The sequence below is a fragment of the Chamaea fasciata genome, unplaced genomic scaffold (assembly GCF_029207755.1).
Source record: "Chamaea fasciata isolate MVZ Bird 193981 ecotype frontalis unplaced genomic scaffold, bChaFas1.0.hap1 SCAF_22, whole genome shotgun sequence".
Taxonomy (NCBI): domain Eukaryota; kingdom Metazoa; phylum Chordata; class Aves; order Passeriformes; family Sylviidae; genus Chamaea; species Chamaea fasciata.
Genome location: NW_027094107.1, coordinates 3,270,683 through 3,538,997, shown reverse-complemented (window position 1 = coordinate 3,538,997; position 268,315 = coordinate 3,270,683). Strand labels below are relative to the sequence as shown.

The 268,315-nt window shown below is 56.4% G+C and overlaps 21 protein-coding genes and 1 pseudogene across 39 annotated transcripts; 18 read left to right on the top strand and 4 right to left on the bottom strand.

The window, feature by feature from the left end:
• The first annotated feature begins 30,835 nt into the window (after window positions 1-30,835).
• On the top strand, window positions 30,836-45,534 carry NHSL2 (NHS like 2). The gene is given in 9 exon segments (XM_066202721.1): window positions 30,836-30,982; window positions 30,984-31,110; window positions 36,767-36,919; window positions 37,719-37,855; window positions 37,946-38,150; window positions 39,021-39,152; window positions 40,234-42,447; window positions 42,536-42,668; window positions 43,003-45,534. Coding segments are annotated over 9 exon segments (3,561 nt in total). The 3' UTR covers window positions 43,316-45,534.
• LOC136300325 (uncharacterized) lies at window positions 34,030-36,580 on the top strand (annotated as a pseudogene).
• Window positions 45,535-46,156: 622 nt separating the features above from the next.
• PIN4 (peptidylprolyl cis/trans isomerase, NIMA-interacting 4) lies at window positions 46,157-47,105 on the top strand. Its single transcript, XM_066202723.1, has 4 exons — window positions 46,157-46,254; window positions 46,462-46,532; window positions 46,649-46,768; window positions 46,930-47,105. The coding sequence occupies exons 1-4, from the start codon at window positions 46,215-46,217 to the stop codon at window positions 47,086-47,088; spliced, it is 390 nt and encodes a 129-aa protein (XP_066058820.1). The 5' UTR covers window positions 46,157-46,214; the 3' UTR covers window positions 47,089-47,105.
• A 1,350-nt stretch (window positions 47,106-48,455) lies between these two features.
• Window positions 48,456-52,342, bottom strand: ERCC6L (ERCC excision repair 6 like, spindle assembly checkpoint helicase). Its single transcript, XM_066202337.1, has one exon. The coding sequence runs from the start codon at window positions 52,290-52,292 to the stop codon at window positions 48,720-48,722; it is 3,573 nt and encodes a 1,190-aa protein (XP_066058434.1). The 5' UTR covers window positions 52,293-52,342; the 3' UTR covers window positions 48,456-48,719.
• A 738-nt stretch (window positions 52,343-53,080) lies between these two features.
• OCRL (OCRL inositol polyphosphate-5-phosphatase) lies at window positions 53,081-74,696 on the top strand. 6 transcript variants are annotated; one of them, XM_066202339.1, is made up of 24 exons: window positions 53,081-53,137; window positions 53,231-53,310; window positions 53,791-53,870; window positions 54,725-54,763; window positions 55,182-55,289; window positions 55,363-55,446; window positions 55,756-55,876; window positions 55,965-56,126; window positions 57,011-57,112; window positions 57,507-57,621; window positions 59,389-59,505; window positions 59,648-59,835; window positions 61,178-61,289; window positions 62,757-62,866; window positions 63,806-63,941; window positions 64,932-65,042; window positions 65,348-65,513; window positions 65,709-65,944; window positions 69,328-69,351; window positions 71,508-71,627; window positions 71,861-71,945; window positions 72,388-72,515; window positions 73,099-73,210; window positions 73,312-74,696. In XM_066202339.1, exons 1-24 carry the CDS (start codon window positions 53,105-53,107, stop codon window positions 73,434-73,436), a joined length of 2,694 nt encoding a protein of 897 aa, XP_066058436.1. In that variant the 5' UTR covers window positions 53,081-53,104; the 3' UTR covers window positions 73,437-74,696. The 6 variants fall into 6 exon arrangements, 5 of the variants coding, with proteins under 5 accessions (XP_066058436.1, XP_066058435.1, XP_066058439.1 ...); XM_066202338.1 differs by having other exon boundaries at window positions 55,179-55,289; XM_066202342.1 differs by lacking the exon at window positions 53,791-53,870.
• A 2,828-nt stretch (window positions 74,697-77,524) lies between these two features.
• On the bottom strand, window positions 77,525-79,350 carry APLN (apelin). Its single transcript, XM_066202430.1, has 3 exons — window positions 79,274-79,350; window positions 78,316-78,487; window positions 77,525-78,224 (listed from the first exon to the last, which is right to left on the bottom strand). Exons 1-2 carry the CDS (start codon window positions 79,347-79,349, stop codon window positions 78,321-78,323), a joined length of 243 nt encoding a protein of 80 aa, XP_066058527.1. The 5' UTR covers window position 79,350; the 3' UTR covers window positions 77,525-78,224; window positions 78,316-78,320.
• Window positions 79,351-83,643: 4,293 nt separating this feature from the next.
• On the top strand, window positions 83,644-89,345 carry XPNPEP2 (X-prolyl aminopeptidase 2). Its single transcript, XM_066202421.1, has 21 exons — window positions 83,644-83,723; window positions 84,321-84,394; window positions 84,483-84,593; window positions 84,673-84,736; window positions 84,914-85,018; window positions 85,160-85,246; window positions 85,347-85,493; window positions 85,602-85,703; window positions 85,812-85,893; window positions 86,282-86,477; window positions 86,609-86,698; window positions 86,801-86,910; window positions 86,996-87,073; window positions 87,162-87,233; window positions 87,339-87,399; window positions 87,542-87,611; window positions 87,719-87,823; window positions 88,215-88,274; window positions 88,453-88,529; window positions 88,655-88,753; window positions 89,034-89,345. Exons 1-21 carry the CDS (start codon window positions 83,663-83,665, stop codon window positions 89,232-89,234), a joined length of 2,052 nt encoding a protein of 683 aa, XP_066058518.1. The 5' UTR covers window positions 83,644-83,662; the 3' UTR covers window positions 89,235-89,345.
• Window positions 89,346-89,987: 642 nt separating this feature from the next.
• On the top strand, window positions 89,988-94,838 carry SASH3 (SAM and SH3 domain containing 3). 5 transcript variants are annotated; one of them, XM_066202410.1, is made up of 8 exons: window positions 89,988-90,106; window positions 92,305-92,397; window positions 92,633-92,782; window positions 92,865-93,012; window positions 93,086-93,234; window positions 93,358-93,564; window positions 93,841-93,991; window positions 94,071-94,838. In XM_066202410.1, exons 1-8 carry the CDS (start codon window positions 90,053-90,055, stop codon window positions 94,256-94,258), a joined length of 1,140 nt encoding a protein of 379 aa, XP_066058507.1. In that variant the 5' UTR covers window positions 89,988-90,052; the 3' UTR covers window positions 94,259-94,838. The 5 variants fall into 5 exon arrangements, with proteins under 5 accessions (XP_066058507.1, XP_066058505.1, XP_066058504.1 ...); XM_066202408.1 differs by having other exon boundaries at window positions 92,862-93,012; XM_066202407.1 differs by lacking the exon at window positions 89,988-90,106 and having other exon boundaries at window positions 90,733-92,397.
• On the bottom strand, window positions 94,801-107,734 carry ZDHHC9 (zinc finger DHHC-type palmitoyltransferase 9). Its single transcript, XM_066202411.1, has 10 exons — window positions 107,668-107,734; window positions 107,012-107,305; window positions 100,191-100,351; window positions 99,477-99,635; window positions 98,521-98,658; window positions 98,328-98,376; window positions 97,961-98,063; window positions 97,724-97,827; window positions 97,445-97,610; window positions 94,801-96,728 (listed from the first exon to the last, which is right to left on the bottom strand). Exons 2-10 carry the CDS (start codon window positions 107,176-107,178, stop codon window positions 96,624-96,626), a joined length of 1,152 nt encoding a protein of 383 aa, XP_066058508.1. The 5' UTR covers window positions 107,179-107,305; window positions 107,668-107,734; the 3' UTR covers window positions 94,801-96,623.
• A 1,424-nt stretch (window positions 107,735-109,158) lies between these two features.
• On the top strand, window positions 109,159-115,030 carry UTP14A (UTP14A small subunit processome component). Of its 2 annotated transcripts, none has more exons than XM_066202534.1 (14): window positions 109,159-109,317; window positions 109,569-109,633; window positions 109,828-109,892; window positions 110,005-110,147; window positions 110,253-110,408; window positions 111,300-111,419; window positions 111,529-111,623; window positions 111,723-111,846; window positions 111,930-112,007; window positions 112,436-112,778; window positions 112,938-113,494; window positions 113,887-114,074; window positions 114,142-114,241; window positions 114,582-115,030. In XM_066202534.1, exons 1-14 carry the CDS (start codon window positions 109,159-109,161, stop codon window positions 114,909-114,911), a joined length of 2,523 nt encoding a protein of 840 aa, XP_066058631.1. In that variant the 3' UTR covers window positions 114,912-115,030. The 2 variants fall into 2 exon arrangements, with proteins under 2 accessions (XP_066058631.1, XP_066058632.1); XM_066202535.1 differs by having other exon boundaries at window positions 109,244-109,317; window positions 112,436-112,790.
• An 8,785-nt stretch (window positions 115,031-123,815) lies between these two features.
• Window positions 123,816-126,068, top strand: LOC136300146 (collagen alpha-1(I) chain-like). The gene has a single exon (XM_066202315.1). It carries the CDS (start codon window positions 123,816-123,818, stop codon window positions 126,066-126,068), a length of 2,253 nt encoding a protein of 750 aa, XP_066058412.1.
• Window positions 126,069-132,216: 6,148 nt separating this feature from the next.
• On the top strand, window positions 132,217-149,805 carry BCORL1 (BCL6 corepressor like 1). Its single transcript, XM_066202538.1, has 13 exons — window positions 132,217-132,345; window positions 134,684-134,774; window positions 135,026-137,605; window positions 137,902-138,076; window positions 138,551-138,631; window positions 138,787-139,212; window positions 141,902-142,131; window positions 142,231-142,437; window positions 142,516-142,682; window positions 142,813-142,958; window positions 143,806-143,883; window positions 147,180-147,333; window positions 148,360-149,805. The coding sequence occupies exons 1-13, from the start codon at window positions 132,260-132,262 to the stop codon at window positions 148,634-148,636; spliced, it is 4,698 nt and encodes a 1,565-aa protein (XP_066058635.1). The 5' UTR covers window positions 132,217-132,259; the 3' UTR covers window positions 148,637-149,805.
• Window positions 149,806-150,591: 786 nt separating this feature from the next.
• On the bottom strand, window positions 150,592-167,711 carry AIFM1 (apoptosis inducing factor mitochondria associated 1). 2 transcript variants are annotated; one of them, XM_066202597.1, is made up of 18 exons: window positions 167,604-167,711; window positions 166,333-166,475; window positions 163,646-163,739; window positions 163,035-163,064; window positions 162,485-162,597; window positions 162,265-162,395; window positions 161,613-161,703; window positions 160,815-160,899; window positions 160,030-160,106; window positions 159,527-159,635; window positions 158,769-158,876; window positions 157,860-157,948; window positions 157,641-157,781; window positions 156,956-157,098; window positions 154,824-154,948; window positions 154,097-154,293; window positions 151,231-152,762; window positions 150,592-151,128 (listed from the first exon to the last, which is right to left on the bottom strand). In XM_066202597.1, the coding sequence occupies exons 1-17, from the start codon at window positions 167,668-167,670 to the stop codon at window positions 152,691-152,693; spliced, it is 1,815 nt and encodes a 604-aa protein (XP_066058694.1). In that variant the 5' UTR covers window positions 167,671-167,711; the 3' UTR covers window positions 150,592-151,128; window positions 151,231-152,690. The 2 variants fall into 2 exon arrangements, with proteins under 2 accessions (XP_066058694.1, XP_066058695.1); XM_066202598.1 differs by lacking the exon at window positions 166,333-166,475 and adding an exon at window positions 165,410-165,537 and having other exon boundaries at window positions 167,604-167,708.
• A 47-nt stretch (window positions 167,712-167,758) lies between these two features.
• On the top strand, window positions 167,759-171,384 carry MARS2 (methionyl-tRNA synthetase 2, mitochondrial). Its single transcript, XM_066202601.1, has 3 exons — window positions 167,759-167,995; window positions 168,149-168,483; window positions 170,134-171,384. The coding sequence occupies exons 1-3, from the start codon at window positions 167,794-167,796 to the stop codon at window positions 171,334-171,336; spliced, it is 1,740 nt and encodes a 579-aa protein (XP_066058698.1). The 5' UTR covers window positions 167,759-167,793; the 3' UTR covers window positions 171,337-171,384.
• A 1,417-nt stretch (window positions 171,385-172,801) lies between these two features.
• On the top strand, window positions 172,802-176,228 carry RAB33A (RAB33A, member RAS oncogene family). Its single transcript, XM_066202604.1, has 2 exons — window positions 172,802-173,183; window positions 175,727-176,228. Exons 1-2 carry the CDS (start codon window positions 172,959-172,961, stop codon window positions 176,183-176,185), a joined length of 684 nt encoding a protein of 227 aa, XP_066058701.1. The 5' UTR covers window positions 172,802-172,958; the 3' UTR covers window positions 176,186-176,228.
• A 242-nt stretch (window positions 176,229-176,470) lies between these two features.
• RBMX2 (RNA binding motif protein X-linked 2) lies at window positions 176,471-178,954 on the top strand. Its single transcript, XM_066202602.1, has 6 exons — window positions 176,471-176,512; window positions 176,600-176,715; window positions 176,789-176,840; window positions 176,924-177,053; window positions 177,125-177,305; window positions 177,826-178,954. Exons 1-6 carry the CDS (start codon window positions 176,508-176,510, stop codon window positions 178,230-178,232), a joined length of 891 nt encoding a protein of 296 aa, XP_066058699.1. The 5' UTR covers window positions 176,471-176,507; the 3' UTR covers window positions 178,233-178,954.
• A 75-nt stretch (window positions 178,955-179,029) lies between these two features.
• On the top strand, window positions 179,030-186,135 carry SLC25A14 (solute carrier family 25 member 14). The gene is made up of 9 exons (XM_066202603.1): window positions 179,030-179,168; window positions 179,252-179,399; window positions 180,124-180,218; window positions 181,900-181,985; window positions 182,817-182,912; window positions 183,308-183,432; window positions 184,536-184,671; window positions 185,027-185,107; window positions 185,709-186,135. Exons 1-9 carry the CDS (start codon window positions 179,105-179,107, stop codon window positions 185,748-185,750), a joined length of 873 nt encoding a protein of 290 aa, XP_066058700.1. The 5' UTR covers window positions 179,030-179,104; the 3' UTR covers window positions 185,751-186,135.
• A 2,540-nt stretch (window positions 186,136-188,675) lies between these two features.
• On the top strand, window positions 188,676-189,656 carry GPR119 (G protein-coupled receptor 119). Its single transcript, XM_066202696.1, has one exon. It carries the CDS (start codon window positions 188,676-188,678, stop codon window positions 189,654-189,656), a length of 981 nt encoding a protein of 326 aa, XP_066058793.1.
• A 3,669-nt stretch (window positions 189,657-193,325) lies between these two features.
• Window positions 193,326-217,871, top strand: ENOX2 (ecto-NOX disulfide-thiol exchanger 2). The gene is made up of 15 exons (XM_066202365.1): window positions 193,326-193,375; window positions 200,797-200,934; window positions 202,310-202,441; window positions 204,010-204,165; window positions 204,861-205,067; window positions 205,612-205,845; window positions 206,694-206,906; window positions 208,391-208,497; window positions 210,592-210,706; window positions 211,082-211,263; window positions 211,793-211,900; window positions 212,709-212,765; window positions 213,722-213,830; window positions 214,070-214,155; window positions 215,502-217,871. Exons 3-15 carry the CDS (start codon window positions 202,345-202,347, stop codon window positions 215,631-215,633), a joined length of 1,803 nt encoding a protein of 600 aa, XP_066058462.1. The 5' UTR covers window positions 193,326-193,375; window positions 200,797-200,934; window positions 202,310-202,344; the 3' UTR covers window positions 215,634-217,871.
• Window positions 217,872-220,205: 2,334 nt separating this feature from the next.
• On the top strand, window positions 220,206-230,046 carry ARHGAP36 (Rho GTPase activating protein 36). The gene is made up of 11 exons (XM_066202659.1): window positions 220,206-220,281; window positions 220,890-221,059; window positions 222,837-222,899; window positions 223,883-224,139; window positions 224,675-224,870; window positions 225,379-225,434; window positions 225,590-225,740; window positions 226,220-226,368; window positions 226,735-226,905; window positions 227,357-227,454; window positions 228,369-230,046. Exons 1-11 carry the CDS (start codon window positions 220,232-220,234, stop codon window positions 228,505-228,507), a joined length of 1,500 nt encoding a protein of 499 aa, XP_066058756.1. The 5' UTR covers window positions 220,206-220,231; the 3' UTR covers window positions 228,508-230,046.
• A 1,091-nt stretch (window positions 230,047-231,137) lies between these two features.
• On the top strand, window positions 231,138-234,719 carry LOC136300187 (regulator of cell cycle RGCC-like). The gene is made up of 5 exons (XM_066202395.1): window positions 231,138-231,229; window positions 231,816-231,971; window positions 232,712-232,792; window positions 233,090-233,152; window positions 234,197-234,719. The coding sequence occupies exons 2-5, from the start codon at window positions 231,818-231,820 to the stop codon at window positions 234,202-234,204; spliced, it is 306 nt and encodes a 101-aa protein (XP_066058492.1). The 5' UTR covers window positions 231,138-231,229; window positions 231,816-231,817; the 3' UTR covers window positions 234,205-234,719.
• A 6,804-nt stretch (window positions 234,720-241,523) lies between these two features.
• Window positions 241,524-267,472, top strand: LOC136300338 (H(+)/Cl(-) exchange transporter 5). Of its 8 annotated transcripts, none has more exons than XM_066202666.1 (13): window positions 241,524-241,689; window positions 251,537-251,686; window positions 257,084-257,235; window positions 258,291-258,390; window positions 259,743-259,927; window positions 260,396-260,518; window positions 260,947-261,153; window positions 261,443-261,523; window positions 262,174-262,716; window positions 263,328-263,514; window positions 264,630-265,028; window positions 266,527-266,743; window positions 267,098-267,472. In XM_066202666.1, exons 1-13 carry the CDS (start codon window positions 241,554-241,556, stop codon window positions 267,186-267,188), a joined length of 2,571 nt encoding a protein of 856 aa, XP_066058763.1. In that variant the 5' UTR covers window positions 241,524-241,553; the 3' UTR covers window positions 267,189-267,472. The 8 variants fall into 8 exon arrangements, with proteins under 8 accessions (XP_066058763.1, XP_066058762.1, XP_066058765.1 ...); XM_066202665.1 differs by lacking the exon at window positions 241,524-241,689 and adding an exon at window positions 241,701-241,723; XM_066202668.1 differs by lacking the exon at window positions 241,524-241,689 and adding an exon at window positions 241,776-241,791.
• Window positions 267,473-268,315: the final 843 nt, after the last annotated feature.

The window sequence follows — 268,315 nt, the reverse complement described above, 5'->3', positions numbered from 1 at the left end:
GAGTGAAAGGGATGTGGTGGGTACAGGAATCCCTTGGCAGGGAGTGTTGGCAGAAGAAAACCACATTTTAACGTTGTGTTGGCCTTAAATCGGTTTTCCTTTTTCCCGAAACCTTCCAATGGTTTAGATCTAGATGACTTGACTGACCAGCTCATCCCCATGGATCTGCAAGAGACTAACTGGCTGCTGGTGACACATAGGGCCAAGATTGTTATTGATCTTCCAACGAAAGCCCAGCAATACAGCCAGAGCCAAATAACCTCCTAACCCCTCACCATGCTCTTGACATGTGTTTTCTACATTTCAACATTTCCTCCCCTCAGTACAAAAACAGCTCCCAGACTCTGCAGCAGGGACAACTGACCCCTCCACCTCCACAAACACAGGATCAGGGCAAAGTATTTCTTTTTCAGCCCAGTATTAAAGCAAGAAAATAAATAAAACCACTCAGGATTTCTCCAAAATAAATGTATTACCATTTTCTTATTGAACTATTTCATTGGGACGGGGTCTGTTTCATTTTAATCTGAAAAAAAAAAACCCTATACATTGCATTTAAGAACATCAATTTGGAAAGAGAAAAAAGCTTGCTTTCCTTTAAAAAAAAATCACAAAATTAAACACTTCAGCAAAGTTGTTTTCCAGCTCCTCTGACAAGCAGGAGAATTCTGTATTTGCCAGGCCCTGCTCCAGCAGCTCCTGCCTTGTTTAAATTACAGTCAGAACCAATTACCACTGCCACCAGCCTGGCCTTCCCTCAGCTGCATTTTTTGTCTGACAGAGTAAAATCCTGTTCATGCTGTATTTTGCAATGTTTTTCTCTCTGAAAACAATTTCCCCCTGACTCCTAGAGACCTGATTTCTAGATTGATTTTCCTCTCACCAGCTTTTCTCCTTTTTCTTTCTCTTTTTTCTTTTCTTTTCTTTTCTTTTCTTTTCTTTTCTTTTCTTTTCTTTTCTTTTCTTTTCTTTTCTTTTCTTTTCTTTTCTTTTCTTTTCTTTTCTTTTCTTTTCTTTTCTTTTCTTTTCTTTTCCCCTTTCCCTTTCCCTTTCCCTTTCCCTTTCCCTTTCCCTTTCCCTTTCCCTTTCCCTTTCCCTTTCCCTTTCCCTTTCCCTTTCCCTTTCCCTTTCCCTTTCCCTTTCCTACTGCTGGGGGGAAAACGTTCTCTTTTCCCTATGTATCTGATTTCTCAGCACTGCCAACCCCAGCCTTTCCCTCACTGCCCCAGGGCTACAGAGAAGAGGCACAGGAGGGGATGCAAAGGGGGTTATTTAAGAGGAGGGTACACTTTCCCTTCCCAGGAAGGGGATCTGACACTGCTGATTGTTGGGATGCAGGGCAGGAGCACCACAGCTGCCCCAACCCCTCCTACAGGCTGGGCCCTCCAGATCCTTCCAGCTGTTTAAGCCATGCTCAGACAAGCACAGCTCAACTCTCAGGCTTGGCAATGCTGCTGCATACCATGAGGAAAGAGGCTCATGGAAGTGCTCCATTGAGAATTCCTATCTGCACTTGAGGCTTTTACCCTTTCCATAAAAACCTGCCAATATTTCCTCTGCCTCTCACAGTGACAGAACAGCAGCCACCAGGAGTTGCTGTGCTCCACACTCTCCTGTCCATGCCTAAATCCCTACAAGAAACTCCCGCTGCTCCAGCAAGATGGCAACAAGCCCAGCAGGCTTTTTCCAGGAATGGCTTCCCAAGAGGTTCTGCTCCTCACCCCCAGGGAGGAAGCAGCTGGATGGGGTTGGGCATAAACGACCCCCCTCCAGTGGGTTCCACGGAACTGTGCTCGGTGCCCTCAGCTCCGGGGAGTAAAGGAGAATGGAACAAACTGAGCGCAAGGAATGTCACCGAGGAGACCTCCCTGGTTTCAGTTCCCCCCTCATCCCCCACCAGGCTCTGGCTCCTTCCTTTCATTCTGCTCTGATTTAGTTCAAGAGCCTCTTCCTTGTTGGTTTTCCCTTCCAACAATGAAGGATGCTGTCATGCCTCCACTCAGCTGTAATGTTGGAAATTACTGTTATTTACCTTCCCAAGTTTGTGTTGTTTCCCCAGTTACTGAGTTCACCAAACCTTTGCTAAACAGAGCAGAGGAGCAGCCAAGACCATCCACTGCCCACCAAGAGGGATGAGAGCTTTTTTCTGCTGGGTAAGCATCCAGGGGATTGCAAGCAGCAGTAGCAGCCTCCCATCATCTACCTGAGATCACCCATCACCTTGAACCCAGGCAGGAGACCTGCCCACACCTGATGCACCTTGGGGACACCTCTGCCTTTCCTGAAGGAGAAGCAAAAGTCACATACAGAGTCACAACCACTGGCTGTGTCTATGCCACAGTCTCCAGCAGGGAAAAAGCCAATTCCAGGGACAGAGCCTCTTCTTCTCCAGTGTCGGCACTAGTCAATGCCATACAGCAGGGACCAGCCAGAAAGGAGAAACCCCAGGGGATGAAGACCCCAGTACATCACAATCCCTTGGGTTGTTCCTGACCGCTGCCTCAGGCACTGCACTTTATCCAGGGAGTTTCTTTGTTCCAAACACTTTTTGGGTCACCTCAATACTAACGGCAACACTCTTATTTCCAAGCTTTTCTGCTAAGCTGAAGCACTTTCCCTCTCCTCTTGAGTCATTTTAATGCAGTTAATAAAGTGTAGAAGCCCTTACCAGGTTTTTTTTCTCCCACTATCATGTATAATATATGCAGTTTTGATTAAATTTTTACATGCTGCTTAATGCATCAAACAGGAATTTGCTATTCCCCTGGCAGCATGACAGAAATCTCTCCTCAACACAACACTCATTCCCTAGACTGATCTGCAGTGTCACTTCCATGGGAAGAAAAACTAGCAGTGACAGTTTCCTGGGGGATGCCGAGGCAACAGCTGCTCGAAGGTTTTCAATCAGCATGCCTTCATTTCACAACTCCAGTGCAAACATGTTTATGGTAAATAACCTATCTCAGATGGAGAGAACCAGGTAACCCTCTCATCTGTGCAAGCACACATTTGATCCTGGTAGAAAATTGGAATCTTGCTTATTCAGAGAAATAGCTGAGAAAACCTAAGGATCTGCTTAAACCAACCTTATTCAAACTCAAGGCTCATTAAATAACAACTCAGCTTTGGCTGGGAAACTATTTTAGGGAATGTGTGTGTTTTTCCAAAGGCCACGTGTGTTCTGCAATATCCCCAGGGTTTTTACAACAGGCTACTGGGCATCCCAGGAAAATCCCTCAGGCATCTCGGCACCCCCAGCCATGGCAGGGGGCTGGGACAAAACGGTCTTTAAGATCCCTTCTAAACCTTAACAGACCACTTACAACTCCTTCTCAATTGCCATCAAATGAGCAAAAGAAGCACCTGGGAGCTGCTGCTCTCAGACCCTAATAGTGACTGACACAGGCAATCACAGGGCAGGGAGGGAGGGGAGGGTTGGGAGCAGCAGGAAGAGACGCAGTCTGTTTCCAGAGGGTATCAGCTGCTCCTTGAGGCACCAGACCACACTCTCAGGATTTTCTCCTCCTCTGTGTAGCACTCAAGTTCTCTGGTTTCAGCAGGCAGAGGTTTGTTGGTGTATAGCTGGTAATTGCAGGAGGGTTTTCCATATATGAAAGAATTTTCCAGGAGTCACTCAGAGTTCCCAAGAGGCTGGCCAGGCTCCTGCAGCCACTGAGTACGTGGACTTTCCTGAGATACACAGTCTGATTTAGCTCCTCACCTCGGGCAGCAAGTAAAGCCTCCATCAGGTGCATGCTTCCCGAGGGAAGCCCAGCCAGCCACACAGTGCTTTCCCCTGTCAGTAGCTTCTGTGGATCCTGCCTTCTGCTCTGCCACCCTCAGCAGGACCTGAGTGCAGCTCTCGTCCTGCACATCAAAGCTTCTGGGTCCATCCTGCTGCCATCCACCCCTCCTGATGCTGGCACTTGGAACAGGATAGATGGACAGCCCATCCCAGTCCGCGGTGCTCCTGCTGTGTTTTTCACCTCTTCACACACTGGAGAGCACCATTTCACTGATGGTGAGGCAGCCACGAGTTTCTCAGGTTTCATTAACTTACCTGGAATGTATCCATGGAATCAGCCTGTGAGAACAAGCCTTTTTGGAGAGGGCAGCTTGGGAAAAGAGTGGGAAGGAGGAAAGAGCCCACAGAGTGACTCTGGTATGTGTAGCCAGAGGCTCCCTCCTACCCAGCCCAGCCTCACTACTGGAGCCATTCCCTGCACTCAGCTTTTCCCAGTTTTTACCCCATTAGGCCTGCAGGGACCGTTCCATACAGACAAGAATTCTCACCTTGTGCCACAGCAGCCATGAGGTGCCAGGACGGAGTTCCTGCACCTTTCCACTATCACTGACCAAGTTGTGCCTAGGAAATAGGAAACGTGACCCCAGTGCTCCCGGGCTTGGCCAGCTCGGCTGGGTTCCTCCAAGAGAGGCAGGAGCTTCAACAGCCCTGGTCCAGGTGCCTTCAGAGTGAGGAAGAATATCCCTCACTACTCCACATGCTGTGGTTCACTATTGGCCAGCCTTTGAAGCGTGCTAATCTGGAAGAAATAGGTGAAGGCAGTGATGGAAAACATCTCCTGGTCACCTGGTAATGGAGAGCAGCTCCAGTCACAGACCTTCCCGTGGGACAGGAGTGGCCAGAAGGAGAGCTGAGTTCCCCAGGACTCAGGGAGCCTCATGCTGCGCCTGCTGCCAGGGATTCCTGTAGGAAGAAGCTGAGCTGTGGACAGTGCAGTGGGCTGGGATGGGGGCTCCAGCATAGGTCAAGTCCACACAAAGTTCCACAGGGATGGCACAGTCTCTGGAGCTCTCACTTCAGACTTTCAGCAGCTTTCTCATGTCCTGCAGCAGCAGTGGGAGAGTCGGGTTGTGAGAGATACTGCAGGGACTGATCCCACCACCCTGAGCTGCAGACTCTGCACAAGCAGCATCATGGGTGTGCAGAAACCAGGGAAAGGCACAACAGCACCAAGAGATGTGGCAGCAGAGCTGAGGAGAGGGAGCTGCCAGGGCAGGTGAAACACTCCAGCCCCTTCCCAGCCAATCTACATCCTCATGCCTCCCCAAAGTCCTCCTTTTCATGAGGAGCTTTCTCTCAGAGCTCCCTCTGAAATGTCCAGAGTTCTCCAGCACTCCAGGAAGGGAAGGATTTGATCCCAGTCAGTAACATTTTGAGATGGTTTTCATTTCTCCAGAGAGGCTGCAGATGCAGCTCTGAAGGGAGAACAGTTAATGCTCAGTTTAGCTCCACATGACCTAATTTGCCTCCACTGATTCAACAAGGGGGAACCAAGGGAAGAGAAATCCTTGCACATGGACCTTGAGAGCCAGTACACTCTGGGCTGCAGAGGGAAAGGATGTGCCTGCAGTGGCATTGGTGCAGGCAGAAAATGCCCAGTGGCCATGACCTGGGGACAAAAGCTGGTGGTCTCTCCAGGATTCCTCCAAAGCTGAGCTCAAGTGCCAGTCTTCCACTAAGGCCATGGCTAGAATGCATCTCCTTAGGTTCTCTCCTGGGAAGGTTTATGTGGGGAGTATCTGTGCCTGACCTGCTCCATCCCCCTGTGCATTACTATGCCAGTCCTGTGCTGACATGAATCACTCATTTTCCTGACCCACAGTGTGATGTCAGATCCTTAAAGGAGATAGAGTGATTCAGAAAGGGATCAAAAGAAAGTTTTCTGTGCTGCACCCCAAGCCCATTAAGAGGCTGAGGTGAGCTGAACCTGCCTCCAGTTTGACACAATTTTCTCCCTGCAGCCAGCAGTGCTAGGACTTGGGGAGTGGTGTCACCAAAATAGCTGGCCCTGGGAACTGCAGGAGGGTCTCATGCAGATGATTTCAGGGCCCCCATCCTGGGGAGCATGTGCTGCTGTTACCACAGCCCCTGCAGCCCGGGACCTCTGACACAGTTCAGAAGTAAAGCATTTACTGGGGGCGGTTTCTGGCTGGGAACCACATTTGCTAACTCAGTGCCCAGATGCCATCACTGCCCACAGTGTTTTGCCCTTTGGTTAGGGGCATTTTTATGCACCATTTACCCTCTGGAAGAGAAATCCCTGTGTGATGCTGTCTCTTGGTACCACCTTCCCATCACTGGAGGCAAGGCTCCTTCTGATCAGGTGTGTCATGTGGTCTGGGTATCATTTGCTTCTGGGTCCAGCCCAAGCCTGACATTAGATGGAACACTGCTTAATTCCCCATCCCCAGCTGGTCCTGGTGCTTCCATACCCCTGCACCTCCTTTTCTGCTTCCCAGTGTTCCTAATGGCTCTGCTACCAACCTCCTCCATCCCCCTGCTCCTCTTCCCAGATGAACTCTCCCCCAAACCATGTGTGTGATTAAAGGTAGAGAAGTGGATCTCTGCAGCCAGAGATTCCATTGCTCATTCCCTTCCAAAGGGCCTGTTTCCAGCAGACTGTTACTCCAACACGCAATATGCAAATTTTTATTTAAGAAAACAAGGACAAATGTTTTCTGATAAACATTTCAGGGCAGTGTGCCAACGAACAGATCCTTCTATTTCTCCCAGATCTGTAAAACACCAGCCTGCTGCCAGCCACAGAGATCAGAATGTTTTTCTTTTCATACATAAAAATGTCTTACTAATGAATCCCCCTCTCAGTGGCCAGCGCTGATGCAGCTCTGCCATATGTTGATGCACACCGAGACCTCGTGGCTTGGAGAATATTTAATACTCATCAGACACAGTGAATATTGTTCCCTCCCTGCGTAAGTGTTGGCTGAAAATGTAGGGATGTACTTGACCACCACGGCGTGGCATGGCCCCTGCTCCCTGACCATCTGCTCTAATGGCACAGTGTCCCTGGAAGGGTGAAGGGCACCCAGCTCCCCTGCTGCCCTGACCCTGACTGCAGTGCCAGGACCCCACCTGATATAAATAAGGGACAATTATTGTTGCCAATGGCAGAAAAACAGGTGAAGTGACAGGAGTGACAATCCTGCACTGTGAAGGCCATGTGACAAGTGCTGGTGCTTCCTGATTTTACTCTTCACACTTAGGGTTTTGAGGGGATGCATTATATCTTCTGCTGGTACTAGAGATCAGTGACACTTTCCAACAAGTTTTAACTCAGAAATACAAACCTGTCCCCAGAAGAAGTCACAGATCACTGCTGGTCTCAATGACAGAGCCCCTCCCAAAGTAACTTCCCAGTGTAAGTTCAGAAAATGCCTTAAAATATTCTTAGAATATGAAGAAGTGCTTGTAGCAGAGTCAGAAACTTTAGCTCTGTGAAGACCCATTTGCTATTTCAAACCCAATCTGCCAAGAAGCCGTTCTTCCGAAGCCTGTTCTGATCTTTTGTTTCCTCCGACACACAGAGTTGTGTGTGGCAATGGGGAGCTCTGAAGATGCTCCACAAGAACAGGCAGTTCAGAGCAACGCCACACACCCTGCTGCAAGCTGGCACCGGAAGGGACTGGACAGAGCCAAGGGGGGCAGCCCCAAACACATGGAACTTAAGATGTATGGATGTGGCACTTGGGGACATGGGTTAGTGGTGGCCTTGGCAGTGCTGGGGAACAGCTGTACTTGATGAACTTGGAGGGAGGAGGGATTTTCCATGATTCTGTGAAATATGCCCACCATGCCACACCAATATCACTACTTTTTGCCCCACCCAAAATGTGGCTCAGCTCAGGGACTCACATCCCCACCTTGGGTGGAGTAGCTCCACACCTGGCTGTACAGACACCCTAAACAAGAAAAGCAGGGATGCAACACTGCATGTTCCAGGCTCCAGTGGGAACAGTCTCATCACAAGGCTGTGATCTCTGTTCTACAATAAACCTCACCTCCACATCTCAGGTGTGAAATACCAGTTTAAAAACAGTTCCTTTGGACAGGAGAAACCAAGACATTATGAGAAAAATCCTCATGGATTTATCAAAGATCACATCCCACTCCAACAACCTGATCTAAATCCAGGTAGGAGCCCATAACTATGAGTGTGACATATAACAAACAGTGTGGATCACACACTCTACCCAAGGTTTGGATCCTGGCTGTTATTTCTGCATAAATGCCCTAATTGCTGCCTTTTAAATTACATTCATAAAGAAGGGGGGTCCATCAGTCACTGGTCCCCCATTACAGCAACACAAAGCATCACAAAAAAATCATTAACAGGCATGAAAAGGCAGGTAATTAATTTAGTATGAACATAAACATTGTCATATGACTTTTTTACCATCCTGACTTTCAGGAGGGGACATCAATAGTCTTAATTCAACAACACGTTCCCAATTAATCATTGCCAGGAGGTGGGTTTTAAGTGGTCAAGGCTAAAATGGGAAATCAGTGGAGGGCTGTCAAAGTAACATGCGGGAATCCCATCTCTCTCAGGTCATCTCTTCCCCCTCAGGGACATCCCATCTCACTCAGGGACATTCTGTTCCACCCAGGGACATGCAGGCTGAGGCAGTTCACACACTGCCCAGGAGCTGAGCACACAATTTGCCACCTGAACTAAAATCTGGCACAACCAGAGTTACTCCTTCCACAGCCACCATGAGATGCTGCCCCAGAAAATCACCTCCTGCTCTTTGAGCCACAGGAATTCAGACTCCCTTGGGCAACGTCTGGTGGGAGAAACAGAGATTTCACTTTCATAACCTTGAATCTACTTTTCCTGAAGAGGTGGCCACATCCCATGGGTAGAGAGCTGAGGGTCCAGAGCCCTGAGCTCCCACACTGTTTCAGCACTGGTGAGCATCCCTGCACGGGAGCACAGGCATAGCCTAGAGATCCAGAGCTGCTTCTCCCGTGTGGGAAATAATCCCACCCTAAAGGCAAAATTGCGCCTATTTGGTTAATTAAGTGGGCACCAGGGAGTTGAAAAAAAGAGAAAAAGGCAGACAAAGCCCAAACCCATGAAATACAGGGAACACAGAGCCCTTTCAGGGAACGAGGGAGTGAGAAACATCAATTGACTCTGCAGACAAGGTGTTTGGGCACGCACCCGAGGCAGCATGAAGAACACACAACAGCGTGAAGAAATGGATAATTACTTCCCCTGCATGGGGAGACACAGACTAATGAGAAGGAAAACAAAAGGCCTTTTATTTAGTTTTTGGCTGTGCACTAGCACTAGTGAGTGCTTTCCCTGTGCCTCCCTGCTGTTTGCTGGGCCATCCCGGGCTACTGGGGCAGCATCTGCCTCCACGTGTCCCAGATGGAGCTGGAACACACTGTGGCCACAGATGCTTGCCTCAGGCAGCGAAATGACTCCAGCACAAGGCTGTGCTTGGAACATGAGTCTTCCCGGTGAGGTGCTCCTGCACCCCATCCCTCAGGGCAGCACCACACCTGCCCAGGCAAAGCTTTTCAGCTCCTCACCCTCCCCAGCAGACAGCATCTCATTCCAGCCCACAAGGACCGGGGAAGGAGTCCTACTGGCAGCATCAGGCACCACACAGGCAATGCTAGACACCCCAGGCTGGCTGCTGAGAGTCCTGCAGGGATGCCAGACACGCTCCAGACCACAGCTCCGGTCCTTGTGGGACATGGGGCACAGTTCCCGTGCTGAGGTGCTCACCAGCCCCCCAACCAACCATGTATCACCTAATAAAGAACACCTGGGCAGGATGCTGACCCCCCCTCTGCCCGGCCCTGCAGGGGGATAGCCACTGGGAGCAGAGCCGGCAGCCCCCGCAGAGCTGCAGGTGCTGCCCACCGCCGCCGGAGGTGCCCAGGGGCTCCAGCCCCGCAGCTGGCACATCACAGAGCTGTTCCTGGCACGCACAGGAGCCTCGGGATGTGGACTCATTTGCAGGTCCGGGGTGTGCACACCCCTGTGTCAAGTGCAGTGCCCACCCTGTCCCATGCTCAGACAAATAAACCATGATAACAACGAGCATCAACTTGTGAGTGAGCATGAGAGGCAGTGAGGAAAAAAGAAAAGCAGTTTGCAACAGGAGCACCAAAACACATCCCGGTGAGGTCCTAAGCCTGCATAAATCACCTGGTGACTGACAGAGCTGTCACTGGGGCTGACAGGAGTGCAGCCCAGGAGCAGTTATTCTGTACTCAGGTATCAATTACCACTGCTAATTTTGAAACCGAGACCGGCTGATGCTAACAGGGGACAGGGAATTAAACTGTAGGAAGTTAAACCATTAAGTGCCTCTTCTGGTTGTTTTCCACCTGGATGTCTGGGTGGGATGAGATGCCAGAGAAGTGCCAGTCTCGCTGATTTATTGATTTCCTGACAAAAGAAATCACAGCTCCACCCATCCCCTGCTATCGCTTTGCCCCCTCTCCTGCCTTGGCTGCTCCATTCCCACTGGAGCTGCTGCACAGCCCTGGGCTTAACGGGAGCATCTTCTGCCCCTTCTCAGCTCACTGTGGGAGAGGCTTTGGGAGCTACCTGGGCTGTGACTGGGCAAAGGCTGCACGTGCCCCCAGTATTTTGGGGTCTGGTGGTTGTGTCTTGAGGTGAGAAAAAGGAACAGTGAGAACTTTAAGGTGGATTTGCTGGATGCGTTCTTCCTCCAAAGAGCTTTTTAACCCAAAAGTGAAGGTTTATCTGAAGAAAAACTGGAACAAGTGGCTTTTGAAGGTGTGGGAGGCTCAGAACAGCTGAATGGGTCAGAGCAAGGATAAAAGGGGGTCAGAAATAAACCTGCACCCTCTCCTCCGTGTCTGCTTCCCACCAGCTCTGGACTTTCGGGAGTTACCACTGCCCTTCAGAGCCCCACCAGCTGTCCAGGAGGAGTGGAAGCCTGAGCCAGAGGCAGGAGGAGAGAACCAGAGTGAGGTCCAGGATTTTTGCAGGAGGGGGAAAGCAACTGGAAAAGAACAGGCTAAGGGGGACCAGCACCCAAATCCAGAGCTCTTGGCGCAAGCAACGCTGGCAGCATGTCAGGCCATGAGGAATATTTTCCTTCCCTCTGCTGAGCCAAATCCCTTCCCAGGCAGGGCTGCTCGGCAGCTCTAGAGAGATTGCATAGTGACACCCACAGGAGAGGCCCCGAAGCTGTCCCTGTCACACCCAGCCACTGTGCCAGTGCCGGGATGGAGCCGACAGGGACACCCCGATGGAGATAACAGGGGCATCCTCACAGAGGAGCTCTTCAGAGCCACCCAAGGGTGAGCACAGAGTCAAATGCTCCATTCTGTGGTCTGTGTTGGTGCTGGATACACGCACGTGAAATAACTAATTTCTGTTCTAGAAATGTGTGTTGTGATACCAAAAAGTAACGCTATTTATTTTCATTTACTGACACCCCCCCCCCCCGCTCCCCGCTGAGCTCTATAAATATTTATATGAAGCCAGGGAAAAATATGTTGGTGATGTAGTATGCCTTTGAGGTATATGTTGCATATAAAGTAGCCCCTATTATTTGGATATATTGCTGCACCACACATAGCTGCAGTTCAGCCATTCACAGCCACATCAGACATTTAAGGTTTGGATTAGGAAAGGACTCAGTGTGAAGCCCAAAATGTAAAGTCACATTTTGGCAGAGAGGTGCTTTGCTCTCAGCCTCCCCAAGTCCATGAGTGTGGAGGTGACTCTTCCTACGCGGCTCTCAGTCCAGCTGGGGCAGAGCAGGTCAGTGCTGATGGACAGAGGTCTTGCCTGTCTGGGATGAGCCACAGGATCCCTCTCCTGCTCAGGCTTCTCCTGCCCCACATGCTATTTGTTCCACAGAGCTTGCTGGGATGTTTTCCCACTTGGAGAATCTTGTGGTGTAGGAACAATACCCCCAGTACAGTGCCCTCTACAAGACTCTCCAAACAACATTGCCACTCTCTCCCTCCCGTGTTTTCCCTCCCCCCTGCAGTGGTTGGAGGGGGTTCTTATAGGGACCAGCCATGGGCAGCACTGCACAATCTTGTCTCCAGTACTGGGGCACTTTGTATGTGAGTATGAGGAAATGGCCTTTCTCGTGGGAGGAAGCCCACAGGAGACCAACCATGGACCCCCTCACACCTGTGTTTGTGCTGTTCTGCAGCACGGGGCTTGAGGGGGGCTCACCACAAAGCAAGCACAGCACATGCTGTCCAGGTGTGGAAGGAAATCTGGAGGGAGTAAACTCAAAAATACTTGAAACCTGTGAAATTCACATCACTTCCTCGCTGAGGTGCAGCGTTTCATCCTGACATTCCCTCCCCAGGAGGGACACGGTGTCAGGAGTCTCAGGAGTCTGCACATACACCTGAGGCATCGGGGAGTTCAGCATCTTGGGTTGCAGGAGCTGAGGTTTGCAGGGAATAAAAACCAATTGGATGCACAACAGTAACTCAGCAGGTATAATAATGTGATTATACAAAAAGGGAGATGCTAATTGCTTATCTGCTCTCAAAATTCATCCCTGTGAGGGAAGTGAGGCCCTGGCACAGGTTGCCCAGAGAAGTTGTGGCTGCCCCTGGATCCCTGGAAGTGTCCAAGGCCAGGTTAGATGGGACTTGGAGCACCCTGGGATAGTGGAAGGTGTCCCTACCTATGGCAGGGGATGGAATGAAATGGCCTTTAATGTTCCTCCCAACCCAAACCGTCCCATGATTCTATGAACATTCATCCTGCCACTGCAGCCTCTGCTCTTCCTGGCAGCAACTCACATACCTGGAATGAAAACATCACCAGGGGTTGAAGGAGTTACAGGCCAGTGAGTCTGTGTTTGTTCCTGGAAAATGGCTTTAAATTGTGATTAAAAATAGGCTAATGGAGCACAGATGGGATGACATGGATTCTGTAATGGAAAATGTGTCAGTGTCTCCAAAACATCCCTGGTACTGCTCCTGCTCCCAGCAGGAGCTGTGGATGTTTGGGGTAGTCAGAGGGCTGCAGGACTACAGACAGGTAAGAGTCAGGGGAATGGTGCCTCTATGGAAAAAATTACTTGAACAGAAAACTGATGGATTTGATATTCAATTTTTCATGAACACTTCCACCCTGGATCTTACCACTACGCATGCTAATGTTTTCCACAGCAATCTGGAAAGGACGAAGGGCTGGACAGTGCAGCACAGTCCACAGATGACATAGAGGGAAGTTAATTGAACCCAGAAAGCCCATTGCACCTCCAAACAGCCAAGCCAGGGAGCTGGAGGACGAGTTTGTAGATGAACATTCTCTTCAGTGAACAAGTTATTCAGCACTTCCTTTCAGGAGGGAAAAGCCCAGCCCCTGGAATGCACGGTGGGGACTTCCAGGCTGGGAGGGAGTGAATTTGGAGGGAAAAGGAGCTGCTACAATTATTAGGACCATGTGTCAGCCAAGAACAGGCGATGCTGTAGCACATTTTGGTAGCAAATGGCATCACCGACCAGACCTGGTTGTAGGAGACACCCTTTGGGTATTGGCTGTGCCAATTAATTTTTAGCAGGAGGACAGGAACTGGGAGGTGGTGGGAGCTGGATCCATGGGCCTGGCTGGGGATATTTCATGTTCCTCAGATGAAGTTCCAAAAAACCTGTGCGTAGCTTGGGAAATAAAGGGAATTGTGTGGGAGAAAAATCTCGATCCCAGGTGCTGCTCCTTTTCCTGCCTCAGTGTCCTGGGCCACGGGATCTGTCTGAGCAGACCCACGGCCCTGGCAGCCTGTAGGTCCATGCTGGATCTGCTTGGGACCATTGCATGGGATGACTGGAGGAGACAGAGGGAGAGCAGAGGAGCTGCAGGAACTGTAGGTCTTTTGAGCAGGAACGGGTCTTGCCAGAGGCACCAAAAAGGGCGGCCTGGGAGGCACGGGAACACAGGCTCCAAGGCAGTGAGCTCTGAGGCCACGGAGAGGGGCACGGCCATGCAGCGTGGGCTGGAGGTGTTTACCCACGGCTCAGGCACATGGAGCAGCCTCAGCTACTGCCCCACAGAATCGCTGTGCCACAGCCGAGCCTGGCAGGACAGATCAACAAGATCAACATGGGGGGGGGGGGGGGGAGCAAAGGGGGCAGGATCTGGTCCTAGGGCATATGACTGCGGTGGGGGTCCTGCATGGTGCCCAGTAGGGTCCAGTGCTGTCTCTCGCAGATCCCACCAAAGCTGCTCCAACCCGTCCCTTATTTTTTTTTCTCACCAAGAGCTGCTTAGAAGCATCCACTGTGCAAATCTTGGCAGAGAGCACCCTCCAGTGGGCACTGGGAGGCCAGTAGAGTCCCCGCGCTGGCCAGGGGGTTATTACAGTATCGGTGCAGCAGGACTGAGCCTCTGGTGAGGGGTGGTGAGGCAGCTGGAGCAGCTCCCATCAGAAGCTGTCCATGAGGAGCCACCCATGAGGGTTGCCCTGGCGCCGAAGGTATTGGAATAGTAAGAAGCAGTTCTGCAAAAGCAGAGAATTTGGCTGTTGGACACTGAACCCCTTGGGGTTGGTCCAAGCAGTGACACTGCTGTGAATTTAACAACATCCAGGGATGCAACATGGGACAGAGAGTTGTGTGGAGAGCCGATGATCCTCACTCAACCTCTAGATGTTCAGTGAGAAGACACAAGGCAGAGGCAGTGGTATCCTCAGGATGAACTGGGGAGAAGGTCAGCACTGCCTGTTGACCCCCTCCAGGGTCTGGGCACCACCATCCCCTGACCCCCTCCACCCAGTGAGACTCACCCAGAGCCCCAAAAAGCCCAGCTGAGGTGTCCCCTCCGGGTACGGCATGTTCCCTTCCTTGGATCCTACGCTCTCCGCGGGGCGGAGCAGAACCAGAGCAGGGAAGGCAATGCCTGTGACATCTGGTTGTAATCAGTGTTTGCAGAACTGGCCTCGCTCCTGCCCGGCCACTGGCCAGAGGAGCTGTTTCCCACGGGATGCCGAGCCCGTCGATCCCCGCGCCAGGGTTTCGCACATCCGGCACAGCAACTTTATCCCGGAGCAGCCCCTGGGCCCTGGCTCTGCCCACGCCAAGGGGTCCGGTCCCGCTGAGAACCAAAACAATGCTCTGGTACTGCTTCTCCCAGGATTTCTCCCCGTGGCCTATCCACAGCTCCAGAGCCATCACGAGGCTGTGGCTCCTCATTTCCAGCCTTCCCACCCTGGCCAGACCCACTCCTGATCATCAGAATAATGTGGTGACTTCCTGGTGCAGTTTACTTCACACGGAAAGGGCCCTTGTAATTCTCTCATGCTAAATATTTGACAGAAGACTTCAAGAAAACGCAATCGTTTTAGGAAATAAAAGCCAGTTTAAGTTGCTAAGCGACCAGATTTTTGTCATTTATTGAGGTTGTTGCACTACACGATGGTTTTATGAATCTCTTGGCTCCCAGAGTCTGGATCTAGGCTTGCACTCAATGGCAAAATGTTCACACCTCTCCAGCTACAGAAAAAGGTTTGGAAACAAGGCAAAGGCACACGGAAAGCAAAAGGAAAAGCCCTTGACACCTACGTGGCTTAAAATCCTCTGCTAAGCCAGCCTCGAGACCTGGGCACTGCTGCCACAACAAACCTGCATCATGAGGCAGAACAAGAGGAAACAACCTGAAAACCAGACAAAAAAAATTGAATAAATTCTCATTTCAGCAGATTTGGTTGCCCTTGCCCTGACCAGCAGGACAGTGCCCAAGTGGATGTTGTGGCAGCTGGGGAGGACAGTTTAGACCTCATGCTTCAATTTCAAGACACACAGATCTGTGTTGAAAAAACCACAGAAACAGGCACACTGTCCAAGTGTTCTTCCTCGGCTGGCAGGAGGAGAGGTCAATGCTGGAAAGGGCGGGTGGGCTGGGAATGGAGAGTGAGCAGAGCCCTGATGGGCTCCAGATGCTCTCCCCGCCCAGCTGATGATTCATGATTGAGGCTGCACAAGCCAAGAGAATCGGGCTGAATTCATCCTCCCCACATCCTCGTGGGGTGTGACATTGTGCCTCAGTTTCCCCATCTGTGCTGGGAACAGAGCCAAGGCACCAGCACTCCTCAGCTCCTTCTGCCTCCATTCCATCCGGGCGGGTGGCAACCACTACAGTCCATCAGCCCAGGGAATGACAACATGAGAGAGCTCCAAGTCTCCTGCAGGAGACGTTGTTCAGCTCTTTGCACAGAGAGGAGCTCAGGGCACCTCACAAAGCTGAAAGGGGAAAGGGAAAAGGGGAGAAGGAATGTAAAGGGAAAGGGGAAAGGGGAAAGGGAAAGGGAAAGGGAAAGAGGGAAAGTTCTCAGTGGTAGCAGCCCCATGGAGCTGGGTTTGGATGCACAAATATTTACACAAACCCAAGCAGAGCAGGAATAGTTCAGGAGTCCAGCTAAGTTCACCATGCAGGGGGAAACGGGATCACAGGAAATTCCCAGTAGGAATTCTAGTCCTGCTCTGTCCCAGGCAACTGGAACTGCTGGGAATGTGGTGCTGTGCCAACTGGATTGGAGGTTACACCCACCACTGCAACTTCTCCCAGCTTTGGCTGCTGTCCTCACTGCTGCCAGGAGCCATGCAGCCTGGATTTCCCCGGGGTTGGGCATCCCCACTGCACCCTGGTGCCACCCCGGGGCCACCCAAATACGGGCTTTAGCGGGACCTGCAGCAGGGAAGACAGGGAGGGAGCAGCTGCTGGAGCAGGAACACCCACGGGAAAATTGTTGGAAATGCGGGATTAAGGGTCTGTCCTGAGGCGGCTGCTGAGCACTGCCTACCTCGGGGGACACTGAAGCCCTGGAGCCCGAGGAGACCGGGGCAGGGCTCGGGGAGGCCCCACAGGCCTCAGCACAGGAGGGACGGCGCAGCTGGAGACAGCGCTGGAGGGGCTCGTGCCCTCGGGAATGGGAACGCCGAGGGGAATCGCCGGTAAAGGAGGGCGCCCGTGTCCCCGGGCAAGGCACCGGGAGGGAGCAGCCGGCACTGGCAGGGATGCCCGTGCCCCAGCCCGAGCAACACCAGCTCCGGGGGTCCGGCCGTCAGCCAGCCCGCAGCGTCCCCGCAGCTCCTGCCGCCGTGCCCCGCCGCCGGCCCGAGCATCCCCGAGCGGGGCCGCCCCTCCCTCCCCTTCCTCCTCCTCCTTCTCCCACAGACCGGCTCCGAGCCCCGGCGCTGCAGTCGGACCATAGCCCTCGCAGCCGCGGGGCACGACGAGCGGAACAGTGCCCGGCTGGGCTGAACCGAGCTGGGCCGGGGCGCAATCGGACCGGGGGAAACAGAGCCGATCCGCCCCGAGCCGATCCGCCCCATGCCGTTCTACCGCCGGAGCGTGGCGGTGCGGGTCCGGCCGGCGGGGCCGCTGACCGATCTGCGGGACACCTGCAGCCTGGCGGCCCTTGCCCTGCTGCGGCAGCTCGCCGAGCTCTGCGGCCACTCGGTCGCTCTCCTGGGGGACATCGAGGGCCACCTGCGGGCGCTGGCCCGTCGCGCCGCCCGCCTGCACCGCCGCGCCGCCCGCCTGCAGTCGCTGCTGCGGGGCCGCCCGCTCCGCGCCGCCGCCACAGGTAAGGGGACACCCGCCGTGGGACGGGGCGTCCCGCGGGCCCCAGCCCCCACTGCTGGAGCCGCTTCTCGCTCCGAGAGGTTCCGCTCTCTGCCCCAGTGCCGGAGGGCTACGCTGCTGCTCCTCCAACGTTGTCACCCCGTGTCCCCTTCCCCGGCGGGTGACCCACGCCGGCTCCTACTTTCAGGGCCCATCGTCCCTACTCCATCAGCAGGGAGGTCTGGGGGAGCGGGGTAGGAGTGGCAATGCCTCGCCAAGGCCCATGGTGCCGGTGGCCAGGGAACCATGCCCAGCATTGCGGTGAGGTGTCGTTGGGATGCTGGTGGCCAGAGCCCTGGGGTGAGGCCAGGACAACCCTGCACCCTTCTCCTCTGCCCGGACTTTATTCCCCTGCTCACAGTGGGCATTTTCCAGGTTGCCAGCCAAGCACACCTCATGCTGTGTCTGTAATTACTGGGGGCTGTTTTGGGAAAGCAAGGACAGCAGGCTGTCAGGGCTGGTCCTTGCCATCCCCACACTGTCCCTGCCTCAGGTGTTTCTCCTCATCCCAGAGCAGGGGACCAAGGGGGCTGTCCTGTCCAGCGTGGGGCAGTTTTCACTCGGGGTGTTGTGTATCTGGGAAAAATGTTGGGTTGTCGCCCAGGCGTCCTGTCAGCTCATCCCCTATCCTGGCAGCCAGCAGGGCTTGGGTTCCCTTGGACTGCTTCCACTTCCCATTCCAAGCAGTTTGGTCTGGCACAAGCTGCTGTGCTGGGTCAAGAACAGGCAGCGCCGTTTCAGGAGATCTTAAAATAAGCTCATTTTGGAGTTGTTTGTATAAGTTTGTTTTAAAGGCTTTGCAGGGTGGGGAGGGCAGTGCTGCTCCAGCATGTTCCCCTCAAGCACTGCACATTTCCCAGGCCCTTGGGAAAGGGCCTGTGCCTCTGCTTTCAGCAAATCCCCTCACAAGAGTTCCCTTGCTGCTCCATCTTCCTGGAGCCACGGGAAACGACTGCCAGATCCTCACAGCTTGCGTCCCAGGTGCCCGGAAGGAGCAGAGCCTTAGCTTGGGATCTGCACTGCTCCTGACAGTGCTGTGGACCCATCATTAGACTGAGAAAGCGGCTCCCACTGTCCTGCGCATAGACCAGGACGAATGAGGGGACAGCAAGGTTTCACAGTCACCCAAGCTGACCTGTGCATTGCACCAGAGCGTGCCAAACCTGGCAGCAGCATCACTGTACATGCTGGACCGGGGTCTGCTGGTGGAGGAGGTGATTGTGCCGGTAGCCAGATGGTCCCTCACTGCCTGTGTCTGGCCAGCAGGCTGGGGCTGCTCCAGGTGGCCCCAGGAGTATTGTGGGTGTGCCACCGTGGTGGCAGGGGGTTAGTGTGCAGGGACAGTGGAGGACACCATGGAGGAGATGGTGTAGGGGACAGGGGTCAGCAGAGTGATGGTGTGAGAGGGATGGTGGGGGGGATTGTCAGGGGACACCTGCAGCTGCTGCTGTGGGCAGGTGGAGCCTGTAGCCCCACATTGTGTATTCAGCTAATTCCATGCACCTGGCAAGCAACATCACAGGTAGTTGCAGGAGTGCGTGTGTAAGGCAGCAGCAAATTGTCCTCCTGTGCTACAGCTCCTCATGAGAGCCATGAATATGTATGTATGTAGATGTGCTGGGCTGGCTCAGAGCTGGGGTCAGAGGTGTGTAGTGATAAAAATGCTGATTTATCTTGTGGAAAGGGCTGGGGCAGTGTGAACAGAGCCAAGCTCACTTTCATTGCTGCTCAGTGACACAGAGGCTTAGGAGGTTCATTTCCCCCTGCATCCTAAGGGAACACAGACCATTCACCCTTCCACCTGCTCCACATCTGTCCACCACCAGCCAGTGAGATGCCAGAGGTTCCAGTGTGACTGAACTTACTTGCGTAAAGAACAAAATTCTGACTGGTACTTCAGCAGCAGTATGCTTAGCTAGGTGCTCCAGCATCAGCCCTCAGTGAGGGATCAGATCACATATCTTGGGTGGACTGGAGCTCCTTGTGAGCCCCCAGCACTGTGGGAGAGTGGTGACTGCTCAGACCTTCAGAGGACACTTCCCACTGAGCTGCAGCACAGCAGGGACTGAGGAGTGAGGAGCAAACACAACAACACCCCACACTGGGTTTGGGGTTTATTTCCTCCTCTATTTCCATTTGTTGAAGAGGATCCAATGGCTAAAATCACATTTCCCCTCTTAAAATGGAATGGAAGCCCATGGAAGATGCTCCAGATGGAGCTCACCCAGGACCAGTTCTGCCCTGGTACAGCCTCTGCTCAGCCACCATGGGTCCAGGTGACATGTCACAGCCTGTCTGGCCAGCTTGTAAGGGCAGATACGGATCAGGCTGGAGATCCAGCAGGTGCCTCCTGGGCAGAGCTGGAGACAACACCAGCCCAGCACCAGCTGCAGTACGTCCTTGCTGTAGACCCAGCATCATCCTGGGCTGGATTAATTCCATCCTTTAGCTCCTCTGCAGCCACACAATGGGGACCAGATAGTTCTCAGGAAGTAGAAATGCTCCAGGAATGACCAAAGCCCAGCTGCAATGCAGGCAGGGCATGGGCTGGTGGCCCAGCCTTCAAAGATGACCTGAGTCCAGCTCCCATGAGCCTGTGGTGGTTTGCCCTTCCCAAGCCTGGTCCTTGTGCCAGCTCCCAGATTTGGGCATCCTCAGCTGGGTCATAAGCCTTTGTCTGGTTTTGGTTCCTACCTGACAGGTTTAGAAAGATTCAAAAGACACGGGCCTCCTTACCCCGTGGCTGGGGAGTTCAGGTCACCACTGAGCAGCAGGATGTGTCCACTGGTGTTTCCAGGGGCTGTGAGTTGAGGGAGCTGCCTCATCCACCTCAGAAAGGGGAGATGCCAGTGGAGAAGTGTTGCTTCCAGATGAAGAAATCACCCAGCAAAAGGCTGGGGAAACACTTGTCCGACGAGGCAGTGTGGCTGTTTCCAGCAGGAGATGGCAGCCAAGGGTTGTTAGATTCACCGGCAGTGGTGTGGGCACACGCTGGGAGCATCCCTCATCCCTTGGTGCAGTGAACCAAGGATACCACTGCTTGGCACACGGTCCCACTGCGGCCAGAGCGGAGCAGGGACCAGGCCCCCTGTCCCACTCCCATTGCCACAGCCATGTCCTGGAGGTGACACATGCCAGTATGGCTCAGTCTCCTCTTCAAGACCCTGCAGCTCCAGAAATAAATCCCAGCGAAGCAGAGGATGGAGCTGGCGCCAAGAGCTATTCAAGGTGCAGTCCCTGAAGAGCTGCAGGACGGTTCCCTGGAAGGAACCCCAGGCTGTGCTGGCAGGAGCAGCTGTTTACTGCTGAAATGTGCAGCGTTTCCATCCTCTGACCTCCCAGCCTTCTCTGAAACCAGCCATCAAGATAGACAGAGCTGTTGGCCAGCTGGGGCTGCTGCCCCCCACGCCCTCTGCTCAGCTCTTTCCTTGCTGAGCTGGCACAGATGTTTTCCTCCATGTTCTGCAACTGGATTTAAAAAAAAAGGCATGAAAGAAAGAAAAACCCCTTCTTACACACTGGAGTTTCCTGCCAGGCTGAAGTGGCTGGTCTGTGCTTCTGTCCCTAGGACAAGGGACAGTGGCTGCAGCTGTGACTGCAGTCTCAAGGCTCATCCATATGAACCTGCCTGAGCCCCATTCCTTTGACCCCACAGGTGCCCTTGTCAGCACCTGCCCATGGGGTCAGTGCCCTTGAAGTTTGGAACAAACTGCCAGGAATGGTGCAGGGCTCTCACCACAGAACCATGGAAAGATGTCCCACATTCAGGGGAAAAGAAGGGTCAGTTTGGAGTGAGCCGTGGTCTCAGTTCACCCTGATGCTCTCTTCCTGAGCAGCCCTGGCCTGCTGTGGCCACAACCACCAGTGTGAAGTGGCACTTGGAGCCTTCTTAGCCACCAGGACAGGCTGCGGCCAGTGTGGGGTGACCCCACAGAAGTACCGAAGCCTCACAGTAGTGCCAAAAAGGCTTGTGGGGGCCCCCCTCTGGAGCCCAGCACTGCTCATCCCAGCCGCAACCCACTGCAGCCTCCTCTGCAGGGCAGAGGAGTTCCCAAAACCCTTCCCGACCTCCAAGACATTTTCTCTGCCTGCATTTCTCCCAGCCAGTGGTGATTGCAGTGTCAGAGGGGTGAGCAGATCTCCCCAGGCTGCTGGTGTGCAGGAAGCGGGATGCTGACCAAGGCTGGATAGTTGGCTTGGCTGCCGGAGGAGGGGGAGAGGAGCCACACCCTCCTCTTAACAGGAATCGTCTGACGGCTCAGCGAGAGGCAGATGGATGGATAACAGGAGGCTCCCAACGGCCTTGCTCTGGCTGAAAGCCGTCCTCGACAGTGGGCTGCGGCCACTCCCTGAAAATGCGTGCTGCAGGCAACATGAGGGGCAGGACACCCCAACGCTGCTGCCAGTAGCTCCCCACACTGCTGACGTTCCTGCAAGAAAAGGGCAGCCCTGTCTGGGCTTTTCCAGCCTCCATGGTCACGGTTTCCCCCGATTCCCCCGCCCGTGGGCGTGGGGTTCCTGCAGAACCTGGCCATGCTGGGGGGGCCATGTGGGACATCCTGAGAGCTGATGTTGAGGATGGCATCTCCAGCTCATTGCTGTGACCTCCCTCCCACCCTGCTGAGGTTTTGTCAGGGCTGAGATTCCTGTTTGGACAGATCCAAATGCTCATTCCAAAAGAAGTGTTCTCACCCTTGGGTGGTGTTTTGGAAGGATTCATTTGAGAGCTGAGCTGGTGGCCCTTGCTCAGGAGCTGGGCTGTGGCCCTCAGGGGCAGTAGGTCCCCTGGGGAGAGTAGGTCCTCCAGACCCCCGTCACTCAGTAAGAGGGGCATGAAAGCATGAGGGAGTCCCCTTGCAGCCTCACACACCCTTGGTGTTTCTGATTCCTCCTGCCTGGGCCTGTCTCTACAGAGCAAGCTGAGAAGGAACTCCACTAGCACCAGTGTTCCTGGTTCTTAGGAAGGACTTACAGCCCTGCTTTGGCTGGGAATATGGCAGCACTTACAGACCAGGAACATGGATTGGCTTCAACTATTTGTCTCCTTGGAGTTTGCGTCATCCTAAAGCAGCATGTGGGATGCATTCACCTCTGTGTGGAAGAAAGAGCTGGAGCATGCCTTGGCAGCCGCCTCTCCAGCTGTAGGAAGCTCTGTGGTGGTCCGACTGCAGGATCGCTCCCTGTGGCACCCATGTGAGCTGTCCATGCAGCGAGGTACCAGTGGCTGTGCTTTGAGAGCAGATGACCCTTGGGGAGGGACACAGGAACCCACCAGGGACTCACCTGGCTGCTTAGGAACCCAGCAGTCCCTTGGGGATGCATATCCAGCTCCCAGCCTGGTCTGTGCTCCCCGGCTACCCAGCACCATGCCCACTGGCCATGCCCATTGCCCTGTAGGTGCTGGCACAGGGCGGCCACATGCCAGTCCCTGTGCGTGCAGGGGAGACCCTGGCTGCCAGCGCAGTCTGGACTGAGCAGGAGCTGGCACAGCACCCAACGGGCCAAGGATGCTGGCAAGTAGAATCTTCTCCTTAGCCATGCCAGCAGGCTCTGCCATATTCCTCCTGCTGTCCCGCTGGCCGCCCACCTTGGCACCAGGATGCCTGGCAGGGAATCAGGCTGGCACCTCAGCCAGTGGCAGGCATGCGGCTCTGTGGGAGTACCCATCAACACGGGGGGTGACCATCCCCTGTCTGTCTGTTGGAGGCTGACCCCACACAATGTCAGCTTGGCACAGCAGTGTCTGGCAGCTGGGCACAGCGCCAGGAGCCAACATGGAGCTGTGTGACATGGGGAGACTGAGTGTGGTGGGCAGTGCAGGGATCAGGAGAGGATCATTACTCCTTGAGGTAATTAATGGCAGCAGATGAAAGCAGACAGAGAACAAGGTAATTCCCCCTGTTACCCAGACAGTGGCTGTGAGTGGCCATTTCCTCCCTTCCTGGCACCCTGAGTGGCTGGCTGCAGCCACATGGAGCAGCATGGCCCCACTGTGAGCTTGGATCCTAACTCAGTGTCCTCATAGCCAGGCAGGAGGACGGGGACGGCAGGACACCCCACATCCCCAGCGCAGAGCATACCTCCCTGGCACACACGTGTCTGATTCTGTACATGTCTGAGCGTGCATACGTATGTCTGTTGCAGAGATGGGGGCTCATGGCATGCTGAGGGTGCCAGGATCTGTGCTGTCAGTGCTCCTGGAAGGATGCTCCCAAGCTGAGCTTGTGCCTGGTCTGTGCTCTGTGGAAATGTGGGGAGTCTCTGCTACTGTGGGGTCAGCCCTGAGATCACCTCCCCCTGTGTCAGGATTTTGCTCCAGTGCTTTCCCATCCCTCCCAGCTGGCTTCTGTGGCTATGGCTGCCCTATGTTGGCACCTCTCTACTGGACAAGGCTTGTCCATCAACATCCAGTCACTGCCACCCCCAGGGCCTCTCACATAGCTGTGTCCTGTGAGCAGGGAGAGGAGATCCCCCATTGCATACCCAGCATGGGGTGCACTCTTGTCCAGAGCATGAGAAGGTTCTGGCCATCCCCCGGGTGTTCCTCTCCCCACAGCTGCAGCCAGCGGCCTCCCGGGTGGTCCTGCCTGTCAGGCAGAGCGTGGGCTGCCGAGGCCACCTGCAAGGGGCTGCCTGTGGGGGACCAGCTCTCTTTCTGCTGCACTGGGACCCCAGCCAAGGGCAGGGGGGGATGGACAGCCACCTCCCTGACAGCCACAGGGTGCTGCCAGCCCCAGGAAACCTTCAACCTTCACCTGGCTGCCTGTTAATTACAGGAGGGTCAGCTGCCACTGCCCACAGTATCCCACGCAGGCTGGCACAGCCGATGGCAGAGGTGGTGGATGCCATCTCCTCTCCAGGGGACGCACCAATCACATCCTTTGCTGTGGCTCCCAGACCCACCCGAAAGATGCCGGCTGGCAGGATGCTCCATCCCTGCTCAATCTCCATCGCTCCAGCACCCGCAGCAGGGATGTGTAGCTATGTCTTTAAGAAGGGACTGGGCTGGGGTGGGAGAAGCGTTTTCATCCAGCCTTTCTCCAGAAACCTGGTTCGAGTTAGTGCGAGCAAGCGACTGCCAGAGCTGGCGCTCTTGCCGTCTCCCGCTCTCGGCCAGGGCAGCCGCCAGTCCATCCCGGCCATGGGGGCTCGGGGCATCCACTGAGGTGTGGGGCAGCTGCCGAACCCCCTGGCCTTGGGCCCGGTGGGGAGAGGAGGAGGAGGAGGCAGAGTTGGGTAAGTAAGAGTTTTGTCTTTCCTGCCTGTAGGACTCTGCCCCGCCCCGGGCGGGCTTGGCAGCGCCGCAGGGCAAGGGCAGGGAGTCGTGGGCGCACAATGTGGTGGCTGTCACTGCAGGTGAGTGCAGGCAGCAGCAGCCCCAGGGCTGACACAGCCGCCTGCTCAGCTCCTCGCTGCTGCCTGTGTGCACCAAGGGATGGGGACGGTGGGGTGGGTCCAGCTGGGCACCCAGTGCCCATCAAGGGAAGGCTCACAGGCAGGACACACCGATGGTGGCAGCGGGCAGAGCCCTGGGAGGGGTGCGGTGCCCTCTGCTCCCTGGCAGGGCCCGTGCCCAGCACAAGAACTGGATGTGTCCCTCCTCTTCCTGCTCACACACTCGGGCTGGGACAGGAAGCCTCCCCAGAGACCCCACCGGGAGGAAGGTGCACGGCGTGCCCCTGCAGAGGGGCTGGGAGATCCAGTGGCAGTGCGGGGGAGATGCCAATGCCACCCCTCGCACCCGCATCTCCAGTAAGAGGCTCATATATGACAGGTACTAGTGATGGTGTCACGGCACGTGGTGGCAGCCTGGCTCCGCGCTGTTCTCTGGCGCAGCTGTTTTGGGGGGCATTCAGAGGAAGCCCTGGGAGTGTGGGTGCAGGCTGTGGGGTGATCAGGGCTGGGGTACCCCTGTCCTCTGCCTGACCCCATACACAGCTTCATGCCGAGCTCTCACACTGCCAGGAGTGTAGCAGAGCAAGGTGACTGCATCCTGCAGCCCTGGCACAGTGGGAGCAGGGAGGGCAGCCCTGACAGTGCCAGTCCTGCACAGGACAGTCGGGCCCCCAGTGCAGTTACCAGAACATAGAGCAAGGAAATATGTTTGGTGCACTGAAGGAATCCCAGGAATGCAGAGCCTGGAGGGGACTCGAGGTGGCACGAAGGTGTCACGGCAGCTCCAGCCTTGCATGCAGATCCCCTGCCAGGCCTCAGAGGGTAGCTTAGGGGTCACCTTCAGTGGGGCAACATAGGGTGTTGTGGGGCTTGGTGTCCCAGCTCTGCCCTCCAGCTTGGCAGGGACCCTGCTGGTGGCTCTGCCGGGACGTGGCACCTCTCAGGGTCCAGTACAGCCCTGGGAGCGACTCACCATGGTGCTGGCGTGGGCCTGGGAGCCCTGGCCCTGCTCCCCAGCTCTGGCCTGGCCCCAAGCCGTTGTTCTCCAATGAGCTCATCTGCCTCGCTGATTGTGAGTTTTAATATGGCTTCTTGGCCCGAAAATAACCAGCTCGGCCACTTAGCAAATGTTTATGGCTTCTTCATAGCTGGGTTCTCTGCCAGGAGAGGGCCTGCTCTAGGAATGCAGAGCGGAGCCGCTCCTGCGCTGGGCTGGACAGGACCGTGGCGCCGGCACTTCCCTGCTCAGCCACCTGCACCCTCCTGCCCCTTGGCCCAGGCACGGTGAGCCCAGAGTCCTGGTGAGACACCCAGATCTGTCTGGGCTCCCAGGAACCATCTGGCCAGGACAGTGCAGGCAGCTGTCCTCGTGTGGGGCTCAAGGAGGATGTGGGGTCTGGGCTGCCCCCCACAAGGTGACAAGTGGCTTGGAGCGATGGGCACCTTGCGTGGCTCTCCAGGGCAGGGAGCAGAACAATGACCAAGTTGTCGGATCACTGCCCCACGACCCATAGTGGGGCTGTTGGTGCGGAGGCCGCTGCCCCCCCTGCCTGACACTGTGTGCTGGGCTCGGCGGGGGCTTGGGGAAGTGGCAGAAAGTATTTTCTTGATGGAATTTCTGTGAACCACCCCCAACTCGCCCCAGTCCTTCGCCTCCCCAGGGAGTGCAGAGGCTGGGTGAGGTGGGTGGGAGCCAGCTTGCGCTGCCTACAGCCCCATGCCCGGGTCCCTGTGAGCTGAAGCACTGCCACAGCCCAGCCCCAGAACAGGGACACAGCATGGGCAGCGGGGTGCCACGGCAGGGCCCCTGCACCGCTGCAGCTGTCACACCCACCTGCTCCCACATCATTCACACAAACTGCTCCTTGCACCAAGTACTGATCCAATTTGTGGCTGTTTCCATAACAACCTCCCAGCGCTTTCTGGTCCTTTCTGTTGCTATATAGATGCCAAGATCTGATGTGTCAGGGATGCTCCGTCCTGGGACACAGCGACTGGGCTGAGCCATCCCAATCCCTCTTGGCTCCCAGGGGTAAAGGGCTGCACACCTAGGAGGTCTTGGCATGCTGGACAGGTTTCCCCAGTCTGGGAAGGAGCTTTTTTCCCCAGGAGAGGGATATGGTGAGGTTTGGCCCAGGGGAAGGAACCCAAGGGCAGTAGCTGATCCAAGACTCCTGGGGGCCCCAGCATGCAGCTGAGCTTTGTGCAGTCATGGTTCTGCCCAGGGTAGTCAGTGCCAGGAATGGGGACCTTGGAGGCACTGGCAGAGACAGCCCTGTTTCTCCTACCTGAGATGGGATCACCCCCAGGCCTGGCTCTTGCAATGTCCTTCAGTTCTCACACAGGGTTCCTGACCAAATCCAGTCCCAAAGCTCTTGCCACACCTCCTGTTTCCCTCTGTGCATGGGTCCAGCTGCTCTTGGAGCTGACCTCTGCCTCCTGTCAGAGGTCCTCGACCCCTTGCATCCATCCATCCATCCATCCATCCATCCATCCATCCATCCATCCATCCCCTGCTCAGCCACCCACCCCACAGGGCCAGCATTAGGGTCCCCACTCAGCCCCAATACCCCTGGTGTACCAGCCTCAGGACTTCACACGCAACCCCATTGCCTCAGGGGTGCCCAGCCCTGGCACCACCTCATCCCCACCACCCCGGTGGCTGTCCAGCCCCAGGAGCCCCTCCACTCATCCCTAAACCAAAGAACTCTGCAGAGGTTACCCAATCCCCTCACCCTGGGGGCTGTCCAGCCCTGGGATCCCCACACTAGTGGTCTGACGGTGCCCGGCCCCGGCATCGCCCCACAATCACCCTGATATCTCTATCTCCTCGGGAGGTGCCCAGCCCTGGCATCGCCATCCCCATCACCCCAGCACTCCCCAGCCCAATCCCCCCACCCTATCCCCATCACCCCGGTATTCCCGAGCCCCGCGCCGCCCGCGCCCGGCCCCCGCAGCCGCCGCCATTGGGCGCCCGTTCGGCTCCGAGGGGGCGGCGGGGCGGGGGCCGGTGCCGGTGCCGCCCGGCGCTGCTCGGCTCGGCTCGGCTCGGCTCGGCTCGCCTGGGCTCGGAGCGGAGCGATGCGGCCCGGCCCGGCCCGGCCCCGCGGCTCCTCCCCGCGCGGCGCGGCGGGCCCGCCGGGGGGCGGCCGGGGGGCGGCCCGGGGGCGGTGGCGCGCGGAGCCCGGGCCGGGCGGCGGCGGAGGATGGGCAACGCGCAGCGGAAGGGGCCGCGCAGCCAGCGGCGGGGCAGGATGCGCTCGGCAACAGGTACCGGCGCGGGCGGGGCGGGACCGAACCCGCGCCCCCGCCGCCCTCGGGAGCACCGCCACCCCCGAGACCCCGGGCTGCGGCGGCGGGCAGGGGGAGGCTCGGGCTCGGCTCGGGCTGCGGCTCGGCGCTCCTCGCTCCCCGGTCCCGGTGGGTCGCTTGGAGGACACGGGCAGAGGTCACCCCGGCCGAGGCTTAGCCTCCTCACGGGGACGGCGCGGGATGAGGCTGGCAGTGGGGCCGCCACGGTCCCCCAGCTTGTGGGACAGGTGCTGGCTGTCCGAGCTGCGGGGAGCCAGCCCCGGGTGACAAGGAGCCAGCCCCATGCAGTGGGAAACCAGCCCTGGGCGCGGGGATCCAGCCCCAAGGTGTGGGGAGCCAGCCCCAGGCAGTGGGGAACCAACTCTGAGCAGTGGGGATCCAGCCCCAACGTGTGGGGAGCCAGCCTGGGCAGTGGGGATCCAGCCCTGGCATGGGAATCCAGTCCCAAGGTGTGGGAAGCAAGTCCTGGGTGTGGGGCTGCAGCCCAAGCAGTGGGGAGCCAGCCCTAGGGACAGGGATGCAGCCCCAAGGTGTGGGGAGCCAGCCCCCTGCAATGGGGAGCCCCCGGAGTTGCTGTCCCCAGAGCTGCCCCCCCCGCACGCCCCCAGGCAGGGAGCCCAGTGCCTGTGCAGCCCCCACACCCCAGCTCCCTTCTCCCACACATCGCAGTGGTGGTGGGTGTTTGGGGGCTCTTGTACCGCAAACAATCTTGGGGAGGTGGACAGCCCTGCAGCTCCGCAGGGAGTTTTTGAGGGGGAGCAGAGGGAGCAGAGGACTCACTTGGCGCTGGGAGCGGGCAGTGAGGGCAGGTGCCCTCTGAGGAAGCAGGGTCAGACAAGCATGACCTATCTGGTCGCTCCTTTGTCCCCATGTAGCTGGTCCACGCAGTTCATCAACCCTCCCCAGTGCTCCAGCTCTTTTTCCAGCCCAGCTCCTGGGAATGCCAGAAGAGCCAGGAGCTGGGGTCTGCCACAACTCCTGGCGCCAGGCCCATCAGAGCCCTGGAGTCCCAGAGTGCAGCATGCTGGGCTCTGCTGGCCCCAGCTCCTGCTGCCTTTTCCCTGCCTGCTGGCTTAGGAGCCGCACAGAGCAGTGTGGGCAGCAGCAGGGAACTTCCAGCCCTGGGAGAGACCTCGGGAAGATTGCTTAGAAACTGCAGGAGAGTGGGGACTGCTTGTCACAGCCAAATGACTGTCACAGCTTAATAATCAGTGGGCAGAGAGGGTGGCAGCACAACCTGATGCTGTCTAATTTTGCAACCGCTGTTGTAGCAGTGGGTGCAAAGCACGAAAATGGGGCACAAGAACTTTGGGTTGCACAGGAGGGGACCAGGAGAGAGGCTGAGCTGCAGGTCAGAGGGGGTGAGAGATATGGGCTGGTCCATATCCATCACATCACCCTTGGCTCCCCTCTTGGGAGCATGGGAAATGGGCAGTGATTGGACTGTGGGACTCAGAGGGACCATGGGATGCTGGCCCGTTCCCTACCAGGAGGGAGTGCCTGGACCGCAGGGTGCTGGCCTGCAGGTCCTGGGGCATGAGGGATGCTGTGCTAGCCACTACCCAGCACAGTGCCCTTGGCTCCCATTCGCAGGCATGAAAGATGAGCGGTGCCCAGACAATCAAATGCTGCTCTGCTCCCTGCCTGCCTCTCCCACCTGGTGCCATTCAGAGGGAGAAGTAATCACACTTCAGGATTGTCAAAGGAATTCTTGGAGCTCCAGGAAGGGCCCAAGGGGGATTGTGGGGCCAGGCCCTGGCCAGAGCTGATTCATCTCTGTCCTCAGGTCACAGTTCTCCAGTAGCCTGGAGATCTCCAGCAGCCTTCCCTCAGGTGCCTGGTTTTCCTGGAAAGACCTGCATCGGGCTTGGGGCAGGGGAGAGTGGGATTTGGCACTGCATGGCACTAAACTCATCTTGGGTGTAAAGCTTGAGCAAATACTTGGACACTCACAGGGCTGCTGGGACCTCAGTGCCTGGAGGATTCCTGAGCAGTTGCACATGCTGAGCAGGCTTCCATGCAGAGAGGTTCAGGCTGGAGCTTATCTGCTAAGGGGAGGGAGCTGAGGCTCCATAAGGTGCAGCCCTGTGGTGGGTCTGGGTCACTGGTGGTGTGGGATATTCCTGAATGAAGTCTGCGCTTGGGGCAGCATTCTTGGCTCTGCTGCAGCCCTGGCTCCCAGGAGCCTCCATCCTCTGGGAGAAGCCGGCTCAGCTTTACAAAGCCCTGGGGCACTGGGAAACCGGTTCCCAAGGAGCCTTTGCTCCAGGCTTTGGAAGGAGCTGAAGTGAGATGAAGCACTGGGAGCTCTGGTAGCTCCCAGGTCAGAACCAGGGGGTTTAGAAGGGCCCTGGTTTTGCTAGCTGTAAGGACTGGGGGAGCTGGTGGGCAGTGGCTCAGCTGTGCTGGGGGCAGCTACAGGCTCCAGGTGCTGGTTTCCCCACAAGGAGTCTTGTGGTTGCTCCATGTAGGAACAGCCATGCTCTGCTGGGAGGACCAGCCCCCACATGCTGTGTCCCCCCAGGTCACCCACCACTCTCAGATGGTGCTCCAGCCACAGCTGGGGGATGTTTTGGTTCCATGACTCTGTCCAGCTGGGGAGTCCAGCCTCTGTCCTGGCTCTAGCGTCCCTCTCTGGGTGCTGCAGGAGGGATGCACGTGGAGGGATGTGCATTCCTGAGTGACCTGCTGTGAGGGCGGGTGGATGTGGGATGGGCTGTGCACAGCCACGGTCCCTACACCATCCCTACCCAGGGAAGGAAGAGGGGCTGGGGCCAGGACAATGGGCTGTGGCGCTGACTCAAACAGCCAGTTCCTGGTTGCTTCCTCTCCCTGCTGGAGCTGGAGGCAGCGAGGACGGGGGAAGCTCAGTGCTCTCGACCTGGTTTGAGGCAGGAGCTCCTGGGTGGCCGGAGCGAGAGGCCTCCCCCGGCACTCACAGGCATGGCCAAGGTGGAGTGGCTCCTGGGACCCTGGCACCGGGCAGGTAAGGCAGGCAGCAGGGCAGGGCTGAGGTGGGTGGTGGGGGCAGTGGGATCTGCAGGCACTGCTCATTCTGCATGGCAGGACCCCGGGCTGGGGGCAGCTCTTGGGCATAGACCCTTATGCAATAGCCCCTGGGGTCAGTGCTCTCCAGCAGTACCAGTCTTGTGCCACCTTTCCCAGACTGACCTGAGCTGTGGAGATTTCCTGTCCCGTTTAAATCTTTCTTCCATTCCCCAACTGAGTGGGGTGTCCTTGCTCTGACAAAGCAAGAGAAAGACAGACATCCAGCCTGTGTGTTCCACTGACCTCTCATCAGTCCTACGGGGACAGATCCTGCCTGTCCTGGTGGTACTGTGCCCTTCTGGCAGCTTCCACATGCTGGTGGCAGCAGGAGGAAGGACCATGGGACCGTGGACCATGGGTCGACACAAACAGCACAGGCACCCAGGACCCTCACTGTTGTCACTGCTCTCACTCCTGCTGTAGCTGATTTCAGGTCTCAGGCCCCTTTGTCCCAGGACCTCTGGCCACATTCCCCTCTCAGGCGACTTCCTCACATTGTCCCGGCTGTGCAGAGTGTAAAACCAGCCGGGCACAGGGGAAGCCGCGCTTTCCTGGAAGGACCCCTCTGGAAGCAGACTCTGGCACAGGCAGCCCACACTGGCCAGAGTGGTGAGCACTGCCTGGGCTTCCATGTGCCACTATGCAGTCCCCAGTGGTTCCTCCGGCCATGACACTGTGATGTTGGGCTGCCAGAACCAGCTGTGTCTGACAGGTTTCTGTGCCAGGCTTCCTGAGGCTCTCAGGAAAGATTGTGCCTGGAATTTTGCTGGGAAGCACGGGAGAGTGAGGGTTGCAGTATGAGGAGGCTGCTAGGCAGCCAGGGAGCCATGGCAGAGCTGGGAGAGGGCTCTGGGCACAGTCCTGCTGCCCATGGTGGAGGGCTTGGTGTAGGAATCTGTGTCTAGCCAGACTCCAGGGCTCCAGTGCCCAGTGCTGCTGCTCTGCCCCTGGGAGCAGCCTGAGTCCACCTTGGCTGGAGTGGTCCCAGGCCAAGCTCTGCTGCAAGCGTGGCCACAGGCGGTTCCCAGCCCCACAGCACGGGCGGCAGATGGCACACTGGGCTCCTCCTGGGACAGCTTGGCCAGCCAAATCCTGCAGCACACATACCTCCCCTCCTGCCAAAACTCCCTGACCAGGGCCCATTGCACTGCTGGGACTGAATGCACACTGCAACTCCTGCTGATGGACAGGGACGTTATTGACTGGTTTGCTGCTAGTGGTTTTCATAGAAACCTCACATAAACCAGCCTTCTCCCCATGAGCTGAGGGACTGCCACAGCTGCCAGATCTGCCCTACCGCCAGCAACTTCTGCAGTGCCTTTATCTCCCATCAGCACAAAAATCAGCTGATTCTGTGTTAAACAGGGAGCTTGGAAGAGCCAAAAACCTCTGGCAGATCTGGTGTGTTGAGACAGTGTTGTTTCTCAGTGCCTGTGGTCCTGCTGGACACCTGCATGGGAGCACGGGGACATGCTGTACCAGGGTCCTGGCATGGCCAAGCTGGGGACTGGACATGGCACCCCTGAAAGGCTTCTGGCCCCTCTGGCCCCAACCACTAGCAGGTCAAACACCTGTGAAGGTGGCCCTGCCTCACTGGGGAATTGGAGCTATGCCACCAGACATGTGATAGTGGAGGTGTCCTGGAGAGGGTCAGATTTGGACAGTGCACAGTCTCTTGGCTTTTCCAGTGAGGGCTGATCCCAGGCAGAGCATGTGCAAGTGGCACGCGGGGCAGGTCTGCTCAGTGAGTGCCGCTGCCTTGTGGCACTGGGCCGAGGGGTGTCAGCAGGGGGTCGCTTCAGGATTTCATTCAGACCTGGGTGGGCATCTGGCCCTGGGGCTGCCGTGCACATGGACGTGGCTCTACATCCCGCAGGGAGCTGGTCCGGCAAGTCCAGTTCAGCAGGGGGTGAGCTTGGGACAGGAGGTGTTTCTGCAGCCGCTGCCAGCTCCCTCTGTGTGCCCTTTTCACTTCCTCTACACTAGCTGTGGAGCAGCATGCGCCTGGCTTATACACGGGAATGTCCCCAAGCCGCACGCGCCGGTAGCAAACGGTCCAGGATCGAGGGCAGGCCGCAGCACTCGCTTGAAGCCAGTGGCACACGGTCCCGGCACTGCGGCACACGGCTCAGGCCAGCGAGCTTGAGTCTCGGCCCCCAGGTTCACTGCCCTCGCCCTCTGGCGTGCTCGGTGCTCTGGACCGGCGGCGGCGGTAGCTGCCGCTGTGCCTGTACCCGTTGCCATGGCTGCTCTGCTGATGGCGCATCGCCTGCTGCTGCCGTTACATCATTCCTGCCAGTACTCCACGCTGGCAGAGAGGGTCCGAGCGGCTCCAGACGCGCCCCCGGCATCTCCTGCGCGTGGGGAGCAAGCCTGAGAGGGAAAATTTGGCGGTGAATTCAAGCGAGAGGCATCGTCTCATAGGAGTTTCGGCCTGGATTGAAACAGCTCTGATGGCTCTGTCAAATATCTCCCTGTGGATTCGGGATGCGTGGGCTGTGGGTGAGTAGGGATGCTGCATGGAGCAGGGGTGACTCAGGAGATACTGAGGGGCTGGGGGTCCTGCAGGGATGCTGTTTCCGCAGGAGAGAGTGGAGCTCAGCTCCCCTTCAAGCGAACTTCTCTGGAATTCCACCTCGGTCCTTGTGTACCCACCACGGCCACAACACCCAGAGCCTGGACACTGGCTCATGCTCAGCAGGACTCTGAGGCTGCAGCATCCAGTGCAGCTGATGGTGCTGACTCTGGGAACATCCCAGGCAGATGTCCATCGGCAGGCAGAGTAGGGGATGCTGCCTGCTCCTCTCCACATGTCCAGGAAGGGGCCTGGTGCCAGCAGGGAGCATGGTGAACCCCCCACCACCTTTGCCTCAGTTTCCTTCAGCAGCAAGGCTGGCCAGGATCAGGTCGAGACCACTGGAGTTGGTGGGATGGAGCTGTCCCTCTGGCTCTGCTGTCCCAGGATGCCCTTCATCTCCCGCAGGCATTCACCACGGGGTTGAAGCACCTCAGAGGTATTTTGTGCTCTGAGCCTGTCTCTGATAAGCATGGCATGAGGGTCACTGCCAAGGGCATTGGCTCAGCTTAGCTGCACTATCCTGGCCAGCTGCTGTGTCCTCCTGCTGGACACTCCTCCTTGGCTGGGGCATCCCGTGCCCACAGATGGGGATGGCAGCTGGGCTTCCTTGGACACTTACAACCTGCCCTTGTAGTAAGCCTGCATCAGGCTGCTCTCAAATACTGCCTGTCCCTTGGGAGCACTGTGGCAGTGGCACTGAATCAGGACTGCCGGCTCCTTACACCCTGTCGCCGAGCTGCCGTGCAGTGCTGGGCTGGGAGTGCTACTCCCAAAACACCCTCGGAGTAGTGGCTCGCAGGGAGCCAAAGCCTCAGGGTGCTGCTCACTCTGGCACAGTGCTGTCCTTGCAGTGCAAGTTCGGGGCATCTGGTGCCAGGAAAGTGCTCGGCTCATCCATTCTTGCCCCCACCCCTTCTCCCCCTCTGAGGAGATGAAACCCATGATGCCTGTGCCTTGGTGATGCCAGCACCTTGGCAATGCCAGCAGTGGTCAGCTCAGCAGTGCCTGCACCACAGCCCACACTGGCTCAGTACTGCACTGTGTCACTCACAGTCTCAAATGAGCATGTGTCAGCAAAGAGGGGGAAGCTCCATGGGGGAGGACCCCTGGTACTGCGGGTTCCGTTTCTGGCCCAAGCTGCCCCTGTGGCAGGGCAGGGTGCTGGGCGTGGGTGCTGCCACGTTTCCGCCGCGCCCAGGGCAGCCCCGGGTTTGGTGTTGTGGTTTGCCCACGTGATCAGCACCCGGGCTGGGTGTCAAGGGTGACTCGGCAGCAGGGCCGAGGTGCAGAGGTGAGCTCCTGTATTCTGGGGAGGGCAGCAGGGGCTTGGAGAACTGCAGGGGCTGCTCAGGATGTCCCTGAATCCTCGGTGGGATGTGGCTGCAGGGGGATATATGGGCAGAAAATGAGGAGCATCAGCTGTGCTGAGGCCAAAGGCTGGGGCTGTGTGAGCCAGGTAGTGGGTGCAGCAAGCCAGGATTTGGAGTGCACCCTTGGGGTGTTCTCAGAAACTACAGGGCAGCTTTGGATCTCCCACCTCACCAAAAACAGCAGGTTGTGGGGTCTGGAGAGGTGAAGATGTGGTCTCTGCCCCTGGCACTGTATGTCAGGGGTTTGGGGAGATGCCCAAGCTTGCCCTGTGCATGGCACACACATGCACACATGCGCCCCAACACCTCTTGGTTGGTATGGAAACAAGTCAAATTATTTAGAGGAGGAAGAAGGGGAAAAAAAAAAAAAAAAAGGAAAAAACCCAGTGTTAAGGCCTGTCGTTATGGAAACAAATTATAAAAGTAACTAGGCTGGGGACACGGCACTTTGCTTTGGGGTGCTGGGCGTTGTGCAGGCTCCATCAGCTGGGGGAAGGGTGGGCATGAGGGCAGCCAGGGGCACAGGAGTGTTGTAAGCAGGAGGGCATCTGGGGGCAGGAAGGCACCTGGGGGCAGGGGGGACGCTCATGATGCAGTGCAGATGAGCTGGGCCACTGTGGCCTGACCACTGTGGGCAGAGGAAAATGTGGCTTGTTCTGGGGGTCCCACGCCTGTTTTGGGGCCATTCCCCTTTGCAGGTATGTGGGATTGCTTCCACTGCCTCAGCTGGGGCCTGGCACGGAGCAGACTTTGGCAGCAGGGCAGTGGTGTGTTCCTGGGGCTGGGCACTGCACTGCAGGTGGCAGAGGGGAAATGTTTGTCCCACACTGGTGATCGGAGCATCTCAACTGATGGGGGATGCAGACAGGGACCATGCAGCGGAGGAAGAGCCCTAAATACCCTAAGACCCTGGTCATCCATATATCCCTGTGCAAAGCTCACAGAGACCCGCTTTTGGATGCCTTGGAGGCAATGTGCCAGTGGTGGCACTCCCTTGAATCCATGCTGGGTACAAACCCACGTCCACTCTGAGCAGTGCAACTGGGGCTGCAGTGTTCCCGTGGCAAAGCCTGATTGTGGGAGCAGCACTCAGCTCTCCACAGGGTCAGTTCCCTGCTGAGCCCAGATCCTGCTCCCAGGGACTTTTCCACCCATCAGGGTGTTTCAGAGGGTCTGAGACTCATCACGGAGGTTTCCTTCCCTGGAGAGCCTCTGGGGTGTCCACGCCAGGGAAGGGTGTGTGAGCCCCAAGCTGCAGTGCAATGGAAGTGACAGGTGCCTGGCTCCTGCTTTTCAGTTGCAACTTCTGCTCCTCCACAGCCAGGATGTTGCTCCACCACAGCATACAGCATTTCCTGTGCCCGGGCGTGGTTAGGCACGAGTGGCAGGGCTGACTTCCTTCCCCAATTTCAGCCAGCTCCCTTCTTGGCAGCCCTCAGGGACAGTGTCCAGCCCCCGAAGTGGTGGCAGAAATAAGGGCTGGTCCCAGCGGTCAGCAGTCTGCCAGGGTGGGATGCAGCCACATCTTGGCATTCCTGGAGAGCTGGCGTGGGATGAGCACTGTGCTGGCACAGTGTTATCCCACAGCAGCACCTGCAGGGAAGCCACCCCCACCTGCCTCTGACCCCACTCTCTCCTGCCTGCAGCCACCTCTAACCTGGACCTCGAGAGCAAGAAAGCCACCCCCACCAAGCTGCCATGGCAGCAGCCTGTGAACGTCTTCTTGGCAGCTGGACGCCCACCAGGCATGGAGCAGCTGCATCAGGAGGCCCAGCTCAACCTCCAGAGCTTGCTGCAAGGTAGCGAGGGGCTGGGGTGGGCTGGGTGAGGGTGGTGGGTAGGTGCTGCCTGGGCTAGGTGACCACTGTGAGCTCATTTCCCTCATGCACGTCTGAGCCACTCCTTGGACCTCACCAGGTTGCAGGAGTTGCATCCTTGGGGTCCCAGCCTCCAGTAGCCCCTCACCAATCTGCTCCCAAGTCGCTGCTGCAGGTGGCAAAGCAGCTGGGACTAGGATTGCCTGCTGAGGCCAGTGGGGCACCAGGGCACCCACGAGCCCCATCACAACACAGGTCTCATAAGGGCCTCAGGGATCTCCCACTGATTTGCCTAACTGGATCAACGTGGCCAGTGATTTTGTTTCCTTCCAATCTCTGGCCCAGGCTGTCACGTGGATCTGGCTCTGATGCTCCTCAGGCATCAGATGAGATCAGCAGCCCAGCCATCCGAAAGCTTGTAATCTCATTAAGTCAGCCCGAGCAGCCCTGCTTTCCACCAGTCCACAGCCACCAGCATTAATTAGCTCAACAATTACAGGATGGGGACACACTGACTTCCTGGCTGTCCCCACTGAGACCCACTGCATCCCCTGACTGCGTCCCAGGAGGAGTAGGGCCAGCTGCTAGGATCTTAGTGCTTCTTCAGTTCCCCCAGACCCTCCTTGGGGTCTCCCTTCCTCACCTTCTGAGCCATCTGTCCTGAGCAGGCATGGCCACGAGGCTGGGGACAGCCAGAGGGGACAGTCACCATCCCTTCACATGCCCACTGCACCGGGATCTGGCAGCAGGAGCAGGGTCCCAGGTGCCGTTTTTCTTGCAGAGGAGTATGAGGAGCAGTACACTGAGAGCAGGGTCACCGGGCAGACCTTCCGTGCTGCTGGTCACATACCCCCCGACACCTCCCCTGAACCATCACCTCGACCCCCACCTGCCAAGCGCCTTGAGTTTGTGCTTATGGTGAGTTCTGGGGTGGCAGGGTGGGCGGCAAGTCCCTGTTTGTGTTCCACCCTTGTCCCTTTGGTGGCTGACATGCATTTCTTCCCATAGCCCCCAAGCCAGCGAGCGGCTGAAGAGGAGAGCACCAGCAGCACTGTGCTTGGTGCTCGGCCTCCTGATACCTGCCTGAGCCTCCCCACCAGCCCGGACAAGCAGCCACCCTGGCCCAGAGCTTTTCCCCTTCCCCCCGTGGAGGAAAAGCAGTGGCACCAGTCTGGCTCCATCCAGACCAACATTGTCCCCATCAATGTCTCTGGTAGGGCAGCATCCCATGGCGTGGCGGGGGTACACAGGGTGCAGGCAGAGATGCGCCTCAGCAGCCATCTGGGGCAGAATGCGGGTGGTTGGAGGGGGCTGTGGCTGCAAGCTGTGTTTCTGTGGGTTAGGTTGGCACCAGAGCAGAGAGGGGACAGCAGGGCCATGCTGTCATCATTCCCAGCCATCTCTTGTGCCATCTGCAGCTTTGTGCATCTGGTTTGCTGACCATGCTGCTGGCAGGTCTCACATCCCTGATGTAACGTCCAGCCAGCCAGGTCTGTTGTCACCTGGGCTCTCACCACATGCCATGCACCTGACCTGTCTCCCCTGACGTCCATCTGCTCATCCTCTCCCACAGCTCCCAGCAGCACAGTCCTGCCCAGTCCTTGCAGGCACAGGTGCCACGCTCTGGCCCAGGTCAGAGTCTGGGGCTGGTGGCTGGGTGAGGCACCCCTTCTGAAGGGCAGAGGTGTCTCTCCGCCCTTTGCCTCCATCATGGAGAGCTGTGCCAGGGCCACACTGGTCCCTCTCCCTCTCCATGCCTTATGTGCCCATTCCCAGTCTGGCTCAGCACAGTGGTGTGGGATCCGGCCTCACCAGCACAGACCAATTCCTGTCATGCAGCGCAGGGCTGGTCTCTGTAGCTTTCCATCCATCCAACCTCTCTCTGCAGCATTCCCACTGTGCCTCCATCTCCCCCGTGCTCACCCCACATGGCTCACACCATCCTCCTGCATCCCACACTCCCACCTGTGTCACCATCGCAGGCTGGGGACATGCAGAGAACACGGGTGATGGAGGGGGATGAGCTCCTGGCCTGGCAGTGGCTCCCGGCACCGTGGCGTACCGCTGTTTGTTTTGGCTACAGGGCAGCAGTTTGCTAGGCACGCGAGTGCTCGTCACTCCCTGTTTAACACAGAGACCGCGATGAACCCAAAGTCCACCCTGCGGCGTAGACGGACCATTATTGGATTCCCTAACCTGTCCCTGCGAGACCAAGGTGACGGCAAGAACCACGCAGGCAGCACCTGGGCAAGGCTGGCACCCCCCAGGGCTGCCCTGACACTGGCAGCCAGCCCAGGCACAGATGGGCTCCTGGGTACACCCTGACCACGGGGCGGTGCAGGCACTGCACTGACTCTGCACCCTCCAAAGGCACTGAGGTGCTGAGCACATTGGTGACACTGGGCTGGCCTGGGGCTGGCATGGCATCAGGGACAGCCGCTTCATCCTGAGTCAGGGTTCTGAGACAGGAGTCACCCAGCCTCAGCTCCAACAGTTTCATGTGCCCACCTTCCCCATGGGCAGACCCTGTCACAGGGTGCCGTGGCTGTGGGGCACACACCTGGCCAGGTCTTTGCTGGGGCTGGCAAGCTGGCCTTGCCAGTGCCAAGGGTGTGCATGTAAGAGTGCCTGGAGTGCTTCCAGGCTGGCATTGGACCCTTGGGAACAGCACCACTGTGGCTCAATCCTGCTATCCCCTGTGGAAGGTATAGAGAAATCAGAGCCAGCCTCTCTGTGGAGGCAGGTAGGACAGAGGGAGAAGCCATGGCACCAGCTGCTCCAAGGCAGCTTTCATGGGATAGGAGGAAGGTTTCTTCCCATGACAGTGGTCAGACCATCAGCTTCTTGTCACGGCTCCTCCTTTGGAGTCAGTCAGATCTCAGCCCACCACATCCTTGAGTATCCCTGTCTGCTGGGGGTGTTCAGAGCGGGGCTGCTGGCTCCTTCCCCATCCTGGCTGTGCTGTGATAGAGTGGCACTGTGAGGCACCATGTCCTTCCCTGTCCCAGCTGGCAATGCCTGACCTGGCTTCTCCTGAACCCTATCTTATATCCCCACTGTGGAGCACCACCAGGGCAGCACTTTGGTTGCCATGGGACAGATTTCCCCATGGGTAGAGCTTCCCGCCATGGCTGCTGATTTGTCCTTGGCAAATTCCAGCCAACAGATCCACATTTTATGCCTGGGCAGAGGTGCAGCCTCAAGACTGGCCACGGGCTGGGACAGCATGCTGGGAAGGGCCGTGTGCCTGTGATTGAGGTAGGATGGTGCTCACCAGGCTCTTTCTCTCTCTGCAGGCAGCACCAACGGTCCCACATCCAGCACACACACGCCCATCGCTGAGTCCCTGTCCTGCAGCTTCGTGCCTGAGACCACTAGTGGGGGTACGACACCACCCCAGGAGATCAGCCCTCGTCCACCCCTCTCAGCCCCACTGAGGAAGACCTTCAGTGACCTCGGGGCCCGCTGCTGCCAGCCACCTGCTGCCATGGATGGGGCAGCCAATCCTTGTGCCAGTGCCTGCAATGGGACACAAGGCACCCCTTTTTCCCCACCCTGGAGCCCCCTGGGTTATGGGAGCCCCCCCAGCCTCACCACTGGCCCGGGCAAGGGGCCCACCTGCACCTCGCCAGGCAGCTCCATCCCATCGCCCAGCCCAGGTTCACCCACCACCTCCACCTCCTTCTTCATCGCCACAGAAGAACGCATGGGCAGCAATGGGCCCAGCTTCTTCTCTGGCCCAGTGCCTGCTTCCCCTGCCAGCTCGGGGTGCATCCAGGGAGCCAAGGGGAATTTCTTGCCGGGAAGCCGAGAGGAGCTGGAGCCAGCAGCAGGGCCGGTGCAGCTGGAGGTGGAGCAGGCAGGGTGCCGGTTCCGTGAGCGGTCGCTGTCAGTGCCCACTGACTCAGGATCCCTCTGCTCTGTGGACATCGCATATGCCGAGGCCCGGCGGGGCAGCAGCAACTATGCCCTGGGCTACCCCAGCGCCAGCTCCGAGGGCAGCACCAGCACTGACAACATCTCCCTGGGGCTGGAGCCTGAGGGGCAGCGGCGTCGGCGCTCCAAGAGCATCTCCCTGAAGAAGGCCAAGAAGAAGCCCTCACCACCCACACGCAGCGTCTCGCTGATCAAAGAGGGGCATGACAGTGACGTGGGGCTCAGTGCGGCACTGCCCAAGGACCAGCGGCCAAAGAGCCTGTGCATCCCACCGGAGCTCCAGGGTCACCGGCTGGTGCACGCCAACCCCCAGGGGAGTGTAGGCAGGGAGCCCAACAGCACGGCTGCCCCCCACCAGTGGCATCTCACGGACTGGAGGGCCAGCAGTGATCCCTACCAGTCCCTCTCTGGCTCAAGCACGACCACAGGGACCACGGCCATTGAGTGTGCCAAGACACGGGACAGCTCTGAGTCCCTTGTGTCCCCTTCAGTCTCCAGGGCCACGACGCCCTCCCAGCTCTCTGCTGAGGCAGATGTCAAGACTTCCTCGCCAGGCAGGCCCACAGGGCTGATGTCCCCATCCAGCGGGTACTCCAGTCAGTCGGAGACCCCAACCCCCACCGTACCCACCTCCACCATCCTCGGGCACTCCCCACACCAGGTGCGTGTGAGGCCACTGGTCCCCGAGAGAAAATCCTCTCTGCCCCCCACGTCCCCCATGGAGAGGAGCCCCAAGGGCAGGCTGTCCTTCGACCTCCCACTGACTCCACCCGCCCACCTTGACCTCTCAGGGCTGAAGATCTCCCTGAAGGGGAAGACAAAGGTCAGCCGGCACCACTCCGACTCCACCTTTGGCACTAAGCTGGCCCAGAAGACCAGTCCCATCACACCTGTCATGCCCGTGGTCACACAGTCCGACCTGCGCTCCGTTCGCCTCCGCTCCATCAGCCGCTCAGAGCCAGAGGACAACGCTGATGGTGCAGAGCACACGGAGGAGCCAGCGCACGTCCCCTGCCGAGGGCCAGAGAGGAAAGTGAAGCCACCTGTGGCAGAGAAGCCACCACTGGCCAGGCGCCCCCCATGCATCCTGCCCAAGCCCCCAGTTCTGCGGGAGGAGGGTCCCCTGTCCCCCAAATCCCCATCAGGCACTGCCACCAAGGAGAAGGGGCTGGCACATGATGCTGTCGTGGTGCTGCGGAGAGGGGAGCTGAGGAGGGGTTTAGGGGAGCCCCACTTGTCCCTGGCCCCGGTGGGGCCCCGGCGGCTCTCGCAGGGCAGCCTGGACGAGCTGCGGCCAGAGTGGAGTGGTGCCAAGGGGGAGCGCAGGAAGGCCAAGGTGCCGCCGCCAGTGCCCAAAAAGCCCAGCGTGCTGCACCTGCCGCTCATGCCAGCTCCAACACAGCAGGGAGCTGGTGTGGGGGATCTGCCACCCACTCCCAGCCCCATCATCACGCTGGACACTGACCCCACCTGCTGCAACCCTGACGCTGAGGATCCACCATCCCCGAAGGCTGTGGGCACCACAGGCTGGCAGGCTGCCAGCGAGTCTGCCAGTGAGCCTGCCTCAGAGCAAGGTGAGATCCCTTATGGTGGAATCACCCCAGGGATAGGGGTTCCCCATGCTGCACAACGGATTCACTGCTGTCTTCTCCCTGCCCACAGGCAGCTCAGCAGAAGCTGGCACGGAGGAGAAGAGCTTTGTCAGCGACAAGACGGCCGAGTCCATCGTGGAGGAAGACGATGAGGTGTTCACAATGTCCCGCACCACAGAGGATCTCTTCACAGTGATCCACAGGTAAGGCTGGTGCATGCACTGGAGGGGACAGCCCCTGCGCCCACTGCATCCCACCACTGTCACAGCTCTGGGTGTACTGTCCCCTCATCACAACACCTGCATTTTCCATACTGGGGCCAATGTTCATCCTTGGGGACAGCCTGGTTGCTGCTGCCTTGAGCAGAGTGCAGCCAGCAGGGAGGGTCCAGATTAGTCCTACCTGCCAGGAGCACCACCTGCCATGTTCATGTTTTCACCTTTCCCCAGCAGAGCAGTCTGGGCACTATCATGTCCCTCACTTTGGGACCTCAACCCCGCCCCAGACTGCTCCCACCCATGTCCCTTTGGTGCCTAGGTCGAAGAGGAAGGTCTTGGGGCGAAAAGAGCCTGGTGACACCTTCAGCAGCCGACCCACTTCCCACTCACCTGTAAAGACTTCAGGCTCCCCAACTGGTGAGTCCGTGGCAGCAGCGGGCAGCAGTGGGAAGTCTTCCAGCAGGAATGAGGATTTTAAAGCCCTGCTCCAAAAGAAGAGCAGCAAAACCAGCCCTGGTACTCGGCCATCTGCTGCTGAACTGCTCAAGACCACAAACCCACTGGCCCGGAGGGTCATCACAGAGTTTGCCCCTGAGCTGGACAGTGCAAACAGCTCCAAAAGCCAGCCCTGACCACACAGGGGCCCCTCCAGCTGGAGGGGTGGCAATGGCTGCAGAGGGAGCGCTGCTGCAAAGGGCTGTCCTGGCTGCTGGGGAGCCCCTGTATCCTGCTGGGGGGTTCTTCTGCTTTTTTTCCTTATTTGGAGAGCTGCTGGCAGAGAGGCAGTGGCTGGAGCCCAAGCCCTCATGACTCTGGGCCCTTCCCATGAGGGAAGCAGCTGGAACTGGCCTTGGCTGAGCCAGCTCCTGGGATTGAAGGCTCCTGCCCAGGAACCAGAACAGGATCACAGCCCCCAGTGTTGCCCCATGCCTGCAGTGAAGCAGCTTGAGACTCTTTGGTCCCTTCGGCATGTGGTACTTTAAACAGCTTTTCTAACGCACAGTGGTGGTGATGTTTGATTCTCTTCCCTTTGACATTGTACCTTGAGTTTCCCATGCAGAGATAACCCTGGTTGAATTCAACTGGACACACAGATGCACTTTGGGAAGATGCCAGGGGTTCGGCTGGATCTGCGGTTGCTTTCGAAGAGTCACAGGAGGTTCCCTGTCATTGCCCTGAGTATCCTCCCTGTCACACAGGGAACTGGCACCCGGCGTCGGCAGCCAGCACCACCACCTCAAGCCAAACCCCCACCCTTTGAAAGCCCCCAAAATGCTGCATTTTGGAGCTCCTCAGCTCTCAGTCCAAAAACAAGCCCCGGGGTCACCTCCACTGGCAGACCCCTGGCCTCACTGCACAGTGCTGTGCCATGGGAAGGAAGCTCGTCCCCAGCTCTGCCTTCTGCATCTCCCTGACAGACTCTGCAACAACTTCTCCTGCTGCCCTGGCCACTGGAGGTTCTGGGATGCTACCGAGTTGGTGGCTGGAATCCAGATGGACATCATCTGAGCCACCTCCCTGGTGACTCCTGGGTCCCCCCAGGATTGCCCACCACTCACCCATGCCCACTTGCCACCAGGGAGCTGAGCAAAGCCAAGTGGGACACGTGCCATCAGGGCATGTGCACGTGGCCATGGAGGAGGGTGAGATTTACCCCCCTCACGCCGTGCTGCCTCTTCCTGGCCTGGCTCCAGCATGGGGGCCCAGCTGCCAGTAACAGAGGCCGTGATGTGGGGAGGAAACATGAGCTCTGAACATGAGCATGGCCATGGACCCAGAGAAACAGGAAGGGCCAGCTGTGGCTGACAAGAAAACAGGGTGTTTAGGGAAATTTCTGCTTGATTTCTTGGTGTATTTCCACACGCTCCAGCCCTCCTGTGCTGTGGGGGAGCAGTGCAGTGTGTCCAGGCAGCAGCAGGGCACCACAGCAGTGCTTCAGCTGCCCCTCTGAGGGGCCTGGGCTACTCTGGAAGTCTCTGCCCCACCAGGAGCTCTCCATCCCCGGGGAGCATAGCCCAGGCAAACACTTCCCCGTCCATACCCCAATCCTGGATCTGATTCAAGTGAGGCTCCAATTGGTTCCCCTCTCCTCCATCCTGGTACTCACCCATCTCTCCCTTTTGTCTCCCAGGGCTGCAGATTTAAGCCTGTAATTAAGAGCCAGGCTGAGAAACTCAGGAAGAAAAAAAAAAAAAAAAAAAAAAAAAAAAGAAAAAAAAAAAAAAAAAAAAAAAAAAAAAGGAAAAAAAAAAAAGCCCCCACAAAAAAAAGCGCTAAACGAATGCCCACATTTCACCCCCATCCCACGGCCCCAGCCAGTGGCAAGGTGCTGGCACAGGATGGGGCCAGGGCACAGCTTTGGAAGCTCTGGGGACAGTTTCATTTTGCACATGACTGCTCAGGAAACCAGGGAGGGAGCCGGCAAAGTGGGCTGGGAACAAGGACGGGGCAGGGACCCCGTGCAACACCCCCAGCACCACTGGCAGCTGGAGTGGCCAATGCTGCAGAGGGAAATATCCAAGTGGGCCAGAGGTCAACTGTGGGACAGAGATTGGCCATGGAATGGAGATCGGCTGTGCGATGGAGATTGGCCATGGGATGGAGATCCTAATTTCCCTGGCCGAAGGAACACGCTCTTCCTGGGGCTCTTCCTGGCTGAGTGCTCTTCCCCGGCCGCTCACTCCCCGCTCCCTCTGGCTGCAGCTGTTCCGCTGGGAAGACAAAGGCAGTGGGGTCCCGGGAAAAGCCTGGCCGGCAGGACAGCCCTGCCCGGGGTGGGGGCCACCAAGGTGCCAACTATGGAATGTTGTACTTTTTATCTCGCCAGCTTGGTAAAGTGCTCCCTGCTGTCCGTCTGTGCCTGTGCTTCTCTGGGCTGCCAAGGGACGGGTGCTGGGGAGATGGGCATCCCCCTGACACCCCTGGGTGGCTCGAGGGGAGCCCGGCCCCATCAGCTGGGGCCTTTCACAGCGTCTGCCACGCCTCGTGTGTTCCCCGTGGCTCTGAGGGAGGGGCGCAGGGGCACCGTGAGGTGTCAGGGGTAGCCCAGGCTGGGCGCTGGGGACGGGCCGGAGGCGGGGCCGGGGATAGTGTAAGGGGCTGGGGATGGACTTGACGTCCCGGGGGCAGGTGGGATGGATGTGAGGGACAGGGACAGCCCGGGGGGACTGCTGGGATCAGCCCTCGTACTGGGGAAGAGCTGGGGACAGCGCTGGGCACTGGGTTCAGGCCGGGGGGAGGACTGGAAGTGGAGAGGGGTAGACTGGGACTGGACTTGGCATTCTGGGGCAGGTGGGATGGATGAGAACGACAGCCCTGGGCAGGTGCTGCGTACGGCCCTGGATGCCGATCGCAGCCCTGTAGGCCGGGTAGCTCCAGCCCCCTCCGGGCTGTGTCCCACAGCCCCGTGCCCCGCGGCGCAGCGCGGCGGCTCCGGCCGGCACGGCGCGGGCAGCCGGGGGCCTCGGGGCGGGGCGGGGGCCGCCCCCGCTGGGCGGGGCGCGGGCCGCACGGGGGCGTTACGGCGGCAACATGGCGCCGAAAAAGAAGGGCGGCGGCAAAGCCGGGAAGGGTGAGTGGGGCTGAGCGGCACCGGGACCGGCCGGGAGGGGGCTGAGGGCGGCGCCGGGACCGGCCGGGAGGGGGCTGGGGGCGCCGCCGGGACCGGCCGGGAGGGGGCTGAGGGCGGCGCCGGGACCGGCTGCGCCGGGGCTCGGGCGCCGAGCCAGTGTCAGAGCTCGGCAGGGACGGGGTCTGTGTTAGGGTGCTCGGTTCACAGGCGGCGACAGCAGCGGCGGCAGCAGCGAGGGCAAAGCACAGGGCCCGAAGGGAGGCGGCAGCGCCGTCAAGGTGAGCGTGTGGGGGCGGCGGGGGCCAGGTGGGCTGCGGGTTCTCCGCCCCAGCACCTGGAGGCTCGTCCCGCCCGCCGGCTCTGCTCGCCACAGCCCCGCTGCTCTCCCCTCCAGGTTCGGCACATCCTGTGCGAGAAGCACAGCCGGGCAATGGAGGCCATGGAGAAGCTGAAGTCCGGGCAGCGCTTTAGCGAGGTGGCGGCGCAGTACAGCGAGGACAAGGCCAGGCAAGGGGTGAGTGAGTGCTGCACCTGGCACAGGGCAGCATAGCCGGGCAGCAGCTGCAGGAGCACAGGGCTCCCTGCTTGTCACCAGCAGGACCTGTCCCACAGCCACATCACCCACTCTCCCTGCTCTGACTCTCAAAGCTTAACCGCAACGGTTGTTTCCTGCAGGGAGACCTGGGCTGGATGACTAGAGGCTCCATGGTGGGACCATTCCAGGAGGCAGCATTTGCCTTGCCTGTGAGCAGCATGGACAAGCCTGTGTACACAGACCCTCCCGTCAAGACCAAGTTTGGATACCATATTATCATGGTGGAAGGCAAACATTAAAACGTGAATGACCATGATGACCTTGTTGACTGCTTGAATCCTGAGTCCCAGACACCTTGGCCTTGGAGCAAGTCGGGCACAACCAGCAACATGCCTGGAGGCAGCTGGCTGTCCCTACCACTCTGCTGGCAGAGCAGGGCCCTGCCTGGAGAGGTAAAGTGTCCCTGGGAAGGGTGAAACAAGAGCCTTTTACAGTTGTTGAAGTCTCTGTTGCCTGGCAGATCAGCACATCTTTATCAGCCTCTTTTATCTCCTGCTGTGGAGGTAATGGTCTGTCAGTGGAGTGAGGTCACTCAAAGCCAGAACCAGGAGCTTTTGAGCTGCTGATTTGTGGGATTGAGGCACGCTCAGCCAGTTTGCTGACAACACTGAGCTGTGTGGTGTGATCACACACTAGAAGGGAAGGACAGATCCAAAGGGACCTGGACAGGCTGGAGAGGTGGGACCACATGAAAAATACAAGGTTCTACACTTGGGTCAGGGCATTCCCAGGCACAGCTGCAGAGAAGGGATTGAGAACAGCCCTGGGAGAAGTGCTTGGGGATGATGATTAACAAAAAACTCACCATGAGCCAGCAGTGAGCGCTCCCAGCCCAGAAACCCCCCCATGTCCTGGGCTGCATCCAAATGAATGTGGGCAGCAGATGAGGGAGGGGATTCTCCCCTCTACTCTGTACTCCCAAGATCCTGCCTAGAGTCCTGCACACAGTTCTGGGGCCCCTAGCATAAGGACATGGAATTGTTGCAGCAAGTCCAGAAAAGGCCATGAAGTTGGTAATACGACTGGAGCAACTCCCCTGTGAAGAAAGGCTGAGTGAATTGGGGCTTTTCAGGCTGTTCAGCCTGGGGAAGATTGTGTGGATACCTCATAGCACATTTCAGTATCTGAAGGGGCCTATAGGGGAGCCAGAGACTGACTCTTCATCCAGAACTGGAATTATGGGATATGGAGTAATGGATTCAGGCTGACAGAGGGCAGGGTTAGAAGGGATACTGGGAAGAAATTCTTCCCTGTGAGGGTGATAAAACACTGCCACAGGTTGTCCAGAGAAGCTGTGGCTGCCCCATCCATGGAAGTGTTTCAAGGCCAGGCTTGGAGTAACCTGGTCTAGTGGAAGGCGTCCCTGCTTGTGGCAGGGGTTGGAACTTGAAGGTCTTGAGGGCACCCAAATGGTGCATGACCTTCAGGCACACAAATTGCCTTATTTAAAACCCAAGAAGGAGGAACCACAACAGCCCAAGGCTGGGCTGTACAGTGGCCATGGGATTGTGCTGTCCCCATCCTCTCAGGGGAGAGGACCAGCCGAACCTGGAGGGTAGGAAGGTGAAGCCAAGGCTGCTAGTGTGGAGAGGGGTTTAGACATCAACAATACCACTTTATTTATTAAATAACCAGACAGGAACATGAACCATTTTCACCCTTGTGAGCTGACTGCACAGTGAAGTTCCCTCCCCTGCACTGAACACCTGGATGTTTGGACTGGTTCCTCAAGCAGGAGGTGCTGAATTTGCTCTGTCACATGAGTATATGGCAAGCACCAGCCTGGAGCTGGCTTAGGAATCCCAGGGCCATGGTGCAGACACACAGTAACAAGGAACAGCCAGACTGTCTTCACAGAGCCACATGCATGTCACTTCTGGGCCAGCTGCCTGTACAAGTTCAGAGTCAGAAGCATAACTTCAGGATCTTCACTTTTTATATCAAGAGCTTGCAGGAAGCAGTCCAACGCCTCCTGGAGTTTTCCATCATTCTGAAGTTTCTTCCCACTGTGTACCAAGGTGTCATAATCTGCAGTAGGAGAAGAACTCTGCCCAATGCCCTTTTCAGAGCTGCTTTCCTGGGTGACGTAGTCCAGCTGCTCGCCTGACTGGAGCTCAGTGTCACCCATGGATTCCTTCTGAGATGACTCTGTCTCCTCTGCCTTGGACTGCTCGGATTCCACACTGTCTGTGTAGGAGGACTCTTCACTTGCATCAAGTGTTTCTCCAGTAGGTTCTTCTTCAGGCTCAGCAGATTCCCCAGTGCACTCCTCAGCTTCATCTTCCACAAGCCCATCTTGCTCCCCATCACCATCATCATCGTCTTCTTCATCAGTGGTTCCCATGATTTCCCCAATATCCTCCGCCTCATCTACCAACCTGCTGATGAACGAGCGCCTGGAAGCATTAGACCTGTTTCCACTGTTATTTAGTTGGGGAGAAAAGATGACTTTAGCTCTTTTTGTGTCATATTTAGGGGTGGAAGCACTAATTCCTTCCGGAAGTCCGTGCCAAGTGCTGTCCAAGGGTGAGGAGGGCACTTGTTCAGGCTGCTCTTCACTCTCACTGTCTGAAGCAATTCTATTTAAGCATTTCTTCCTAGCAAAAGTAAAGACACCACTGCTTTCCTCCAGTGCTTTACTCCCTTGCAGAGAGGCATTTGGCTCTTCCTCAGCTGAGGAACAGGGTTTGCCATGGCTAATGGTCTCATTTGGCCAGGTTTTGTTAGGAGGTTCTCTGTCTAGAGATTTACACAAGCTTTCTGCCTGGAGTTGTAAGCTCTCCTTCTCAGGGTGTTCGACTGATCCATCTCTATTTGAGGCATCCTGCCATCCCTCTTCAGACTCTTCCAAAACCAGATTGAAGTCAACTTGATCCTGGAAAGAAGGAGCAGATGTAGCCTCGAAGCTGTCTTCCAGCATGTGAGACTTGTAGAGCTCAGCATTGATTTCTGGTGTAACATTTGATAAACTCAGCAGTGCAGAAGCAGAAGCTGGCTCAGGAACATTGTTCTGCTCTGTCCCCAGTGGGCCAAGTGCCTGAACTGATAGTTCTGCATCCCTTCTAGGATCATCAGCCTTGCCAGACTCAGAGGAACTGTGACAATGCCCAGACAGGTCATTCCTTGCCTCAGCCAAGCTGTCTGAATGTACCTGCAAATGCTGTTTCTCTTGGAGGCTCTGACTCCCTTTCTTGAGTGCAGGGGATGATGGTGTAATGCTAGATTCAAGATTTTGCTCAGGTTCTTGTATATCAGGTTGTTCTGCTGTCTTACTACAATTGAGCACTTCTGTCTCCAAACTGGACACATCTTGTGTCCGTTGCCCTTCATCCAAGTCACCAACAGTCAGAGCTGTCATTTTGGAGCTGACATCGAGCACCTGGGCCTCCTCATCCTCTGTAAGATCAATAACTTTGTCTTTTTCATGTTCATCAGCTACTGGTGGTGAAACAAAATGAATTTTGTCATTCAACCCTGGAGACAACTTCTTTGGCCCAGAAACTGATCCTGATGGTCTTTGCCACTTCTCTTCACAAGCATTTCTGATCCCTTCCATCCTCTGATCTCCGAGCTGGGACTCCAGCTGGACCAGCTCGTGGGCTTTCTGTACCCTCCGCTGGATGTACTGCTGGGCTTCCTCGCTCTCCACCTGCTCCTCATGAGCCATCTCCCTTGTGTAGATCAGGTCATGGTCAGAAATGCCAAACATTGCCAGGGAATGCAGATAAGCAAGGTGCTCATCCAGCTGCAGGTCAGATTTCCTTTGCATGGCATGCAGGGACTGCAGCTGGATCTGAGTTGCAGATGTCCGAGTATCTTCCAAAGTGAAGAGCTCCCTTAATTCCTGTTTGGAGAAATAACGGAATGGGTTCTTTTTGTCACCGGTGGTCTGTCTGATTAACGAGTCCTTGAATACCTGCCGCCTGTATATCTTCTCTTCCACAGTGCCACAGGTGATCAGTCTGTAAATCACTACATTCTCTGTTTGCCCAATTCTGTAAGCTCTGTCCACAGCCTGAGCATCAGTTGCTGGATTCCAGCTGGGATCAAAGATCACCACTCGGCTGGCTGCTGTCAAGGTTATGCCAACACCTCCAACCTGTGTGGTGAGCAGGAAGACAGAGTAGTCGGTGTTGCTCTGGAAGGCATTGATGCGCCTCTCCCGCTCTGTCAGGTGGGTCACTGTGCCGTCGATGCGCATGGTCCGGAATTGTCGGCGAGACAGGACAAGCTCTATAATATCCAGCATCTTCCTCGACTGTGAGAACACCAGGGTTCGGTGTCCCTCTTCTCTCAGCCGTTCCAGCAGTCCCACAAGGAACTGCATCTTCCCAGACTCCTGGATCACAGTCTCATCAGAGAGATGATCTATTTTGTCCATGCCTGAAAGCACACCTGCTTCCATCCTGTAATCCTGCTCGAAGCCCTCCTGCTCTTCTAAGCCCAGCTGGATACAGGCTCTTGCAGACAGAAGCCTGGGGTGGTCACAGAGTTTCTTCAGGACTGTCAGCTCAGCCAAAGGTGATCGGGTCATCATCAGCACTTCCTTCACATGATCCAGGCAGAGAAAATTCCTGTAGATTTCTTCCTGCACCGGTGCCAGGTACACCCACACAACAAAGTCATTTTTCCTAGTGAGAGATGGCATGACAGAAGCCTTGTTCTTACTTGGATCCTCAGGAGGAGAAGCATCTGCTTTATCAGCATGATAGCTTTTGAGGTCTTCCTTGGTCCTTCTGAGGAAATAGGGCTTTATAATTGCCATGAGATTCTCTGATATCTTTAGCCCCAGTGCTTTCTCACCTGGAGTCGCATCCTTCTCCCTCGCCCTGGTAATGGGATTCTCATATTCCATTTTAAAAGTTTTGGCAGTTCCCAGGAGGGAGCCTTGGCAGGCAAAGTCAAATAAGGACCACATTTCCCGCAGGTTGTTCTGCACGGGGGTGCCCGTAAGCAGGACACGGTGCTGGGCCGGGATTGCATACACGCACTTGGTTGTCTTGTTTGATGGGCACTTGATCTTATGTGCTTCATCGAGAATGATGTAGTCCCAGACAAACTCCTGCTCATGGCAGCTGGCCAGTTGCTTCCAATTGTTAATAAGCATCTGGTAGCTCGTGATGATGATGCCATTCTTCCTCTGGACCCTCTCCAGGTTCCTGGTACGCTCTGTCTTGCTGGTGCCATGAAACTCCTTGATGCGTAAGCCAGGCGTCCAGCGAGCAAACTCAGCCAGCCAGCTGCTGATCAGGGTGGTAGGCATGATGAGCAGGACATGCTGGATGAGCTCTGCATCGAACATACCTGAGAGGAAGGCGATCACCTGGATGGTCTTGCCCAGGCCCATGTCATCAGCCAGGATGCCACCAGGCTTGCCATCCCGGTGCAGGCGGTACAGGAATGCAACACCTTCCCGCTGGTGCTCGAACAGCTTCCCATGCATCTCCTTGTAGATCAGCAGGCCGCTGCCGCATACGTCCACGAAACCCTCCTCCTCCTCCTCCTCCTCCTCCTCCTGCTGCTGCTCCTGCTCGGCCGCCGCCAGCACATCCTGTAGCCGCTGCATGCGGCCGCGCAGCTTCTCGCTGGGGAGGATGGCAGCCGCCAACCGGAACAGCCGCAGCGCCTCCGCCAGATCCCCGTCGGCCGCCGCCGCCTTCGCTCCGCTCACGAGCCTGGGGGAGTCACCGTGATGAGACCCGAGCGGCCAGGCCCGCCTACACCCGGCAGTGCCGGCCCGCCACCCCCGGCCCCGCCCCAGCCTCCCGGTCGCTCAGCTCCGTTCCCGCTCACCCCCGGTACCGCTCCTTTTCCGCCGCCGCCTCTCCCGGCCCAGGGGCGGCCATGGCTCCAGCGCTGCCGCCCTGCACTTCGAACCGGCCTTCCCGTCCTGCACCGCGCCACATGTAAATCAGCAGCGCCCGCAGCCAATCAACGCCGGGAACGAGAGCAAAGGGGCGGGGTCGAGCGCTGTCCGCACCTCCTCCCGGGTTGGGGGGACACGGGGACCAGCGCCGGTCCCGTCCGGTCCCTTTCCTGCCGTCAGGTGGGAAGCAAGGTGCGGGACATCCGGGGGGAGCTCGGCAGCCCCAGAAGTCTCCCCGCCACGGTGCACTCCCGGTACCTGCCGCGCCATCGGTGCGCGTCACGGGCTAGGGCGGTGGGGACCTCCCGCCAGCAGAGGGCGCGGCGGCGGGCGCCGCTCTGCTCCGCGCCCGTGCCCAGCGCGGAGTCGCCGGGAGACCGAGCGCTGCCATGGAGGCGCGCGCCGCGGGCTGCGGCCTGCTCGTATCCACCGGGCACGGCGGGGCCGGGCGGGTGGGGGGCAGCGGTGGGGCGGGGCAGGCCGGTGACCAGAGGTTTTCTTAACTGCTGGCGCAGAGCGTTGCCGGCGCAGAGGTGCGAGCCGGGCGGCGGGAGCCGTGCGTGCTCGGCCTGGAGCGGCGGGCCGGCCGCTACGGGTGAGTGCGAGCCTGGCGGGGCCCGGCTCACCTCGGTTGGTGCCGCTGCTGCGGAGCTGGGGGCGGGACGCACCGTGCCCGGGCGCGGCTCGGTTCTCCGCCGAGCTGCCACGGCCGTCGTGACTCTCGGGATCCCTGCGTGCCCCCCGCGGTGGGCTTCCCTCACCCTGCGGGCGGGGACCCGCGGGACCGGCGCTCCGGAGGTGCCTTCCCGGCTCCCCGATGCGCCTCCGGCAACCAGAGCCGCTGCCACCGCGGTGATGGACCTGCCCCGTGGCAGGAAGAGTTCGGCAGCTCTTGCTTCTCCCCCGGAGTATCAGCATCCTGCATGGTCTCACCTTCGTTTCCTTTTCCTCCTCCTGCCCCAGAAGCTTAGCGATAAAAATCAAACCTTGTGTGTCTGTACACACAGCTCCTGTTTGTGCGTGCGTGAGCAGGGTGTTGCTGCCGGGTCGTTACAAGCCTGCCTTCTATCTGCAGGGTCGTTATTCGCTCCCAGAAGAAAGAAAACTCTGATCCAGATTATATTCCTATCAATAGCCGCTTTAAATGTGTGCAAGGTACTGACTCATGGGGGGAAGGTTGAGAATCCCCTGCTGTCCATCTACAAACCCTAAATTTAGTGGTGTTTCCTGACCTGTCTCCTGAGCCACAGTGGGTTGAATCCTTTCCCTGTGAAACAGCAACTCACATTTTATGGAATCCCCTTGTTTCTCGTCCAAGCAGCTTGTCATTCCATATCAGCATGCAGTTGTGAGGAACTTGGCTGGCTCCAGTGCGTGGTGGGGTTGGCATCACACAGAGCCAACACATGCAGAACCTGGTTTCAGGATCTGGAATTTGGTGTCTGCTGGTGTCTGTTTTTCAGGCTTCTCTGCTATGCCAAGAGTTGGGAGCTGTTGCCTTTTCCTGCATGTTTACATCTAAACTTCCATAAGGTCTAGCAAATTCTCAGCATCCCACCTGTTGGATGAGGAAGGGCTTTAGATCCTGTCTTGGAAGAACTTTAATAGCAGCAAGTGGCCCTGGGGTGAATCCTTGTAAGGAGTAAAAGTCCTTTTTCCTGAATTTACTCGTTCACTTGTGTGAAGATGTTCTGCCCCTGGTCTTGCTCTGTGGAGAAGCTCTGAAGTTCCTTGTCAAGTTGGTCTTTCCCAAAGTAGCTGCACTGATGGGGAAAAACTGTCCAGGTGTAGGAGAACTGTGTGGTGGTAATCTCCCTGGGACACTTGTTGGGAAGTGACTGTCCAGGTTCTCTCTGCCAGAACCGTTAGGAATGTACAGATGTAAATTAGAGCTCTTTATTCCCGTTAAGTCTCTTTCATGGCTGGTAGCAGGCAGTGTAATTATATGAGTCTTCAACTGCTGCAGCATCAAGCATGAGCTCTACTGATCCTGTTTCTCTCTTTTCTAGAGGCAGAAGAAACGTTGCTGATTGATATAGCTACAAACAGTAAGTTTCATAAGGGCAGTGGTGTAGCTAAAGGTCCTGTCAGGGAATAGCCACTGGTGCTTGTTTTGCCCCAGGCTTTGTGTTTGTCCCCTGCTCAAACAAGGATTGTTTTCCCTCTGATGTTGTCATCTGGTTCTGTCAGACATTCAGTTGTCATGACAGACAAGGTATGAAATGCAAATGATTGAAATGTTTGCAGTTTTTCTTCCTGCTTTTAGAACTCTTCTCTTTGAGATTTCAGTAGGGAGGATTCCTAAAGCCAAGAGAACGTGCTGGGGATACCCCAAGCAGGGTGGGGGAACCTCAGAAGTGCAGGGAGAGTAACTTAGGTGCAGGTTTCCATCACAAACAGCACCTGGAAGCTGGTGGGGACTCTGTGAGCCAGCCTGGGCTGACTCAGTGAGTGTGTTTGAAGCAGGCTGCAAGGTCCGGATCCAGGGTGACGAGGCACCGGAGCGGCTCTTTGAGATCCCTGACGAGGAGCGGTGCTTGGGATTCCTGTCGGAAGTGCAGAGCATACAGGAAGGTGAGTGGAGTTGCCCCTGTGTGTGTGAAATCCTCTGCCAGCAGTTTCTGACAGGGATGGGGTTTTTTTCCAGCACACCTGAAAGCATCTCTTCCTGAACCTAAGGACTCAACCACTTGGCATCAGGTGGAAAAGAGCCTCACATGTCTATCTCCAGGTACAGTTGGCTTTGCTCCAGGACCTGTGCAGTGCTGGGGTGCCCAGGATAGGAGCTGGGTCGTGCCCTGCTTCCTTGTCTGTTAATTCCTTCCTGGATGCTATTTTCACCCTTGGTTTGTGCATGTTAAGCTCCTTCCTGCCTTGACATGTGGTTAGTGCCCCTTTCTCCCATTTCCAGGGTCACGCTGTTGATATATTCCTATTATCATTTGGTTTTTTGCTCTCTGTGGAGTTAGATTTTTTTGTTCTTGGTCTGAGGTGTTTCCGATTGTTTCTCAGGGTGTTTTTCTTGGATTTTTCTTTACAGGAGCTCTGGGGTTTGAGGATGACTTCAACACTCTGAGCCTAGAAGAGAAAAGGAACATGCAAAACCACCAAACGGGATCTCGACGGGAGCCCCCGCCTCCTCCTGCCCCTCAGAATAAGCAGTAAGTAAAGTGGGGAATCTGTTCCCTTTTTTACTTTTCTTCCTAGACAGCAGAACTAGTTCGAGTGCTGCTCTTGCCTCCTTCCTAGGTTTCACCGAGAGAGAGAAGGCACATCCAGAGACCAGCCCAAGGTGACCAACACGATGCGCAAGATGTTTTTGCCTAGCACGCAATCGGGGCAGAGAGAGGGGCTCATCAAGCATCTGCTGGCCAAGAAGGAGAATGCCTACATCGACCTACACAACTTCAGGTGAGACCTGGGAGGGAAGGACAGAGCTGTGGGATCTCTCCTGTGAGCTTGGATCTCACCCAGGATTAGACCCTGGCAGCTGCCAATGGGTTGCAGCTCAGATGGCCAATGAGGATGGTACGGGCCAAAAGTCACCGAGTGTCCATGAGGCAGCTGCTCCTTTTGTCTTCTTTCTGTGTGGGTCAGATCTCCTGAGCCTCAGTGTGGCTGGAGCAAGTGGGCAGAAAGAGTGAAGACAGATGTCCCACCATAGTGTCATGGTGTTGCCCCTCGTGATGTGGTGTTGAAAGAGCCAGCTGTTTGCTGGTGGAAATGTCTTACTCTGAGAGGACTGTCACTGGGAGTGAGCCAAGCCTGGGAGGGTTTTCAAGGAGCGGATGAGGGAACAGGGGAGCCTCAGCCTGGGGAAAAGGAGACTCAGGGACCTTCTGACTCTCCCCAATTCCCTGACAGGAGGAGGCAGCTGGGGGGGTCGGGCTCTGCTCCCACGGAGCAAGGGAGAGTACAAGAGGAAATGGCCTCAAGCTGCACCAGGAAAGGTTCAGGTTGGACACCAGGAGGAATTTTTCATGGAAGGGGTGGTCAGGCGTTGGAAGGGGCTGCCCAGGGAGATTTGGAATCCCCATCTTTGGAGGCATGCAAGGAATGCCTTGGACATGGCACTCAGTGCTCTGGGCTGAGTGACAGGGTTGGGATTTGGCACAGGTTGGACTCGATCCTGGAGGTCTTTTCCAACCTCAGTGATTCTGTGACTTGCAGTTCTCCCATGGCTGTCATTGCTCCATGCAGGGACAGCTCACAGTGTGCGCTTCCAGCCAGAACACTGCTGTGCTGCTGTGGTATTCACTGTGTTTGCAAACAGCTCAGCTGCTATTGTGTTGTAGGTTCTTTGTGGGAACATGGAATGTGAATGGGCAGTCTCCTGACAGCTTCCTGAATCCATGGCTGGTGTGTGACATGGAGCCTCCGGACTTCTACTGCATCGGGTGAGCAGCTGGGGGGATCCAGGAGGGCTGGGTTAGGTTTAGGTTCCTGTCGTGCTCTCAGAGGCTGCACAGAGCTGAGCTGTGTCACACAGGGGCTGTCTGAGGGCAAAAAGCCATCGGATGAGGCAGAAGATCAGGTTGAACAAAGCTAGCATGACATAATAGATTTTCCTGGAGGCGTTGTCGTGTGCCTAAAGTGGTGTTTCTCAGGGAGAGGGTTGCTGAGGGGTTTGGAGTAGGATCTCAAAGGCACTGTGGAGAAATTCCACTGCTTTATTTAGCAAGTGGCCATAAGGAGCTGTTCCTCCGAGGGCTGTTGCTGGAGGTTTCACATTGCTGTAGGAAAGGGGAGATGTGTAGGAGGGCTGGAGGTGCTAAGCTCTTGGTTTTCCAGGTTCCAGGAGCTGGACCTCAGCACGGAGGCTTTTTTCTACCTTGATTCTACAAAGGAGCAGGAGTGGCTGTCTGCTGTGGAGAGGTCCCTGCATCCTAAGGCCAAATACAAGAAAGTGAGTTCTGCTCACTGTCATGGGGGCTTGTCATGGAGCTGACATGATAGGAAGGAAAAAGGAAAAGGGCTTCCCTTTTCCTCCCTGTCCAAGGAGCAAGGCTGGGAGAAACCAAGGGTGATACTGGGCATGTGCCTGCCTGGGCATGTGTCAAATGTATCAAGTTAAATCTGGAGAGTCTGTTTCTGCACCACAGTTGTAGGGAAATCTTGTGCTTTGAAGCAGAAATTTATAAAGGTGGGGGCTACAGTACCTTTATCAAATAGGAGGTAGGTGTTAGGGAAGCAGCAGGTTCAATTTCTCTACCTATATTACCTTCTCATCCTGTAGTATAGAAGCCAGATGTGTTCTGATCTGATAAACTAAATGAAGAACTTTTCCCTGAAGGAATAGGATGATTTATGAAGTAAAATCTTCCAGATGCTGCTGCCATGAGTCAGAATTGCTTCAGCTGTGGCAGCAGGACTGTTCTGGCTGGTTTAGACCAAGACATTGGTTTTGTCTCTGCTATGACAAACCTTTTTGGTGCAGGGACCAGTTCTGAATACACGAATGGGTTTCCCTCTCCTCCTTAGCCGGTGTGTTTGCTATCACACCCCATCCTGCTTGCTCTAAGCAGATGTTATAGGAAATGAAGCAGGGAATAGAGTATCTTGAAGAACGGAGAGCCATCAAGGGGAGCCAGAAGTCACGGCCCAAACTGCAGAGAGGCTCCTGCCCCCTCCCCTCCCTTTGCTTTGCTTGGGTTTTGGGTGAATTTCTCCCACCTTAGTGAAAGGGAGAGCACAGGATATGGCTGCAGGAGGGGGAAGTGGCTGAAGCTGTAGATAAGGCTTGTGGTCATTTGGAAATTCTGCTCCTGCAGAGCAGACTGGGTGCTGGGCCCTTGTAGCCAAATTCTCTGCTCTGAGCTTCTTCACTCCATAGACTTTATCCCTACACATGTGAATTTTTCAATGCATAGAGGTGAGCATACAGACTGTGCTCAAGCAGGTAAGGCCTTGTCACTGTTTCAGAGTGGTGATACCACTGTTTTAGAGGTGCAGAAAGGTCACAGATTGGGCAAGTGTTGGCTTAGTGCACGTAAAAGATCAGCAGCAGACCTGAGATCCCCACTGGGAGAGGGCTCATGAGCACAGTGTTCACCTCTGTGGACTGAGCTCTGTAGGAGCAGATAACTGCTCAGATCCATAGAGGCCCTTGGCTTTAGGGAGCAAGTGTCTCCTGAGAATGAGTCAGTCTGTGTAGCTCAGAGAAGTCTTTTGCTACCCTGTGCATCAGGCATGTCTGCCTCGGGAAATAAGGACATCTCTGTCCATTCCCCTCTGCACTGTAAGCCAAGGTGAGCTCTGACTCCCACTGCACCTGTAGCCTCAGGACAGCCCCCCCCAGCTCTGGGCCTGGCTGGAGCACTTGAGAGTTTCTCTGCTTCTGCTGGTTAGAGCATGGCAAGGGCTGAGACCTGAGTCATAAACCTGCCGGGCATTTATTCAGTTTCTCTTTGCCCTCCCTTTTGTAGGGAGGGACCAGAGTAGGGAATGCAGTGAGCTCAGCACTGCTGACAGCTCCTGGGGGGTGACAGATGGACCCCAAGAATCTCGCTGTGGACAGCAGACCCTTTGGGTTCTGTTGTTGCAATTAGAGATTGAGTAGAGAACATGAGGAGCAGGGAGAGCCAGAGCAACAGAGCATCAGGCAGAGCAGATCAGATCAGAGCTGCATTCCCACTACCTCTCTGGGAATTCAGGATCCCATTTATTTTTGCAGGTGCAAATGGTCCGCCTAGTTGGGATGATGCTGCTCATATTTGCTAAGAAGGATCATCTGAGCAATATCAGAGAGATTGTGACAGAGTCTGTGGGCACAGGAGTCATGGGAAAGATGGTGAGTCACCGAGGCCAGCTTGTTGCTTCCCTGTATCCATGCAAGAAGTGCAGTCTGGTTTGGTTCACCTGTGCCATCCCAGTCCTCTTGCCGTGCTTCAGCTGCCAGCTGCTCCAACCCCACTGGTCTCTCCTGTCCCCAGGGCAACAAGGGTGGTGTGGCCATCAGGTTCATATTCTACAACACCACCTTCTGTGTTGTCAACTCCCACCTGGCTGCCCACGTGGAGGACTTTGAGCGCCGAAACCAGGACTACAAGGACATCTGTGCCCGGATGAGCTTCATGATCCCCAGTGACAGCCTGTCTGAGCTCAGCATCATGAAGCATGAGTGAGTTGTACCCTTTGGAAGTGGTGTTGAGTAACCCAAGTCAGAACTGTAGCAACTGGAGATTTCATGCAGATAAGTTTTCTGGCTTGATGACATAATTTGAAATCCCAAGGGCTGTGGTGTGCTGCAGTTCCTGCAGGCAAACTAGTCACCTCCTTGCTGCAGTGCCTTGTGCACCCTGTCCCCAGTGTCCCTCTCCTTGCATTTGTGTATAACTTCCTTTTCAGCAGGCCTAAGCAGAATACAAATGGTTGGTACTTCTGTAATTAATACTTAAACCATTTAAAACCCAAAAATGTAGAGTGGATTAGTACAGAAAAAAACTTGAAATATTAGATTATCCATGATAATCCACTAATAGAAATGTTGAGGTTTGGCTATAGACAGGAAGAGCTTTGATACTAGCAAGGGGTTTAAATTTTAATCTTTAAATGAAACCTTTATGGAGTAAAGAGTGAGTCCCATGAGTTTCTTTAGCTGCTGATAGCAAGAAGGCTGTAGGCCTGTTTGGAAGCCTGGAGAGGAGCAGGGTGGGAGTGGGTGCTGGCAAGGTGTGGCTGGCAGCTGGGATGGGAGACAATGTCCAGAAGGTTGTAAACTCCAGGAACCTAATTCTGCTCCTGCTAATTCTGCATCAGGCGGTCTTGGCTCAGTAGGTGTTGCAGCAGTGGCCTGCTCTGGTTGAAGGAAAGGCAGTGAAAAAACAACAGGTAAAAGCAGGGTGTCACATGAGGGGTAACCCTGCAGATACAGATGCCTCACCTGTCCTGCTGGCTGACAGGCTGACTCCAGTTAATGAGCCCCACCATTGCCCTCTTCTTAACATGGGAAGAGCCCCAATACTGGCTGGATTCTGTGTGAACGCTGGTTTTGCTTCATTGGAGCGTTAGTGCTGTTCTCTGGCTATTTTCAGGCAGAGACAAATGCCTTGTCTCCCACTAAACCAAGGCTTCAGTCTTTGGGGAATTCCAGAGGAGCTGGACTTAATCCTGTAGGGTGTGCTGTCGCTAGAAATTTCTGCTGTTGGACTCAATCTTTAATGTCTCCTTTTTGTATTCCACATGTCTCAGCTTTAATGTGGTTTAAGAAGGGGAACTGTTAATTGCTGATCTGCTCCCAAAATTCTTCCCTATGGGGGTGGTGAGGCCCTGGCACAGGCTGCTCAGAGAAGCTATGACTGCTCCCTCCCTGGAATTGTTCAAGGCCAGGCTGGACGGGGCTTGGAGCAGCCTGGGATAGTGGAAGTTGTCCCTGCCCGTGGCAGGGGTCTGAAACAAGATGGGCTTTAAGCTCATTTCCAAACCAGACCGTTCCATGATTCTGTGTGTATCTTTGTTTGCAGTGTTGTTATCTGGCTGGGAGACCTGAACTACAGGCTGTGTCTGCTGGATGCCAGTGAAGTGAAGAATCTCATCAGCAACAACGAGCTTCAGAGGCTGCTGACGTATGACCAGGTCAGTGAATTCACTTACATACGCCCCATCCCTGGGAGGTCATCTTGGTTTAGGATGTGCCTCTGCTGGGGAGGAGCTGGCAGATGTGGAGCTAGTGAAGGACTGGAGCACAAATCTGATGAGAAGCAGCTGAGCGGGACTCAGCCTGGAGAAAAGAAGGTCCCAGGGGTGACCTTCTTGCTTTCTACAACTCCCTGAGAGGAGGGTGCAGTCAGGTGAGGGTTGGTCTCTTCTCCCAGGTGACAACTGGCAGGATAAGAGGAAACGGGCTCAAGTTGTGCCAGGAGACATTAGGGTTGGATATTAGGGAAATTTTTTTTATGGAAAGTGCTGTCCAGCCATGGCACAGACTGCCCAGGGCAGTGATGTCCTCATTTCTGGAGGGATTTAACAGACACATAGAGGTGGCACGTGGGGACACAGGTTAGTTGTGGCCTTAACAGTGCTGGGAGAACAGTTGGACTCAATGATTTTGGTGGGCTTTTCCAACCTACGTAATTCTGTGGCATACTGCAGTAAGGGTCTCGATGCAGACATAGACACTGGACCTTGACAGAGCTCTGGGTGTGCTAGTTGCAGCATCCCTCTAAACAAATCCAGATTGTCTCTACTGGGGTAACTGGGTGACTCAGGCAGTCACTGTGTAAGTGTATCTCTATATCAGTGCAGGAGTTCTCTCTTAAATACAAACTATAAGCTGAACACAGGCATTTGTAACAGCAACAAAATCTGCTGTGATCAGTGTTGCAGAAGAGGTATTGATCTGGTGCCTAAATCTGATCAGCCAGTTTTACCTGAATTCTGTGCTGTCTCCTTACCTGCTCGGCACTTCCCTGCAGCACACAGAAGCTGGTGGCAGGTACCTTTCAGGCGAAGGGTTGCACCTGGGAAAAATGAACAACAGTGGTGCAATATCACCTCTGACACAGTTTAACCGCAAATTTAGTTGATTGTCCTCTGTAGCTCATTTTTGCTGTAGTGCAGAACTTCATGCAGGAAACAGGTGTAGCATAGGTCTTAGTGAGGAAAACATCCAGGAGATTTTTCAGAGGAAAGGTGCAAAGCAGGGTGGTGTCAGGTTAGCAGGCAAGTGCAATCCTGGAGGCTCTTGCTAAAAATGATTGGTGGGGAAAGATTAATGATGGCGATCTTAAGCCTGAAAACTGATGAAAGCATTTAGTAATTAATATTTTCCTTAACTCTTGCTTGATGCTGCCTGCGTGGTCTGGTGAGCAGTACCATGCCCATTTGCACTCGGTCTGTTTGGAAAACATTCCACTTGTGTGTTAAAGGTGTGAGGTCTGAGAGGCAGTTTGGGGGTGTCTGTGAATCCCACAGAATGACCACAGGCTGTGATTGCTCTGCCTGTAAATCTGCTCTCTGACATTGCTGTGGCAGGGGAGGGTTTCTTGGGTTTGGTTTGGTTTTGGTTTTTTTTCTTTTTAAAGTTTTCTTTTTCTGCTTTAGCTGAATATTCAGCGCACTCTGAAGAAAGCATTTGCAGATTTCATGGAGGGAGATATTAAATTCATCCCCACATATAAATATGACTCTAAAACAGATCGCTGGGACTCCAGGTACATTGGCTGCCACTGGGCATATTTACCTATGACATAAAGTGCATTTTCTCATGAAACTTGATTTCCTGCTTCCTAGAGCTGTGAGTGCAGTACCTGTCAGTGTTGTGTTTGGCATTCCTTTCTTTCCCACTTTCTGCAATAAGCAGCCCCTGTGTAGGCTGACCAGGCACATCCCTTAAACCTCTGTTGCTGATCCCACTGAATGAAGGCAAGTGAAGTGTGAGCTCAGGTGACCCTGTGTTGGGGGCTTTTTCTATTACCAGGGACAGGCCAACAGTATAAAATAAGGAATTGAAGAGCTAAGGAAACAGGCTCTCTGAGTCACCCTGTCCCCTGACTTGCACACCCACTGGGTGGCTACACTGTGATGGCGACTGTGGTTCCTGCTTGATGCCTCCCACAGACATGGCTGCATCTGCTGCAGGGGCTGCTCCAAAGGGAGAAACTCCCAAGAAGGACTTTCAAACCATGTAGTGTTTGAATTTGACTTGCAGTGTTTATGAATCAGCACAGTAGTTAATCTGAAGAAGGGTAACCCAGGATTCAGGCTTCACAACATAATAGTAATCACTGCGTAGACTTGCCACAGTGGAAACAATAAGCGATGGGCTGGACTGTGGGCAGAACGGTCTGGCAGCGCAAGAAAGTCCTGCAGCTTGGGTCACAGCACACATGGGTTCAGGCTGTGGAAATGGGCTTGACTGAGGGTTATTTTGTTTCCTGGTGCTGGAAAGGATGGGAATTTTATCTGCTGTATTGGGAAGGAGTGAGAGACCAGAAGAAATAATAGAATTCAAGTTGGGGTAAGTGATAGGAGTTCATCCTATGACTGCTGGGATGCTGTGGGTGGAGGGAACTGCCTTGTTCGGGAGCAGAACAGCTTGGATGGCTTGATAGGATTGTTGGAGTCCCCTGGTAACCTGTTTTTCTTTGTAGTGGGAAGTGTCGTGTGCCGGCGTGGTGTGATCGGATCCTTTGGAGAGGAGGGAACATCAATCAGCTCCGGTACAGCAGTCACATGGAGCTCAAGACCAGCGACCACAAGCCTGTCAGCGCCCTTTTCTGCATTGGGGTAGGTTTATGTGTATGTTGGGGCAGGATCCCAGCCCTGCCAGGCATTCCAGGTATTGCTGTGGGAGGCGGTGGTGGAGTGGCACCTCTGCTAAGGCTGTTACAAGAGGACAGATGAACCAACTGAGGCATGCCTGCTGTGGAGGTGCTGCATCTGGCAGTACTGGAATGTGGGAGTTCCGCTGTTCCCTCCTCCACATGGAGACACAGCAGCAGCCTGGACCTGGCTGTACCTGAATTTCTTCAGTATAGAGTGGCAGCAAATTCAGGTTTTTTGCTGCAGCAAATGGGGACACTCCGTGTCCATTTTTGCTACCTCCTGCTCCCTGGGTGGCTCAGGTCACAGGATGGGTCAGGTTGGAAGGGACCACAGTGGGTTGTTTGGTCCCATCTCCCTGCTCCAGCAGGGCCATCCCAGAGCAAATGGCACAGGATTGTGTCCAGGCAGTGTAGAGGTTTAAGGCAGATTTGGGAGGAAACCTCCTAAGGGGCCCTCCCTCCCCTCCCCCAACTGGTTCAGGAAGAAAAAGCCTCCTCAGAGAGAAGTGGAAAGAACCCTGTTTATTAGACAGGCAAAGCACTCCCCAGCACAATAAACTGGACAAGACCCGATGACAAGAACTTTGTGCCACTCTGGAGAGATGACAGATTTAGAAAAGAAGTCCTTCCTGGAGGTGGTTGCTCTCTCTCAGTCCCTCTGGCGCTGGGAAATGTTGCTGCGCAGGATGGATCTTGGTGGGTTCCAGGTGTGAGCCCCCACCATGCTCCCCCTGGTCCTCAGTCCAGAGAGATTGTAACAGTTACAAGGGAAGGTGAAAAAAAGGAGAAAAAAAAAAAAAACGGGAAAGAAAAAAGGAAAAAAAAAAACAGGAGGAGAAGAAAAAAACCCAAAGCTTCTCCCCCTCTGCTAGCTACTGCAGTTTGCTCATATCAAGAGAGTTCCTGTGAAAACCAGTCAGCAGCTTTGCTGAGTGTTTTTTGTCTCCCACAGGTGAAGGTTGTGGATGAGCAGAAGTATCGGAAGTTGTTTGAAGACATTGTTCGTATAATGGACAGGATGGAGAATGACTTTCTTCCTTCATTGGAGCTGAGCAGAAGAGAGGTGAGGATGAAACTGGGATCACTGTCACTGCCCAAACACAGCAACCTTCAAAGTGCCAGAACTTTTTTCAAAGACTTAGTTTCAATAAACTGGATTATAGGAAATTGAACTCTGTCCTTTACCGTATGATCTGGAATTGGGTTAACGAGGACATGTTGTCTTGGCTCCTTGGCAGGATTTCTGTGAGGAATTCTGCATTGGGTGGGCTCCTCTCAGCCATGGAGGGCCACTGCAGAGTCTGTGGGGGGTTGGCCATGGGCCATATCCTGGCCACTAATATCACTTGATTTCTCTTTGCTCTGCAGTTCGAGTTTGAGAACGTGAAGTTCCGTCAGCTGCAGAAACAGAAGTTCCAGATTACCAATAATGGGCAGGTCGCCTGTCACTTCTCCTTCATCGCAAAGCTTAATGACAGCCACTACTGCAAGCCATGGCTTCGAGCTGAGCCTTGTGAAGGTTACCTGGAACCAGGTGAGTGTACTGCTGTAGACCTACCATCCCATCTCCATTCAGTCCTTCCTGTCTTTCCTGTGTCCCACCTTGCTTGCCATCAGTCTTGTCTGTTTGTCTTTTCTGTTGTGGCCTTTGTCCCTGGCACTGTATGTTTGTCCTTGTCATCCCTTTGGAGAGTGTCTGTGTGTTCTTGAGAGCTCCAGTGTGTTGCAGATGAGAGCACTGAGATCTCCCTGGATGTGTACGTCAGCAAGGACTCAGTCACCCTCCTGAACTCCGGTGAGGATAAAATTGAGGATATTCTTGTCCTGCACCTGGACCGAGGGAAGGACTATTTCCTGACCATCAGTGGGACCTACCTGCCCAGCTGCTTTGGCACCTCGCTCGAGGCCTTGTGCCGGATGAAGCGACCCATCCGAGAAGTTCCAGTCACCAAACTCATAGACCTGGTGAGTTCTGAAGCAGCTCGTTTAACCCGGAGAGGCCTGATTCCCTTCTGATTGCTCCCAAAAGCAGGAGCAGTGCCTGCAGCTCAGGTTGTCTCTGCTGGCTCTGAGCTCAGTGACTTCACAGAGCTTGAGGTGCTCTTTTATTCTTCCCATCTACCACAGCTGATGGCTTTTGACGGCCTGTTCTTTATCCCTTTTTTCTGAGTAGGCTCTAAATAGTGTTTGATGGGACAAAAAAGTGATCCCGGCACCTCACGTTGGTGCTAGTGGTGCTGGCAGGCTCAGCTGGGTAGCACTACAGTGTCATAAGAGATGTGATTGGGGTCCTCTCATCCAGGGTATATGGGCTTCTTCTGCCATGATGAGTGCCATGGGGGCCTTTTCCTTCTGGATGCATTCCCACTGCTCAGGGGAAGGAGCAAGGAGAAGCAGGAGGACCGTAGGAAAGTCTGTGGTGTGAGTGTGGGATGCTAAAAGGCACAGCTCAACAGATGAGCCAGCCTCTCTGGCCGTTTCCTCCCACACCAACCACAGTGAGAGATAATGCCTCGGATGAGAGATAACTCATCAGGGAGAGATCTCTCTGTGGTGCAGCAAACTGTTCCTTCCCCCAGCCTCTGCCAGCCCCCAGCATCAATATTCCTCCTCCCACAGTTCATTGTGTGCATGAGAGAGGGTGCAGTGGTGCCCTAGTCACCTCTTGTCCTTTGGGTACTCTCAGCTGTTTCTGGGGTTGTCCCATTTTGGGGATGTAGTTCGGATTTCCAGGCTGGTTTCATTCATCTCTCCTTACTGCCTTACCTGGCCATGTTCCAGTGAGGTGCAGCACCTTCTGAGTGCCAGTTCGTGTCCACATTCTTGTTCAGCCAAGAGAGTCCTTTCTTTCTGTCCACCTGAAAGCTCAGCCCCATTGTTTGAGTCTCACCTTTCCTCTCCTATCTCACAGTCACACCCTTACAGGAGGGTTTTTTGTCCAGTAAGCTGCTGCTTTTCCACCTCTGTAGATTTGCCAGAGCTTCCACTCCCATTGCCTCCATATTTTCTTATCCCTTCAGCAGCTGTCCAGTGCCTCTCTCTGCTTCTTCCCATTCCCATCTTTTATTATAGGTATCTACTTTTCTCACAAGTCCAATATACAGATAAGTCAGTTTTATGCAAGAATTTTGACTTTTTAACACACAATCAGGCTAGGCAGGATCCAGTGGCAAGATAGAGTGTTTGCCTTCTCAGGTCAAGCAACCGATCCAAGCTTCAGGCTCTTCAGATTTCGGAGGATTTGGTTGAAAGTCAGTCTTGTTCTAGAAGTGGGTCTGGAATATTTCACTGGCCTTGGTTGCTTTTCCACCTGCTTTTTCCAGTTCGGCACCAACTTTTTGCTTGATAGAGAGGAATTTGGGCCCAGACTCTTGGCTCTGCCCTCACAGACACACTGTTGGATTTGTAAGAGTCCATTGAGGCTTCTTCTCCTTCCATCTATAGATTTCCTGTTACTCAGTGAAACATCTAGAAATAAGGGAAGCAAAACGATCAGCAAAGAGCACCTGCTTCAGTGTCTGCAGCAGGGACACAGCTCTCCCTATGGACATGGGCGATATTTTAAGTTTTTTGGTTCTGTTTTTACCTGTGATCTGAGACCTCGGAGCCAGACCAAGCTGAGCACTTACTGCCTTGAGTCAGTGCTGGTGCTGCCTGTCCTGCAGCCTGGAGCATTTGGGTGCAGTTCCCTGAGTTTTGGTGCTCTCAGGCTGTGTGAGGCTGGCAGTGTCTATGCCTTAGAACCTTCTGCACTTGCATGTGCTCATCCTTTACCGCATCCCACATTTTCCTCAGCCTGGCTAGACTTTGTCTGGTTTTCAGTGGAGAGTGGTCTGGAGATCCAGTCACTGACGGGCTGAGGTAGGTGGGTGCGGGGTAGCACCATGTAGTTGGGAATTTGTCTGGGAGTGGCTCTCCTGGTTCTCCCAGGAGGAAGACCCTGACACAGCTGCTGTCACTTGAGCACCTCTCTTTTAGAATTTCAGTATTAGTGTCTCATCCTGTTTTTTCTTGAGATCCTACTTTGGGTTTTAAAAACCCTCTTGAAGAACCCCTGTCAGGAACAAGTGAGTCTTGTGGGGCAGATCATGCTGAAGGCTCAACATTAGGAAGAAATTGTTCCCTGTAAGGGTGGGAAACCCTAGCACAGTTTTTCCAGAGCTGTCCCATCCCTGGAAGTGTCCAAGGCCAGGTTGAAAGGGGCTTGGAGCAGCCTGGGGTGGTGGAAGATGTCCCTGCCCATGGCAGGTGGGTGGAATGAGATGAGCTTTAAGGTCCCTCCCAACCCAAACCACTTGGTGATTCTGTGGAGAGGTGGGCAGCCAGGCTCAGGTTGGGGGGTGAGGTGGAGATGACTCACCCGTTCTAAAATGTGCAGGTGGCTGTCTGCCCTCCCAAACCTGTGACTGTCCCTCCTCCTATGCCTCAGGAGACAAACCTGTGCCAGCTCCTGTTTGGAGCAAGCTGTTCCCGGGAAGAGGCCAGTCTGTTGTGATTTTGTTAGAATTTAGGGAGCCTCCAGAGGAAGCAGGCACTGCAGAGGCCACAGGGGAGCCTGAGATGCTACTCCCTCCTGGTGTCCCTGTGCCGTGGGAGCTGCAGCTCCCAGCTCAGCCTGCACTGGGGAATGCACTGGGGCTGTTCCCACCCTGAAAGGTTGATCTGCCAAGACTCAGCATGGACAACCTTCTTCCATCCGTTCTCTCCTGCAGACCCCATGAGCAGTGTCCAGCCAGGCCTGGCTGTACAGGGATGGCTGTTTGGGGATGCTGAGGGCTTGGCTGTGCTGCTGGAGGGCTTGGCACACTCCTCTCTGTGCTGTGCTAATGCTCTTAGGCTGCAGCAGCAGCCGGGTTTGAGCACAAACCCTCATTTCCCTGACTGTACTGAAAGCTGCTTAGGGGCCCTGTGAGCTCCACAGCTGCCACACACTCAGAAACACAGATTTAGCCCAGGGAACGTTTTATCTCTGGCCTGGTCACAAGAGGAGTTGGCTGAAATAACGTAGGGACAGCGATTCTAACTTCTTCCTGAGGGACACGGACACAGCTCACCTGCCCATGGCTCGGCTGTTGGCCAGTGAGCAATGCTGTCCAAGCCCCTTGGAGGGGTTTCTGAAATCCTGATGAGGCTGTGCATCATGTGAGCAGGATTGTTGCTAATTGGCAGGCAAATCTCTAGACACAGGTTTAACTTTGGCCATGTCAGCGAAATGTGTGAAGTACCTGGTGTTCAGTGGGTTCTTGTAATGCAAATCAGGCTTCTGCTTAATCAAAGGAGTTAATCCAAGAGTGCTTTCTCCATCTTAACCACACTTTTTCCTCTCCTTTCTTTCCTGCTGCTCTCAGGAAGAAGACAGCTTCTTAGAAAAGGTAACACAAGCAATTGCTGTGTGGCAGTCTGCTTCTCAGTGGTGTGTTTGTAAAGAATGAGAGCTTTTCCCTTATTTTCTGTGGCAGAGGGAAAGGGAGGGGAGCCCAGAGGGGACGTGGCTGCCAGCAAAGCTTCTTAGCACATCTGTGGGCTGGACGAGAGCACGAAGCAGCACGCAGTGACCCCAGAGCCAAGCCCAACCGAGATGTTAAAGCTCATCAGATTTGCTTTGGGGGAAAAAAATTACTCTCCTGATCCTGACAGCAATGGTGGATATTCCCGAAAAAGATTGGCAGCCTTTCACATACCTCTCACCATAAGGAGTTCACCACAGCATCCTCTCAGACCTGTGGGAAGAGGGCTGGAGTAGGAAACTCAGGTTCCTTCCTTCCATCTGGCTGTGTCCCTGTGGAGGCCGAGGGAGGGCCTTGTGCAGGAGGTGGGTGTTTCTGTGCCTCTTCAAGCAGTGGAGCTGGGGCTGCTGGCTCTGATGGCCACAATGCCCGAGTGGGATCACTGCTTCCCTTGGCACCTGTGCTCAGTGCTGGAGGCAAGCAAGGAAAACGTCCTTGGGGGAGCAAGTGAGAGATGCTGGGTGTGTTCATATTCTCCCTGCACTGGCTCTGATGTTTGTAACTTGTTTGAGCTGGTTCTACGCTGACTTCCCAGTCTGAGTGAGTTGTTCTTCTCTGGGCAGTCAGCACAGTGGCAGAGTAAAACAGGAGAGAGAAGGAATGTTCCCTCTCCAAGAGGGGATTGAGCTCGGGTGCTTAACCACGTGAAGCTCAGACTCCCTCCTGGCAGAGAAGGGTGGAATTTTGAAGGACGTGGCCGTGCCTCCCTTCCTCACACGCGGCAGGAGAGGGCGCTCGGGGCCCGGCCAACGCGCACCCTCCTGCTCCTCCTCCTCTGCCCCGAGGCACCTCGAGCCTTCTCTTCCCTCAGTGCCTGGGATCTCCTGCATGGGGGTCTCCACAGCTCTCCCAGTCATGCCAAGGGCTGCTTCAGTGCTTGGCTCCAGTGATGCCCTGGCACAGGGGGTTTCTGTAGAAGAGCCTTATCCCGGGGAGAGTGTCCTCAGCTCTGAGAAAGGGTCTACAGCTCTCTCCCTTTCCCTCTTAGAGAAATTCTGTAATGCTCTTGTCTGACACACTGCTTCCCGACCTTCCCAGTGCATGTAGCTGAGCAAGGCAGCCATGCAGCCGTGACTCCTCATCTGCTGTTGTGGTCAGACCAGGTGCTGTGCAGGGCAGGGCTGTGCTGCGTGGCAAGTGGGGCCACTGCCTGTGCCACCAGGGCTTGTGTCAATTTGGGGTGTCTCTGGGCATAGCAGGGACGCTGCCCCTGGCTTCTGTCAGTGGCTGTGTGTGCTGCAGGGACAGCCATGGCAGTTGTTGCCTCAGTTGGAGTGAGGTGCTTTCTGTGTGGCTTGTGGACTCCTCTGCTGGTGGCGGGTTTGTGCTCCTGTTTGTGCTGGTTCCTGAGTGCTTTGGGAATGCTGGGTATGGCTTCTTTCTTGGAGGTCACAGGAATGTGATTGTGAAGTGAGAGTAAAATCAAGCCAAGAACATGGATCCGGTTAAAGCTTGGTGTGATGGAGACGTCTGAGCCATGGAGCTCATCAGCTGTTCCACGGGAGTGAGCAGGAACTGTGACAGTGGTGGTGTGTACTTAGTGAGAGCTCTCCTTGGGAAAATCAGGGAAGAAACTTCGGGAATCGGGACAGTTCCAGAGCCATGAGAGCCGCTGTTGCTGGAGCACACTGGAGTCAGGGAAGGTGTGGGGTCACTGGGCACGGGGCTGGGCTCCCCAGCGTGGCAGCTCCCACAGCACAAGGACTTGCTGGGTCCCAGCCTCTGTTGGCTGTGGGGTGGGAGCTGGGATGGGGCCGGGGCGCCGTGTGCAGCCAGAGCCCCCTCCTGGGGGGCTGAGGGGGCTGGGGCTGTTGGCAAGACCAGGCAGGTTGTTCCATGGGGCAGCAGGAGGGAGAGGAGCCAGGACCTGTGGAGCAATGGCTGGTGCTGTGAAGGTGAGTCAGGCCTAGAGCATCCCAGGGTCCTGCTGCTTCCGCTCTCCCAGCTTTCCCTACCAGGGACTAAGGCCTGAGGCAGAAGGGACTGAGGTTTCCCTGAGCCCTTGTGTGCTTTCTTCCCAGGAGAAATCCATCCTGCAGATGGGCTCCCTGGATGGCGAGGAGGCAAGTGAGGTGCCGCTGCAGGTGCCAAAGGAGATCTGGCTCTTAGTGGACCACCTGTTCAAGCATGCCCTCCATCAGGTGAGATGGAGGGTGAGGGAGAGGGTCTCTGCCATGCTGGAGCTCTCCTGGTGACCTGGTTCCTCACAAGCACTTGGAGATCAGCTCCAGTTTGGTGTTTACAGGGCAAGGCTTTCCCTGTGCTTGAGGCACTTGGCTAGGTGTCCCAGGGTTCCCCATTCACTGCGAGTCACCATGTGTCTCAGCCTTTGTAGGGAAGGTGACTTACTCCATCCCTGTGCTGTTTTTGACAGGAGGACCTGTTCCAGACCCCAGGCATGCAGGAAGAGTTGGAGCAGATCATTGACTGCCTGGACACCAGCATTCCTGAGACAATCCGTATCCTTCTGTGATGGGTCTCAGCTCTGCTTAGGGGAGTTTGCTCTTGGGAGAGCTTGTCTGTCACTTTTACCTGGCAGGGTTCCTGGCAGGGATGGGCTCCCCTTGGTCCCCCCACAACCTCTCTGAAAGTTGAATCTGTGATGGCCAAAGCAGCCAGGGGCTCTGGAAGCTTCTGCAGGGCTGTGCCAAGCACAGGAGCTGGGATACTGAGGAGCATGATGTGGAGAAGAGGCTAATGGAGCAGGGGGCTCCTGTGCAGTCAGAGGGTGGGAAACGCAATGCAGGGTGGATGGATCAGTGTTTTTCATGGATGGAGGACAGTGGAGAAGGAGGAGGAGAGGTTAGACAGGCAGAGAATTTGTGTGACCTCCAGTGAGATGAGCATCAGGGGGGAGGAGATCTCTCTGCTCAGCATGGCCCTTGATTCCCAGCAATCCAGCGGGCAGTAATCACTCTGTGGCTGAAGCTCTCCTCATCTTCCTGGAGGCTCTGCCAGAGCCTGTGATCTGCTACGAGCTGTACCAGCGGTGCCTGGAGGGGGCCCACAGCAGCCGGCTGTGCCGACAGGTGTGGGGCTGTGCTGACGTGTGGAGCGGCTGCTGGTTCAGGGTAGCTCCTGCTGCCGTGGGCTGTGTCATGGCACTGAGCCTACCTGGGCCCTGCTCGCTACCCAGGGGCTGACAGTGGCTCAGGGAGAGTGAGCAGCTCTTCCAGAGAGACCCCAAGTGAGCCCAGTCTCACCCTGAGCACATGGGGAACAGGGAGGGGCCTAGCTGCCCCTCGTCCTGAGGGCTTGAGCAACTGCTCAGAGCTACAATTCCTGTCCTTCCATGGAGGGCTGTGCGTGGCTCCTAACAGCTGGTGGTGTAGCAGGCCAGGCCAAGCATGTCCCAGAGGAGAGGGGGAGTTTTGGGGCAGCAAGAGCTGGGATCTGACTGGAAAACAAGCAGGAAGCAGCCCCAGGACAGTGAGGGATTTTTCCTGGTGACACGGCTTTCCTTGAGGCAGTGTCATCAGGGGCCACAGCCCACAAGTGCCATCAGCACTGGGCTGCAGCTGTGGGTAAGTTGCTGTGGAGCCCGGAATGCCACACGTGCCCAGGCTGCAGCAGTGGGGTCTGGGAGAGCTTCCTGACACCATTTCCTTGCAGGTGATCCTTCAGCTGCCGAGCTGCCACCGCAATGTGTTTCGGTACCTAATGTCCTTCCTGCGGGAGCTGCTCAAGTACTCGGAGGACAACAACATCAGTGCCACCATGATCGGTGAGTGTTGTTCCTCTGCAGCCCTTGCTCCATCTCAGCCTCTTCTGTTCCTCCCAAGGTCTTCATTCATCACCAGTGACTGTTTTTACCTGCCTCCACAGCCGCCCTGTTCTCCAGCCTCCTCCTGCGCCCTCCGCCCAACCTGATGGCCAAGCAGACCCAGCAGGACCGCCAGCGTGCCATCAGCTTTCTCTACAGCTTCCTTCTCACTGGGGACGAAGAATGACTCCTGCCATGTGCCAAAGCCGGGCCCGTGCTCCAGCCGGGCCTCTCACAGCTCCAAGGGGTAAAGGCTTGAAGCTCTTCAAGTGCCATGTTTACAGTCGGAAGGGACGCATTCCCCATCCTTGCCACGCCATACCCCACACTGCAGAGGACCTGCACGCTCACTGCACTACCATCCTCCTCCGGAGCCTCTGGCTTCCCCGCAGGAGCCAGGCGGATCTGTCGATACCCAAGCACTGTGCCAGCACCCATCGTCCCGTGGCAGCATCACCATTTCCCCAGGTCATGTTTCTCTCTCTGTCACCCCCGTCTCCCAAGAGCTGCTGTGGAAAAGGGTAGAGATGGCTGGTGCTCTCAGAGGCTATGGCACACTGCATCCCTCCAGTGCCAGGTACGTGTGCTGGTGCATACACCACCCCAGACTGCTGTGGAACATGTGCTACCCTCTGCCACACAACCCTGCCAGCCCTGATGCCATCACTGCGTTATGGACCGTGCTGACCCAGGAAGGTCATTTGGACATTTGGCCTCTTTGATGGGGCCTTTCCTCTCTCCCCTCCTTCCCAGGACCCAGGGCCTTGGCATACAGGTGTATCCCTGCACCACCCATTCTGCCCTCCCTTTCCTCTCCCTTCCTGCCCCAGCTTCCCCCAAGGTCACAGGATGGTGGGTGACCAGGGTCAGAGCCACAGGCTGCCCTCTGCTCCTCCTGTGCTGTCCTGTGCATCTTGAGCAGGATGGGACACTGTCCCTCTAGCTCAGCTTACAGTATGGGGGTAGGACAGGCTCGGTGACCATGTGCCACTAGATGGAGTCCATTCTCTCCTTCCTGAGGTGCTGGCAGAGGGTGCAGGTTTGGGGGAATGAAAGGAGACAGAAATGCTCCTCGAGGGGCCGGAGAAGCAGCCGGGTTGCTTTGCAGGGGGGCTGCAGTGCAAGGGTCACACACAGCGGGCTGAGGGGACAGCCCTGGGACTGGTGACTGAGGGTACAAGAGTGGCCTGTCCCACTGAAACACTAGGAGGCCTGTGGGGCCACGTGGCCTCAGGTGAGGGAGGCCAAAGCCAAGGGATTGTGGTCACAGAGCCCCTCCCAGTGCCTGGGCTTAGCCCAGCGTGTCATGTTGGCCTTATGGTCCCCATGCACTGGCTGAGCTGCCACGGGCTCCTCTCCCTTCTGCCTTTCTCTTTTCCTTAAAATTTTTAAATTACATAATTTATTGGGAAACTGTTTGTTCCAAATAAACCTCCGTTGTGCAAGGCCTGGGGGGCTGCGTGGGGTGCACCTGCCCTCCCTCACGCAGCTCTGCACCGTCATGGAGTCCTGCCTGGAGCTCCAGGCTTGCTCCGGGTGCAGCTGAGGGCTGGGCTTTTCCCCAGCCACTCAAGCAGTGTGCTGGGCACAGCTGGGGGCAGTGGCAGAGGGTCCTGTGCCACGGGTTCCTGCAGGTTGAGCTCCTGGGTGCACCCGTGATGTGCTGACACTGCAGTCTAGTGCCCATCCCACAGTGCATGGTGGCATGTGCCACACTGGCATGGAGATGGCACTGGGTCTGGCCAGGTGGAGCAGGGTGCTGGCACCTGTGTGTGGCACATGGCTTTGGCAGCCCTTAGCAGTGATGCCTGTGGTGCCCAAGGCCCTGCTGGGCTGGCAAGGGGAGCAGTGGTGGAGAAAGCCTGTGCGTCCTGCCGCAGGAAAAGGCAGCCAGTGTCATCTCCATCTGCTTCCTGCCGGCTCCTTGGGAGCAGGGCTGTGCCTGGGCAGCTGCTCCCGGGCTGTTACAGAGGTGACCAGCACAAGGTGCTGGCATTGTTCCCGCGGCCACCGCATTCCTGCCACTGCCAGCGGAAATGCCGGAGCAAGAGCGAGGGCCTGATGCTCCTTGGGGATGGGACAAAGCCTGGGCCTGCCCATCCTCCTCAGGAGAGTACAGGGATCCTTGTGGGGGACCCTGGAGGCTGTTGGGGTGCAGCTCTGGGGGTCTCATTCATGCACCAGTCCACCATGAACATGGGCACTGAGGGCTGCTGATGATGCTCAGGTGGTGGGGCTGGAGGAGCAGGTGGGGTCCCACAGCCGCACTGAACATCCCTTGCCAGCCCTGTGTGGGCAGTGAGCTCTCCTTGTTCCCCCTGGGGGCAGCCAGAGGTCCCCAAGGACTCCAGGGCTCCTGCAACTGCTCAGCCCTCTCTGAGTGCCGCTGGCATCCCTCTTTCCCTGCTCAGTGAGCTGGGACCTGGCAGACCCCCTCCCCGCCCTGCCGGGACAGACCCTGCTTGCACAGCCAGGGACAGGACTGCCTTGTGCCCCTCTGCCCATGTCCCCAGCACTGCCCCTGTGCCCGCTGTCCACTCTGCCCCAGCTCCTGTTGCAGTAGAGAAGCTCTGGCACTGCCGTGGCACATGAGGCACAGGGAGCATGGCTGAGCTCAGCAGCTCCCACCTGCCTGCGGGCAGCTAGCCAGGCCAGGAAGAGCCAGAGATTCCTTAGGTCTCCCGGCCCAGAAGCTCTTTCCTCCTTCCAGGCTGGCCACAGCCCAACCAGGAGGTCCTCCCTGGCCTCCCCCTTCTAGGCTGGTGCAAGAGGGCTGGGGTCAGGGCTCAGCTGTGCAGCCCCTGGCCCACAGCCCAAGCACTTGGAGCTGGGCGATGCCTGGGGGATGTGGGAATTGCTGCCTTGCTGGCACGGCCACAGCAGTCACTCCAGGGGTCCACTGGACCCCCCACTGCCAGTGCTGCCCATGCCCAGGCAGGGACCTCACCGAATCTCTTGGGCCACGTGCCTGCTGCTGCAGCTGGGGAGGCAGACAACGGGCAGTGAAGAAGGGTGGTTTGAAGTGCAGGGGTAGAGCCCTCCCAGTTCAAATGAGTAGCGGCAGCACTGTAGACTGGCAGTGGAGGAACGATAACTCCCCAGCATCCCAGAACTGGAGCTGGGGGCAGCTGGAGGGGGCTGTGGCTGGGGCACCATGTCCTGCCCCATTCCAGCTCTGGGAGGCTGCTGGGTCTAGAAAACTGGGCATGAGGGCCAGGACAGGACAGGGAAGTGAGCGGGCAACCCTTGCCCATCCACCCAGGTCATGGGGGTACCGGCAGTGGTTCTTCGGGTGACCGTGAAGCCGGGTAGCGGTGGCGGGGTCTCAGGGCAGCTGGCAGTGGGGACGTGGGGCAGCAGTGGCTCGCAGTGTTCCGCGGGTGGCGGGGTTCGCGGGCCGTGCGGCAGGCGCGGTGGCGGCGTGGCCGGAGCGCTGGCGCGGGGCCGGGCAGCGCATCCCTCCCGGTCCCGGCGGATGAGCTAATGGAGGCCAGCTGGGTCCCGGCGCTTCCCCAGCCCTGCTCCCAGCCCGCAGCTGCAGCCCTTCCGCTCCTCCACGGCCCCTTAACCCCCTCCCCGCCGGCACTGCCCGCAGCCCCGCGCCCGGGATGTCCCTCGTGGGCAGTCCCCTGCAGACAGTGAGGGGTTTGGAGGCCCTGCATGGGCACCACCTCTCTCGGCGTCCCAGCCACGGCTGGGGGTGTCCTGTCCCGTGGGGTTCCATCCCTTTGCAGGGCTCAACCCCTCCTCCCCACCTGCAGGGTTCCACAGGGACCCTCAGTCCCCTGAGCTTTGACCCCCCCCTGCCCCCCACATGGGTCCTACTCACACCCAGCCCCATGGGGTGGAGACACCAAGATGGGGGATACAAGGATGGGGACACGTAGGGGAAGAGTGCCAAGGATACAAGGGACAGGGACACCAGAAACAGGAATGCCAGGGATAGCAGTGACTGAACACAAGGGACAGGGATATCCAGGAGGACCAGCATCCTTGTGCCCTTCCAGCATCCCCTCCTCCATCTCCCAGCCTCTCTGAACTGTGTTTTCCCACTCTTCTCACCAATTCCACAGGCTCAGCACATGGCTTCACTCCTTGCTGAGCACCTTCTCTGCCAGCAATGGGCTGGGGAAGGGGCTGTCATGGCCCCAGCCATGACCCCCAGTGCCTATAGAGAGCCCCATGAGGGAGCAAAGGGACCTGAGGTCCCTCCCCATCAGCAGGTGAGCAACCCCTACCTGTCCTTCCAGAAATCAGCATTGACTGAGTTAATAATCATAACTCTTTATTATAAAGATGTATTTACATAGAATAAATCTTTACAGACACAGGAGACAATCAGTAGGGCCCAGCTCAGAGCCAGGGCCCCTCCTTTGGTGTATGGCAGAGCTTGACAGAGACCCCAGAGACCCCCCCGTTCCTGCGGTCCCATGGCATGAAGCAGAGGGGCCCAGGGTCCCACAGTGTGTCCTGGGTGGGCACGCCACACCACCACGACATGGGTCTGCCAGTGGGAAAGGGAGGGCAGCTCACCCAGGGTGTGGGATAAGCATCATAAGAATAAATAGACCCAGGACAAGCTGTGTGCTCCCCCCTGGTGTGGGGGTGACAGGGCTGGGGCAGGACCCAGAGGAAGCTCACAGACCCCTGAGGAGAAGCTGCTCTGCCTGACAAAGTGCTTTGCGCAAAGCCCATGGTCCCAGCAGGATGATGCCCGAGCCAGCCCCATGCCCACCAGGACAGGGCATCGTTGCAACCCTGGCCCCTCTGCAGGCAACTCCCTCCCAGCCAGCCCTGCGAGTCAGTGAGGAGGGGCAGAATGCACCCGCAGTGGAAGACACAGCACTGGAGCCACCAGGGGCAGCCGCCGGGAGAAGAAGGGGCCAGCTGAGGGCTCAGGGCCGGAGGATGAGCAGAGCGGGTGAGAGAGCACGCGAGCGATGGAAGCCGTGTCCATGGAAGGCTGGTGGCAGCCCTGCAATGAGAGCAAGCCCAAGTACTTCATGAGTTCCCTCATGGCACCGTCACACGTTTCCCTGCATCCCGCATGCCCCACTGCATCTCACCTGGCTCAGAATGGCATGGGGCCCTTGTGGGAGAGCCGGGGCCGGGGCCGCCGGTACCTCCGCCAGCCCCCTGGCCGCTGGCCGGTCCCACGCCGTGCACCCCGCGGCCGCACCAGCCTTTGGGTGAGGCCATCCTGGGCGTCCTTCCCATCCAGCGCCTTCCCCAGCGGCCCTGAGGAGATCAGGAAGAGCGTTAGCTGTGTGTCCCCCCACACAGGACAGGGACAACAGTACCATGGGGTTGCCTGGCCCTGAGCCGGCCAGTTTCCTGGATTGTCCCCAAAAAGAGCCATTACTGCCAAGTGCTTCCCGTGCCAGTGCGGTTCAGCCACCTGTGCCAAGCACGGCCACCTCGTGCGGCCACAGCCACCAGCCTCACTGCAGGGCATGGGGCTGCTCAGCCTCTGCCTTTGGCCCCAGCCCTCCCCACAGTCACCTCCTTCTCTGTGCCACCAAGGCCCTCAGCCCTTCACCCTGCGCTGGTCGCCGGATCCCCATCATGCCTGGTGCCGGTGCTCCTAGCAGTGGTCCCGTTTCCCCGGGGCCCTGGAGCGTCTGGCCGGGATGGTCCGGTCCTGCTTCCCTGGGTGCCTGGCGGGGATGCCACGGACCCAGCTCCGATCCCAGCACCCCCGCGGGGCCGGTTGGCGGCCGGGGCCGAGGCCGTGCCGCGCGTGGGTCCGGTTGCGGGACCCGGCGGTGCCCGGGGCTGTCAGCGCGGCTTCGAACGCTCCCGCCTCTGCACAGGGACCGGGCGGGTTTTGGCTCCAACGCAAGCGCTTTGTCTTTGCCCAGCCCAGCGGCAGCGGACTCTGGCGGTGCGGGCGGGGGTGCCGGTCCCCCCGCGCCCCCCGACCCGCGGCCACCCCGGCGCGGTCCCCGCGGTCCCCTCTTTCCTCACTCCCTCCCTTCATGCCCCGCTGCCGGCGCGGAGTCCCCGCGGGTGTTCCGCTCTCACCGGGGGCGGCCAGGACGAGCCCCAGCAGCAGCAGCAGCAGCAGCAGCGGGGCCAGGAGCCGGCGCGGCGCGGCCATGGCGGGGGGCGGCGGGGGCGGCGGGGGCGGCCACCGGGGGAGCCGCATTTGTAGGCGGTGAGAGCCCGGCCCGGCCCCGCCGCCTCCCGTCATCTGGCCCCCGGGATGGGGGAGAGGTGTCCGCCCCCCGCCCTGCCCCGCCCCGCCGCCGGGACACCTCCACGGGTTTCCCCCGATCCGGGTTTGCTGCCTGATTCCCTCCCGCGGGATCCGGGGAGCATCCTCCGGGGGATTCCCCACCCACAGGCCCAGTCATCGCGCCCCCAGTGCTCTGAGAACATGCCAGCTTGTCCGGGGACCCCCATCCAGCCCAAATCTGGGACCCCTGCCAGCCTAGCCCTAGCCTCTGTACTCATCCTGCTCCAGGACCCCCTACCCTGGATGGTGCTGGGACCCCCGCACCCAGAATGTCCTCCAGACCTGAACATTGCTGCCAGCTTGGCCTGGGACCCCTGCACAGCCTGGATCCAGCATATCCCCTTCCACCCTGGTCCTGGGACCCCCTGTCCCAGCCTGATCCTCAGATTCTGGGACCCTCCACTTCACCGGGCTCACACAGCCCCTCCCAGTGCCCCCCTTTCCACAGTACCCAAGAGGGCGGGGGGCTGTCCTGCGCCCCGGGCCTTCGGTCCCCTCCAGCCTGGCAGTGTCTGCAGAGGGGTCGGTGTGTGTGAACTGCCCAGAGCCCCCATTACTGAGGGCAGGAAGGAGAGAAATCGGGAATTACTTTGAGCCCAGGAAGAAGGGAGAGGTGGGAAGAGGGATTAAGGTTTGGGGGTTTTTCTCCTTACCTTGCTCTGATTTGCTTTGTGATAGATACATAAAGAGGGAGATTTAGCTCAGATATTAGGAAGAAATTCTTGGCTGTGAGGGGATGAGGCCCTGGCACAGGGTGCCCAGAGCAGCTGTGGCTGCTCCTGGATCCCTGGAAGTGTCCAAGGCCAGGTTGGACAGGGCTTGGAGCAATCTGGGACAGTGGAAGGTGTCCCTGCCCATGGCAGGAGCTTGGAACGAGATGGGCTTTAAAGTTCCTTCCAACTGAAACCATTATTCCATGATTTTATGAAATTCAAATAATTTCCCCAAACTGAGTCTGTTTTACCCATGCCTGCTCCGGATGACATCCTGGTCCTTATCTCAAAGTTTTCCTTGTCTTTTCTCTCCCCGACCAGCTGAGGAGGTTGGGATGCAGCAGTTTTGGGGGCACCTGGCCAGGGTAAGCGCCCACAAAGGTGGGTGACATCAACCCTCAAAAAGATGGATGACAAGTACAACTGCACCCTGAGAGAGCCCATGCCAGCGGGGTGGGAGAGGTGGCTCCAACAGGGTGTGGGAGCAAAGGGGGGCACATAGGGGGCCGCAAGAGGAGTTGCATGGGGGTGTGGGTATATGGGGGGGTGCTCTAGGAGGGCCTTAGTGGGTCAAGGTGTATGGGGGGGCTCCTGGAGGGAATGGTGACTGTATTGGGTTGTGAGGGGGGGCTCTAGGAGATACAAGAGGTGTAGGGGGATATGAGGAGGGGCTGTACCCAGTGTGTTGGTACTATGTCACAGCCCCACATGTGTCTGCGGTACCACAAGAGGGATACATCCCCTGAACCTGTTCCAGCACTGTTGGCTGTGGCCCCTCGTCCCAGCCAGGTTCTCCTGCAGCCCCTGCTTCTGGTGCAATGTGGGCTCAGCACTCCCTGCCAGTGCTGTGCACCCCCAAGTTGGGAGTTCTTCTCCAGGGGAAGCAGGAGCTGCAGCCTCATACCCGCAGACCAGCTGCCGAGCTCTGTGGCGCAGGGAGGACACCCCAACCCACCCCTGGGCAGGCATCACTGGGCACACCCCGCCTGCCAGGGCACCCTCAGGGATCCTGGCAGCATCCCGGTGCCACCACCGCCTTCCGCATTCCTGCGCCCGCACACCCTCCCCACGTCCTGTTTGCCGGGCGCGTCACCCCGGCCTGAGTCACCCCGCGGCCTCTGCAGGTGACGGAAGGCCAACAATAGCCCACAAAGGGAGGATGTCCCCCAAAGCCTTCCTCCGGCTCGTCTTCGAGGAAACCTCCCGCGGGAGGAACGGGCCCCACCGGACGCGCGGCGGCCAAGGAGCTTCGTCCTGTTGACGCTGGCTCAGAGTGACACGAGGCCCTGGGGGTCCCCAGGGATGGCCCATGCCACCCCCCGTGCTGGACGAGGAGGAGGATGCCATTGAGGGGGATGGCACCGAGGTTGGCACTGGGTATGATGGCACTGCAGAGTGGAGCTCAAAGGGCAGGAATAAAGGGCGTGTCGACTCCCTGGGAGTGGGGCGCAGCCGTGGGGTGAGGGGTGCAGCCCCCGCCCCCTGCCCTGCCAGGAGCCAGGCAGGGAGGATGAAGCACCATTAGCGTGTGTCACTAATGAACAAGATGGCAGCAAAGTGCTGCCTGACTGTCCCCACGGCACCGCATCGCATCCTTGGGAACTTGCAACAGTCACAGCAGCTTTGGCGTCCCTCTCCCACCTGGCCCTGTCTTGCCCCTGACGGGGACCCCCCTCCTGCCCCTTCCTGGGCTCCTCTCACAGAGAGGGGAACCAGCGGGTGATGCCAGACACAGACAGCCTGAGAGCTTTCGTGACACGAGCGTTTCAGGGCTCAGCCGGAGAGAGCAGAAGGCGAGGGGACTCCCCGTTTCTGCTGCTGCCCGAGCTGCGGGGTGGTTAGAGACTGCACACAGGACACTGGGACACGGGGTCTGTGCGGCTCCATGGTGCAGTCCTGGTGCCACCTCGTGGTGAGCAGGGTCCCAGTGCCACAGCTGGACAGTCGGAGAGGTGTCACGGTGCGTGGAAAGGTCACACTGCAAGACAGGCGGGCATGGACACGCTGGACAGTGCAGGTACACAGCTGGACAGTCCCTGAGGGGACACAGCTAGACAGTCAGAACAGTGATACACCCAGAGACATCAGTGACATAGCTGGACAGTCAGTGAGGTGACACAGCCAGTCACTGCAAGAGTAGGGTAGGTAAGCACCTGTTTGCCCAACAGGCCATGAAGTGCCATTAGGAAGAGGCAGCAGCTCTGAGGGTTCATGGTGCCCACGCAGACCCAGCTTTGTCCAGCCTTGAGGCCAAACCTGTGGGATACAGGGACCCCAGGCCCAGGAAGAGGGGGTCACATTCCAAAGATCTTCATGGGCTATGATGAATAATGATCCTGTAGGGAGTGCTCTGGGAAGCCTGGGTGGCTGGGAATGTGAGTCTGTGGGGACAAACTTTTTGGCAGGGCTCATTGCAACAGATCAAGGCAGGGTGATTTGAAGTTAAAGAGGGTTGGTGTGGATTAGATACAGGAAGGAAATTCTCCCCTGTGAGGGTGATGAGGCCCTGGCACAGGTTGCCCAGAGCAGCTGTGGCTGCCCCTGGATGCCTGGAAGTGTCCAAGGCCAGGCTGGAAGGGGCTTGGAGGCACCTGAGATAGTGGAAGGTGTCCCTGCCCATGGCAGGGGGTCAAAACTAGAGGATATCCAATGTCCTTTCCAGACCAAACCAGTCTGCAACTCCATGATCTGTCCTGGGTGGGGACATGCATTCATCCCTGGAGATCTGTGTCCATGCTAGGGATGGACACCTCCAGTGCCTGTGGCAGCAGGTCTGCCCCTCTCCCAGCCTTTCTCTCCACACTCAGAGCCATTAAAGCCACTGGAGGAAGTACCCGTGCAATCAAAGTGACAGACCTCGGGGTCAAGGCTCCTTATGATGAAGATAATGAGGTTTTAGCAAGGCAGATGCAAGGAAGTGCGAAGCTGATGGGCCTGGCAGGACAAAGGGTGCATTCCAGCAGGATCCTCCCATGGAGCACAGGTCCCTGTGCAGCCTCAGCAAGAGGCTGCTGCTCCTGGGCACTGGGCAGGTGCTGGTGTCCACCTGCAAGGCTCCATGTCCTGTGGAGGAGGAGGGATGGCTTCGGGAGTTGATTGGCTTGGGGGGCATCTGGCCTGCACCCCATAGATCCCGTGTCAGCTCTCCACAGATCTAAAACCCAGGGATTCCCCAGTGAGCAAAGCCTTTCCCTGACCTCTCCCTGGCCATCAGGTAGTGCCAAGCTTAGCTGGCATGCTTCCAGTTCTGCTCCTGCAGGATCTTTGGACTTTGTGTTGATTTTGCTGTTTGCTTTTATTTAGCAGCGGAATTCACTTTTCAAAGGGCCAACAAACCCTGCACCCCACGCCCTGTATCTGCTGGTGCGTCGTCCCTCCCACTCCGCATCCCTCTGTGCCAGGGGCAAAGGCACAGGAGGAGGGGCCTGTCACGCACAGTGTCCCTTTGGTGCCCCGTCGCTCATGGCCAGGGAAGCCATGTGCCCCCTGCTCTGGATCGCAGCCTGGGCGCTCCTGATCCACGGTACGACAGACGGTGGGCGAGGCACTGGGGTGGGACGGCACATCTGGGACCCCGATATGGAGAACCTGGGATGTCCCAGCTGCAGCTCTGGGTGAAGCAGGGGTGGGTCCACCCCGGGGTAGGAGCCTGACTGTCTGCCCTTGGCCCAAAGTGAGAAGCCAGGTGCCAGCTGGTGATGGAGAGCCCAGGGAGTGATGGCGGGACCCCGTGCCAAGCAGCCCTGGGGAGAGGTCAGGTCCAGCTGGGCATGGCCCCACCGTCAGCCAGTTCCTCCCGTGGCACCAGTGCTGGGGTGCTCCAGGCAGGCTCCTGCCAGCCCCTCCATGCTCTGTGCTGGGCACCAGCTGCTCCCCGTGATGATCCCACAGTACCACAGGCACCAGGAGATTTACCTCCTCTTGAACCAGGGAACGATGTTGGTTTTCATCCACTATTCCTGGGGCTAAAAACATTGGGTTTTGCAAAAAGCCCCAGAGCTGGGCTGGCTGATGTTTGGGGCTGGAGATGAGGGTCACAGCTGCCTGGTGCAGTACCAGGCTGGAACAAAGGGCCAGCAGACCCCCAGGCTGCAACCTGAGGGTGTCTCCATGCCCACAGGCTGTGCTGCAGGGCAGGCGCCACAGGTTCTTTCCACCAGGAATGACATTCGGGATTGTTCTGCGGACCCACCGGTGAGCCCTGCCTTGCTCCCCCTCCCTGTTCCTGAAACCCCCTGCATGGGGTCCCCCCCAGTCCCAGCACGTCTTCCTGTGCCACCAGTACCTGCCACCAACGGCCACCAACACAACAGTGCACCTGGCCATGCTGCGGGGCATCATGCGGACACAAGGCGTCCACGCCTACATTGTGCCCTCCACGGATGCCCACATGGTAAGGCAGGAGTCCCCTGCACCCCTGGGGACCTGCTCCCTGCCCGCAGCCACCTCTCACAGCTTCATCCCGGCTCCAGAGCGAGTACATCTCCAAGCAGGACGCCCGGCTGGGCTGGCTCACTGGTTTCACCGGCTCTGCAGGTGAGGGCATCCCCCAAACCCTCAGGTCACTGCTCGGGGGGCTGACACCTGGCTGCTGGTCCTCATTCCTGGGGATCCATGTGCATGGCATGGTCCCACTCCCTGAGCCTCTGGAAGTCCCTGCCAGCTGCAGGGAGAGAGAAAAAGGTGACCCCTGAGCTCTCACCCCTGTCCCAGGCACCGCTGTGGTGACGCAGGACAAGGCTGCCCTGTGGACTGACAGCCGCTACTGGACCCAGGCAGAGCGGGAGCTGGACTGCAACTGGGAGCTGCAGAGGACAAGTCAGTGGGGGCAGGATGGAGGGCTGCTGAGTCTCCCCGCTCCCAAGACCCGCCCTCCAGCCCCTGCCACAGCCTCCTCTGGGCTCAGAATGAGCTGGGATGCAGTGCAAACTCGTGGTGCCACCCAGCTCTCTCCTGCAGCCTCGATCGAGTCCATTGGGATGTGGATCCTAAAGGTGGTTCCTGCGGAGGGGAACGTCAGTTTGGACCCCTTCCTCTTCTCCATAGGTAGGACTGGCTGACTCTGTGGGTCACCCTGCTCATGGGAGGGCAACCCGTGGGTTCAGATTTACCAGGAGCCAAAACTTGCGGGCTGCTCACCCCCCAGATACCTGGAACAGCTACAGCCAGGCTCTGCATGGCTCCGGCCGGGCCCTGCTCCCCCTCGAGACCAACCTTGTGGATCAGGCATGGGGTGACCAGAGACCCCCTCCCTCTTCCAGCGAGATCTACAGCCTCCCAGCAGAGTTCACAGGTCTGAACCCAGCCTCCTGCAGCTGCTGGGTGGGCACTCACCCACAGCACCGGCAGCCTGGGGCAGCAGTGGTCCCTGCACTGGGCCAACCACTTGCCCGACTCACAGGGAGCAGCTGGCAGGAAAAGGTGGCTGGGATCCGACAGCAGATGGAGCAGCACGTGCAGCGCCCCACAGCTGTGCTGCTGTCAGGTCTGGAGGAGACGGCCTGTAAGTACCCACGGTGCCATGGTGGGGCCATGGCAGGGGCCACGGGCTCGAACCCTGGGGGTGGGAGGGCAGTAGCAGTCTCAGGCACAGAGGTCTCGTTCCTGGCAGGGCTCTTCAACCTCCGCGGAGATGACATCCCCTACAACCCCGTCTTCTACTCCTACACCCTCCTGACCGACACGACCATAAGGTGGGCAGCACGTCCCTGTGGGCACGGGGCATGGAGGGGGCTCACCACCCACCCCTCTTCCACCCTTCATTTCCCAAGCCAGTCCTCATGGGACCCTCCTCTTAGTCCTGTTGTCCCTTATTCCCAAAGTCACCACATCCTGCTATGCTCAGCCCCACTGACTGTCCTTCTGAGCCACACATCTTCCCCAGTCGATCCCTCCACTCCCAGCCCACTCCAGGGCATGGCACACTCCCTTTCCACACAGGCTGAGTTCCTCCCATTCCCAGCTCAGCCTCCCCTCTGAGCCCCCCAGGTCCCTCCTCTGCTAGCGTGGCTGGGTTTGGGGGGACCAAAGGCAGAAGGCGACTACCACGTCTGTGCCTGCTCCATCCTGCTCCCTCCCCAGCCTGTTCGTGGACGAGTCCCGGCTCTCAGCAGCGGCACGGGAGTCCCTGGGCTTGAGCTGCCCGGGGCCACTGTGTGTGGAGCTGCAGGAGTACGGGCAGGTGAGTGCCCACCTGCACCGCTACACCCAGGGCAACGTCACCGTGTGGCTGGGCACCGAGTACACCACCTACGGCCTCTACAGAATCATCCCCCAGGTGGGCACCGAGCCTGGCCATGGGACATGTGGGTCCTGCAGGCTCAGGAATGGCCCCATGTCACTGCGTTGTGGCTGCCCCTGGGTCCTCAGGGGACAGGTAGCTGTGTCACCTCCTGCCTGCCCTCACAGGGGAAGCTGCTGGAAGAGAACTACTCGCCTGTCATGATGGCCAAGGCTGTGAAAAATGCCCATGAGCAGGAGATGCTGCGAGCTGCCCACGTAAGGACTGTCCCCCTCCCCACAGTCTCCTGCAGAACGGGGGGGAGACCAGAGGAAGCAGGGTGCTGATGCCCCCTCCCCACTGCCACCGGGCACTCCCAGGTCCGGGACGCAGTGGCCGTTGTCCAGTACCTGCTGTGGTTGGAGAAGACAGTCCCACAGGGGCAGGTGGATGAGTTTTCAGGGGCTCAGCACATCGATGCACTTCGCTGGTCAGTGCTGCCCCCAGGCCTGCCCTGCACAGTGAAGGGCAGCTGGAGACCCCCAACACCTCCCTTCCTCCCTGCTGCCTTCCAGGGCCCAGGAGCACAGCCGCGGGCCCAGCTTCCAGTCCATCTCGGCCAGCGGGCTCAATGCAGCGCTGGCTCACTACAGGTATGGCTGGGGCAGCAGTGGGCAGTGGGCAGGGGATGGTGGGCAATGGGCAGCCGGGAGAAGGCTCTGACCCCTCCTCCCCTCACAGCCCCTCCAATGGGAGCAGTCGGACACTGTCTACAAGAGAGATGTACCTCTTTGACACTGGAGGGCAATATCTGTGCGTAGCTTTGAACAGAGACCCCCCCACCACAGCCCCACATCCAGGGGCCCCCAAAGCCAGTGCTGGGGCTGCATCAGCCCCATTCATGACTCCCCTTTGCAGGGACGGGACAACAGACATCACTCGCACGGTGCACTGGGGTGAGCCCACCCCACTCCAGAAGGTACCAGCCCTTCCCATGTCAACCAACATCCCCCTGCACTGCGCAGCGCTCACTATGGCACTCAGCACCACAGTCCTAGCCAGGGCTGGATGTGCAGGGATGGCTGGGTACCACCACACTCACCCTCCGCCATGCCCTACAGGAAGCCTACACCCGTGTGCTGATGGGCAACATTGACCTCTCCCGCCTCGTCTTCCCATCCAACACAGCAGGTGGGTGCCAAACCTCACCCTGCACAGAACCCCTGGCACAGGGAGCAGGAGGGCAAAGGGGAGCCTCAGAGGTTCCTGGGCCCCCATCCCATCTCTTCATTCCCCAGGGAGAACAGTGGAGTCCTTCGCCCGCCGGGCACTCTGGGATGTTGGACTCAACTATGGCCATGGGACCGGCCATGGCATTGGCAACTTCCTCTCAGTCCACGAGTGTAGGTGCCACCAGCACCAGTGCTGGGCATGTGCGCTGAGCTACGGGGACAGGGACGAGGACAGGAGCTCACTGCGGGCTTCTTATCACCCAGCAGAGCCTCTATAAGGGGCAGGGGAAACCCTACTTGCAACATCTTGTGGTCTTTGCCAGGGTGGCCCCATGATCTTTGCTGAGGTGGTGCCAATGTCCTTAGTGGGATGATCCTTGTCCTTGTAGCGGTCCTTGCCATGGTGGCCCCATAGCCCTTGCCTTGGTGGCTCTGCGGTCCTTGCTGGGGTGTCCTTGTGCTGGCCCTATGGTTCTCTCTGGTGTGACACCTTGGTCCTTGCTGGGGTGTCCCTGCATCACATGCCATCCCCAGAGCTCTAACCCACCCCATGTGCCTGCAGGGCCCGTGGGTTTCCAGTCCAACAACGTGCCGCTGGAGGCCGGCATGTTCACCTCCATCGGTATGTCCCAGCAGCCCAACTGGCACCTCAGCTCTCTGGGATAACCCCAGCCGCAGAGCCCAACCAGGGACGGGGTGTCAGCTCTCAGCCCCACTCAGGGGCCAGATGCAGCCCCGCTGGGCTGGGCTGGGGGAGCCTATGGGGTTGGGGGCTCACCAGGTGTGTTCCTGGCCCTCAGAGCCTGGATATTACCAGGATGGCGAGTTTGGGATCCGCATTGAGGATGTCGCCCTCGTGGTGGAGGCACAGACTGAGGTAGGGCAATGGGGATGGGGTGAAAGGGGTGACAGGGGTGGCACACCGTGGGGGCCTGCATTGAGTCAGAGGTGGGGGCAACTCCAAGGGGGTAGGGGATACCCAAAGACACCTCTCTGTGGCAGCACCAGAGCGGGGAGGAGACTTTTCTGACCTTCGAGATGGTGTCCCTGGTGCCCTATGACCGCAACCTCATCGACCTCAGCCTCCTGTCCCCAGAGCAGGTACAGGGGTGTGCTCAGGATGGGGAGCAGAGCCGGGATGCAAGGTCAGCACAGGAGCTTGGGGGGTGGATGCAGCAACAAAACAGGACCATGGCATGAGGCTGGAGTGGGTGAATGAGGACAGAGCAAGGATGGATGCATGGATGAAGAGGGGCAATGAAGAGCTCTGCAGGTGGGGCCAGTGGTCAGAGTGTGGGGCAGCTGGACGGGGAAGGCCAAAGGGGGGGCAGCATCCCGGCCACCCTCACCCCCGCAAGCTCTCCGTGGTGCCTGGCTGCAGATCCGCTACCTGAACTCCTACTACGAGACGATCCGGGCACACGTGGGGCCAGAGCTGCGGCGGCAGCAGCTGGAGGAGGCATACACCTGGCTGCAGGAGAACACCAAGCCCTTCCCGGTGAGCAGCGCCGGCACCACCACTGCGGGCACGCTGGCCCTTGCCTCACTGCTTTCGATGCTGCTCAGCAGGCTGGGGGCCTGACCCCGCACTCATGGCTCCACCACGGCCGGGTCTTCCCCTGCCCTCATTCCCTTTTTTTTGGTGTATTCTTTTTGCTCGTCTGTGATTAAACATGAGCAAGGCAGGCCCTGCTGTGCCCTGATGTGCCCGATGTCCTGTGCATTGCCTCGCCGGCGAGTTAGGGCTGGAGTCTGGCCCCCAACCCCACTCCTCCTGTGCCACCTTGTCCAGCCCTGAGGTGACCAACGCCAATAGTGAGGAGATGGCTTTGGGCAGATTGTAATTCTGGGACAAAAGATGGAGGATTTGGAGTGAGAAGATGCAGGGCAGCCAGCCCAGCCAGGGATGTTCCCCATGGGTGCCAGCAATGGGGTGGCCCTGAGCACATCCCACCTGGGTGTGATGCCGAGCTGGGAGGACCTGCAGACACAGGGGACATCCCAGGCCAAGTGTCACACAGAGGGCTTGGCTATCATGTCCCAGCAGGATAAGTAGGCACGGAGGTGGGCAGGACAGAGGGGTTGGGGACTGTCACCTTTTGCATGGGGGATGATGCCTAACTGCGGATGGCCAAGGGGCAGCATCACCGAGGGGCGGCACGGCCGAGAGGTGTCAGGGCGCAGACACCGTCCCCGCCCAGGGGCCCCGGGCAGGGCAGCAGCTCCGTGGAGGATTTCCTTCCTCCTGCCCCAGCCCGCGCTTCAGCAGCCACCCCGAGCACGGCTGCAAGCGCCTCTCATGTGACCGCCAGCTTCCTGTGCTCTCCCGGCTCGGTGTCGGGACCGCGGGACGTTGTCGCCGCTGCCGAACGCTGATCCCTCGCCACCGGTCCCAGCACCATGCTGCGCCGCAAGCCTTCCAACGCCGGGGACAAGGAGCCGGGACACAGGAAGGTGAGTGCTGACGGCATCCAGGTGCCCTCAGCACCGCATATGTCCCGCACATCCAGAGCTGTCCGACCCTGGGCTGCCGTGGGATGCTGAACGGGAGGACTGGTGCCGGGGGCTGGGGCAGGGCCCAGGGGCTGGGACAGCATGGCAGCTGCCCCGCCATCAGTTTGTCTCTGCTGCCACCAGCCACTGTAGCCTCGCCAGTGCGTGGTCCTGGCTTTGTCCGGCTCCCATTCTTCCGGGCTTCCATCCTGTTGGGATGTGGGACTGGGATGCACAGGCCCCAGGATCAACATGGGTGCCAGCTCAGGTGCCGGTGGGACCCCCGGGGCTCTGCTGGGGGAGGCTGTGCCCTCCCCACCCCCCACCCCCCATGGCCTCCCCAGGCGTGGGCGGCTGCCTGTCATTTCCTGGGGGGACAAGGCTGCAGTGGCGGGTGTGCAGCTCTCTTGCCTTGCAAGGTGCTGCGGTTGAGGCTGCAGCTCCGTCACGTGCATCAGCCGCTTCCTCTGCAGCACTGTTGAGAGCTGGGAGCCCCAGGAGCACCAGCTGCCAGTGTCATGGCCTGTCTAGAGCCCCTTGAGGGGCACGGCCATGTACCGCCCTGTGGCTGAAGTCTGGAGGCTGAAGTCATCAGTGGGGGCCAAAACTGGCTCCTTGTACCCTGCCCAGGTCTCGCACCAGCTGGCACTTCAGCTCTTGCCAAGCTTTGCTGGACTGGCATCAGCAAGGCGCCACGGGGAGCAGGGGCAGTGCCTGGCGGCGGGGTCCTGCCCATGACAGGCACACACCCTGCCATGGCAGCTCCTCCGGGCTGCCAAGCTCCCACAGAAATCTGGGTGAAATCCCCGCCCTGCACTGGGGTGGCCCATCCAGCCCGTCCAGTCCCAGTGGGCATCCCCTGCCCTTGCCCAGCCACAGCCACTCTCACTTCCCCCTCCTGCCCTGCTCCGGGAGAGCCCGGCCCCCCTGACTCACGTCCCACTGCCAGGCTCTCCATGGCTCCTCCAGCCCCAGAGCAGTTCTATCTCAGAGCTGTTTTATCTCAGCACTGAAGCCCTGGGGGGTTCCGCGGACCTGGATCTGGTGGGTTCAGGGCACTGGGTTGGGAGCAGGGCAAAAGCCAGCATCCCCTCTGCACAGATGCACCTGGAGCTGGCCTAAAGCCACAGTGGGTGTGTGGCTGGGTGTTGCACTGTGAGCCAGCTCTCTGCAAGGAATGGTAAAACCAAGTGCTCGGGCATGCTCAGTGGAGCCGATGAGGAGGACAATAAAGAGGGGACAGCACAGGGCCAGGCTGTGCAGGGCTGGGAAGGGCCATGGCTGCCACAGGAGCTGGTAGAGCTGCTTGAGAACGGAAATCCCTGGTTGTAGTGGTAGCAGAGCGAGCACCGTGGTGTGTGCTCTGAGGGCCTCAAGAGTGCTGGCAGTGGCACCATGCCCCAGTGTGCAAGCACGCTGGTGCTGGCATCCAGGGATGAGGGACGCCTGGGACCATGTGGCTGCGATGGCACAAGCACATTCCCAGCAGGGAGAAACCCTTCCATGTGAGACAGGAACCTGAGGCCATGGAGAGGAAGGCAGACAGGGGGCACAGGAAAGACTGAAAGGGACAGAGACGGAGACTGAGATCCAAAACCAACTTTGGTGGCTTTGATGGCTTAGGCATGGAGGTGGCACCAAGCCAGCTGGTGATAATGGGGGTATGCTCTCTGGGCTGTGGGGTGACACTCACGGGTGGAAAACATGGAAAACTTTCAGTCCTGGAGCTGACCCTGTGGGTAGCAGCAGGGATTTGGCTGCTCTGGTGCTACCTGCCCTTCACTGCCTGCCCACCTGCGGCGAGAGGAGCTGCAGCACTGCAGAGACCTGTGTCCCCCCATGTCCTGGCCCATGTGCCAGGGTGGCATCATGGCACAGCCCTGGGTTGCTCCCAGCATGGCAGTACCAGGCTCCACACCAGAGCACCCCTGCCCTGGGAATACTGTGCCAAGCAACTGCACGGGCACCAAGAGCTCCACATCCCAGTTCTGGGCAGTTCATGGTACGTGGCAGCTCCTGGAAGAGAGCAAAAAACTCTTCCCAGCACTGACATCACCCTGGGATGGGCAGAGCAGCCTGAAGGGTGGAGAGAAGCTGGGGCAGGTGATGTAGGAAGAAGCCCATCATCTCCCACCTCACACCTCTACTCCTGCTCCCAGCTTTCCCTACAGCGTTCCAGCAGCTTCAAGGACTTCAGCAAGTCCAAGGTCAGCTCCCCCGTGTCAAGCGAGGAGTTCAACCTGGAGGAGAATGTGAGTTCTCAGCATCCCCGGGACAGCAGCACCCCTTGACACATCCTGCTCCCCCAGGAACAGCCCATTTCAGGGTGGCTTCCCGAAACTCCTGGTCTTGCCAGTGGCCCATGTGTCATGGAGCAGCCCCAGGATGCCAGCACTGGTGGGATTTGGGATCTCACAGCTCTGTGCAACCCTGCTGAGGCTTGCCCAGGGTGGGGGTCTCTGCCTTCACTATTCATCCCTCTGGCAGATCCCTGAGGATGATCCCAGCAGTGCCAGTCCTGAGGAGGCCATGCGGAGCAGCGGGACGAAGCTGGGCAGGAAGTGGCGGGCAGTCATCTCCCGCACCATGAACCGCAAGATGGGCAGGATGGCTGTGAGAGCGCTGGCCGAGGGGAAGGTGAGCAGGGGGTGTGGGGACATGGACAGGTGGGCGGGGGACAGCTCCCCCTGCCTTGGCCTGACCCTGGTACCCTCAGCAGGGAGAGGTGGAGGAGGAGGGGTCCCCATGCCCCCTGTCCCCAGCCAGCAGCGTGGAAGAGCAGAGCCATGACAAGGTGCCCCTGTCGTACCTGGAGCTGGAGGAAGAGGAGGATGGGCGCCCAGCCCTCAGACGCCAGTCGTCCAGTGGTGAGACCAGCCCCAACAGGACACTGGCCTGATGTCCCCAGCCGGGCACATCCTGACCCCCTCCTCTCTGCAGGCAGCAACATTCCCAGCCCTGGCGATCCTGGGGACAGCCGGAAGCTGGAAGAGACCATCCCAGCCTACACTGGCCCCTTCTGCGGCCGGGCCCGCGTCCACACTGACTTCACCCCCAGCCCCTATGACAAGGACTCCCTGAAGCTGCGGGTGAGCCACAGCCACTGCAGCTCTGGGGAGGGAGGTAGGGTGGCTGGGGACCCCCTGAGCTGAGGGTGTTCCCTGGCTGGCCCCAAACCTGCACCCACCATCATCCCATGTCCCTTGGCCTAGAAAGGGGACATAATCGGCATCATCGAGAAGCCACCTGTGGGCACCTGGACCGGGCTGCTCAACAACAGGGTGGGCTCCTTCAAGTTCATCTATGTGGACGTGATCCCTGAGGAGACAGTCCCTGCCCGCAGGAGTCGGGGCTCCAGCCGGAACAAGCGCCTCAAGCCCAAGACCCTCCAGGAGCTGCTGGAGCGCATCAACCTGCAGGTGAGGGGCAGGGGCCGTGGGGGAACAGCACCCGGCACGGGAGCAGTGTGTCAGCAGTGGGACCAACCCCTCTCCCCTTTACTATCCACCACCTGTGTGGGTCCTTCCACCAAGCACCCCAGGGGCACGGAAGGGACACATGGGGCATTTCTGGACAATGTGGGGGAGGTGCCCACCATGAACTCAGAGAGGGGAGCCACAGGCCAGCACTGGGGGTCAGGGGGAGCCAGGAGAGCCACCCAAACCTGCTCACACCTGCCCATGTCCCCCACCCAGGAACACACCCCCACCCTCCTGCTGAACGGGTACCAGACCCTGGAGGACTTCAAGGAGCTGCGGGAGACGCACCTGAACGAACTGCACATCACGGACCCCCAGCACCGTGCCAAGCTGCTGACGGCCGCTGAGCTCCTCCTGGACTATGACAGTAAGGCTCCTGGGGAGGCGGGTGGGGCACCCTGGACTGGGCACCCCAGCAGCACCACTAACTCAGGCCCCTCTCCCAGCAGCCAGCGAGCCAGAGGATGGTGACACCTCCGAAGCCCTGCCATCGCCCTCAGAACCCAAAGGGGACATTCCCCGGGACTCCGGCTGCTTCGAGGGATCGGAGACCCTGGATGGCAGTCGGGAGGAGGCCGAGCTGGGGGGTCCTGAGGAGCAGCTGGGGGCTCTCTCCATGGCAGAATCCCCCTGACCCTGCTGGCACTGCCACTTCCTGCTCTGGCCCTAATAGTGGGGCTGGACTGGAGGGCATGGCTGCTGGTAGGGGACAGGGAAGCACCAGTGGTGGCACCTCAGGGCCCGGCTCGGTCCCTGCACCAGAGCTAGATGCTGGGTGGGCACAAGGTGCCCCAGGACATTTTGCATGGCACTGCCTGGCACCACTGCCCCGAGGCAGGGACTCTGGGCACACCACAGCACCGCGCTCCCTGCCAAGCACCACAGGCATTGGCTGCTTTTCCCAGGTTTGCTGGCAGGCTCAGGAAGAGAGCAGGGGATGGAAGCCGTGTCTGCAGGCAAATGAAGCCTGCCCAGGACACTGTCACTTCTCAGCTCAGACACACAGTCTCAGGTGAGACCCCCTCCCCCCCTGCCGTGGGGGACAGCAAGATGCAAATAACACAGCTAAGACAACACCCTGGAAGTGTGAGATGGAGAGTCCTGGAATGCACAGGGAAGGGGGAAGAGGCAGCTGGCTTGGGGCAGCAGAGACATGCAGGGGCTACAGTTCAACCGTTTTTGAACCAATTAAGTTTTCCTTCATTGTTTTAAAATTTAAAAAAAATAAAAAGAAAAAAATAAAGAACACCCAACCCTCATCCAACCCCTTCCTTCCTTCTGGAGACCCTGACCCGTGCAGGCAGGTCCCGGCAGGCAGCACTCAACACACCTCGTGGAACAGGGAGCAGCACAGCCAAAAAAATACACTTTTTCGCACCGAATTGGCGATTTGGTCAGTAGCGTCTTGGGGCGACTCCCACAAGGTGAGGCGCAGGAGCCCCGTCCCCGGAGGATGGAACGGCATGGGGCTGGGCTGGCTGCAGGGCCATGGCAGGGCGGCCGGGGCTCCTTCCCAGCTCTGTTCCGACTGGGAGCAGCTGTGGCAGCTCTGCCCTCTCACCTTCGAGAGGAGCCCCCGCACCGCGGGAGAGGGGGCAGCGCCGGGTAACACCGCACCCCTCGCTGCCAGCCACAACCCGGGCCGGGGCAAGGAACGAGGTGGGAGGCACAGGCCAGGCTCCAGAGGGAGCGGGATACCGGCTGCGCCCGCTCCTCACCAATGCGGAAAGCAGGGACGGAGCAGCAGCCATTTCCCACTGCCAGGCAGGAGCATCACGGACACACACACGCGGGACTGGCCAGGCAGGACACCCCCAGCAGCCATCACCCACCACACACCTGCGGGGAGGAACGGGAGTGCCCAGCACTGTGGCGTGGGATGTGGAGCCGCCAGGGCACAGAATGGCCTCTCCTCCACCAGCAACCTCTGCGGGGATCCCAGAGGTGTGAGGGTCCTGCCAGCGTAGGATGGGGACTGTGGAGTGGGGGGAGCCCTGCCATGGCACAGAGCTCTCCCACCACCCCCCCAGCCTCTCCTCCTCCTCTGTTGAGGACACACAGGTGACTGACACCACACAGCTGGGCAGCTGGCACAATCCTGGGAAGATCCAAGTCTCCCAAAGCCAGTGTAGGATGGCTGAGAACAGCAGAGCAAGGCAAGGGGGAGGACACAGGGATACAATGACACAACACAGAATCGGGGCTGGGGTTCTGGCAGAGCTGCTGTGCCACAGCTGGGGAGGGCTCAGTGTGGACACCTAGCAGCAAATGCAGCCCCAGCACCAGCCAGGAGCCAGTGGCACAGGCAGACCCTTCCCTTCCTGCAGCTCAGTCCACCCTGGCTGCCCTCTCCCTCCCTCAAAGCTCCGGGTGGTGTGAGCACCAGGACAGGATGGGAAAGAGGGTCCCCGCATAGCTGCTGCACTGTTACATCACATGGAAAGGAGCACAGGAAGAAAGCTACTTAAAAAACACTGCCAGCAGACCTCCTTCCCACTTGTTTGGGTCCTTGGGGCACCAAAATGTCTCCTGACAAGCCTTGCCACGCCAACCACAAAACAACGCAACGTATTAGAGGAAGGAGGGAGGAGGGGAGAGAGGACGTTGCTGCCAGGATTGCTTTCCTCTTCCTTGGGGATTCCTCAGCAGGAGGGAGCACGCTGGCCCTAAGAGCCTTGCCCTGTCAGAGCTGGGCCCTGGTGGAGGGACAGCCCCAGCCCTGAGCTGGGATGGAGCATCCAGGACAGCCTGCAGAGCCAGAGGCCCGGCCACAGGCAGACCTGTCTGGGTGGTGGCAGTGCCCCATGGTGACCAGGGTGTGCCACCCGCGCTCGCTGTCCTGTGCCACCGCGCAAGGCCAGCGCTGTCCGCACCGCGGTATTGACTAAAGCAAAATGGCCATGGGGAATCGGGTGCCTGTCATCCAGCCCTTCTCCTCTCCTCCACCACTTCCAGCTTTGATTAGACAAAACAACAAAGTTCTTCCTTCCAAGCAGATGCTAGTGCTCTGCTCGCCCAGCGTCCAGGGAGGGCGCCGGGAGCTCCCCAGGCGTTCGCTGCTTCTCCTCTGGCATCTCGGTGTCGCTCACAGATGGCGCGGGGACCTGGAGAGAGAGGACAGAGTGAGCTGCAGGGACACCCCCAGTGCAGAGCCTGAGCACACAGGCCCCACCACTCTGCTACCGCCTCCAGCTCCACCAGCAGCGGTCTCAGCTGGGCTTGGGAAAAGAAGAAACTGAAACCAGGGGCCACCCAACAGGCAGAACAGCATCTTCAGGAAGAGCTGGAGCACCGGACTGCTCCAGCAGGTGTCTGGACTGTGTCCCTCAGCGAAGGGCAGCTCATGCCCAAGCTGAGCCATTTCCCACCATGTTCATGGAATAATTCAGGTGGGAAGGGCATTCTGGAGGTCTCCGGTCTAACTATGTCCTTGAAGCAGGACTAAACACAGAGCGGGCTGCTCAGGGCCACATCACCTTTCTGCAAGGATGGAGATCCCAGGGACAGCCCTGCAGCTCACAGACATCACCCGAACAAGATGTCTGCAACCTCCCAGCCCCGTCAGCCCTGCCGAGCTCCATGGGCTCCTGAGTGCTCTCGTGGCAGGACTGATCTCCAAAACTATAGCCAGCTGTGATCTCCTTTGAGGAAATCCAAGGAAACCAAGACATGCTGGTTTCCAGGGTCAGAGCAAACAAGCTTTTCAGCAGCAGCCTCTCACATGGCCCCCCCCATGAGGTTTTGTCCTTCCGAAGTCACACTCTCAGCTTTCTCTTACTGTCCCAGAGCCCTCCTTCCAGCTCCCAAGGGGATCACTCACGGCACTGGGGGGAGGAATGCTGCCGTCCTGCTGCTTTATGCCACCCTCCTGGGCTTGCCCAGGGCCCTGCGTGGCCAAGGGCTCCTGTGTGCTGGGTCCCCGCGAGCACGACCCCTCCTGAGCTGTGCTCTCCTCCTGCTGCAGGATGCCCCGTCTGTCCAGGACACTGCAAGAACACAGCCACGCCATCAGAGACCCATGTCTCCCCAAATCGCAGCTCTCTTCTTAGCAGAAGTGCTGGTGGAAGACAACGGTCAAGGCTGCACCTCAAGAGCTCACCTGGGGGGCAGGGGCCCACAGAGCACCTCGCAGCAGTTCTTCACTATGTTGCCATGGCTATAGGGATTCTGCACACGGTTCTTCCCAGTCCAGGACCCCTTAATCTGAAATAGTTGGGCACAAGCTCAGGTTTACTTCAAGGACACCCTGCCCCAGCCCCCAGATCCCTGCGTTGTGCCCCGCCTTGACACACTGAGAAATGGTGACAACTCAGGGGAAGAGGAAGACTCTTCTTACATCTTCGTTGGTTGTCTGATTCAGTGCCACCAGGAAGGTGTGGAACCCAGTCAACCCCACCACCGACCACAGCGTGAAGAAACAGATGAGCACCTCCAGTACAGTGAGAACAGTTAAGGACTAGGAACAGCCTGAGAGCAGGCCCAGCCCACCTGTTATTGCTCACAGAAACACCAACTTCTCTTCCTCTCCTAGCCACTGTTTTCTGTTTTTCTCCTCCCAAAAGCCAAGAAACTTCTCCCCACACTGTCATCCAGAGGAAAATGCTCACAAAGACTGGGAGTGGCCTAGGCAGCCACTCCAAAACGCAGCTCCCACTAAACCCCAGTTTTGGAGAAGTCAAGCCCTCAGGACCATGGAAGGATATGTCCCTGGGGTTTCCTTCAAAGTGTTCAGAAACCCAATCTTCAGAGATTCTGCAATATAAAAAGAGAGATGTTTTCATCTGGAACATCCCACTGAGTCCAGTTCCCTTTCCCACTCCATCATTCTGGTTTCACACCACCATCTGTAGCCCCACTCCCTCCCTCCCAGCTCTCCAGCTTTCCAGGCAGACTCACTCAGTGCTACGTAGACAATGTTGAAGGTGAAGATGTAGATGGTGAGGAGGGAGAGCGAGAGGATGAAGAGGTAGAAGTAGCGGTAGTTCCTCTTCCCCACACAGTTGCCAACCCAGGGACAGTGATGGTCGAAGCGCTCTGGGGAAGGCAAGATAAAGATTAGCACTGCCCCGGCATGGTCCTGCCCACCTCTAGATCCTTGCTCCTGTGCTCCCACCTCAAAAATCCCCCAGGCTGACACAAACTGCCAAGTTCAACCCTCTGCTCAGACAGGACCCCATATCCTGGCCTCCCTTCAGCAGCTCAAAAAGTCCAAAATTGTTTAATAATGACTCTTTTTGCACATTAGGGGAGATAATGAGTTTGACCCCTCATGTGTCTTCTCTCCCTGGGGTACATCAGCCACAGTACGTGGGTTAGATGAAGGCCTGGGGATACCCAAGTTCTTACCCTGGAATAATCAGGAGAAGGTTCAAGAAACTGCATAAACACACAAAAGCTGAGAATCTGAAGAGGAGGAATGGGGTCCAAAAGGATGGGATTTCTGCCTGGAGCAGTGATGCTGAACATGAGCCAGTTACATACACAGAACGAGGACAACAACGAGGGCACGCCAGGGAATGGCACATCTCTATGCTGATGAAGAAGCTGCTGTCACCTGAGACACAACTCTCCACTAGAACCCTCCAGTCCTGCAAGGCCAGAGTCCAGTGGAACTCAAAATGGGCTGCACACGTACACTGCGCAGCTGGACTCGGTTATTGCCAAAGTCCTGGCACAGAGGAACCACCTGGCTCCAGGTTCTGAGCAAACCTCAAGCTCGTCAAGTACAAGACGAGGCATCTTGAACACTTCACCAGTCCAGAGCTGTCCAGCACGAGCCTGGGCTTGGGTCTGCCCCTGTTCCAAGGCTCTCTGCGAGGAGCAGGGGCAGGCCAGGCCCGAGCCCCACTCACCCACGCAGTTGTCACAGATGCTGCAGTGAGAGGCGCGGGGCGGCCGGAAGATCTTACAGGTGTAGCAGTACTTGAGCTTCACGATCTGGTTGTTGATCTGGAAGTTCTTGATGCGTGGGGGCGGCCGCTGACCCTGCGGCACAGTCCCGTTGGTGGCCTCTGCCAGAGAGAACCGGGCACAGATTGGACCTGCTGCTACAACACAACAGGCCTCAAACAACAACTCGCTTCCCTGCCTTTCCTACCAGCAGGAGCAGAGCCTGCTGGCTCCGGAGCTGGAGGCTGCAGCTCTGCTCACGTGGGCCAGAGCCAACTTGGCAGCTTGGAGGCAGGAAAAGGGATGCCAAAGCTTTCATGGGCATGTTGAGAGTGGGCTGGGTGTTATCACCTGCATCCACCAAACCTCCTCTCTCCCTGAAGGATCAAGGGGACCACTCCAAGGTTTCTGCACCCCTGTTCAAAAGCAAACTGAGCTTGTATGAACACGGCTAAGGGAGAGAAAGCAGCAGGTGAAATGGCTCCTGGAGAGGGACGCAGGTACATTGTGCTGCCTTCTTGAGACTCGGCCAAGTACAGTGAGCCAGCAGATTGGGGCAATCCTCACTTTTGGAGGTCCAGCCAGGAAGATAAGCTCTGCAGGGACTGTAACCTAGAAATGTGCCATAAACTGAGTGTATCTTCCAACCTTCACCAGCTTGGCTGCTCCACACTCACCGATCTCCATCTCAATGAAGGCTGCCTCATCAGGCAGGGCCCTTGGGATGACGCCGGGGTCGCTGAAGCTCGTCCGCAGCAGCGTGGCCATGGCAAACAGGAAGAGAACTGCTGCAAACACAGGGATGGCTGGGGACAGCTGGACAGCCAGGTACCGGCACCTGCGGACGGGGCCAGGAGGCGATGAGTCAGTCTCATCGCCTGGCACAGCCTCAGAGCCCGGGCACTCCGCAGCACTGCTTAGATCTGGGCAGAGAAGCTGTTCAGTATATCCTTCTGATCCTGCCACCACAGGGGAACACTCCTGAGGCAGCTCCCAACAACCAGGCCCCATCACAGCATCTCCATGTTTTCCACCAGCTAGGCACAGATACTTCCCAGCGTTTGTTCTGTTTTCAGCTCCTGTTTTAAGCAATGCCAGAAACACAACCAGGCAGCTGGAGAGACTTTGTCCATTACATTCCTGCTGCAAGGGATGGGCCAGACCACTGGGAGGAGTACCCAAGGCCTGGTCAGGGATCCCACACCTGGAGAGCTGGAAGGCATGGAAGTCTATGGGGACGGTGGCAATTCTGGCTAACCCCTAAAGAGCAGGAGCTTCCAGCACCACAGAAATTATTTGGATTAAGTACATCCTGTGCTTCTTAGGAATGAACTCCTGTGGAAGCGCAACATTCCCATGCATCAAGACATCTGGCTTCCTTTGGCTTCCCTGAGACAATGGACTAAAATGCTCCAAATAAAGCAGAAAGACTCCTGCTTTAAGACTTCCCCAGCTCAGAAGGGAACAAGGTTTGTTTGCTCTATAAATGCAACAAGGCCTAACGAGGAGTTTATGGTGCTGATCCCACTGATGGAGGAGATGCAAAGGGAGCATAGGACTCATCTCACCATTGCCATGCTGCTCCTGGACACCCACATAGGTCCCCATAGGTGCTGCAGCCCTGGCCATGTGGGAGGCCTGGGCAGAAGTCGTATTTTAAAAACATACTGGGCTAAAAAAACCCCATATTTATATTCCTTCAGAAAACCCTACTAATGTTGGGGCAAAGTTCCTATGCAGCTGTGCTACGGTTTAAGTGAAACCCCACCTAAATCTCACCACATCCCTCTCCCAGCCTCCTGATACAGCTGGGCACCCAGCTTTCAGGCACCCGGCTTTCTAGGAACCACCCTTTATCCCTGCTGGTGGGGGGTGGATCCAACCCAGACTCCTGCTGTTCCACAGTTACTCTCCATGGGAGCATCTGCCTACTGTGGTGAGGGGCCGGGGATTATCCTCCCTGGGGGGGGCTGACATCCCTAGCAAGGCCATTTCCATGACCTTCACAGCACTATTTAATTCTGGACAGCATTCCCATCACAGATTCCCCAAACAATGCAGTTTCCAGCTCCAGCTGGCAGCACCGGCCTCCGCAGGCCCACTGCAGGAACATTTCCTGGGCCATTGCCTGACTCCAGCACTGTCCCCCATGTGTGACAGGGACAGAAGGGCTGCACACTGGAGCGACAGCACGCTTCAGTCACAGCTGCAACACCAGGAGCCCACAGCAACACACAGGGCCTGGCCCCTAAACCAACATCCTTCATTTCAGACACTTCATACTCTGCTGTTCCCCAAAACAACATCCCTGTGCCCAGCCCTGCCCACGGACGACGAACTGGAGGGCCGAGCTTATTGTCTTCAGGCAGCCCAAGATAACTTTACATTCCCTTTGCAAGGGCAAAGTCCAGGGACAGCTGTGAGTCAGTCAGCAAGTAAACAAAAACCTTGGAGCCCACTTGGGGTAGAAATATGGCATTAGGAAACATGGAACACGGACTTAGGTGCAGGTCGACCTCTTCTCCTAGGCAATCAGTGACATGACAAGAGGACACAGCTTCAAGCTATGCCAGGGGAGGTTCAGGTTGGACATGAGGAGATTCCATTTCTCCATGGAAAGGGCTGTTAGGCATTGGAAGGGGTTTCCCAGGGAGGAGGTGGAGTCGCCATCCCTGGAGGCGTCCAAGGAAGAACTGGATGTGGCACTCAGTGCTCTGGTCTGGTTGACAAGGTGGTGACCAGTCACAGGTTGGACTTGATGGTCTTGAGGGTCTTTTCCACCATAAATGATTCTGTGATTATTACTTGAAAAGCTGGACACTGTCTGCCCCAAAGGGCTGCAGCCTGACCCTTGTCCAGCTAACACTAAAGGTTTTGGAACTGCTGTGACAACATGAACATATTGTAGGTTTAAATTAGGATCCATGAACTGTGTTAAAGCTGAGCCATGGCCCTTCTGCTTCCACACAGGCTTAGCTTAGCTTCCCTTAGCTGGGTTGACTTCTGTGGCCCCTTGCAAGTGAGGGCAGAGGTAAGAGCCAGAAGAGCTCCCACCACAGTGAAACTGCATCACCAGTCCCAGCATGGAGCCCACCACATGCCTCCCACCCTCCACTGTGCTGATGGGGTCTCGCTCTTCAGGTGACTTCCAGGGAGCACGCCCATGGCAGGGAAAGCAGCCCCACAAGGTCCTGACTTGGTACTCAGGTACTCACTAGCACTGGGGTATCTTCAGTCTGCGTCTTGTCTCTAAGATGATTTCACTGCTCAGGAACAGACATTTAAAGATCTTTTGTTTGGGAGAGCTCAGAGCCAACAGAGATGCTCTGTTGGCATGTGAGGATGCTGCTCCCCCACTCCCAGCACCATATCTGTTCCCTGGAGCATTTTGTCACCAAAAAGCAGACAATAACAGCACTATCACAACTCATCATCACAGCAGGGTGGGCTGGGGGCAGGAAGGCTGAACAAAGAGATCATTGGAATGGGGAGAAGGGGGAGAAGCAGCTGGGAGGTGCCATGAGTTATGGCATTTGGCTGGTTATTCTGCACCCGCTTGGGAAGGTCTGTTGTAATCAGCACATTGAGCAAAGCTCTGGAGGAAGGGGAAAGCCACCATGCCAGTCCCGGTGACAGGGACTGCAGCCACAGCCACAGCCACAGGGCAGCACATATCCCAGGCAGGCCACACCAGGGCTCAGCACAAGCTCCGCAGTATCACTCATCCATATCTCACCTCCAAATCACCTGTTTAACCTTCCTCAGCTACACCACAGCCACACCGTGTGCCTGGTCTGAGTGCCAGAAGAGCTGTAGGTCAGCAGGGCACTTCAGCCTGCATGTGCTGGGTGCTCACACCAGGGATGGGATTGTGTCTAGCATCCGCTGTTTGCGGTAAGCACGAAAGTAGCTGCTCCAAAGCCCAGCCTCACCACAACACTGTGTCCAGGCCCTTCCTAGCAGCACCAGGCAGGGCTGGAGCTCTCCCTGGAACCACTCCTCATTTGCCAGCAGTGTCACATCAATGGCCAGCACATGCCACGTGTTTCTGACCCAGCTGAGGGAGAAGACAGACATGTTATGCCAATGCAATTGCTCTTTTCCCAGCTAAAATCTCAAATCTACGCACAGGCAAATCACCCCAAGATCTACCCAGGAATGGGGATGCCACAGAGGATGTGGAGGCTGCAGGGAGGGCAAAGTCATCTCCTGAGAAGGAGCCCACATATGAAAAAAGGTCAATCCAAACCCCAGGAGTGGCCACTTTTCGCAGAAACAGGTACAAAACAAGCTGAACTCTGGACACCAAAAAGTCCACTTCTATTGAGAGAAATTACAATGATTAAAAAGCACCAATTAACTCACATGTAAACTTTGACCATTATTGACAGAGATCTAACCAGAGGTAATGCCAGCTTAGAGGCCACTCTGTGAGTCTTGAGTCTCTGGGCTTTGGAAATCAAAACCAAAAAATCAAGTCACACAAGGGACAGTGTAGGTGTTTTCAATTCATCCAAAAACAAAGATTCTCATCTCTACATCTCATCAAACATTTTTGTCTCTATAAAGCTAAGAAAGTAAGAAAAACAAAGTGACAAACATTAGAAAATGCAAGAGCAGCCCCTTCCCGTGAGGAGCAGGTGTTGCTGGTGCCATCATGCCTCTAACATTTACAGACATCAAGTTCTGTGCTGAAAAGCTAGAGACAAAAGGTATCCCATTCCCTTCAGCTGAGCACGGAACTCACTTCAGGGAGAGACAGGAACTGCAAAGGGAACTCCCAGCCTGAGCGCAGACACCGCATCCCACCATCCTAGTTCCTAAAGGGATGTTTTACAAGTCCTTTATCTGGTCTTCTCCTCATGCTAGAACACCTCAGGGAGACGGCAGCTAAGTGCCCAACCACAAGGCTGCAATACCATCAGGAGTCTGTGAAACTGTATCTTACAGAATATGTTACCGAGCGGACTCAGTTAAACACAGGTCTCGGACTCTGCAGGGAGCAGCCCCAAGCAGTGCGAGAGGTGAGAGAGGTGCCCTTGGGCAGAGGACTCTGGTCGGTAGCTGCAGAGCCCTTCCCGGGAGCCAGCACAGCTCCGTCCGTCTGCCTTATCTAGGAGGGAGGAGTCGGATCTCAGGCACAGCACAGAGTTCTGCCAGCCTCTAGCTCCTGTTCGCTCCCGGATGGAGAGACTTCCCCAATCCCAGAACACTGTGCTGCGGTTTGGGGGGTCAGCACACAGAAATTCCCACCCACAGGGCTGAGGTGGCACAGCCCGCTTGCCGGTGGACACCACGGAGCAGCTGGTAGCACCAGAGAAACTCGGAGGGAAAAGCCACCAGCAGCAGCGGCTCCAAGGGCTGGGAAGGAACGGCAGAGGCTTTTCTCCTGATGTGGGTGTTAGTCCCCACCGGCCTCAGCTGTAACTGGAGCCAGCGCAGCCCGGAGTGCCAGGATGAAGCCCAGCCCGGTGCAGGGCGAGGAGCCAGACAGATCCTGGCTCTAGGCACCCCGGAGCCGTGCTCAGACAAGGTGTGACTGCGCAAGTGATTCAGCTGAATGGAGCAGGCAGCACAGCACAGGCAGCCTGCAGTGAGCGGGCAGCGAGGGAAAGGCTCCTCCGCCCACCGCCGGCTGCCACGCTCCAAATCCAGACACCAACTTTAAGGGGGAAACCAGGAATTACCATGCAAACACTAAAGAATCTGCCAAACACTGAGAGAAACAAACAACAGTGAAAGATCAAGGCTGAGATCCTTACCCAAATCTCCCTACACATGCAGTGCAGGCAGGGTTCCTGAGCAGCCAAGCTGCTTATCTCAGCCTGATCAACGAAACAGAGACCTTGGGGAGTGTTTCCAGCTGGGAAGGCAACATTTCATCCCTATCCTAAACTCAAAAATCCCCAAACAAGTTCAAAACAACCCCCTCCCTTCCAAACAAAAAACACTGAGGTGTTCTGCACTGAAAGAATCAAATGGGTATTTGGGTTTTCCCAAACTTTTTCTTATCTCCCTCAGATTATTTAACTAAAATTCAGAGGTGATCCTGTTCCCAGCAGCATTCCCCCCACAGAGCCCACTCCCCAGGCCTAGGCACAGGCTGGATGTCTTGATGCAAGTGACCCCTCCACAGGCCTCTGCCTGCCAGAGCACGGAAAGGGGCTTCTCAAGGAATTTCCAGTCACGTTCCTGACTAACCACAGCCTAGGTCTGGAAAACAGCCTTGGCTCACTCTGCCTAGCACAACCACGGCAAAGCGGGATGTGGTTCACTCTCCTGCTATGGACAGGATCCACAGGGAGCCAGAGCAATTATCCCTCAAATCAGTGTTTCTGGTGCAGCAATAGGCGTTTCTGGAGCAGCAACACTTATTAGTTCTTGCTGTAAAGCAGGAAGGCTCAGTCCCATTTTTCAGATGGAAAAAACCCCAAACATCAAACCAAGAGTGGTGTCACTTGGTACTTCGGAATTCAGACTGAGCCTGGGATAATTTGGACAGGGAACCAGGGAGAGGTACACTGGGCCAGGAAATGTGGAAACAAGTTCCTTGACTTAGGAACAACGCTAAAGAGGACAGCATCTGGGCCGAGGGCTTTTTGGAACTGCAGGAATAGCCAGGGCTTTGCCAGCAAGCAGGTCCTTCCATTAATTCTTCTTGGCTTTGCAAGCTTATATGTTACCCAACCCTGTTTCAGCCCTTCTGCTGCCCCAGAACACAAACATGCCCATGGAGACCGAGGAAGGGAAGTTTTGCAGTGGTTTAGCTGATCCAAGCTCACCCTTTAGCCAGGCAACAGGGGTGTCCTACCCCGTCCCACAGCATTGGCCTGGACAAACATAGGCTTTTCCCTTTTTGCTTGTTTTTTGATTTTAGGATTAGTCTAAGGCCAGCCCAACTGCCAAGGAGAGCTGAGGGGAGGGGGCAGATCCCTCTTTTTCAGGAGGATCAAAGGTTTTGGCCAAAGGTCTTCATGCTGCTGAGGTGATGTGACGGGTGGTCAGATCCTTCCCAAATACCAGCATGGCTCCAGCTGCAGTGCAGGCTAGCACTGGGGTCAGGTCAGAACGGCAGGACCCCCAAGCTCACTCAGCTGGGATCACCTCCCTGGTGGGGCTGACGGGGGCTGCACGTCCCACCATGGGTAGGGACACAGGCTGGGCCCCAGGGCTGCAGCAGCAGCACCCTTGCACCCCAACCATCCTGGAGCCAGGAACACTCGGGACAAGGGATTGCCAAGTCCCAGACAAAAGGTGACCCACGGGGGAAAAGGGCCAGTGTCAACCCCACGCACAGCAGTGGGGAAGCTCCAGCAGGGCTCATTCTCCCCAAAACCTCCAGGCTCAGTCTACAGAGGGTGAGGAAGCAGATCTGGACAAGGGGAGCCACACTCTGCCAGGCTGCACCATGCCAGGCTCCCCTCCCTTCCCCGACGGCCCCGGGCACACGGGCCCACCCATCCCCATCCCTGTCCCGCGAGGTCCCCGGGGAACTCACTCGAAGGCGAAGAAGAGGGCGCAAGTGCCGAGGATAAGGAAGAGCGTCAGGTAGAAGATGCCCTTCTGCCGGGCCATCATAATCCGGCCGTCGCAGCAGAAGGTGTTCCTGCCCGGCAGCTTCTCCCATTTCCGAACCACCTTCTTCCTCGCCACCATCACCGACATGGCGGGGCCGTCACTGGCGCGGCAGCGGCCGCCGCACGTTCGGGCGCTGCTGCTGCTCCTCCGCCGCCCGCGCGCCCGGCATCATCGGGGCCCCGCGGGGCAGCGCTGGGCTGGGCTGAGCGGGCGGCTGCGGGAGAGGGAACGGGGAGAGTGCTCGGTCAGCACCGGGGCGGCGGCGGCAGAGGCGCGGGGGGCGGCGGCCGCCGTCGCCATGGAAACCCCGCGCCCGGGAGGGGCGATGCCGTGGGAATCCACCAGGGAGGGGGCGCGGGGCGCGGCCGGGAAGACCCTCGGCTGGGCGGGAGGGGGCGGCGGGGCGGCTCCGCACCGGGAGGGGACGCGGCAGGGCCGGGCCACACAGGGCAGGGCAGCCCCGGTTCTGCAGGCGCGCCGGGACCCGGCGGGGAGAGAGCGGACGGGAAGGGTTAGAGAGGAGACGGGAGAGGACGGGAAAGGAGGAGAGGGGAGGGGCCCCGCGCCGCCGCTCACCCGGTGCCGGTGCCGCTCGGGCCGCGCCGATCGCTCCCTCCGCGCCGGGAGGGGCTGCCACGCCCCGCGCCCCGACGGGGCGGGGCCATAGCGGCCATTGGCCTCGCCGCTCCCTCTGCCCCGCCCCGCCGCTTTTCGCCTTCCCATTGGACAAGTGCACTATCACTCCTTTGCAGCTCCTCCCGCCCCGCCGCTTCTCGCCGCTCCATTGGCCACCAGCGCTGTCACTTCGTGGCGACTCCTCCCTCCCCGCCGCTTCTCGCCGGTCCATTGGTCGTGCGTGCTGCCACTCCGAGTGGTTGGCCCCGCCCCAGTGCGGACAAGGGAGGGCGGGGGCGGGGCGGGGGCGCGGCACGTGGCGGGGGCGGGGCGGGGCGCGGGCCCCGGTTTGGCTCGGCTCGGCTCGGCTCGGCCCGGACCCGCCCCGCCCCACCCCGGCGGCTCTCTCCAGACTTCCCGGTGCAGCCCCGGCGGGAAACGACTGGCACTGCCTCCCATTCATCTTTTCTTTTTCGTTTTCTCGAAACGAAACCGGGTGCCCGCAAGGGCTGGACTGCCGAGCCCCGGCACCGCGCGGAGCGCATTGGATGCTCCCGTCGGGGGATTCCCTCCCCGCCCCTCCCACAGCATCCGCACATTCCCACATTTCGCACAGTAGTTTACACACGGTTTTTCACACCCAGACCCTGGGGTTGGGTTCGGAGGGCCCTCCAGGATCCCATCCCCGGCATCCTGCCACCGGCACACCATTCTTCCCTGGCACCCCACCTCGGGGAGTCCCGCCCCAGGCATCCCACCCCCGGCAGCACTCTCTGGCATCCCACATACAGCGCTCCCGCTGGGCACATGGCTGCCAGCACAGGCAGGGCCCGGAGCGTCAAAGCCGAGGGGAAAATACAGAACTTTTCCCGCGGTTGTTGCTATGGAGACACGAGCAGACGGGGAACAACTCGTTATCCCTCTCCCTCCGGCAGGCTCCTGCCCCGAGCCCCCTGTGCGCCCAGCTCGGGATGGAGGAGGAGAACGACAGAGGACGAGGAGGACGGATGCTGCGGGCGCAGTGACAGACACTGACACCTCTTCGGAGCTGGGAACTCTGTGTGTTTGCTCCAATGATCCTCTGAATCCCATCAACCCCAAAAATGCTCCCAGGAGCCGGGTCCGGCCGGGCGGGAGGAGCCGTGGGTGCGGGAGCTCCGTCCCCGAGCCCGCGGCACTGGCGGAAAAACAGCGAATCCTGGAATCCTTGGGGCTGGGGGGACCCACGAGGGTCACGGACGGAGCGAAGATCCTCTGAGCTGCTCCGGCCCGCGGTGGCACCGCCGGCTCCCTCTGCCCGGCGAACCGGGGGCGCCCCAGGAGGGCCAGAGCTGTCCCGGAGCCCCCGGGGGCCCCATCCGAGGCCGGGACTGCGGTGTCCGTGACCCGGCCCCTCCCGGGACTCGCTCGGTCCCCACCGGTTCTCCCGCCCCTCCCGCCGGACCCGCTGCCATGGCAACCCGGACGTCACGGAGGAGCGCTTTGCGACAGGGCGCGAGGGCTCGGCGCGACACTCGGTGGCGCTTTGCGGCAGTACCGGCGTGCGGAGCCATGGCGGAGGAGGACCCGGCGGCGGCGGCGTCCGGGAGCGGCAGCGAGAGCGAGGAGGGGGTGAGCGGGGCCGGAAAGAACGCGACGGGCTCTCCGGGAAGTCTCCGCCGCTGTTTGCGGGGCTTCGGGCGCTCTCCTGGCCAGGATGGGCGCAGCGGAGAACGGCGTGGCCCGGCCGGGGATGTCGGGCCCGGGACCCGGCCGGGCGGTGACGTGGGGGGACCGGGGAGCACGTGGGAGCGGGCGCTGGGGCCATCCCCACGGCCGCGCTCTGTCGGCTTGGGTCTGTGACCGCGTGTGCCGTGTGGCAGGAGGATGGCGAGCGGCGGCACCGGCAGCTCCTGGAGGCGATCAGCGCCTTGTCCGGACGGAAACGGTGAGTGGGGGGTACGGGCGTCTCGCGTTGAGGCCCCGGGGCTCCTGCAGCAGCCGCGCCGCGAGAGGCTGCACAGGAAGGGGGGCAGGTGGGGCAGTTGTCGGTCTCTGCTCTCGGCACCGGCCCCAAACCCTCCAGAGGCACCCGAGGGACACGAGGAACCTTTGGGATTGTTTTCCGTCCCTCTCTCGCAGGCGGAAGCTGGTGGAGCGCTCGGAGGCGAGCGGGCAGGTGTCCGAGTTCAATGTCACCTGCAAAGGTGAGGCAGGGAGCTGGGCAGCGCTCGGGGATCTGGGACGGCGCTGCCCACTGTGAGCCACTGTGAAGGCTGGGACAGCTCCGTCACCTGGCAGTGTCATACATGTGCGTAGGTGCTGGGGAAAAGCTGGTTCTGTCGGAGCTGCTGCAGCCCATCCATCCCAAATCCACGCTGGGCAGCGTGAGGAATGAGCTGGCCAGAGTGAAGCGGAAGGCGGCGGTGGAGCTGCCGCTGAGCAAAGAGGAGGCCAAGAGGGTGAGTGCAGGGAGCCAAGGGGGTCTGAGGTGAGCCGCCAGTACCCCTGTGCCCCTCCCTGATGGCCTCCCATCGCCTTTCTCTGCCCATCCTGTTTCCCTTCAGGTGGTGAGGGAGGCCGCCTACGTGACCACCTCGAAGGACGTGGGGAAGTGGCAGCAGGTGGTGCTGCAGAACCGGCGCGCAGAGCAGCTGGTGTTCCCCCTGCGGCAGGACATCGCCACAGTCACCCCTCTGGAGAGAGTCACCTCGGCGTGGAAGGTGGGCACTGGAGGTCACACAGCTGGGGTAGCTTTGGGGGTTCAGCCAGGGTGGCTCCAGGATCATCTGGAGCAGGTCGATGTCTCCTGGCTGTGCTGGGGGCAGTGATGGAGGTGAGGAAGGCCCAGCCTGACACTGCGCAGTTGCCCGCTGAGCTCGGGAAGGTTCGGAGGGCAGTCTGTGTTTCTCACACAGAGTAGGTGTGTAAATTCAATTTGGGACAAGCCAGGTAAGGTGAGCAGAGGGTTTGGAGCCTGCTCTGTCTCCTCTTCTCCTTGTAGCCTCTCAGGGCCAGGCATGTGGGAGTGTCCCTTGGCCACAGGTGATGAGACAGAGGGGATTGGTTTGCCAAGTCCTGCATGCTTGGAAACATTCCTTGCAGAAGAGGGATGTGTTTGGTTTTGGATGCAAGTTCCTGGGGGGTTTTGCTGCTGACAGGAGGCCACTGCCATGCCTAGGAGTTGTCAGATGCTCAGGTGAGGGAGGGGCAGCCCCTGCTGAACTCCCAACAAACCTGCCCCTCGCACTGATCTGCCCAAAGGTCCATTTGTGTTTCGGAGGAACATGGCATTGTGTGGCCTGGAACTCCTGCTCCATACTCCTTGTGTGGTGCCACCTGGTCAGCGCTGCCTGGCAACTGGGAGGCCATTTCTCTAATGTGGGAGGGATTCTACCTGCCTTCACCTGGGCATGTGGCTGGGCGAGTGCCCAAGGGCTGTGGTGTGGGACCTGTGAGTGGGGCTGTGACCACACAGTCCCCCAAGGCGGGGGACACTTCTCTGGGCCTTCCACAGACCTACCTGGGGGCAGTGAGAATAGATGAGGACAGCCAGTGGAGCACTGGCCCTTGCAGTTCTCCTCATCCTCTTGCCATGTCTACTGTCCCAACAGGCCCGAACTCCACTAGAGCAGGAGATCTTTGGATTGCTCCACAAGACACAGCAGCCTATCACAGACCCACTGCTGACACCAGAGGAGATGGCCTCACTGCAGGCCATGAGCTTGGAGGAGGTGGGGCTTCACCCTGGCTCTGGGGGCTTTTTCCTTGGCCTCCTCCCTCACCCCGTGCTCCCCATCCCTCACCCCGTGCTCCTGGTGCTCACCCTGTGCTCCCTGGCAGGCCCAGCGCAGGAGGAAGGAGCTGCAGAAGGCCCGGGCAGTGCAGTCCTACTATGAGGCCAAAGCTCGGCGAACAAAGCGGATCAAGAGCAAGAAGTGAGGCTGTGCCTGTGCTGGGCTGGACACGCTGGAAGGGCTGGGCCTCGTGGCCTTGCCCGTGACCTGCCCAGCCCCTCAGCCTGCCCTGTGCCACAGGTACCACCGTGTGCTCAAGAAGAGCCGGAGGCGCCAGGCCCTGAAGGAGTTCGAGCAGCTGCACAAATCGGACCCTGCGGCCGCCTTGGCACGGCTGGAGGAGCTGGAGCAGCTCAGGATGCAGGTGCTGCCTTGGCACCTCTGCCCCACCTCTCGGGAGGGCCCTGCTCCTTGAAGAACTCTTGTGTGATGCTTCTCTTCCCCCAGGAGCGGATGAGCCTTAAGCACCAGAACAAGGGAAAATGGGCCCGATCCAGGGCCATTATGGCTAAGTATGACCTCGAGGTGAGAAGGGTTTGGTGGGAAGGGATCTTAAAGCTCATCCAGTTCCACCCCTCTGCCATTGGCAGAGACACTTTCCACTAGACCAAGTTGCTCTAAGCCCTGACCAACCTTGCCTTGAACATTTCTGAGGATGGAGCAGCCACAGTTTCTCTGGGCAATCTCTGCCAGGGCTCCCCACCCTCACGGGAAGAATTTCTTCCCAATATCCCATCTATCCCTGCCTTCTGTCAGTGTGCAGCCATCCCCCCTTGTCCTGTCCCTCCAAGCCACAGTATAAAGGCTTTCTATCTCTTATAAGCCCATTTATATGTTGGAATGCCACAACGGGGTCCTCAGCGCTGCCTGGGGAAGTGGGTGAGGCTGAGGTGGGCAGGGAAGGTTGGGAATGTTGTCTCTGCCTTGTGTTAGAGCATCTCGGTGCCCTCCAGGCCCGCAAGGCCATGCAGGAGCAGCTGGCCAGGAACAAGGAGCTGATGCAGAAGGTGCGAGTGGAACCACCTGAGAAGGAGCTGTGTGAGGTGCCTGAGGAGGACACCACAGCCTTGCCTGTGCCCACTGGGGCCAGCGGGGCTAATCCCTGGATGCTGGGCAAGCCCAGTGGCCCGGCCCTGGAGTCGGACGCACAGGAGGGTCCAAGAGATGACACAGTGCCTGGTTCTGTGGAGAACAAGGATGAGATGGAAGAGGAGGAGGAGCTGTCAGAGGAAGAAGCTCTGCTGCAAGACTTCAAGCAGAAGCGACGGGAGCGGACTGGGAGCCCTAAGGGGCATGGTGAGGAGCATGGTGAGGAGCTTGAGACCCCACGCTGGGTGGGCTGGGAGTGTTGTGGGGCTGGACAAAGGAATGGGAATCTGGGGACAGTTTTTGGCTGTTTTCAGACAGCTGTCCTTACCCTCTGCCCTGTGGAGTGACTATTTCTACCCTCAACAGGTAGGATACAGCAACCTGTATGTGCTGATGAGACTGAGGCCAGTGCTAAACATCCCAGGGACAGCCCAGTCCCCCCAGCCTGTGTCGAGGAGCTGGGGCACAGCCCAGTCCCCCCAGCCTGTGTCGAGGAGCTGGGGCACAGCCCAGTCCCCCCAGCCTGTGTCGAGGAGCTGGGGCACAGCCCAGTCCCCCCAGCCTGTGTCGAGGAGCTGGGGCACAGCCCAGTCCCCCCAGCCTGTGTCGAGGAGCTGGTGAGCGCAGCGCTGGAGCTGCCCACTCAGGCCCAGGAGCAGCTCCTGCTCTCAGAGCAGCTGTGCCGTGTGCAGACCATGGAGGATGTGGAGAGTCTGGCCAAGAAGGAGCTTGTGGAAGAGCAGGAGAAGCTGGTAGCCCCAAGACCAGGGAAGCGAGCACAGCAGCAGGAGGAAGGCAGAGCTGGGGACAAACATACCAAGAAAACACCAGCAAAGAGGAAGATGATCAGCCTGGAGGCTGTGCTGGATGGGAAGCCCCAGGAGATGGACTGTCCCAGTCTGCCTGTGGTCCTGGAGGAGGAGGTGAGCCAGACAGGCCTTCCCTGTGCTCCCCAGTACCCAAAACACTCATCCAGTAATGCCCAAACCATAAAGTCCCAGTAAACCCAAACCCACTCCTGGTAACCCTAAACTCCCTTCCAGTAACCCCATACCTCCTTTCAGTAACTCCCAGTAATCCCAAACCAGTAACTCTAAACCTTCTCCCAGTAACTAGAAGCTCCAAACTAGTAACTCCCAGGATTCCTAAACCCCCTTACAGTAACTCCAAACCCCCACCAGTAATGCCCAGTAACTTACCCTCTTCCCACTCTCTCTAGTACCCACAAACCCTCTCCCAGTGCCTCCCAATGTGTCCCAGTCTCTTCCAATTCCCCCAATAACCCTTAAACCCACTCTGCCTTGTCCTTGTGCAGGAGGGTGGCATTGAGCAGCGTGGGATGATCACGGAGGCGTTTGCTGGGGATGATGTGGTCGCCGACTTCCGCCGGGAGAAGCGCAAGGTGGAGGAGGCGGCGAAGCCGCAGCCAGTGAGCCTAGTGCTGCCAGGCTGGGGCGAGTGGGGTGGCACGGGGCTGAAACCCAGTGCCAGGAAGATCAAGAGGTGAGTGTGGGAGAGCTCAGGGGTGCGCCCAGCCCCATGCCCGCCCTGACCCCTCACTTGCCCACAGGTTCCTGATCAAGCCGCCGCCAGCGCCTCCACGGAAGGACAAGCACTTGCCCCACGTCATCATGAGCGAGAAGCGCAACATCCACGCAGCAGCGCATCAGGTGGGGCACACCTGGTGTCCATGAGAGCTCCAGCACCTGGGCGAGCCTGGGGCATTCCTGTGGTCCCTTCCCAAAACATTCACAGTCCCTGCCTGTAATCCCTGCCCAATGCTTAGCTTCCAGCTTAAACAGCTCGGAAGCGAAGGAGGAGGGATGTACAGGGTTGCTGCCTTGGTGGTGGGGGTTGTTCCAGCCCTCTTGGGCTCTGCTGGCAGCAGAAATGGAAGCAGAGTGTGAGTGAGTCTTGGACAAGTGGAAAGCAGTGGACATTGGGGGCAGCATGGGCTGGAAAAGCTGGGCTGGATGGCTCGGGGCCATTACCTCTGCAGCGTTCCCACAGGTCAGCGAGCTGCCCTTCCCCTTCGAGCGGCACCAGCAGTTCGAGCAGAGCATGCGGACACCGGTGGGCCCCACATGGAACACTCAGCGTGCTTTCCAGAAGCTGACGGCCCCTCGAGTCATCACCCGCACTGGCCACATCATCCAGCCCATCTCAGCTGAGGACGTTCCCGACACAGCCCCTGGCAGTGGGGCCAGGCTTGGAGGGGAGACCATGCCCCAGAGGACGGCCGTGCCTGGGGGGAAGGCTGTGCCCAGGAGGAAGGCTGTGCCTGGGGGGAAAGCTGTGCCTGGGGGGAAGACACAGTCCCGGCGCCGCAGAGCGCAGTAGCTCTGTGTGTGCAGCCTGAGAGCTCGAACTGGAGCAAGCAGGGGAACCAGGAGCAGCTCCTGGTTCTGTCCAGTTCCTTCTACGTCCTTCTCTGCAATAAAACCCAGGGCTGCTCTTCCTGTGCTGTCTGCATGGCTGCCTTGGCAGTGTCTGGGGCTAGGTTGGGCCCGTGTCCTCCATCCTGTCCTTGGGGTCCATGCAGAGTCAGGTGCTTTGGCTAAGTTGAGGGTGAGAGCTTGGTCAAGAGCTCATAGTGGGGCACGTCTGGGAGCATGGTGAGGGACTGGAATAACTGCCAACATCCTGTGCTGTGCCTTTGTCTTTTATATCCCCATTTTTGTACCTAAATAGATTTTTAAATCTTGGCCAAAGAGGCTTTCTCCCCACCTTGTCATACTGAGCCTGGCCTGGGGGGTGTTTCTCAGGTCCAGCTGCACTCCCAAAGTACCTGGTCAATACCTAATAAACCTGATCACCTGGAAATGCCTCTGTCAGGTGCTGCTGCTGCTCGGCACGTGTTGGGAGCTGACTCTGTCCACGGGCAGCCCCCACTTCTGCTCCCCACCTCCAAGTCCATGCTCTGTGCCCAGCCACCCCTCGGAGTGTGACAGTGAGGTGCCTCTCAGGGGTTGGTTGGTGCATCCAGCACAAGTGGAGGGATGTGCCAGAGCCTAAAGGACTGGGCAGGGATCCCTCTAGGCCTCTCCCCCCACTTACAACGTGAGCCGTGCTTAGAGCCAGTTGGAGAAACACTTCCCGCCCCAGCGCAGGAGCTGGAGCTGCTGCTGATCCCAGGAAACGTGTCCCTCGTGTCAAGGACGCCTCCTCCCACCTCGGCACTGCAGCCCGCCCCGGGCACGGCCTGCCCCCAGGGCCACCCTTCTTCTCCCTTGCAGCTGGGTCAGCCCAGGAAACGGGGATGAGTCTGTGGAGCCGGGGTGCAGGCACCCCCCCGTGCTGACTGCAGGTATCCCGTGATCCCCGCAGGGCTCTGAGTGCTGGCTCTTCCTGGGCTGGAAGGGCACTGGGGGCTGACGTGGGGCTGGGGGCCGTCAGTGTCGCAGTTTTGCCAGGGACCCATCCCGAGTGTCTCTGGCCCTGCCGCACCCGGGGCGGGGCGGGGGTCAGAGGGCGCCGGCCCGTGATGGGGCCACGGTTGTGTTGCTTGGGGGAAAAAAAAAAAAAAAAAAAGGAAGCGGAGAGTAGCGGAGAGTATTTCCGTGCCGTGACGCCGAGAGCCCCTCGCGAGGCTGGTGGCCTCAGCAGAGCCTGCGTCCCTGTGCCATGGGAAACCTTCGCCCCGGGGTTGTCGTGAAGGACAGGGGGGTTCGCGTTTGCTTTAGTAAACGGTGAAGCGCCCTGAGCAAGGGGAAGCAGCGTCCCCTCTCAGCCCCTCCACCTGCCTGCAGCCCCCCAGAGCCCCCCCAGCCCCCGGAGACTGAGACCCGCAGATCCCCGCGACACCGCTGTCCCTGTCCCTCTTGCAAGGCCCCTCCCTCGCCTGCCCTGGCCAATGGCTCTGCCTTCCTCCTCCCCAACCCGGACAGCGTTTAGCCGGACACGATGGGCTGTCCCAGCACTCAGCCCACCTCCTCAGCTTCAGCCCCGGGATGGTCAGAGTACCCGGGCTGGGAACAGTCCGAGGAGCCTGTCACAGCGGAGCTGATTCGGGCTCAGCAGGACCTGCGGAGTGCTCTTCTGCTCTTTACCTGTCTGCAGGGAGGAGGAACGCCCCACATGTCTTCAGCCCTCGAATTTGGCCCACCCCACAGCAAAAGGATGCTGCTGCCGTGTGTGGTGTCACCTGTGTCCCTGAGCAGGGGGGCGCTGCCCCGCGAGGTCTGCCCCTGCCCCAGCCTGTACTGGGACCTCCCTAGCTCCGATGTGATGCTCCCTCCAGGGCCAGGAAAATGGTGGTACCAAGGCAGTCCTCAGCTGCAGGTCCTACAGAGGACCGAGGTGTAACTCCAACAGCAGGTGTAACTCCAACTCAGACCTGGAGCAAGCAGGTCTGCAGCTGGCACAGGTTGGATCACCTGGAGCAGCGACAGGACCTGCCGAAGTGCAGATCCCTGTATGGATCCCTGCCTCACACAGAGCTGGTGGGTCTGACAGCCTGAGTGCGGGTGATGCTCAGCGTGGGAGGGAACAGCTGTAGCCACGCATCTGAATCTGCCTCATCCTGTGAGGAGCGGCAGCACTGGACTGGACTGGCTGAAACTGGGGCTTCCAGTATCCAGAGATGCTTCAAAAACAAACGGGCACACCATTAGCATGAGCTGCAGGGTTGAGTAGGAGGGACCCTGGTATGGGGGAACCACTGGTGCTGACATCTCGGCCCCTCCAGGCTCCTGCTACAGCACAGGCTCCTCAGGAGCCCTCACATCGAGGCAACGTTTGTCCATCCGACTTCTCTGCAGAAATGGATTTACTGGGCACAGGAGCTTAGGGTTTTACAATTAATACCCCATTTCAGTTCTGCCGCAGGACAGGGGAATGGCAGGGATGCCCACTGGCAGCTCCTAGGGCGGCGGGGAAGGGGGCAAGAGCCCTTTGCAAGGGGGACAGAAACGGGCCGGGGAACCTGGCACGGCTTCGGGCTGGGTGGCTCCCTGCGGGGACTTCCCCGGCCTGATCGTCGCTCTCCCCGAGGCAGCAGGGCCGGCCGCAGGCTGCCAGGCGGGCTGCGAGTCGAGAAGAACCTGGATAAAGCCCTGTTGTCGCCGGCCACCGCGTCGGCCACGGGAGCCCCGGGGCCGCGGTGCGAACACGCAGCCCTCCCTCAGCCGCGGCAGCGCCGCGTCCCCCGAGAGCCGCGAGCGGCTGCGGTTGCTCTTACTGGCCTACTTTCCGGGCTACGTCAAAGCCGGGCTTACGGAGCCGGGAGCCGCGGCGAGGGCGGCCGAGCTGCTCCCGGTGCCAGCGGGGAGCGGGGGCTAATCTGGGCCCGGGGCCGCCCAGCCTGGCTGGCACATGGGCAGTGGGCAGCGGGGCAGGGCCGGTGGTGTTGCCGTGGGGTTGGGGACGAGCACGGCCACCGCGAGGTCCCCCGGGACAGGGACCCACCCGAGAGCAAGGGCCGCTCCAGCGCCGGGGAGCTGCCGGTGCAGCCGGGCTCCTGTGCCCGGCGTCCCGGGAGGCCAGTGGGAGCGGAATGGAGTAAAAGGCAGATTTAAAATCAACAAACAAAAAGGCTTTTGGTCGCTGGTTTTTTTTGGGGGTTGGGTTTTTTTGTTTCTTTTTTATCTTCTTTTTTTTTTTTTTTTTTAATGCAGGCTATAAATAACCTGTAAAATATTTCGTCTGGGCTGTTTCTGCAGCTTAAATCTTGTCCCTCTGGCTTCCCAAGCTCAGGATGTGAGTGTGAGCACTGGGGCCGTCATGGAGCAGTCCTGGATCCCTGGGGTGGATCCCTGGGGTGGATCTCTGGGGTCCTGTACCTTTGCTCACTGGGATCAGGGAATTTCCGTTTCCCTGAACACCTCCAGCCCCTATGGGCTGGAAGCGGTCCTCCCCAGAATGGGCCTGAGCTCCACTCCCCAGGGTGAGAGAGGAGCTGAGCACTACCCCCCGACCGGACGGAGGCAAGAGGCTCAGCTTGGCACAGTGCGGGACAAACAGGGCAGGGGGGGCAAGGCTGGGGTTGGAACGTCAGGCTCAGAAATGCTCTCCTCAACCTATCCCGTGCTGGGGACAGGGGTGGTCCCTGCTCCCCGAATCTCTCAGCCTCCATCGTCCCGCACCAGGGGCGCGCTGACACCTCGTTCCTCCCGCTGCCGTACCCGCTGCCCGGCACATCCCGGCCGCATCCGGGCGCCGCAGCGGTTTCCGTGGAGATGGCATCTCCCAAGCCCGCACCGCCCGAGCCGGGGGTTTCCATGGAGATGCCGTATCCAGCACGGCACAACCTGAGCCGGAGATTCTGCCGAGATGCTGTAGCCGGGACCCTCGCCCCGCAGCGGGAGCACTCCCGGGGACGTGGGTAGCCGGGGCCCTCCGTGGCTCGGGGGTGCCTGTGGTGTTACCCACCGCTACTCACACCAGTTCAGTGACAGCGCTGGGACACTGATACCTGCGGCTCTGAACATCCTGGGGGAGCTGTCGCCAGTCTTGTCACCCTCCAGAGCAAGAACCCACTCACTCGGGCTGTGTTGTCACATTCAGGGTCTCCAAGAGACGGCAGGTCTCTGCCTGTACCCAGCTGCCTGGAGAGGAAAGGGGGAAATCCCTGTGTCCCCCGATGACTTTGTCCCTACTGCCACCCTGCAGCTCCCACAGTGACACGTTAGGGTGGGATGTCAGTGACACCAGGTGGGAAGCAAGGCACCGTGCTCCATTCCTGCACCAGGGGATCAGGTACCCAGCCCCAAACCAGCAGCATCCCGGAGCTGGGGGACACCTGGTCGAGTTCCAGAACATCCAGCTCACCAAAAACCTCCCAGGAGGGACATGAAGGGCCCCAAAGGGCAGGACTAAGGCAAAGCTGAAGGGTGAGCAGAGGCAGATGTCCTCCTGGCAGGCAGCTGTGTGTACGTGTGCCCTGGCCAGTGTTACAACAGCAGCTTCATTTGAGCACAGCTGCCGCAGAGGTGGCACCTTCCATTCTGCACAGCAGAGCCCTGGCAAACCCCAAGCTCCCACTGCAGCAACAGGAGGGAGAAGCATGGGAACGCTCCTGGGACATGCTGGGACACACTCCTGCCCACTCAGTGCCTGTGGGAGATGTGGGGCTGGTTCAGTGCCATGTCCCTCCTTGCCTCAGCCCCCTCCACGCTCCTGCTCCACCTCTGCTCCCAACTGGACCTTCCTTGGCCACCCTTGTCCTGCCCAAGCTAAGGCCATCTGGACCCTCCATGGGTGCTTCTTAGCTGGCAGTGCAGCAGCCGTGAGTCTGGGTGTGATGCCTGAGGCAGGGCATTGCTGGCCATTCCAGCCTCCAGCTCCTGTGGGGCCTCAAGCCCCCACACAGCCTGGCCACTGCCAGGACTGCCAGCAGCACTTCCAGCATCCCCAGGCACAGGCTGTCAGATGCAGCACTGTGGTCAGAGCCCAGCCCTTTGTCTGCTGTTATAATTAGGAGCCCTCAGTGGCTACCGAGCCCAGACCTGGGAAGCTCAGGGTTGGGGGACAGACACCAAAGGTGCTGCAATCTGGCATGGCAGCCTGGGAGCAGGGGCAGGCCCTGTTCTTCCCACAGCCAACTACTCTCTAGAGCCTTGTGCTGCATTGAAAAGGGCTGGAGTGTAGCCAGGGTTCCATGCGGGCACCCCTCTCACCCCTGCCAGCCCTGCAAGGCTCCTCACCTGCTTTCTGGGGCTCCCCTGGCACCCCAGCCTCTGCTCACCCACTGTATCTTCTTCTCCTCCATCACTTTGCCCTTGCCCTGGCTGCCAACTCTTCCTTTGGCTCCCAGGCACAACATGGTTCCTCCCTGCCTTACCCTGGTGTTCCCACATTCTCACCCATCAGCGGTGTCCTCCCAGCCCAGGGCTTCTCCTGGGATGTGGAGAAGAAGGAGGGCAGCAGAGACAGCGTGTGCCTGCTGACTCCTGTCTGTACTGCTCACCATGGGTGACACACACTTCTCCAACCACCATGGAGGCCTGGAGTGGATAAAGAGGAAAAGGCCAATCCCAAATTCCCTTGGATGGTCAAAGAGGAAGTCATCCAAGATCTCAATCCATGAAATTCCCTTCCCGAGGCAGGAGCAGCCTTGTTTTGGCTCCAGCAGCTGGGTTCAAAATGTCAGCCTCTGAGCTCATAACAGATCCAGTTTCTCACACAGGAGGTGGGACTCTGTCCCATATCCCTCCTGAGCGCTGTGTCCCTTGGGAAGCAGGGGGAAGAGGGGCTGCACAGCAGGACAGCAGGCAGCAATCTGGCCTGTCATGTGCCCTGCAGTACTTGTGGCCTCCCTGCCCACCATTCCCTGTCCCCAGCTGCCAGCAGGGAGGACAAGGCAGCCACTCTGACATTGTCACCTTCTTTCTGCACTGCCACCCATTCTGCCAGTGTTTGTTGTCAGAGTGGGGACAGCCCATGGAATGTGGGAGAATGAGGACTGCAGTTAGAGGTGACACCTCTCCACAGTGTCACTGCACCAGCCAAACCCAGGCGAGCTCTGTCCACCTCAGAGGGAGCAGCATGGAGGGTCCTTCTTCAGAAAAATCCCAAGAAACCCAGTGAGAAACCTCCAGACCCTGCAGAAATGGACACCCTGTTCCTCCCAATGGGACACCCATCCCCTGGCTCCTCAGCCACAACTCCACCTTCCCAGTGAAGTCTGAGGTGTCCAGGGCAGAACCAGCCCTGGACATGGAGGTGACATGGAGCATATGAGGCATCACCTCATCCCTCTTCTTCTGGTGCCAGGAACTACAAGCCACTTTTGCTGCCACCAGCTGCTACCACCCTGCCAGAGGAAAAGGCTCCGTGATCCCAGCTTATCCAGAGACACCTGCCAGCCTGGCTGCTTGACCATGGCTGGCACCAACATGATTCCCAGAAGGGTCAGGGTCTCCCCACAGCAGCCTGGCAGGAGCAGAGTGTGCCATGCCCAGCTGGATATGTCAGCCAACATGTTCTGGTCTCTGGTCAGGGAGGAAGCAGTGATGTGGATTCTGCCCAAAAAAAAAAAAACAGAGGGGAGAGGAGAAATAAAAAAGGACACAAAATGGAGCAGTAGTGACAAAAGCAGCAGCAACAGTACTGCAGGCCAGGTCAGAGATGAGCGCTCAGACCCTAGTGGCCCAGGGGACCAGAGCAGGCAGGGGACACACAGGTCAGGGGCTGGCCTGAGTACTCAGAGGGCTCACGGGTGCCCTGGGACCTGTGGAGCTTGGCAGGAGTCCTGCTGCCCAGGAAGGTGGTGTGGAGGAAACGCTGACTCTAGGACTGAGGTGAGGCAGCAGCTGGGGCTGCTGGAGGGTCCTCCCAGGATGGAGGGGAGGTAAAGAGCCCCCAGCTCCCCCTGCACCACAAGGCCTGGCTAGATTCCCTTGAGGAATTACTGATGAGGGTTTCTTATCATATTTTCGTTGCAACAGATTATTCCCATTGGCATTTCTTCAAGTTAGTCCATGACTGGTACCTGATTAGCTCCACTCCCTGATGGAGAACACTCCTTATTCCCTAGACTTACCCACTTCCCTGGAACATGACAGCCACAAAATTTTTCACCACCACCTTTTAAAATCCTTTGGTGCAAATTATACCATCCTGAAGATTTTAAAGGTTCTAATTGAATGGGGCAGGAGCAGTGGCATGTTGGAGGATGCAATGGTCGGATGCAGAGCTCTCCCAGTCAGCATCATGCAGCCCTGGGTGTGATTCCGGCAGGGATGGGGTGAGGCAGCTGCAGGATGAGGCTGTTACTCAAACTGTCTGTTTTTAATTGCACCAGGATGCAAATAAGGCAAGTCCTTATGAACCTGGGGTCATGTGCCCATCTCAGGCTGTGATAGCCTGGCTTTCTGACCATCACCCAACCTGAAATGTCTCTTGGAGAACATCTTTTACCCACAGTCTAGTTGCAGAGGCAACAGTGGGAAAAGGTTCAATATAATGTGGAGAAGTGGAGTAATCCCCTCTGCAGGAAGAGCTTCCTCCCTCACGGCCTTCCTCAGTGGAGCCCTGGCTTTCTGCCTTCCCACGGTTCTGGCAGTCCCATGTTTCACCCTGCCAGCCCTCAGAGTACTGTCTATAATTCCCGAGTCTCATCCCCCCCAAGCTCAGCACTCTTCTGCCCACAGACCCCTGCCCCAAACTGCTCTCCAAGCCCCCACACACCCAAAAGGGGGACGGGCCATCTCCTGCTCCAGGCTGCTGTGGCCTTTTCTGCAACAAAATAGAGCTCGATCTCTGTGTAAGTTGCTTTTCCATTCCTTAGGCATTGAAAAGGTTTGGGGCTGAGGCTGCAGAGGACTCTCCCGGCAGGTGACACCAGGGTGTGGCTGTCACTCCAGACGTGCCATCTGGGGATGGCCACACCCTGGAGTCCGTGCCCACCTCCCGGTGAGGCCCCGGCCATCAACGCTGAACCAAAAGAGTTCGCCATCGAAAGGACCAAACCGGGGAAGCAAACGGGTCCTGCAGGGGTGAGGGCAGCAAGCACCCGATGGAGATCAGCAACGGAGCCCACGGGGGTCCGAGCAGCACGCCACGGGCGCGGGACGGTGACATCCGCCAGCTCCCCCGGCGCCCACGCAGGACCGCGGGCCGTGGTCACCGCAGCACCGCCCCGTTCCGAGCCCACCCCGCAGCCCTCCGGGGCCCGACCCCGGGAAGCCCCCGGCCCCTGCCCGCCCCCGGGGCCGCTCCACGCCGGAGCGCGGTGCCACCGCACGGGGACGGGGGACACCGTGGCGGCATCGCGCCCCGGGACCAGCCGGTCCTGCCCGTCCCGGTGCAGCCCCCGCGCCGCGGGCCGGGGGGGGGGGGGGGGGGGAGAGTCCCGCCCTACCCTCCGGGTCGTGCAGGAGCGGGGACCCCCGCGGCCCCCCGCAGCTGCCGGTACACGGGGGCCGGGCGGAGGGGACGGCGGGGCCGGGGCGAGGGGCCGCGGGAGCCGAGCGGGCACGGGGCGGTGCTGCGCGGGGCCCGGCACAGCCCGGGGCGGCGTGGCCGGGCAGGGCCGGGCCGGGCAGCCGGTGCCCGCACGGCGGGGCCGCGCCAGGGCGCTGCGAGGCCGCCGGTCTCCGAGGCCCGTGCGGGTACCGGGGGCGGCGCGGCCCCGGGCCGGGCGAGGCTGTCAGCGCCGGGGCGGTGCGGGACGGTGCGGAGCGGGCCCGGCCGGGCACCACGGGGGGTGCGGCGGCCTCCGGGCCTGCGGGCCCCGGTGCCGCGGGCGGGGGCCGGTGACAAACTTGCGGCCGCCGCACCGTGCCGTGCCGCTCGGTGTCCCGCATGGCGCGGGGGAGGCGCCTCGACCCCCGCCCCGCAGCGCTGCGCGCCCCGCGGAGCATCGAGCCAGAGGGGGGAGCGGGCCCGGAGGATCGCCCAGCGGCAGCTTCGCCGGGGTGCGGGCCACACGCCCACCTGGGCTGGGCAGGCGGGTCCGCGTTCTCCCAGCCGGCCCGGCCCCGCAGCGCCCGGGGACACCCACCCCCCCGCGGCCGCGCCCGGCGATGGGCACCGGGCGGGGGGTACGGCGCGGAGGGCAACGGGGCGGGGGACAGCGGGGCGTCGGGCACTGGGGCGTCGGACTCTGGGGCTGGGGACATCGGGACTGCGGGCACCGGGGCTGCGTGCGCCGCGCTCGCCGTGCGCTGCCCGTCCGGCTCTGCCCGCTGTCGGGCGCCCGGCGCTGCCCGGGCGTGGAGCGAGCGCCCGCCCCCGCTGCCGCCTCCTCCTCCATCCTTCTCCTCCCCCCGGTGCGGAGCGAGCGTCGCTCCCCGGTGCGGGAACCGGTGCCCCGGCGCGGGGTCGGGCGGGCGCGTGTGTGTGCGGGCCGTGTGTGCATTGGGTTCCCCCCCGTGCCGAGCCACTCCGCTCCGTGCCGTGCCGAACCCCGGGCGCGGCGGCCTCCCGCCCCCCGCCCCTCCCGGGGCCGCGCCGGGCGCGGAGCCCCCTCCCTCGCTCCCCGCGCTCCCTCCCTCCCCGCGCTCCCTCCCTCGTTCCCTCCCCGCGCCCGCCCGTTCCCTCTCCGGACCGGCCCCCCCGCGCGGGCCGGGGCGCGCGGCACGCCGGGACCCGCAGTCCGCGGGGCGGCTCGGCGGCTCCCGGCCCCGGCGGACGGACTACGGCTCCCGGCAGCCCGCGCGGCCGCGGCTCGCTCTCGCCCTCACACTCCGGCTGCCGCTGCCAGTGTCTCCTCCGCCGCCGCCGCTGCCGCCGAACCGCCGCTCGCAGCGCCCGGGGTCCGACCCGCCGCCTGGGGCAGGGGCCCGCCCCGGCCTGCCGCCCCCCGCCGCCCGCCCGCCTCGGGAAGCAGGTGCGTACCTACCGCCCCGCGCCGCCCCGCGCTGGACCCCGGCCCCCGCTGCCCGGGCACCCCGGGCCCGCGCCGCCCCGCACCCACGGCACACGGGGTCAGGCGGGGGGGCGCGGGTGGCCCGACCCCCCCTTCTCGGCCGTCCGGACGGGATCTCCATGGAAACGGTCCCGGGACACCCCCGGGGGCGGCGGTGGGGCGGCGCGGGGGGGGGCGTGCGGGCTGGGGGGGACGGCGACGTCCTGCGGCGGGACAGCGGCGGGGGCGCGGCGGGCACTGACAGCGCCGGGCGGGGGGCAGCGGGCGGCGGCGGCGGCTCCGCTCCCCGCCCCGCGACGGCGCGGCGGTGCCGCTGCCCTGCCCGGTACGGCTGCTCCGGCTCCGGCACCGGCGGCACCTGCCGCTGCCGGGGCGGTGCGGGGGGTCCCGCGGCGGGGCGGGGCGGCCGCGCTGCGCGGCGCTCCCGGGGCGGTGGTGGGACGGCGGCGCCGGGCGCTCGTGGAGTTTGGCGGCGTGGCCCGAGTCCGCCCCGGCCGCCGCTGTGCCCGGGGCCAGTTCGGCTGCGGGTACCGGCCGGCCGGGTGCCGGGCGGTGGCGGAAGAGCCCTCCTCGGGGGCAGCGCGGCCGCCGCCACCTCCATGTCCGGGGCTGCCCCGGGGCGGCAGCGCGGGGGCCCTGCCGCGGCTGCCGGGGCTGCGGGACGCTCCGCCGGGGAGCGGCCCCGGGGGCAACTGTTGAGCCGGGGGCCGCGGGAGCGGGCGCGGGGCAGCACCGCGGGGCCTGGCCCCCGGCAAGGCTGCGAGGAGCGGGGCGAAGCTGCCGGAGCGGCCGCGAGGCCGCCGTGTCCCGGGCAGGGGGGGGGCTGCCTGCCCCGCGGGGCCCCGGCGGCGGCGCGGGGCCGTGGGCCGTGCCGTGGCCTTGCGGGGTTCGGGAGCGGGACGTGCCGCGCCTCGGGCGGGGGGCTCACCGGGGAAGCCCCGCGGACCCGGCCCCGGGGCGGGCTGCGGCCGGGGCCGGGGCGGTGCCGCTCCGTGCCGACGCCCCCCGGCGCCCGGGGCGGGGCGGCGGGGGCGGCCGGTCCTCCGCCCGTGCCCACGGTGATGGCCGGGCAGCGGCAGGACCGGGCGAGGGAGGCGGCGCTTCCTGCCGCCTTCACCGGGGAGGAAACCAGCCCTCCCGCGGCAGCGTGCCGGTATCGGGAGGGGTCCTGGCTCCTCGGCGAGTGACATCGGTGCCTTCATCCCAGGCTGGGTGACGCTGGTTCAGAGTAGCACCGGGAAAAGGTCTGTCAGGCTAAAATAGAGACCAAGTGAGTTTCTGCTGTCACAGAGCATCCGCTCTCTGGCACCCTCATCCCCGGGAGTCTGGGGATGAGTGCTAGGGCAGGGCCAGTGTGTCCCGTGCCCTTCGCAGCTCCTCTGCGTCTTTTTGGCCCTGTCTGCAGCAGCCTTCCCTTCCCTTTCTTCTCTTCCCTTTCTTCCCTTCCCGATGTGCCACTTCCATTGCCCTGGCCACCCTTTGGGTTTAGGTGGTCCCAGTGTCAGCACTGGCTGGAGGCTGCATGGTGCCAGTCGAGGACACTGGCTGCATCGCTGTCACCTGGGTCTGGAGTCGCATTCCATGTGTCAAGAGCCCAAGCTCCAGCGAGGTTTGGCCTTCAGAGCTGCCCTTGGGGCCTCTGGGCTCTGGAGCACCAGTCTGACTCCCAGGCATGGGAGGCTGCACTCTGCTTTTGGCATTTGGGATGATGTGAACCTTGTGAGAGACATTTTTGAACATTATCATCCCTTAATGGCTCTTTTTCAGTCCTTAAAAATTTGTGGGCTTTGGTGGGGGCAGCCTGGTTGTTGCAGACAAGCCAGGGTTTACTGATACCAGTTGTCCAGCAGCTGGGACCAATTATCACAGCACTGCCCAGGGTACAGCAAACTTTTATTTTTCTGAAATAGGGATAGATTTTTTTCTTTCTTTTTTTTTTTTCCAATTCATCGTGCTGAGGATCTATAATTACGTGTGGTGTTACTGTGTCTTTAAATCAGCTTAAGCAAATGCGTGTAGGCAAAGCCTGGCTCAGCTCCGCAGCGGCCGGGGCGGCTGTGCAGGCAGCGGGGACCAAACCCAGCTTGGGGCCACCCTCGCCGGGCACCGCTCTGCCCAGACAGCCCCAGAGGTAGCCTGGCCCATCCTTGTGGGATTTTGTGCCACTCTAGTAATTCCTGGTCCATTCTCCAACAGTTTCTGACCTCTGTGTGAGTGGTAACATAAGATAGACTCTTCTCTTTTTCTTCAGTTTTCTGTTTAAATTTTTCCCTTGTTGCATATTGTGCCCGCTGTGAGTCCTGTGATAGGGCTGTCATAGGTTTTTTGATTTAATTTTTGATTTCATTTTAAATTTTTGGCCAGCAGTTTACTCCACTGTGTTTTCCAAAGTGGTGCTCAGAACTGAGGTGCTGGGGACCGGTCTAGGGATCGGTGCTCGCTCCGGCCCTCTGCACTTCCAATGGACACCAGACCATCACATATCAAAACAAATAGAATTCCTTGCCTGCGTTACTAATGGCAACAAAGAATTGCCAAAGTGAACAAACTATGGCAAGGGAAGGAGACCCGCCTGTCGCTGCAGACCGTTCCCTTCTGGCCCACCTGACCCCTGGGAAGACCTGCAGGGCACATCCCGTCTCATTCCGCTGCTCCTGCTCCTGTCAAAGTGGCCAGCTGTGCTCTGAGCACTGAATCCCACCCGAGTTTCCAGCAGCTGACCTCATTTTATATTTTGTAGCCATCCAGGGGATAAAATCCCCTTCCTTACAGGTTTTGCTGCTCTGGGAATGAATGTTTCAAAGGTGTCTCCCGTGGGTGTGTTTCCAGGGTCAAAGTGCATTACTCCCAGCCTTCCACAGTGTCCCCTGGCCACAGGAGCCACACGGTGTGGTGGGAGGGCAACCACGGCATCCTCCCCATCTCCTGCTGCTGAGACATGTGGTAGCCTTTCTCTGTTCCACGCCCTAGGGCTGAGAAGTCCTTTTCCTTCCTCTGTGCGACTGCCCCACTCAATGCCAGCATGGACAGAGGCACAAGCGACTGGGCAGTGTTTACTGTGTCCATAAAGGCTCTGGAGCAGCTGAGCCGAGTGACCCGCACTGGGATTCCTGGAGTCAGCTCATGCTGTGACTCCCACTCATGCAAGGGGAAAGGCAAAGCTGATGTTCTCCCTGGGTGAACTTGTGCCATTGTCTGAGCTCCCACTGCCAGCAGTGGGGCACATTGCTGCCTATTGGATCTTTGCTTGGTGCTCTCCCACTTATGTTGGGGATGATGTACCTGCCCAGAGCAGGCAGAGGGAATCCTTGTGCTGGGGGTGTTGAGAAGACTGGCTGCTGGTGTTTCAGTACCTGTCAGCTTCCACCTGCCTAGGCAGGGTGCAGCGGGACACTGTCCATCTCTTGGTGTGTAGCTCATGTGCTGGGCCTGGCTTGGAGAAGAGGAAGGGTAAGCGCCTTGAAATCTGAGTGGTTTTAGTACTTGGAAATGCACAGAGCAGGAAAATACATGGAAAGCCTGTTGTGGGGGATCAAGGCAGCATGGTCCTACTGAGGGATGTGTTTGCACTGTGGAGAAGTGATTGGCACAGGCTGTCCCTGGGAGGAGCAGGGAAAAGCCCCCTTCCTGCACTGGTAGGCCTGGCTCCACCGCAGATACTGTAAGGTGGACTCTGTAGGAGGTCATGGCTCTGGGTAATCTGATCAAAGTGAGTTAGACTTGGTGGCAACGTAGTTGTGACATCTGTGAGGGCAAACACCAACAGCACCAGACTCCCCAGTGAGAAGCAAATCCTTGGCTATCCATGGCTGGCAGGTTGGTGCCAGCCCAAGAAGTTGCTTTACATGTTTGCCAGTGCAAGCACTTGAGGAGCTGAGAGCTGTCAGGTCAGGGACCTGATCGGGCCAAGCGATTGCTTTCACTGGGAGAAGAGGGTGGCTTGCAGCGTGATGGCTTCAGAATCTACTTTGCAACCCCTTTTCTGCGTTAACACTGTGGTGGGAAGTGTGACTGTGAGAGGCTGCAGGAAACAATTAGGCAGCCTCACTTCAGGCAATTCAAGTTGGGGTCCCCAAGAGCCAGGGAGCTGACAGGGTTTAACAGGGGTCAGCATGGAGATGGCATGGGCTTAATTCTTGTCAGCAGTGGGAGCTGGTAGGTGAATGCTGGGGGAGCCTGTCCTAGAACCCTTGCTCAGCCTGCCCTAAAATGATGGTTGTCTTGGCGCTGTTGGGTTTTCATTGCAAGGAGGACTTGCCTAGAGATAATGGTTTAAAAATGTCTGTTCTTGAAGAACTTAATCTCAGGAAACTTGTTTCCATCACTGTACAGCAATATTTCAGAAGAGTAATTTCTTGACTTAATCCAAGGGAGCTTCGATAGCTAGCCAAATCATCAGTAACCTGAGTAAAGGCACACTTTCACTGCAAGGAAAACATCTGCTTTGCTTTTCCTGGAGCTTGGAAGAGGCAGGTTTGCAGAGTAGCATCGTTTCCTTTTGCGAAATGATGAGATGTATTGCCTTAATGAACAAAATCCCCTTTTCTTTTAATTCACTATAGTAGTTTCATTGCAAACCTCTCAGAGCGCTTGTTGTTGGAGGTGAGCATGTTCAGCACCTTCCTTGCTCTCAGTTCTTACAGCATGTTTTGTTTCGGGAGGTGAAGGTGCTTTAATACCGTTTGAGCTTCCCCACGCAGAATGCCTCGATGTTCTTACTTCATTCTAAACTCGTTTTCTTTGGTGTTAATTAGAATTGGCTGAGCACCTATTTAGCTAAATCAAAATAAGACTGTGGTTTCGTATACACTTCCTTTGGCAGACGTTGTGGATTAAGTAGAGTCTGTGCCAGGCTCTGCCCTCTCTCCGTCTTGGTGAAGCTGATCTAGGAGCTAGTATGGGTTAAAACCAGTCCAGCCAGGGGAAAAAAAAAGAAAAGAAAAAAAAAAAAAAAAGAAAAGAAAAAAAAAAAAAAAGAAAAAAAGTGTTTTTAACAGAGATCAACTCCCTGGTCAAGTTTTACTGGAATACTGCAGGGCTTCAGTGACATGACTGAAGGGTGAGGGGAGGGAAGGGCTTCAACAGTTTCTCAACAGCTTCTTCTGCTCGAAGACAGGCATGTGAAGCCATGCCCTAGTTGTGTTCTCCAAGGGTTTCCTACGAGTTTAATTACATCCCTTTAATGTCGCTTCCAGCTGCACCAGTGTAGATGGGAGATCTGCTTGCTTTCCCTGTGCCGACTCGGCTAACAGTGTTCTGACCCAGGGAGGCTGCAGTTACTCTCTCTGGTTCAGTGTTGCATCGGGAAGCAGCTCATCCCTGCATTTCCCAATAAACTTCCTGGTCTGCCTTTTCAAGGATGCTGTTGCTCCACTGGTTTGTGCTTGAACCGGCATCTGGTGCTTGGTCCCTGTTTTATTCCTTCCCTGAGTTCATATCTGGATCCTTTTTCTTTTCTGTTCTTCGTTCCCTGTGAAATGCCTGTCTTTGGCATGTGTCCCACTTCGTCTGTAGAGGATAGAGGCCAAGAATCCATGAAACAGTGTTGATCTCTGTCACTGTGTCCTCCCAGCTTTCCTCTTGTGGCCATCATTCCGGCTCTTTTGACTAGCTCTTACTTGAGCACTCCAAACATGCTGTTTCTTCCAGCTCCTCATAACACCCCATTATCACTCCTCCCTTGCCAGACCTATGCAGGGGTCACACCTGATCTCTGCTTGTCCCCAGCTCCACGTCGTGCAGCCACACGCGTCCCCTTCCCCCGTTGCACAGAAGGTCCCTTTTGATTCCTCCTGGAACATCTGTCCTGCTGCTGTGCTTGGGGGCAGAATCTTCCTCCTCCCCTTCTTTCAGTTTAGCCTAAGATGGTGAAATCCCCGCAGATTGTTTGTTCCCCTATTTCCTTTATGTTGCATTTCTCTCCAAGCATCGAAAGACTCCTCCCCTTCCTGCTCCAAGCCACCTTGTCTCTTTGGGTATGACCCTGCTCTCTGCCTTGGCGTCTGCCCGTCTCCACCATCGATACTGGAGATTTCTCCTGTCTCACAGTGTGTGTTTTTAGCAGGTTTCCCCTCTTCCCGAGTTCTGATTTCTGCACGCTGTTTATCACTTGTGCCCTCATACGTGCAGACGGGTCCGTTGCTTTCTCTTTGGCACACCAGCTGCCTTGCCCCCATTTCTCCCGTGTGCCTGGCCCCTTTTTCCTCCTCAGAGGATCCCCACCGGCACACTGAGGCTGCAGCGAGGACACCTAGCAGCAGCTGCACTCGGAGGAGCTGCTCAGTCCTGTGGCTCATCTCTTGAGCTGTTGGCCAGCAGGTCCCTGTGTGGTTCCTTTCATGGCACAAGCTGCTGCTTGTCCCGTGCAGAGCTGGTATTGCCAGGAGTTTGTCAGGGAAAAGACAATCGACAGAGATTGGAGATCACGTGCTGCTTCCAGCTAATTCTCACTCCCACCGCTGCACCGATAGCATTGTCGTGGCTCTGTACCTGCTTTACCTTCAGGGTTTAGTATTTCCCTGAACCTCCTTGGCAGCATCTCTCTTCCTTTTGCAGTCAATCCTGCTTGGTTTGGCTGAGTCCACTTATTAGCACAGGAGATCCTCTCTTCCTCTTCTGCCTTTTCCCTGGAGCAGCAGAGCTTCTCAATGCTCCAACACCCAGCGCTGCATGATTGGCTGCCACGCTCTCCCCTGAAAGCTCCACCCAGCTGACAGTGCCTCATGGATGCCTCTGAATATCTGGATTCCCTCATGTTTTCCACCCATAACTCCAAAGAAAACCAGCACCTTCCTCACAGAGGGAGGGGATAAACCCTTGGCAGCGCCACTGACCAACCTCTGCTCCCTCCAGGAGCCCTCAGTTGAGGAGAGACTCTCCTTGTTTGAGGCTTTGCCCCTAGGACCTGCCATAGGCTGCTTTAGGAGAGTCCTGTGCGGCCTTGAAGTTTCAGTGCTGTAAAAGACCATCACCTGGTACAGCTCTGCTTGGTGTCGTCTGGTGCTGGAGGTTCCTCTGGAGGGAGAAGAAAAGTGGGGGGAATGTTTCAAAGGATGTGTGAGTTTGTGAAGACACTTGTGTGAAACTCTTGTGGTAGCCAGTGGCCTTTTTGGCAATAACACTTGTTTAATGAGAGGATGAGTGGATGGTGGATTCTGTCCAAAGGCACTGCTAATTAATTTCTTCTAGCCCTCTTCTAGACCTGTGGCATCCCGGGGTGTTGTTCCCCATCTGCCTGGCAGCAAAGCTGGGGATGGGTTTTCCAAAAGGGCAGTTGAATCGATCATCCCGAGGAGAGTTCCCAACCCTCTGTTTCCCTCTTGCAGGCAGAGTGGTCCCTGGAGCCCCAGCAGGTCCTGGAGGGTGAGGATCAGCTGTCATGATCTCTACAGCACCTCTCTACAGCGGGGTGCACAACTGGACCAGCACAGAGCGGATTCGCATGTGTGGCCTCAACGAGGAGAGGTGAGGTGCGTGGGTGGCGGGCAGGGGAAAGGAGGCACAAGAAAGCTACTTAGGGATCTGGAGAGGCTCTGGGAAAGGAGCTGGTGCTGACTCAACTGCTTTTTCCTGGGGTCTAAAATGGCCTGAGGTGCAAATGAGCCACAGAGAGGAGTTGGATGTACTGGATATGGTGGCATTCCAGGAGGGTCCCCACATCCCGTGCTCCAGCAAGGAATGTGCTGGAGGTCTCAGCAGAGGATTTGTTGCCTGTGTGTGGTTACGTTGCCTCCACAGCTTTGATGCTGAGGAGGGCAAGTTGTCTGCATGTGCTGTTGGCTTCACTAGACCCGTGCTCTCAATGGCCAAGGAAGGGGAAGAACTTGAACTAAAGGCTTTTGGTGACCCAGGAGGGTTTGTGCCGACCAAATGATCAGATGGGAGTGTTGTGACTTGCCACCAAGCAGGAGATTAGGGAGGATTAGTGGCTGGGAGGTAGGATCGATCAAGCCAAGCTCGGTGGCTTTGCATTGCCTGTTCATTCCCGTGGCTCAGGGGTCTTATTCTCAGAACGGACTAGTTTGTGCCTTCCTCAAGGCCACTGCGACTGTTCCATGCATTTGCCCAGGCCAGGGAAGTTTTATGTGCACAGAGGAAGCGCGTGGCTGTCATTGCTGGCCGCGGGTGCCGAGGGTTTTGGCGGGCGTCCCCCGAGGCCGGTGCAGCAGCGGTGGGCAGGGACGAGCCCCAGGTCTGGCTCGAGCAGAGCTGATCTGCCGCCCGCAGCAGCGCCGGGCACCCTGTGTCCCGCAGATAAGGGCTGCGGTGGCGATACCCGCCGAGCCTCTCGGCGCTGCTCCGAGCTTACAACAGGCGTCAAATTTTGAGATGTCTGGGCAGGGCGGGGGGCTGCGGCCGGGCGCTTTTCCGTCCCCGATCCCCATCTCATGCCTTGGTCCCCTTCTGTGCTGGCGGCATCGCGCACTGCCCCGGGAGGAGCCCTGGCAGGGCCGGGCGGAGACCGCGCACCGCCCTCAGCGCTGCTCCGAGGCAGTCGAGGGGAGCTGGGCAGGGGGTTCCCGCCGGCCCTGCGGCTAGCGGCGGGCGAGCTGCGGGCCGGGAAGCGCCGCGAATCTCCGGGAAGCGCCGGGAGCGCCGTGCCCGGGCGGGCCCCGCGGGGCCGCGGGCGGGCGGGCGGCTGCGCTCGGGCTCCCCCTCGCGCTCGGCCCCCGCCCCGCTCCGCTCCGGCCCCGCGGCGACCGCGCCGGCCCCGGGACCCCGCGACCCCGGGACCTCCGCCCGCTCCGGCCTCTTGGCCCGCTCACCCCCACCGCCGGCTGAGGCGGCTCGGCCCCGGCCGCCATCCCCGCCCCGCGGCCTGTGACGGGCGGGCCGGGGAGCCCCGAGAACGCGGGAGCCTCTGGAGGGACCGACCGGGATGTCACTGACCCGAAGGTCGGTGGGGGTGGCACGGAAACAGCTCCAAGCAGGGTCCCGGCAGTGAGCGGACAGAGCAGCCTCCTGGGGCCGAGGATACTGAGCACGTTCCTGGCACTGGGGGTACGAAGCAGAGTCTCAGAGCTGAGGCAGCCCAGAGTGAGGTCCTGGTGCTAGGGGTATGTAACAGGGCCCCAGCACTGGGGGTACTGAGTCCAAAGACAAATTGTGTGCCCACAGCTCTCTGTCTGTGACTGCTGTGAAAGCCCAGGACATAGGAAACAAATTGAGCTGAAATTATGTCATCAACAGAATCTAAACTTGATCTGTTTTATGCTGGCACTACTAGCTTGTCCCAAGCAGAACACCAGGGAAGTGCTGTCTGGTGAATACCATCAGGGAAGGAGTGTCCCAGGGAGATCACAGTCCTTCTCCTGAATCCAGGCTTTCCACTGAGGAATCACATTCCAGAGACAAAGGGTCCAGACATGCTGGCCAGCAAGACATGGCACATCAGAATGGCCGTGGACACCCACTGCTCCTGTTCAGGCCTCCTGAGCCCAGAGAGCTTTGGCACCCGAGGGAGATCCCCACTGGCAGCTAGGCTGGGCTGGGGGTCCCAGGACAGGGAGGAAGCAGGAGGAACGCGAATGAGGAGGTGCCTGTGGGGGAAGAGACAAGCAAGATGAGACTCAGGGGAGAAAGGGTGTGGTGGGACAGAATGGGAAATGGAGGGGACAGGAACAGGTGTGTGGCACCAGGCTGTGACACTGGGGAAGGCTGGGCTGGCCCATGATGAGGCCAGGTGACCGTGGGTAAAAAGAAGGTACACCACTGCTCCACTGTCCCGTGCGGGACAGGGAGGGGTGGGATTCTGGGAGGGCATTTTGGGGTTTCATAGTGCTGTGTCTTCTTCTTCACCTAGGAGAGCCCCCATTTCTGATGAGGAGTCAAAAACGAGCAGCTCCCAGCACTTGGGGTCTCAAGAGTTTTGTGTCAGCAGCAGCCTTTCTGAGGTGAGTTCTTTGCCTGCACAGCTGAGTCCAAGAAGGCCATTCCCTGATGGAATAGGCCAAGCAGGAGTATTTTCCCTAATGGATTCCATGGACTCCTTCTTGAGAGGGATGCAGTGAGGCAAAGTTATGTTCTCCTCTGGGGAGAGCTGTTTGCTGCTTTTGCCTCTGTGTCCGGGGTGAACAGATCCTTCCTGCTTCCCTGGGTGCTACTTGCACAGGTCCCAGGAACACCTTCTCCCTTCTTGCTGCAGGTGGAGCTCACAGCAGTCAGTGGTGGTGGCAGCAGTGCCCAGGGGCTGGATGCTGATGGCAAGGTGGAGGAAAAGATTGGACCCAAACTGGAGGAGCAGCGACCTGATCCCAACCCAGACCTGGAGTGTGTAGGAAAGACTGTGACAGATGACACCCTGGGCCCTCTGGCAGGTCAGGGGGATGGCAGAGGGCAGGAGCCAGCAACCCCCAGAGCTGTGGAGCAGGAGAGCAGTGGTGCTGATGCTGCCTGGACACCGGCAGATCCTCCCAGCGACAAGCAGGCTGATGCTGCCCCAGCCTGCTCCGTGGCTCCAGAGAGTGAGCCTGCTGGGCACGAGAAAGCCCTCTTGAGCACTGCAACACAGGCGCCAGGCGTGCTGGCAGAAGGGACGTTATCTGTGGTTGTCTCCAGCTGCAACACCTCTGCCTCCACTCCCGCCACCTTCACATTGAACAGGGTTTGCTTTCCCCCCTCTCAGGCCCCTGCTATGCAAAAGTTACCCCTATCCTTCCAGGCTGGGGCTGTGCTGAGCCCGAGCCAGTCGCTGGTGTACATCCCCCCACCCAGCTGCGGGCAGCCGCTCAGCGTGGCTGCGCTCCCGGCCACCCTGGGGGTCTCCTCCACACTCACCCTCCCTGTCCTGCCTTCCTACCTGCACGAGCGTTGCCTACCGGGCATTATTGCTTCCCCAGAGCTGCGTTCCTACCCCTACACCTTCTCTGTCACCAGGCCCTTGGCTTCGGATGCCAAAGTGGTGTCTGTGGAGGTGAATCAGCTCAGCTGCCCCCCACCCTCAGGCGGAAGTAGTGCCCAGGCCACAGCTGAGAACGCTCCCCTGTCCAGCACCAGCCTGGCCCTGCCCTCCAGCCAGGCTCTGCCGGCAGCACCAGCACCAGCACCAGGTGGGAGCGCTGCTCCCTCCTCTGGCACCGCCATGCAGACCAGGGCCGCGGCAGCTCCTGAGCCACAGGCACTGGGGGCTGCCACTTCCCTGTCTCCTCTGAAGTCCCCTCCCCAGCTAGAGCGTGAGATGGTCTCATCCCCAGAGTGCAGTGAGATGCCTCTTGATCTCTCCTCCAAGTCCAACCGCCAGAAACTGCCTCCGCCCAGCCAGCGCAAGACCCCCCCCATGCCCATCCTCACCCCTGTGCACACCAGCGGCAAAGCACTGCTCACCACCGTCCTCTCCAAGTCCCAGCGTGCGGCACAGGCCACGGGCAGCAGCGTCACCTCGTGCCTCGGCACCACCCCGCCCTTGGTCATCTTTCCCGAGTTCCTGCGCAATGGCGAGCAGGGCTCCTGGGTGAAGAACACCACACTCATCAGCACCATTCCCGGCACTTATGTCGGTGTTGCCAACCCGGTGCCGGCCTCGCTGTTGCTTAGCAAGGATGCTGGCGTGAGCCTCAGCAGGGACCCGCGCCACCTGCCCAAGCAGGAACCCATCTCCATCATCGACCAGGGCGAGCCCCGCAGTGCCGGTGTTCCCTGTGGGAAGAAAGCCAACCAGGTTGGCACGGAAGGACAGCAGGATCCTGCCAGGAAACTTCTTCATGGCAGAGTTGCTCCAGGAGCTCCTTTGTGTCAGTCCAAGGACATCGCCACCTGGAATCCTGTCCAGGGAAGTGTCTACCCACGATGCCCTGTCAATGGAAAACCTTCCAATCCTCAATTTCTGCCTCTAGGCTGGTCTCCATACCATCAGACCCCACTGCTTTCCATCGGCATCTCCACGGCAGGACAGCTGCCCCTGAACCAGAGCAGCCCCTGCAAGCCAGCCGGGGTGGGCGAGCTGCCGGCATTCCCGAGTGTGCAGCCTGCTGAGCCCAGCACAGCCACCCAGAGCCTGCCGGAGGGGCTGCCCCGGCTCCCACCTCAGGAACAGGATGCTGTGGCCAAGAGCAAGAGCTGCCGGGCCTTGCCCAAGCCCTACGAGGAGCTGGCCAACCCAGCACCACTGGAGGCAGGTCCAGCTCTCCAGACCAGCGCTTTGGATGGGAAAGGAGGGAAGGGGAACCTGGACAACACTCCAAAGAATCAGGAGTGCACTCAGCCAGAGGCTGACTCCAGTCAGGAGAGCAACACACAGACTGAGGCTCCCCAGGGGAGCTGTAGCCTCAAACAGTTGGATACAAAACCCAAAAACCAAGTGTTAGCAGCGTATTTGTCACATGACCTGCCAACGGCTGGGCCGAAGGGCCTGCGGATGGTGCCGGAGGTGCCCACAGATGGCCAGTGCAAGGAGCCGGGCTGCGAGAGCTCCCAGGAGCCGGCGGCCACGGAGCCCCTCCCATGTGTGCAGCAGGTGGATCTGTGCAGGGTCAAGAAGGAGCGAGTGGAGTGTGATGTGTCCTTTCCGTCAGTGACCTGCCTGCGGGCTGGGGCGGCTCCGCAGGCCTTCACTGAGGCCAAGCTCAAAGGAACGGGGCAAATCAAGCAGGAGGGTGGCACACGCTGCAAGGCCAAGCGGCAGCATGATGGGGACACTAGACAGAGCCACAAGAGACTGAAGTGTCAAGGCCAGGACAGCGAGGAGTCCCCAAGCAAGTCAGGAAGCCGGAGCGTGCATGGCCGGAAGGTGCGTGGGATGGGCTGGGACTGCTGGGTCAGGGCAAAGGTGGGGCTGGGGGAGAGGAGGGAGCTCTCATGGGGGGACATCTGAGGGCATAGGGCCTTCTACCTGCCCTCCTGGGCATTGCCTGGTTGTGGGGGAATGTACCTGTGCTGCAGATTGTCCGGGACAAAAATGTATCTGGAGCGTCAAAAAAGCTGGAGGGCACCAGTGTAATCAGTGGAGATGGAGTTTTGTCTTTTGTGCTGCTCTAGCTCAGTCAGTGGGAAGCTCCAGCTTTAGCCCATGTCTTCCCTTCACAGTGGCAAAAGCACCATGACAATCCACATGAGCTTGGCAAGCAGGAAGGCCGGGAAGGCCGAGGTGGCCTGGGTGCCATCACGGATCACAGCAGCCTCAGGGTAAAGCGTAAGCGTAGGAGGCCAGCGAAGACGGAGTGCCCATCACTGGCTCACCGCGGAGACAGCCATGAGGAAGGTACTCTTGGGAATGGCAGTGGGTTCCTGTGGGGTCAGGCTGCCCTAGGGGCCAAACTGCTGCTCTCCTGAAGGCAAATGGCCTCTGGAGCTGGGTTTGGATCCAAAATCGAGCTGCAGTATGATCAGACTCCCAGAATGCAGGAGGTTGGAGGAACATTAAAAGCTCATCTTGTTCCACCCTGCTGCCATGGGCAGGGGCACCTTCTACTAGACCAGGTTGCTCCTGGTCAAGCCTGGCCTTGGATGTTTCCAGGAATGGCACATCCCCCACCTCTCTGGAGAACCTGTGCCAGTGTTTTACCACCCTTATTTTCAAAAAGTTCTTCCCTATGTCCAGTCTAAACCAACCTCAGTTCATTTAAAGCCATCTCCCTTGGGCCATCACAGCAGCTCCTGCCATGGTGACACTGCACGGCCCTTGCCACATCACAGGTCTGTGATCTGTTTTTTCAAGGCTTGGTTTTCCTCACAGGTTACTTGGAGAAGAAGCCTAAGAACAACTTCCGTGATTTCATTCCAGTGGTGCTGAGCAGCCGGACGCGCAGTCAGTCAGGTGAATTGGTGCCCAGGGTCCTGGTGACAGTCCTGGTTGGACTGGGAGCATTCACTTTTCACGTTGCCTTTTCCCTGCATTTTGTCCTGCTTTGAGGCTTTGCCTTGTGGATCTTCTTGGCTTTTTTGTCAGCTAGAAATCCCACTCTTTTGCAGGAAGCATTGCTGGCTCTTCTGCTGGTGTGACGGGAGAGTGTGATGTGAGTGGTCAGGAGATTTTACCATTGCTGGAGGAGGATCAGGAAGAAGAGGAGGAGGAGGAAGAGGAGGAGGAGACATCCTTGAAACATCGAAAGCTGCGCAAATCCCACAGGACATCCCGCTGCCACAGCCGCAGGGACAGGGACAGGTCTGTGTCTGAGAGGAGCAGCTGTCACACGAGGAGGACCCGGGAACTGCCCTGGAGAGCAGAATCACCCAGGCAGCTGTGGGAGCCCAATGAGGAGGAGGAGGAGGATGGCCACATCAAAAGGAAGAAAAGGAGACGACAGAAGAGTCGGAAATACCAGACAGGGGAATACCTGACTGAGCGGGAGGAGGAGCAAGTGGGATATCCCCACCGGAGGCGGAAATCCAAAGCAGGTACAACCTGGGAAGGGGGTTCTGGTACAAACTGGAGACCAGCGTGGGAATTATTTGTTTTGTTATGTGCGGAATTTTGCGAGGGATTTGGTATTCTTTTTTTTTTATTTTGTAATGATGAAACTCCCTCCTTTTTAATGACTTGGTGGCCACAGCATGGGCTGCTTTAATCGATCAGCTCTTCTTTCAAAAACATTTACAGTAAATTCCAGAGCAGTAAACACTGTGGCTATTATGTGGCTAATTAGACACTGATCTAACCCTTGGATTAAGACAGAGGGCATGGGAAAACGAGAATGGGACAAGGTAGCACAGTGGAATATTTCTGGACGAGCAGGGCCCCTGGGAGCCATCCACAGCAATCTGTGCTAACGCAGGGAGATGCGGAGCCATCCTGATCCAACTAGGCTGCTCTTGCCTTTGTCTTGCTCTGTGAGAGCCACTTGCAGACTTGCAGCAGGGAGCACAAGGGCGAGAGGATTAGCAAGGGTGCAGTGATGGGTGAACCCCATCTGTGGTTTGTAGGCATGAGGAGGGACATGCTGTGCCTGCCTGTGCCCACCTCTGCTCTGCCACTGCTCCTGTGCCTTCCCCTGCCACTGCCAAACCCTCTGTGAAACCTAAATCCATAGTGAGCACATCCCTGAGGACAGCAGTCTCTGCGGCCCCTCTCCCTGTGCAGTGACAGTCGAGGCTGTGGGACCTGTCCAGTGGTGCATGGTGCCTCAGTGTGTGCTGGCGCTTGGTGTGGCTTGTAGCTATGTTCAGAATCACACAGGTGACTTTGGGGGAAAGTTTCATGGGCAGCACTTGTGCCAGTCCTCTGCATGCTTGGACTGTGCTCTTGGAGGGCATGAAGTGGCCATGGCCCTGTTGCCTTCTGCTACTTGGGAGTTCAGATTGGCACTCTTCAGGTGCCGCTGAGATGGTGTGGGGAGCAGAGGTGGCTGCTGTGTTCCCAGCTGGCATCTGCTCCAGCACAGTGTTACACTATCCTGCAGTGTCTGGGAGCCTCTCTCAGGCCAGGAACAAAGTTTCCAATCAGCTTCCCGGTGTCTTGGCAACTCAAGGGCACACTCAGGATGCCTCCTGCTCAGAACAGGAGCCTGGAAGGAGCTTTGAGTTCAGTGGCATTCAGGAGGGTTTGCTCAGCAGCTTTACCACATATGTTAAGAGTCGCTGTCTGTCTGTCCAGCTTTCTTCAGAGGCTGCTCACTCAGCTGTCAGATAGGGGACCTGCTGTAGTTTGGATTCAGAAGTTGTGGCCTGGAGCCACCTCCGGTGGCAGTGGAGTCCTGAATTCTCTCCATGCTGTGCAAAATCCTTTCCTCTCTCTTTTTAACTGATCTTTTATTCATTTCATGGAGTAAGTCTCTTGCTGCAGGATTGGGTGAGCAGGATTCCTCCATTCAGGGAAGACAAGGCCGGACTTCCCTTGAGAATCCTGGTGTTTCCTAACTGGATGCATGCTAATGAAAACTTAAATGTGCTCCTTAACTTCAGGGGAAGATGTGAGAGGGCAAGGCACGGTCTGTTATGTTTAGGCAGCAACACTGAGTGTTCACAGATAGCTCCTGCTTGTCCTGCCTCTCTAAGACATATCCCAATGAATCCTGCTCCCATCTTTCCTTGGGTGTCCCATGTACATGCTGAGTTCATCTTAGATGAGAGAATCTGTGTGTTCTCTCTGCTTCTCCTTCCTGCAGTGCCCCTGCCCTTGGGCTGGATTTAGAATCATGGAACCGCAGAAAGGTTTGGGTTGAAGAGACCTTTAAGCTCATCCAGTTCCACCCTCTTGCTGTGGGCAGGGACACCTTCCACTATCCCAGGGTGTTCCAAGCCCTGTCCAGTATGGCCTTGGACAGTTCCAGGGATGGTGCAGCCACAACTGTAGGAGCATCCATGGACGGCAGGGAGAGGGAACTCTGCAAACTTGAGACACTTATAGAAACACGTGGTTTTATTGCAAGGGTTGTGGGTAAAAGGGCCTTGCCTTCAGCCACCAGCCTTGGCTGAAGGGAAGCCCCAAGAAAAGAGAGAGAGAGAGAGATAAGAGGTAAGAGCTAAGACGTGAGAGCAGGGTAAGACAGGTGGCAGGGGTAAGGGAGGTGTGCGAGGTGAGGTAAGAGGGGAAGAAGGTAAGAGCAGGGTATGCAAGAGAGGAGGATAAGAGGTAAAAGCATGAGGGAGAGGACCTCGTTACATTATATCTCCTTTTGTGTTGAATATTTTACTTTACAGTGACCAACTGGCACGAGATACAAAACTTACAAACTTTGCACACAGACTATGAGAACTACTATATTACCATATCATTCTGTATTCTAAACTCTAAAGACTACTTTTTCTTATCTACCTTTTCCCTGATACCTTGGGGGGCTACTCCCTCGAGCCCCTTTGTTTGCTATCACCCAACCCATCACCAGCTAATTGCTGTCTTCTGGCCTGCCATGCCTACATCTCAAAGCTAGCTTTCATTTCTATTTTGCTCACAGGTTTTATATTTTTAGTATCTTTTGCCAGGCAATCATATTTGTAGGCTTTTCCTGTCTCATCTTTCCCAACACACAACTTCTCTGATTTCTGTGCAGCTCTCAGAGATAGGCAGTTTGTCTTGCCTGGTGGCAGAGGTCTGGGTGGCTTTCAGTGTGGTACCTACAGAAGCTCCTCATTCACATTTCTCCTTTAGATTGCAGGCACCGGAAGCAGAAGGAGTCTGGGAAGGGCAAAGGCACCGAGCTACAGCTGAGGAGCAGGCTATCCCCATCTCCCCGGAAATCTCAAGGACGCACAGACTTTCGGAATGGCTTCCTCCTGGAGCACTCCAACAGCTCTCCTGTCCAAGAAGAGCTGGAGAAACCATCAGGAAAACGCAAATGTAAAACTAAACACCTGGCAGGGATCTGTGATGAGGGGAAGGTATGGCTTGAACGGATGAGGGGAACACGTGAGGGGAGAAGGGCACTCCTGTGAGTCATGGCCACATGTACCAAGGAGTTGTATTCCTTTCTTTCCCAGGGGAAAGGCTGTTGCAACCAGCCCAAAATGTGTTCTCTGAAGAAGTCCCAGGACTTGTGGTCACTTTGTAAGTCACATCGGGCCAGCCCAGGGAGTTCCCCTGAGCTGCCCCCGGCCCAGAACGTTCCTCCTGGAGCTCGGCGGCTGATTGTGAACAAGAATGCAGGGGAGACGCTCCTGCAGCGAGCAGCTCGCCTGGGCTACAAGGTGAGTCCTGTGCCCTCCTGCGTGTGCCCCTGCTGCCCCACCTGGAATGGCTGTCACAGCCATGTTCTTGCTGTGCAGGACGTGGTGCTGTACTGCCTGCAGAAGAAGAGTAGTGACGTGAACCACCACGACAATGCAGGGTACACGGCCCTGCACGAGGCCTGTGCGCGCGGCTGGATTGACATCCTGCACATCCTTCTCCAGCACGGTGCCAACGTCAACTGCAGTGCCCAGGATGGTACCAGGTGAGCCAGGGCAGCGTGGGGCAGGGAGCAGGGTGGGTTCTTCAGGCTGGTCATCACTAAATTGATCTTAACCCAAACCAGAGCATTTCCTTAGCAAATTCCCGGTCCCTTTCTGCTTCTGCCCATGCAGGCCTATCCATGATGCAGTAGCAAATGACAACCTGGAAACCATGTGGCTTCTCCTTTCCTATGGTGCTGATCCCACTCTGGCCACATACTCTGGGCAGACAGCAGTGAAGCTGGCCACCAGCGATGTGATGAAGCACTTCCTCTGTGGTAGGTACCAGGCCTGGGGTCACAGTGCTCCAGACCTTACCCTCTGGCAGCATACAGGGACAAATCTGAGTGTCAAAGGGCCTGAGCAGAAAATGACTCAGTCTTTAGCTCTGTTCTGTCACACAAGCATATTTTTACCGCCCAAATTTTATAGAATTGTATGTGTTTCCTGTATAAGATACAAGTCAGTTTTCAGTTTTCAGTGTGCAAGATGGCTGCGCTGTGGTCACACAACTAAAGACAGTGCTCTGCTTGGAAATGCTGTTCCACAGTCCCTGGTTCTACTGCTTAACCTAAGGGAGCAGATTTTTGTTGCCAAATAATGCCACCTTCTATGGCAAAAGAGCCCTGCCCAAATGCTGCTGCTGGCAGAAAGGGCTGGTTTGGATCCCTGTGGCCACGTTCGGTGCCATTTGTGTACATGCAAGACAAGTGTCATGGCTTCTCCACAACAGCAAGGAAGGGACAGCCAGAGGTGGCTCCCAGACACAGACAAGACAGAAAATCCCCAGTGTTGGAAACTGATTGCCCACTGCATGTGTGAGGTCCTCCAGGATCAACTACTCACACAGGTTTTGGGGATGGTGATTTGGAGCTCAGGACTGCTGTATGAATCTTTCTTTCCAAGCCACTTCACACTGTCTGTTGTTTTCCCTTTTCAGCTCCCATTTCCTGATTGGGGGCCTGGGGTGATGCCCACTCCTGAGCAGGGACACCCTTCCTGCAGCTGTGGTGTAATACCCAAGTGGGAAAAGCTGCAGGGGTAAAGCAGAGCCCCCTGGATCTGTGGATGTGCACACCAGGATGATGCTTTGAGCCATTAACCCTCTCGATTTCCCCTCTCTAGATTACCTGTCAGATCTGCAGGGCCGCAGTGATGGAGACCCTCGGACAGCCTGGGATTTCTACAGCAGCTCTGTGCTTGGTGAGTGCAGACAGGCCATGTCAGTGGCAGCAGAGCAGGAGGTGATGCTGTGTAAAACATGTCATTCCCTCGGATTTGGCCACATCCCTCTCTACTCATGCCTTGGGTAGAGACCTTGTTGCATTGATACGTGCTGGGAGTTGCTTCTTGGAAGGACTTCTTTGGGAAGCTGAATATGTGCATCCCCCCGAGTGTGGGACTGGACTCCAGGTGCTGCTGGTGGTTCCTGAGGGTCTTTGGTTGTCGATCCCAAGCATGCCATTCTTGTCGCAGTTCTCTCGTCCCTGCTAACAGGTCACCAAGGAAGGTGAGGGACATACTCATTCCTTCAAGGTGTAGAAGTCTTGAACTTCCAGGTTCCCAGAGCTGCCCATCCCTCGCCCCTGCTATGGAGGGGAGATGTTCATCCAGGGGCGGTCCTGTTCTTACAGCACCAGGCATTTTTCCCAGTGAAGGGCTGACTTCTGCCTTTACTGTCACTTCCTCAAAACTGTGGTTACAATGGAAGATGTAATGGATCTGGCATGGGCCTGTGGCACACTGGAGTCCCTCCAGCCTCTTCCAAGTTCAGCGCTCCCAAGCCCTCTGTAAGGCCTTGGAGCATTTACACTGGCAGGCTGAGAGGCTACTTGTTGATTGTAGTTGCTCACCTTCAAACCTTCCAACATCCTTCTAGAAACAAAAATAAATCTGATACATTCAGGAAGGTGGTCTTGGTAGAGGACTTGTCCTTGGAGGACCCTGATGTCTTTCCATTCCAGAACAGGAGAAATTCTGCACTCCTGAGAGCGCTGTTTGTAGGCTGTTGCACCTCAGCCATGCCAAGGGAACAGTTCAAACCTCAGCCTCTTTCCTCAGAATTTTTCACTCTCGAAGTTGTCACAAGCCTTTACAAAGAAAAATAGCTTTTCTTTGCAATATTTTTAAAGATACTACCCCTTTTGATTTATCACTGATTCCCTGCTGCCCCTTCCACAGGGCATTCCCAATGCTGCCTTTGAGAGGCTGCCTGGCAAGGCAGGAGCTAACGCAGCTGGGAAGTGATCCCTTACCCTGCCAGCAGGCACAGGAAGGGACCCTCTTCCCCATCCTCATGGGATCAGTTTGCAGCAGCAGCAGCTGCAGTGCCAGCCCTGCATCACCTGTGCTGTGCCAGGCACTGCTGCCGGACACTGCCAGAGCCGCAGAAAAAGCAGGATGCCCAAACCTGGGACAAGGGCTTTACAGCCTGTTTACAGCCTGTTTACTGTGTGTCCTGAAATGTCCCTTTCTGGCTCAGGTACCTCAGCAGTCGCCTTGGGTCACCTGGAACAGGTACAGCCCAGGGCAGGGAAGTACCTGATTCTGCTCTGGAATAACCGAGCTGCTCTCAATCATCACAGGCAGCAAACAGCTCTCTTCCTCCAGTGGATCAGTCCTTTGAAATCTCCCTTTCCATCAGCTCCACCAGCTGAAGCACTGTACGTCCCTCAGGATACAGGAGAAATCCCGGGCCCTGCTTGAGCTGTTCCTATTCTTTGAGACAGGAATGCGGTCCACGTTTTCCTTGAGGTCTGCAACTCTCTGGGGGCAGCAGGATAATGAAAGAAGCCAGGGTGTGGGATCTCTGAGATGTGGAAAAGTCATCAGTGTCCTGCACTTGGTGCTGCAGGAGCTCCAGACACAAAGTCCCAGTCCGGGGTTTGTCTCCACCTGGGACAGGCATTGTTGTGCCTGATTGTCTCCCTCGGTGGTACAAAATGTTCCTTGTCCTAGCCTTTGCATGGGCAGATGGACAGGACTGAGCTTTCAGGACAGACAGTGAGCCCTATTTTTGCCACAATAAATGCATTTAATTATTTTTTTCTGAGTTCCTCAGGAAATCTGAGGCTTTTCAGTGATGGCATCTGAGCTTTGCCAGCAGCAACACTGGATCAATAACCATGTCGCTTATTTTTGTCCTATTCTACAGCAAGTTCAGACGATTTCAGCACCCTGTTTCTTAGAGATTTTTCCCTTGGCAGCACTAGGAAATAACTGGTTTTCCCCCAAGACCCTGCCTGAGCCAGTGTCTCCTGTCATCTGCTGTTATTCCTCAGCTGGAATCCCACTTGTGCTGGGTGGGCAGCTGGGTGTGTCAAGCTTCCTTGTGCAGCACATCAGAAGATTTTCGTTTTTCCAGCCTTTTCTCTTGTGTGTGGGGCTGAACTTTTGCATGATTGGTTTATTTGTTCAGAGGCACATTGGGTCTCCCTGCTCTCTATAGAATCTAAACTCTCTTACCTGGAAGTATTTGGAGTTATCCTGTATTATCTCAGTGGGACAACACCACTGCAAATTTAAGACTATTCAAACCTCTTCATGATAAAATCCAGGCAGCAAGCTTCTCTTCAACAGGAGCTTTTCAGATGGGTAAATAGGAAAATTACCTGGTTTTAAATGGTTTTGGATCCAGCCTGCCATTCTCCACCCGGTCTGGACACAGATCCTGCTGGAGCTCAGATGCCTCCTGGAACACCCAGGCAAATTCTCTAAGTCATAGACTCATGCACTGGTTTGAGTTGGAAGGGACCTTAAAGACCATCTTATTCCACTCCTCTGCCATGAGCATGGACATCCCAGGTTGTTCCAAGCCCTGTCCAACCTGACCTTGGACACTTCCAAGGATGGGGCAGCCACTGCTGTTCTGAGCCCTGTGCCAGGGCCTCACCAGTCTCACAGGGAAGAATTTCTGTGTATCCACCTTTAATTTCCCCTCATGCTTGTTGCTTGGTTGGATTAGTCTCTGGTGGCACAGCCTTGCTGTCCTCACTGGGATGGGTGCTGACTCCCCTGGATCACCTGCTGGAGGTTCTGAGGGTGGGATCTTGGGGAGAAGCTCTTGAGAAGCAGGGTGCTCCCTGTGCCTTCCTTGGTATGGCCTTTGCAGGCAAAGCCTCTCTACATCCACCTCCCATCTTGCTATTCAGGCTCTTCCAGGCTGAAGAGGTCTGTGCTGGAATGGGAAAGGGGCCAAGGTCATTTTGGAGTCTGGGGTCTACCAGTGGGGTGGCTCATGGTGCAGACTGTGCCCTGTCCCACCTGAGCTTCCTGCCACAACTCGGGATGTTCTCCTCACCTCACCTGGCCAGTGAGCAATCTCTCTATGCAGAGCAGCCAGTGCTTGCTCCATGTTCCTCTGGGACGAGGGGAGCAGTTCTCACATGGCTGCGGGAATGTTGTGGGAAGGTGCCTGTGGGGTTGTGGCAGTGGCCAGGGAGTGCCAGCACGGGCTGGTGTGTGACTGAACAACAGTGCCAACCTCTGTCCTGTTGCAGAGGGGAAGGACAGCATCGGCTGCGACCTGCTGCTCAACCCTCCAGGGAGCTCAGACCAGGAGGAAGAGGAGCAAGAAGCAGACAACTTCATGTTTGAGTTCTCAGACAAGCCGCTGCTTCCCAGCTACAACCTCCAAGTGTCCGTCTCCCGGGGGTGAGTGCCTTTCCCTGGAGCACAGAGCAGGATCACAGGTGGTTGCAGCCCTGGCACGGGCAGCACCACGTTAGTGTATCTCAGGTGGTTTTCTTCATAGAATCATCACAGAATCCCAGAATGATTTGGGTTGGGAAGGGCCTTACAGCTCATTCCATTCCACCCCCCTGCAATGGGCAGGGCACCTTCCATTAGACCAGGGTGGTCTAAGCCTCATCCAAGCTGCCCTTGGACACTTCCAGGGATGGGGCAGCCACAGCTGCTCTGGGCAGCAGAGGGAAGTTATGGCTGTGGCACCGGGGAAGCTGGGGATGCAGTGCCTGGCTTGGCACAGGCCTGGAATGTTCACAGGGAGCAGGGAAGGCTCATAAGGGCTCCCCCCACTCTCCATGGCCAGGCACTTCCTGCTGCCCTGAGTGTCCCTGTGCTGTGCCTGTCAGGAAGCTCCCCTCTCTCATCCCTGTGATCCTGCTTCTAGCCCCACGTTTCTTCAGCAGCAGCTCACACTGATGGCTCTGAGATTGTTTCCCTTCCATCACAGCTAAATCAGTCCCGGCACTGGAACAGCACTCCCACCTCTGTGACACTGTGGCTGTTGCTGGGGCAGAAGGGTGACTTGGAAGAGGCAGCAACCAAAGCACTGCTCTTCTGTGCAGCAAATTTCTGCGCTTGTCAGTGTTTGTCCATGCAGAGGGACACATGCAGCATGCCCTCCAGCAATAAACCACACCAGAAGCTCCATTTCCTGACCATGTGGCTTATTCCTGGCAGGGAAGCTGCCAGGACCTTGTTGAAGGCAGGACTTTCATGCTGCTATCCCTGCCTGGCTGTCAGTGTTTTAAAAAGCTGTGACCTGTGAGGCCATGATCAAACCCCAGTCTGTGGGCTCCTCAGGGGAAGCAGCACATGGAGAACAGTGCCAGGGCCAGAGGGGGAGGGCCAGCGTGTCAAGAGGCAGGGGGGCAGGCACCGTGCCTGCAGCCCCCTCCACCCCTATAACCCACCGTGCTCTTGCCATCCTCGCAGGCCCTGCAACTGGTTCCTGTTCTCTGACGTGCTCAAGCGGCTGAAGCTGTCCTCCCGCATATTCCAGGCCCGCTTCCCGCACTTCGAGGTGGCCACGCTGCCCCGGGCAGAGTTCCAGCGCCAGGTGTCCCTCAGCCAGGTGCTGGCGCAGGAGGAGGTGCCGGCAAGCCCCGAGCTGGCGCCGGGCACGGCAGAGACTGTGGAGCTGGTGCACTACGAGCCCGAGCTGCTGCAGCTGCTGGGCTCGGCGGTGGAGTACCAGGCCTGGAGCAGCTGACGGGGACAGGCCACTCCCGGCATCACGAGGCAATAATAAGGACCAAGGGGAAGCAGCTTTCTCAGCGCCAGCAGCAGGGACCCGAGTCTTTGAGCAGCCGCTCCTCCTCCCCCCAGGGTCTCGGCCAGCTGGGGAGGGAGGACCCTCGCCTCCAAGGACTTCCCGAGGACCCCCGCCACGACCAGTGGCGGTCGCTGCCGCCTCATCCGGCTCCGGTGGGTGATGGAACCCCCTGCACGGGGCTCAATGGGGCAGCGAGGGGTGGCAGCCGCCGCCCCTCCCCACCAGACCCTACGCAACTGCGCCTCTCCGTTCGCCCTCCCCCACCCAATGTCTTCCATAGTATTTATTTAATTAGTATTTAATTTGTAATGTTTTCTTTGCTGAGTCTGTATCACTGTGATGGTGAGCTCCGGGCTGTGGGATGAGGCCGTCCCCCGCCCCTCTCCAGCGTGCCCCGAGGCCAGCCAGGCCCAGGGGTTCCCGTCCCTCCCTGGCAACAAGCCAGGCGACAGCCCCTTCCCTTGGCCTTGGAGCTGGCTCCTGCTGCCAGCGCTCAGCCCCAGCCGGGAGCCGGCCGCACTGCTCCATCCTCTCCCGTGCTCCTTCTCCATCTCATTCGTGCTGCTGCTCCCTGTCCCCGGCGGTGCTGCCCAGGCAGGCGCAGCCCGCGGCCCCCAGCGCGTCCCCCGCTTCGGCAGCTTGTGCCCCGCCCCAGGCTCTGTCCCCACGGCAGCAGCCGCCTCCCTGCCCGCTCCCCGCGCCCCGCCCGTGTCCCGGGAGCAGCTCTCTGCGGGAGCGGCTGCGGGCGGGCTGCTCTGCCTCGGGGCCGGTACAGTTTTATTGTACAGGTGCTAACAGGACTGAGGTCGGGATAATCGGGGGATTTCTGGCTCTCCCCGCTCCGCAGCGGGAGCCTTGGGTGACTTTTTTTGTTGGTTCGTTTTTTCTTTTGTGTTGTGTTTCTCCCCAGCCAGGGCAGGCGTTTCCCCCCTTGGAGCCCTGCTGCCAGCCTTCCCCCCGGGGGCCCGGCAGCACCTTCTTTAAGCCAAGGGTTTTTTTGCCTTTGGGTGTGTATTCTGGTTGCTCTTTCTGATTTCTGTTTTATTATATGCAGCAACAGGCTGTGGTGTCAAAAACACTGATGTACAGAAAAAACCTGCATCAGGCTCCCTGGCTCCTGCCTTTTTTTCTGTGTCCAGGCAGATTTCTGTGCATGTCAGCCTGAGCCTGTGGCTCAGGGAAGGGAGAGGGGAAGTGGCCTGTGGGACCTCCAGGGCCCATGTATCTGCACAGCTGCAAAAACAGGGAGACTCCACTGCTCCTCCCAGCTGCCTGTCTGACCCTGGTGCTGGGAACTCTGCAGACAAGCCCAGCCATCCCCAAACACAGATGTCGGGGTAGCCCTGTCTGGTCCCAGCACCCCCTAACCCGTCTGTGGGGCAACTGGTCTCTGACTGGCTTTACTCACCCCTGTGGGAGCAGAGGGAGCTCAGGGGAGTGCTGTAGTTTTGTTTTTTGGTTCCTCAGAAAGGGCAGCAGGAATGCTCTGATGGCAGGACTAGGAGGAAAGCTTTGCCCACACATCACCAAGAGGAACTCCCCAAAGTGATACAGGAGCAGTCAAGGCAGGTCTTAAAAAGAGGGGAGAGGTGCTCCTACTCCTACACTGGGGAGGTTCCTCAGGAGCCTAAGGAGGTGCAGCCTTAGGGAAGACTCACCAAACTTATGATCTGAAATATTCACTTGGAAGGAGGTGGGGAGGAGGGAACTGACAGGGTTCAGCTGAGGGCTGGCCACCAGCACCAGCCCAGGGATCTGAACCAGAGGAGCTGGAGCACCTGAAGCCTGGCAGAGGCTCTGCTTGGCTGTAGGAGCACAGGGACTCTCCTGCTCAGCACGGGCCTTACCTGCGGCTGACTTTCTCCTGATGGACCAGGCACAGGTGGGCATGATTAGAGAAATGAAATATTTTATTAAAACTTATTCATCTCAATGAGCCATGGCCAAGAGTAGGGTGGCAGTGCTGTCCATCCCCACTTCTCTGGTGTGCCGCGCTCAGGACGTTGTGGCTGCCTGGAGCAGCGGCTTTCCCTGGGATCCCACAGGGCACTGGCAGCAAGAGGCTGTCTAGCTGTGCGGGAGTGCCAGAACGCCGGGGAGAACAGGGAGGGTGCCTGCTGGTTAGCCAAGGCATCAGTGCCTGTGGAGGAGGCAGAGCTGTGGGCCTTGGTCTGTGTCCTCTTGTCAGTGACTAGAGGAGAAGCTGAATTCTCCTCTTGTGTTGGAGTCTCAGTCTCTGTCTCCTGGTCAACCATGAGAGGAGCAGCTGAATTTTTCTCCTCTTCTACCACAGTATCTGTCTGTGTCTCCTGCTCAGCATATTGAATAGCTGAATCTGCCTCTTGTGCCCAGGTCTCAGTCTGGGTTTCCTGCTTGACACGGTGAGAGGCCTTTCTCTGTGGGTCGGGAGATGGTTTCCTCATGGAGGCCTGGAAAGAGAGATGGGGATTTGTAGAGGGCACTGGGCTTCCCCCAGCAACAGCTGCTGGGACAGGGGAAGCCTCCTCCAGGCCTCCGTGCTTGGCCCTCACCGGTTCTGGCTCCACTGGGACGCTGCAGGCCCGGCAGCTTCTCACGGGCCGGTGCCGGCCACGGGCTGCGGCTCTGCTGGCCAGGATAGCCGGCTGCGAGGAGCCACCAGCGCGGGACCTGCGCCCCTGCGGGCCTTCTTCCCGGCCCTCCTCATCCAGGAGACGGTTCTCGGTGCCCCCTGAGCTCAAGGTGCTGCGGGACGATGCCAGCCGGGGCAGGGACCGGCCCTGGGTGCTGCGGGACGATGTCAGCCGGGGCAGGGACCGGCCCTGGGTGCCCTGAGGCTGCCGCAGCTGTGGGTGGGAGGAGGAAGAGGTGTGGGATGGAGGCAGCTGCCTGGGCAGGGTGCTGGTACGCTTTGTGCCATCCTGTTGGCCTCTTCCTCCGTCTCTCAGCTGGTGCCTCTCCTTGGGGCTCTGGGGACTGGGGTTCTGCTCCTCCATGGCTCCTTTTCCACCGGTGTCCTGGGAAGCTGCTACTTCCTGAACAAGGTGTTCTGCTTGAGTGGGTACCCCAGGGGGGGCTCCTTAAACACTCAATGGGCAGGATGTGGCCCTGCTGTGTCACAGTGGCTCCTTGGTGTCATGAGGCCCTGCAGTGTCACAGTGGCCCAAGGGCATCATGAGGCCCTGCATCACCCAATGTGGTTGTCAGGTGTGTTGGGTTTGCATGGCCAGGGTTTGGTAGCGAGGGGGCTACAGGGGTGGCTTCTGTGAGAAATTGCCAGAATTTTCCCCATGTCCGGCAGAGCCAACGCCACCAGCTCCAGGATGCACCCACTGCTGGCCAAGGTTGAGCCCAGAAGAGACGGTGGTGACACCTCAGGGATAAAAGACTTAACTGCGGCCTGTGGGAAGGACTCATGCTGGAGTTCATGGAGCACTGGCTCCTGTGGGAGGGAGCCCACACTGGAGCAGGGGAAGGACTATAACCCCTCACACCCTGGGCAGGGACAGAAACAACATGTGATGAACTGACCATGGCCCTCATTCCCCATCTCCTTGTCACGATGGGAAGGAGGATGGAGAGGCCAGGAAGGAAGGGGAGGGAGTGGAAGGGTTTTTAAGATTTGTTTCACTTCTCATCATCCTGCTCTGATTTTGATTGGTAATTGATTTCCCCAAGCTGAGTGCTTCGACAGACTGGAGAAACAGGCAGAGAGCCTGCAGGCCTGCTTGCTCCCCAGTGTGAATTCCTGCAAGGAAAGAGGGAGTTCTGCAGGCTTCTCCAAGGCTGATACAAGGGAAAACTGACCCCAGCGGGGCAGCATGTTCCCCTTTCCTCACTAGCCAGGTAGTGGTGCAGGAAGGAGCAGGTGACTAGAACAATCTGACTTTATTGGTGCAAACACTGGGCTTGAGTGAGTGGAATATTCCCAAGTGCTCCCAGGAAGCTGTTCAAGCTGCAGGGCTGCACACAGCCAGCAGCCCACTCCCTCCAGGTGTTCCTGCTGTGGAGTTCAGTCTTCGTGGATGTTGAAAAGCTTTGCTACTTCATTGAGGTCCTCATGCTCCTCCCCATCTTTGATGATCTGGAGGAAGGAGAACACATTAAGTCCTGCACATCCCATAAAGTACCAGTGCTGCAGGACTGTCACAGCCAATGCCAGGAACTCCCTGGAGCCTCTCTGAAGCACCAGACTGAGACAGCCACAACACAACAGCACTTTCTACACCCAAATTCATATGGGAGTCTTAAATGTACCATCACCTGCCTACAGAAACAGCAGGAAAACGAACCTCCTGTCCCTGTGGGACTTGTTTCTGGGTTTCCCTTTACAGCCAGGGAGAACAAGTGTTTTAAAAAGTGATTCAGCTCTGCAAAGGTGAGCCTGGCACTGACTTGGAGCCAGGATACCTGGCTTGAACCTGCAACTTTTGGACAAGATGAAGAGACCATGAGTTTAAGGTACGGACTGCTAAGGGAAGGAAAGGAAGGAAAGGAAGGAAAGGAAGGAAAGGGAGGAAAGGGAGGAAAGGGAGGAAAGGGAGGAAAGGGAGGAAAGGGAGGAAAGGGAGGAAAGGGAGGAAAGGGAGGAAAGGGAGGAAAGGGAGGAAAGGGAGGAAAGGGAGGAAAGGGAGGGAGGGAGGAAGGAAAGGAAGGAAAGGAAGGAAAGGAAGGAAGGAAAGGAAGGAAAGGAAGGAAAGGAAGGAAAGGAAGGAAAGGAAGGAAAGGAAGGAAGGAAGGAAGGAAGGAAGGAAGGAAGGACCTCCGTTCCATGGGGATGGCAGAAGCAACATGTTTCAACTGCATCTTCAGATTATGTATCAACAAAGACTTCCACCATGAATAGTTTGTCTTGGGACAGATCACCTGAGGGTAGTGTGGGATCACTCCCAGTTTAAACAACTGAAATTCTTCAAAGGTATTAAAACCTGACCCAGGTCTGACTCAGCTGAGCTGGGAGGTCCGGGACAGGCCACAGGCCACACCAAGCCCCTGCTCAGGGCTGCTCCAGCCTTGCCATGGTGGCTGTTTCTGGGATGGTGACATTTGAGACTGTTTCAGACACTTGGACACGGGACAAAGCAGCACAAGGATGGGACACTTCACTCCTGCGCCATCACTGTGACTCCGGCCTGTACTTACTACAGACCTGGAATTTCAGCCACGGCAAGGCAAGACTTGGAGCACACACCTGATTTGAGTTATTTCTGTAAAAAATTTGCAAACATACAAAAAAGCACAGGGACAACTCCCCTAATTCACCTGGAACAGTGCTCCCACTGGATACTGCCCAGCTCTGCACCAGACAGAGCATCTGCCTTTATTTATCCTCACTTTGAATAGACAGATTGATTTTTTCCACAAGAAAAGCCCCACTCTAGCAAACCCCACTGTCCGTCATCCTCGCCCTGCACTGACCTTCCGAGCAATGGGCATCCTGTTGAAGATGTTCCACAACACGATTCCCACCACGACTTTATCCCTGAGGTAGAAAATGACACCTTTGCCGTAATCTTCTCCTTGCTTTGGGACTTGAGGCATCGGTGAAGAGCTTTGAGAGATCTGAACTTCTGAGGCTTCTGCTTCCGTTTCGCTCTCAGATCGAATTCCAGTCCCTAAGGCAGAAATAGGAGGAGTCACACGCCCAGTGCAGGACATGTAATGATGGGAGCAGACTCAAGAGCATGTTCTGCAGGAGCCTAAGGTGTTCTCCTTTAAGTTGTGTTCCCCAAAAGTTAAGTTTCATTAACACAAGGATGAAACAATCCCAACATGGAGCACAAAACTGACAATCCCCAACTTCCACCGCCAAAGCCAAAGGATAGCACAGTCTGCTTGCTCCAGGCAGTGGATACAAAATAAACATGCTTGGATCTACAGTCTCAGTTGTCCCAAACTGATCATTCTACTGCCATGGAGAAGATCAGATTTCCCTGGGAAAGTCTGCATGGCAGTAGAGGCGTTGCCCAATACCTTCTTGGAGGAATGTTGTGTTTTAATCACATTTTAATATAAAAGCCAGCCTTTAAAGCTTGGTCCAGAAATGAGACAGCAGACTGCTGTTTCCTTGTGGAAACAATGCCTTGAGGTCAGGGTGACCCTGTAGTCCCCACACCAGCACATGCAGGAGCTCCCCAGTCCTTACCTGACTGTTCTGTCGCACTTTTTGGCGTGTCCTTTGCTGTCGCCTTGGCAAACACTCCCACTGTGGGCAAACTGCTGTCCACAAGGCCAATGGCTTCGTACCCCACGTTGGGGCCCAGATCACTCCTAGTAATGAAGTGAGAATAAAGTAATTTGTGGCAGTAGTGAGACAAATCCAAGGCAGTTCCATCCATCCATGCTCCACTCCTTAGTCCAGCGTGGCATGGGTGATGCTGGACACTGACTGAGACACAATCTCCTCTGCACACACAGGTGGAGCAAGGAGTCAAGACATGACAAGCCCACGGCCATGAGCTTCAGAAAAACCAGCTCACTGACCAAAACTGAAATCTTTCAGGCCTGCTCCCTGGAAGGCAGCTGGAGGCTTCCCAGCTTCTGGCAGTGCTGTCATCCACACCAGGCTTGGCAGCATGGACAATCATTCGGTGAATATTTTTGAAAGCATTTAGAAAAGACTAAAGAGAAGAAAACCTTGCCCTAACATCTTCTTGAACTGGGCACCTGGATCTGAACTGGGGTGCTGATAGGAGACAGAGCAGCTGTGGTTTGGCACCAGTACATACCAGGTGTCTGAAGTGTTTCCCAGGATGCTGAGGAAACAGGTGCATCACAAACCATGAATGTACAACATGACTTCCCCGGCCAGAATCCTCCAGCACAGACTGGGGTTACTGCAAGGAACACCAGTAACATGGCAGCTGTGATCAGCTAGAGCTCAGGAGAGATCATGGAATGATTTGAGTTGGGAGGGACCTCAAAACCCATTTCATTCCACTCCTCTACCATGGGGCAGGGACACCTTCCACTATCCCAGATTGCTCCAAGCTCCATCCAGCCTGGCCTTGGACACTTCCAGGGATCCCGGGGGAAGCCACAGCTTCTCTGTGCAACCTGTGCCAGGGTCTCACCCTCAGAGGGAAGGATTTCTTCTGTATCTTGAACTTAAATTTCCCCTCTGTCAGTTTGGAGCCACTCCCCCTTGTCCTGTCACTCCAGTCCCTCTCCAGCTTCCTTGCAGCCCCTTCAGACCCTGGAAGATGCTGTGAGGTCTTCACACAGCCTTCTCTCCAAGAGAGCATACCGACAAAATGCATGAGGAATTCCTGTCATTTCCCAGCTTTTCAGCAAAGGCAAAGGAAGTGTCACTCTGTGAGAGCTGGCACAGTGTGACACCTGCCAACAAACACAGGGCTGCAACTCACAGCCCTCCTTCACCTGCATCTGGTCATGGCAGAGAGCATCCCAGGGGAAAGCAGCCCTGCAAAATGGCTGTCTCTGTGTCCTTAGCTGCACTTGATGACCTCTGAAGTTCTTCCCAACCTCAAGAATTCTGTGGCTCTATGTTTCTTGTTCAAAAGTGAAATGAGAAATGCTCTGGGTGCCGAGTCCAGGCAGGACAGACCAAGAGTTCAGGTAAGTGACAGCAAGTCATAACTAACTATTTTCTGTGGGGATTTCCCTGAGAAAACTAAAACTTTTACCCATATTTGAAATTCTGTTAACAAACAGGATTTGGGCTTTTTAATTGGGCTGAGCTAACAGCCTTTTGGATTTTAATCTTTTGTGGGGCTTTTTTTTGTTTTGTTTTTCTGTTTTCATTCATTTTATTTTAAAAATAACTTCAGGAAAATATAGCCAAATAGCCCATTTTCCTGATACCTCTCTCTGGAAAACAACTTTTCAGGTAAACCTGGATGCAACAATGCTTTGCCACTAAAAACATCAGTTCAGCAAAGTGCAACACTAAGACCCACAGATTGGGCTGGGGAACTTCAGATAATCGTAACAGAAAAGCTGCTGCTAAATTCAGCCTGTAAATCAGTCTGCTCTGAGGAAAGGGCTGTTCTGTATTGTTCCTTGCTCTGTAGAATGGGACTTGTTCAGGGAGAAACTGTGATCTGCAGGAAGGAAAAACACTTGAGGGAGGTGAGGGCAGAGCAGCAAATGCTCAAATACCTCCTCTGCCCTAAGCTTTAGGAACATGAAGCTGTACAAGATGTTTACTGAGGTGGTTTCACTCCTCTTGGGAAACAGACACTCCCCAAGGTGTATCTTGTCCACATTCTGCAATGTGGCCATACAAGGAACCCCCAAAGAGGAAAGGACCATTACCAGAACATGGACTGATGCCAGTATGGCTTTGCAGCTCCTGTCATGTTTTCTCCAGCCAGTCTCCCGCTCACCACGGCGTGATCATGGTGCTCCACACGCCTCCGGCCCAGTTTGATGTCATAAAAGCAGGCAGCATCCCCTGCCTTGGAAAGAACCATCCCATGAGCACCACGACAGGGAAAGCTTCCACCAGTGCCCGAACAAAAAACATCGGGAAGAGAACAAGTGGAAAAAGGAACTGAGTTTTTCTGACAAAGCCCAAACACCACCACTACCTCATCCCACTCCTTGGACTACACAACTCCCAGTTTCTCAGCATTTTTCCCTGATCTTTGGAAAAATGAACCAGCATGAGGTACGTTTTCCAGAGGAATCAAAGTCTCAACGCCCACCAAGGGACTCTTATGCAAGCAAGTGATCCAGGCTATCTTTAGGTTACCCCAACTCCTCTTACACAGCATAAATATTCCAAACTTGCCATGGTTACCACGGCAACAAGGCAGCTGCAGCGCCTGACCAGGCTCTGGGCCTGTGCTACAACTGCTCTCCTTACTCTCCTTACTCGCTCCTGTTCACCCCGTTCACCTTCTCCTGTCACTCCATGTGTCCCAGTGCAGCAGCAGCACTGGGAGGCTGTGCCCACACTCACCACCCAGATGTTGTGGGAAGCTGTGCCCACACTCACCACCCAGATGTTGGAGCGCGCCTGCAGCTCTGCGTTCACCCGGAACCCCCCGAAGTCCGAGTCCACCTCCAGCCCTGCTGATTTGGCCAGTTCCACATTGGGCTCCAGCCCCACTGCGGCCACAATGTGATCTGTCTCCACCTGTTTGGGAATGCAGAATTAGGATTAATTCCCTGCATGCCCCTGCAAACATGACCCTCTCCCTGCTTTCCCATTTACCTTCCGGCCATCCTTCAGTTTAATCACCAGTCGGTTGCCGGAGACAGAGACGGATTTGACCACAGCATTGGGCAGGACATTGACCCCCTCTGGAAATGAGGACAGGACACCTCACTGCCTGGTCAGGGCTGGGCAGATCCCACCTGCAGCAGGTGGTTGGTGCAGACAGATGCCAGGTGAGGAACCAAGACAGAGCCCACCCAAGCTTTGCTGTGTGTGCTAGTGCAGCTCTGGGGGAAGCACGAGGAGAAACCCAGCTAAAAAGCCTGAAAGCTGCTTAAATGACAATCCAAAGTACATCTCATGTGATGACAAGGCCACATCCAAAAGAATTACCTAAAACAGGTGCTCAGGAGCTAAGGACACTCAATTACCTATTGCTGTGCCACAGCCAGACCCAGAGGTCCAACAAAGCAGCTTCCAAAGAAGAAAGTAACTCAGACCTGTGGGTTATCAGGCCCTGCAATCCACACCCCAGTGACATTCCTCCTCCCTCTCTCCCTCTCCACTTCCCAATGCACAAGGTTATTTTGCACTTAATGCAGCAAATGGAAAAAGGTGTCTTAGATCTTACTGACTTTATCAGCTAAACACTACAGCACCTGGCCTGACTCAGGTCTGTGCACGGGCACAGAGATCATTCCAGGGAAACAGCCACAGGGAAGGAAAGCCTCACTGGCATCAGCAAGGCTGTTTGCTCAGCCTCCCCAGAGGAACTGCCAAGAAGGCCAGGATTCATGGCAGCTCTGTGCTGCCCAAGCTTCCTGAACTGAAACTTCCCCTGTGCTGCACCTGGGCCCCACTTTGCAGGACCCAGCCCTCCCAATGCTCCAGGAACACAAGGGAGCTGGATGTCCCCAGGAGCAGCTGCCCAGCAGCCACCAGCCCAAACGCGCTCAGCAGCTTCACCTCTTCTGACTTTCTCCGTGGTCCAGTTGCTCAGATATTCGGGCAGGACTTTGCCCATGTTGCCATTCTCTGGAAACAGCTGGATCACCTCCAGGCCTCGGGTTCGGGCTGGAAGGGAAGCATGGAGCAGCAGGATAAAGAGCAGCAGCAGATGTTGGGATATACATGCTTTACTTTACACAAGGAGCCTGACAGAAGTTTCCAAATCTGGGAGTTCTGACTCCCAAGGAATCACAAAGTGACTGACTACTGTTTCACATACACCTGTGAAGTCTAGATAACAGACTTTTAGTGGAAATGCTTGGTATTTTGGCAAAAACTTAAAAAGTTACCATAAAGGCCCTACGCACACACTGACAGTTAGAATCCAGCTGCTCACCACCTCTTTGAAATCACAGAATTATGCAATGCTTTGGGTTGGAAGGGACCTTAAAGATCATCCAGTTCCAACCCCAAAATCATAGTTTGAGGGTGGCGTTGAGCACAAAGAACAAATGTGACTTTTCTGAGGGTGGAATGACTTTGCAGCTCACACTAGCCTGCAGAGCTCCCAGCTCTGTGGTCAGGGGATGCTGGGCAGCTGATGAGGGAGAGACTGGAAAACCTTGGCCACGCAGGCAACAAAACACGTGTGTGTTGTTTCCTTTAGGCAAACACAGAGTCTGTGCAAAAAACTGAGCAGCTGGGGACTGAAAAGATGTTTCTAATGTGAGGCTACTGCCACTCAGTGCCTGTCACAGCTGGGGACACACACTCACCTCTTCTTCCCAGAGCGCAGGCCAGCTCACTGCCGAGGAAACCACCACCAATTATTGTGATGGACTTGACTTCCCTGGAAATCTTCTCCAGCCTTCGGAAGTCCTCGATCTGAAAGAACATTTACCCCCATTTCCAAACCTCTCTAACAGGAATGGCAGCAGAAAGCATTCTGATCATATTCAAAGGCTTTTATTCACTTTGGAAGGTGCAGCAAAGTCACAGAGGAGGGAAAATTTAAAAAAAATATCTAAACCCCATAATCCCACACACTGTTACAGCTCTCAGGCTGAGGCAAGCAGGTGAGTGGTTGAGCAGACTCTACCCTGGTTTCCTCCCTGGGAAAAAGAATAAGCAGGCAATGGATTCCTGGGCACCATCTGAGGGAAGCAGTGACAAGGCAGGACCATCCCAACCCAAAGCAGAAGAGTCTACAAACTGAAAACAGTGGTAAGTGGCTCTGATTTGTTAAGCCTCACTGGGGCTGGCAGCACCTGGAGGTTACCTTTCGGAACAGGGTCAGCCTTTTCTGCACATCCTTTCCTGCTCTTTCGATGGCAGGCAGGTTCCTTGGGGATCCCCCTGGGCACAATGAGGAGAGAAGGGAGACTAATGCCACCACAGCCATGACACTGGATATCCAGACAGTGCAAAGCTGTCTCAGATCTCAATTGTGCTTCCCAAACTGTTCCAGTATGGGAATATTGCAGTATCCTTGTTGCTGCCTGAATGTCCCAACAAATCTGATGATGCAAGGCAGGTGAAAAACCCAGCACCCAGACAGCTGTCTGCACAACTGTCCTTCACATGACTGCTCCACATCATGTTTGACACTGCAGAGATGACTTCTCAAACAGAACCAAAGAATCATGGAATAGTTTGAGTTACTTCCACTGCCTGCTATGGGCAGGGACAACTTCCCCTATCCCAGGTTGCTCCAAGCCCCGTCCAACCTGGCATTGGACACTTTCAGGGATAAGACAGCCACAGCTGCTCTGGGCAACACATACCTAGGAAGAATTCCTTCCCAGTGTCCCACCTAACCCTGCCCTCTGGCATTCCCCACTGTCCTGTCACTCCAGACCCTTGTCCAAAGTCCCTCTCCAGCCCTCTTGGGAGCCCCTTTAGGCACTGGAAGGCTCAAAGATCTCCCCAAAACCTTCTCTTTTCCAGTTCTCTCAGCTTGGCTCCACAGGGGAGGTACTCTAGAGAATTTATCTCTAGCTAAATGTCACTGAAATGAAAAGCCTGGCACAAGCCCAGGAACAAGAGAAAAAACACAGCACTTACCAGTGGCAATGAGACATTTGTCATAGGATATCTGGGTCCCATCATTGAGCTTCACTGTGTTCCCTCTGACATCCATGTGCACAACCTGCAAGAGGAACCCAGGTGAGCTCCAGTTCTTCACTTCATGGACTACTGAGCAGATTTGCAAACTTGGAATTAACATTCTCCCACCTTTAGGTTTAGGGTGGGGACAGAAGTGGGGAAGTGAGAGGACTGGAAGTGGGAATTGAGACAACTTTTTCGGGAATCACCATAACTCAGGTTGATCTTCCCAGGATCTGAGTGTGAAATGGGCTCAGACACAGCACAGCCCAGCAGGAAAAGGAATCACTGACATTTACATAGCAACATACAAACAACTGAGGATATAAATATTTTAGAAAGTTCATCATGAATTTCTCCACCTTCCTTCTGCTTTGGCACAGTGCTCCTGCTCACCTTATCACCCACTACCTGAGTCTCTGTGCTTTCCTCAACTCCAGCCCACACATCCCAGTACCCAATTGTCACACCCCATCTCTAAGGTCTACATATTTTTGTCCCAAGCCCAGACTCCAAACTTATCCTTCTCTCTTCATCATCATCTTCCCTCAGCACAGTGCTATTTCTCTTGGCTTCTCCCGCTTTCAAACCTCACTTCAGATTAGCACAATCTCTGCTCCATCACATTTTTCCCAAACTTATCCAAATTCCCTTCCCAGCCAACTCCTCCTTCAACTCCAGTGGTTCAGTACCAGCTTATGAGTGCAGGCTCTGCTCAGGAAGAGCTGTAGGAACAACAGCCAGTGCTGTACCCACCTTCTTGCCAGGCAGAACTGCCACCCCACCATTTTCCACAGAAGGCAGGTCCTCTACAGGCACGTAGAAAGACGGCGGCTGGAAATAGATACTGAGAAAAGATCCCTTATCAAACAGGTTCCCCTTGCTCTGGGATACCAGAAATCCAGCTGTTCTCCAACAAGACAATGACAGCTCTGTGCATCCATAACAAGCTCCACAATTATATATCTATTTTTAAGAATTAGAGTCTTCTCACTGTTGAAGTCCGAGGGTTTGGATCATCGAATCATAGGATTGGTCAGGTTGGAAAAGATCATAAAGTCCAACTACCACGTAAGGCTTAATCACAGAAGTCTCAAAAATCAAGTGTGATCCCGTGTCCCTGGACCTCTGCTCTAATCTGTGGAACTTCACCTTTATTAACTTATTTCCCAGGACTCCTGCCCATAAAGGGACATGTCTAAGGGGAATCCCAGCAAAGTTCATGAGGTATTGAGTACTGAGCGAGCTCTGCTGGGAAGCAGAATTCCTCAACCCCTGCCAGCACCAACACACCCTTCCTGCCCCTCAGCGCTCCACTGGCTGGTGGTCCTCCCTCAAAAACAGTTTGGTCATTGTCACCTAGTCACTAACCACTCTCCTTTGCCCTGTCACCTGCCGTACCACGTACCTCCTCTCCTTGCCGTTCCACTGCTTGAACCGCAATGTCTGCGTCACATTGGGATCATCGGAAAACCACAGTTCTTTGGAAAGGGGTGGACGCATGTAGGGCAGGGCAGGATCTTCAGACACAATCAGCACCTTTAATTGGCCAGGAAACACATCGGCTGGAGTGAGAGCAGGCAAAGAGTAGCACACACACAGGCTCCAGAGCAGGAGACAGCTCTTACCCGCGCTCCGGGGTCACGGGCCCGGATGGATCTGGCAGCAGCAAAAGCAGCAGTTCCTCCCCCGATGAGCAGGAAAGGGACGTGGGATGGGACCTTGAGATGAGTGCCCGGAGCTGCAGGTGACAGATGGGACAACTTACTGCAAATACAGGCACACGGCCCAGTCCCAGGGCACAGAGTATGTCATGAAGGACCTTCCACATCCAGACTTCCTTTGGAAATTGCCCTCCTTCTGCCCCAGTACCCTTCCCAAGAACCCCACTGCTCCTTCCCCCAAAGCTGCTCCCTGCAGAAATCAGTCAGATTTCAGCAAACTGTTTTTTCTAAGCAAGCCTGAAACTCTGCACTGGCCAACCAGTGAACAGTTTATAAGAAAGGGAAGTTCCACAGAAGGCCAATTACGTTTTACTGTAATTTTGTTCAAGGAGACAACTTTTGAGTTCCTGGAGAAGGCACCTCCTCCTAAAGGCAGGTCCTGTTGCTGAGCAACATACGGTTAATCCGTGGGCAGGCACAAACCAGGCAGTTTAGTATTAGCGCCAGAACTCACCTGCTGTGCCCTGAGGAGCAGCACCTGCACCTGAAAGGGAAGAAAGACATGGCTTAAGTCAGCGGAGCACAGGCTCTGGTTTGGGAGCTGCAGTTCAGGGCTGACTCCAGGCTCTCCACCAGCAAGGGAAAGAGCCCCTCTGGAATCAGTGTCCTTGCCAGACTGTGCAAAGGTAAAGGCCAGAAGCAGGGCTTACTCTTTTCTCTTTTTATCACAGAAGGAGTAAATGACAGAAATGAGGCCCAGGAGACATCCTACTTCATCCTCAGGATGGTCTGTAAAACAGCCTGTTCTGGGTCATGGAACCAGCACTGTCTTCTGTGCTGGGAAGACACAGAAGAATGCCAGAATGGGTTGGGTTAGGAGAGACCTTAAAGCCCATCCAATTCCACCCCCCTGCCATGGGCAGGCACACCTTCCACTAGGCCAGGTTGCTCCAAGCTCTGTCCAACCTGGCATTGAATGGGAATTCGAAACAACGGCACACACTGGGAGGTGCGACCCTACAAAGGCACATCTGTGATTCCAGAGAGGCTCTGTTCTGTTTGTTTTGGAGGCCTCAAGCTCATGAAAAACAGAGCCAGCCCTCAACCTGGCAGGCTGGTACCCACCCGAGGCAGAGGATTGATCATCTTGGGATAGCTTGGACAACCTCAAAAGCCGGCTGGCATGTCGCTCTTTGCTCTCCTGCACTGTTCTGTACACCTGTAGAGAGACAGGGGACATTCACCTTGTACACTTACAGCCCCAAGGCACCATCCTGCTGCTGCCCCTGACAGTCTTTTGACTACCCCAGGTGCTGGAAAAGCCAGTAGCAACATGTGTGGCAAAAATACACCTCCCTGGACAAGGCGTCCATTGGGAATGTATTCAGAAAATGACCTGCCCCACCTGGTGATGAGCCTTGGATGTCTGGCTGCTTCCCAGAAGCAATGAACCTTCCTGCAGGTGTTTGGCTGCACACCTGTTCCAAGGGGAACCAGCTCCAATGAAGGAAATGCAGCCAAACCAGCCCCAAGACCACATGCAAGCTGGGCCATGAAACAACACAAGGCTGCAGAAATGGAAGACAAATCCAAAGAAAAAGCATCTCCCAGCTTCCAAAGCCCAGAGCAGCTGGGCAGAGCCAACAACCTGACTGGCTTTCCCTAGGCACAGTGGGGGCAGGACACCCCTGACATTAGCAGGGCCTTGAGCCACGGGAGTGGGGCTGCTCCAGGCACTGGCCTTTGGACACGGAATCCCTTCCAGCTGAATGCTGACCTGTTTATTTGACTGTGAAACTTGGGATACAGCATAAGCAGAGCCTGCATGTACAATTTACTGGTACAGACAAGGAGGGAACATCTCTTACGTCACATTAACTTCCAAGAAAAGCTGGTAATGGACAGGAGCTGAAGACACTGGGAGTGCTGGGAGCAGGTCAGAGTACAGTATTTTTCCCCAAAGGTAAAAACTTAGAGGGAAGCAAACCTTTCTTTGAGGCAAAACCCAGCCTTGCTAATGACATCAAATTTCATTTGCCAATCCTCACAAGTTGGTGTTTCATAGCAAATAGTCTCAAACAAGAATGGAGGAATTTAATGCCAGGCACAAACAAAACAGCACAGGACAAAAGCCTGTCCAGGGAACTGGAGAAATGTCAGAAATATTAGAAAACAAGAACTTGTTGGTGTTTAGAAAATTTAAGATAAAGGTATTTTTAAAGCCTTTTGCTCAAAGACAGAAAAGACAAGGTTAACAAACCACCTCGGCTTTTACAAGCAGAATCAGGAAGGTTTTAAGCTAGTCCAAAGGGCAGCATACAGCAAATTAAATCCGATCCTTGAGGAAAAATCATTGCTATGCACAGGAAAAACATCAGATCAGGCCTTGAGGATATTTCCAATGGGATGATGTCAAATTCTTTCTAGTCAGAAGCAGAACTACACTTTGCCAGGACATGGGGGGATGTTTCAGTACACTTCCCTGAGGAAATCACCAAGTTGGACAAGTTTTCTTGCCTTCCCTTTAGCACATTTATATTCAGGTATTATTTCCTTTTATGCATGCCAGCATTACTGATATCAGGAGAGGTGCAATAATTAATAATTTGTACCCTCACACAGTCACAAACCAAAGTTGGCCAGTTTGAGTTTAGATTTACTTAATGTGGAAAGGTTAATCAAAGGCAGGTTTCCCCACTAAAAACTGCACCACTTGAGAATATTCAATTTGTAATCTTCAATTATTTGGCAATGTCCCTTGAAAATGAAGTACCTGAGGCCAGGGAGCACAAAGAGGGCTGGAAGTGAAGGGTTACAGGGTGGGAGGTACAGATAGGTACCCTCCCTCCACCCTCCCACCCCACAAACACCTTTAGTGAAACGTCTTACATAAACTCCTGCTCCAGTGGCTGCTCCTCCCACTATTAAATATAACAAGAGGTTGCTGCCAGCTTTGCCAGGAACACCTGAAGACGTCAGGGATCTAGAAGGGCATCTTAGCTGATGGTATTGCAAAACTGCAGGGGAAGACAGGCAATGGAAAAGAAGAGGGAAAGAGCTGAATATTAGGAAGGATTCTTGATTAAACAGGTCTGGGAAAAGCAGAGTGTGCTTTGTAATTTCAGCTACCTTGTCTGCCAAAAAAAAGGGCAGCGGGGCACAGGGAAGAATTATATTTAAAGGAAATAGGTAAATATTTTTCTTCCATGTGCTATTTTGAATTTTTTTCCCCCTTTCCCAGGAGCTTCCTTAGGAGAAAAGTGGGTTTTGGAACTTTTAATGAATGTGATCCTCCTAAAGAAAGAGCTTGGAAATGAAGATTTGTGTGGTGTAAACCTGGGATCTATCCACTCCCAGGCAATGCTGATACTCTTCAGCTCTCTGGGAATGTCATTTACTCTTTCCGTGAGGCTGAAAACCTTTATCCTTTTCAAGCAGAATATAAATGCTCCCCAGCTGGGTGTTGATTTGGTTTACTTACACAAGTTAAACAAATGTTCTGAACTGAGATTTGGCAAGGAATTTTTTGTCCCATAGAAGACAACACAGAGCTGTGGCTGGTCATAACAAAAAAAACCCAAGAGTGCCTTTAAGGTAAAAAAACTTAAAAGGTAACTGAAATTACAGTTAAAACCCAAGTAATCATAAGAAGTTAATTTCCATTTAGCTCCCCTTGAAGTTTTCTGAAGGAGGAAACAGAGAGAAAGCTACAGAGATCAAAAGCTGAGTAAATAAAGAGAGCTGGAATACAGCAAATGCTCGACAGGAGAGATGGACTGCGGCTTCTTCCCAGGAACCACCTTTCTACTTACATAGGCACCTGCTCCTAAGGTGGACAAGCCCACAATAAGGACAAAAACCGAATTACTGCCCTTTTTCCCAGGCACGCCTGTGCTAGCCACTTGTCTGCTCAGCTGCAGGTCTGGGGACACATTCCAGCGCTGCAACAACGTGCCTAAGGAACACAATTTATTGGAGAAACAACACAAAAACACTGTCAATACAAAGGTAAATCGGGAGATTTAGAGGCTAAGTCAGTTCTGAAGGCAAACAAATTCCTTGTTTGGAAAACCCAGCCCCACATCTGAGCAATGGTGGGGCTTTATCCTGAGCCACAACAGTGGGCTCCAGGCAGCTGTGGAGACCAAAATATCTGTAAGATCAAGGGGTAACTGAACTAACTGATAGCAGGAGCATCTTTAGGCAGCTGGAAAGACTGCCTGCAGCTGGAGCCTCCAGCCGCACGAGGCTGGCCGAGCACAGAGATGTGTGTTGGTGGTTCCTACACCTTCTCCAGGCCTCTCCTGTCCGAGGATGCTCCTGGCTCCAGCAAAAGCAAGCAGAGGCTGAGCTAACCAGGCCAGGGCGGGCAGCAGGGATGGTTACACCGGCACCAAACTCCCTCTGCTCACACAGTTCGTTCCAACGGCATAAACCACCAGCAAGAAACGGGGTTTTGCTGTCAAAAAGGGCATCCCCGGTGGAAATGAGCATATCCAGGTGCAGGCACCTCCCGCCGCGCAAGCAGGACGAGGAGCACCCGTGGCTGAGCCCCTGCACCTCGTCTTATTTCTCCATCACCAAATCACAGCAGCGGCCGCCCCAGTTCACTCCTAAGGGGAGCGATGGCGGGGACGGCTCCGAGCGCTGCTCCCAGCACGGCCGATGCTCCGCTCCCGGGAGAGGTTTGTCACTCCCGATCCCCACCCACACCTGCTCCCGCCCGCTGAGAGCACAACCCGCCTCACCCCGCCTGAAGGCACCTATTTGTGACAAAAACCGCAGCAAAGTCACCAGCACCCGAAAAGCGACCAAGGTCTCAACCAGCTCCGGGTCAGTCACGCTGTCCCAAACCCGCTACCGAAGCATCCGCACCTCCGCCGCCCGCGCCCCCTCCCGCAGCGCGCTGGCCACGGCCGTGCCCGCACCGACCCCGCGGGATGACCGCCCGGCCCGGTGCCCTCCGCAAACACCGCTCCGGGTCGGGATCGGCCCCGGGCCTGCGCCAGCCCCGGGCCGCGGGCCGCAGCGGCGGGAATCGCGCCCGGTGTCCCCCGGTCCCGGTCCCGGTCCCGGCACTGACCCGCGTGGGCGCGTCCCCGCGGCGGGGGGCGCAGGGCGCGCGCCAGGCCCGCGCGGCAGCGGAACATGTCGCCGGTCGCCGGTCGCTCGGTCGCGGCCCCGCCGGCCCGGCCCGGCCCCGCCGCGCACGCGCCTCCCGCCGCTTCCGGGCGGCCGCTCCGCGCCGCCGCATCGATGGTGCCGCCGCCGCCATGTGGCGGCCGCCCCGCCGCCTCCCGCGTCCGCTCCGCCGCTCCGCCGCCACCGGGCCCGGCCGCCGCCTGCTGCTCTCCACCCCTATCTTCTACGCGAACGGGCCGCCGCACATCGGGCATCTGTACTCGGCGCTGCTGGCCGATGCGCTGCTCCGCCACCGCCGCCTGCGCGCCGCCGGCCCGGCCCGGCTCTGCACGGGTCAGCGAGACCCCCCGGTCCCAGCCCCCGGTCCCGGGGATGACCCCTTCTGCCGGGGCTGACCTCCCTCCCTGTGTCCCCAGGCCCCTGTGTCCCCGCGGGGCTGCGGGCTCCGGCCTCTCCCCACGGCCCCGCGGCTTCTCTCCGTTTCAGGGACCGACGAGCACGGGCTGAAGATCCAGCAGGCCGCGGCCGCCGCGGGGACGTCGCCCGCGGAGCTCTGCCACCGGATCTCGGGGCTCTTTCGCCAGGCCCTGACCCAGGCCGGTGTCGCCTACACCGACTTCACGCGCACCAGCGAGCCCCGGCACCAGCGAGCCGTGAGGCACTTCTGGGGGGCCCTCTGGGATGGAGGGATGCTCTACAAGGGCGCCTACGAGGGCTGGTACTGCACAGCCGAGGAGAGTTTCCTGCCCGAGAGCCAGCTGGCCGAGCGCACGGACGCCCAGGGCCGCGCCTGCAAGGTGTCCTTGGAGACTGGCCACGAGGTAAGGGGCTGCAGGAGCGCTGTACGCTCACCTGCCGCTCTGCTCTGGCCAGATTTGGGGTGTTTAATGCTTCCCGTAGCCTTTTATTAATTTGTGTTGGCTAAGATTCACCTGTATTTCAATAGAGTGTCAGAGAGCTGCCCGTCCCCCCCTGGCAGGTGAGCATTGCAGCTACGTGCAAGGGGAATGATTCAGCCTCCTGCATCCACAGGCTGTTGGCCTGGGAATGGTGATGAGAGAAGTTATCTGGAGGATAAAGGTGTATTTAACTGAGGGGTTCCTTGGGGGTTCGGAGTTTGACCTGTTTTGTGAGACAGTTCAGTTTGGCCTCTGGCACTTACTCATCTCTTAAATGGGTTTTGACCCTGCCTAAAGCACTGTAATATCACCTGCCTGTGGTCAGCCAGAATGGGCATGCCCAGGAGTGTGGTATCTTCCCAAGCATCTCTCTGCCACTGCTTTCTACAAGGTGTGGAGTTACATGATTTAATCCAGCAGCTACAGATAATCTTGCTCAGAGCTCAGCACAGGTTATGCTCCTGTATTAGTTGTACAAGGTTGGGATGTGGGAGTGTTGGTCCACACAGAAAGGCCTGTATTGACAAATAGTAACTTTTGAGAAAGCACCTAAGATAATTGGGGAAAAGGTAAGTTTCCAGGCAAAGTCATCATTCTTTAGACCTAAAACAGTCAGCAGACTTCAAAATCACACATACCCTGAGAACAGTTCTTCGCCTTGCCTGTATGTTGAACTGTCCAAGGAAACAGGAGTGTGCATGGAGCAGAGAAGCTCTTGCAGTGTGATGGGAAGTGAAGGGATTATCTCCAACCTGAAAGAGACAGTTGGGCAGTCTGTTCCTTCAGAATTTTGTGAAGGAAAAGGGGGAGTTTGTCCATGCTATAAACCCCAGACTTGAGTGCGTTCTGGCATCTGGTGGAGCCTGGGAATGAGGGTGTGCAGCTTGTCTTTGAATGATGCTCTTCAGGTCTTCCTTGTACACTGCAAGATTGCTGACCCAGCCATGGATCCCCGAGTGCCTTACACAGCTCATTCGTACCACATCCACCCACCAAGTTTTCACTGGTTTAGCTAAATGTGTCATTTAATGGATTTAACTGTGGGGGAGAAGTGCTGTCAGTGCTGTAAGCAAACAAAGTCAGTGACTTAGATGCATTAATGCATAAACTGAGGAAAAAGAGGAGTACGGCCCTAGGAGAACAAAGGCAGGTACCAGGAGTGGCAGTAGGGCAGGAATTACAATGTCATTTTGTCTTTTCATGATTTCCACTATTATTGCAAAACTATGTTGTTAAGAAAGTGTATTCTAATCTCCCTAACTCCTTTTTGATGTCACATCAACCTGGCAGGTGGAAAGGGGTCCCTTCCCAGGGTTCCAAGTGTTTTTAGAAGCAGGATGCTGAACCATCCCAGGTGTCTGAGTCCTCAGGTGTGTTCCTGGGGATCCCAAGGAGGCAGTGTCTTGGATAAGATGGTTCCTACTAGTCATGGAAAGGTGCTGAGAGCTTCCCGTGGCCTGGGAGGACACCCAGACACGGGGAGTGTGCGACAACCTCCATGCTGAGAATGGTGTGTGCAAATTGTCAGCCTGTTCTTGGGGCCAATAATCCTTCCCTCTCCTGCTGTCCCAGGTGCTTTGGACCAAGGAGGAGAATTACATGTTCAGGCTCTCAGCATTCCGAGATCCCTTGCAGAACTGGCTCCGGGACAACCCACGTGCCATTTTTCCTGACCCTTTCTACCAGTGCGTGCTCCGCTGGCTGGACGAAGACTTGCCAGACTTGTCAGTGTCCCGTGAGCGAAGCCGGCTGCAGTGGGGCATTCCTGTGCCCAGTGACCCCACACAGACCATCTATGTCTGGGTGGATGCCCTAGTGAACTACCTGAGCGTGGTGGGGTACCCTGAGAGCCACGGCACGTGGTGGCCAGCCGTGCACCACGTCGTGGGCAAGGACATCCTCAAGTTCCATGCGCTGTACTGGCCGGCACTGCTGCTGGCAGCAGGGCTGGAGCCCCCCGAGCGCATCCTGGTGCACTCCCACTGGACTGTGCGGGGCCAGAAGATGTCCAAGAGCTTGGGCAACGTGGTGGACCCCAGTGTGTGTGTGGGGCAGTATGGTGTGGACGGGTTCCGGTACTTCCTTCTGCGGCAGGGCGTCCCAGAGAGGGATTGTGACTACTATGATGAGAAGGTGGTGAAGTTGGTGAATTCAGAGCTGGCAGATGCACTTGGGGGGCTGCTGAATCGCTCAACAGCCCCCAGCATTAACCCCAGCAACACCTACCCACGCTTCTCAGAGTCCTGTTTCCCAAAGGTCCTGGATTCTAGGGAGGCAAAAGGCACAGGCAGGGCATGTGCTGAGGACTATGAGCTTGTGGCAGCAGTGGCCTCGCTGCCTGCACAGGTGGACAGTTATTTCAAAAGCTTTCAGATCTACAAGGCTTTGGAATGCATTGCCCAGTGTGTGAGGCAGACCAACGGCTTCTTCCAGAGGCACAGGCCTTGGAAACTTGACCGAAGGGATGCTGCAGAGCAGCTGTGGCTGGACACCATCCTCCACGTCACGCTGGAGTGCCTGCGCATGTACGGGACGCTTCTGCAGCCTGTGGTCCCACACATGGCAGACAAGCTGCTGTCCCGGCTGGCTGTCGGGCCAGGAGAGAGAGGTCTCTCTGGCCTGATATTCCTTGCACGCTATGATGGAAAGCCATGTCCCTTTGAGGGGAGGCAGCTTGGACCTGACACTGGCATCTTGTTCCCCAGGCTGGGCAAGTCAGAAACTATGAAGAGGAGAAAGCAGGAAGCTCAAGTCCCTGACAAACAGCTTCTGTGAATTAAAACTTCCAGGAATTCCTGGAAAACACTGTCTCTGTTTAAAGCACTTTTCCCCCCATTCGTGGTGGTGATGTGAAGGAGTGGGAAGCTAGCCTGAGCAGGGAGGATCAAGCAAGCCCTGAGGAGAGAAAGGCTTGGTCCTGGGCCTCCTTGGTGGTGTCTTCTTGCACAGGGAGATGGATGAGCAGTCGTTCATCCCACTTTTGATCCACAGGTTTTTGGCCATGTCAGATCTAGCTGGGAACCCCACAGAAGTGGTTCTGTGGGGCCATAGTGCCCACTGGGGCTCTCAGCCAAGCAACCTTTGTGGGCCAAAACAAGTCTGAGTGAGCCTCAATGGGGCCAATCCTGTGTGTCTGCTCTTTATTCCGAGGGCAGGACCGTGCCATGGTCAGACAGTGGGTCTCATTCAGCAGTGCAGACCTGCAGACATGACCAGAATGGGAAATGGGGGGATGTGTTTCATCAGACTCAGCTTTCTGAGGCTTTTCCACCTGCTGCAAGGTTTATACACTGTTTCATGTCCATGCTGCTGGAAGCAGATGAGCACTGACACTTCTGGGGTGGTGGTGACCACTGGGGTCTCTGGTAAATCCTTCCCAGCCTCCGGCTCCTGCAGGTCCCATCGGTGCTGGCACTGGAGGAGTCATATTTCAGAGGCCCATTTTGAGGGCTGTGAGTTCTTTCAGGAGCAGTGCAGCCCCTGGGACTCTGCCCCATGTTCCCATCGGTCCCCATGCCACCGTTGCTGTGTCACAGCCTGATGCTGTCCCAGTCCAGCTGACCTGAGTCCCCTCATACCCGCCTGCCGTGGCTCTCCTCTCCTCCTCAGATTGTCACCTGCTCCCCCAATTCTGCAGTCCTTCTGTGCGTCTTTCCTGCTGCAGCCCCCGTGCCCTCGTGCCGTGGGTGCTGGCTCCCCACTGCCCTGTTTCTTGGGGACAGGAGGGACACATGCCCTTCCCAGTCTCTGATGCTGCACACGGGGGCTGTGGCTGCCCAGCTGGACGTGGAGAGGGTCATTCTGGCACTGGCGGTTGTGATCCCACTGGCACCTCTTGGCACTGGTAACGTGCGGGTGTTGGTGTCCCCCGCTGTGTCTGGTCCTGCCTCGCTGTGCCCCTCGGTCTGCTGCTCCCTCCCGGGAGGGGGCCAGGCCCACTGCCCGCAGCCCTGGCGGTCCCTGCCGCTCCGCTGGGGATGCCCGCGCCGGCCCGCGGGCTGGGGCATGCCCGCGCCGGTGTGTGGCTTGGCGCAGGGCTGGCCCGGGGCCGGAGCTCTGAGCCGGGTCAGTGCCGGTGCCGGAGCGGGGAGCGTAGGGCGGAGCCGCGCGGGTGCCGATGCCGCTACGCGGGGCGGGGACGGGCCGTGCCGTAGCCGGTGTGTGGGGCGGGGCTGTGCCGGTGCCGCTACGCGGGGCTGCGCCGGTGCCGGTGCGTGGGGTGGAGCCGTGTTGTGCCGGTGCCGGTCCGCGGGGCGGGGACGAGCTGTGCGGTAGCTGGGGCGTGGGGCGGAGACGAGCGGTGCCGGTGCCGCTATCCGGAGCTGTGCCGGTGCCGGTGCCGGTCCGCGGGGCGACGCGCCCCTATGAGCCGGTGAGGCGGCAGCGGTGCGCGAGGGATGGCGGCGGGCGGTGGCGGGGAGCGACCGCCGGGCCCCGACCCCGCGCTGGAGCCCTACGTGCAGACCCGCATCTTCAAAATCATCGTGATCGGAGACTCCAACGTGGGCAAGACGTGCCTGACCTTCCGCTTCTGCGGGGGCACCTTCCCTGGCAAGACCGAGGCCACCATCGGCGTGGACTTCCGCGAGAAGACGGTGGAGATCGAGGGGGAGCGCATCAAGGTGGGCTCCGCACCGGCTCTGGGCTGGCTGACACCGGCCCCGGAGGGCTCCTCTCACCCCCCAGTGGGTCCCACATGGGCCCTGGTGGGCCTCGCTCCGCCCTCTGTGGGTTCCACACCGGTTCCAGTGGGCTCCGCTCTACCCTCCGTGAGCCCTGCTCTGTCCCCAGTGGGCCCTGCACAGCCCCCGACCCAGCCGGCAGCAGCCCCAGCAGCGATGGCAGCCGGTCCCCATCCCCGCCTCTCGCCAAAGCCCTCCTGGGGGCTTTTCCTTTCATCCCATTTAGAGGGAGGGAACAGGGCCAGGGAAGAATTCTGGTCCCTGTGTTGCAGAGGCAGAGGTGCCCCTGGACCCGTCCCTCCTGCCTTGTCACTATTTCTGGGGTTGACTTGAGCCTGCAGAGATCAGAAGTGACGGCTCGGGGTGAGTCACTGCCACCCTTGCGATGGGCAAAGCTGGATCCTCGCAGCATTGGGGTGGCTCCAGCTCTGGACACTGGACCACTGGAGCGGGGTAGAGCTGTGGAGGGATGGGGGACAGAACTCTCTGCCACAGCCAGGGGCTCCGGGGAGGTGGTGGGTGGTGGGCTGGCAGCAGCCACACTGGAAGGCTGAGAGCTCACGCGGGCCAGCAGCAGTGGCTGTGGCAGCGGTGCTGGAACCTGCTCCCGGCTGCACCTGGAGCTGTGATTGCAGCAGGATGAATTTGCTTATGAAGGCTGCTGTGGCACCTCTAAAGAACGATCAGCCCAGATCTGGAGGGCTCTGGCTGGTTTGTCAGAAGAAATCTGCCATTGGTAGGAAACCACCCAGGAGCAGAGTTTGTGGTGGAGCTTGGCCTGCCCAGCTGTGGGGATCAGCACCCACAACCCCTGAGGCTGGTGCTGGAAGAACAAACATTGCTGCCGGACTGACAGATGGCTAATCAAAAGTTGAACGCACAATGAAACCAGAGTTTGTGTTGGTGGGTGAGAGCTTTAGTTGTGCTTCTAGGCTGTCCATGAATGTTTTTCCCTCTCTTCTTTAGAGATGCTCATTCTCCCTGCTCTCCCCAGCTCTGTTCAGCCCCATGGAGCCGTGCCGGTGTGAGCTGTGGTGCAGACTGGCATGGAGCCTGTTTGCTGCCACTATCCGGAAAATGTTGCCAGGTTTTCTACCTTTGGATATTATTTGAGCCTCAGTGGGCAGGAGTGGGAGGCAGTGCAGCACACTGGCCTTTTCCTGGAATATGTATCCAAGAAAGGAGGTGACAGGTGGGAGAGGGATCATCCCTCTATTGCTCTGCCTGGGAGACATTGACCCTGAAAGGGCTGAGCAGCAGCTCTGCTTTGCCAGTGTTTTTCAATTGGAAAGACTCTGAGGCAGGTATTGTCTCCATGGGTACAGGGCAATGTGGATTAATTTGGAAACTGCCACTTCCCCAGCTACAAAACAGTACCAGGAGAACCAAGACTGACCCCTGGGGCACTCTGCTGGTTACCAGTGTTCAACCAGACTTCGTGTCACTGACCAGCACTGTCTAGCCACTCAGCCAGTTCCCAGTCCACCTCACTGTCTGCTCATTCAACCCCTCTGGCATCTCTGTCACTTGGGTCAGGAAGTTGTCATTGATGGTGTCCTGGAATGTTTTGGGTTTCCTGTTCCCTGCTGTGCTGTCCTTCCAGGAGGTGTTGGGGTGGCTGAAGTTATCTGTGAGAACCAGGGGCTGCAAACACGAGACTGCTGCTCACTGTCCACAGAGCCCCTCATCTGCTTGCTCTTCCTGGCCAGGTGATCTATAGCAGAGACCTCCTACAGCGTAACCTGTGATGTTCTGCTCTTTAATCCTCCACCATGAGCTCTGTTGGCTCCTCACCCATCCCCACAGCTTCTGGCCCTCCCACTTGTGCTCCTACACAAAGGGTGGCTCCCGCTTCACATTTTCTCCTTTCATCTGTGAAATCATCAGCGTTCTTGTTCATGGCGTAGGATTCAGCGCACAAATAGACATGGATCTGTTGGAATGAGTCCCGAGGAGGTGCAAAGATGCTCTGAGGGCTGCAGCCCCTCTGCTCTGAAGTCAGGCTGGGAGAGCAGCGGTTGTTCAGCCTGTAGAAGAGAAGGCTCGGGTGAGACCTTAGACCCCCTCCAGTGCCCAAAAGGGCTCCAAGAGAGCTGGAGAGGGACTTGGGACAAGGGATGGAGGGACAGGACAATGGCTTTAAACTGGAGGAGGGCAGGTTTAGATTGGATATTGGGAAGAAATTCTTGGCTGTGAGGATGGGGAGGCCCTGGCACAGGTTGCCCAGAGAAGCTGTGGCTGCCCCTGGATCCATGGAAGTGTCTAAGGCGAGGTTGGAGAGGGTTTGGAGCAATCTGGGATAGTGGAAGGGAGGCGGGGGGGTTGGACTGGGTGATCTTTAAGTTCCCTTCCAGTCCAAACCAGGCTGGGACTCTCTGAAAGCCAGATAGCAGGAAGTCCTCCTGCAGCCCCCTCCCCATGGCCCTGCCAGGGCCACCCTCCACACTCCTGTAGCCTGTTTTCTTGTCTGCTTCACTTCTCAGGTGCAAGTGTGGGACACCGCTGGCCAGGAGAGGTTTCGGAAGAGCATGGTGGAGCACTACTACCGCAACGTGCACGCCGTGGTCTTCGTGTATGATGTGACCAAGATGAGCTCCTTCACCAACCTCAAGACGTGGATCGAGGAGTGCAACGGGCACGCAGTGCCCCCGCTTGTCCCCAGGGTGCTCGTGGGGAACAAGTGTGACTTGAAAGACCTGATCCAGGTGCCATCCAGCCTGGCCCTCAAGTTCGCTGACGCTCACAACATGCTTTTGTTTGAGACCTCGGCCAAGGACCCACAGGAGAGCCAGAACGTGGACGCGATTTTCATGTGCCTGGTGTGCCGGCTGAAGGCACAGCGCTCGCTGCCCTGCCGGGACACGGAGGGCTGGCCGGTGCAGCCCCAGCCGCACGCCCGGCGGCTGGACGAGGCCAGCGGGAAAAGCTCCTGCCCGTGCTGAGCGGGACCCGCCCGGACCCCAATAAAGGCTCTGAGCCCCCTGCGCTCCGACTCTTGCTTTGCGCCTCAGCCCAGTCGGCTGTAAGCGGCTGTGATCGGTTCGGCTTGACCACAGTCGGTTCGGTGTGCAGCGCTCGGTTACAATCGCCCCGTTCGGCTGTAATCGGCCCGGCTCGGTGTGTAGCGCTCGGCTACAATCGGTCCGAGACGTCACAATCGGCCCCACTCGGCCATAATCGGTCGACTCGGTTGCTCTCGGTACGTCCGCCTCGGCTCGGGGCGGAGCGGTGCCGTGCGCAGGCGCAGTGCGCGCCGCCGCCGCCATGAAGTAGGTGTGGGGGTGCGGGGGGGGGGGGGGAAGGCCGGGCCCGGCTCTGTCCCGCCGGTGCCGGTGCTAACGGTGCCTCGCCCGCAGTCCCCTGACGAAGGTGAAGCTGATCAATGAGCTGAACGCGCGGGAGGCGGAGCTGGGCGTGCAGGAGGCGGTGTCGTGGCACGCGGAGTACAAGGACAGCGCTTGGATCTTTGTGGGTACGGGCCGGGCTGGGGGCGGTGGCCGGTGCCGGTGCTGTTGACCCGTTCCTTCCCTCCCCTCTCCCCGCAGGCGGGCTGCACTACGAGCTGACCGAGGGCGATGTCATCTGCGTGTTCTCGCAGTAAGTACCACAGCCCCGGCCCCGCCACCGCGGGCGCTGCCGCGGGCGCTGCCAATGTGTGTGTGTGTGTGTGTGTGTCACAGGTACGGCGAGGTCGTCAACATCAACCTCGTGCGAGACAAGAAGACAGGGAAGTCCAAGGGCTTCTGCTTCCTCTGCTATGAGGACCAGAGGAGCACCATCCTGGCTGTGGATAACTTCAATGGGATCAAGGTCAGTGGAGCTCGGGTGCTGCCGTGGCTCTCTCAGAGCTGCGAGCCACCCCTGACAGCCCGGCCCCGCAGATCAAGGGACGGACCATCCGCGTGGACCACGTGGCCAACTACCGGCCACCCAAGGAGTCCGAGGACTGGGATGACGTGACCAGAGCCCTCCATGCCAAGGGCTGCGGCGTCAAAACGCCACCTCACACCTCGTCCGACTCCCCTTCGGAGGATGAGGATGTGCCCGTGAAAAAGCAGAAAGGTGAGGACTGTTCCTGGCAGGCTGGATCTCTGGTGGGAGTGGCCATGGTAGGGTTTGGGGGGCTGGAGTCTGCGTGGAGGAAGGAAAATGCCTACAAAATGAGGATGGGAACAAGGTCTTGCTACAGAGTGCTGAGGAGATGCTCAAAAATGAGGGATAAGAAGGAAAGCCAAGAGGGAAGAGTCCTCAGGTCTGGATAAGTAATTTCCAGAGTGGATCACAGTATTACTGAGGAATGGGAATGAGAGGGAGGTTCTCAGCATTCCAGGTGGTGTGGAAATGCCCAGCCTTGCTGGGAAAAACACGATGTGAGTGTTAAAAAGAGAAGTGGGATGGCTGCAGCTGGAGGAGAAAAAGTCATGGTTGGAAGTGGCTGGGATCTCCCTTAGGGGGAATCAGGCTGGGAAATTGGGTGGAGAGGGAGAATTTGTAGTGGAAGAGGAGTTGGAATGGTGCCAGGGGACTCATGGGGAGCAGAGTCCTCCTGGAGTTTTGGTCCATCCCAAAATGTGAACTCTAGTTCCAGAGAAGCAGCGGGGCAGAGCAGAACGCTCAAAGTCAAGCCCACAAGCTGGGAAGCGGGTGAGCACAGAGGAGCCCCATCCCAGGATCAAGAAGGAGAAGGAGGACCCTGGGTATGAGCGCTATGCTGGCGGCAGCTCCGACAGGAACACCAGCAGCAGGATGCAGCGGGATGAGGAGCAGCGGCAGCACCAGCGGCACTCAGACAGGAGGGGGGACAAGAACTGCCATGAGCAGAGGGGCCAGAGCAGCTCCTGGGAGGAGCGGGAGAAAAGGGAGGAGGCTGGCAGGAGGGGCAATGGGCACAGCAGTCGGCAAGACGTGTCCCCTAGGGGAGGCAGATCCCGGGAGCCCCGTTCCAGGCACAGGGAGCGGGGCTCTGGCAGAGACTCCGGCCGCAGCTGAGCCCTGGGTGAGCGTTTGGGGTGAGGGAGGCCCTGAGCCTGCCCAAACCTTCTCTGAGCTCCTGGGATGCCACGGCTGGACCTTTCACCTGGGAGCTTCCCCTTTCCTCTCATCCCACCCTGGCCCGGGGCTCTCCACACTGCTTGTGCTGCTGGCTGGGACAGGGGTTTGTCCTTCAGCTGGGGAGGTTGTCAAGCGGTGAAGGCTGGGAGCAGCAGGATGCTCCCCTTCCCTAAATCCCTGGGGCAGTGTCCCCCTCTTGCACTGGGGGCAGAGGCTGCTGGGTGTCTTGTCTGGCCTCATGTGCCAGGTTTGGGCCCTGTGCCCACCCAGCATCTTCTGGATTCCACAGTGTATCCACGGGGCTGCACTGCTGTGTTGGGGTGATTTATCATGGATTTGTTTAAAGGTTTCTTAATAAAAGTTCCTTTTAGGGAGAAGCTGGTCACGGGAGCAGTGTTCCTGTCCGTGGGCCAGGGAGGAGGTGTCATCTGTTTTTCTTACGCTGAGTTTGGGCTTATTTGGCTGGAAGAGTGGGGGCGCTGGAGTGGGGGATTCAGAGCGTGGAGAAGGGAGGAGCTTTAGCTGGATTTTGTTCCTACAACGAATAATGGCTCCAGTCCGCGTCCGTGCCGCTGCCAGGCGCAAGGGGAAGTTTTTCCCTCGGAGCAGCCGCCGGGACTGCTGCTAGAGACACCCGAGGGTGTGCGGGGGGTTGCGGTGGGGGCGGCCCCCGCGGCTCCCAGGGGCCCGGCGCGGGCGGTGCCGCCGGTGCCGGCAGGGGGCGCGGTGGGGCAGAGCCCTGTTTCGGTTCCGGTTCCGGTCCCGGCCCGGTGGCGGCGGCGCGCGAGGTGGTGTCCGCCCGCCATGCCATGTCCGCGCTCAACTGGAAACCCTTCGTGTATGGCGGGCTCGCCTCCATCGTGGCCGAGTTCGGTGAGGCGCAGGGGCCGGGCGGGACCGGGGCCGGGCGGGACCGGTACATTTACCGGCGGGCGCTGAGGCCGGTGTCCCCGCAGGCACGTTCCCCGTGGACCTCACCAAGACGCGGCTGCAGGTGCAGGGGCAGAGCACCGACGCGCGGTTCCGCGAGGTGCGGTACCGGGGCATGTTCCACGCGCTCTTCCGCATCTGCCGCGAGGAAGGCGGACGGGCCCTGTACTCGGGGTGAGCACCGGCACCGGGCCCGTCGCGGCCGCGGCCTCTCGGCAGCGGGTCCCAGTTCCCCCGCGACCCATCCATCCTTACCGGGACACCCACCCATCCGCCACGGGTCCTCCACCCGGCCCGGCACCTCCTCCGCCCCACCCGGGCCTCCCCCGCTGCCTGCCCCGGCTCCTTCCCCTCTGGCTCAGCAGTTCCCATCGCCTGTGCTGGGCTCCCTCTTCGGCCGCAGCATCGCCCCGTCTGTCACGTTCGCCCCCTCCAACCCGGCATCCTCCTCCGCTCACCCCGGGCCCTCCCACTGCCCACCCCGGGACCTCTCCCACACCCCGGCATCTCCCCTGCCTTCCCCGGGTCTCCCCCACCCATCCCGCGTTCTTCCTCTCCGCCCATCCCGGCCCGGCTTCTGTCCCGGCACCCTCTCCCTAGCCCGGGTCCCTTCTTCCGCCTTCTGTCACGGCATCCCCTCCCGGCCCTCCCCACGCTGCTGGCACCCCCTGGGATCCCTCCGTGCCTTGAGCGGAGCGTCCCGGTCTTCCCGAGGCCGGGAGCAAGGCCAGGGCTGCGTGGGTGCCATCCTCTGGCCCTGGGGGTGCGTGGGGCAATCCCGGGTTATCCCGGGCAGAGCTGCATTTCTCGGAGCCGCAGCGGGGTCGTGCCTCGCCCCGGCAGTTTGAGGCGGGTGGTGGGCGGCCCGCGGGGATGCTCAGGGTCCGTTCCCCCTCAGGATCGCCCCGGCACTGCTGAGACAGGCGTCCTATGGCACCATCAAGATCGGGATCTACCAGAGCCTGAAGCGGCTCTTTGTCGATCGCATGGAAGGTCGGTGCTGGGGCGGGGCAGCGCGGGCACCTCCCAGCTCCCCCACCTCGCACTCTGGGCTGTGTGTTTTGCTCGTTCCTTCCTCTGTCCTTCCCGCCCCAAGATTCCCACAGGAATGGAGCTCCGTTACTGGGTACTGCAGTTTTGTTTTTCAGTGAGAGCAAGGATTGGAGTCAATCCTGATGGGAGCCTCACTGTGCTCTGCACTGCCTGTGGTCCCTATTCAAACACCTCCTTCCAGCCAGGTTCCTTCCTTTCACAGAATCATAGGAGAATCACAGAAACATTTAGGTCAGAAAAGATGACCAAGTCCAGCCTGTGTCTGATCCTCACCTTGTCCCCAGCCCAGAGCACTGAGGGCCACGTGCAGTCCTTGGACACCTCCAGGGATGGGGACTCTAGACCTCCCTGGGCAGCCCCTTCCTAGGCCTGACCACCCTTTCCATGAAGAAATTCCTCCTGATGTCCAACCTGAGCCTCCCCTGGCACTGCCAGGCACATTCTGGATAGGAATTGTGCAGTCCAGATCTGTAGCTTCGGCCCTGATTGTAAAGGTGAGGTTCCACCAGTGCCTTTGATCTGTGCCCTCTGCAGCTCCTGCCTGGGGGGTGGAGCAGCAGGAGGCTGGTGGGTGTTCCCTGAGGGAGCACCGAGATCTGCCCGTGAGATTTTCATCCCTGCTGTGCTATGAGGGAATGTTGTAACACCATTCCAGCCTGGGAAAGCGGGATGGGCAGGTAAAATTATGGTATGAAGCTGGGCCAGGGGAGGTTTAGGTTGATATCAGGAGAAGGTTTTTTTTTTTCCCCAGAGGGTGCTGGGGCACTGAACATTGTGCCCAGGGAATGGGCACTGCCCCAAGGCTGCCAGAGCTCCAGGAGTGTTTGGACAATGCCCTCAGGCACAGGGTGGGATTGTTGGGGTGTGTGTGCAGGGCCAGGAGTTGGCCTGGATGATCCTTGTGGAACCCTTCCATCTCAGGAGATTCTTTGACTCTAGAGGTCCTTTCAGGGCTGCCGTCCTGCTCCGGAATGCCTGTCCCTGCCTGCTTCTGTCTGTGTATGCAGGCCCCACACCCCGCCTTGCTGTTGCAGCCTTTTCAGCTGTGAGCTCCATGCCTGAATGTTTGTCTTCCTACAGGCCTGGGGCAGCCAGTGGCCTGGTGTCCTCTGGGAAGTGTCGTGGTCAGTACCAGCAAAGGCCTGTGCCTTTTCCCAATGTAACCATCATCCTAATACTGGGCCTGGAATCCCGGGTTATTCCCTGGCACTAATCACATCTAACTCCCTGCCTGTTCTCTATCTTCAGCTGGCTCCAGGTGGCTGCGTGTAGGCAAATCCAGGGGGTCTGGGGAAACACTGGGTTGTTCCTCTCTCTCTGCCTCTGTCCTGGCTCATCCCTACAATGAGAAATCTCAGATACTTGGCTACAATTTTCATGTGTCCCAGGATTTTCCTTCTCATCAGTCAGACCCTTTGACAGTGCATTGCTGAGTGTTTCAGCTGCTACCTTCTGTCCCTGGCAGGTGTGGGGACAGACCTGTCACGGGCTGTGGCACCTGCCCAGCTGCTCTTGCAGCTTCACTGTGTGATTTGAGAACTGAGCTGCTCTGCTCTTCCCAGCCCTTGTTCCCTCCTACTGTGCCCCTCCCGTCAGTCTGACCTTCTTTCCTTGGTTGCAGATGAAACGTTGCTCATCAATGTGATCTGTGGGGTGGTCTCAGGGGTCATCTCCTCTGCGCTGGCCAATCCCACAGATGTGCTGAAGGTAAGGGCTGCTCGTGGCTGGCTGTGGGACCTGTGGGAGGAGCAGCTCAGTGCTCCTTGAGCCACCAGTTCTACTTGTTTTGTGTTTTTTTAATGAATGGGGACCAAAGCCCAGGGTAATTAACAGATGCTTAAAAACACAGCTCTTAAAGATCACGGAATCCTGGAACAGTTTGGGTTGGGGTGGACATGAAAAACCATCTCCTTCAACCTCCTGCCCTGAGCCCCTGCCCACTAGACCAGGTTGCTCCAAACCCTGTCCAACGTGGCCTGGAGCACTTCCTGGGATGAAGCAGCCATGGCTTCTCTGGGCAACAAGGGTCATCACATTTGTCCTGGTGAGGAGTGGGAGCTGTGTTATCCACCTAGGCCAGGTGAGCAGGTGACAGGCAGCTGCTCCTGTCCCTTTAGTCACGGTGCTGGCACTGCCCTAAGGGCCTGCCTGTTATGTGGAGTGAGCAGAGCCCATTGGGGACAGCCTGGTGCCCTGGGCTCAGGGTAGCCCTGCTCTGGGCAGAAAGAGCCTGGAGAACTACCCCACCCCTCTCCCTGTGTAGATCCCTCTTCTGGGGCTGCTTTCAGGGGGAAGGCCTTGTCCCTCATGTCCCTGTGCCCCCACCCTGCTGCTGTCCCTGCCCCCTGCCTGCTGCCATCCTTGTCCATGTGGTTTGCTGGGAGAGGGACAGGGAGAACAGTGTGTGCTCTGAGCTGCTCTGTTCCTTCTCCCAGGAGTTCCATGGAGCTGCTGTCCCTGGTGTCCCTGCCCTGTGGGCAGGTGCTGGTCTCAGGACAGGTGTTGATGTCCTCCTGCTGACTCTTCCCTTTCTTTCAGATCCGAATGCAGGCTCAGGGCAGCTTGTTCCAGGGTGGGATGATTGGCAGCTTCATTGACATCTACCAGCAGGAAGGTACCCGAGGCCTCTGGAGGGTGAGCACCAACTCCTAGAATCCCCCACCAGAGCAGAACTAACAAAAATCTTAGGGAGGCAGGTGCTCTGCTGCTGTTCCGTAGCAAGGATCACCTGGAACCCCTCCTGGCTCCTTAAACTGCTGCTCTTGTGGGGCAGAACCTTTCCTGGTGTTGAAATTGGTGCAGAAGGTGAAGGGCTGACAGCCTAGTTCCTGCATGCTTGTGCAGGCAGCAGGGAAGCAATGTGGAGTTAATCCAGCTGCCAGGGTGGAGGCATCCTCCTTGGCTTTGAAGCAAAGCTGGGAAGCAGTTGCTGTGTCTGCAGGGAGGGTACAGGGAGGGTTGTCCGGAGAAAGCCCTGTGAGGAGCTGGGGGATGTGACTGCAGCTGGTGACAGTGTCTGTGCTCCACAGGGTGTTGTCCCCACGGCCCAGCGAGCGGCCATTGTGGTGGGAGTGGAGCTGCCAGTCTACGACATCACCAAGAAGCATCTGATCCTGTCAGGCCTCATGGGGGACACCATCTTTGCCCATTTTGTGTGAGTACCTGCTACAGGCTTGGAGGGTGTGTGGGGCAGAGGAGCCAGCTCAGACTGGGAAGAGACCATTAATGGAGCGAGTGCCCTGGAGGTGCAGGGAACAGGGCTAGTGCTTCTAGAGAATCTGGAGCAGGGTTAGTGCTTCCAAAGGATCTGCTCTATCAGCTGCAACAGCTCAGAGTCAGCAGCAGGCGTGGAATCATTAAGGTTGGATAAGACCTCCAAGGCCATTGAGTCCAACCATTCCCCCAGCACTGCCAAGACCACCAGTAATGCATCCCCACATCCCAGAGACCTCCTTGGGGAAGGACCTGGCAGAAATCCTTTGGTGACATGAAATGCCAGCTTGGTTTCAGCTGGCTGATGACAGAAATGCAGTAGCCCCACATCTGTGCCCTGGTATGAGCCAGGCAGGAGATCCATGTGCGTGGCTACTTGTAACAATCTCTCAAAAGCTGCTCCAGTCCCTAGTCCTCACCTGTCCAGACCCTGTCACCTTGCAGCCCCTGCTCGAAGAGCCTTGACAGAGGAGCAGACACAAAGCTGACAGGACCCAGAGAAGGTGTGTTGCAGTCAGGCTGCTCTGGGCAGGGCTGACAGAGAACACTGGAATTCTTGTTCACCTCCGTGTTGCCATTCCTCAGCAGGAGATGATGCAGTGCTTCCATTGGCTTTGCCAGCTGGGGTGAGGGTGAGGAGCACTGGAGCCTCCATGGAGGGGGAGACTGGCAGCTCTGTGATCCTTTCTTTGCTCTTTCTCCCTCCTTCCCAAAGGAGTGTTTGCTCTGGTGGGAAGGATGTGCACTCCCAGGGAATGCCTTCAGGTCTGTGTCACCTAGGCAGCACCTGGGACCCTTGCAGGGCTACCAGTGCCATGTGGAACCAGCTGTGGGCTCAGGTAGGGTCTGGGTTAGCTGAGCTGAGCATTTCCCTCCCCTGAGCTCTGCAGGGTCCTGGGGCGGCCCAGCTCCTGCCGCTGCCTCTTTTCCAGGTAGGAGCAGGTAGTGCAGCTCATGTTCATTGCTAAATGCCTTTGATAAAGTCCAGTGGGAGGTATTTTGTGCCTGTCCAGGGCTGTCCCTGCCCTGATTTGGTGTGTGCAGTTCCAGCTTCACGTGCGGGCTGGCGGGGGCCATCGCCTCCAACCCCGTGGATGTGGTGCGGACGCGGATGATGAACCAGCGCGCCATCGTGGGCAGCACCGAGCTCTACAAGGGCACTCTGGATGGCCTCGTCAAGGTGAGGGGACGGGTGGGCACATCCCTGTCCTGGGAGGTGGCCAGCTCTCAGCATCACAGGGATTTGGAGCAGTGAGATACTACAACAGTGACACAATGTGTCATCAGTGAGACAGGAGGGCGCCCAGAGTCACTTCCCTGAGGCTGCTGTCAGCCTGAGCATCCTCCCAGCCTCCTGGGACAGAATTTAGGCCATGATGCAGTTAGCTGGGTTCAGAGACTGTAAGTGATGCTTCACACACTTGCACGGGCCTCTCTGCTCCCTGCAGCAGCTGGGCAAGGCCAGTGTGGCACACGGGGAGGCGGGCAGGGCATGGGCCTGGTGTGTCTCCTCATTCATTTGTCTCTCCTTCCAGACATGGAAGAGTGAGGGTTTCTTTGCACTCTACAAAGGCTTCTGGCCTAACTGGCTTCGTCTGGGTCCCTGGAACATCATTGTATCCTTCCCTGTGCTGCTGGGAGGTGGTGGAGCGGGACAAGGAGAGAACCCAGCTGGGAAGGGCAGGGCTGAAATCCCAGTGGGGTGCACTGGGGACCCGAATGGGCACTGCTAATGGTTCCTGTAGAACCTCTGAGGGCTTGACTGAGACCTTGCCTGGCCTGGGCTGCAGGAGATTCCTGGATGAGCTCCTCTTTGGGAGGGAATTGTGGGGAACATTCTGCTGCTGAGGCAGGTGCTGACTCTGCGCAGGACCAGTGCTGCTGTGTGCTGAGCCAGACCATTCTGCCTGCTGAAACTGGATGAGGAATTCACTGTAGAGAGCTCCCATTTTGGGCTTGGAGCCACTTCCTTCTCCCAGTGGTCTAGGCAAGGCTGAGTTTGCTCTGGGTCTATCACCCCACTCTTGGCAGCACCTGTGCCCCAGCTCTGTTCTACCTGGGCAGGTCAGGTTGTGCTGCCTGGACAGGGAGCTCCATGGGGGTGGGTTTAAGGAGCGTGCCCTGGATGGGTGTCCAGCCCAGCTGAATGCTCTGCCCATCCTGCCAGACGGCTGCCCCACATCCAAGGAATGTTCCAATTCCTTGACGCTCCCTCAGTTTTTTATCACATACGAGCAGTTGAAGCGTCTCCCCTTCTGAGAGCTGCCTTCATCTCACCAGAATCATCCTTGGGGCTGGCAGCAGAGCTGGCTGCCTCCTCCCTCTTCATTCCACTGTCTCCATGTCGTGGTGTTTGCTCCCTGTGGGCTGGGCTCTTCCCACATGCATGGTCCCTGGAGCGCGAGCTGCCTGGGACAGCCGGGAGCTGCATGTTTCCCACCCGGAGGTGTCCGTGTGCCTGGGCCTGCAGGAATATCTTCTGTGAAGATCTGTGCATTCCAGTGGCCTTTGGGGCACTGTGTCTTGTGGCTGGCAGGTGTGGGTGTCCTCCTGCGCCCTTGTGGGGCGAGGCTGGGGCCCAGGAAGGTGCCATTATCATGTTTCTTGCAGAACTTGTAACTTCATTAAATTATTTATTGATTGAGTGGCTTGAGTTTGGGTCTGTGTTCATTCACTGCAGGGGTGTCTGCCCTTGGAGAGGACAGAAGCTGGATTTCACCACACTGTAGACCCCTTTGTTCTCCATCTATTTATATAAAAACAATCTGTAGGATTCGTTACAGTAAGACATTTCTAAACCCAAGTTTGTTAGTGTCAGAAAATGACCCTGTTGCCCTCTCAGCTCAATTTTGCCAAATCTCAGTCTCTTAAATTCCTGCTTATTATTACTTACACTGTTTTTGCTTAAATCATCTGTAAAGCCAGGTACTGTGCCTTAAAGGTGAGCTCAGCACTTGAAAATTGTGGCTCTGGTGCTGAGCAGGTATTTTGGTCATCCTCTTCTGGTTTTTGGTTATTTTTTAGTGTTTATGGCTATGGAAGCAAATGGTTCTTAAGTTCCTGCTTCCTTTCTGCTTTGTGGGGTGGCCTTGGTTTGGATGAGAGTCCCTTGTGACACAGCAGCATGTCCTGGCAGAGCCTGCTGTGAGCTGAGATTCTATGGAAGTCACGAGGAATGTTCAGCCAAATCCTGCTGGGAAAAGTGGGAGGGAATTGGTGTTACAAAGTCAGAGCTGCCTGTAGAAGCTGCAGGAGTAGGGAAGGTGACTGCACTGAGCTCGGGCTGAAATCCTGCCTTGAGCAGGGCTCCCGGTGCGGGGCCCAGCTCAGCAGGCTGTGCCAGGCAGTGTGTGGGATACACCTGAGTGGTCTGTACCTGCTCCCCTGCACACGCAGGAAGGTCCAGGGGGTGGAACTCCAACATGGAAGGCTCCATGGGAACCAGTCAGCCCTCCCCAGGTGTTTAAGGTAGAAAAACGTATGCTCCTGATACATGAAAGCTAAAAATGGCAGTAAAGCAGGACAAGGAAGTGCTGGCTCCAGCCTGTACTTGCTTCTCACTGCCCTGCCACTTCTCCCTTGTCCTTGATCTCATTTCGAGGGTTTGGACTCTCTCCATCATCAGGGAAAAGGGTCCCCACGTCTCCCTGGGCAAACAGAAGTAGAGGGTGTGTAAGGTCACCAGAACTCTCTCCGTGGCCACCCGCAGTGCAGAGCCTGGCTGTTCCGAGGGCCCTCCCAGCTCTGCAGCTGCAGCCAGCGCCCCATTCCCTCCGTCCTGCTCCCTCCCTCCCTCCCTCCCTCCCTCCCGGCAGCGCCCCTCCTGTCCGCACCCCGCGCTCGGCCTCTCCCCGGTTACTGTTTGACAGCCATATGCTCAGTCCTGCCCGTTTCCTGGCAGCTTGGCTTTTTCCAGGTCACGAGGCTGAAGAGGCTTGTGTCGCTTTGTGTAGGGGCTGGAGCTGTCACTGTCAGACCCCGTAAAGGTCAACACCCCTCCCCCCCAGCCCGGGATGTGTAAGGGGTGTTGTAGGATTCCATAGCACAAGGATGCAGAGGCTTTGCTTTCACAAATTTCTTTGTTACAAGTTACTATTACATAAATACAGTCATGACTAGAAAACTGAGTGTGTACATAGAATCATTATTTTTTTACTGTTGGTAGCACTTCCGTAGTTTTCACTGGAAGTATCACGGCAATGTTCATCAAACTCCCCAAGGAGTGAGGTCAGTTGATAATGGACAAGGTCTCTCTTTGGATATGACCCATGTCATGGAGCCTGGAGCCAGCCTGGTATTCCTGGGGATCCGAAGGGCTGTGCAGGAGGAGCTCCAAGACAGAGAGAGGCTCTTTGGGGCAGTAGCCAGTTACTTCTGCATGAATCCATGAGTAGGCAGAGGACGCCGGCTCTCGGAGAGCCATGGCTGCCTTCTGCCTGGATCCGAGGCCCCTCTGCAGGTTGTGGTGGTTTTTTGCCCTGCAGGTTCCAGCAATTCCTTGGTTTCAGCCTCCCCAAGGATGCCCTGGGCTCTGTGTTGTGCTTGCCAAGGGCCCTGCAGGTTCCCTGCTGTGAATGCTGCTTTCCCAGGCTGGCAGATGTTTATTTGTGTTTGAGCACATACCACTTGTCAGTGCTTTTCCCCATTGTAACCAGGTGGCCTTCAGGGCTGCTGCTCCAGCAGGGTGTCAGTGGTGTTCCCTTGGTCCCAGCAGCAAGAAGCTGTCCTGGGTCTGGCAGTGACCCTCAGGAGCTCCATGAGCTGTGCTGGACATTGGGAACTCTCTGTGCTTATCCCCATTCCCAGCCCCTGTGTCTGAGCAGGCACTGCTCTGCTCCAGTCCCGGGTGCCTGGGGGGGGACAGCCACCGCCCTATGTGCCACCGTGGCAGCTTCCTGCCCAGGTGCTCCCTGCTCACCCCCTGCTCCAGGGTTGTCTGGAAACGTGGCTGGAGGGGAGGGACCTCCGTGGGCACAGCAGCGAGTCCAGCAGTCCCTTCCATGGGCAGCTCCCGGCAGAGCTCTGCTTCCCGGAGAGACAACCCTGCTCCCCAGGCTCCTGCTGTGCCCTGGACTCCTGCTGTGCCCCAGAGAGTGAGGGGCTGCACCTGCTGCCAAGTTGCATCTGCTGAGAGGCCCCAGGTGAGTGATGGCTGAGAATTGTGTTGCCTCACAGGAGGCAGCCATGGCCAGCTGGGCCCTGGGAGCCATCCTCGCTGTGCTGGCTTCGCTCATCATCGCTACCAATGTGCCGGTGGCCATCATCCTGCTCTGCCACATCCAGAAGAGTGGCTCCAAGGGGCTCTGTTTTGTCCTCAATCTTGCCTTGGCAGATGCCATGGTTGGCTTCACAGTCATGGGCCTGGCCGTGGATGAGCTTTCCCAGCCCTTTCATCCTTCTCAGAAGTTTTGCATCCTGAGAATGGCTTTTGTGACCTCTTCCTGTGCTGCCTCCATCCTGTCCCTGATCCTGGTTGCATGTGACAGGCACCTGGCGATCCGGAAGCCTTTCCACTATTTCCAGCTTGTGACAGGCCTGCGGGTTGGGGTGTGCTTGGTGGGGCTCTGGCTGGTTGCTGCCATCATCGGCTTCCTCCCGGTCTTCATCCCACGCTTTCAGAGGGTCTCCAACCACTGGAAATGCTCCTTCTTCAATGTCTTCCAGCCTTCCTACATGCTCACCATGTTCTGCTTCGGCTTCTTCCCTGCACTCTTCCTCTTCCTTTACCTCTACTGTGACATGCTGAAAATTGCCTCAGTGCACGTGCAGCACATCCAGAAAGTGCAGCTGGCGGGGCTGGGGGGGAGCTGTCCCCCGCCCCGTGCCACCAGTGACATGAAGGCCATGCGCACAGTGGCCATGCTCATCGGGTGCTTCACCCTCTCCTGGCTGCCCTTCTTCATCACCAGCATTGTGCAGATGGTCTGCCCCGAGTGCTTTCCCTACAAAGTCATCGAGAACTTTCTCTGGCTGTTGGGTATTGGCAACTCCCTCCTGGACCCACTGCTCTATTCCTACTGGCAGAGGGATGTGCAGTTCCAACTCTCCCAGCTGGCTGCAGGTGTGAAGAGGAGGGTCCTGCTCCACCTGGGCAGCAGCCGCTGTTTCCCTGGCAGAAAAAACAAGGCTCTTCCTGCTGTGTCCTGCCTGGAGCTCCAGGACTGACTTGGTGGCTGTCTCCAGCTTTCCAGCTCCCCTCCTCCATTGTGACCATGAACTCAGGGCCTGCCAGCTGTGAAGGAGATCACAGATGGGTGGGACCAGTCTGGATGGCAATTCCCAGACATCATCACAGCCGAATTCCAGCCTGCCCACTGCCCCACAGCCCCCAGCATAGCTGGCTTCACCCCAGGTTGCAGGTGTTCCCTGGAGAGCCTCTGCTGGAGCAGCCCTGGGTCTCCTGGATCATGCTCTCCCACTTGCTCCACAGGCAAAACCCCTTCTCCCATTGCTGCCCAGCTTCCCCTGCCAGGTGTGCACCCCCTGCCCTCCCCTCTGTCCACAGCACTGGCTCCATGGGCAACAAACCCCCTGTTCCTAGGCCGGGTGTGAGCGCAGGGAGGGCTTCGTCGCCTTGGCCCCGGCAGCAGAGGCTGGGCAGGCTGTGAACATCTCCAAGCACCCACAGGTGCTCCCACTCCCTTCCCAAACCCACCTCTCAATCCTACACAGGGCCATCCCTGCTTTGGGCTGTGCCCACAAGGAGCAGAAATGAGGGGGGTGGGTTTGGGCATGGGGGACAGAGGGCTTGGCAGTGGCCATGCCTGTGTGGGGGCTGGTGGGACTCAGGGCAGGGGGGGCAACCCCAGGGCAGGGGAGCAGCCTGGGCACCGCTGTCACTGTTTACCCAAGCTGTAGAGTGAGTCAATGAGTAACTGGCTGAACAGGGAGAGGGAGGATTGGCTGCCTCGAAGATCCCCACGAAGAAGAGCTGCTGTGTCCCACCCAGGATTTGGGATGGAAGGGGCCCACAGCCACCCTGCCCTTGGGAGCCCCTCTTCTGCCCTAGTGCCAGATGGCTGCCCCTACCAGAGGCTATAGTGATACTTAATTGCTTCTCATAAAATCATTTTGTTTCATCCACACAGCAAGAAAACCTCCCTTAGAAGAGGTTTATTTGCTAAAAAACTACACTACTCTGAAAATGAAAGTGTTCTGCATGAAAGAGCAGCTTTTCCCACCTCTGTCCTTGCCCCACTAGCGGACACAAAAGTTCAGGGCTGTATCCACTTGCAACCAGAACTTGCCATGGAGCTAAGGCCTTCCCCATCCTAGAGAAAGAGGCAAAAATGAAAGTGTCCTTTAAAGACCCTAAGCAAGAGGTCCTCTGTGGCATCCCCCTCAGCCTGGGAAAGGCCTGGGACCAGGTCCCACACAGCAGACACTGTTCCTGGATGTGCCGGATGGACTGAACCTGGGGGAAGGCTGCCCAGAGCAGGCTGGCTCTGGAGGCTGCTGTAGGGGGATCTGGTGGGTGGAAGCAGCCTCACTCAACTCTGGGTTCAGCCCATCATCTCCCTGCACCCGGGATATGCTGCCTGTTCTTGGTGATGCCTGAGCTCTGCTGGCTGTGGCTTTGGTCCTCCTCATCCTCACCAAGCCTCTGCCTCCCTCCAACACCTTCCTGCAGCAGGTCCCAGTGGGAACAGGGGCACTTTGAACATGGGCCTTGCGCTGCTTCGTGAGCTTTCTGACTGCCAGCTCTGCTGCGTGAGTCCATCACTGAACTGGCCAGGCTGCAGATCTGGATCAGCGTGAGGAGCAGGAGCCCTGGCTGTGCAGGAGCCCTGGTTGTGCAGGAGCCCTGTCCAAGCTGGATCAGGGCTCAGGCAGCCTCCTCGGCGCCACGAACACACTGCAGTGGCTTGGATGGGAGTGAGGACATCTCCAGCACTACAAGGGAGCCTACAAGAGAGATGGAGAATGTGGACTTTGAACAGGAGTCTGGAGTGATGGGACAAGGGGGAATGGCTTCCTGCTGCCAGACAGCAGGGTTGGATGGAATATTGGGAAGGAATTGTTCCCTGTGAGGCTGGGGAGAGCCTGGCACAGGGTGCTCAGAGAAGCTGTGGCTGCCCCTGGATCCCTGGAAGTGTCCATGGCCAGGCTGGATGGGGCTTGGAGCACCCTGGGATAGTAGAAGGTGACCATGACAGAGGGTTGGACTGGGATGGGCTTTAAGGTCTCCCCATCCAAACCATTCTGAGATTCTGTGACACTGTGCAGGTGGGGGACAAGGTGCAGCTGTAGGCAGAACTCTTCCTGCAGTGGAGCGTCCCTTTCTGGGCATCTCACTCTGGCACTTACCTCTCTCCTCCCTCTGCAAGCCACGGGCTGGAGGGGGGCTCACAGGCTGGCACAGCTGGGGCTCCATCCCTAGATACATCACCAGATCCTGCTGGGGTAACCTGGAGTGGCAGCTGTTCCTTGTGGGGCCAGGCCTGCTCCCATCTCTTGTGGGAAAACAGCTAAGAAGCAGGACTCAAAGTACTGTTGGACTCATGACAGAAGTAGATGTGCTAGAGGGCTACAAGCCCTGGCAAGTCAAGGCAGGACCCTGAAGGAGGAAGAGATAAGGATGAATGTGTGTATGCAAGACAGTACAGGCCTGTACAAGCCTGCACTAGCTCACAGTTAAGCATAGTTAAGCAATGTCACTAAGAGACATAGATATTGTTATGGTTGTTATTGTTTAGGCAGGTAGTTATTTTTAGCTCGTGCTTGAAAGGTATATAAACCTGCAGTGTGTTAATAAAATTGGCTTCATGATGCAAACCATGGAGACCCTGTCTCTTCAATCGGCCGGCAACCCCTCACCGCAGAGAGCCCCTGCCGCTGTCCCGCTCCAGCCTGCGGCGCCCGCGGCACCGAGCACGGCTGGCGGGACCGGCCCTGCGCAGGGCGGCCGTGGAGGGAGGGGATGGAGCCATCCTGCCCCACACCGCGACAGGGAAGGATGGAGGGCGCCTGGCCCACCGCTGCTCTCTGCTGAATAAACACTTCGTGCCCGGCTGCGCTCTGCTCCGCTGCCGGGGGCTCGGGGCGGCGCCGGGGGCGGCCGGGGGCGGCTCTGCTGGAGGCCGGGGAGCAGCAGCGGCCACGGGGGGCGAGCAAAGAACGGGGCGGCGGAAAGGAGGGCGACAGCAGCAGAGCCGCGGCTGCGGGGCCGGCCCTGTCCCGGTGAGGTGTTCTCGGTGGGACCTTCCTGCTGAGATGTTTCTGATCCCGGTGGGACGGTCCCGGTGGGGTTCGGCCAGTCCCGATGGGACGTTCCCAGTCCCGGTGGGACGGTCACGGTCCCGGTGCCGGGGGTTGCGGCCGGTCCCGACGGGATGTTCCCGGTCCCGGTGGGACGGTCCCGGTCCCGATGGGATGTGGCCAGTCCCGGTGGGACGGTCCCGGTCCCGATGGCGTGTGGCCGGTCTCGGTGGGACGGTCCCGGTCTCGGGGGGTGTGGCCGGTCTCGGTGGGACGGTCCCGGTCCCGATGGGGTGTGGCCGGTCCCGGTGGGACGGTCCCGGTCCCGGGGGGTGTGGCCGGTCTCGGTGGGACGGTCCCGGTCTCGGGGGGTGTGGCCGGTCTCGGTGGGACGGTCCCGGTCCCGATGGCGTGTGGCCGGTCTCGGTGGGACGGTCCCGGTCTCGGGGGGTGTGGCCGGTCTCGGTGGGACGGTCCCGGTCCCGGGGGGGTGTGGCCGGCCCCGCCCCGCGCGCTCCCGCCCCCCGGGCGCCGTCACGTGGCCGTCACGGGTGCGCGCGCAGTGCCCGCCCCGCCCCTTGCCCCGACCGCAGCCAATGGCCGCGTGCGGCGGGGTCGCGCGGGGCGGGGCGTGCGGCGGAAGCGGCGGCGCGTGCGGGAGCGGCCGGGCCGGACGGGGCCGGGGGGTGAGTGCGGGGAGCGGGGGCGCGGACCCGACTGCGGGGAGCGCGGTCGCCCAGCCCCGGAGCCCCGGCGGGAGAGGCCGAGCGGCGGCTCGGGCCGGCCCGCAGCGGGTGGCAGCCGCGGCCGGGCCCGGAGCGCTCCCCTGGCGGGGCCCGGGCGTGCCGAGGGGCCGCCCCGCTCTCCGCTGCCCTCCGGGCCGCTGCCCGGCCGGCAGCGGGGCTCGCTGGGCAGGAGCCGCCTCCTCTGAAGCTCCGACCCGGCCGAACCAGCCGGGGAGTTTTGTGGAGGGCCTGAACAACCTTGTAGGAGCCGTCGGCAGTTCGGGAAGACTGGTGGAGACACCCGCAGGGCTCCGGGCCCGTCTGGGCGGCGGGGAGGCTGTGTGGGAAAGTTTATTCCATATGGAAAGTGTCTGGGCCACTGTTTGGGTTCAGTGGTAGTTAAAATCTCTTCAAAAAGGACATTAAAATTACATCAGAAAAGGTGGAGAATGTCCAAGAGAAGGTCTGGAGCACCTGGAGTAGCTGGGAAAGGGGCTCAGCCTGGAGAAAAGGAGGCTTGGGGGGACCTCCTGGATCTGCACAACTCCCTGACAGGAGGGGCAGCCCGGGGTGTGTCAGGACCTTGTGCCGTGTCGTGTTTGCTCAAGGTGAGAGGAAATGGCCTCAAGTTGTGCTAAGGTAGGTTCAGGTTAGAAAGTAGTAACAAACATCTCCCTATCAGAGCAGGCAGGCCTTGGAATAAATTCCTTAGGGTGGAGGCATCATCTCTGAACGTGTTCAAGAGGCACCTGGGGATGTGTTTTAGGGGTTATTGTGGTGGTGCTGGTGGGTCTGAATGATCTCGAAGGTCTCTTTCAATCCTGATGATCCTGTGAAAATGGCACAAGGAGAAATTGGCTACGTATAAAGAAATTATACTGATGCTCCAAGAGCGAGGGGTTTACAAAAGGGGTGAGGAGTGAAGGGGGCAGCAGCTTCCCCCTGAGCTGGGATGCACCTGGCTGTGCTCTCTCTCTCCCGAGGCTCACACGTGTGTGTGGGCTGTGTTGCATCCATGGTGCCGCAGCAGACGGTCCGTGGGCAGCACAGGGAGCTTTGGGGACACTCGTGCTGGTGCCCACAGCTGCCGTGGGCTGCAGCTCTCCCACAGCCCTGGACTGTAACTCACAGATGCACATGCATGAATTTCTTAGGTTCCCCGAGCCTTTATATCGAGCTTCTTTAGTTTATGTGCTTCTTACTCTCTTATTTTCATCATATTTTTGGTGCTGTGTGCCGTTCCCAGTAATGTCTGTCCAGGTCATGCTGCGTGATGTTTTTGTTCTTTAAGTGCCGTGTGTTTGTTACACAAACATTAATCCTTGAGTAAGCTCCTCGTTAGCCTACACCATCCCTACCTCCCCTGTAGCTGCATTAATTAGCCGTTGTATTTTTCCGTATTTTCCTGCAGAAAGTTGCAGCAGAGCCGTGAGACGGTGGGAAAGCATGGAGGTGACCTGGGGTAGGAGTTCGTCACTCCAGCTTGTGTTCCTTCTTACTCCAGCTGTACTCCTCCCTGTGCTGGAAGCCAAGGGGTTGGGTTCTCTGTTTCTTCAAGGCTTATTTGAGGAATTTTGCGGATCTAATTAAAAAGGCCCTTGAGCTGAGTTGTTGAAAGCTGTGTGGGAGCTGGGGTAAGGTCAAGTTTCTGTGTTGAAGGTCATGTGTTTGGAGCTCGTAGCAGGGATGAGGTTTAATCACCGAGTCATTGCAAAGATCAGGTGTTGCTACTGAGGTATTCTGTATACCTTCCAAAGATGGTGTGAAATTTCTCCCTTAATCCCCAACTTTTCTGCTGACATTATTCCAGTTCCAGCATGTCCATCTCGTCCAGCTGCTCCACTCTCAGCCATCAATTCCTCACGCTGGTGCTGGCTTTCCATGAGGCTCTCTTGCCCATCAGTCCAAGCTTTTGCACTGGGATTTTCTGATGGTCCACTGCTGGCTTTACTGGAGTTTTCTTAGTGTCTTCCCCTTTTTGTCTTCCTTTTTTTTTCTTCTTCTTCCCTGTTTTGTTCTTCCCCAGTAGCTCTGTGTAGTTAGTCCTGCATCCCTTTGCCCATCAGCTTTCTTCTCCTAGCTTTTCAAAAAGATATTTCCAAAAATAGGAGCTGCTGAGCATTGTCCTGAGGTGGCATTTGGTAGATGTTGCTCTCCAGAAGTGCTGAGGGAGTCTGGAAGGACAGAAAGGGCTGCCTGCAGCCACCTGCTCCGCACCCCCTGGAGCACAAGCAGCTCGCCCTCTGGAAATCCTAGGGTTAGAATTCCTAGATGTGTGTGCAGAGGGAGGGTGGTTTAGCAGAGCCTTGTGAGCATCCTGAAAACATTGCATGCAAAATTTAATGATTTGGCATGGTGAGCAGAGCAGGTTCCACTGTTGGGAAGCACTGAGGGCTGTTAGGTCACCGCTGGTGATACACATACGTGTGCACACATGCTGGTAAGGAGTTTTTTCCTTTGTTTTGGGTTACAACATCGAGTGAAGAGCACAGCTCATACAGAACTTGGTCATGTCCCCCTATTTTTGCTGCTGTGGCTGTATTTTTGTGAAAACTCTGCAGGTTGGTGTCCCTGACTGGGGTTGCTGACTGCTGCATTCTCAGGTGCAAAGGAGGAAGGGGCTCTTTGTGTCTCTTGGTTTTATAGAGCCCTGCTAGAATAATTAGCTGCCCGAAATTAATATATTTCTTTCAAATACAAGCTTCCAGAATCAAGGAAAGTGAGCAGTGTGCCTCTTACCACCAAGGATTACCAGGAATTAATCTTTCAGTGTAAAGGCCACTAATCTCAGGCATGCAAACAGGGTTTATTGAGCTGCGTGTCAGTGCTTAGAGCAGTGATGGATGAAATCCCTGGCAAATTCAGATGCTCTGGCTGTTAATTGCCTCCCCACCTGCTCATCTGCCTCTGTCCCCTGCATCCTGGAATCTGCCTATGGGTGTCAGTCACAGGAGATGGATGGTGACATATGGAGCTGCTGAGTGCCAGCCCTGGGCCAGTTTGGGCTCTCAGCCTGGGCTGTCCTGCCTACCCTGGGGCAGTTCTGCTGTCACTAGGTCCGAGCTTTCCTCTTCTGCTGGGAGCTGAGTGAGGGGGCTCAGTCTGGCGCTTGGATTTTCAAACACAAAGCCAAGCTGGGAGCAGTGGGAGAACTGTTGGAACTCCTGCCTTACGATGAGCATCTTGCCATGTTCCTCGTGCAGTTTGCAGGTAACACGGGGGGGGGTTCTGGGATTCCCTGCGTGGCTCCTGCTGCCCTGCAGGATTATCTGGAGTTGACAAAAATCTGTCAAAATTGTGATGCTCTCATCAATGTGCCTGGCCAGCTCCCGGCTCAGACTGATGTTTGGGAAGCTCTACTAGTGATAATTAAGCCAGGAGTGTAGTAGAGGAACATACATGAGCCCAACAGTAGTTTTTGAACCTGGGAATTAGTTTCCAAAAGGAAATGATTTGGATCTAAATGTAACTTCAAAGCTTCAGTATCCCTCTCCTCTCCTTTCCCTGCTGGTCTCTTTTCTCTTGTGTTCTAATTGAATGGTGCAGATGTACTTTGGTGTCTTCTCAAGTTCATTTCTTGAGGGCTTAAAATCAGCACTGTGTAGTCAATGCCACAGTGTATCCTGGAATCCAGTTTATTCCCAAAAATACAGCACCCTGCTCAGACTGAGCACTGCTTATTCCCTATATTTGCCAATGTTGGCAAAAGGTAAATCCATATTTATAGTAAAGCCTGTGTCAGCCCATTTCTGGAGTTCCCCGATGCTCTGTAACAGAAGTCTAATATGTGTTCAGAGGAGCCCAAGGGACCCCAAAATGTCACCTGAGGGGTTCAGAGGGACCTGAGTCACCCCAGAGTATGACTCGGAGTAGTTGAGAGGGTTCCAGGACACCCCAAAATACGACCATACAAGCACCGGCCTGCACAGGCTTTTTGAGTGTATCATTGAGGGGTGCGTGACAGTGTCAGAGTACCTGGTAATAGTTGTAATTTGAGTTTTGGCGTTCCTGCTGTTTGTTAACTGGTTGGATGGCAGGAAAACTGTTCCAGTGCCTGGGCAGAGTGAGGCTGTAGTTGAGGCTTGTGATTCTAGAGCAGTGTCAGGTTTGTGGCAGAGCTCATGCCACCACTTAAGTGAATGTTCCTGAGCCAGCAGGGAACATTTTACCCAAATCCCGAGGTGGCAGCCGTGTGGGTGCTGTGTTGTTTGTAAGTGGTCCCAGGAGCTTCACAATCCCGTGTTTTGGTTGTGATTTCTAGTGCTTCCAGCTCTTGGTAATGGGAATGATCTTAAAACAGCCTTTTCAGTTCACCTCAGGGACTCTTTGGGGTTTATTTTCCCCCTGGTCATTAAGGCAAATGGCCCAGCTCTGCTAGCAGGATTGGAAAACCAAATCCTGTCCCGGGTCTGGCATGGGACCCAGTGAGGATGGATGCTTCTCTTGATTTATGCCTGGAACATTGAGATCTTCCCTGTCTCCCCAGCCCCTTTCTGAAGCTGTGCTGTGGAAGCTGCAGCCATATTTAGCCCCAGCACGAACCTGGATTGATCCCAACGCGGTGGGACGAGGGCTGAGCATTGTCAGTGCTGCTTAGGCCAGTGGGAAGCTGTGGACTCTTCCCATTAGACACATCTCAGCACCTATTCCCAGAGGGGAAAACCATCCACAAGGACCTGCTGTGCTGTGGGAGAGGCCTTGCTCAGAGTCACCTTCTGCTCATTTTTCAGCATTCCCCCTTCTTTCCCTGCTCCATTTTTCTGCTGAGGAATCTTCTAGCCCAAGTTTTTATTTTTAAATGTTTAATCACTGCATTATGGCAGTGCCTCATGTCTCACTCTTAAAAATGGACTCCTGGAATTCCCTGGAGATAGCAACAGGGAGATGAAGGGCACAATGACACCTGTGCCACGTATAGCTCTTGAAAGTGCTGCCCCCAGTTCTGACACTTGCTGGAAACCCAGATTTTCTCCACCCCTCTTACCTTCTGTGTAGCATTTCCCAGCAAATATAGAAATCTGATTTTGGCCTTTCCAGGCTGGCTCACTACAGGAATACTGAGCAAACCCCTGTGGTTTGCTCCTGTGCTGGTGCCTTCCCTACTGAGCAGGGCAGCTTGGAATGGCCAAGGACACCTCGTTCTGGTTTGCACAAAGGACAGAGAGATGCTCTTGTTTGTGCCTCCTGGCTGTACTGGCTGAGCCTGTCAGCTTTTATCCTGCTCAGAGCCCAGGAGAGAGGATTTTCTGCAGTTTCAGCTTTCTTCTGAGCCCATGCTCTGTACCCAGCGGGGTGTGGCTGGAGCTCTGGCTGCTCGCTGAGATGACAGGAGAGAGGCAGGCGGGTCTGAAAGTTGGCTGCTGTCCATGGCATTTATCCTGTGTAGGGTGGCAAATCTGGCATAATGAGGGGTTTCTTACTCCAGAGTGTGTTGGGATTCTTCTCTCTGGCTTGTTTAAATTTTTGGAGCAAACTCTGTGCTGCAGGAGAGCAGCAAGCAGGGTCCCTTTCTTACGGCTTCCATCACCTGCTTTCCATACTGCCCTTTGCTTTCCTGGGGCATTCACTCTTTCTCCATCCTGGTGAAGTGAGAGCAAAGCTTTCCTAAGGGATTTTGCTGCACCATGTTTGTTGTTAGGTTCTGGTGGATAGTAGCTGGTCCTGTTTTGGGGAGGCCTGAGGGACAAGGCTCCGGCTCCAGATCACATGGGTGCCTCCACCCAGAGGCTTCCAGCTGATGGCTGCTTTGTTTCTGACTGTCAGCTGGCCCTGGGGACATGCTGGGATGTTTGAGCATCCCAGCTCAAACTGGGGCTGGAGATCTTCGGAGTGAGTGGCTGCCTGTGTTCCCCAGTGGGTTGGAAAGCAGTGGCTGGAGCAGTGTCCATTGGCATTCAGGTGCTGGTCAGTGCCAGGTGTCTCCACAGCGTTCTCTTCAGCCAGAACAGGATGGCTGTCCATCCTGGTGACACCAGTGTCTGGCTGTCCCACTGCTTCTCTCCATTTTTCCCTATTCCCAAATGTGGGAAAACTCTTGTTCAAGTTCAATTTTGCCTTTTCTATCACATGGATAACACCAATGTAAGCTTAGAACTGCTCCTTTTCCTTTCTCCTGCTGTCCTCCCTTTGCACAACCTCTCTATTTTTAGCCTACTGCATTCAGATGTGTTTTCCTGAGCCCTCATGACCTCCATGATATTTTGACTTTGGAATATTTAAGCCACAGCATTGTAGGCATCCTGCATGGCCAGGCGTGACTATTGTTGTTGCCAGCTGAATAGTCCTTGTTTTTTTGGCTGCTTCTTGCGTTCTCACCTTTCAGTGGCTGGGAGAGGAGCCCTCCAGGCTCCCTGTATCCACTTGGCTATTTACAGCCAGACCCAGCAGCCATGTTTATTAAGTTCTTGGAAGTGGAGTCCTCTGGAACAGAAATCACAGCGCTGCAAAGTGTCCTGGAGGAAGGTTTGGTACAAATGCCTTGGCCCATCAGTGCTCTTGGGTGGGAGAGTTGTCTTTTTTGCTACTCTTGAAGCTCTGCTGATTCCCCTGGGAACACAGAGCACCTCAGAAATGTGGGTATTTTTATCACTTCATATGGGCCCACAAAAAAGATTTTTTTTTTCCTTTTTTTCCTGTATTGTCTGTTCAGGGTGAATTTGCTGAGACAAAGATCAATCAAACTTGATATTTCAATGTTCCTTTGGTCTTGCATCCCTGCAAGTGCTGACTGTGACAGAAGGTGGAGTGAGGAACTCGATGGTCAGGGCACTGGGCCCATCTCTTCAGCCTGGAGGAAAGGAGGCTCATGGGAGACCCTCTTGTCCACAGCTCCCTGACAGGAGCATGCAGCTGGGGATGGGTCTGGAGCTCCCCTTTTTGGGATGCGCATCCCAGAGCCCCTTCCACGGCCATGACCAGGAGCAGCTGTGTGGCAGACTCCTTGAACAAAAATTGCAACAGCATCTTCTCATTTTGAAGATGTTCTCAGTTGTGCCTTGTTTGTTGGTAGTAAATCACTCCATGTAAATTCTCAACTGGTGAAACTTAAGTAACTCTTAACAATGTATTCCTGGATGGAAGAAGTAGGGAAAAATCCTGTCCTTTGGGTTTCCAGGCTTGAAATGCTGCTCAACCCAGGGAAGATGCGCCCCTGGCTTACGCTGTCAGGCGGTTTGGTTTGTGTGGGTGGTGGAATTGATGCTGGGGAGTAATATTTTATTGTGTAACATTCAGATGAGGCAGAGCTGGGGCCAGGAGTCAGGATTCCTTCAGGGCCTGGAGTGCTACTTGTGCCCGGAACGGGACGTTTCTCTCACTACAGTGATCCAGAAGCATCACAAACCAGTTTAAGTCAAATCTCTATGTGTGCTTTTCTCTTTCAGGTTTAAACCACCTGTCCTTTGACCCTGCCAGCACTGAGTCCCTGGGGCTGGGCAGCACCGCTGGCCTGCGGGTGTTGAACAGCCCGGCTGAGGATGGCAGTGACCCGGGAAAGAGGAAGAGGAGCAGCATTCCCTCAGGTGAGCTGATACCAGCTCCACTGCTGGCAGGGTTCTGTGTAGAGTGGCCTGGATCCAGGGGTGTGGCTGGGCAGGGGAGGCTGTGATCTGCTGCAGCCCCACCGCTGTGCCTGGAGCCAGGCTTGGGCTGTGGGATCTCCCCAAGGAGTACATAATGATAGAACAGTGAGGAATGGCTTCCCACTGCCAGAGGGCAGGGTTAGATGGGATTTGGGGAGGGAATTGTTCCCTGGGATGGTAGGGAGGCTGCTCCATCCCTGGAAGTGTCCAAGCCCAGGTTGGACAGGGCTTGGTGCACCCTGAGATAGTGGAAGGTGTCCTTGCCCATGGCAGGGGATGAAACAGGATGGTTTTTCATGTCCCTTCCAACTCAAACCCTTCTGTGTTTCTCTATACTTGTCCCAATAGATTTTTTTTCCCAATTGAACAGAATCTCAAGATTAAAATAATGACCGTGATTAAAAGCAGGATAAGGCAGCTCAGGCTGAATGACTGGAGACATTCACATTTAAGATAAAGTCATGAAAACAAAGCATTAAATGAACAGTATGATATTGTAATGTCAGATCAAGGAGTCTTGCAAGGAAAACTACCTAGATGCCAGCTTCAGGATTTCTCACAGAGGACTGGGAAAAAAGGGAACACAGAATAATGTCTTTGCAGATTACATTGTGGCTGAAAACTGCAATCCCCACCAGTGTCTGGGAAAATGTGGCGCCTGCTTGTGCCATGGAGGTGGGATGTTACAGCATGGACAGAGCAGTCTGTGGGAATGAGCTGGAAACTTCCCTAGGGAGGTTCCAGGTGCAGAGGGGAAGGATGAGGCTGCATCTGAAGCAGAAGGAAGGTGATGTGCAAAGCCCACAGCTGTAGAAAGAGAGGGTGAAATGCAGCTGGGTAGAGGGAAGGTCCAACTGTTTCCCTGGAGAGTTAAAAATGCTTTAAGGAGAATCAGGGACTTTACAGCACAGTTTGATGATGGTTTTGATGAGCTGACAGAGCACTTCCAGTGGCAGTGAGAGGATCCTGCTGGAACAGCTCCCTTGAATTCAGTGCAGTCTGACAGTTTATACCTGCTGGATGTGTCCTTTGTTCTTAAATCTCTTGTGAGGCATCAGCATCCCCTTACCTTTAATCAGCGTTCCTTCAAGGCCCCTTAGAGCTGTTAACTGCAGTGAATGAACCATAACTGAGGTGCTTTAAGGTGTTTCCCAGGTCCCAGCTGCTCCAGAGGCACAGCACTAGTTGTTTTTCCTCTGGTTCTTCCCTGAGAGTGGGTTTAGCTCTGGTTTTGGGTGCTGACACTGCAAAGTCCTGCTGGGCAGAGCTGAGATCTGCTCTAAGTCCGTAATCACTTCTATGTTCCTCTCAACAGATGGTGGCGGAAATCTGAGCCTGGACTCCATTCCGATGGGATTGCCAATGTCCGACCCGAGTGCCTGGGCCACCGCCATGAACAACCTGGGCATGGCTCCCATGGGCATGACAGGACAGCCCCTCCTGCCTGGTGAGCTGAGCCTTTGGAAATACAGCTCACAGCTCTTTGGGAATAGCCTGTTGCACTGGGATAAATACCCACCACGTACACACTGAGCTGTGTTTGAAATGCATTCATGCTGCAAGTGATTTATTTAGAGACCTGAATTGAGAGGAGATGAGAATATATGTGTTTTAAGGCAAATTATAGTTATTGTGGGGTACCCCTAGATATCCTGCAGTGGAGCAGGAGGAGGAGGGTGCCACACAGAGGTCAGGAAACCAGTGATTTCCAGGAACATGTTACTCTGAACTGAACTGGAGTGGCTGGTAAGGAAGGATGGGAGGAAGATGAAAGCAACAGGGTAGCAAAATAGATATGGCAGAAATTAATGGAGGATTCTCCTCCAGAAATGACCACCTTGTAGTGTGAAATACATGTGCATGGCTGAGTCATCTTGTACTGGATGAAAGAGCTCCTGCAGGAGCAGAGCTGAGTTTGCCTGATTTCCCAGCAGTGCAGGATGCTGGACATCAAAGTCCTGAATGGAACTGACTGTTCCAGTGCTCTGCTGCATGAAGATGGATGCTCTCCCTGCCGTAAGAGCTGCCTGCTCACCTGGGGAGTAAATGTCCTTGTTGGCAGGCAACACAACCTTCTCTTCTCCAGTTTGAACAGCCCCACCTCTCTCAGCAGTAATCGAGAAAGTTCTCTCCTGTCCCCAAGGCTTTGTTTCACATTTGGCTTTGCTGTGGAGATGGTGTTTCTGTGTCATTCTCCTGCTGACATTCTTCCGTGAAGGAAAAATCAACACAAGCCTATCCCATGGATAAGGATACAGTTCCCATGTACTCCTACATCCATGTTTCACAGTTGGAACAGGAAGGTTTCCTGTCCCTTCCTCCAAAAACGCCGGTTGGTGGCAGAAGATTGGCCTCAGAGCTGTGTTCTTGCTGCGACTGTGTTTCAAAATACTGAGGAAATGGCAGGTTCTTTAGCTGCTGGAGTTGCTGCACTTGTCTGCTTGGTGAGATGATGCCCTAAATCCCAGAACCATTTAGGTTGGAAAAGACCTCCAGGATGATCGAGTGCAACCTGTGACTAGCCCAGAGCACTGAGTGCCACATCCAGTCAATTCCTTGGATGCCTCCAGGGATGGGGACTCCACTCCCTCGAATGCCTGACAACCTTTTCCATGTATGAATTCTTCCTGATGCCCTTAAGCCTGTGTCACAACTGTCTGTGCTGCTGAACTACTTAATACAACCAAACTGGGTCAGGTTTTCCACTCTTCCCATATGTCACAGGTGTCTTTTTGTGGACAAACCTCTCTGGGAAGGGTTGGACACTAGATGGGAGCCAGTGTCCACAGAGGAGAGAAGGAATTAATTTAACAGAGAGAAGTTACTTGACTGTGGCAATGAGCAATGAAACAGTTTTAAAACATTATTTTAAGAGCACAGATCTACAGTTTGATGCTGGCGTGTTCCTGATTTTCACCAGCATGTGTGGGAGCATTCCCTGTTTACTGTTAGAGCTCACAGTCACTGTATGACTCTACCCCCTCACTTGACTACCTTATTCTCTCCTCCATTTAGATTTTGATCCTGCTCTTGGAATGATGACTGGAATCCCTCCGATCAACCCCATGATGCCAGGTCTGGGGATTGTCCCACCTCCCATCCCTCCGGACATGCCGGCTGTGAAGGAGATCATCCACTGCAAGAGCTGCACTCTCTTCCCACCCAACCCACGTAACTGTCTGCTTGTGCTTTGTCTCTGTAGGATATCCCTGTGTTTATGTTCATATAAACCCAGGTGTGTGTGAGAAAAGGGCCGTTCCTGGGACTCACTGCTGGCAAGAGGGTGACAGAGCAACAGGAAAAGCCTGTTCTTGTCACTGAGTGTTTGCCATTTCCAGAAATAGCCTTTTCAGCTGCTAGATTGATAAGGACTGGGGAAGAAGCCATTCCAGTTGCTGAGTGCTTGAAGTCTTCTTGGTTTGATTCTCGTATGAGGTATAGCTCAAGCACACAAGTCTGGAGGCGTGTGCAGTTGCAGCACAGAGTACGAGCATGTTTTTTACGTGTTCTTTACATTAGGGCAGTTTTTTAAGCTGTGGTTTTGTAGCACCTTCCATGATAAAGTTGGGAACTCCTGGTGCTGCTTGTGTTCCTTGACAGCAGCTCAGTGAACCTCCCGCACTCAGGAGAGTGTTTAGAGGGCTCCTGGCTCTCAAGATGTTCTTTTTGGAAACATGCTGGTGAATGTGCTTATTTTTATGCAGCACCTCAGCAGTGCTGTGGATCCACTCCATAAATCTGAGTGTGGCATAGCCAGGTGCATGTTTGGAGGAAGCCAGGAAGGTGTGGTCATCTCTCAGGAGAGAGGAGCAGGTGGAAGGAATGTGTGTTGGTAACCCAAAACCTGACCTCTGCTTTCTCTTCAGATCTTCCCCCTCCAGCCACGAGAGAGAGGCCCCCAGGGTGTAAGACAGTGTTTGTTGGAGGCCTGCCAGAAAATGGGACAGAACAGATCATCATGGAGGTGTTTGAGCAGTGTGGGGAGGTCATAGCTATCCGCAAGAGCAAGAAGAACTTCTGCCACATCCGCTTTGCTGAGGAGTTCATGGTGGACAAGGCACTTTACCTGTCTGGTGGGTGTCTTTGGCTCAGAGGGAAGCTTAAAATTCTGGGACAGAGCCGTGATGGTGCCTTTATAGACAGAACAACAGAATTTAGGGCAGATTTCTCTGATGGTGTGTCAGTTTGCCTTCTGCTGCCATTGCATTTCTGCTTAAATATATGAAAACAGCTCCTGAGAGGAAAGTCAGCGATGCTTTGTCACCTGAAAATGTATACAAAACGTTGGGCTGAGGTACAGAGTCTATTCCCATCTTAAATGGACAAGTAAGATGTTAATTCTATGGATAAAATAGAATTCTATTTATCTCTATAAAGAGAATAGCTGATTCCATAGATAGTGCCTAAAAAAATTGACAGTTGCTCCTAATTTCCTGGCTGGTGTGTTGGACTTACTTGGCTGGTTGGCTTGCCTTAGTGGGGTTTTATTTGTCTGGTTGGCTTGGCTTAGTAGGATTTTTTTCCCTGTTAGCATCAGGGCCGAACCTTCTGGGCTCCTTTTGCCACGGGAGCCCCAGGTAAGTCCCCTGTCCTACTGACCACTCTCCCTCCCGCCAGGCTACCGCATCCGGCTGGGCTCCAGCACAGACAAGAAGGACACGGGGCGGCTGCACGTGGACTTTGCGCAGGCGCGGGACGACCTGTACGAGTGGGAGTGCAAGCAGCGCATGCTGGCGCGCGAGGAGCGGCACCGGCGCCGCCTGGCCGAGGAGCGCTTCCGCCCGCCCTCCCCGCCCCCCGTTGTCCACTACTCCGACCACGAGTGCAGCGTGGTGGCCGAGAAGCTCAAAGGTGAGAGCGGCTGGGCGGTCAGAGCTCTGTCTTCTCCAGACAGCAGCTCTGCTGCCATCTTCCTTCTTTTTGTCAAAAGCTTTGCCCTGCGCTTGAATCACATTTATAGTGTCTCGGGATGGAGAGGACCTGAAGGCTCACCTGGCCCGACCTTTCTTGGCAAAAGCATGGTCTGGACCAGATGGCCCAACACTCTGCCTGGCCCAATCTTGAAAGCCTCAGCTACTGGAGAGTCCAGCACTTTCACAATGCTGCCATTGAGAAGAGTTGTCCCCAGGAGTACCCATTCCCTCTCATTCTTTTCACGTGATTCCCTTGTAAAAGAGGAGTTTTCATCTTCATAGCCCTTCCCTGGACACAGTGATGAGGTCTCCCTTAAATCTTTTTTTTCCCAAGTCTGAACAAACCTGTTGAGTGCAGCAAACTTGTGCAAATCAAAACTGTTAAGTACAGGTTTCTTCCAGATAATTTTGTTTAAGGTTGAAAGGACTAATGTAAGACCTTCTTGGAAGCTAAGATTCACGTGTGACCTGATGATTTTGGAGCTGGAGGTCATTTCCTTTGACAAAAGGGTCCATCTCAGTAGACGTGAAATTTTCTAGTAAGTTTCTAGTGCTTGTTCCTCCTCCTGCTGCACCTCAGCAGGTGATTTGCTCCATCAGCTTGGTGCTGGATTTGCCTTCCTTTGTACAGCCATGTGTTCAGATCCTTCCCTGCTTCCAGGAGTTGTGATGAGTCACCTGAAGGATGCTGACCTTTGAAGTAGCAGTTTTGCTTCAGGGAAAAGACCTGAAAGCTGCCCAGGCCACCCCAGAATTGTGGTGTTAAGTTGTCCATTCTTGCTGCAGATGACACCAAGTTCTTGGAAGCCATCCAGACCTTGCTAACCTGGATAGAACGTGGGGAAGTGAACAGGAGAACTGCCAACAACTTCTACTCCATGATCCAGTCGGCCAACAGCCACATCCGCAGGCTCGTCAACGAGAAGGCAGCTCACGAGAAGGAGATGGAAGAAGCTAAAGAGAAGTTCAAACTGGCTCTCTCAGGGATCTTGGTGCAGTGTGAGTAGTGTCTCCACACTGGATGTTGGTTGTCTCGTGTAGGGAAGACTCTTAATTTCCAGAGTGTGGAGAGGCCCCACTAAAAAGGCTCTGAGAAAAGAAGTGGCAATTGCTTCTGTGCATCTCTGGCTGATTTGGAATCAAGTGGCACTAACCTGGCAAAAATCCCTTGTGGCACTTTTTACTGCAGTAAGAGTCCACATCTGGGGGGAGGAGAGAATGAATTCTGAATTTGTTTCCTCTTAATTATTGTCTGTTATTAGTTCTGTCATCTTTTCAACCCCTCCTGTGCACAGACAAGGTAAGTTCCTGGGAATTTGGTGCCTCAGCGAAGTGTGCAGGATTTGCTCACCAAAGGTAGGAGCAGCAGAGGGCTTCCAACACCCTGTTGTAGACCCTGGGTCTTTTAAATCCCAGGACTTTATAAAACCAGGAAATCAAGGAAGAGGCATGGACTGTATTAACTCCAGGATGTGATTTGTAACAGTTCCTCAGACCATTCATTGCCTCTTACACATCCTTGCTTTAGGAAATCTGAATATTTTTACTTCTTGATGAGTACCTTCTCCACAACTGTACTAATTCTCCTTGAGCCCCTTGCCTAGCTTTTGAACATTCTTAACTTTTGGTATTGTATCTAATAATTTTAGCTGTTACTTGATTTTTTAAATTATTCTTTTTTAAAAAATTCTGTTAATGGTAAAAGCTATGGGCACACGATCCAGAGGGACATACAGTGAGCACTGCAGAGTAAGTAGTAATAGAGACTAATGTGTAACTCCACTCTCTAAAAGCAAGACTGATATCTCAGCCACCTTTGGTTACTCTAACAAGCAGGGAGATGTGTTTATTTTGTGAGAATTATGGGTACTGCCTAACAAGCATAGAAAAAATCAAGTGGATGTGCTTTGTGCTGTGGGTGAGCTCTCAGCCAAGGAGGAGCACTTTGTGTATTCCAAATCCTCTGAATTTTCTGGAGAAGCAGAAGGAATAAATCCCAGGATCAAGAAAAGCTGATGGCTGGCGCCTTTGCTTTGATCCTGGTGCTGTTCCTGTAGCTCACACAGGCTGTGGCACTGTCCAAAGGCCACCTCATGGTTGTAGCTCATCATCCCATTTCAGAGGTGAGTCCTGCCCCTCTGAACTTACACTCCCAGCAAGTCTTACACAGCATATTTGGATATTTTTCAGCACCTCTGCTGCCTTTTTTTCCACGTGTCCTGCCTTTTTCCCAGCTGAGAGCAGAGCCCATGCCCCAGTTGGTCGTTGCTCTGTGAGCATTTGGCACTGGCCTGGTGAAGCCCACTAAGGCTCTTTCCAGACATTGAGCCCCTTCCCTGAGCGTAGCGTCAGCACAGTGCAGTGTTATGAGAAAAGGGGAGCCAAACCACCTGCCTGATTCCACTTTTTTACTCCTTTACTCCTCTTGTTCGCCCTCTCTGGATGCTATTCGGGCCCGATTTGCTGCTGATTTGCCACTCCAGTCGAGCAGATAGTGGCCGTGTACCATTCTGCCTCCAAACAAAAGGCTTGGGACCATTTCACGAAAGCTCAGCGTAAGAACATCAGCGTGTGGTGCAAACAAGCAGAGGTTGGTAATCTTTTCTTGTGTTAGATCCTCCAGCACGGTCTCTTGCTTGTCAGGATGTTGATGTTCAGTTTGCACGATACTCGCGTGGATAACAACACCTTCCTTCACAGTATGAGGTGGGAATCACTCAGGAGGCTCTTGTGGTACAGGTAATAAATTTTCTCTTGGTATTTGTGTCACCAGTAGCAATACATCGAGACCTGTCTGCTGACAGAAGTTGTGCACAATAATAGTCATAATAATGATAACAAATGTTGATTTTTCTGCTGGTTTTAATATCCAAGCAAGATGAATTTCTAGGGAGATGTTAAAAAAAAAAACCAACAAAAAAACCCTCTTAGTGTCATCAGAATATTTTATTACATTTTTATGTGATATTTCCACCTTGAAGTGGAAATAATTGCAGGTGAACAGCCTGGAAAACTCGAGGGAGGATATTCTCATGTTTGTGTATTTATCCCATGAAGTGACATGATGAAATGTGTGGTTTAATGATGGTGATCAGGAAGGAGCTAATGGAAGAAGGCTTGTCACTCCCACTGCTCTCCTGCAGGAGGAAGAATAGTGCTTAGTCCAGTCAGACTTGATAAAATCAGATAAGGGAGACAGGCAGAATGTCAGAAATAAGAAAGCTTAGGTAAAGAAAGGGTGTCCATTGGAAGGTGATAATGTGGGGAGATGTTTGTCCTGGGGGCTGTGATGAGATCTGTGCTGCCAGCTGCCACCTAGGGATTGCAGGGCCTTGCATTTGGCCTTGTTCAATCTCATGAGGTTTGATCCCACTCGTCCACCCTGTCCTGGCCCCTTTGGCTTTCATTCCTTACCCCTAGTATAAATCTTCCTGTGGTTCTGGATTTGTCTGGGTGACTGACTTCCTTACTACAAACTTGGAAAGCAAATCTATCGTAGCAAAGCCAGGAGTTGTCTTTCACCTTTAGGATTATTTAATATCCAGAGTGAATCTCGGCAAACCTGAGAGGCTGCTGATCTGTGATCACCACAGGCCTGGCATCCCTGTGGGCAGGAGGCATCCTGGCCTGTGACCCCCGTGGGTTGGGGTGTCCAGCCCTGTGATCCCTGTGGATTGGGGTGTCCAGGCCACCTTCCTGTAGAGCTGCAGCCTTGGAAGATTGGATCATGCCCAGCCAGGGCCCTGCTGGTGACAGGCAGGTGGTTGATCCTCCACCATGCTGGAACACTTCAAATGCCCACGTTATCCTGGGAAGTTTCCAACTGTGATCTCCCCATGAGACTGTGGGACTTCCCAGATCCCACTGAGTCAAGCCTTTGTAGCAGCTAAAAGAGAAGCCAAGGCTTCTTTTGCACCTGAGAAGCCAAGTGCAATCTGATTCAGATTCACTCTGAGCCCAGTGCTCCCGTTCTTCCCCGCCTTCTGATGGCTGGCTGTAGCTGGGGTGGGAGTTCTCTCTCCAGTTGGAGTTGTCTTTTGTTCCAAGGTAAGTTCTCCCTGTGGGAAGAGGCTGTGAGACCACTGGTGAGGCCTCTTTCAGGAGCACTTCAGCTGCCAGGCTCAGTCTGCTGCTCTCCCCCAGCTTAGGGACTATTCTAAAAGGAAGGTGGAAGCCACAGGATGCAGCTTCTTCGTACAGATTTTGGCAAATACTTACATATTTATAAAAATGCTGCTAGTATATGGTGCATTTTAGGTGTAATTTAAGATGTCTCTTGCCTCACTGTAGATATCAGATGCTGGTTAAAGGGTCTCTCAGCCTTTTGGGGTTACCTTGAGGAGGTCCCTGTACATGCAGGGATGCAGCTGTAGCTTGGTTTGCTCTGTCCCAGCTCAGGTTGGGACTTCCAGCTCCAGAGAATTAGGGTGACTCCAGTTTCTCATGGTTTGCACAGCAAGGCTGAGCTGCCTCATCACAAGAGCAGAAGGGAGACGGAAGAGTCAATAATCCCAGTAGCACTGACAGAGTGAATTGTGCTGGATATTGCCCTTGATCTAATCATCTGTGCCAGGTTTTAAATTGTGTCCTGGAGTTTTGCAGACCTAGATTTCAGGAACTTTTCAGCCAGCCAGCCTGTTCCTCAAAATCTGTATTGAAACGCCCTCTGCTTTCTGAACCCCAGGAGATCCGTAACATCCACAATGATGAGCTGATGGGCATTCGGAGAGAGGAGGAGATGGAAATGTCTGATGAGGAAATAGCAGATCCATCAGAGATGAAAGAAACGGAAGAGTCAGGTAAAATCCCTTTTTACAGCTCATAACATGCTTCTCTTCAGCGGTTTCTTTCTGGCAGTGGAAAGCCATTCCTCTTGTCCTGTCACTCCATCCTTTCTCCAAAGTCCCTCTCCAGCTCTCTTGAGCCCCTTTAGGCACCGGCAGGGGCTCTGAGGTCTCCCTGGCTCCTTCTCTTCTCCAGGCTGGACACCCCCAGCTCTCCCAGCCTGGCTGCAGAGCAGAGGGGCTCCAGCCCTGTGACACCCCAAACAGCGGGGAGCCATTCCTTTGGGTGCTCAGGATTTGTAACCGGGAGCTGCTGAGCCCCTGTGCAGGGTGGGGAGAGCACCCAGGGGTTTCCTGCTCTCCGGTGTTTGATTGCTGTGCTGTCCCCAGCGCTGGTGTCGCAGGTGGAGGCGCTGAAGGAGGAGAACGACAGCCTGCGCTGGCAGCTGGACGCCTATCGCAACGAGGTGGAGCTGCTCAAGCAGGAGCAGGGCAAGGCCTCCAGGGATGAGGACACCACCAAAGAGCAGCAGATGAAGCTCCTCCAGCAGGCTCTGCAGGGCATGCAGAAGGTGGGCCTGGAATTTTCCGTAGCTGGGGCCGTGCTGAAGGGGGAAGAGGCTGGGCTGGGCAGCAGAAACATGTGGAAAAACACTCTGGATTTTAGCAGGATCCAAACTGGCGGGGGGGGCAACTTGGTTATGTCCAGTGTTGCCAAAAAAAACCCAAAGCAAGTATTGATACCGGGGATTGTGTATGAGCTGATAGGCCCCATGGAAGCAATCCATGGATTCCTTGTCTGCTCTTTACTGTGACTTCCAAAGTACCAAGTCTGTCCATAACCAGCTGAGTAAGGAAGTGAGAAATCCCATCCGTTGGGGATGGAATTACTGCCTCGTGTTTGCACAACTGCACATTTTTCTATGCTAATAGGCAAAGGCATTTCTAAGGTACACTGTGGATCCTTCTTTTTTATACTTCATCTTGTAATGGTTCTGGATGTGATCTGTCTCCTCTTCATGGAAAAGCCTTTCTAAATTTTATGGTCTTTGAACAATGGTTGATGGAAGGCAGGTTAAGAGTTTATCTTTTCTCTTCCAGCATCTTTTGAAAGTCCAAGAGGAGTACAAAAAGAGAGAAGCTGAATTGGAAAAAGTGAAAGAAGACAAACTGAAAATAGAAACATTATTAGAAAACCTGAAGGAGCAGGTCTGTGCCGTGCAGGTCTTCCTTGTGCAGTCCTTGGGTTTTGTGGTGAAGGATGTCTGTCCTTCTGCCCTCCTGGTGAGAATGCCCAACCCTGGTTTGGAGCAGTTGTCCTTGGAAAGTCAGGAAAAATTATCTGTCAAATTGCAGGATGTCTGTCAGGAATGGACCTGCAGTTGCTTCATGTACCTGTGAGACAATCTCAGCAACTGTATAAATAAAACAGGACTGTCACTGAACAGTGTACAGTGGTATCACAGCTGGAATGGGGTTTTCTGCAGCCTGAGCTTTTAAAAGATGAGAAAAAAGGGTCTCATTTATCAGACACTGATATTTACAACTGTGGTTTAGGAGCACATTTTGATCTGACCTCCATAAAACACTTTGGAACTGGAAGTTTTTGTCAGTGTTTTAACAGTTTTATTCTTCTGGGTTTATTCCAAACAGAAATCTATGCAGAATTCAAAACAGAAATCCATAATGCTGCTTTTCAGGTTTGATCCACTCTGATTTGATTGTGGATGAGGGTGTGACTCTAAACTTGCCTGATCCTTTCCTCTATAGCACAGACACAATTACACAAGAACCATGAGGCAGCACTTTCCCCTTGGCCCACAGAGCCAGATACTGGGTTTATCTCATTTTGCATCTTCAGTCCCACTTCTTTGTGCCAGGAGCTAGGGAAGATAATAAATGCCGTTCTACTAACTAAAAATGGTTTTGTGTATTTCAGTAATCATCAGAGCAGGAGCTTCAAACCAAAAATAACAGATTATCATCAGTAATCTTTCCTTTCATTGCCCATATATAGCAGAGCATGGCAGATGAAGAGGACAAGGAGGGAGATGCTGCTGACTGCCAAGGGAATGTAAGTCCAAGAGCTGCTGCTCTGGGGTAGTGGAAAGTGTCCCTGCCTGTGGCAGGGGGTAGAACAGGGTGGGCTTTAAGGTCCCTGCCAGCCCAACCAATCCCATCATTGTGATCTCCAGAAGGCTGGCTGTGGGTTTGCAGTGTAGCTGCTGGGCTGCAGTGCCTGGATCAGCTTCCACAGGGCAGAGCTGCTCTTTCCCCTCTGGAAGCAAATGTGGAAGCTTAGGCCCTGTGAGCTGAGAACTGCCCTGGTGTAAGAATTTGAGCAAACCCAGGGGACCATTCAGTTCTATCTTTGTCACTGGCCTCTCTCCAGCCCATCTCACTGGTTATTGGAAGCTGTTCCCAATTATAGCTGTCCACAGCTCTCAGGCCACTGGAATTCCACATAAAACTAGGAAATAAAAGCAAGTTCTGCTTTTAGTGGAGCCACTGTCTTTGCATTGTTGTGTTTATGTCAGGGATAATAAATTATGCCAAATCCTGTTTTAATTCAGTACCACAAACTGAAGTCAGGGACAGTCTGATCCTAAGCCCCGTGTAGCCCCATGGCACTTGATTAATCCCATTTATGTCAGTTTGGGCATTTGAAAAATAAACCTCTGCAGCTTAATCAGTTGTGGCAAGGCCACAGTCTGGTTTGTATTTTGTTGTTTAAAGCAAGGCCCTTCTGGAGCAGATGTCATGTCAGGGAGCAGGTTTGGTGCAGGGTGCATGGTAGCATCTGCTGAACTTTGTGACCTCTTCGTCTCACTTGGTGGATCACACCCAGCACCATGGACACAGCTGTGCTTTGCTGGGAGCAATTTGGAACATAAGTAGCAGATACAGCAGTGATGGATGCAGTGACTCAGAAAATCAGGAAAACACCCCTGCACGCTCTGTGGAGCCTACCCAAGCCGGTGCCTGGTGTGCCAGGTTGTCTGGAATGTGCCCTGTGGGTTTGTTTTGCAGGAGAGCAGCATGTCCAGAGTTTGTGCCTGCAGCCAGGAGAAGGAATGTCCAGTGGAGAAGACCTTGAGCAACAGCCCTGTGAAATCTGAACGAGAAGTTCTCTTAGTTGGTGAGTTCTGCTGGCTTGATGGTGATGCTGGAGACCTGAATTGGGGGGGGATGTGCTTGAAGGTGACCTTGCACTCCTCCTGCCCACCTCTGTCTCCTTTGGTTATCCCAAGGCATGTGGGAGTCCTGGAACTGAGGAAAACATCGAGCTTTGCTGGGGTCAGGTTGTGACCTTGTGATGCCTGGCTGCTTCCTGGCTTTTGCCTTGTGACAGTGACCTTTGTGGTGTTCTTTCCCCAGGGATAATTTCAACATTTCTCCACGTACATCCGTTTGGAGCCAGCATTGAGTACATCTGCTCCTACCTGCAGCGCCTGGACAGCAAGGTGGGTGTTGGCCAAGTGGATGCAGGGCTCAGGTAGGCATAAGGACAGGTTGAGCTGGACAGTGAGGCCTGGGCTCTACTCCCTGCAGAAATCTGCTGGAAGAGGATGAAGGATGGGGTGAATTTTTGGATGACAGGATGGTTTGTGTTGGGAGGGACCTCAAAGCCTATCCAGTTCCACGTCCTGCCGTGGGCAGGGACACCTGCCACTATCCCAGGTTGCCCAAAGCAGCCCAGCTTTGGGGTCCACCACTAACCACGTCCCTAAGTGCTCCCCGTGTCCTGTGGCACGCTCGTGTCCCCCTGGCTTTGTTCTCCTTTTCAGAGTAAATGGGAGTGACTTTGCAAAGGCTCCTGGATATAGGAAGGAATTACATCTCGTTCTCCTCTGTCCTGGTCTCCAGCTGTCTTTATTAAAAGAGCCCCAGGGACAGGAAGCCCCACAGGCATGGGAATCCTGTCTTGAGATTGGAACTTACCCAGCTGCTTGTGTTTATAACTGAGTGTTTAATTTACCCATTCCTAAGAACATGGCTCCCTGGCCTGGCTCACTCCAGCCTCATAAAGACAGAGTTAATAATTTTATCTCCTCATTCTAGCTTGGAATTTGTCTGTGGGGCCACCAGCTGCTTTTATTTTGGTTTGAAGCTCCTATAAAACTGCAATCATAGCACTCAGCTGCCTTCTGGAACTTCCTGTTTGGTATCGACAGTGCAGAGAAGGGCTCCTGGAAGCTTCTGCTTGGGAGAATCTCTGTGCAGAGCCCACCCTTTAACCTGTGCTATGGCATTTGTTTCCTTGTGTTCACTCACACTTAGGGCTATTCCCGTTGTCCTTTGTGTTCCTTCTGAGCTCTTCTGTCTCCTTTTTGACTCTTGCAGGAGCTCAGATTATTTTGGGATGTTACTTTTAACCCTGAGCAGATCTTTGGGCCTGAGGTGAGGCAGGGGAGTACTAGGAAGTACAACCTTGTTTCTTGAAGCTGCCAACAGGAAAGGAAGGGGAATGTTTTTCCCCTGTTCCCTGTACATCATTCCCACCGAGAAGGTCAACAGAGAGCACAAAAATTAAGATCCATGGTGGTTTGGAGCCATGGAAGAGCCCGTCAGAAGTTTCCTGTAGCCCTGAGTGTGGCTTGGGAGGACCTTGGGCTCACCTCAGGTTCCTCCTCCACAGTCTGAGCTCTTGGCTCTGTTTGACACAGCTCCCAGTGTCCCAGCATTATCCCCAGGAGTTCAGGGAAAGCCTGGATGAAGTTCAGCAGTGTAACTGTTTGAGTTTGAATTATCACCAGCTGTCAGGGCTTCCATCTTCACTTTCAGTCCTGTTTTCTTTGTCTTCCCACAGATCTGCACGGCGGAGGTGGAAGTTCTCATGACACGACTGCAGAACACGTTCCGGCAGGAGCTGAGTGGGGTTGGGGCCAGCCTGGAGAAGAGGTGGAAGTTTTGTGGCTTTGACGGGTTGAAAATGACTTGAGCTTTGACTTAACACTGGAAACAGTGGGCAATGGATGCTCCTCCGTCTGTTCCCTCACACCATGGCCTCGGGGTGCAAAGTGTAAAAGTGAAACCAAGTCCAGAGCAGCACTGGAAGAGCCTCCAAGTTCTGCAGCTGCTTTGATCAGTTATTTGTTAGTGGGCAAGTGCTGTTCAATTTATTTGGGGAAAAAAGCTCCTGCCTGACCCTTTGAAGCACAGCGTGTTGACTCTGTGTTCTGCCAATGTTGTATGTGCTTGTGTGCCCAAATTCCTCCTCCTCAACCTTCCTTCTGCTAGGAAGAGCCACAGACTGTCCTGAAGCAAAAACAAAGGAGCATCTTCTGGTTTCTAGATTACCAAAAGGAGAAAAAAGAGGCATTTTTTAGATATTTCTATGAGTAAAAAACAAGGTATATTTAAACAGAAGATTTAGATGGCTCAAGGGCCTCTGAGCCAAGGAATTCATTCCTTTTTGTGCTGTTTTCTCTGTTGGAAGTTAAACTGAGGTGGGGGCAGAGGGGGATTCTGGCAGTGCTACTAGTACTCTGGGTCAGTCTGTACAGAATCTTTTACATGGGAAGGGTGTTTGATTTTCTGGGGATGTGGGTGGAGCAGAGCTACATCAGCCTGGCTTTTGGTGATTCTTACCTGCCACGTCCTCCACCTGTTTTGCTCTGGAGACCAAGCTCAAGCAGCACAGACTGCTCTGCTCCTGAACCTTCCCAGCACTGTTCCTCATGTTCCAGTGCATGCCAGGCTCTTGCCCAGCTGTGCAGAGGTGTAGCATAGCTCAGCCCATCCCAGCCTGCCCAAAGCCCTCTGGATCCTCCTTCCCCCAGCAGCCCCACGCTGGTGTCACGTGCAGAGGTCACAGTCACCCCGTGCAGACATCCCAACGTGTTTCCAGCACGGCAGCTGTCACACTTCCAGCCCTTGCTGTTTGTTCCACATGCCCCAGGTGTTGGTGCCCTTCATTGGGCTATTGATCCCACCTCATCTTTGCAGGAGAAGCCCCAATTCCCATGTTCTGTTCTCAGGCACGTCCCAACCCTGGTGTCATCCTGCCAGGTGCTTCTCCACCCTGTGCCATGGCCAAGGTAGTGCCCAGGTTGAGTACAGGGACATTTTTGGTGTGTTCTATGTACTTGGCACAGACACCTGGTGTTGTGTGAACCAATTCCTTATCCAAAACCCCAAAATTCCACTGGTGACACCAGGCTTGGAGCCAGGTGTTGACCTGCTGTCTCTGTTTCTCCTCTCACATTCCCTGCAATGGGGAGGGATAGAGGAGAGCACTCCCTGGGCTCCTGCTCCCTTTCCCACTCATGCCAAGGCCCTGAGGTCTCTCCAGATCCCTTGGATTTCTTCCTGCACCTTCATCCTCCAGCCAAGATGAACCATCCTCCTCTTTGTTGCTCCCACTGGCAGAGCCTGGCATCACTTCTCCCCAGGCACTGGGGAAACCAGGGTGGTCACAGAGGAGACACCCCTGCTGTGCCAGGTGGGAATGTGGCACCAGTGCCACCTGTCCCTTGGGGTCAGCCAGGTGGAGAGAGGGCAGGGCCGTGTGTACTCATGAGAGCTCTCCTTGGGAAAATCAGGGAAGAAACTTCGGGAATCGGGACAGTTCCAGAGCCATGAGAGCCGCTGTTGCTGGAGCACACTGGAGTCAGGGAAGGTGTGGGGTCACTGGGCACGGGGCTGGGCTCCCCAGCGTGGCAGCTCCCACAGCACAAGGACTTGCTGGGTCCCAGCCTCTGTTGGCTGTGGGGTGGGAGCTGGGATGGGGCCGGGGCGCCGTGTGCAGCCAGAGCCCCCTCCTGGGGGGCTGAGGGGGCTGGGGCTGTTGGCGAGATCAGGCAGGTTGTTCCATGGGGCAGCAGGAGGGAGAGGAGCCAGGACCTGTGGAGCAATGGCTGGTGCTGTGAAGGTGAGTCAGGGCTAGAGCACCCCAGGGTCCTGCTGCTTCCCTTCTCCCAGGGCCTTTCCAGAGGGGCTGAGGTTTCTCCCAGGAGAAATCTGTCCTGCAGATGGGCTGCTGAGGCAAAAACCCAGGGATGGGTGACAGAGACCTTCCCTTGGGACCCGGCTCCTTCATTGGAGGGCTGTTGCTCTCCCTGCTCCCAACACTGAAAGCTTGCCACACTGGGAGCAAATAAAAACCGTTTTAAAAATGTTCCAAATAGTTGTGTCCCTGCAGATGAATGCTGTATTTTTAAGGAATAAACATTTTTTATGGGCAAATCTTGGCCCTGCTGCTTTCTTTGTCATGCCAACCCAAACCATTCCATGATCGTGGGCCAGGAGCCTGGCTGTGGCCCCCAAAGGGCTTGTGGGCATGGAAGTGCCAATTTGGGTGCTGGTGGAGGTTTGGGAGGCTCTCCAAGGTCCTTCTGGGAACAACCTTAGCTGTAGATCCACCCCATGAGGTCTGTGAGCTCCTCACCAGCAGAGCTCTACAGGGACGCTGCAGGTGGAGAGCATCTGTGTGCCCAGCCTGTGCCAGACCCTGCTGGACACTGTCACGGAGAAGATGCCATGGTGGAGCACCAGGAAAGTCTGCACAGAGAGCTGAGGTGGGAACCCACTGGCCCTCATCAACCAGGCCAGGCAGCATGTTCCCAGTTCAGGTTTCACCTGCCAGCACAGCTGATGCTTTGGGGGTGTCCTGATCGCCCATGGATCAGGAAAGCTGAGGAAAGCTGAGCATGGAGGGGATTGAGCAATTGGTGATCCCTGCCAAGACTCCGTGTCCAGTGTGGGAAGCAGAGTTCCTTCCATCCAACCCTGCCCTCTCTCCACACGCTGCTTCTGGCTCTCATTTCTTTGGCAGAAAATTCACATTCTCATCCCGTCTCTCCTCCCCTCGTCTGTGGCAGCTCCTTTCTATCACTTCCCTGCCTCTCCTGCCTGGGCTGGAAGGGCCCCTGGAGCCTTTGAGGAGCCGCTGCTGTGAAAGCCATCGTCCCGAAGGAAGAGCCAGGAGCTCCAGGGGCTGCTGGTGCTGCTGCAAGAGGACACGGGCAAGGTAAATGTGGGCCCTTTGTTCCAGCTGGGAAGAGAGGAACTGCAGCTGAAATGGGGAGCAGCCACTGCTCCTTGGGAAGGGAGGGGACAGCTGGGCTGAGCTTTCCCCATGAGATTTCCTGAAATAAGCACTAGTCCTGTTTTTGAGTTAGTGAGGTTCCTGCTCCGGCATCCCCTCCAAAGGAGGGTTTTGTGGGGCTCTGGTTTTGCCCCCGCTGTGGGCCAGCATTTCCTTCCTTGTGGGGGGCCTGGTGCCAGCACAGGCTGAGCAAGCTCTCCTGTCCCATGGGATCCACAGGGACCACTGGTCCCAGTCCCCTGCAGGGACACCCACGCTGCTGCTGTGCCTGACTTGAAGGGGCTGGTCCCCATCTCAGCTGTTTGCAGGGACATAAATCCACACCTGGGGTGAGAAGCAGGACAGCTATTTGGGGTTAACTCCTAGAGGATGAGCTTTGGCAGTGCCAGTGGTGGTGGCATGTCACAGGGGCTCCTTGAGTGCTGCCTGTGGTTGGGCAGATAAGCAGCAACTTCTGCGGGCTTCTCCTTCCTGTCTTCTTCCTGCCTTCCCTCTGCTGCTCCCTCTCCTAACTGGGATTCCTCCTCACCCCATGGCGACCGCATCCCCCAGGACTCCACTCAGGCTGGGGCTGCAGCCATGGGCTCTGCTGGAGTGTGGAGCTTCACCTGAACAAAGGTAATTGCCTGCAGGGTGTCTCTCTGGGGATCCATCCATCCATCCATCCATCCATCCATCCATCCATCCATCCATCCATCCATCCATCCATCCATCCATCCACAGCAGAGCTGCTCCTGCCCTGCTGGGAGTTCCTGGTGCAGCAGAGACACAGGAGATGTCCCTGGCATATGGAGATGCTCTTACCTGTCATAGCCAAGGAGTTTCCTGCCCCAGGCTGTCCTGGGGGAGCAGGATGGAAGTTTTAAAAAATCTCTGCATTGCACCTCTTTAATTTGACAGGGACCAGGAATAGATGGGATATTGGGAAGGAATTCCTGGCTGGGAGGATGGGCAGGCTCTGGCACAAGTTGCCCAGAGAAGCTGTGGCTGCCCCTGGATCCCTGGAAGTGCCCAAGGCCAGGCTGGGCTGGTCTTGGAGCAGCCTGGGATAGTGGAAGGTGTCCCTGCCCATGTCAGGGGGTGGAATGAGATGGTTTTTGAGGTCTCTTCCAAGCCTAACCAGTGTGGGATTCTATGATGTAGCTGAATCCCTTTTCAGTGTGCCCTTCCAGGGAACTCTGAGCAACTCTTTTCTTCTTTATTTTATGGAACTTTCTAAATACTTTTAGAAACTGAAATTTCAAACCTGGCCAGAAAGAACCAGTCTCAGGGGCTGGAGGGGAGTGGCAGAGACTGACACAGGAGCCCTGTCCTGTTTGTGAGGGTCTCACCCTCATCCCTTGAGACTTCCAGGCATTTATTTTTCATTCTTGCCTTAAGCCTCTTCGGGGAGGTTCTTTTCAGAGCCCGTACTCTGACCTCAATCCTATCTTCTCTCTGGGGCTGCTGTTGCTCTTTGGACCGCGCTGGGTGGTGCTGGTGCTGGGACGATGGCACAGGTGGCACCAGGAGGAGGTGGCACCGGGCTGGAGGCAGCCAGGTCAGTGTGGGGTGAGGAACCAGGTCCCTGCGTGGGCTCTTCCAGAGCCTGCACACAACAGGGAGGGCTCCCCAAAGCTCTGGGAGAGGAGATGGGGTGTCCAGGGTGTGTCCACGGGCTGTGGTCCAGCCTATGCCTAGGGTAAAGGGCTTCGGCACCTCTGGGCACGTGCAGTTGCTCATTATTTAAAGGAGATAAATTACAGAATTGTGGCGTTGCTTGGGTTGGGAGGGACCTTAAAGCTCATCTCCTTCCATGCAGGGACATTTTCTACCAGCCCAGGGTGCTCCAAGCCCCATCCAGCCTGGCCATGGACACTTCCAGGGACAGAGCAAGCACAGTTTCTCTGGGCACCCTGTGCCAGGGCCTCCCCACCCTCACAGGGAATAATTCCTTCCCAATATCAAATCTGAATCTCTTCTCCTGATGCCTCCAAGGCCTTTGCCTGGAACGTTGAAGTGAGATGATGTGGTTGGGGCATCTGCAGCCCCACTGGCTCTTTGGAGAGGTGACAGAGGGACAAATGTCTCCTGCAGAGACTCCCTGGGGTGCTCCCAGCAGTTTCTCTCGTAAAGCAGGTATCACTGCCATGTGTTCCTTTCACACAGGTGTGTCTTCCAGAGGACCTTTGGCTCGCCCCCTGTGTTGGGCCCCAGCCCTGGGATGCAGCCCATGGCCCTGCAGAGCCTGTCCGAGCTGGAGAGGGCCAGTCTGCAGGAGCTGGCACTGTTCCGGCTGCAGGAGAGGCTGCCTGTGGGGCATCTCAGTCTGGACAGAGGTACAGGGGGGAGACGATGGGAGGGGAGGGAGAGCAGGGGACACGAGGCTTCTCCCAAGGGGGGCCGAGGCTGAGCCAGTCATGCTGCTCACCCCTGCACACAGCCCAGGATGAAGGTTATGGAAAGATGTTTGTGACACATTTTGGTCCATTTTATTTCTCATTACTGCTTTATTCTGAGCCCCAAAGGCCTGATCATCCTGTGGAGGGGTTTGCATGTCCACAGCAGTGTGAGAACGTGACCTGCCAACCCCTAAACCCAAACCAGATGTGACAACTTGGTGAGGTCTCCACTGGGATTGTCTGAGTGCCCCTGGGGTGGAACAGGATTTGCTGTTTGGATCTATGTCCAGCAGTAAGTCCCAATGCTGGAAAGGGGCTTATGGGAGAGAGGATAATGCACTAGGACATTAAAAGGTGGATAAATTTAGGAGCTCCACAGGAACTGAGCACAGAGGCCCTGTGAGGGTTCCCAGGGCTGCCTGTGTCCCCCATCAGCAAACCCAGAGAGTTGGGGTTCCCAGACTCCTTTCCAAATTCACTTCTTACCTGCTTGATGTGCCTCGTCTGCCCTGGGCCATATTTTGGCACCCCAGCAGGGCAGGGGAGGCCACCAGGTCTGGGGCTGGGGGTGCACAGGGAGCTTGGGGGTCTCCAGCCCCCTTTCCACTCCCTGCACCCCAGGGCAGGATGGAGGCCCCAAGTTTCTGGGTTCCTCTCCCAGAGACGAAGCACCTCCCAGTGCCCAGCCTCACACTGAGCACAAATTGCTTGAGGTAACATCCCAGTTTCATTTCCCATCTTAATACCCCAAAGATTTCATGCCATGAAAGAGCTTCATGAAGAGCCCAGCACAGTTCCCCTCTGCTTCCCAGAACTCCCAGTCGCTCCAGAGCTGAAGCATCAGTCCCTGGAGGACTTTGACCATAAACATCCTGATTCCTTTTCTATTTTGTTTTATTTTGGACAGTTGTGATCCCACTTGCAGTGACACACTGCAGCAGCAGGCCCTCTAGGGACCAGTGCAGTGCCAAAAAAAACCCCCAAACCCCAATATTTCCTTCCTGGTTTGTCAGTGTGCTGCTGGATAATTTATGTTGGCTTCTACACTCATTCTTCATTCCAGCTGTCAGAGCTTTCCTCCAAGTTTTACAAAATAACCCAAACAAGTAGATATAAGCTGTTCCTAGGAGGAGAATTCCTCAAGAATGAGGAGTATGAATCAGAATAGGATGATGTGTCCTGGAAGGACTTAGGGTGGGCAGTGAGTGGATTCTCAGTTCACTGCTGCTGGATGTGTGAGGTGGGAGTCCTCCAGAGCAGGATGGGATTTGTGATGATGTTTTGTACAACTTTTTATGTCTGTGCTCTGTAAAACATTTCCAAAAGCCTTTCTGGGCCTCACTGCTCATGTAGAGCCATGGGCTCCCACCACCCCTTCACCTGGGGAGGATGGTGCCCATCTCCAGGGCTGGTCCCCAGGCAGTGGTGTCCATCCCCAGGGCTGGTCCCCAGGCAGTGATGTCCATCCCCAGGGCTGGTCCCCAGGCAGTGAAGTCCATCCCCAGGGCTGTTCCCCAGGCAGTGATGTCCATCTCCAGGGCTGTCCCTGTGCAGCTGCTGCCCACTGTGTGTCCCAGGGGACTGCTGGATCCCCTCAGGGCTGTGGCTGTCACTCCAGTGTCCCCTGGCTGGAGGCTGCAGAGGGACAGGGAGCCTGTGCTGAACCTGCCCCAAGATGCTGGTGCTGAACCTTCCCCTTCTCTTCTCCTCCTAGATGGCTTCAAAGGCATTAAATCCATCCGGCAGAAGCTGGAGAGCTTCTCAAAGGAGAGGAAAGGTGAGCAGCCTTCCTTTTACCTGGGCTTTGGTCCTTGCTCTCAGGGAAAATGAGTGACTTTTGGTGGGGTGGGGTGGGGTGGGAGGTGCCCAAACCTACCAGGATGCTTCATCCCAGGTTGTTCTGCTGTTCTTGGAATGGCATGAGCTTGATTGAGCCTGGAAGGCACAGAAGGGCGTGTGGAATACGTGTAATGTGAAATACATTTTCAAGGTGAACACCTATAAATGTGTCTGTCTGCCCATTTTGCTCCAGTCTTGCTGCTTCCAGTTCTGTTTTATCATCCCTTGAAGGACCTCAGTGACAGCCCTGGGGCACACAGGATCCTAGAGCAGAGCCAGGCAGGAATAAGCTTCCCCACACCAGTTCAAAGCCCACTCAAGAAAACTACTGAGATTAATGCCTCAAATTTTACTAAAAGGATTTTTGGCTCTGCTCCAGGTGTAAAACCCCAGGGCAGTGCAAAGGCATGTGGGTGAGGAGAGCCCTCCTTGCCAGAGGGATGGAGACAGACAGTTATTTGGGAAAAATACCACTAATAGCAGGACTTTTCTTGAGCAGACATAGCTGAGGCAAACCCTGTAGAAAACTGGAGGTTAGAATTTGGGAAGGATGTTTTGGTGATGTATGAAATTGTTGCTTCATAGATGTCATGACATCTTCATGGGGCTGTAGCCAGTCACAGGAAGGAAACTCCAGGAAAAACTGGGACAGGCTCCAACAAGCATGCTGATGGAGAGCAGTTCCCTGTGTCTCCTTCCTCTCCCCCCAGCACCCCATTTCCCATGCCGTGTCCTCCCCCTTGGCTCTTTAGCACCCAGGCTCCCACCACACCTTTCCTGCTTTCCAGGAAGAGCAGCTCCCTTTGGGTTTACCTGGCTCCTTGGGAACGTACAAGGTGCTCCTAGGGGCAGGAAACCCAGGACTCCTTTGTGCAGCTCCCTCAGTGCAATGCCTGTCCCTTCCTCCCGTGTTTCCCCCAGACTGCTCTCCCCACACCTTCGGGGTCCCGCTCTCCCAGGTCATCACCAATGACCGTGCCTGCCGGCAGCTGCAGGAGGCCGTGGGCAGGAGCCGTCGGCTCTGCCTGGAGGTGGAGGCCACGGTGACGAGGTTCCGGGCTCAGAGGCAGAAGAGGTTGGGAATGGGCACCAGCTGTATCCGAGCACCCGACGGGGGCTTCCCAGAGGAGCCGCTTTCCCCAACTCTTCTGGACAAGAGCTCCTGGAGCCAGAGGAGGGTATGGACCCCAAAATGGGCTGTGACAGTGCTGTGGGATGGGGGCATCTGATCTAGCAATAAATGGGATTTTCCAGGATCTTTTCTTACTGACTGAGTTGGTTGTGTCTCAGGCTGGGCTGGTCCCAGTCTGTCCTCAGGGAATTGGTGATGTCCCCAGTCCCCTCAGAGATGGGCTGTGAGGAGTGGAAGGATCTTCACTAGTGCAGTTCTTATGGAGCTGAGGTTACCAGGGGGACGTTTAAGGGTCCAGAGGGCAGGGATAGATGTAATATTGGGAAGGAATTATTCCCCATGAGGATGGGGAAGCCATGGCACAAGTTGCCCAGAGAAGCTGTGGCTGCCCCTGGATCCATGGAAGATTCCAAGGCCAGGCTGAATGGGGCTTGGAGCAGCCTGGGATAGTGGAAGGTGTCCCTGCCTGTGGCATGGGTGGGACTGGATGCTGCCCTCTCCCAGAAACTCACGAGGTCACGGCAGTGATGGATCTGTGGGGTCGTTCCTGCCACCTGCAAACGCCCTCTGCTCCATCACAGGGGGCCATGTCTGTGGATTCCATCACGGACCTGAGTGACAACGCCTCCAAGCTGCTGGAGGCCCTGCAGCTCTCACACCCCCACGAGCTGGACCCTCGCAGGAGCCGGGGCAAAAAGAAGCCACTGAGCCTGAACCCCATCACCTGGCAGGTGCCACGGATTGTGGACAGGTGCTGCACACACCTTGAGACGCACGGTAAGGGCTGGAAAACCTCCCTGTGTGTGGTCACTAGGACATCCTGGCCTGGCCACCCCCAAGGTGGGAGGAGGCACTGGGTTTAATGGGCATTGTGGGATTCACCCAGAGGTTGGACTTGATGGTCTTGGAGGTCTTTCCCACCCTGAATGATTCTGTGAGTCCTGGGGCAGGGCACCACCCAAAAAGCCTCCGGTGGAGAGTCCTCTGGGTTGGATGCAGCACCAGAGGGGAATGTCACTGTGTGTGTCAGTGACCATCTGCTGGTGCCTCAGCTCCTGCTGCACATCCTGCACTCCCTCACAGTCACTGTAAGGATGGGATCTCCTCCCTTCCCACAGACAACCCAAAGACATCTTATGGCTCCACAGCATTTCCTTTTCCTCACTGTCTGGAGAAGGGAAAGCCATGCAGGAGAAGCCCTGCCATGGTGCTGAGGTGCTCCCAGGAGCAGCTGGGGTGGCAGGGAGCCGTGGGAATGCGCAGCACTAATCTGTCTGTCCCCCAGGGCTCCAAACTGTCGGCATCTTCCGTGTCGGGAGCTCCAAGAAAAGAGTCCAGCAGGTAAAGGGGGACATTCACTGCATCCTCTGGCTGTGCCTTGTCAGGGACAGAGGCTCACGTGGATGGGGATGGATAGAGATGACATGGGTGTGGAGAGGTCTGAAATAGACTGGAACTGACTGATTTTCATCCTTCCAATTTCTTCCATCTCCAAGCTGAGGGAAGAGTTTGATAGAGGGCTGGATGTTTTCTTGGATGAGCATCAAAGTGTTCATGATGTGGCTGCCCTGCTCAAAGAGTTCCTCCGGGATATGCCTGATTCCCTGATTCCCAGAGAGCTCTATGGAGCCTTCCTCAGCACAGCCAGTGAGTACCTGTGGAGCAGAGCCTGAACAGCCACAGGAGGATTTGTGTTGGGGGCACCTTAAATCCCCTGGGCACCCCTTGGTCAGGTTGCCCCAAGTCCTGTTCAACCTGACTTTGGACACTGCCAGGAATGGATCCTTCCTCACCACCCTTCTTTTCCAAAGCCTCTGGACAGTGATATGATGGATGTTGTGCTCTCTGGCACTGCCACATGCAGTTACTGTAATCTGTGGGTTTGGTGGGGTGTTTGTTCAATTTCTTTTGAATTGGATTATAAAAATCCCTCTGAGCCAGGACAGTCTTTGGCTGTGGGGCTGTGCAACATCCAACATCAGCACAGCCCTTGCTGGGTTCTCCATCCCATGGGATGAAGGGTGGGACAGTAGCCTGGCTCCCACCACAGCTCATTCCCAAGCATGTGGAGGAGGGCTGGAAGTGCCTGGTGGGCTGGGATCTTCACTAACAGCTGCTCTCCCCAGCCATGGAGGGGCCAGCACAGCTGGACACCCTGCAGCTGCTGCTGTTCCTGCTGCCTCCCTGCCACAGTGACACCCTGCTCCGGCTCCTGCGCTTCCTGGCTGAGGTGGCCCGGCATGCTGAGAGCTCCTGGGACCCTGAGGGCCATGAGGTAAGGCTGGTCCAGAGGAGCTGCTCAGGGAAAGGTGCTCGGGCTGCTGTGATTGGAACTGAGCAGAGCTGCTGCAAGCCTGGGTGAAGGCTTTGGGAAAAAACAAATCCTTCACGGAATCCCAGGATCATTGTGGTTGGAAAAGGTGGGAAGGTGAGGAAGGTGGGAATGGGATGAGTGTGTGTCCCAGCACCTCAAATCCCTTTGAGCTGCCACCAGCTCAAGGAGGACCAAACTGGACCCAGACCAACATCTCGCCCTCACCTTGCCCTTGTGATCCTGCCCTGGGGGGTGGGTGACGATATCCTGGGACATCCCATGCCACTACATCCACAGTCCACAGGTTCCTTTTGTGCTTCCCTGTAGATTCCTGGGAATAAAATGACAGTGTCAAACCTGGCTACAGTCTTTGGTCCCAACATCTTGCAGAAGGAAAAGCCTGGAGAGAAAGATGCCAGTGCCCTGAACTTTGAGGACAGTGCTGCCATAATCCTGGTGCTCCAGAAGCTGATTGAGCACCACCACTCCCTGTTCATGGTATGTGGGGCTCCTCAGGGCAGCTCCTCCGGACCCTCCTTCCCTCTGAACTCTTCCAAGGGCAACAGGGGAAGGATTTTGTTCCTATCAGAGATGCACACCTCAGTCTGTGCCCATCCTCTGGGAAGGCTCTGGTTCAATCCTCTCTCCACCCTCCCTCAGGGCACTTTCAGGCAGCATTAAGAGTCCCCTCAGGTCTATTGGAATGCAACATTTCAGGTCCCCAAAAAGCCTTATAGCAATTTCTGGGGTCTGCAGGGAGCCAAAGAATTGGGAATAGTGGGGGGAAAGCAGGGGCTGAGATCCTGCAGACCCTGGGAGGTGTGTGGGGTGTGACACCAACACGCTGGGTCTGTCACCACGTCCTAGGGTCCTTCCAGGGCCCTTGGCTGCCTCTGCTCAGCCTCCTGCCGAGCAGGGCCCCGTGAGTGACGTGGCTGTGTCTCCCCAGGTGTCTCCAGAAATGCAGTGTGACGTGCTGAGGAGGCTGTTCCAGACAGACCCCGATGTCATCGAGTACCTGCTACGCAGGAAGTTCCCTGACGTGCCGTAAGTGCCTGAGGGGCTCCTCAGGGCACAGGGACAAGTGACAGCACACCCTGCTCATTTTCCTCCAGATTGCTCCTTCCTACACCACTCTGGTCATGAGCTCCCCAGCAAAAGCCCTTCACACTCCATCCTTCCCAGCCCTTGGAGCTCCCTGCTCTCCCTGTGTGCTCCTCAGCCTGTACCAGCTCTCTCCAGAGTTCTGGTATCCACACGGCTCCTGTCCAGCCCCTCCCCTGCTCCTGCCTCTCAGTGTCACAGCTTCCTGCTCCACCACCAGCTTTCTCCAAACCTCCTTCATCTTTGGTGTCTACATTTCCCTGCAGTCTTTGCTTGCCCTGTGTGTCTGTGTGGGGCTGCTGCCTCTGTCCATACACCCACATTTGGGGTGCAAGACGGGACAGTCCCGCTGAGGCTCAGCACTGGAGCTCATGCCCTTCCCTGAGGTTAAAGATGGTGGCTAAAAGGACCTAGTGTCCCGTGAGCTGGGTCCACCATGGCACATAATGCAGGAGGGAGTTTGCTCCCTGGGGTTGGAAGTAGGGAATGGTTGGAAGCAGGGGATGCTCAAGAGCCTTCAGTAGAGCTGGTGACTCTTCAGTAAACATGAATTATCCTGTGGGAGGGGTTTTCTTGGACCACAGGCCACTTCCATACCAGTTTGGATGGGGCTTGGAGCAATCTGGTCTAGTGGAAGGTGTCCCTGCCCACGGATTAGATGGTCTTCAAAGTCCCTTCCAACCCAAACCTAGGATTCTGTGATCTATGCTGCAGCTTTTTGTCTGTCTCCACATTGCTTTTGGGACTGTCTGGAGATGGCAGTCTTTGGGGTCTTTGGAATCACTGCTTGAGCCCATCTATCTTGGCAATAGATGCATTTGCAAACAGTATCTCTCTCTCTTTTCTTGCTTCCTTAGGAGCCCAGAGCATGAGGATCCCGGGGAGGACCACGCTCCGTCCGCACTGCCCGGCTGGACACGCAGCCTGGAGCGAGGCTCGGTCTCCTCGGAGCTGTACAGCAACGTCTCCTTCCTAAACCTGGATGTTGGCATCTAGCGAGCCCTGGCCAGGCCCTCTGGACAAAACCAGGCAGCTCTTCTCAGAAAAACCCAGCCGCTGCCTCACTTTGGGGACAGCCCCTGTGCCTGTGCCCTGGGCGCAGAGCTGTACTCAGGGGTCACCTGCCAGGCAGGCACCTCCCTGCAGGTCCACACTGCCACGTCCTCAGCACAGCCCTCCCCTGCCACCTCCTTCTCACAGGACCTTGGGGAATGGATTTCCATCCCTAGACCTGCAGGCACTCGAGCATCCCTCTTGGGAGGACAGGCTGAGGGAGCCAGGACTGCTCAACTTGAAGAAGAGACAGCTCAGAGAGACCTTATCCACATATCCAAATACTTTTATAAGGGCCCAGAGGGACAGGATGAGGGGAACGGCTTCCCACTGCCAGTGGGCATGGCTAGAGGGGATATTCGAGAAATTCTTCCCTGTGAGGGCAGTGAGGCTCTGGCACAGGCAGGGACACCTTCCACTGCACCAGGCTGCTCCAAGCCCCATCCCCTGGCCTTCTGGCCTTGAATATTCCAGGGATAGAGCAGCCACAGCAGGGCACTTTGGGGGATAAAACAATACTTCTGGAAACAAAATTCCAAATTCCACCACAGCCTGCACACAGTTCTGGTCTGAAGGCACCCAGACCTTTCCAGGTGCCCTGCTCAGGGCTGGGCTCTTATTTTGCAAACGTCCCTTCCCTGCGGATCAGTACTGTCAGGATGGGTGGGGAAGCATTTCCCAGAGGAGCCTGTGCTGTGAGATAGCTGGTGAGACCCCCTGGGAGCTGATAAGCTCCAGAGAGCAGCAGAGCTGTTGAATCTGGAGGAGCAGATAAATTTGGGACACCGTGAGGCTGTGGAAGGTTTCAGAGGCCACTGGAACACTCGAGTGTCAGCTGTGAAACCAACGCTGTGTCCAGCCACGGCTCTGGATGGGATTGTACCTGCTGCAAGAGCAGCCTCCAGCTTTTCAAATTCCTTCCTAGGGTGGTAAAACACTGGCACAGATTGTCCAGAGAAGGTGTGGCTGCCCCTGGATCCCTGGGAGTGTCCAAGGCCGGGTTAGACACAGGGGCTTGGAGCAGCCTGCCATAGTGGAAGGTGTCCCTGCCCATGGCACGGGGTGGGACAGGATGAGCTTTAAGGTTTCTTCCAACCCAAACCATTCTGGGATTCCATGATCCTAGAATGTGACAGGGATGCTGACATAGAAGGCAGCTCTTTCCAGGAAAAGTCCTGTTTAATTTCACTTTCCCAGCACCATAATAGCAGCAAGGGGTCATGGAGAGCTCACTGGGAAGCATCAGCTTTCTCCGGCTACTACAGATCCATAAAAGTCACCGTAGGGTGTTTATCCCTGGCAGTGTTGATGGGATATTGCTGGAAACTCCGCTTGAGGGCAGCCTGGCACCGGCCTGGCCACGGCCTCCTCTGCCTGTACAGAGACTCTGCCTCCCACGGGAGCAACCCTGGCGCTGCTGGATCACACGGGTTTGGTTTGGAGCTGTTCTAGTCCAGCCTCACGAAATAAACGCCCTCCCCAGTCAGCTGCAAAGCTCATTCACGGAGCCTTGGTGTTGCTCTGGACCCGCTCTGGAGCGGCTGGCTGGTTTTTGCCATGCTCCAGGTTCTGTTCTCATGGGCTCTTTGCCCCTGCAAGCTTTGGGGGTCACCTCAGAAACAATTGGGAAGGTTCTGCCTTGATCTTCCCTGATCCCCAGTGCTGGCACAGGAGTTGCTGCTGTTGGGGGTGTCTGCTTTAGGGGGGTGGTTGCTTTTGGGGCAGTGGTGGCTGTTGGGGAGTGGTGAATGTTTGGGGCAGTCTGCGTTGAGGGAGGTGGTGGCTCTCAGGAGCTGGTCACTGTTTCGGGGATGGTCACTGTTTGGGGGTGTCATTGCTGTTTAGGGAGCAGTTGCTGGTTTTGGGGGCAGTTGCTGCTGTTGGGGTGGTTCTGGCTGGTTTTTAGCTCCAGCCCCTCCAAACCCCCCTTGAGCCCCTCAGCACCAGTGGGGTTTCAGAGGCAGAGCCAGGCCTAGGGCTTGTATGAGGGTACAACAGCGAGTATCTGCAGGAGTGGGACCGGCTCCGATTCATGGGTGAGTTTAGAGTCAACAGCAAAGAAAGCAGAGCCCGAGCTCCTCTTTCTTTAAACCCCTGTCTCCCCCTCAGGCTGCTGACCAGGATCCAGGGCAGGGCCTAGTCACAGAGATCTGGGCTTGACAGCTCTCTGGGAAACCTGTGGAAGAGAACTGTGGAACCGCTGAGGCTGGAAAAGCCCTCCAAGACCACCGAGCCAAACCATTCCCCAGCCCTGCCGAGGGAGACCTCCACTGCCCCATGTCCTCACGTGCCACATCCGCACAGCCTTTAAATCCCTCCAGGGACGGGCACTGCATCTCTGCCCTGGGCAGCTCCGCCAGGGCTGGACGGTCCCGTCCATGGAGGCATTTTTGCTGATGTCCAAACCCGGCCCTCCCCTGGCACAACTTGAGGCCGGGTTCCCCGGGAGCTGAGCCCACCCGCCGTGGGGGATTTGTCGGGAGCGGGGCCGGGCGGATCGCTGCCGGCGCTGAGCCCGGGCCCGCCCCGGCCCCGCGCGGCCGTTCGGGGGCGGAGCCCGCGGGAGGCCCCGCCCGGCCCCGGTGCGGAGCCAAAACCGGCGGGAGCGGAGCGGGGCGGGAGCGCCGCTGCCGCCTGGACCGGAGCGCAGGGAGCCGAGCAGCCGGTGAGTGCCGGAGCCAGCCAGGGGACGCCGCCTCCGCGGAACTCCCCGCGCACGGGGGCTCCGCTCCTGTGTCCCCCCGCAACCTCCGGGCAATTCCCGGGAGCGGGATGGAGCCGGGGGCTCCCGGGCCGTCCCGCCCGGGGGATTGTGCCCGCCTCCACTCGCTCCACGTGCTGCCAGGCCGGCCGGAGCAGCTGTGGCTGCCCCTGGATCCATGGAGGTGTCCGAGGCCAGGCTGGATGGGGCTTGGAGCAACCTGGGACAGTGGAAGGTGTCCCTGCCCATGGCAGCGAGTGGCACTGGATGGGCTTTAAGGTCCCTTCCTCCTCAAACCCTTCTGGGATTCTATCAAGCCTGCGTAGGACCAGCTCTTACTGGGCTGGGCCCCAGCCCAGCTGTGGGATGAGCTGGAGGGAAGGCTGAGCTGTCCGAGGGGCTGCGTGTGCCCGGGCCGGTGCTGGCCACTGCCTGCAGAGACGGGACCTGCAGCCTGGCTCTGCCCCGTCCCCAGCCTGGGTGCTCCCAGGAGGCTCTTGCTGGCCCTGCCCTCCAGCTGGGTGCCCCAATAGCCCCGTGTTCCCCCCAGCGATGGCTGAGGAGCTCAGTGAGCTGTTGAGGGAGTTCGACGAGGTCATGGAGGACTTCGACCGGGGCCCCGCGAGTCAGTACCAGCAGCACCTGGAGGAGCTGAAGAGGAAAGTGGGACAGAGTGTGTATGACAGTGGCATCGATGAGCTGGAGAGTGAGTCTGGGGCTGGGGGATGACACTGGTGAGCTGGAGAGTGACTCTGGGGCTGGGGGATGACATTGGTGAGCTGCAGAGTGAGTCTGGGACTGGGGGATGACATTGGTGAGCTGGAGAGTGACTCTGGGGCTAGGGGATGACATTGATGAGCTGCAGAGTGACTCTGGGGCTGGGGGATGACATTGATGAGCTGCAGAGTGAGTCTGGGACTGGGGGATGACATTGGTGAGCTGCAGAGTGACTCTGGGGCTGGGGGATGACATTGGTGAGCTGCAGAGTGAGTCTGGGGCTGGGGGATGAGCACCCCTGGGGGAGGATGGTGTCTGTCAGGGTGGGAGCTCTGTGGTTCCTCCATGGAAAACATCTTCCTGCTGATACTGCCTGACTCATCCCTGGTGGGCTGGATGAGCAATACGGGGGGATGACCACTGGATATTGGCCCAGGACCTGCCAACATCTGCCAGGGCTCCTTATGCCAGGCTGGCTGCTGCAGGACTGTGAGAGGCTGGGGATAGCCCAGGTCCCTGTAATAACTTGGAACTGTGCCCAGACAACCTCTGGTGCTCTTTAACCTGAGAAAGAAACTCAGTTCCATTTTTCCAAGCATTCCTAGAAGCAGGGGAGGAGCAGATGGGGTCTCCAAGAGTGTGCCACTCTGTGCCATCAGGCTGTGTTCCTGCAAAGTGTTCATCAGGTGCCTGTGCCCAGGGCCAGGGACTGATGCTCTGTGTCTGCAGGTGCCAGCACATCCCCAGGAAGCAGCCTCAACTCCAGTGAGGAGCACCTCAACACCCCAGCTGACAGTTACCCCACCAAAGGTGAGCCTGGCCCCACCCAGAGGGGTTTGCAGGGCTTCCTCCTCCGTGCTCAGCTGGGCTTGGCAATGGCGGCCCTGAATAGGGGGGTTCCAATGGGGCCCTACAGAGTGGGAATGAGCCCTGGTGTCCTGGCTCTGCCTGAAGAGGTAGAAGTTGGATTGGGATTTTCCCAGTTGAGGCTGGACTGGCTGGGGCAGATACAGTTGGAGCAGCTGTGTTAGGAACAAGGAGCTGGGGTCTTTCCTCTCCCCAATGAGAGGGGGAATGGGAAGACCTGACTCTGTTTCTCCCCATTAGCAAAGCTTGGAGACACGCAGGAGCTGGAGGAGTTCATCGCAGACCTGGATAAAGCCTTAGAGGGTACGTGCCCAGCCTTGATCCCTGCACTTCCCACAGGATGGGACACCTGGGCTGGGGCTCCTCCACTGCCCCTGATGTGGCACAGCCTGGCCAGCACCTCCTCTGCCTGGGGGTCCCACTGCAGGGGTCTTGGAACTTGATTTTGGCTGCAGTGGTGGAACCCTTCCATCCTTTCATTTGGGGAGGGGCTCATGGATGTCACCTCCCTGTTCAAGCTCTTTCAGCCTGGGGAGAAATTCCATGGCTTAAGTGTCTTCCCGCCTGCTGCCTCACTTTCCTCAGATGAGGTGCAGTGCTGGTGCCTGGGGAAGGGGACTGGGGACATGTAGGCCCGGTTGGTCCTGGCAGTGAAGCCCAACAGCACAGCCTGCAGAGCTGTTGATGTTTTTAGGAAGATGTGCAGGGACCTGTGGCCCTCTGCCTGCAGCCCCCCTCCAGCTGCCGCTCAGAGGCTGCTCTTTACTTGGGGGGGAAGATGAGCAGGAGGATAAAAGGATCTTTCATTGTGGTATATCCTAACCTACCCCATCAGGAGGGAGGAGAGTGGGTCTCTGTGGTGGCAGGGAGGGCAATCCCAGCCTGTGGGTCATGCTCTCCCCCTCTCCAGATATTTCCCTCCAGATGTTTCGCTCCAGGTAAGAGCCTGGGGGTGTCTCTGTGAGAGGGGGTGATGCTGTGCTGGGCATCTCTGGTATCTGTACCCAGCAACTCTGGAGAGTTTGGCTGCTTCCTGGTGGCTGCTTTGCTGGGGAAACCGAGGCAGAGGCCACTTCCTCCCCCAGGGGTCTGCATGATGGGCTGGAGGCAGAGAGAACCTCGTTAAAGAAACATTTCCCCCCACGCAGACTGTGTAAGGCACAGTTCTGCTATCTATTCCCATTCCTGGTGTCCAAAATGAGGTGGCTGGTGAGAAGTGTTCCCTTGCAAGCCCCAGCCATGCTGGGAGGGAGGGAGGGAGGGAGGGAGGGGACCAGAGCTGACCCACTGCCCCAGATTTCTGCTCTAACCCTGCAGACTGTCACCATCCTCTGTGTCATCCTGCAGGCATGTGAGCTGTGGTGTGGAGTCTGGAGAGGAGCAGCCCCAGCCCTGAGTCTCCCTGATGCTGCCTCTGCTTCTGCGCCTCTGGCTGGGGTGGGGACGGCTCCTGGGCTGCACAGGGGACAGGGACGGATCCGGCCGTGGGACGATGGTGGCCAGGCCCCGCCAGCGCCAGGAGAGGACAGCCCTGGGTGGGCACTGGGCCCTGCCCTATGTGTGGTCTGGCAGCTCCAGGGACCAAGGGGTTTGGGGGGGAGCTGGGACACTGTTGAAGCCCCCAGAGTGATTTTGGGGAAGATCAGCTTGCAGGACATCATCGTGACCTCAGTGTCCCCCCAGGCTGGGAAGCCCCTTTCCTTGTGGCATCTTCTACTGCTGACCTTTGCTCTGCATGGGGAGCCCCAAATCGGGCCCCTCTCTGCCCCACAAGTGCCTCTGCCCCAGCTGCTGCTGTAAATACTGTAAAGAAGATGTTGTGTGCTGTACAGAGGGGACATGGTTCTGTGAACAGAATTTTAAACCTCGACCTGTCTGTGTCCATCTTTTTCCCGTTGGCAGGGGTGGGAGCCTGGATGCCTGGGGCTGCCAGCTGGTAGGACTGGCTTTGGAAAAAGGGGAGACCTCAGGGAAGCAAGTTCAGCAGCACATGTGTGTCTAAAGATGAACATCAGGAGTCCCTTGTCCTCCCTTCGCCTTGGTGCTTGGACAGCATGGGCTGGGAGAGGGTGCAGAATCCATGCCTTTCTCCACCTGCTCAGGGAGATGGACCACTGCCTATCATCCTGCTGGGATGGATGGCCCTGCTCCAGGAGTCCTGCTTCCAAAGGGAGGTGCTCTGGTGCCACTTCCTCTGGATATTGCCCCTGTCAGCAGACCAGAACAGTGCCCAGGGATGTGGGTTTGCAGCCCTCTGCCAAGCTGAGCTTTGAGTGAGGTTTGGCTGTGGATGGGATGATGGGTTCCCCCGGGGATTCCCCTCCTGTCTTTCCCCCTGGTGTTTCGCATCCCTGGGAGGAGCCACTGTGAGCCAGGGGGATGACAGAAGAGGAAGCTGTGGCTCTGCTGGTCCCCCTCTCTCCCTGTGATCTCCACGTGGAGCAGGGTCACGTGTGGCTGTGCTGCAGCTTGCCTGAGCAGGAAATGGGCAGTTTCAGTTTCTGCCCTCACCGCTGGTCCGTGGGTGCTGAGCAGGAGGATCTTGGACACCCTGTCTGCAAGCCCCAGGACTCAGTGCTGCTGAAGAGGCTCTGAGCACACACGGATCCCAGCCTGGTAGTGCTGGTGCAGCAGGTGGGTGGCAGCCCCTGGGCAGGGCTGGCAAGGGGATGCTCTGCACTGTTGCTGTCCCCATGCTGTGTGACCACTGATGTGTGTCCCAAACAAACCTCGAGGGGCAGCCAGGAGATGGGGGTGAGTGTGTGCCAAGGTGGGGATGCTCAGAGATGTTTGTGACACTCAGGGATCTGCTCGTGCTGCTCTGTGGGGGCACACAGCCCCCATCACTGGGGCCAGGGTGGTGTGGGGACTGTTGCCACTGTGTTGATGGCAGCAACCCCCTGTGTCACTGACGACGTTTTTCCTCTTTGCGTCACTGCACTCAGCGTTTTGCCCTCACTATCTTGCTCTGACTCTGGCGTTTGTTCCACCCATGGTCTCATTCTGCCCTTGGGCATCACCAGCTCCTCCCTCAGCCTGCGTGGGAAGGGGCTGTAAACCCACCCCAGCCAGCATGGTCCTGATGGGTCACAGGATGCTCAGGCTGTCACTGTCCCCAGGTCCCATTCGCCCCCTTCCACCCCCACACCAGTTGCCAAGCTACAGAAATAAATATTTTCCAACCCCAAATCTGCTGAGGCTGATAACCCCCGCAGCCACAGCACAGCTCTAGTGACGCTCCCAGAATTTGTTTGTTGTGGGGGTTGCCAGGAGCAGCTTGGGCTGTCATCCTGGGCTCCTCCAGCCCCTCGGGATCAGGATGGGTGGATGGGAGCTGCCCCTGTCCCATGGCTGAACTGTCCCATTAACACAGGAGCCTCTCCTGCCCCAGTGACACAGACCTCAACATCTGCTTGGGTTGGGGCTGGGGAGCTCAGGGGCTGTCACTGGCCTCTCCACAGCGACAGTTCTATGTGTAGGGTGACAGAGGTCCTAATGCCAGCCCTGTCCTGCCCAGCCTGTACTGACAACAGATCATCCTAAACCTCAGTGCTGGGCTTCCCAGGACAGTGGTGGAACCCCCACCCTGGAAATATTAAAAAAAATGTGGACGTGGGATTTGGGGACATGGATTTATGGTGGCTTTGGCTGTGCTGGGGAAACAGTTGGACTCGATGGTCTTGGAGGGCTTTTCCTACTTAAAAATCCCATGATTCTGTGGCTTCTGCCCCTGCTGAAGCACCTCCCTTTGGGCACAGGGGCTCTTCTGTGGGGATAGGGCATGGATTTTTTTTCTTGGGAACCCCAGCAAGAGCTTGGGGACACAACAGAGTGGCACTGAGATGGAGGTTGTGACATCCACTGAACCATGGAAGGACAGTTGTCCAAGGGCTGTTGTGCAGCCTAGGAGGAGCCCTGACCTTGCTCCCACACTCCAGGGGATTAAGGCTGGGGGGGTGGCGGTTCCACGAACTGGAGGGTCTGGTGTGTGGGAGGGTCTGTGGGTCAGAGGGTCTGTGTGTAGGGGTGTCTGTGTGTTGGAGGGTCCATGGGTTGCAGGGTCTGTGGCCCTGCACGTGCCCTGGAGGTGCTGCAAAATCAATCAGCGCGAACACGCACGTCCTGCAATACAGGCAGTTCCTCCCCAGGGCCCTGCTCCCCACAGCAGGAAAAGCATCCAACCCAGCCCTGGCCAGGCCGGAGTGGGGCTGCAGTCCTGCACAGAGCCACCAGCGAGGCTGTCACTGCTCCCTGCTGCAGTCCCCAAGGGCCCCCGAGTGTTTCCTCAGAAGCGGCAGCAGCAGGAAGTGGGGAACCCGAGTGAGGCGGCTGCACAAGGCTGCAGCTGCTCCCGCAAACCCAGCTCCTGCAAAGCCAGCTCCTCTGCAGCCCACGGGGGTGTTTGCTGCTGGAGCAGGCGCTGGGTCCAACGTGCTTTCTCCCACAGTCTCCAGCGAGCCCCTTTTTCAGGCTAGGGGATGCAGCTCTGGTTTGGAGCAGATCACCTGTCCTCCTGGGGACGTGGATGGACATGTGGGGACGTGGAGGTGACAGCCTTCATGAAGGTGGCCCTGGCTGGCAGCCAGTCACCTCCTTCCTGTACTGCATGGAGGGCACCACTATAGGGACCACCTCTGGGCAGGTGTTGCCTCTATCTCCCTGCTTTTCCCCACTCTCATATGCTCAGGAAAAAGGGATGGAGGGATGCATCCCTCAAGGCAGGACCAGCATGCTCATGCCAGGGTGCTGATGGAGCTGGAGAAGCTCCTCACCCTGCCCAGGTGTGACGTTCCTCAGTGAAGTTCCCCCCACCTGGAAGGATCTCCCCAGCCACTGAGGGGGCAAGAAGAGTCGCTGGAGTAACTCTAAAACAAGTTGTTGCTACTCTGCAATTTGGAGAGGAACCTCAGCTCTCTGGGGAGGGGAAGTCCCCGGCTGCCCAGACAGTCTGACTGTGATGGTGGAAGAGGCTGTAACTATTTTGGGAGGCAGCCTAACCCCAAGGATGTCACAGGCTTTCTGTCCTGCAAAGCCCCCTCACATATTTTTATGGAATCCCAGAATGGTTTGGGTCAAAAGGGACCTTAAAGCCCATCTTGTTCCACCCCCTGGCATGGGCAGGGACACCTTCCACTGTCCCAGGCTGCTCCAAGCCCCAGTGTTGAACCTTGCCTTGGACACTGCCAGGGATCCAGGGACAGCCACAGCTGCTCTGGGCACCCTGTGCCAGGGCCTCACTTTCCTCACAGGGAATAATTCCTTCCCAATATCCCATCCATCCCTGCCCTCTGGCAGTGGGAAGGCATTTCCTATTGTCCTCTCCCTCCTTGTTCTTGTCTCAAGTCCCTCTCCAGCTCTCCTGGAGCCCCTTTGGGCTCTGGAAGGAGCTCCAAGTTCTCCCTAGAACTTCTTTCCTCTAGGTGAGGAGTCCCAGCTCTCCCAGCCTGGCTCCAGAGCAGAGGGGCTCCAGCCTTTGGAGCATGGAGAGATTTTCCCACATTTACAGGAAAGGGAGAATTTGGGCCCTTTTGAGTTTGCCAGGGCTTGCTGCTGCACCCCAGGGCTGGGAGGATCCTCAGCCGTGCTGGGACTTCACCGGCTCCTGATGTCTCTGGGAAGCCTCTGTGTGACCTCCAGCTGCCCAGGGGATGGGAGAGTTACCCCTCCCAGGGATCCCAGCCCCCACGGATAGAAGGAGACAGCCTCTCCCCCCAGTCCCTGGTGAGGTTCAGAGTGTGAAGGGTGCCTGTGATCAGGGTTTGGTGTTTCTTCCAATGGCTGCTGCTCCCCGCTCAGCCTCTGACTTCATCCCACAGGTATCCAAAGAGACAATGCCAGTGGCCGTGGCCAGCTCGGCATCCTGTCCCCTCGTGTCCCCCCCTCCCCGGTCACTTCCCGGGATTGTTGTGCTCCCCTGGCTGGGCCTGACTGCGTTGTCCCCCGGGAGCAGGCAGGGATGAGCTGCACGTGCCGGGGGCTGGTGGAGCTTCGCTCAGCGCTGGAGCACGGCTGGGGCACGGGATGGAGCAAGGAAAAGCCATCCTCTCCCTGAGCTTCCTCCTGCCATTCTGCTCCACCAGGAGCTGTCCTAACTGCACGAGCTCCCTTCCCATCCCAGAAAAAACCCTTGGTCTGACGTTACAGGGCCTGAACCAGGTCGGGGTGAGCTCAAGGAACAGCGGGTCGTGGCTGAACTGGGCTGGGCTCCCTGCTGGCTTAGTGGCATTAACCTCAGAACTGCTTAATCCAATACCAGGAGAACCCAGCCCTGTGTCACCATTCCCTGGCTCCAAGCCTCCATTCAGGCAGGGACTGAGCCTGCAAATGCCCTCCTGAGATTTCTGTGCCCAGAACTTGCTCCAGCAGCGACCTTTGGACCTGGAATATCTGCTTGTTCCCACACAATTCTTTGTGTTTTGGGAGCACAGTTCACAGCCATGCTCCTTCCTTGCTGTGTCCCACAAGTCTCCATGTCCTACCTGTCCAACCACTGTGGGGAATGTTTAGATAGCAAAGTTCAGCTCTTTTCCCATTTGGCTGTGATATTTACTTTCTTTAGGATATGTTGGTAGAATCCAAGACTAGTTTGGGTTGGGAGGGACCTTAAAGATCCTGTTCCACCCCCTGCCCACGGGCAGGGACACCTTCCACTGTCCCAGGCATCTCCTAGCACCAGTGTCCAGCCTGGCCTTGGACACTTCCAGGGATCCAGGGGCAGTCACAGCTTCTCTGAGCACCCTGTGCCAGGGCCTCACTTCCCTCACAGGGAAGAATTTCTTGCCAATATCCAGTCTACCCTTGCCCTCTGTCTGTTTGAAGCCATTATTCCTGTCTCTCTGCTGCATTCCAGCTGTAAGGCCCTGGATGACAGATTCTGGGTGAGTATTGCTGGCAGCCCCTCTATGCAGAGACCAGGGGGATGAAGCATCCTGCTGCTCATCCCTACAGCCATGCATGGTCTGGAGCATCCCTCCTTCCCTCCTCCCTGCTTGCCCTCGTTGTAGTCAGCTGAGATGCAGTTCTGGGTCCCTCTGGGACAGCAGCTCTGGCCTGGCAGTGGCAGTCGGGGCTGGACGAGGAGCTGACTGTTTCCTCCCTGAGGATTGTCCTGGTTTGTCCCAGCCTGGGAAGTGGGGGAGCAGCAGCTCTCCCCTGGGTGCCCTCTCCAAGTGGGGTGCTGGATCCAGGGTGGCCCAGAGCATTCAGGGATGACTCCTGGGGCACCCAGTGCTTTGGGCTGGGCTCTGCTGGGATCAGGTGGGTGGGAGGTGAGGATCTGCCACAGCAGTGAGGCAGATGGCAGTGGGTTCATCCTGGAATGGTGCCAAGGGCTTGTGCAGGGAACTGGGGGGAGACACTGGATGCTCCCAGCTCCTCCAGACCACGTGTTTCCAGCTTCTGCTATTTCAGGGCTTCCTGTTTCCCTCAACAAAGTGCCTTCCCGGCAGGTTGGGACCAGCCTTGCTGGGATAGGGCTGAGCTCCACATCCAGCCAGGGGGATTTGTTCTTCCTTCTGGTGGTGCTCCTGAGCATGGAAAACAATGGGCAGGAAACTGGGGATGGGGTCTGTGTTCCTCCCTCATGGAGCAGCTTAGTCCCGGCTGAGGGAGCCGGGGGGGGCTCAGCCTGCAGAAGAGGCTCAGGAGGAACCTTTCCTCTCCCTACAATTCCCTGGAGGGAGGGTGGAGCCGGGTGGGGATTGCTTCCCCCAGGTAACAACTGGCAGGACAAAAGGAAACGCCTCAAACTGTGCCAGGGGAGGTTTAGGTTGGATATGGGGAAAACTCCTTCATGGAAAGAGCTGTCCAGCCCTGACACAGCTGCCCAGAGCAGTGGCGGAGTGCCCGTCCCTGGAGGGATTTAACAGCCCTTTGGACGTGGCACCTGGGGCTCCTCTGGGTGGTGTCCCAGTAGGGATCGGCCACGTTTGCAGAGCCGGAGGAGGAACCAGCGGCTTTTGAGCCGGTCCCCGTGAGATGAGGAGAAGTAGGAGGAGACGGTCCCCCAGGGTACCGGGAGCTCCGCCATGGTCGGCGCTGGATCTGCCTCTGCCCGGGCCGCGGCCGCCCTCTAGTGACCCCCAGCACGGGGACTGGGGACACCGGGGGACACCGGGGGACACCGGGGGACACCGGGGGACACCGGGGGACACCGAGGGCGCGGGGCGGGCTCGGGTGGTGCCGCTGCGTGGGGAGACAGTGAGGGGGGATCATTGATGGGGGTCCCTTCTGGGGAGGCCGAGGACGGGGTCCCAGTTGGGGGATCAGTGATGGGGGCCAGCGGTGGTGGTCAGTGATGGGGGTCAGTGATGGGGCATCAGCGGTGATCAACGATGGGGGTCAGCGATGGAGGTCAGTGATGGGCAGTCTCTGCTGGGGGACTGGAGGTGGGGCTGGACAGTGAGAGGGGTCCGAGGCTGGGTGCTAGCGATGGGAGGCAGCGGACGGGACGGGACGGGACGGGACGGGACGGGACGGGACGGGACGGGACGGGACGGGACCGGACAGGACAGGACAGGACAGGACAGGACAGGACAGGACAGGACAGGACAGGACAGGACAGGACAGGACAGGACAGGACAGGACAGGACAGGACAGGACAGGACGCGGTCCCTGTGCCGCTGTCCCGGCCGTATAGAACGAGGCGCTGCCGCTTTAAGAACGCGGTGCCCTCATCCAAGATGGCGCCGGCGCCGTCCGCCGAATGCGGGGGGGCGTGGCCTCTGTGGGTCACGCCCCCTTGTGCCCCCGCCCCTTCCGCCCGCCCCGCCGGAGGAGCCGCCGGAGGGGCCGCGGGCGCCGGGCCCGGGACGGGCCGGGCCGGGGACAGCGGGACAGAGGTGCGGGAACGGGGCCGGGGACAGCGGGACAGAGGTGCGGGAGCGGGGCCGGGGACAGCGGGACAGAGGTGCGGGAGCGGGGCCGGGGACAGCGGGACAGAGGTGCGGGAGCGGGGCCGGGCCGCGGGGACAAGGCCGGGGCAGAGCCGGGGGGCGCTCAGAGGGCGGCAGCGCGGCCTCTTCCCCCCCGGTGTGCGCGGCCGTAGCCTGGGCCCTGGCGGGGAGCAGCGGGGCCGCCGCGCCGGGAGCCTCGCAGGAGATGGTGGTGGGAGCTCGGAGCCATGGCGGAACCCGGGGCTTCTGCAGCCCCGCGTCGGGCAGGGACGTGCCGGTGGCTGGCAGGAGTCAGTGACTTCCCACTGCCACCGGGCAGGGCTGGATGGGGTACTGGGCCAGGAATTGTTCCCTGGGAGGGCGGGCAGGCCCTGGCACAGGGTGCCCAGAGCAGCTGTGGCTGCCCCTGGATCCCTGGCAGTGTCCTGGGCCAGGTTGGACACTGGGGCTTGGAGCAGCCTGGGACAGTGGGAGGTGTCCCTGCCATGGCAGGGGGTGGGAGAAGATGGGGGCTTTGAGGTCCCTCCCACTCCAAACCCATCTGTCACTCCGTGAGTCCCCTGTGTGAAGTGCCAGCAGCCCCCCTGCTCCAGGTGCAGCGCTGTCCCTGCGCACAGCTCAGCCTGGGAAGGGCCCTGTGTCCCGGCTGGGCTTCCTTGCATGAAACCCTCTTTGTCATCCAGCAGCTCCAGGAGGTGCCAGAGTGGTGGCAGGAGCAGCTGGCAGAAGGTACCGCTTGAACTTGTTGGATGGAGAAATGACCCTCTGGAATGGTTGCTGACCTCCCTGTGGGGGAATGCCGGTGTTGGGGGCAGAGAATGAGATGGGATTCCCTCCTGTCTGTCCCGGCTGCAGTGCACAGGGTGGAGCTGGTGTCCCTCTGGGTCTGTTTGGGTGCTCAAGGAAAACTCCCCTCTGAAGGAGCCTCCAGGAATAGAAGGAGTGACAAACAGAGCAGCTGGAATTTGGGAATCCTGTGATACTCTGTGTTCCCAGCCTCTGGGTGCTCTGAGCTTTGGCTTGTCCAGGCTTTAAAGCCTTCCTCAATCTTGGAGCTTGTTCCTCAGGTTTTTGCAGCCAGAATGAAATGAATGATTCAGCTTTTTACATCTGTTCAGAACAGGTGTTTGTGGAATGCACACTTTGCAGTTTTCCAGGTGTTGGTGCTTCTGTTCCAGGCTCAGGGGTCTGTGGGAGAAGACTGGAAGCACCTACGAGGCTGTGGGGACATGGCTAGCAGACACTGCTGCTCTTCTGACTCCCTTTATTCCCACAAGGACTCAAAAACAGGATTGTTTTTGTTTTCACTTGCTGCATGGGTGGTGCTTGTGTAGAATAGAGAATTGTTTTTAATTCTTTGGGATGCAGCAGCCAAATCATCTTCTGGCTGTGCTGGGCTGCCCCTCGGGAATGGCCCCCACCCTGTGCATGGAGCAGGAAATGGGCTGGGGGGTTTGACCTCACAGTTGGCCGCACCAAAATACCTTTTGAGATTTAGATTTGTGCTCCTGTGACTTGCATCTACCTTCACCCCCCCTCCCCCCAAATCCCAGAGGATTTCTTTCCCTCTGTGCTCCCTCGTTTTCTTCTTCCCTCCTTGTTGTGCAGGGTGGCACCAGCTGTGTCTCCAGCTGGATGTGGCTGCTAGGAAAGGAAGGCGAGTTGACCTCCAAATTTCTCACCTGGAGCGTGCTCACCCAGAGTTCATCCCTGCAGTATCCCACGTCCCTTGGGTGTTCTGGGAGCTGGCCAGGATGTCTGCAGCCCTGGGCTGCCCAGGCAGGTGAGGGCTGGCGCTGACAGACCTTGCCATGGTCTGGTCACGGACTCATCCAGCAAGTTTGTCCAGCAGCTTGGATTCAGATGTGAGTGCAGGGGTGACAGCGTGAGTGGGAGTGGTTCTGTGCATCAGGCCTTTAATTGTTCCCTCTGGGATAACAACCCACCCGTGGTGCTGCAGCACAGCCCACGTGCACGTGCCGTGAGCCCTGGTTTTGTAGGTCATGGAATGCTTTGGCTTGGAAGACACCTCCAAGCCCCTCCAGTCCCAGCCCCTGCCAGAGACAGGGACTCCAGGCTGCTCCAAGCCCCATCCATCCTGGCCTTGGACACTTCCAGGGATCCAGAGGCAGCCACAGCTTCCCTGGGCACGCTCTGCCAGGGCCTCCTCACCCTCACAGAGAGGATTTTCTCCCCAGTATCACACATAACCTTGCCCTCTGGCAGTTTAAGCCACCATTCCTTGCTCTCTGTGGATGAATACGTGTTTTAGTTGGAACAAGGATGCTACAATTGTCCCTGGAGTTTGGGGAAAGGAGCTAGCCTAGCTGAGCACTTTGGTCTGACAGAGCAACTGATGGCATTTTTGGGTGGGATATTTCCATCATATCCCTGATTTTCTTCTTAATAGTCCCTCTTCCTCTTCATGGCTTTTCCTCCAGAATATTTGGACCCAAAAACGTCCCAGTTTGCGCTGTTGCCGGGGGGAAGGTGAGGCTGGAATGTGTGTCGTGCTTTGGGAGGAGGTTGGAACCATCCCTGGAAATTCAATGAGCCTGGGGAGTGACTCCAGTGCTGCACTGGCCGTGTTGTTGTGCCAGCCTGTTCTGCCTCAGTGCTGTGGGGTTCAGAGCTATTGGGCTGTGATCCAGCACTTCCAAAGGGCTGCCTTTATTCCTTCCTTCTTCAGGAACTTCTCTTGGTTCCTTAACCATCGGCAAGGAAGGAGAGTTTATAGTTCAGGTCAAGGAGGTGCCTGTGAGTGGAATGAAATCCTGCGGTTTTATAAAAATATATAAAATCATCTGCATGTCGTGTGCTGAGCTGAGCAGCTGGGATGGATTTTGTGGAGAGGGAAGGCTTGGAAAGGTACCTGGTGTGCTCAGCTCTCTGTGTGCAATTCCCACTGCACTTGGCAGCAGCTCCAGGTCATCCCAGTGGCTCCTCAGAGGCTCAGCAGCAGTCGTGGCCTGGGCTCTGGCTCTCCTCCCCTGACCCTTTCCCTCGCCTCAGGGAGGCTTTCCCAGGCTGTTCTCTCCTAGGATTTTGTGCAAGTTGGGTGTTTTGTGTTCTCTTTGTGCCTGAAAATCCCCTGTTAAACCTGTTGTAGCCCATATTTCTGTACTGTGGGGATTTTCTACCTTGCTGAGCAAGAGGCAGAGCTTAATTCTCATCAGAATGAGTCTGGACCTGGTTCCATGTGGTGCTGTTTGGATTTTGGGGTGTGCTGAGAAATGTCTCTTAAAAAGAACACCAAAAGGGGAAGGTGTTCTGGGGGAAGACATCCAGCTGGGCATTCACAAAGCGTGGAGTGACAGGTTTTCAGCTGGGACTTGATGCAAGCGTGACACTAAACTGGACTGTAAAATATAATTGGAAATATCTGTTGAAGTTTTGCTTTTGTAGCCATTACAGTCCTTAAAACAATTAAGGGAGAAAGAAAAATGGGGAAAAAAGAGGTGGGGTTTGATGCAAGATGGTGTTTTATCAGTGGTTATTTGGCTTCTTTTTTTTTTGTCTGGCGCAGTTTTGGACATCAGCTTTCTCTGTTAGATCTGTAACAACAGATCCTTTTTCCTTTTGAATTCCAGGAAAATAACTAAACATAGCAGATATGGGAAGAATGGGATAATTATAAGGGATGTGATCCAAAGGTGTGGATCCTCTGTGGTGGTGAATGGATAGTGTGTGACTCCAGCAGAGACATTTATAACCTGGAGAGTGGAAATGAGCTTACAAAATACTACAGAACAAACTCACAAACCAGTAACTTACTTACGTGGGAAGCAGAGAATTCTCTTCCTTGTTGCACAGAGCAGCTGTGGCTGCCCCATCCCTGGAAGTGTCCAAGGCCAGGTTGGACAGGGCTTGGAGGAACCTGGGACAGTGTGAGGTGTCCCTGCCCGTGGCAGGGAGATGAATTTTCAGGTCACTTCCGACCCCTGTCATTCTGGAATTCTGTGGCTCTAGGTATTAACATCTTCTCATCTGCATCTAGGCCATTTTCCAGTTGCTTTTGTGGCAGATGTGCTGGGGCTGTTTCCTCACTCTGCTGTGAACTGGGATGAGCTGTGGGCTGCACCCTGGGGACCCTGTCCCGGGTGCTCCACGATGAAATCCCCCCTGTTTGTTCTGGCTGTTTCCCTCTGGGTCATGTGTCAGTCACACTCCTCCTGTGCCTGGCTGACAGCTGGTGGGTGGTGTGCAGGGTTTGCTGACCCAGGCTGCCCACGGACACCTGGGAGTCATCTCTTACCAGCCACACAGGTATGAAAGCTCCTCCTGCATGGAGCTGTGACAACATCCTGGATTCCCAAAGAGGCTAGGAATGGTGGAGAAGCTGTTGTTGTGGCAGAGTATGGAAACTGCTCTAAATAACTGGATTTAGTCTGGAAAATACAGTTTAGAGTCTAGTAGCAATCACCCTCAACTGGTCACAAAGTACTTGTAAATTTGGTCTTGGGCGTTTTCATGTTGAGCTGGTTTTAGTCAAAACATTAAGCAAAAAGGAAAGGAAGCTGGAAGTAGTTGTGGAGAAACTCCTAGGAAGATGTGGATGAGCTTGAGATTGTGGCTTTTCAAGTGAGAGCTAAAATGGTAATGATGGAAAGTTTAAGAGGAAAAAAAAAAGAGGTTTTGCAGTGAAATGAATGGGTGGGGCAGAGAACTGTGAGTAAGTAACCAAGACGTTCTTAATTCTGAGTTGTGATGTACCAGTGCTCCCAGCTCAGCTGGATTTGTGTTAAACAACGTTTATTTTGACTTTTGGAGGACTGCTGCTGGTTCTGAACAGCGCTGGCAGTGCCTTTGGGCACGTCTGTGCACTCACCTTGGTCCGGAGTAGTTGTTAGGGTGGTTTTGGCATAGGTGTTGCTCTTTGCCTCTGTTTGAGTATTCCAGTGTCCTGGACTGAGGGGCAGAAGCTCTATGGAATGGTGGATTATTCCAGAAGAGGTGGTCCTGGTGTGGATGGAAGGACGAGGGCTCTGCGTGTCTGTGCATCCCGGGATGGCAGCGAATCCCACAACACCCTGTGAGCCCAAGTGCCTCGGAAACCCAAACTGTCACAGGATTCATCTGCTGCTCTCTGCCATGACTGGTGACGTGTGACAGCCCCTGTTGCCTTGCTGGAGAGACGTCAGAGCAATCTGCAATATTGGCTCCCAGGGCCCGTGTGAGTGTGTGTCAGAGAACAGGAAAAGAGCCCCAAACAAGCCCTGAAACAATGCAAGTCTTTGTGTTCAGCCTGTGTTGTAGAATTCCTCGTTTCTCTCAGACCTCCTATTGTTCAGGCTGGCGTGGCTGGACAGCCCTGGCCCGGCACAGGCAGCATTCCCGGGATGTGTTTGCCTGTGCTGGAGCAGCTGCCGTGGGCAAGAGGCTGCCTGGAGAGGTCAGCCTTGTGCCAGGGCCAGCACAGCTTCTCCAGGATCCTGCTCCTGCACTGGGGGAGCACCGGCATCCTCCGTGGTCACCCTGGGAATGGAGCTGCCATAGAATCCTGGGATGGTTTGGGCTGGAAGAGCCCTTGAAGACCATCTACTGCAATGGGGAGGGACTCTTCCCACTATCCAGGCTGCTCCAAGCCCTGTCCAACGTGGCCTTGAATATTTCAAGCTTCTCTGGGCAACCTGTGCTGGGGCCTTCCTACTGTCACAGGGAGGAATTCCTTCCAAATATCCCATCTAACCCTGTCCTCTGATGAGGTGAAGCCATTCCCCCTTGTCCTGTCACTCCAGGCCCTTGGAAATTTGGTGCAGTTTCCTCTCTACCCAAAGCTGGGGCTGATTGTGGTCACTTCAGACAGCACAGGGAATTGGAGGAGAGAATGGCTTGGAAAAATAACATTGTCTTGGAACTGCCTGCAGCAAATCATTGGCTCTTTTGTCACAGCATGGGGACACAGGGCTGGCCCCTCCTGGGAGTATGGATTTGGCAGCACAACTGTGTGTGAGGCTTCTCAGTTCAGCTCCTCCTGCAGAAGGTTCCATGTCTCGAGGTGGAATACAACAAAATCCAAACCAGCTGTCTCAGTTCACACATAGGTGGAGTTTCGCCCTCATGGAATCCCTTCCTCTGCTCAGGATGAGAAATGTGTGGGTTTTTTAGTGTTGGCAGGAGCCTGTAGAGTGATGATGTTGCCCAGAGAGGTTGTGGGCTCTCTGTTCCTGGAAGTGTCCAAGGTCAGGTTGGATGGAGCTTGGAGCAACCTGGAATAGTGGAAGGTGTCCCTGCCCATGGCAGGGGTGGGATGGGCTTTAAGGTCCCTTCCAACCCAAGTCATCCCAGGACTATGAAAGCCTGGCTCTGCTGGCTCCCAGGCAGGCACCAGGAGTGTTGACCCAACAGCCAAATGCTACATTTTCTTCTGCTCCCTTTCCCTTTCCCTTTCCCTTTCCCTTTCCCTTTCCCTTTCCCTTTCCCTTTCCCTTTCCCTTTCCCTTTCCCTTTCCCTTTCCCTTTCCCTTTCCCTTTCCCTTTCCCTTTCCCTTTCCCTTTCCCTTTCCCTTTCCCTTTCCCTTTCCCTTTCCCTTTCCCTTTCCCTTTCCCTTTCCCTTTCCCTTTCCCTTTCCCTTTCCCTTTCCCTTTCCCTTTCCCTTTCCCTTTCCCTTTCCCTTTCCCTTTCCCTTTCCCTTTCCCTTTCCCTTTCCCTTTCCCTTTCCCTTTCCCTTTCCCTTTCCCTTTCCCTTTCCCTTTCCCTTTCCCTTTCCCTTTCCCTTTCCCTTTCCCTTCCCCTTCCCCTTCCCCTTCCCCTTCCCCTTCCCCTTCCCCTTCCCCTTCCCCTTTCCCTTTCCCTTCCCCTTCCCCTTCCCCTTCCCCTTCCCCTTCCCTTTCCCCTTCCCTTCCCTTCTGTTACAGTTGGCTTATTCTGCAGTTTTTTCCTAGTTTGTATGCCAGTGGGTCTGGTACTTGTGGGAAGGGATGTGCCTGAGAACCACATGGGACTGGGTAGGAAGGAGAGCCCTGAATTGTCAAAGCTCAGTTTAGATTTGCTAATCTTTAAAGAACCCCCAGTCTTGTGATCCAGGTTTTTGGCTTCCCAGAGGAAACAGCCACCAGCTGGTAAGCTGGCTCCTTCACACAGCGGGAATGGCTCCAGAGGTGGCTGGTTGGGATTGCTGCCTGCTCCTCGTGCGGTTCTCCTGGTGTGATGTCCATGTGGTGCTGCTGGAGCTGGGGTCGAGCCTCTCCTCTGGCAGGGAGCAAAAAATGTTGTGGGAGCTTTTTCCATGCTCTGACTGGGAAATCCTCTAGCCTGTGTGCTGGAGGGGCCCCTCCGAGCGTGGTGGTGCTGGAGCTCTCGGAGTCTCGGTCCCATCCCCTGCTGCTACAGTGTCACTAGGACAGGTGTTAAGTGAGGCTGAGGGAGCCCATCTGCTGGGTGACACTGAAGCCTGGAACGAGGAGAAAACCTTGGAATGCTTGATTTTTGGGTTAGAAATGGCAGTGAGGGCTGAGCATCCCAGCAAGACAGCAGCGAGGCTCCGGCTTCCTGCTGCCAGCGCTGTCACTGAGTCACTTCCAGGCGGCGTCATGGGGACCCTGCCCAGTTCTGCTTTGTTGCTTCCCTTTCTCTGACTGCCATGGGGAGCACCAGGACGGAGTAGAAGGGTGGAGGAGATGGATGGGAGCAGCTGGAGGAGGATGGTGTCACACGGGCACTGGGGACTCCGGCAGCCCTGGGGTATGTACGAGTGCTCCGGAGGTTCTGGCAGTGCCAGGGCCTGTGCAAAGAGGCAGATGTCACCCGATGGAGAATTGGGGTAAATGAACAACCAGATAAGCATGAAAACAGTCTATTTTTTATTTCGTTTTCTTCCTTGTGCCTGAGAAAGCATTGCTCACCTGTAGAGGGAGTGTTTTGGTAAGAAAAAGTGTCTTAAACCTTTGTCTCGAGCTGACAGCAGAAGTGAGCGTGGAGTTATCTTCCCGTGTGTCCTTCTTGAGCTGCCAAGTGTTCCCTGGCCCCTGCTGTGGCTGGAAGGTGCTGTGTTTGCTGCCGTGGTTTTGGGTTTTAAAGCTGTAAATGAGAACCAGCTCAGGGAGGGATTGAGGGGAGCAGGAGGTGTCGTTACTCTGGTTTTTGCTCCTCCAGCAGGAACTGTGGCTGCCAGTGCTGCAGGAACTGCTGCTTTCTGTGAAAAGCAGAGAGGTTTAGATGGAATACCGGGAGAAATTCTTCCCTGTGAAGGTGGGGAAGGCCTGGCACAGGTACCCAGAGAAGCTGTGGCTGCCCCTGGGTCCCTGGCAGTGTCCAAGGGTTGGGCATTGAGGCTTGGATCAACCTGGGGTGGTGAAAGGTGTCCCTGCCCATGGCAGGGGATAGAATGGGATGGACTTTAGGATCCCTCCCACCCCAACCATTCTGGGATTCTACAAATACAGAGATATGTTAACCCCATTTCCCACACATTTACACACGTTGAGTCTTATTGGAAAATCCCTGTAAAACCATGTTATGCTGCAAATGAGCCTTTAATTCTCTGCCAGGCTGCATGGCTGCCTCCCGGGCTGGGAGCTGGATCCGCCGTGCTTCCTGGAAGCAGTTCACTGGAACAGCATCACAGCACTTCAATGCCATTGAATTATTTTCATTGTTAGCTGGCAAATACTAACTTTGAATTCCAGGGTTTCTCCTGCCCTCGGCTGTCCGAGCCACACTGTCTGTGTGCTCCCAGGGTGTGCATCTGCTCGTGTGCCTTCCCAAGCACCCAGCTCTCCTCGGCTCCCTCTTTTGCAGGATCTTCTGCAGCAGTTTAGTGAGAAAACACAGCCTAAAAGTTAAGGAACATGGTGTTCTGCAGTGCAAGGCTCAGCGGAGAGCACCCTGTGCAGTGCCAAGGCTTTTTGTGTGTGCTGTGGTGATTTTTCCCTGTAATGGGAAGTGTTTTCTGCAGAGTGTGTAATTCAGCCTGTTGGGAAGTGCTGGCTGGCGTTTTCCCTTCCTGGAATAGATCTGAGCTGTGTAGTTGGTTTCTTTCTTAATTCTCTGGAAGAAAATCAGCGTTTGCAAGAGCAAAGTGCACATGGCCAGCAGTGAGTCCAGGTAGGCAGCCTGGCCTGGACCAAGAACAGTGTGGCCAGCAGGACCAGGGCAGCCTCAAGCTGTGCCTGGGGAGGTTCACATTGGACACCACGAGGAGTTTCTTCACAGGAAAGCTTGCTAACATTGGAGGGGGCTGCCCAGGGAGGTTTGGAGTCCCCATCCCTGGAGGCGTCCAAGGAAGTCCTGGAGGTGGCACTCAGTGCTCTGGGATGGGGACAAGGTGGGGATTTGGCACAGTTTGGACTTGATGGTCTTGGAGGTCTTTTCTGACTGAAGTGATTCTGTGGTTCTGTCTTCTCATGGAGATGCAAAGATTCCCACTTGCATGTGGCAAGAGTTGTTTTTGAGGCTCATATCTGACTTTTTTTTCCCCCAGTTTAGTTCATTATTATGTTTTCAGAGCTTGTGCTTTTGTAGTTCCTTTGCTGTCCTGGAAAAGAGGAGAGACAATGGGTCTCATGTCATGGTTTAGCATGGGCAGCTCCTTGAGATTGGTGGGATCCAAAAAAAAATCTTTGCAAACCTGTTGAGAGCACGTGTGGAGGTTATTTAATAAATACATTGGAATGGCTCTTGCCCTGGCTAACACTGGAATTCCAGCCTGAACTTTAGGTGACATCACTGCATCCAGCCTTCCCGTGGGATGAGCAGTGCAGCCTCTGGGTCTCCAGGGTCAAATGTCAGTCCAGTTGGGTTGGAAAATGAGCTTTCCTGCTTGTGCTTTAAAAAGCTTCCCTTTGCTCACAGGTTTGGAAGCTCTGGCCATGGATCAGAAGGGCTACCGTCGGGGGAGCTTCCAGAGCGCCACCAGCGATGAGGATATGCTGGAAATAGCCGGGGCATCTGTGGATTTCTCCATGGCAGACGATGACCCGCCACTTGACAGGGAGATGGGAGGTAACACCCATGAACTCTCCCCTTTCTGTTTCTCCTGATGGCTTGGGTAGGATTTCATGGGAATATTTGCTGTGTGGGTCCTGCTGGCCTCTGCCCGGGTTGGGTCTGGTGTTTCCTGACACCAGGGTGAAGAGTTTGCAGGATTCCGTGCTGGAATGCATCCCTGTCTCTGTTGCTCCTGGGCTGTGACCTGGAGCGTATCCTCTGGCTTCAGGAGAGCCCTCCCTGGAGTTTTCCAAAGTAGCTGCTGTGGAGAAGAGCTGGCAGTAGCAGGAGGGAGGGATGCGAGTGCCGTGGAACTGCAGCACTGAGCCATTCCTGAGGGTTGTGATATGAGTACAGACTTTCCCCTCCCTTTACTACTTGCTTCTCTGTCATTTTGGAGGTTTCCCATCGTGGAGAGAATCTCTCCTTGTGGCAGCACAGAGGATTTGGTGCTTCCCCTGCCGCCCCTTGTCTGGCCAGAGGGTGTGTTCCTCCTCCTCGAGTCTGAGCAGTGAAATTCATGGAGAAGGGATGAATCCATATGCATCTGCTGAACTCTTAAGGAGTGTTTCCCCTGGACGAGGCTCTCTCTGTTGACAGGGTGCTCAGGTCCTATGGGGAGGTGACACTGAAGTAAAAGAGGAAATTCTGAAGGGGGAGGAGCTCCTTGTCCAAATGCCAGTTTCAGTTCTCCCTGTGAATTTCCCCTGCTGGCTTTGGATGTTTTCTGGCAGATGTTGGGGTGCCAGGTGTGAAACCTGAAGCTGTGGGCGCCCAGCTGGGAGGTGATGGCCAAGGTTCTCTCCTCCTTTCAGAGGAAGACTCAGAAGTATTTCAGTGGTGGAAGGTCTCCTTTTTTCTGTGGCATTAGTAAAGATTTTTTTCTCTTTGTGCCCTAAAGGCAGGAGTTGAGGCAGGTAGTGACAAAGATGGGTTTGAACTGAGAGAGGGAAGATTGAGGTTAGATTTAAGAAGAAAAGTGTTCCCCATAGGGGTGGGGAGGTCCTGGCACAGGGTGTCCAGGGAATCTGTTGCTGCCCCTGGACTCTGGAAGTGCCCAAGGCCAGGTTGGACACTGGGGCTTGGAGCAGCCTGGGACAGTGGAAGATGTCCCTGCCCATGGCAGGGGTGGAATGGGATGTACTTTAAGTCCCTTTCAACCCAAAGCCGTTGGTGACTCCATGATCAGAGGTCTGAGTGCTCGGTTTAACCTGAATGATTCCTGGTGCTTATGAGCACAAACAGGTTTTTAGCAGCAAGTTAGTCTCCATCTTAAATCGAAAATTAAATTAAAAATTGAAGTGGGAGCCTTGAGCTTGCTCGTCTCCCTTGCTTTCTTCACCCACCTTCCTCCTTGACCTCAGACAGAACCTGGGAGCTTTTATCAGTGAGACCAAAGTCAACGTGGGGAGTGTGCAGAGTTTCAGCCTCCCAGACAATGCTTGAATGACAAGTTATCACCAGCAAATTGGAGCCCGAGGAACTTAATCACCAGTCGCTTTGAGCTCTGTGTGCATTGAATAAAGGCGAGATAAAGGCTGCTCGTGGGGCTCTGTTGTGAGAGCCTTTGAAGTCTGACTGTGCCCAGAGGACAAAAGGAAAATCCAGTGCCTGCCTGCTGGAAAGACAGTGAGCAAAGAGCATTCCTGGGAGTTTTTCAGCTGGGTGGGTTAAGAAAGGGGTTTGTCTGTCAGTGCATCAGTGACTGACCCACTGCTGTCAGGAGGCTGTTGATAAATGTGTTTTCCTGTGCTGCATCGTGACTTGGGGCAGAGTTTTGGGAATGGGCTGCAGAACAGGGAGTGTCCCAGGCTGGGGTGCCAGGAGCATCCCGTGTGGGAGGTGGTGAGCTCAGTGCTCGTGTCTGAATGTCCCTCCGTGGTTAAGGGTTGCCTTCGGTGGATCTTTGGGGCCGGGCTGTCGGGTGAAGCAGAACTGGGGGCAGGGCTGGCCCTGGTGGCCGTGTCCCCGGCCGTGCAGGGGCTGGCCCTGGCCCTGGTGGCCGTGTCCCCGGCCGTGCAGGGGCTGGCCCTGGCCCTGGTGGCCGTGTCCCCGGCCGTGCAGGGGCTGGCCCTGGTGGCCGTGTCCCCGGCCGTGCAGGGGCTGGCCCTGGCCCTGGTGGCCGTGTCCCCGGCCGTGCAGGGGCTGGCCCTGGCCCTGGTGGCCGTGTCCCCGGCCGTGCAGGGGCTGGCCCTGGTGGCCGTGTCCCCGGCCGTGCAGGGGCTGGCCCTGGCCCTGGTGGCCGTGTCCCCGGCCGTGCAGGGGCTGGCCCTGGCCCTGGTGGCCGTGTCCCCGGCCGTGCAGGGGCTGGCCCTGGCCCTGGTGGCCGTGTCCCCGGCCGTGCAGGGGCTGGCCCTGGCCCTGGTGGCCGTGTCCCCGGCCGTGCAGGGGCTGGCCCTGGCCCTGGTGACGGTGCCGGTGACGCCACGAGAGGAGCGGGGAGGGCGCAGCGCCGCTGCGGGATCGGCCCCGGCCGAGGAGGAGGAGGATGCACAAAGTGCCTCTGTGAGCCCCGGCAGTGTCCTCCTGAGCCCGGCCGTGGCACGGACAGACCCCCGGAGCTGCTTCTGCGGGATGGGGAGTGGCTGAGGCAGGGTGAGGAGACCCTTCCAGGAAGGAAAAGGAGATGTGAGCCAAGGGGAATGTGGCCGTGTGTCTGTGCACGCTGTGGGGCAGCGGCTCTGGAGCCGGGATGAGGGTGCTGCATCAGGCTGGGTGGGCTGTGGGATTTCTGCTGTGTAATGGTTGTTTGTTCACTGGCCCCGGGGACCCCCTGCGTTTCTGGGATTTGCTGGAGCAGTGGAGCAGTGTCAGAGCTCTCCAGGCGCTGTGGTGTCCCCCGGCTGCTGGCAGGACAGTCAGCAAATGCTGTGGCTTTGTGGGGTGGCACATGGCAGAGCCTGGAATTCCCCCAGTGCAGCCTGGTTCTCCTAAGCCCGGCAGGGTCTGAAGTGGAGCACGAATTAACCCCTTCTGGGGAGTGATCAAAACACTGAGAAATCTCTGTTTGAAGTGAGCTGTCATAGGGTCACTTTTCACTCACTGTCTCTGATTTGGGGATCTGGATGTTACAAACAAGGAGATCTGTGCAATCGTCTTGGTTGTGTTTTGGCAGGGCATCACAGAGCTTGTTTTCCTCCTTTATTCCTATCTGGGAATCCTAGGATCCTTGATTTGCAGCAAGCTGAGGCAGGAAATATGATCTTTATAAATAATTTATAGCTGTCAGCCATTTCATAGTTCTGGATTACCCCTGAAAAAAATATAGAGATGTTTTCTCATTATCATGTGTCAAATGAACAATTGTGTGTGTCTGGAGACCTTGATATTCTCCTTTGGGAATAGAAATCCTGGTGCTGTAGGAGGGCAGGCTGGGCTGGGCAGGGATCCTGGAGAGCAGGATCAGGCTCCAAGCTGCACCTGCCTGGTCTGGAGCGGGATCAGCCCATCCCGTCTGCCCGTGGGCTCACTGGGGCCGTGGACGGGATGGGATCACAGGGGCTGTGCCTGAGGGATGCTGCAGGTGCCATCAGGGTCTTGCTGAGGGTACCAGGACTTGCAGCTCCTCTATCACTGCAGCTCTGTGCTTGCTTTGTGCCTCAGGGTCTGGTTCCTGGTGCTCCAGGACAAGCTTTGAGCTGGGAGAGTGTTCCCAGGACGGCTCAAAGTCGATGGTCTGGACAGTTATTCCAGGAGAGTGAGCATGGAATGTGCCTGATCTCATCTTCTTGCAGAAAATGCTTTTCAGGGTGTTTTGTTAGCTTGGTTAACTCTTCTTCATTAAGACTTTTCTTTAGGATAGCTGTCTCTTTCATCTTTAGGAAAGATTTTGGTAGATAGGCAAAAAAACAAAACAAAACAAAAAACAAACCAAAAGCAAATGGCCAGAGAGAGCCTGCTGTGTGCAGCACAGAGACAGGGATGATTGGGGTGCTTTGGGGGGAGATGGTCATTCCTGTGGGAACAAGCCCAGCCCCTGCTCTGGGCTGCAGGTGGGACTTGTTCAGGATGAGGCCTCTTTGTCCCCTGGATACCTCTGCCAGGTGGCTCTCATGTCCTTGGAGCAGCACCAGCCAGGTGGCAGGAGGAGTTCCAGGCACTTCAGTGTTCCATGTTCTCCCTTTGCTCACGTTGTCAGGAGGTTTTTTTCAAGGAGATTCTGGTCCATCAGATTTAGAGAGCAGCATCTAGGATTTCCTGTGGGTATTTCAGTGGGGAAATCTCTGGAAGCCTTGATACTAATTTTGCATTTCCAAGCTTCTGGTCTCAAAAATGCTGTTAAAACCAGGGATTCCTTACGGAAAGTGTGCTCCATTTTCCTCCCAGTGCAGTTGGGGCTCACAGCCTGTGCACTCAGCATTTGGAAGAGTTCTGCAGAACTCCAATTTTTTTTTTTTTTTTTGTCCCAAGTGAAGCAAGGAGCTGTTTTAAGTGGGTTATTTTGTGGTGGTTGTCAGTTCTGTACATGACTCATCTTGTTTTCCTGCAGCTGTGGCTATCTGGGAGATGGGCTTGGGAAGATTTCACAGCTCTTTTCCCTTCTTGTTTCAGATGATGGGGCTGAGGGCAGCTCTCTGAATTCCTTATTTTTCCCATTTGGAGACACCTTTGCCCCCGTGATATCTGCAAGCTAAATATGCTCAAGTATCAACCATTATCCTTCTGTCTGGGAGTTTTAACTCTCCTCTTTCCCCCACGTTCCAGTTTCGACTGGATTTTGAGTTTTGCTCTTCTGTTTTTCCCTCTGAATGACTGCAAGCACTCAGTGTCTTCCAGAACCAGAATTTTGGGAATGTACACCCAAGCTAAGCATCCTTTTCCATGTGTTGGAGCAGGTTAAACAGGAGGCCCAGTGGTTTGGCTGAGTTCTCACGTGAGGGAGGCTGCAAGTCACAGTTGGGTGTTTTCCCAAGCCCCCATTTGCTACCACTTTCTGCTTTCCAGGCCCCATTGGATGCTTTGCTTTCCCTGTTTCCCTGCTCCCATCCATGCCTTCCTGCCCATCCTGCTCTGATCCTTGCCAGATCCACCTGGGATACCCTTCAGCTCTGTTGGAAGTTCTAAATATTCCTTTTCTCCTCTCCCATCTGCTTGCCTTAAATGGCAAAATATCCTCATGACAAGTCCTGGATTTCGGGAAAAGGCACCATCTAGATGCTGGTCATGATTTACTTTGCTCTGAACAGTCGTTTCCAGGAACAGCCCCATCTCCAGGTGATCTGCTGAAGCTGGGGAGGGTGTACCTGGCATAGATCACCTAGGAACATACGCCTGTGGTACTCAGCTCAGGGAACACCTCAGTAGCTCTTTATTTCCACTCAAACCTGTGGTTTTCCTCCTAAATGAGCTTTGGTTTTTTATAAAAAGGAGAAACTAAGAAATGCTCAATTTTCCCCCTTCCTCCCCCACCAGGCTTTTCCTCATGTAATGGAGGAGGGATGAATGGCACGAGCACCATGATGGATTTCCTGGAGGAGCCTCTTCCTGGTGTGGGCACCTATGAAGATTTTAACACGATAGACTGGGTGCGAGAGAAGTCCAGGGATCGAGACAGGCACAGGGAGGTAAAAATTCCTCCTCTTCCTCGCTGGCTCTGTGTGCAGGAAAATTAACATGTGACTCTTTCTGGGGTAGGGAGGCACTTCCTAGAGACCCCTGGGATGGAGGGATTGCCCTTAGGATGGGAGCTGAGAGTTCAGTTTGAGGAAAAGCAGTACTAAATCCAACATACTGCAGTTTATTAGTTGCTGCATCTCTTCTGAAGGTTTTGATTTATTCCAAATGGGGGTTTGGAGCACAGAACCAGCCTGATTTTCTGCTCTCACATTTGCACTGGTGAATGGTGCTCTTTCTGTTGGATTTTTTTGTTTGTTTGTTGAGAAGACTGAGTTCGATTCTTCCAGAATTCCTTCCCAGGACTTCACCACTCTGCAATTAAAGGAATCTGCTCAGAATGCAAGGGGGGCTTTAGCTGAAATACCCATGCCCCCAGCCTGCTCCTGCCTTGCTTTGTCACAGGGAATAACAGTGGTGAACTGGAACATTTCCCTTGGGAGAGGCAGCCAGGCACACAATGGTTCTTCTGTCACCCTTTGTCTGCCTGTCAGGAGCAGTGAGACTGACAGGCCTCAGCCATCCTGGGCATCTGGGACAGGGCTGAATCCCACTTCCCAGTGCCACCAGTGCCTGCTTCCCAGCGGACCATTCCTGCCTGCTGGCATTAAGTCTGTGACCCCTTCATGTCTGTATCCTTGGGACTCAAGTGCAGGTTGCCTGGAGAAGCTGTGGCTGCCCTATCCCTGCAAGTGTTCCAGGCCGGGTTGGACAGGGCTTGGAGCAACCTGGGATAGTGGAAGCTGTCCCTGCCCGTGTCAGGGTGTGCTACTGGGGGATCTTTAGGGTCCCTTCCCACCTAACCCATTCTGGGATTCCATGATCCTTGATCCATTCTCCTACCCACACCCAGAGCTGCACCAGCTGTTGGAGCAGTCACTGCCGGATGCTTTTGCTCTCCCCCATCAAAGCAGAGTCAGAGTCACCAAGCAGTTTTAGAGCATTTACACCACAGCGGATCAGAGTCCTCATGGATTTTTGTTTCTTTTTTCAAACTGTTTCCCAGATCACCAACAGAAGCAAAGAGTCCACCTGGGCACTGCTGCACAGTGTGAGCGATGCCTTCTCTGGCTGGCTGTTGATGCTCCTCATTGGTTTGTTGGCAGGTGAGAGCAAACCTCCAGGTAGAACTAATTCCTGCACTGCAGCATCAGGATCCATTCCTCCTCAAGGCCTGGCAGATCCTTGGAGCAGCAGGATTTTGGAGTGAGGACTTGTGCTGACACCAAGGGCTCTGCTGCTGCCTTGTAAATACACAGGGAATTATTTTTAAGTGCTTTGAGAATGTGTTTGTGCAAAACCAAAATACAAAACTGAGGCTCAGAGGTGTTCTGGACACTACTCTGGGTCTGCTGCTGGCATAGAACTCTGAAATAAATAATAAAAAAAGTTCATTTAAAGCAGAGCTGATCAAAATGCTGGGATTTTCTGTGCCAAATGCTCCTCATGGGTACTGAAGGGGTTTATGCCAGGAGCTGCCAGCAAGAGTTTCTTATTTTGGGGGGTTTTTCCTTCTATACTTAGATATAAAAAGGGAGAGGTGTTGCTTGGAAATCAGGTGTCTTTCACAATTCAGCTGGCTGAGACCTTTTATATTACTTAGAAACAAACTTTGGCCCCAGGGCAGCAGGAATAAATCACTTGGATGCAAATCTTCCCGATAGGAAGCAGCAAGCATCTGTCACAAGGGATGGAGAGAAATCTTGTGTTAATGTTTACCCAGGAGGGCTGCTGGCCAGTTGGTCATTAACTAGGGGATTTGCTGAATGTTTATTGCAGCCTCTGGGGCTTGTGCTGCCACTTGCTCCTATGGATCAGAGTTCCCTGGCCTCTGCCTTGGTGTGGGGGTTTTGGGATTGAAGGAGTTATTAACAAAAGTGACTTGAAGATTCCACTTAAACCCTGACTTCTTTTCTGTGCTGGCTCTGCTTTGCCTAGTTTTACTTGGCACAGTTGTAACTTTCCCCTCCTTTATTTTTCTTTTTTTAAGTTAGGGTTGGAAATGTTTTCTCCAAAATAAGAGTTATTCCTGTCGCAGTGTTGCTGTTGTTTTTGCAGCTCCTGAATCCTGGTGACACATTTTGTCTGAGTCCCCCAGGAATGTGGGACATCCCTCTCTGCCCTCCCACTGCTGCTGTGCTGTATTTAACAAACAGTTACTGAGAAGAATTAATTGCTGGTGATGCAGGGGGCGGGGTTTGACCACATTCAGCTTTGAAACATCATCAGCCATGCTCTGTTTCCTGCTCTTTCCAAGATTTCAAATGTATTGAAATTATTCAAAATTGGGCAAATCCTCTCATTTAGCTCTCCCTAGAATAAAAGTGAGTTGTAGGCAGTTGTACCACTCTGCTCTATGTGTTGGGAGGTGAGTCAAAAATTGGTGGGGTGGACTGTGACCTTCAGGTGTTTGAGTCTGCTCTTTAAATTATTTTGCTTGTTTTCCCCTTTAAACCAGGTTCCTTGGCAGGTCTGATCGACATCTCTGCCCACTGGATGACGGATCTGAAGGAAGGGGTGTGTTTGGCAGGGTTCTGGTTCAACCACGAGCACTGCTGCTGGAAATCCAACACCACCTTTACCGACAGGGACAAGTGTCCCGAGTGGAAGAGCTGGTCCCAGCTGATCCTTGGCCATGGAGAGGTGATGTGTGCCTGGAACTGCTTTTGCTCCTGAATTCCCTGTTTGTCCAGCCTGTATCATCCTGGGGTGATGTGGATGCCAGGAGTCCAAGCTCTGGGTGGTTCAGTGGTTCATTGTTGGGGTCTTACCGGGGTGTCAATAAACCCCTTTGTGTCAAAGGTTTTGTGGGTGTTGTCCTTGGAGGAGATGTGGGGAGGCAAAACACTGCCACATTTACAGGTGCAATGTGCCACTGGTGTGTCCAGGATGGGCTCTTGGGGGAGTATTCTGCCCATGAATGTTCTGGGGGAGTGCCACGATTGGTAACCCAGCGAATGGAACCTGCCTTGAAACCTCACTAAGGGCAGATCTCCATTTTTAGCTGATAACTCTGGGATGACCTGCTGATTCCCCATGCTCGCTTCAGTGCCCAGGTCTGATGTGGTTTCAGTTGAAACCGTCTGATTTTGGCAATTTCCTGTGTTTCAGGGGGCCTTTGCATATATCCTCAACTACTTCATGTATGTTATCTGGGCCTTGATGTTCTCCCTCCTTGCTGTGCTCCTGGTGAAGGGCTTTGCTCCCTATGCCTGTGGCTCAGGGATCCCAGAGGTGAGTGAGAATGAGAGTGGGTTGTTTTTCAGGTAGGGATCCCACCCAGAATTTACACATGTATGTTATGGAATAATATATTTCACTTTAGATAATGGCTTCATGCATAGGTGTTTTTCCAAGGTATTTGAAACATGTCTAATACTAAAGTCTCCATGCAGTCCCTTGAAAAATCAGATGTTTTGGCATTGCTGCAGGAGGCACTGCTTAGGTATTCCTCCAGCAGGGATAGTGGCCCTGAGGGAAGGCCTCAGGTGGCTGCTCCTGCCTTTGTGTGTAGAGATGTTTTTATGGACTCTCACTTTTGATAGCTCAGGGGAACTCTTGAAAGCTGTAGGGAAGGGCAGGATTGGGAACACCCAGTAAATCAGGAGCTCTGACCAGGGCTTGAATGAAAGCCTGTAGAGCTTTGTGTGCTTGACTTCCAGATCAAAACTATCTTAAGTGGTTTCATCATTAGAGGCTACCTGGGCAAGTGGACGCTGGTCATCAAAACCATCACCCTGGTGCTGGCTGTGTCCTCGGGGCTGAGCCTGGGCAAGGAGGGGCCCCTGGTCCACGTGGCCTGCTGCTGTGGGAACATCCTGTGCCACCTCTTCACCAAGTACCGCAAGAACGAGGCCAAGCGCAGGGAGGTACGTGGGACACCAGCCTGAGGAGGTCAGGTGGGCTTGGGGCTCTGGGGCTGAGGGTGAGTGGTTCTGTTTTGGGGTGAGTGGTTCTATTATGCTAACACTGATTTTTTTGGAGCTCCCTCTTAGGAAATTGGCTCACTCCACCTTTTCCCTGCTGTCTTAAAGCAGGTCAGGCCTAGCTGACTGTGCTGTAGATAAACATTGTGCGAATTTAAGTGAAGACAAACCACAAAAGGTGGTGGGTGGTTGGGAGGGCTGAGAAGTCTGACTGCCTCTGTCTGTCTCTCAGGTGCTGTCAGCAGCTGCTGCCGCTGGTGTGTCTGTGGCTTTTGGAGCTCCCATCGGAGGAGTGCTCTTCAGCCTGGAGGAGGTAACCTTGGAATGTTGCTTTAGTGCAGACTTTACCCTGTGGGTTAGAAACACAGCCCCTGGAGAAATTCTTCCTGATGTCCAACCTGACCGTCCCCTGGCACAGCTTGAGGCCCTTTTCCCTTGTCCACTCTCCTGACAGCTGTGTCCCAGGGTACCTGGGCACAAACTTCTCTGGTTTATCAATCCTCTTTTCTTCCCAAGGACCACCTAATCCTTAATCTGTTGATCTGGATGTGAAAGGACCATTGCAGTTTAGCTTAGGGGAGTACCAGGATGGATTTCAGAGGAAGGCAGCGATGGATTTGCTCAGCTGAGCTATAGTTGGTGGCAGGCACTGCTGTTTGGTACTTTGGACCTTGCAGAGCCACAAAATTCTCTGAATTCAGCTCATGGCTGATGAGTAACAGGTTTTATTACCCAAGTGAGTCGCTCCAGGGATCACTAAGGGCACATGCACGTGCTGCAGGCCAGGGCCCATCCCACCCCCTGAAGTCCTCACTGAAGTGGAGCTCCAGAGCAAGCCTGGGGTGCTTGGCTGGAGAGCAGGGAATGAGCCAGTGCTCATGGATGCCTGTCCTGGCTTTACTCCCTGCAGTGGGGTTGTGCTAAGTGTTCAAGTGACCCAATGTGTTTTGTTCTCCCCTTCAGGTGAGTTACTACTTCCCTCTGAAGACCCTCTGGCGCTCCTTCTTCGCCGCGCTGGTCGCTGCCTTCACCCTGCGCTCCATCAACCCCTTCGGCAACAGCCGCCTCGTGCTCTTCTACGTGGAGTTCCACATGCCGTGGCATCTGCTGGAGCTGGTGCCCTTCATCCTGCTGGGCATATTTGGTGGGCTCTGGGGAGCTTTCTTCATCCGCAGCAACATCGCCTGGTGCAGGCGGCGCAAGACGATGCGGCTGGGCAAGTACCCGGTGCTGGAGGTGTTCGTGGTGACGGCCATCACGGCCATCCTGGCCTTCCCCAACGAGTACACCAGGATGAGCACCAGCGAGCTCATCTCGGAGCTCTTCAACGACTGTGGGATTTTGGACTCGTCCAAGCTCTGCGAGTACGTGAACGATTTCAACAGCACCAAGGGGGATGATCTGCCTGACCGCGCCGCTGGCCCCGGCGTGTACACGGCCATGTGGCAGCTGGCACTGGCCCTCATCATGAAGGTCTTCATCACCATCTTCACCTTTGGCATGAAGGTGAGAGTTGCCTGTAAGGGAGCTCATATTCTTCCCACACTTTTCAGGACCCTTAGAGTTTTATTTCCTCCCTAAGCAGACGTGTTCCCCCAGGCTCTGTCAGAAGGGGACAGACTGCAGTTGTTTGTCCTGCTGCTTGGACCTGAGGGCAGTGGAAACCTCCCAGCCTGAGTGTGGGCACTAATGCAGTCACAAAACTGGTGCTTCAAGGCTCCACATCCCGTTTTCCAGACACAGAATGCACCTAAATTGTCCTGCCTCAAGCTTTTTTGATAAATATGTGATTTAGATGAAAGAGCTAATTGCAAAGCAGTCGGTGTCTTAATTTGCAAATGCTTTGGAGCTATTCCTTGCGCAGAGTGTTTCCAAGTTGTTTGGTGTACCCTCTGGAGCTGCAGGCGTAGTTCCCGGGTGTGAGCTTTCCTGCAGTGCATGGAGCTGATGGACAGTTTTTTTGTCCCTGCTCATCGCAGGGGAGTTGGACTAGATGACTTTGGAAATGTCCCTTCCAGCTGAGCTCCAGCAAAGCCTCTGCCTCACTGTGGTTTGAGGTTCCACCACTCCTCTGTGCAGTCGCTGGGCTCTGCTGCTCACTGCCCGTGTTCCCACAGGTGCCCTCGGGGCTCTTCATCCCCAGCATGGCCGTGGGCGCCATCGCGGGCCGGCTGCTGGGGGTGGCCGTGGAGCAGTTGGCCTTCTACCACCACGACTGGGCCATCTTCAGCGGCTGGTGCAGCCAGGGCGCCGACTGCATCACCCCTGGCCTCTACGCCATGGTGGGCGCCGCCGCCTGCCTGGGTAAGCTGCGGCTGGGCCTTGCTTGGCCACGTGAAGAGGTGCTGTGGTGGGTGACTGGTTGGACTCCCTGAGCTTAGAGGTCTTTCTCAGCCCTAATCATTGAACCACGGAATGGTTTGGGTTGGCAGGGACCTTAAAGATGATCTCATTCCACCCTGTAGTGATTCTGTGGCTGAAGAACCACTGGCCATCAGAGCTGGCGGTCACCTCAGGAACCCCAGGAAATGCTGTAATAGAACTTGTCATGTGTTCCTCATCCTGGTGGTGTTGTTTTGCCATCTCCAGCCTGGTGCTGGCCATGGCAGGAGCAGTGGGGAGCTCCTGAGTGGGAGCCAGAACAGTTGAGGCTGCCCAGGGACTTGAATTTTCCTGGGGGGTTTTAATTCATTTCACTTCCTGTTCTGGCCTTAAATCTTGTGATGCAATTCTGCTTTTAAGTGCTCTGTTTTTTGGTGCTCCTTCCTCTTGGCTGAGTTGGAGAGACCGGGTTCATGTGACTGAACTTCACTTTCACAATTCCCAGTCCCTCATCCATGGAATACATTTAACTCCTAAGGGACTACTTTATCAAGAGAAGCTCTCCTCTGAAAACATGCCACCAAACCCCATCTTCGGCCATTTTAGAGAGAATACACCTTCTTTGAGCAACCCAATCTAGTGGAAGGTGTCCTTGCCCATGACAGGGGTTGGAATGAGATAGACTTGAAGGTTCCTTCAAACCCAGACCCTTCTGGGATTGTTTGCATGTAACTGATGGAAGATAAAGGCACTTTGACTTCTTTAGTGGTTCTGTTTGCTGCTGGGCAGCACTGAAGGGTCTGAGCCCCTTTTGGGGAGTGGGTATTGAAACAAAACTCTTGTGAAATATTTGGGAGTAGCTTTGGGACTTGAATCTCAAAAGCGTAATCAAAACATGCCAAGACGAAACCACACAGAGACCTTGAGCTCCATGCCAGGGCCTCGTGCTGTGGCAGGGACAGAGGTTCCAGTGCTGTTCTGATCACGTTTGGCACTGCTGAATGGGGCGGTCCAACTGTGCTGGCACCACGCTTCTCTGGAGGTGGGGGCTGGTGTGACACAATCCCAGAGTGACCCGAGCCGTGCTGTGTTGGCAGGGGGGGTGACCCGGATGACCGTGTCGCTGGTGGTCATCATGTTCGAGCTCACCGGGGGGCTGGAGTACATTGTGCCCCTGATGGCAGCAGCCATGACCAGCAAGTGGGTGGCCGATGCCATCGGCCGGGAGGGGATTTACGACGCCCACATCCGCCTGAACGGGTACCCCTTCCTGGAGGCCAAGGAGGAGTTCTCGCACAAGACGCGGGCCATGGACGTGATGCGGCCGCGCAAGAACGACCCTCCCCTGACGGTCATCACGCAGGACACCATGACCGTGGAGGATGTGGAGACCATCGTCACCAGCACCACCTACAGCGGCTACCCCGTGGTGGTGTCCCGGGCGTCCCAGCGCCTGGTGGGGTTTGTCCTCAGGAGAGACCTCATCATTTCCATCGGTAAGAGGCAGCACTGGCCAGGGGAAGGTGCTGTCGTTAATGCCAGCTGTCACTGACCTGAGGAGGTCACACACTCCTGCTGCTGGTGGCTGGGCCAGCTGGTGAATCCCTGAGCAGTGTGGGTGGGCTCTGCTAGCCTTGGATGTGAAGAACAGGGTGGCTTGTCACAAGATCATTTAGGTTGGAAAAGCCGTCCAGGATCGAGTCCAACTTGTGTCCGATCCCCGCTTTGTCCCTATCCCAGAGCACTGACTGCCACCTCCAGGCCTTCCTTGGATGCCTCCAGGGATGAGGGCTCTAAACCTCCCTGGGCAGCCCCTTCCAATGTTATTAAGGTTTCCTGTGAAGAAATTCCTGCTGACGTCTGACCTGAACCTCTCCTGGCACAGCTTGAGGCTGTGTCCTCTTGCCCTGTCACTGGTTGCCAATATTGGGATCGTATGGAATAAAATACAGGAACAAGTGCATCAGGATATTATCTGCATTGCCTGCCTTCTGTGGTTCCACCGTGAGTTTCTGCACTTGGGTTCCTTGGAATCTCCAGGGATTCAATAAGAGTCGTCCCATCCCCAAGCTGTGCACAGTGACAGGATCGATTTGGATTTTCATGATCAAATATCCCAAATATTCAAAAGTATTCTGAATATCCAGCCTGGTGTTTGGGCTGCCAGACCTGCTTCTTCCCAGGAAGCCTTGGAATGCTGATAGCAGATTGCAGTGTGGCAGGTACCCACAGTTCCTGTGTGTGCACTGTTGTGAAGATCTGAGGGATGGCCAGTACTTGACTTGTTTTCCATTCCTGACCCTGATGACGCCCATGGAGCCTGTGCCAGTTGTTGAGTGCTTAAAAATAGGCCTTTAACTGCTCCACATGGGACCCAAATCAGTGACTCATAAACGTACAAAGCCTTTTATTTACCTCCTCTAAAAACTGTGAAGTTAAAAGTTCTCCAGAACTTATATTTACCTGGCTAGAGTACAATGAGGTGCTTTGCCTTGGCCTTGGGCAAAGCTGATGTGCTGATCCCGCCCGTGCAGTGGAACTTTGGGGATCTTGTAAGTTCTCCCAGGTAATGAGGGACAGGACAGGACCTGAAGCTGTGCCCAGGGGAGGTTTAGGTTGGATATTGGGGCAATTTTTTTCATGGAGAGGGTTGTCCAGCCCTGGCATGGGCTGCCCTGGAGTCACCATCCCTGGAAATGTTCAAAAAATGCGTGGATGTGGCACTGGAGGACATGGGTTAGTGGTGACCATGGTGGTGGTGCTGGTTGATGGTTGGACTTCATAGTCATAAAGGTCTTTTCCAACCTTAATGACTCCGTGGTTCCTTTAGAAGAAAGGCTGAAAACCCATCACACCTCCTTGGGTGGGAACAGCTCTGGCAAAGGGAAGGAAAGGACTTCTAAGGCCATTAAATGTCAGCTGAGGAACAGGAATGCTCTTCTGTTTGGAAGAGGAAAGGAGTGCTGATATTGAACCAAATATTTCTCTTTCCAGAAAATGCCCGGAAGAAGCAGGATGGGATTGTGAGCACCTCAATTATTTGTTTCACTGACTACTGTCCCCCCCTGCCTCCGAGCTCCCCGTCTGTGCTGAAACTCAGGAGCATCCTGGACCTCAGTCCCTTCACGGTGACGGACGAGACGCCCATGGAGATCGTGGTGGACATTTTCCGCAAGCTAGGATTACGCCAGTGCCTGGTCACTCACAACGGGTAAGAGCCCTGGGGCCTGGGGTCAGAACCTCCTCTGCTCCCAGGGCAGTGGGGACAGCGCTGGGATCCATCTGGGGCTGGATACTGCAGCAGTTCTTGCCTGGCAAAGGCACTTGTGACAGCCCAGCTCCAAGCCCTGTCCAACATGGCCTGGGACACTTCCAGGGATGGGGCAGTCACAGCTGCTCTGGGAGCCTGTTTAAGTGTTTTACCACCCTCAGAGGGTGCAATACTTTCTGTGGGGTGTCACTTTCAATCTCAAAAGACTCTTCAGCACCTGCAAGGGGCTCAAGTGGTCCTGCCAGGGTTCCTTCTGATTGTGTTGGTGCATTAAAAACGTTTTTCATTTTCCAGGAAGCTGCTGGGGATCATTACCAAAAAGGACGTACTGAAGCACATTGCACAGATGGCCAACCAGGACCCCGATTCCATCCTTTTCAACTAGAAGCGGACTGCAGGGATTGTGTGTCCCACATACCTGGAACTTTCTAGCCCATCCTGGGTAGACTTTCCTATTTTTATTGAGACCGTGGAACTGTTTCCAGCATTTTCCTCCATAGAGCTGAAGAAATTTTTTTTTTCCTACCAGATAACCAATTGCACTATGGAATCTGTGGAACATGATCTTCTTTTTAGAAGAAAAAAAAAAAAAGAGACTTTATTTACGTTGCTTTTGTGAAGTTGCATTGGAAAGATTCCATGAAGGAGTAAAAACAGAATGTTAGAGAATTGTATTTCCTTCTCTTCTTTTGTTGGAACTGCTGTTATGAACATGGGGAGGAAAAGCCAAGGTGTTTGTGCACTTCCAGAGGTGTGGAAAGAGCAGGATGGTTTTGTACACAGTATTTAGGTGGTGGCAGAGGGACAGGGCTGGGCTCAGGGTGGTGTATTCCCAGTTGTCCACTTGGAAAAACTCACAACCTTGGGAAGTCAAAATAGGAGAGACAAAAAATGGCTGAAAGAAGGCAAAAAAACCCCCAAACCCCCCACATCAGATCCTCTTAAAATTTGGCTCAGTTTCTGATTGGGAAGATGCTGGTTTTGATTAATTAGTGAATGTATTAATTACTCTGCCACTGCCTTGTCAGGAGAACCCCAAGGAGGAGGTAGGAAGAGTTCACAGGTGTCTTCCCATCCTGCTCCCTTTCTCTGATCCATGCCCGAGGATTCTTTCTCCTTGATTTCCCCTGAGCACATCACTAAAATCTCAGAGGCTGAGTCCTAAATTCCTGCTCTTCCAAAACCCCGATGGTGTTGGACATTGCACAGGTGGCCTCCCCCTCACCCTGCCCCTCTGAAGAGCCCTGTGCCTGGGAAACAGATGCTGTTCCCTCCTGTCCCTGGATCCCAGCTGGAGGAATCCCAGCAGGGCTCTGCTGTAGATCTCCTTTGGCCAACAACTATGCAAAAAACCCTTCCCGCCATGGCCCCCTGTGCTCCTCAATCCCTGTCCCAGTGCTGACCAAATGATTTTCCTGTTAATAAAACTGCCCATTTACTGGAATTTGGGAGGCTTCTGGATGCTTTGGGAGGCTGATGCTCTTCATCCTGGACTCAGTTGTTTCATGTTTG

Excerpts from the sequence above, each read along its gene's own strand:
- SASH3 (XM_066202405.1), top strand. The coding sequence starts at position 91,771 with ATGGAGGTGGCACCAAGCCAGCTGGTGATAATGGGGGTATGCTCTCTG. Across the intron at positions 93,235-93,357 it reads AGGACTCCCTGAAGCTGCGG|AAAGGGGACATAATCGGCAT; the intron begins GTGAGCCACAGC and ends CCCTTGGCCTAG. Across the intron at positions 93,565-93,840 it reads TGGAGCGCATCAACCTGCAG|GAACACACCCCCACCCTCCT; the intron begins GTGAGGGGCAGG and ends TCCCCCACCCAG.
- LOC136300146 (XM_066202315.1), top strand. The coding sequence starts at position 123,816 with ATGGCGCGGGGGAGGCGCCTCGACCCCCGCCCCGCAGCGCTGCGCGCC.
- LOC136300338 (XM_066202671.1), top strand. The coding sequence starts at position 243,379 with ATGTGGCTGCTAGGAAAGGAAGGCGAGTTGACCTCCAAATTTCTCACC. Across the intron at positions 261,154-261,442 it reads ACGAGGCCAAGCGCAGGGAG|GTGCTGTCAGCAGCTGCTGC; the intron begins GTACGTGGGACA and ends TCTGTCTCTCAG. Across the intron at positions 261,524-262,173 it reads TGCTCTTCAGCCTGGAGGAG|GTGAGTTACTACTTCCCTCT; the intron begins GTAACCTTGGAA and ends TCTCCCCTTCAG.
- GPR119 (XM_066202696.1), top strand. The coding sequence starts at position 188,676 with ATGGCCAGCTGGGCCCTGGGAGCCATCCTCGCTGTGCTGGCTTCGCTC.
- AIFM1 (XM_066202597.1), bottom strand. The coding sequence starts at position 167,670 with ATGTTCCGCTGCCGCGCGGGCCTGGCGCGCGCCCTGCGCCCCCCGCCG. Across the intron at positions 157,782-157,859 it reads AACTGAAGGATGGCCGGAAG|GTGGAGACAGATCACATTGT; the intron begins GTAAATGGGAAA and ends ATTCCCAAACAG. Across the intron at positions 154,294-154,823 it reads AAGTGCGACAGAACAGTCAG|GGACTGGAATTCGATCTGAG; the intron begins GTAAGGACTGGG and ends TTTCTGCCTTAG.
- APLN (XM_066202430.1), bottom strand. The coding sequence starts at position 79,349 with ATGGCCGCGCCGCGCCGGCTCCTGGCCCCGCTGCTGCTGCTGCTGCTG. Across the intron at positions 78,488-79,273 it reads GCTCGTCCTGGCCGCCCCCG|GGCCGCTGGGGAAGGCGCTG; the intron begins GTGAGAGCGGAA and ends TGATCTCCTCAG.
- ERCC6L (XM_066202337.1), bottom strand. The coding sequence starts at position 52,292 with ATGCATGGGAAGCTGTTCGAGCACCAGCGGGAAGGTGTTGCATTCCTG.
- RBMX2 (XM_066202602.1), top strand. Across the intron at positions 176,841-176,923 it reads GTCATCTGCGTGTTCTCGCA|GTACGGCGAGGTCGTCAACA; the intron begins GTAAGTACCACA and ends TGTGTGTCACAG. Across the intron at positions 177,054-177,124 it reads ATAACTTCAATGGGATCAAG|ATCAAGGGACGGACCATCCG; the intron begins GTCAGTGGAGCT and ends CCGGCCCCGCAG.
- MARS2 (XM_066202601.1), top strand. The coding sequence starts at position 167,794 with ATGTGGCGGCCGCCCCGCCGCCTCCCGCGTCCGCTCCGCCGCTCCGCC. Across the intron at positions 167,996-168,148 it reads CCCGGCCCGGCTCTGCACGG|GGACCGACGAGCACGGGCTG; the intron begins GTCAGCGAGACC and ends TCTCCGTTTCAG. Across the intron at positions 168,484-170,133 it reads CCTTGGAGACTGGCCACGAG|GTGCTTTGGACCAAGGAGGA; the intron begins GTAAGGGGCTGC and ends CTGCTGTCCCAG.
- XPNPEP2 (XM_066202421.1), top strand. The coding sequence starts at position 83,663 with ATGGCCAGGGAAGCCATGTGCCCCCTGCTCTGGATCGCAGCCTGGGCG. Across the intron at positions 87,074-87,161 it reads GCAGCGCTGGCTCACTACAG|CCCCTCCAATGGGAGCAGTC; the intron begins GTATGGCTGGGG and ends CTCCCCTCACAG. Across the intron at positions 87,400-87,541 it reads AGCCCACCCCACTCCAGAAG|GAAGCCTACACCCGTGTGCT; the intron begins GTACCAGCCCTT and ends CATGCCCTACAG.
- RAB33A (XM_066202604.1), top strand. The coding sequence starts at position 172,959 with ATGGCGGCGGGCGGTGGCGGGGAGCGACCGCCGGGCCCCGACCCCGCG. Across the intron at positions 173,184-175,726 it reads TCGAGGGGGAGCGCATCAAG|GTGCAAGTGTGGGACACCGC; the intron begins GTGGGCTCCGCA and ends TTCACTTCTCAG.
- ENOX2 (XM_066202365.1), top strand. The coding sequence starts at position 202,345 with ATGGGATTGCCAATGTCCGACCCGAGTGCCTGGGCCACCGCCATGAAC. Across the intron at positions 211,901-212,708 it reads TAGAAAACCTGAAGGAGCAG|CAGAGCATGGCAGATGAAGA; the intron begins GTCTGTGCCGTG and ends GCCCATATATAG. Across the intron at positions 213,831-214,069 it reads ACGAGAAGTTCTCTTAGTTG|GGATAATTTCAACATTTCTC; the intron begins GTGAGTTCTGCT and ends TTCTTTCCCCAG.
- SLC25A14 (XM_066202603.1), top strand. The coding sequence starts at position 179,105 with ATGTCCGCGCTCAACTGGAAACCCTTCGTGTATGGCGGGCTCGCCTCC. Across the intron at positions 180,219-181,899 it reads CTTTGTCGATCGCATGGAAG|ATGAAACGTTGCTCATCAAT; the intron begins GTCGGTGCTGGG and ends CCTTGGTTGCAG. Across the intron at positions 183,433-184,535 it reads ACCATCTTTGCCCATTTTGT|TTCCAGCTTCACGTGCGGGC; the intron begins GTGAGTACCTGC and ends TGGTGTGTGCAG.
- OCRL (XM_066202338.1), top strand. The coding sequence starts at position 53,105 with ATGGAGGCGCGCGCCGCGGGCTGCGGCCTGCTC. Across the intron at positions 59,836-61,177 it reads CTCAGCATCATGAAGCATGA|TGTTGTTATCTGGCTGGGAG; the intron begins GTGAGTTGTACC and ends CTTTGTTTGCAG. Across the intron at positions 62,867-63,805 it reads ACAGATCGCTGGGACTCCAG|TGGGAAGTGTCGTGTGCCGG; the intron begins GTACATTGGCTG and ends TTTTCTTTGTAG.
- UTP14A (XM_066202534.1), top strand. The coding sequence starts at position 109,159 with ATGGCAACCCGGACGTCACGGAGGAGCGCTTTGCGACAGGGCGCGAGG. Across the intron at positions 109,318-109,568 it reads GCAGCGAGAGCGAGGAGGGG|GAGGATGGCGAGCGGCGGCA; the intron begins GTGAGCGGGGCC and ends GCCGTGTGGCAG. Across the intron at positions 114,242-114,581 it reads TCCACGCAGCAGCGCATCAG|GTCAGCGAGCTGCCCTTCCC; the intron begins GTGGGGCACACC and ends GCGTTCCCACAG.
- ARHGAP36 (XM_066202659.1), top strand. The coding sequence starts at position 220,232 with ATGGCACAGGTGGCACCAGGAGGAGGTGGCACCGGGCTGGAGGCAGCC. Across the intron at positions 221,060-222,836 it reads GCATCTCAGTCTGGACAGAG|ATGGCTTCAAAGGCATTAAA; the intron begins GTACAGGGGGGA and ends TTCTCCTCCTAG. Across the intron at positions 224,140-224,674 it reads GCTCCTGGAGCCAGAGGAGG|GGGGCCATGTCTGTGGATTC; the intron begins GTATGGACCCCA and ends GCTCCATCACAG.
- LOC136300187 (XM_066202395.1), top strand. The coding sequence starts at position 231,818 with ATGGCTGAGGAGCTCAGTGAGCTGTTGAGGGAGTTCGACGAGGTCATG. Across the intron at positions 231,972-232,711 it reads TGGCATCGATGAGCTGGAGA|GTGCCAGCACATCCCCAGGA; the intron begins GTGAGTCTGGGG and ends CTGTGTCTGCAG. Across the intron at positions 232,793-233,089 it reads TGACAGTTACCCCACCAAAG|CAAAGCTTGGAGACACGCAG; the intron begins GTGAGCCTGGCC and ends TCTCCCCATTAG.
- PIN4 (XM_066202723.1), top strand. The coding sequence starts at position 46,215 with ATGGCGCCGAAAAAGAAGGGCGGCGGCAAAGCCGGGAAGG. Across the intron at positions 46,255-46,461 it reads CGGCGGCAAAGCCGGGAAGG|GCGGCGACAGCAGCGGCGGC; the intron begins GTGAGTGGGGCT and ends CTCGGTTCACAG. Across the intron at positions 46,769-46,929 it reads AGGACAAGGCCAGGCAAGGG|GGAGACCTGGGCTGGATGAC; the intron begins GTGAGTGAGTGC and ends TGTTTCCTGCAG.
- BCORL1 (XM_066202538.1), top strand. The coding sequence starts at position 132,260 with ATGATCTCTACAGCACCTCTCTACAGCGGGGTGCACAACTGGACCAGC. Across the intron at positions 142,683-142,812 it reads AGTGCCCAGGATGGTACCAG|GCCTATCCATGATGCAGTAG; the intron begins GTGAGCCAGGGC and ends CTGCCCATGCAG. Across the intron at positions 147,334-148,359 it reads CAAGTGTCCGTCTCCCGGGG|GCCCTGCAACTGGTTCCTGT; the intron begins GTGAGTGCCTTT and ends CCATCCTCGCAG.
- ZDHHC9 (XM_066202411.1), bottom strand. The coding sequence starts at position 107,178 with ATGTCGGTGATGGTGGCGAGGAAGAAGGTGGTTCGGAAATGGGAGAAG. Across the intron at positions 98,377-98,520 it reads CATTGTCTACGTAGCACTGA|AATCTCTGAAGATTGGGTTT; the intron begins GTGAGTCTGCCT and ends TTTATATTGCAG. Across the intron at positions 98,064-98,327 it reads TTGAAGGAAACCCCAGGGAC|TGTACTGGAGGTGCTCATCT; the intron begins ATATCCTTCCAT and ends AACTGTTCTCAC.